This window comes from Hydractinia symbiolongicarpus, chromosome 13 (assembly GCF_029227915.1).
Source record: "Hydractinia symbiolongicarpus strain clone_291-10 chromosome 13, HSymV2.1, whole genome shotgun sequence".
Classification (NCBI taxonomy): domain Eukaryota; kingdom Metazoa; phylum Cnidaria; class Hydrozoa; order Anthoathecata; family Hydractiniidae; genus Hydractinia; species Hydractinia symbiolongicarpus.
Genome location: NC_079887.1, coordinates 6,676,243 through 6,963,667, shown reverse-complemented (window position 1 = coordinate 6,963,667; position 287,425 = coordinate 6,676,243). Strand labels below are relative to the sequence as shown.

The following is a 287,425-nucleotide window of genomic DNA, read 5'->3' as shown; positions in this document are numbered from 1 at the left end:
GCTTAAGCTAGGTAAGTACATTGTTTCTTTGTATGCGAGCACCAACCTTGAAATGAAATAAAACGGATTATGCTGTCAGTAAAATCCAACGTGGTTTTTGTCGTGAGTCAATTAACCATAGTCTTAAAAAAATCTATCAATATTTATTAAATGAAATTTTGTCGATAAGGTAAATGTCAGTCTGATGAGTAAAAAATAATTGAAGATACTCAATTACAGGGTAGGTTTGTCGTGTGGAAAGGCCAGGAAAATATTGTAATACACGTTTCCCGAACTGCATGTTTTTTTTTTAAATTTTGTAATTTTGATGTTTTGACTTTAAGATTCTATAAGATTCAGCATCATTGAATTGGTGTGTGTATAAGTTTTCAACCTAATTCCACATGTGAAAATGCTGTTTTGGCGGTGTTATTGTTACGTTCAAAGTCTTCTTAATTTTCGACTTGTAGTATTATGCTTCTGTTTAAAGCAGTGATCAATTATTACAAAACTAGTCGTTAACCCGTGGAACAATCCACGGGAATTAGCCACGGAAGCAGTTTAAACAACACATTTTTCTTTTTTTATAGTATAGTTTATCGAAAGTGGTTTAACGCTGGTTTCTCGTAAAATTCATATATTCAATAATAATTTGCGCATTTTTACGACCTGATTGGAGTTAAGAAAGAAAGAGGCTTCTCTTGCAAATAGATTTTGAAAAACTAAGTTTGACATTTTCCTACTTTTTCTTGGTCAGTTAAAAACATAATAATTTCAGCAAAAAAAATAAGCACATCCAGGTTTATTGTTGTCATAAAAAATGTAAATGGTTAAAGATAAAGCAAAGTTTACAAAATAAATTTCAAATTTATGTTAAAAACAAACAAAAAATCACTTAAAAAATCTTTCTAAAATTTATTGTTCTCCTATTATCAAACACTTGTTCTTGTTAATTTCCTTAAAAAGGCGTGAAAAATTAAAACTTCTTTACTGAAATAGACAACGCAATGTTAATTGTCCGCAACTTTGACCGTGTAGCTATTTAAGGAGGAACAATAAAACAAAAAAAAGGAACAATAAAAGTTAATTAACCATAAATTTTTAAGAAACTTTTTAAATTAAACTTTTGTGAAACTACGCAAAAGACAAAATAAAAATAAAATCTTAAAATAGGGTCACAAAAAGATCAAAGAACTGTGCGCAATTTCGTGTGTCCGCAACACAACGCATTTCTTGCGCACAAAGAGACAGACGGAATATGGCTATTATTAAAGAGACTCGTCGTTAGCCCGTGGAAAAATCCACGGGGTCACCCGTCCTTTAAATTAACCTGTTGCAACAAAGTGGACAGAAATTTATCGCATTTGGTATTGATGCGCATTTTAAAAATTTCGTGTTTCCGTTACTGGACACGGCTTTCGCGGACACACAGACAGACAGACGACGGCTATTATTAAAGAGATAGTCGATAAGGCTGTGAAAAAGTCCACTTAGGCAGGGAAACATTGAAAAGAGAACCAACACTTAAATTTTGAAAACATCTGCAAGGACCCGTCAATACATAAAAAATATTTTTTCGGAAATTTATTTATCCGTTGCCTCTATTGTGAGAAGTTTGAAACATTGATCAAAATGATGTATAAAATCATGTGCTTTTGATGAACAGTTAATATATAAAGATTAAAAAATTTTGCTGACGTCAGCAAGGACCTGCCAAAAATCAAAAAAATTATTTTCAGAATTTCGTATACCTGTTGCCTTCATCTTATAGATCTGGAAACGGTGATCAAGAAAATGTATAGGATCATGTATCTTTGACAAACGGTTGCAGAGATATTAGGCTTTGAAGGTTTTTTGATGAACCCGTTTTCATCAACCCGTTCATTCTGAAACGGATTTGTGGAACCAGGTTTGGAAAACTTACTAAAATTGGTCCCCTAGTTACCCACGCGGTGAGAAATCATTGACGTCACCTCAAGTTATTTGGTCTAAAATTTGGTCTGTAATGGTTTCATTAATTTAATATACTTTCCTTTTTACGTCAATACTATTTTAACAGTAAAGTTTGGTAAATTACAGAACAGGCGATGTTTTATAGAATTTGTTAAAGAAGATTGTGAAGAGTATAATCCACTTTGCAAAAGTGACAAACAGATAGAATTGGCGTATTATTACAGGCTGCATCATACAAAAAATACAGACGTGTGGTACGTCGCACTCCTAAAAAATGTTTTCAGAGATTTTGGTGCGTGATTTATCGCTCGCCTGAGTACATTAGGCGCGCGATGATGAGTGATTAAGACAGGTCTCTAAATGTACGCGATCATGTAACGCGATCATGTAACGTAAAATGGAAAGGTTTTGCCCGAAAAAAACAAGCCATCGAAATGCTGTCGCGCAGAAGTTTGTTTTAATAGGTTTGGAACAGATCCTTTACTCATCAGGTTCAGCGCCCTTAGAAAGTTCCAAACTTTCTCAACCTTGTTCCATAACGCCACCGGCCGATATGCCTGTGGTAGGAACTTAGCGTGGCCACTCCGAACTTGAATGAAAAAGTATCCTAGGGGTTCTGACTGACTTTCCTTTCGTGTTTATCCCCATTTTTCAACAACGAAAAGTTCGGTAAGAATACCACTAGTTTCAGTCAGACTTTTGCCACTGCATTATTCGAACATTTATTTAATTAGGTCATTTACTTTAACCACTAAAACCACGGTGTTTGACTGTCCTTGTTTGGAACTATATTCCTAGGCAAGCTGATGAGTCCTGATATTGTACGAAACAGTCAATTAAATACAACAAAAAAGAATCACAGCAAGCAAAAATACACTTCATAATACACTTTAAAAGCTATAATACAACGAAATAATTATTCCGATTCGCTTGATGATTCTTTGCTGTCTGCGTACACGGATTCACTCTGGCTCGCTTCGTCATCTGAAGACAGATAAATTGCAGGAATGGAATCTGATGGCGCGGCAACGGCATGCTTTCTTTTTCTGGATTTAATTGTTGTGTAAATTTCCAACGCACGTTTCAATATATCTTGCCTCTCTTTTTCCTTCCAACCTTTGTCATTCACCTGCACAAACATTCGCATTTCCAGGAGTTTGTGGGAGCTATTTAATCGTCGGCCATTTAACATTGTTGTCAAAATTCTGAAAGCTCGCTCTACGCTAGAATTCGAACCAGATAAACAGTAAACAAGCCTGAGTAATAGGCAAAGGTTGGGATATTCTGTCTTATTATAGATAAGAATATTTTTTCAAACTTCGCTTGCTGTTCGCCCAAGCAGATTTTACGCAGCACACTTTTCCACTCTTTCATAACCTTGTTACCATCATAGCCAGTAACATGTAAAGGTGTGTGGAAATGATCAGCAAAGCCACGGATTTCATCGATACAATAATTCTTCTCGTCAGACCAAACTTCTGGGTTGCACCAAATCATCATTTGAAAGATATTTTCATCTAAAGATGAAAATCTCTCTTAGAGCAAGTCGATAAGATTTTTTGCTACGTTATCTCTTGCATTCCTCGCTTGCTGGATGGTTTCTTCGTTGAGGTTAGTTATATCCCATTCATCAAAAGAAACAATGGTAGGATTTCTGTTTTTTTCTTTCTTGCACTCATCCGCTGGAGAATGGAACTGGTTTTCTAGTAGAAGTTCGCCATTTTCATTTCTATTAGGAATAAACCTATGAATATGGCTATCAAGATCTTCTTCATAATTAACTTCAGAGTATTCTGTTAAGTAATCGATGGTTGTTTGTATCAATGACTTAATTTCAAAGGAGAGTAATTTTTCACCTTCAAACACTTTTGAGGAGGGTACTGTTTTTTCCAACAAATCCAAGTAAGTGCAAGCAAGTGTAAGATTTTTATAATTGCAAAACTTTTTCAAGAGTCTTGTAACTTTTTGTTTCAGCACGAGTTTTGGGGTCTGCTACGACATTTCTGTAAGCATTATAAAAACAGGAAACTAGTCTATATAATAATATTATATAGACTAGGCAAAAGGCCAATGAAAAATAGGTTGCTTTAGATGTTTTGCTGACGTCAGTAGTGCATATACAAAAAAATGTTCTTAAAATCTTACACAAAATGTCAAATGTCAAATCTCATTAAGTCCTCCACACAAATCTTACACAAAATCAAAAAGAACAGCTTGCAAGGTGTAAAATCTAGTTGATAAAAAGTTACAACAACAACACTCACAACATCGACACTCACAACACTAAACTCACAAAACCGACAGTAAGAAGACCGACAGTTACAACACCGCCAGTCACAACACGGATAATAACAATGCCAGAAATAACGCATCTAAAATATTTGTTATTTTATAAGTGATTATGTTGAAAACCCTCGGTATTATATTCTGAAATGTCAATAAGGAGGCCTTCAAGAGTTAGCACAAATCAACAAAATATAAGTTCTTTATCCATTTTAAATATTGTCTTCCCTTAAAAGCTTAACAAAAATATAAAAACGCCATATAGTTTCGAAAACATCAAATTTAAATCTAGAAAAATCACTCATTGCGGTTGGATACCATCCTCTCCCACAAAAATTTACACAAAATGTAAAAATCAACCAGTTAAGAACACAAAAATTTTCCTTTTTAGTTCCGTACTGCCCTTTTTCAACAATTTTAAACCTAAATTTCAAAAAATCAATGAACAAAGAATAAACTTAATCAATCAAGATCATTATTTTGGAAACATTGTATACGGTTCGTAAACAAAAGTTTATATACACAAAATGTAAAACAGATTGGTTTTTGAGAAGCACATCTAAATCAACAGAAATAATTTCATTCAGCATGTCGCATATTACCATTCCTCATCAATCTTCCACAAAAAGGTTGTGAAACACATCAAAATTTAGAAAAATCAGTCATTTCAGGGCATACAGTCATCGCCCATTAGATTACAAAATCAGAAACAAAACAGTAATAAATAACTTAACACACACTTTAAATTCTATAAATTTCGTTCCACTTGTCATATTGCATGTGGTCCCACTTGTAAAGTGCACAGGTAATGTGAAAAAAATATAGATGAATTTCAGCGTGACGTCATTTTTGATTACTTTTTAGCGGTAAGCTTTTTGGCTCTGGCTTTTGCGTTGCAGGAAAAAAGATGCTAGGATTTGGTGAAGAGAGGTATTTTACTGCGGATTTCTTCTAACGGGGACATCGTTGAGGTTATAAACTATTATCGAGTGTAAGTTGATGGCTTCTGATTTATTTGAATTCATTAAGAATGCCTAGTTTGAAGAAATGAACTGATAATTACTTTACTTCACCTAGCACCCCAATCTTTTTCCCTGCCATGCAAATTCCAAAGCCGAAAGAGCTTACCACTGAAAATGTAGACAACAGAATTCATCTATACTCTATGGGCATAGAAATACATCCTACTATCCCGCAAAAATTCAAGTCTTTTTTAAAGATTTTGTAAGTAGCTAGCTAGCTTGTTACCTCATAAGTCGTGCTCATGAAAGAAGAGAAATTTGGAAACTATAGTAGTAAGCTATAGATAATAAAAAAGAGGAATAACAACAGAAGTCATGGTTAGAGCTAGCCATTGGAGGGGGCTAGCTCTAAATATTGGAGGCTAACATTAGCTAGCTAACAGTAGCTAAGACACCCAGTAAAATATACTTAAACTGGAAACACTTAGCTAAAACTAAAGCTAGCTATTTATGCTTAGTAAAACACATATAAAAAGAACCAATAGTAATGTAAAATTGCTAACATTACAGTTCAACAAACCAAAGTTTTCCGTTTTTTAGTCAGCCAACATCTTTATGTAGCATTTTGAATTTTAGGACAATACATTAGTTACGCGCCAGGGCACATGAATTATGCAACAAAACGTAAACAAATATTGTTTGTTTGTTTGTTTATAGTTAACAGTAAAATATAAAAAATGTGGCCTTTCCTGGGAAATGCGAGTCTGCTTAATCCACTGACATAAAAACCAAACTTCTAAAAATATCAAAGTTCTTAATATTTGTGATTTTAAATCCACTTTAAACTCTAGCCTTTGTTTTCTAATTCTCACTTCACTTTACATCTAGCTCCACTTCTCACTTCACTTTCTTACTTCTTCACTTGGTCTCTTTTCTTTTTAAATACATAGCTGTGCTTTTTTAAACCACATTTTTTCCTTTTTTTCAAAGTTAAGGGATCGTTCTTCTGTGCTTTTTTCTGGTGGCCTTTATTTTTTACTTCTAAATTTACTTTATTTCTAGCTCCACGTAGCTCCACTTTCACTTTTCTACTTCTTCACTTGGACTTTTTTCTTTTTAAATATGCTTTTTTGAACCAATTATTTTGCTTTTTTTAAGATTGTTCTTTTGTGGGTTTTTTTGGTGACAAGAGGACACCATTTTTCGAAAGTTAGCCGTTAAATTTATTTCAGCAAATCAAATTGAGTCGTTTTCATCACGTGATGTAAACAAAGTAAACCCGCTACCAAAATGGACATAATTTTTTCGGCGACTTCAAAGAGAATTTCGGCAACATCAAGGGAAAATGACGATATCAACTTGCCTGTCACAGACAGACAGACACACTTAGCGTATTATTATACAGATTAAAAAAACTGTTTAACTGATTGCTTGTTTACTGTATGAATCTAAAAAATTTCACATTTTTTAAAATATCAGGTGAGGATTTTAAATATCACATTCATTTTATTTGGCAAAGTTGAGAAGTAGCAGCGGTACATCAAAAAAAACTAATTCGGGAAAGGTGTATTATTTCTCAAGTTTTATATATATACTTGCACACGTAACCCGCAGGTAAACGTCGCTTAAGCTTTATTTCATTACGCGAATGATTTTAGAATCAATTTCAGATTCACTTTTTCTAACATATTTGTTAGCGAGTTATAAATGATATGTAACCGTTTTAAAGGTTGTGGTGTTAAGGTTTGCAGGCCAAAATTATTTTTTCTTTTTGTGTTATTTCACCAATCTCAACTGCAAATTTTTAGTAGAAAAACACTGGCTTGGCTGTATTTCTTATGTTTAAGACAGCTTGGTACTACAATTAATTTTGTATCGTAACGTAGCTAGGTTATGTTTCTATTTAAACTCTTACAAAACCCTATTCCGCAAAATAAAATTGGTGTGTGACTATTTTAACTGAACACCGTAAAAGGCTCGTGCCTGTGTTTGTATTAAAAACAAAGAAAAGAAAGTTACATTTTTAAAATGACACTAAAAATGCTGCATCGCTATGAACGCTCCACTGGATTTGGGACATGTTGTTTACTTGTAAAAAGGGCTCGAACTCGTTCGACGTCGGAGAGGTATTTATCGCTGCAACCGCTACACTGAATTTGTGATACCCTGTAAACCAGTACTAAATGTTCCCAAATCGATTGTGCAACATGGTCTACCTACACTTAAGTCCTCAATCTGATCTTCAACTGCAGATCACCCCTTTATTTGCCATATATAAGAAAAAATGTATTTTCGTCCTAAATTTAGATCAATCGATGCTACAAAATCTATCGTCGCAAATCGGGAAACTAAACTTATTTTCATGCTATATAATTTTAAATTACATCATATTAGGAGTAAAAATAAGGTTCCAGTACTTTGTTGCCTAATGCTATATCCGCTTCTTCAAATCCCCGCTGCCGAACGATTCCAAAAACTTATGACTATCGTAACTACTATTTTAAATAAAAAGTAACATGAAGTAAAATAATAAAATGAAATAAGTCAAACCCTCAATGACTTCACAGCAAGCTCAACGAAACTGCTACTGCTCAGGAATACAGATGTTATTAAATCAACTTGCCTGGGAAGCCACAAATAAATGTTTGACCCCGTGTGGAATGAGAGGTTGATGGCATTTAGAAAGCGTAAACTGTGTCATACATCCGGGTTAGTACAAGTATACAATATGCCGTAATTAGAGTAAAACGCACACACCATTTTTCGGTTTAATGCATTTTTCAAAAAATAATTTTGTTGTATATTTAGCTGAGAAAGAAAAGAGTTTAAAACCTTTATTACCCCATCATAGCAAATTTAAAACTTAATTGCGACAGCAGAGTTCAAAGTTTAGTACAGGTAAACCGTGTCGCTCATCCGCATAGATATAATACCTTTTTTCAAAAAACTTTATCACAACTTTGTTTTAAATAAAAACACAGGAAATAGCCCGTCATTACCCGTTCCATATAAAACAACCACTCAGGTAATAGGTTCAGCCTGCTGTTACAAAATTAATTGTGGGTAAAAAAAATAAACCCTTTTGTCTTATTGAATCGATAACCTTTAGACTTCTGCAAAAATTTATATTACAGTAAAAGGTGCAGCTGTCAAATTGCATTTAGCATCAGATGATTTTGTTGCAACGAACTGTGTTTGGCTACTTGCACTTTCAAACCACAGGTAGCTAACATCTAGCTATAACCATAGCTCACAGTTGCAGCTTAGTAAAAGTTAGATTAATAAAAGTAACAGAAAAAGAAAAAATGCTGGTTAGGATAAAACGCTCTTATACAAAACTTATAGGCTAGCTAGCTACCTGGCTTTTTTGGATGCTCCTTCGAAATCTATGTTCGTAGCTAAAATCTTATTAGTGTGTCCAAGATTTGTATGTGGTTAAAAAACGTCATTTTAACATGCGAAAACATACAGAAAATATATATTCTTAAGTACTTAGAAGAGAAAAAGCCAAGAGGAGACCTACAAATCTCACACCATCACTTTCAAACCAAAATAGGCAATTATAACATGTTTCCTCGTTGGCATGTTGAGACTACGAACTATTTAGATTAGTTGTTATCAAAAATCTAGCTTTGTGATTGGCCTATTTCCACTTACAAAACAAAGCCTGTAAAAATCGGTTTTTGTTGTAATTTTTCAAAATAAAGCTTCGGTGCAACCCCTTTAAACAGACAGAATCCGGCTATTATTAATATAAAGACTAGTTGTTAGCCCGTACCACAATTCGCGGGAGCTAACCCGTCGTACATATTTCCCGCACCAGTATTTCGTGCACCTTCTCTTATATTATTTTGCAATAGTTTTTGTCCCTGAAAATATCCACTGAAGTATTAAAAAATTACACAATTTGCTTTTTATTATAGCCTAGATTGCCAGAACATTTAGACCGATGTTTTGCCAATGTTAAAGAACACATTAAGACAGTACTGAGCCTCAATGGAATTTTAAAAATTTATGAAAAAATGTTACGCCGTAAAATCGTAAAATACATACACTCTTTTTTGTTAGAATATGTTTGTTAAGAACATCATACTCACTGGATGTTCAAGCTAAAAGCAAATAAGTCCATTGTCAGGTTGGTTAGAATTTTGGTATTCTCATAAAAAAGCATGTGTATATAACAATTATAACTGCATTTTTGCTGCCGATTTGGGTTAAGAGGAGGTTTCTCTTGTAAATAGCTTTTAAAAAGCTAAATTTATCATTTTTTTATCATTTCTTAGGATTATTTAGTTAAGGACATAATACTAATAATTTCAGTAAAACAATAAGCACATTCAGTATCAGTAAAAATTTAGATCTTTCTACTGAAAATGTAAATAGTTAAAGGTGAGACAAAATTCACAAAATAAATTCCAAATTTATATTTTGTAAACATAAAAAATTCTCTATTTATACCATTCAATTTGCTAATTTCATTCGGAAGACTGCAATAAAATAGTCAACAAACAAAAAGTCTACTTACAAGAACTTCTTATAATTTATTGTTCTTCTTATCAAAGTTGCTCTTGTCAATATCTTTACAAAAAAGGCGGGAATAATTAAAACTTTTTTAATGAAATAGACAATGCAATGGTAATTGTCCGTAACTTTGTCCGCGCACGTATTAATAACAAAGAACGTAATCGAGGGAGCAATTAAAGCTAGCTACTATGTCTTTTATGCAAGAAAACTTTAAAATTAAAGACAGGATTTGAAAAACCACGCAAAAGACAATGTGGTATCAACTATATATCATATGCCTTGGGTAGAGAAAATCATCATTAAGTGTGTAGGAGGTAGAAGTTCTATAACAACATTGTGTGCAACAATGTTAGCTATGTCCTAGCTACTCGATGATGCAAAAAGATCTGCTCTATGATTTATTGAAACTTACTGGGGTAACTCATTTCCTCTTTTCACACGGTGACGTAGATCTGATTGGCGCAAATTTGCTATCGACATTTTTATTTATTTGGTTGTCGATCAACTTGCACTTCTCTCTGTTGTTGGGCACATTCTACAGTTAGATAGCTCTCACCTTGCTGGCCCTTATTACGCAGACTCTTAATCGCGTTATTTCCCACCCTTTGACGTAATAAAGGGCGGCGTAATAAGGGCCAGTGTTTAAATGGAAGGAAGAAATTTCCTCTGACCGGATTTATTTTAAAAATTTTTTTCGCAGTTTTTTACTATACCACTTTTCCAAATTTGATAAATATGTGTGAATTGAACTTAAATGAGAGGCGCTGAATAAAATTCATAAGGGAAAGAGTTTATTTTGAAGACAAAGCGACTGACTTGGTCTGTTCTATAATAAATCAATTTACATGTTACAGCCATCATAACAAAAAAAGTTCTGAAAAAAAAATTAAAAAAGTTTTGATAATGAAAATATTCGTTGAGTTATAATAATTAGATGTTTTTTTTATATAACAACGGTAAATTTTCACTTAAAACTTTGCAGAACGACATCAGAGTAGACCAAAAATATAAAACAGTCTGTTAAAAATACCAGTATCGTTTCCATCTTTGTGACTGCTGAATTATAATTTAGTATTTTTAAACATTTGACAAACAGGTGGCTAAATTAAAAAACAATGGAATATATTTCTCGTTAATACGCACAAAATAATGTAACAAGAAAAAGTTTAAAATCAAAATAGCAAATGTTGAACAATATGTGACGAACAAATTTTTATTATTTTATACTACTGAAAGTGTTGAACAAATTGATATTTACTTTGTGGGTAAAAATAAGAAAGTGAAGAGTCGTGGATAAGAATGAAGCCACGATATTGCGCGTTCGATTTGTTGTTGAATGTTTCTGGTCTGTATATTTATTCAAATTTAACACCATCTCATCATAACAAACTTCATCGTTCGAAACTCTTAGTATTTTGTGGAAAAGGGACTCATAATATGAACAAAATATTATTGTTGGTCACGACAGATATTTCTTAAGTTCAGAAAAGTGTAAACGAAGGTTATAAAATGTTGTTACTGTTATAGTACGTAAAATATTCTTGGTTATCTCAAGTCAAAGATCTTATTCTTGATGTGTACTCATAAGTACATTTAAAAACTACTATTTTTCATCTCATACAGCCATGAAAATTCTGTAAAAATGTTGTTATAGGAAGATATAGTCATGAAACATTTATTTGTTATTTGTTATTATAGTAGTTACCTTAGTAGATCTTAGGGTCTAGAAACCTTTTTTTTCATTCGCTTAAAATGTATTTTGTGGCTGCCACAAAAAAAAAAATTTTGTTCACCTCTCCTTTAAGAGACTTTTAATTTGAATTATAAGCAATTATCTTGGCTGGAGGAAAATTGATAATGATTGATGATAAAAATGAGGGCGAAAACATTTCGGAAGATATCGTAGCCAAAATATAGTATTCTCTCTAAATAATGGACACTCTAAAAGGCGGACACCTTTAATAAAAAACTTTTCAAAAAGCGGACACTTAATTAGCGGACACTCTACTTAGCGGACAATATTTTTTGCACCAAAGAACAAATATGGCTTTTTTTCTCTCCAATTAGCGGACAGCACAAAGAATTCAAAAGACAAAAAAATAGACAAAAATGAATAGTTTTTCTAACATTTTTTCCAAACATTTTACAACTTTTGTGTCCAGCTTGCTTTTCAAAAGAATATTATAAAGGTGGTGATAATTCTGTGATTGAAAAAAAAGAAGTTTCTATTGCCACAACGCTTGACGAGCTTATAGAACTAAAGGATCTCAACAGAGAGGAAAGAGAAACTCTTTCCTCCATTGAGGAGAGGTTAGAGATCGTCAAGATAAATAGCAGAAAACAACAATTAATTAAAGACTTTAAAATAAAATTTTCAATCGTTTATCCATCATTTGTTAAAATTTGTTTGAAAGACTTTAAAGTTCTGCAAAGATTAAAAGTTTGGTTCGTTATCATTATGTTAATATTATATTATCATTTGTTATGTTTGCTTTGTAATACAAAAATCGGCTTTATTTTCTAATTTTCGACTTAAAATGTAAAACTTTCCAAAAGGCAGACACTTCAAGTTATTTTTCCTTTGTGATACAGAAATCAGTTAATTTTCTAATTTGCAGCTAAAAATATAAACCTTTCCAAATGGCGAACGCTTCCAATTAGCGGAAACTTGGGTCATACACCGATGGTGTCCGCTAATTGGAGAGTATGATATACAAGGCAATGAAGATTCTGAAGACCGTGAAGAAGATAACGTCGAACAAAACAGTGCGCATTTCCTTGATTCTTCACTGTTTTATTGTTGTGTCGGTAAAACAAAATTTCGCCTTGGCGAAATAAAGGCCGGGGTTAAAGGGAATGGCGTTAAATTCGGGCCGGCGAAATAAGAGCAAACTAAGTAATTCCTTTGGAGCTCAGGAAGTTCATCCCTCCTTTGGGTAACATTAACATCAAAATCATTTTTTAATTGCGGATTACAATGAACATTTTGAGGAGTTACATGAGCATTTTTAAAGTAGCAGGTGAACTGCTGCATTTGTGTCACGCTTCAATAAATACAGCTAAAAGATATGGACTTTTTTCAGCTATCTGTTTCTGTTAGAAATTACAATGATTCAAATCCAGTGTGTTGATAATGGCCTCACGAACGCCGCCGCGACGAAAGTGTAAACCAACATATTATAATACTCCGTACGTGTGATTTAACCAAAATAGAAACAAAATAGAAAATGCGAAAAGCCTAAAAACCCAAAAAAAACAAAAACCCCAAGAGCCTGAAAAGTGTAAAGCTGTAAAAATAAAGCAAATAGTTAAGAAACTTCCCTTTTTTAAACAATAGACCTGATTCGCTCTTCTTGTTATATTTATACTGTTAGAAGTCGTTTACGGGAGCGACAAAAATGTCCTTTATTGAATTATCCTCTCTTGATTGCTTATTTATTTCAAGATGGCGGAGAAACAATAAAAAAAATCGTTCGCTGAGTTTCTTTTTGATAATTGCCTATTTTAGCGATCGATGGCAGCCTTGCGATTGATTCATTTGCCGCACGACGATATTTTGGCGGTATTTGGAGGAAAGCCGCCATGAGATGCCATTTTGTTTTTAGAACCGGACGGGGGTTCGAAACATGATCGGTTTGTTTGAGTTAAAGTCTCTGCAATATTTAACTTCAAATTAACTAAGTTACTTCATTACGGTTACATCGCTACATCGAGCGATTGCAAAAGGAGGATTTGAATAACACTTTGTTTTATTTTGTTTTTATAAGATTAGCCTATCCTGTCAAGCTGAAAATTTAATAGGTGATTTTGTAACTAGTCATGTTCCGGAAGTTACTTTTCTTCATTTAAGCTTCGTTTTAAAATCAAAACGATCGAATATCAAGTTCTGGTCGCTGGAGGAGTCCGCATAATTTAGGCTCCAATAATGTTATTTTTTCGTGCTTGTTGTATGTTCGTAAGATATTGTGGATAAGATATTTCTTTAAAAACAATTAACTATATATTTCGCATATATAAACATACGAGAAAAATAGAGTAAATTTAATATTTTACATGATAAGAAATGCGGTTATAAAACTTTTCAAGAAACAAAAAAACTCTTTAGATTAAGCTGACTGGAGATATAGAGGTACTACAGAAATTTGCACTAGCTTTAAAAAAATAGCAAATGTCAAGAATATTCCTAAACAAAGCAGGGACAAGAATTTGTTTTTGTAAAAATTTAATTTATAACTATTAGTTATAGAAGTTCTAATAGTGTAACGTGTCGTGTTCCTTCTCTTTTCCCCGTGTTCTTTTGTGCAATAATATATATTTAACTGTTTCCCCTTAACTTTAGCTCCAGGCATTAAACATCTTACCATCCTTTTAAAATCCTTTGGAAACGTAACATATTCTGGTGATTAGGTCAATTTTATACAAAAACAAAGTTGGAGAATTGTTTTGCATCGCAAGTGCAATTTGGTATAATTTGTCCTAAACGAACCCAATCCCCTTGGCAACGAGAAAGTCCTAAAGCCTTCCATCTTGTTCTCTGTCCCATTCTTCCTTCACCACGACAATGTCCGCCATTCATGACACGTGATTGACATTCTGTACAAACGGGCATTTCACTTTGTAAGCTACCTGCCCAAGTACCAGCGCATTTTCTTCTTCTATATGTGACTTTGTAATGAACACAATATGAATAACTAAATGACAGAATAATAGAGTTCTTGCATCTTTTTTTCAGATTCTGTATGGAAAACAACATCCTTTCTTTTCTGGCAATTCGAGCATTTTTTTCAAGGTTATTCATATACTTTTACTTAGGAATTTTTTAAAAATCCTCTTCCTAATGCTTGAAGTTTCATAGTTTATCACAAATATCCCTATAATCACGTTAATTTGAAAAACGAAAACGCTGAATATTGTTTTACAATATTCCGTCGTGTAATTCATGGAATTGTTAGATATTATCCGCCTTGATCTGATTGACAAGGTATAAGGTCTGGAGATTGTGTTTTTTTAAAGGAGATAATGTTATTATAAAAAACATTATTTTCATCTTTTAGAGCGAAAGATGATGTGTTTACTTACGTTGGTTTGTGAATACTCTTTGGCGCTTCATCAATTCTGGTTGCTGGTAAAATGTTTTCATATATATATTTTCCTATGTGTGGTCTTCTGAATGTAATTGGAAGAATAAAGGCTGGTGATGCTAAAATTAGGAAAATAAAACTGAAAGTTGCGATTTTCAGGTTTTAACAAACTGAGGTTATTTGCAATTAACATCTAGGAGCTTCACACTTAATCAAATCATTACATAAAATGAGAGTGTGCCATAAATCTGATGGAAGGGGGAGGATGAAAAGCCCAATTTTAAAGAATTTTAAAAAACGGAAAATCAGGATAACTATGTGTCATTTGACAGAATGATTTTCCTTGTTAAAAATAAATTATATTATAAGTTTCAAATTCTGAACATAATCCTGACAAAAGTTATTAAATATTGCCAATTAGTGACTTCATTGAGTTCATAGGAAAGTGATAGTTTAAACCAATAGGCAATGCCTAGGGTGCTTGAGGTATGGACTTAAACATCCAGCAGGCAGGTGTCAAGTAGAGAGTCATGCAAAGTCAGTAAGTATCAAAGCTACCTTAATTCACGATATTTTTGCGAGAGACGAAAAAGAAGTTTCGCCTATTCCGAATAAAAACTTCAAGTCCCAATAACATTGATAGTAAAAAAAGGAACCTGAACACTGAGGTGTTTTTAAAAATGGAGACGTTTTGTAAGATTGTTATACTAAGCCAGACGAAAGCAATGAAGTAAATAATTAGCGATGATGAATTCTTTCCTGCTGAAGAAATTAAAGCAAAAGAAGATGAAGTTACGCAGCAGTTCCGCACGCAAATTATACGTGCGCGAAAATCTACCAGTATACGTCTGTCTGTCTGTCTTTCACGCATAATGGTAGCTTAGCTGCACAATAGCGAGAAGCACGCAATGCGGTATAAAAAGGACGGACGAATCCGTGGATTTTCCATGGGCTAACGACTAGTTTAATAAATAAAGATATGGTGCAAAGCAATTAAAAGCAATATAAATCTTATTACGAACTTACTGTCTTCGTTAGAATCACAAATTGAATTCATATTACATCCTCGAACTTGTTCAAGTGGACCACATGGGTTTCCGCCATTTTGATTTTTTTGTTTGATGCTTCTTTTTCTCTTTCTAACTCCAAAACCACATTTTGTACTGCAACCAGTCCATTTTTCCCATTCACTAACGATGCAATGAACAGGTTCTACAAAATAAAATACGAACGCTTATATTTAAGTAGGTTAGGTATGAAACACATCTACCAAAGGGTGCATTCAAGAAAGGGACGGTTGTAACAAGCAAAAAATGATACTGACAAGACCTCCCTTTAATAAGCCTGCTAAACATTCCATGGAAGCATCTGCTGAGAGTAAACCACCTTAGGACAACACAATGGTGAAATTTAGTCCTCCCACATTGCACCACCACACGTATCAGAGAAAGGAGGAACCGGAAAACTAAACTCATATTAAGGAGATAAGATTTCCCAAGGAATTGAATGTTATCCAAATATACCAGTCTACAAAGTCAAGCAGGAAGATGGAATAGGAAACACTAGAACATTACAAGGAAGCCTTCTGATGAGATGTAATATACTTCCCGAAGAAGAATAATTCACGAGAGAAAAGACAGTCAGTAAACCTAGCAGAAAGATAGCTGGGAAAGAAATTATTTTAAGTGATAGGTATTTGATGCTGTAGTTACAGAAAAAAGAAAAAAACATAGTTTACCTGAAGTCAAAATTGTAGGATCTTTTTGAAAACAATTGTTTTTCTATTTCTTTAACCCTCTTTTTAAATGAATGTGTACGGTTATTTGAAACTCTATTGGTTTATTCCCTTTCAGAGATTCATAACTTAATTTCTTTTGCAACTAAACCTAACTAATTCAAAACTGTAGAGTTACACAAAACATAATATCAACGGATTAAACAATTAAGTAAACAAATAAACAACTTACTGTCGCACAATTTTCTAACTTTGTCAATATCTTTGCAACAGTCTTTAGTAAATTTGCAATACGCATCACAGTAGCATATGGAGTTGGCCAAACCGCGTGCTCTTGTATGATACGTTTTCACAAAACACGAAGCATCTTTGAATTTGCAACATTTTAAATCACCACCTGTTTCTCGCTGGTCACACAGTCCATAACATAACGTAATATAAACTTGAAAAATTATTATGGAGAGTGCGAATTTCCAGGTAAACATGACTGGTTTGTATTCCCAACTTTTTTAAGGTTACTAATATCAGTTAATACAATTTTTGCTTAATTATCTTTATATCTATAATGAAAAAAAAACTCTTAACATAACGTAATGTTATTAAGAAAATCACGTAATTACAACTTCCGTGCACGTAGCTGCAATTGTAACATTAAACCGTCATGGTATACAAAAGCAGAAAGGTGCTATAGCCAATTGCAGATGGTAACCCAGCTGATACCTCCTGTAAACTGCATGACAACTCTCTTAAACATTCTCAAAACTAATGGCACACTGCCATTAAGAAAAACGTTATTGTAGCTATATATTATTACAATACGTTAAAATATAACAAATAAAGTAAAAATAAGCAAAGGTATTTCGTTTTGTTCCAGTGCTGTGATATATACAAATTACCTATTGAAAAAAATTACAAATCACACATTGCTTTGTTTAACTTAATTTTCGGTCTATCTCAAATATCAATTTACCTTACATCGCAATATAAAAATTCCAGAAGAAGAGTGTTTTAAAAAGCCCAGTTTAAGTATATTACAAAACCAATGTTAAAGACACGCCCTGTTTACGTAGTGTATGTTATCGATATTATCTGTTTTAAAACACGATTGAGTGTTGCGTGAATATCATGGCTTCATATCGCATTAAACTAAGAATAGTATTTTTTCTCTAAATATGTTTCCTGTTTCTAGCAATTTCTTCACATTTTCACTTTAAGCTCAGTCACAGCATCATTAAAAAAACGTATTTCTATACCTTACTTTCCTACCTGAAAAATTTGTCCGTCAGCCAAATATTTCATAACAAAAAACGCTCGTTGTTTTATAATTCTGCCAGCTGATAGAAGTCATCTTCCATGATGTCGGATAATTAGCGGTAAAACAAATAGGACTTATTGTCTGTGCTAGTCGACAATATTGTTCTATAAATGCATACACCATGTTGCAAGGTCGGATAATGAAAGCTGCTATTGTTATTATTACAAACAACATTCTCGTTAGTGGTAAGGAAATTAACAATTACTTGTCATCATGGAATTGATGTTATTAAGAGAAGTCCAACAAAATCGAATAAATTCGTTCTTTTATTGTGAGGTTTGCGCTGATACTAATATAGCACATTTAGATCTTTCAAACATAGCTAGCTATTTTGAAATATTTAAATTTTAGCTAGATTTTTTAAGTATTCTAATATCTTATTTTCTTAAATATTTCAAATATAGCTAGCTATTTTGAAATATTTAAATTTTAGCTAGATTTTTTAAGTATTCTAATATCTTATTTTCTTAAATATTTCAAATATAGCTAAGCGTTCTAAGATATTTTAAATATAGTTTTGACTGACATATTAAAAGTTCTACACTCTTTCACAAACGTCTTAAAAAAAATTAAAAGTACGCTGGATTGCACAGTTTTGAATTTACATGCAGTTTGAAGCAGTTTGTGGCAAGACATTTATGTAAAGTAGTTTGCAAAGTAATTTTAGGAAAAGATTTTTTGTGGACCTTATATAGTAAAAACTAAGGTATCACGTTAAATGAAGAAAACATAGGTCAGAAAATTATAATTCTACTATACCCTCACGTCGGTACGCGTTGTAACATCAGAATGTCTCACAGCAGAAGTATTAATTAAACAAATACTATACTTACCTTTTTTAAAGAAATAAATAATACGTAATAATTAAACACCATACAATATATGTTTTTAAAAATGAAACAGATCAACCTGAGAATTTAGCCTTGATTTATTAAAAGTATGTAAAAGGATTGTTTTCCCTTTCCCATAACAAGTTGGAAAGTACCTTGTGACTTTTATCGGCTTGGAAAATCGCTGATTAACATTGATTTCACTAATAGAAGTACAATCATCAGTAAGAGTTACATCACTGTTAGTTAGTTACTTGAGCAACGAAATATTTTTTCTTCGGCTGCATATGACGTCAAATCTAATCTTTTCCAAAACAACCAGTTCCCAGCTTCGATCAACGCTTTTACAACCTCAGCCCACGCGACTGTGTCACATGTGCCAACAAAAAAATAAATAGTTTGACTTTGTAGAATTTAAAAAGAGCTATGAATTTCGTTTGATAGAAAATCTCACCTTTTTACGTAGTAAGACACTTTTATTGAGTGAAGATATCAAAGGAGTTTTAGACAAGACACAGGAAATATTATCAAGTAATTATCAGGATGTGAAAAACTGATAAAAAAATAAATAAAATTCTCAGTTAAAAGCAAATCTCAAGAAACACACTGTTGTTCAAGGTATTACGGTTGCATTAAAATCAAATAGATAACAGATTAATAGAGCATAAAATGAAATAAAAAGAAGAAAAACACGCTGACATTCAAGTTTCAATCAAGTGTTTTAGATAGCAAACAGATAATTATATAAATAAAGGAGAACTCGCTTACATCGAAGAGATATGTAGCTGTACTATTACTTCTAATTACTCAGGATAGCCTTTTTAGTTCTTAATGTTACTATCATCAATGATAGTCCTGTCAAGGAGGTCCTAGTGCATTTAAACCTCACATTTGAGCTACGAAAGTCATGCAAGCACAACAGCCGCTCAACTAGACAACCACCTAAGATATCAATCCTATTCTTATGCTGAAACTCGACTACTACCTTCTGCACTGGAGGTGAACTCTCTACCATAACACCACTGATCAACTGAACTTCAAAGCTATAATAACACGTAACTCATTAAGCATATTCAATGAATCTGTATAATATACTCTGGTATATCTTTTTAGACAGTAGTATCTCCAACAACAGTAAACAATATTTTCACGTTTAGACTAGCCTGCCAGGACTCCTGTATTAAAATTTTATTGCAAAGCAACCTTTTTCTTTAAAAAAGCAAACAAGCCTTGTTGTCTAACTCTCGCCGTCCATCTGTGAGCCAAAGTTAGAATCTAAGATGAACGATGTGAATAACCTTATGCTTGTATTTATTATTTACCTTATAATAACTTGACTTCCCTGTATCAATTTTCTTTACTTGGGTTGTAAACTAGTACATAGTAAACTGAACTTTTACGTCATGTAAACCCAGACCTCCCAATTTGAAGCCAACGAGCTGCTTGATAGACTAAAGATTAATATCTGTCATTCAAAAACATCAACATTTACTTTTAATTATGGTTGGTAATGACGCATTGTTTATTTTAAATTAGTGAAATTTATATGCTAATTAAACTTGTTAAAGCGTGCCATGATATCAGATGACGAACTTCCTGTGATAACACAGAACATTTTAGGCTGTCTCTGTTTTCTTTGATTGTGAAGTCTCTTTCCTACTAAAAATAATTAAACGTTTTCGGGCGAGCTTGTGTGTGTCAAAGGGGGGCGTACTTCCTGTTTTTATGAAGAACCTTGTCATTTTAATATTAGAAAAACGAAAAATAATACAGTCACGAGAATTAGATCAAACCTCAAACAGACATATTTTTTTAGCTAGATAATTATTAGAAATCAAAAAATATTTATCTTACCGCCTAAAAATTCTCGGATATAATTCTTTGTAGACCTTTTTTTTCGTCAGCAAAATGCCAGAAACATTATATTGAAATAGCCACTGACACCGATATAATAAACATTGCGAACTTAAATAACTCCGGGAACCTACATTTTACTGATCAAAGAGACAACTGTCTGCCATTTAAACAACTTTTAATGAAAAATTTATATTGACATGACTAACGAAAAGTAACATCAACTTGCAATTGAAACTTTCTGTCTATTGAAAAAAATATAAGTGTCGAAGTCGAAGTTGTTATTGATGAGTCAGCATTCAGCTGCTGTGTAAGTTACGAGCAGTTAAAAAAAGGTTACTGCTCAATCTAAATGTTTAGCTAATTTAAAACGTTGCAGTTAAAATGTAAACAAACTTTATGTACCACCACTTTTCTCAATGCATTGAACCATCACCAGTATTGAACTGCAAAGACATCTATCTACATGCAACTGTACATTTACTGTTTGTGACTGAATCTTGTTTTCTTGCTCAATTCAAAATTATGTTTAAGTTTAAAACAAACATACGACTTGAAGGCAGAAAATAGATAAAATATTCTTTCATTTCAATTTTATGGTATAAAACATACGGCAATAAGTTTTGTTCGAAAAGAAATGAAAGTATGAAAGTCTCTTATCATGTTAGATAAACAGTAACAAAAGAAAAATTGACATAAAAATTTGAAACATGTTGTTTGGTTTTGTCTACATACAAAATGCCGCCTTTCTTTTTATGTTTATTATTTTTTGCATAAAATCATAAAAACAATATTTGACAGTAAGGTCGCGTGCCAAACGTTGAAACGTAAGAAGCAGAAAGTATTTTTCAAACAAAGAATCGATGTCGCTATTTTAAATCTGAGAAGTTGAGATTGTCACACAATGACCGTCGTCCACTATGCGAGTTTTCCGCATTAAAATATTTGAGCATATTAATTGGCTAACGAAATCATCAATCTTATAATGCTCGTATAGGTTTGTCTGTCTGTCACGCCAAATATTAACCGCAGTAGCGAGACACACGAAATGCGGCTAAAAATAATAAAAATAAAGAACGGGAGAACCGGTAGAATTATCAACGGGCCACTGACTAGTTCATAGATATGAATGATTTACGTTTTGGATGGCGATAGTTTTCACCAGTCAATCAATATCTGTATTAGATTTATCCATTTTACACTTTGAAACAAATGCAGCATAAATATTCCTTCTAAATGAAAACACAGTAATGCTTTTTTATCACCCTACGTCTTGCTTTTGATTATAAGCGTCACCTAACAATTAAGCAAGTTTACAAGGATGGTTCTATAGAGAAGAAACTTGAAAAAAATCGATTCCTTCATATAGAATTAATTTTTTAAGATATCCCATAATTGTAGTACAAATGACTGGTAGCCTTCTGGTAAAACATTCGCTTCCAGTGCGGAAAATCTTGGGTTCAAACCCCGGCCGAGTCATGCGAGAGACTAAAAAAGTGTAAATCTGTCCTTTCTGCTTAGCGCTCAGCATGATAGGATTGATATCTTAGACAGTTGTGTAGTTGGGCGATTGCTGTGTTCGCCCGACTTTCGTAGCTCAAATGGGAGCTTTAAATTGGTTAGGAATCCCTTCGCAGAACTCTTTTGGAAAGCAGTACCAATAGAAACTGAAGAGGTTATAAATAAATAAACATACGTTTGTGTTTTGCAAACAACAACAACAACAACCTAAACGAAAACACGACAACCAGCAAGAATAACATAACCAGAACAGACAACAACAACAACAACAACAACTGCTTTAATTACGAGGCAAATATCACATCAACAAAAGACGTTCAACCTCTAAAATACTTTTTCTTGATGCAAAGCCAAACATTGTTGCATGTTGTTGCAAGCTCTTGTCAATTCTGCTTATATGACAACATTTCTGCAACATAAAAATACCTTAAGATGCATGGTATGGCTCCAACTTATCTAGGGTAGACATTCCAAACTCAAAACCTCTTCCTAGATTCTCGTGAATGTCAATGATTAAGTTTCATGAAAGCTAATCTCTCTCTACTTCATAAATCTTGGCAAAAATATGAAAGCACATAGACATTCTTTAAAAAACCCCGACGAAACGTTACACTCTGTCATTTGGTAATCTCTTTAAGCAAGTATACTAGACGTGCTATTGAAAGGTTGGTTAACCACAAGAGGATATATTTCACGAGCTTAAATTTCCCGCCCGTACAGGTGAGCAGCTATGAGACATGTTATTGTTCATTTTTAGATTTAAGTACCTTTTGTTGTACCACTTATGTCTTCACATCCTCCATCTGTTCTAACTCTCGTTTTCTTCTTTGTTTTTCATGTTTATTTTAGTTATCAACACTGGCTATTTTTGATAACATTAGTCCCGTTATGTATAATCCCCTTGAAGATATTTGTTTACCATGGTCACGTTGGTAGAGCTTTTTGTTTGTCTTCTTTTGTATTGGTGCCTTCGCAATTTAATCTTATTGTTTTTTAAGGTTACATAAGAAGATGAAGGATATCCTTGTCATAAACCATTTATTTACTTTATTCTTTTTTATTTTTATCTTTCCCACGTCTGCCAAAGTTCAAATAAAATGTCGTAAAATCGTCAATATCAACTTTGTGCCCTTAATTAACACACGGGGCGGTGCTTCAAAATAAAAGTTCTTAACACAGAGAATCAGACCATAAATGAGGACAAACCCCTTTTGTTTTACGTTTTAAGAAAAAAAATTGTATGGAAAATCCTTGCATTAATATTTATCTAATTGTTTCCATAGAAATAGCACGTCATTGCTCATTTTACCATTATTTGCTATAAGCCGCGCTAACAACTTCTAAGGATTTATCCTACTACTAAAAATATAGAGTAACTGGTGGTTGAAAAAACACTAAATCTTTGTTCAGCCAAACATTACTTACAATATCAGGCCAAAACAATTTTTTTCGTGTTTCAAGAGTTCCTCAATGAACGGTAGCTACACAACTGTAGCGAGCACAAACTTATCTATGTATTACTTGTTTATAAAAGGTCTTTCAAGCGTATTCACTGTTTCGTAAGTCTAACAAATGGCAAAATTTATAGGGTATAAATTATATGTTGTTTGTTACTATTTTCAGTAACCGACAATTGAGGAAATGGAGAGACATTACTAGTGCTAAAATATAACTTTGTTAAATCTTATGATTTCAGTTTCGACTAGGATTAGAATTGAGTAGGAAAAAAGAAAGTCGAACATGTTTTGAAAATTTTATTTCGCACTTAATTCTACTTCAAATAAAACCATAAATTATCTTGAATATAGTGTTTCAAAGTACATCCGAAATCTCTGAGCCTACGAAAACTTTTCATTAATATGTCGTATAGCTTACTAACCTTCCATTAATTTGGCAGCAGAAATGGTTATCTAAGTGATGAGATATGTATAGTTCTTTCGTGTGTCTAAACTACAGTTGTCTTATTGAACAACGTTCAACACAGCTACATGTACTCACCACAATATCATTCCACACCATCATATTTTACTACAATCCTGAACCGTGGCCTGACACGCCCGTTCGTAAATACCACTTACAGTTGACTTACAAACTGTTTTCACATACTACATCATGTATAGTTTTCCATTGCGGAATCACACTATTGCAATGCTTAGCAGCAAGAACGTGCTATATATAAATAAAGGTTGACGTCACAGATGCTATGTTATTGAGGTGTAAATATTGCTTCTTTGTTATTTAAGATTCTATTTTGTATCTGCTTTAATACAGCAACCATGCCTTGCTTTAAAAGTGACGCGCAGGCTCTAATTTGAAAATGACTGGTTTCTATAAGCAGCATGCTGAGTTATTTCATGGCAGAATCTTTTAATTCAGTGGAAGTCAAAAGAATTCATTAATTTTGGCTGTAATGATAAAGTGTGGATCAGTAAAGAAGCCTTTGTTATACAGTTAACTCCCGGGACCGAGGAGAACAGTTCGACCTTACAAATGTTTTAGTTGAACGAAGCTCCCGTTAAGTCAAATTTAATCTATAATAAGATCATTGTTTGAGTTAAAGCATTTTTTTAAGAGGTGAGCAGCAGTTACCGGAGAAAGATGTAATCTTGGAGATGAAAAAGGGATGCAAGTCTCTTGTAAAATGATTTGCCTTGACAGCATCCAATTATTTGTAACATACAACAATTAGTGAATACCAAATGAATTTGCTTCTGTGTTTTTAAAATCTCATGATAGGCACCATTAACTATTTTTTTAGACACATAGTTTAGCTTTGTTTACATAGCCCCACCCCAATATCAAATTTAGTTTTCCTTGGAAGATGAAACCGAAAAAAATATTTAATGTATTTGAGTCTAAAAATAATGTTTTATTTAAAACTTTTTGTTATTTCAGAAAACAATCCACTTTCAAGTTGTGGTGCACGCGTGATAATAAAATTAAAGGCTCGTTCTCACTTCACTGCATTTTCTTTTATAGTGCAAACAGCTCACGCTTTTGTTGATCGAATGTCAAAAATGCATTCAAATTGAAACAAGCCTCTGTTGGCGCTGGTGGACGTTTTTGTGAGAGAACGCTCTAAAAATAATTCCCTGCCGAAGGAGTGAAGGGATTAAGGGCCTATCTGTTTTCTTTAAAAAAGAACAAATACAAGTCGCGGCTAGAGTGTGGATAATATGTTGTTTAAATCGAAAAATTTTCAGCCTATCCTATCCTTTCAGTCGTAGCACACCACTAAATAGATAATTGATAATTGCAGAATTTGTAACAACAATCACTGGAGCACATCCTCCATTTTCCAGACTTCGTCATCTCAAGACAATAGCTACCTCACAAAGATAGTTCTTTCCAAATAGTGTAGTCAAGATTTTTTATATATAAAAAAATAATGATATATTTCGAGATAAGCTTGTTCCGCTAATCAAGATTTCCAGGGTGTTCACAAATAACACAAGTCCTCCTAAGACGTTTCAACTTATAAATCAAGCGTTGAAAAAATGATTTCGTGATATTAACATTGATCTGATGTCAAATAACTTGGCAGATAAATTTATTTTGTTTATTTTAAGTAACACGAAATTTTTGTTGTTGACAAAAAGATCAAATTCACATGTTTATAATTTTATCACTGTCAAGATTAATATAGTATCTTCTTGTTAGACGAAGTTTGTTTAGAACAGTCAACGCTATGGTATTTCTCACTTTCTGTTGGCTGGCACACTCTACATACGCGCTTCACATTTCTGCTATGTTAATCAACGGTTTTTTGGTATAACCTCGAATTTCTTTATGGTTCGGTACTTTTAGGCTTTTGTAGTCTGTTTAATAGCAAAGTGCTAAAAAAACTTTTATTCGTTTGTACATCGCACACGTAGCTACTTGCCAACCTTATATAGAAAATTCCTTCGAAACAAAAAGGTGTGTTGGGAGATGATTTTTCTGACAAGACCACACCCAACCCAAACGCCCACTAAGCATGAAGTAAATATTAATATATAATACTGATAAAAAATCCCAAAGTCTTTTAAATGTTAAAATAGTGTTTATGAAGATGTGTTCACGAACATGTTAATCATTTACGGAAACAACACAAACCTCGAATAACTTCCGTCATTTTTTATACAACTGCATGAAAATGTTTCTTATTTACAACAAATGATGTACAAAGTGGTTCTATTATTGTGGTATATAAAAACCATGTCCAGTACAACGGTATCAGATGTAGTCACTTCTGTCGTATATTTTATCTTGATGTCAGACCGGAATCTTTAATAATCTTTATCTAAACGTTATTTTTTGACGCGTGTAGATTAATTAAAATATCCAGTGGCCAAAAGATAGGAACAATGACGTCATTAATTGTTAATTATGACAGCGATTTTCAAAAAGAGCTTAAAAATAAATAAATGGGAATTACGGATGACTTGAATATCAACTTTGAGTGAGTGAGATATTCAACAATTTTGGAATGGTATTGAAATATCGCTGTTCTTGACGCTTAGAGATTTGTGCATGTGATGTGCATTTTAAAAACGAATTTTTAACAGTTTTAATCCAATCAACAAGAAAGAAATCCAAAACAACTATTGAATTTTCCTTTAGTTACTAAGAGATAAAACAATTTTATATATTGAAGAAGAACTACTTTGTTCATCACTAACATGTTAATGATGAACAAAGTAGTTCTTCTTCAATATGACTTACACGCATTATGCTGGCCCGTCATGATCAGAGGTCTGATCGGGGTGAAGCATTCTCTGCTGAGAATGAAATACGGATGTGCTATGATAAATATTCTTCTATATAAATCAATTTTACTTTGACTAAAACGTTACAAAAATGATGTGTAACCATGACAACAATTCGGCATGCCGTTCTGTGATTTGCAACGCAAAAAGTTCAGGAGCTTTTACAATCGTTTAATTGCCATTGTTCGGTTTGCTCGTGCAGGAAACTAACTTTTAGGCCATCGCATGTTGTGTACAAAAAAAATCGCTAATTCAAGAGTAAATTTGTGAAAGTGCGCATTAGCTTTCTTAATTCTGTTGCTTTATCGCAAAAATTGCAGCCAAATAAAGATTAAGCATGAATACATTGGTATAAAACTTAACTTAAAAAAGTGTCTTTCTTCAGCAATGCTGTTTTATAGGAGTTTAATTTTTAATTTCATCGCTCCTATAAATACTAAGATTGTGACAGCTTGGTACACAACAACTGATCAAGGTCGTAGAATTGAATTGACATCAAAAAAAAAAATTATTTCGTTTTTGTTTCGGATTTTTCGCCATTTTACTTTTTATTTTAGTTAATTTGATTTCAATATGTTACGTAACTTAATGAGACCAGATGAGATGGTTTTTTATATAAAAATGTTGTAAACGTTTTTTTTTCCAAATTACCAATATTTTTCCAACCAGCTTTGATAAAATGTACAAAATTCCCACATTTGTTTTAGTAATAAACCTTTCCATATTTTCTTTGAGTATGAGTCATAACTTTTTTAGCCTATAGAAGGGTTACCAAAATTATCATCATTGCGTTCAATTAGAACTTGGAGAAAAGAATACGTATTCTTTCCTCCAAGATTAGAATAAATATTCCCATGAAACCTTCAATGCTTTAGTTAGATAGTCTTGAACTCGGTTAAAAACAGTTCTGTGACATCAAAAAAACGTGAATTGTTTTAGAAAAAAAGAAAGAACAACATTGCATATCAAACAATGCTAGTGGGTACAGCTATGTTTTTCCGACAAAAAAATGTCAACAAACATGAACAGCATTCTTGTGACGAGTTTAGCTCTACTTCCGTTTTATAACACAAAAAAATTAGCAATGTCTAAAACTTGTGCGCGAAAAAAAGTCGTGTTACGGAAACACGAAATGCGATATATAACGAACGGAAGACCCTGTGGATTCTTTAACGGGTTGACGACTAGTTTATTATATTAAGGGATTCTAAGGGTTTTTACGATGGTGAAATATTTGTAAAATCGTAGTGAGCAGTCATTCGTAAAATCGAGATGTTATATACCAGCAGCTTCATGCTATCAAAAATTTACTGTACCTTGAATGAAAGATAAAATTCTCCTACAGTTAAAAATAACATAAATTTCTACCATCGGCTAATTAGAAAGCCGGCTAGACAGACTTAAAAAGCCGGTCCTTCGTAAATAACGATAAATGAGTAATTTGCATACCTATTCTGGAAGAACACAGAAATTAACTTTCAAACCATCTTTCCACCTGAGCAAATACGACACATTCTTGCTGTCTCCTTTATTTTACAACTAAGTATATCTATCTTAAAAGCATACGTTTAAAACTTCTCTAACTGCAACAGACATCCAAAAACTTCACATTTGTTCATCATAAAAGCGTAGAGGTAGTCACACATTTGCTTTCTATTTTAAAATAACCGTTTTCTTATTAACTCTCCACGTATCCATCTTGTTAGATGTGTGTTGATAAAATGACACAAGATATGTAAAAACCTTTTTTGCTGTTTTGAGAAAGTGATTTTTATTATTAAGGCTTTATCAAAACAGCCTACATATCCGTCGAAAATACTTTACAGAATATGATTCTGAGTTGAAGTGAAGCTTTAAAATGTCATCAAAAGCAAATTCACAATATTTTATCCCACTTTTTTTAATTGTGATGTTTTGTGAAACTTCAAAACCAATGTCATGTGTTTTTTCATTAATGAATAGTTGTGTTTTTCTGAACGGTTCTGCACGCAAACAGATTTTCAAGGTTAGTTAATTAGAATCAGAGAGGATATGCCTTTTTGCGAACGCTTAAGCCGGAAAAGATAGCATTGAATATACTTCGCATTTATTATTTGCGTCTGAACATTGTTTTTTTTCTAAACTCCAAAAATAACGCGCCATATTTGTTTACGTTTATGTAATTTATCTTTTTTCTGTTCATTTCCTTTTCCCTAACTAATTTAACCGCGCGTTTCTTTCAATGTATGAATATTATTATTGTGTCATCGATAAATTAAACAATTACAGTCATTGATAAATTACATAGTCAACAAAGAGACAAGGTTACAAGAAAAAAAAATTGTTTTGATTTATCGCAAAAGTATTTTATATAAACGCAGGCGCTCTTCTTTTTTCCATGATTCACTATGTCATAAAACAAACAACAAACACATTTTCAGAAATGCACTAGCTTTGTCAGCCATGTTTTGTCGGTATTCTTAACATCATTTTTCGCGCTACTCTTTTAGTGTCAAACCTATTATCCTTAGTAAACCTTTCACCAAATCAAAACGATTATATGTGCAAGCCAATCAACACTATTTATAAACATGCGCAAGAATATCCGCTTTCATTGTGATTCAATCTCTGACGAAACCACTCGGAGATTAAAAAACTTTCCTGATTAACAGTCAGCCTAGGAAAAGTATTGTTGGTTTTTTAGATTAGTGATTGCTCTGTTTGTGCCGTTACAGATACTCAATTGTAAGCTCTTTATACAACTAGGATATAGACATTAAAATGCAGTTCGGAAACGGAAACATGAACTAGATTTAAGAAGTAAACTGTCTTGCTGATTTCATTTGTCTTTGTTTCACGAATATAACATGTTTGTACATTATTGTGACTGATCATTTCAAAATTTTGCAACATGATTTGTTGTACATGCTGTTATAAGAATCATACTATTTGGTTGGAGTCTTCTGATTTTTTGAAAATCAGCATTTTGTCTAAAACTTTAACTACGACTGCTAAAATAATCATGGTTAAAAACAAATGAGGAAAAGCTAATTCAGTGAAAGAAGCAATATATAACGTAACAATTTTTTTTGAGAAAATGTTGTACATATAAATAATTTAATTATCTAATATTTCACAAATAAAAATTTGGTGCCTGATAATTACGCTTCCTTACTTTTTTCAAAAAAATCTCAGAATTTTAAAATTTGAGCCTTGATGGTTATTATAAAGAGAATTCTTACAGTAGAAAGTATTCATGGTGCCCATCGAAAATGGAGCATAATATTACATTGGTTGAAAAAAATAGAGGACGTTGATTCAATTGTGTTCTATTATAACCCTGAGTTGTTGCTTTCCTATCTTTCGCTTATTTTTTGAGTCTAGGAATGTGACTCACCATTTCTAAATGTACATGAATAATAGCAGGTCAAGCTTCAATTACAATTGGATCTCGCAAAAAAAGAATATCTGCAAAGATTTTGCACTGACTTTAAACATACATGATATTTATGACATTTCGAAGAGTGGTGAGAAAGAATGCGTTAATAGGATTTGGGAGGGTGTAGATGGGTAAACAAAGACAGCTGCAATAACACAAATATGGAGTGATAACTGCATAATAATACGTAATACCGATATCAGGCTTTTGTTTACTTGTCCACAGCTTGTTTATCTTCAGATTTTTTCTTTTTGCACATTTATTTAAATGTAATTGAAGGATAAATTCATCCCTCTTTCTTACAATACACTCTCAAGAACAAAGCACAAGTTAAACCTAAAAGGATAGCTTTTTGCGCTTTGGCGAAAAATCCAGTCAAATTAAAACGAGTCTTAAAAACTTTCGTAACAAAAAATCTGGTTCTTTTTTACAGATAAGATAACATTATTGTCAAAGTAAAGTGATGTAGTGTAGTGATGTAGCTCTTTTTTGCACCCTAAGAAATTGATGTATGAGAGTAGTAGTTAATTGGGTCTTATCGTTTTATTGTATTCTTCCGCTACCCTCACTTTTTAATCTGCTTTTCGTGTGTTTCGTGTCTAAAACAAGTAGCTTTTAAAATGACCTTTCGTAATAAACATCTAACATGTTTAAGCAAACAATTTCTCCACTTTTCCATTTCCTATTATTGATCGGTTACCTAAGTCCTAGAGCTCACAAAGCAAAGACGTGTACCGACATTTCTTCAAAATATTTGCTGAAGCAACCTCCATTTTAGTGGATATAAAATCAGTGCACAAAAACGGAAGTCTTATTCTTCTGCGGTTGTGGTGACAGTCTAGCCTATACGATGACTCAACACTTTAGAAATAAAATATTGCACCTTTTATATGATGATTCATTCCTTGTTATTTTGAGTGCGTGTCACCATGAAAGGTGTGAAATAAATTAGTCATTTCGTCACCCAAGAATCTCTCAAAAGGCATTTCTAAAGTTGTAAAAACTTTATTGAAGATATTATTTCGGTTTGTCTGTTCAGTATTCATATTACTGTGGAAAGTTTATCATTTCTTGAACATGATAGTTTAGTAGGCGACGTTTCGGGAGATCCTTCTCCCATCATCGGGCAAAGTAAAATGATGTTGAGCATGTATTTATATAATTGCAGAGGATCGAAATTCATAAAAATTAACCAATCAGAAACGAGCTGATAATTACAGTTAATTACGGTAATTAACATTTTCGGACCTACAATCCCGGTCAAAATATATTGGCAGTAAGCTACAAAAAGTGCAGTATAATTCTTTCTTACCCCCTCTCCCCCATTATCAATGTTTGGAAACGCGTTAGCACAACTTTTGAACATTGATACTGGGGGAAAGGGGGCTTTGTACTTATCTTGCTCTTGCTACACGTGTAAAAAGGGTTTACTGCCATTATTTTTGACCGGGATTGTCTGAATTTCAAGAAAAAAAATTGAAAAGAGTTGTGGCTTTTTTTTTCCTAGAGAAAGTCAAAACGGCCTCTATAACTCGAATTTGTTACACACACACGTGGACTAGAGCCTAGGTTCTATGAAACTACTATTCTGTAACAAATCCAGTGAAATGATAAGAAAAATTAGCCGCCAAAATTCGAAGAAAACGAAAGTGAAATCAAATGATATTCAACACAAGAAATAAGCTCTCATCCTAGCCTAAAATAACGTATAAAATAAGGTATAAAATACCTGCCAAGGCCTAAAAACCAGTTTGCCATTGACATGGTTATAGGCAGGGAAAATTCCATGCTAATTTTGGCTACAAGCAAAGGTTCAATTAAACATGTTGAAAAATATAGCCAGAGATCAACGCGAAACAGATATGATGAGTTCAAGAGGACGAGAATTTAAATACATTGAAGAAATCCTAAAGGAATCGATGAAAGACTTAGCTAGAACCTTGCCCGCACTGTTTTTGCACCCCAGTTATCAAAGGCATGGATGCCTAAAATGTATAATATATATATAAAAACTATGTTCGTATTTAAAAGTTCTTATATTCCATGCGTCACAAGTGCGTCACATATGCGTCACAAGCTATATAGTACTACGCTGTGAAGGAATTTAATGCGTCACATGCGTCACATCTAAAGTTTTAAAAGAATAGTACATATTTCTTAAAAAAAATGTTGTGACGCATGTGACGCATACATTTAACAGTTAAACACATGCAAAAAACCGAGTGACGCATTAATGACGCACTGTGACGCATGGAAATTACAGCTAAATATCTTTAAAAACTTAATATTTTGTTCTGGCACCTTTGTGCTTTTGTACAAGTGCCAACCTTACATGCAAAACAAACATAAACAAGGTCTTTTTTCAGTTTGATCTTCCCTTACAGAGCTTAGCACTACCTTATTGGTACTAATTTTCTGAATTTTTGACTCAATATACATGTACCCTTTCATTCTTGAAAAGGTATATATATATTTTTTGCGCGTAGTACTTTTCACCCAAAACATTTTGCACGTTGCTTCTGTACTAAATTTTGCACGCAAATAATTTTTTTTCGCACAACTGCGTCAAAATTAATACCCACAAAAATTAGTAACAATAACGTATTCATCTAACTACAATTTTTCACGGAATATTATAATGTCTCGCGATTATCGAAAAATGCCCCATTCGCCTGGTCATCTATTGTTTTAGCATTTCTATTGTTTCCAATTTTAGCATGAAACATAAGAAACAATGCTGGTACATACTTCAAAACATATATATAGTATCCACCTTTAGAATTAATTTAAAAATTAAGTCAAAAAAATTACTGCAAAAAATTGCCGAAAAAATTCTAAGTCTAAAATTTCAGAGACAATCCCGGTCAAAATATATTGGCAGTAAGCTACAAAAAGTGCAGTATAATTCTTTCTTACCCCCTCTCCCCCATTATCAATGTTTGGAAACGCGTTAGCACAACTTTTGAACATTGATACTGGGGGAAAGGGGGCTTTGTACTTATCTTGCTCTTGCTACACGTGTAAAAAGGGTTTACTGCCATTATTTTTGACCGGGATTGTAGATGTAGGTAACTTCTTCTGTAGGGCTGGTAACCAAATCTCTGGAAGTTGATACGAGATGCTGTTTATGTGTTTGTTACGTTCTACACTGTTGATGGTTTCTTCAATCTTCTGGCCGTTGTTCTGGATTCTCTTTCAATGATTTTCTTCTCATCCTAATTAAAATGATGACTTCTGCTCCAGCTGTGGTCCGCAATTTCGTTTTTCTTCACATCTCCTATTCTCACTGCGCGCATATGTTCTTGTACTCGTTGCTTAAACTTTCTTTTTATTTCGCCTATATACACTGCATCACAATCTTTACACGGGATTTTGTAAACAACATTGCTTTGTTCTTCCAGGTTTATTTTGTCTTTTGGTTTAGACAAAGTGCTTCTGTAGGGTGTCTTTAGAGTTAAGCATACATTTGATCTTGCGTTGTCTTAAGATTCGACGAAGGATCTCGCTAGTAGGGTAGGAATGCTGATGCGATAAATTCCTCTGATGTTTCCTTGTTGTCTCCGTTGCATCTTCTCTTCATTTTATTTTCTACTTGCGTGATGACTTTATGACTGTATGCATTTGCGATTAATGCATTTCTTGCACGTCGAATTTCTTCTTTCCTCTCCTGTTTGTCACTGACTACGCTATTGGCACGATTCAGTAATGAAGATATGACACTTTCTTTGCAAGATTTCTGATGGTTTGATTCGAAGTTAAGGTACTGGTCAGTGTGTGTTGGTTTACGATACACTGGGACTGAAATGGAACCATTCTTGCGTTTGACCAAAGTGTCCAGAAAAGCGATACTTCCATCGTGTTCAAGGTCAACAGTGAATTTGATTCGTCGATGTAGGCCGTTGAGGTGTTCATGGAACTCTTCTAGATGGGATCTCTTGATTATGGCGAATACGTCGTCAACGTCGTCGTGTGCTTGCATGTATATTTCTGCAACTACTGATGATGCAGGGCCTCCCATGACAACTCCGTCTGTTTGAGTGTAGAAGTTTTTATTAAATAGATACCATGTTTTGGTTAGAACGGAGAAAACAAGGAAACATCAGAGGAATTTATCGTATCAGCATTCTTACCCTTCGTACCAGGTACCAGCGAGATCCTTCGTCGAGTCTTAAGACAACACTAGATCAAATGTATTCTTAACTCTAAAGACACCCTAAGAAGCACTTTGTCTAAACCAAAAGACAAAATAAACCTGGAAGAACAAAGCAATGTCGTTTACGAAATCCGGTGTAAAGATTGTGATGCAGTGTATATAGGCGAAACAAAAAGAAAGTTTAAGCAACGAGTACAAGAACATATGCGCGCAGTGAGAAACGGAGATGTGAAGAAAAACGAAATTGCGGACCACAGCTGGAGCAGAAGTCATCAGTTTAATTGGGATGAGAAAAAAATCATTGAAAGAGAATCCAGAACAACGGCCAGAAAGATTAAAGAAACCATCAACAGTGCAGAACGTAACAAACACATAAACAGCATCTCGTATCAACTTCCTGAGATTTGGTTGCCAGCCCTACAGAAGAAGTAGTTACCTACATCTAGGTCCGAAAATGCTAATTACCGTAATTAACTGTAATTATCAGCTCGTTTCTGATTGGTTAATTTTTATGAATTTCGATCCTCTGCAATTATATAAATACATGCTCAACATCATTTTACTTTGCCCGATGATGGGAGAAGGATCTCCCGAAACGTCGCCTACTAAACTATCATGTTCAATAAATGATAAACTTTCCACGGTAATAATGTAAAAACTTTGTTCATTTTTTTAAAGAGGTCAAAGAATTACCAAGTTTTTCTCCTTAGTTAGGTAGGGGCAAGGGGCAGGGTCCTAGGTAAAGCAATGTTTTTTTGGAATAAACTTCTCGTAATTGACTTAGTGGAAATGCACATGCGTGTAATTACACATAATTTTAAAGCGCTGTAGAATAATGACAATATACACGAATTTTGTGGATATGCAACTGATAAGAGGATCTCCAATCTATATAAATTGTTGGAGCATAAGTCGAAATAATGATGACTGTAAGTAAAAGTAGCTGCTAATCCGGTCAGTTTTACTCATTTAAAAAAATTCTTTAAGCAAAAAATTTTTTATGTCGTGGTAGAGGAATTTCCATAGCTAGTATTGACTAACCAGTCGTAAGGTTCCACATATTGGTTCAATTCCACATTGAGTAATCAGTCAATTGGTCAATTTCCTTCAATTCCACATTGAGTAATCAATCAATTGGTCAAGTGGTCAATTTCACTCTATTCTACTTTGAGTAATCAGTCGTGAAATACCACAGTGGTTCACCAGTCGTATATATTTCCCGCATCGTTATTTCGTACATCCTTGTTTGTGTGTTAGCATGAAGAATAGGTTTCACATGTCAAGTTAAATATATTGTCCCATTTTTTAACCATGTACAAATCTTTAACCACTGTTTTTAAAATTTCGGGCATGGAAGTAGACTTTAGAGAAGTATCATATAGTCAGCTAGGCTAGCCTTATTTATTGCAATTCTTTTAGGTTTGTATTCAGCTTTCTATCGTAGTCAACATTTTTATATATCAGCACCAACTGATTTTTACTCATCTGCACATAGGGATGAGACTGCTGAAAGTGAAAGTGAAAGCCAAAATGGCTACTTTCACAGTTACTTGGTCAGTTGGCCTCATCAAAATTTTCAAATAATCTTTTTTATGCGAAATGCAGTAAGGTAGATAGCTACATCTGTTACTGTAATATAAACTGTAAGAAAACGTTTTCACATAACGAGAGGCTTTAGGACATTTTTGATTTAAACAGACACTGAATTTGTCACATTTCACACCTAATTCACAAAATGAAATTGCTGAGATTGCAATCAACTTTTTAAAAAAGGTAAGCGCTCCACACTGGTGTGCGACATTGTCTACCATTACTAAGCGTTCGACCCGTTTTCACGAATTCCGGCTAGTTTTTTCCTTTTAATAATAGCCGTCGTCCGTCTGTCTGTGTGTCCGCGAAAGCCGTGTCCCGTAATGGAAACACGAAATTTTTAAAATGCGCATCAATACCAAATGCGATATATTTCTGTCCACTTTGTTGCAACGGGTAAATATAATGGACGTGCGACCCCGTGGATTTTTCCACGGGCTAACCACTTCTTTATAATAATAGCCGTCGTCTGTCTGTCTCTACGCGGACCACCCGCTTCGTTGGAAAATGATGTTCCGAATAGAAAAATATCAAATGCGATATATTTTTATCTACTTTGTTGCGACGGGTAAATATAAAGGACGGGCGAACCCGTGGATTTTTCCACGGGCAACGACTAGTCTCTTTAATAATAGCCGTCGTCTGTATGTCTGTGTGTCCGCAAAAGCGCCGTCCCGTAACGGAAACACGAAATTTTTAAAATGCGCATCCATACCAAATGCGATATATTTCTGTCCACTTTGTTGCAAATGCAATATATAAAGGACGGGCGACCCCGTGGATTTTTCCACGGGCTAACGACTAGTCTCTTTAATAATAGCCGTATTTTGTCTGCGTGTCCTCGAGAGCCGCGTGCCGTAACGGAATCTCGAAATTTCTATAATGCGCACCAATGCCAAATGCGATATATTTTTGTCCACTTTGTTGCGACAGGTGAATTTAAAGGACGGACGAACCCGTGGATTTTTCCACGGGCTAACGACTAGTGTCTATAATAATAGCCATCGTCGGTCTGTCTCTGCGCGGACCCCCCGTTGAGTTAGAAAATGATGTTACGGAAACACGAATATCAAATGCGATATATATTTATCCACTCTGTTGCGACGGGTAAATATAATGGACGAGCGAACCCGTAGATTTTTTCGCGGGCAACGACTAGTTATTAATAATACTTAATTAATAAATATAGTATTTTGACTGTTTGTTCAAATGGTTGCACACATCTTAATTTAAAATGTTCCTTAAACAAAAGTCATATGTAGTTAGCTTTTTGTGTTCCTTCGTTACAGTGCATTTGTTATAAATACGTGCACGGACAAAGTTACGGACGATAAGCATTGCGTTGTCTATTATATTGATGAAGTTTTGAGTGTGCGCACCTTTTCAAAGAAATTAAAGAACAAAAAATTTTACGGAGAACTTTTTAGTGAGTATTTTTGTTTGTTGACTATTTTATTTCATTTCTTGTTTGATCTTTACTTTGAACGTTTTAGTTTTTACAGAAAATGTATTTTTTGCTGGAATTGTTTTGTCTTTAACTGAACAATTTTTTAAATGGTAATTTACCTTTTTTAAAATCTATTTACAAAGGGTACTTCTTTCTTAAATGCTCATTATTGTTATAAATATATATTTTACGCAAAAATGGCAAAACAATACTTTTATTTTTTTAGTCAATTTTCCTAAATTTGTAAACTCCATTGAGGGTCAGCATGGTCTCATTATGTTCGTAAATGTTGGGTAAATGTCGGCCTAAAATTTTGATAAACTAGGGTCTAATAAAAATATCGGGCGAGTTACTAGCATTTTCCAGGTGCTGATTACTTGAAATACTTTTAAACCTATCTTTTTTTCCACCTTAATCTTTGGACATGCTTTTTTGTTTTAGTTTTATCTCTCATTATCGCTTTGAACCAAAATATGGAAAACGATAATATTATGAAGTAATTTGGACCTTAAGTGACATACAAATACATTCAAAGTGAGACAAACAAAAAGAAAGTTATAATTAATATAAGAATATTAAAATAAGAAATAATCCGTTCAGATATAAACTAAGCATGTTTGTAAGCGGGCTAACGTTGTGAACCTAATACCTCCACAATGCTGATACAGATTATAAATCTTACTTGCAGGATAACTGGGAGGTCAAACATTGTAAATTCTAGCTGAATTTACTGAAGGTAGCTTGCTACTCGATGACGCAGAAAGTCTGATTTACGTGTTACTGCAGCTTGCTGGAGCAATTTGTTAGCTCATTTTGCACGGTTGCGATATGCATCTTTTTTTGATGTAGATCAGTCTGCTCAGCAGTCTCTTCGCCACGACTTTTATTTTTGGCAGCCACCTTCCACTTCTCATGTTGCTGGGCACACTCTACAGTTTGCTGGCTGTCCACCCCCTTTGACGTTGAGTAAGTGCAGAGTCCCTGCGGACATTCACATCCATATTTTGAAGATGTGAATGCAAAAAAATATGTCATTCGTTTGAGCATCATTCATGTTTGATACTTGACAAATAAAAATAGTGGATTGACCAGGTAGATTATAGCTGTAGTTAGCTGGCTCTAATATAACTAGCTAGCTTGTCTGTTAGATAAACAAACAGAAAAAATGGCCATTTTAATGAAATCTTCTAAAAACACGAAAAGCTATACCTCTATGTAAGAACTAAAGCTAATATTTATCTAATTCTCATCTGTAAACGATAGAGTTTCTTTGATCTTCTTGGCAAATTTCGGATTGCCCAAAACTCTATTTGATGAGCATAAAAAAATGTTGCAAAGAGCTTAAATTCCTGAATAGTCTTTAATTATAAAACCGCTCCTGATCGATTCTTTGTTTTAAAATAGCAGGGAAATATGTAAAAATATCTTGTATTAATATAGAGATGGTTAAGCGTGTGGTATACCACATTAATATTAATTTTCGCACATTTGCGCTATTAAGTAAGTGAATTTAGTACAAGAATTGCGTGCAGTTTGTTGTAATTCTTTTAGCTTAAAAACAGGTTAATTCTACAGATAACGTAAGCCAACTCTACAATTTGCGTAAAAGAAAAACGTTTTATTTTGTGTACGAGTTTAAGTTTTTTTTTAGGGAAGGCAATGAAAACCAGAAGGCTGGACAGTTAGCAGTCTGGTGAACAGAAGCATGCAAAAAACAGTGTACATGGAGACATGAAATAAAAGTACGAAGTGTTTAAATGAGGATAACCACAAAGCAGTATAATAGCCAGTAACTTGAATCACGTCACGTGTGTAATAATAAGCTGTAAATATATACGTAATACATAATTAAAGTATATTTCCTTTGTTGCTGAGCAGCAAGTGGCTCTCTAGCTAAATCAGGCTGGTGACAAGATGCAGCTATCATTATTGTCTTGTATGGAGTTTAAAAATAACTAAAGTTTATCAAGCTAAACAGACTTTAGTTTAGCACGTCACACTTTCTTGTCTGTTGAATATTGCTGACACATTGTTATGCAAGTGTGTTTCCAATTCTTTTCACTATTAAGTACTGTACGTGTATTCAAGATAGTAGGAGGTAAGCAGGTTTTAACTAAAAAATATTAAAGAAAACATTTATACACGTATTTATTATAGCACACTAGTTCCAGTCTTATTGTTCGTAAAACTTAAAATAACTCTACCCTTCCAACAAGTCGATTAACCATCTGAGCTATAACTAGCTAAAAAGAAAGCCCGCCCACCCACCCCTTAAAAAGTTTCTAAAAAATAAGGTTATTGCCTTACATTAAGCTTAGAAATATGCTGTTTCTATATGGTTTCTTTTCGGAAAAAAGGTAAATGATACCAATCTTATTTGGCTTTATATTTAATCCTGGGAAAGGCATCTATGCACTTAAATCAGTAGAAAAAAGGCGAATACCTTCCGATTACTTATTGTTTCATTTATATTATGTACATATATTTTGGAAAACTGTAATACAGATGTGATATTTCGATCAAAATAATGTTAACTATTAGCTGAGTCAAAGCTGTAGCTTAAGTAGGGAAACCATGGAGACATATTTCTATGCAGGAGGATAGGCTAAATTCGATATTGTAAACACTGATCTTAGTAGAAAAACCGTGGGCATATTGCTAATGACAATTTTGTCAGATATGCTTTACAGTTGTATTTTTACACTCATGTATTTACGTATTTACGAACTTGTAAAATTCTGATAACTTAGAAGACTAACTAACACGACTACACTACTATATTCCGTGATATTATTGTCCTGTATGGAGTTCAGAAAATAAAAAAGGTTAAGTCAACACCTTCAATAAAAATGGAAGCATAAGAATAAACGCCTCGTCAGAAGTGTGTATAATCTCTTGCACCGTGACTTTTTGAGTGGTGCGTTTAATACACGGTATTTTTTGTGAATAGTGGCGATTGACCTTATTGAATCGTTTCGTAGCCCCTTTAAATAATTTTAAATAAAATATGGTCCTGTATTATCTTATGTTACAAAGCATGAGAAACTGACTTGATGATAACTAAACAAAATCTTCTGGAATCTTTGATATTTTCAAGGCATTTTTGCGACAGATATGTAAAGCGATGCATTAAGGGAAGCTGAGCATTACCCTGTTACTTTCTTATATATCTTAGTTTTTTAAACTGTCCTCTCATATTAAAACGACCCTCGTAGGATACCTTGCTACCCAAAAGCATAACTGACAAACCAAAAAAACTTTCGTTTTCTCGACGACGAAATAAACAATTTTGTGCCCATGGTTTTTATGGGTTTTTTTTACGCAGAACAAAATGTGAAAACCACGAACTCAACATTGTTTTTTATCTATATCTTTTTACCATGACCGAATGGTCACAAACACGTGAGTGATGGCGCAAAAGGTCTTGAAGTATCCCAGAGCAAGCAAGAACAGAAATCAGCTGAAGCTGAAGTCTGGTTTTTCACCAAATAATTAATACGCGCGAAAACTTGTATGCATATGCTGCCACTCTCCGCTATAAAACACACATCATTTTTCTTCTGTATTGTATACTTTATTTAACTAACGATAGAAAATTCTGACAAATTTAAATAATTTTTGTGATTGCTAAAAAACATAAATTGAAAAAAAAAGGAAATACTTCTGAGTTTCATTTGATTTAATAACTAAAAATTATAACTTCAAAATACTGATGGGCCGAAGAAACTTTTGAATGAAAATCATTTTAATTTTTTCTACAGACAGAACTGGGATGATTTTATTAAACAAAAGAATAACCACAAAATGAATTATTGTTCCTCCGCTTTTTATGCGACTAAAAAAAACAGGTTTCACTCATGGAGCATATGAAAGACGTTTGGTTTTTAATGACACTGCTGCAAGTCATGACTTACGTAGCTGCAGGTGTTCACAAAAGGTTTAAAGGTAAAAAAAAACGATTAGAAGAGTGAATATTTGTTTGTCTGTTGTGAATGACAACAAACTCGTTTGCCTGTTTCTAATAATAACACAGCCTAGTTGACCTGTTGTCAATGACAACAGCACTTCACGGAGTGTATAAAACAGCCTAATAAGATAACTGATTTTTGTGCAACTTAAGCTGAGTCAGTCGAAATTAGATCTCATAGATAAAATTCGTTGACAGGTTAACATAATTTTATAATTTAGCGAAGTTTTATAAAAAAATTTACGTATTAGCACAAACAAAATTCAAAATTCAAAGCTATGTAACAATTTATATATACACACGGTTTGTCTGATGAATTTGTTTTATGAAGGAAATATATCCACAACAGCTGGTGCCCAATATTGCTGTCCACTACATATACACATAACTACTCATACACTTGTACGGCATCGCAGTTCTTTGGTATAAAAATAAATATAATAGCTGAGGGTCTTTAAGGGAATTATTTTAATTTGAGGCTTATCGCTTTTATCCGCTGACTATCGCTTTTTTCATATCAAACGGTGGTAATTTAGGATCAGACGCTATATTTACTAAACTTGTCCAACCAGCCACAATCAAGACATCAGGTCCTATAAAAGACAAAATAAACAAGTCAAAATAAACAAGTCAAAAAAACTCTATCTGTTCTTATTCTTATTATATTTTCGGTTCAGCTTCTGGAGCAGCGACAAAACTAAAGGCATGACTGTGCAAAGAGCCAGTATAGTAGAGTTTAGTCTAATTGTGAATGTAATTGTGGATAAGGAAAATAAAAAGAATCCAAATAACACAAGAAAAATCACATATCAGAAGAAATCACCAAGGCAATATGCTTAGTATATACTTTAAAATTCCCCTATCTGACCCTGAATATGCTCATAAACGATATGCTTATACAAAAACATTTTCACTTTCATTCGGAAAGACACGCTATGGAAAAAATGTTATCTTGTTGTTTAGGGTCAGGAAGACGACAAAAATGGCGGTGTTTAAAACTTGAGTGTACAAATTTGTCAAATAACGTCAAAAAGGCACCGCTAACAAATGGCCGACAAAACTGTTTGAAAATCTGTACGTTACGTAATTGTAAAGATGGTAGAAGAACAAGTAAAGTTTACCTCGTTTGAATGAGTTTTTTGTTTTTCTAATTGATGCTTTAATTTCACTGTGATGAAGAATACAGAAAAAAAATTAAGTTGAATGACTAAATGAATGAATGAATGAAATTACAGAATTCGTCTAAACAGCTACATTTTTGTCAAAGTAACCTAAAATAATAATCTTAATAGATCCATGCAAAACAGTTACAAAATAAATTCTAGATGGGATAAATGATTGTCTCATATAAAACAAGATATGTTATCCATCTTGACACAAAACCCGATACATCAAAATAGACTATATAATTCGTGTCTTACTTAATTCATCTCTCGCTTGATTCAGATCTTGTTGTAAAACACTTTCGGTATTCTCCCTATCAAATTGCTCAGCCATCACACGATCTTTTAGGAAAAGAATCTACATGTGAAATCAAAGAATTGCAATTAAAAATTTTATTGAACCCAACTGGATATTCAGTTAATTCCTCGGGTTCATTGGTGGTGAAGTGGCTCATTATGTACGGGAGGGGTTATTTTTAAGGGGGAAGGAGCATTAGGACGAAGGGGTTAAAATAAATTTTCCACTTGTACGCTTATTGTTTTAAAGTATTTTTAATACAAAACAATAGCGTATTGATAGTTTTAAGTAGCTACTAGCAAAGGTGCTAGCAAAAATTTGCGGACTTTACCAAAGAACGAGTTTTATTTCTCTGAAACAAATTTTACACTCAGTTTAACTAAACCAACATGAAATAATATTAAAGGGTGAATCGTACTGGAAGAAGGGAGAGGGTTTAATCCAGTATTTATGGTTATAAAAACATTTGCGTAGAAATTGTAACTAAACTACTACATCTTTACAACAACAACAACGACAACAACAACAACAATAACAATAACAAAAACAACAACGACAACAACAACAACAACAACAATAACAACAATAACAGAAACAAAAACAACAACAACAATAACAAAAACAACAACAACAATAACAACAACAATAACAAAAACAAAAACAACAAAAACAACAACAAAAACAAAAAAAACAACAACAAAAACAATAAAAACAACAACAACAACAATAACAAAAACAAAAACAATAAAAACAACAACAACAAGGATAACAGCGACAACACTAACAATTACTATATTTAATAAATTAAATCAACAACAACAATCAAAAAATTGATAACGATAATACCTCTCCTTTTAGTTTCTCTTCATTAGCTGATGACGAAAGTTTCATTTCTTCGAACTGTGCTTTCAATGTTCTAACATCTTCGCCATCCAATGTCGACTTTTAAAATATTCACGAAAAATTCACAACAAGATCTTTACAATGTAATTTATCAGAAATTTCCACAGGAAGTAAATTTCGCTTCATTTTTTAAAACTTGTGAAGTTAAATTCCGCAAAATGTAAAAAGTTTTTTTTACCAACCTGCATAATAAATTCTGCAAAACAATTGTAAGTCTTAAACCGCGAAATGTTTTTCCACAAAAATTTAAAATTTCAACCGCGAAAAAAAATAGCGTTATGCTATAGTTTCTTTGAACAGATCGCGGGAAAAGTGTTACTAAATAGTATAAAATGTTTTAAGCAGGTATTCAATGTTTTAAATGAGAAATTCAAAGTAAACTCATTTTTGGATTATCAAAGTCATCCGTAAAAATGCAAAAATTTCTCACAAAACGAACGATACCATGGCATTCTTTTATTTCGGAAATATTAGACCTTGACTTTTTTTGTGTTTCTTTACAAACTTTCTTCTTTTCGAGTTAAAAAATGACATTTTAATTTTATGTCGACTTACAAGTTTGGTGCATATCATGTTATCTACAATTCTTAAAAACTTTCATTGGCCGTAACTGAACTGTTTAAACCGATTGGCGAGAAGTATAGATTTCAAGACTTAACTGATAAATAGTCGTGAAGCATTTTTTACATTTATTTGAATTGTCAACGATCCATCTGAAACAACTGTGTAATAGACAGTTTCAAAGAGATACGTTACACAATATACAAAGAGATACATAATACGTCAATTTCTTCACCTTACCTTAAGATCTTCACTTTCATCTTCTAACGACGTGAACTGAAAAAATAAAATATACGATGGTGCATATTCTCCCTTTATTCGATCCCCGCAATATTTTTTTTCTTCTGTTTTTTGCACAAATATCTACCTTATTTTATCCCCGATAGAAGTTCGGGCAGAAACAGGCATTCCATTCCTCCCTTCCCTTCATTACTCACCCGAGTAGGCAAACTACTGCCTCTAAATTCAACATTGAAGCAACAAAATAGGTTTACCCAAGAAGTAACACACAAACACTGTAGTTGGGAAAGGATTAGTCATAGAGTAGCTATAATTAAAAGGGCGATTTCTACGAAAGTAGCAAGAGCACTGATACTTTTTCGCTGTGCGCGAAGTGACGCAATATTAGGAGCTATAAAATTGTTTTATCGATGTAAACGTACCTTGGCGAGGGTACCATCTCTCTCTTCTGATAATATTTTCTAAACACAATGTTACGAATAAAATTGATGTTATTATACCAAAAAAACATTAACAATTATAATTCTATTTGCGTCAAAACTCTGTCAAAGATAAAGATATTGCCATGTACAGGTCAGTTATATTTCATTAATCAATTGTAAATTTCACACTCGAATAATTTCTACAAAGCAAATTAAGTTCTGTATTTTTAGAACATATAGGCTCGTTATTTTCCCCGAAAAATATTGACCTCAAAAAATAAACCTGTCTTCCCTGAAGTGTCCGTGCAATACAGTATTTACAAATTTCGCAAATACCCAGCCGGCCAAAAAACGGCATAAATGTTCAGACAATACATTACCTCCGAAGGTCTGGAGAAAACCACACCCTTAAATGCACGGACAATAAAATATCCTTTAAGGGATTGGATTTTGTAATGTCCGGACAAAATAATACCTATTACACATCCTGTATATATATATTTATATATTTAAAACTCTCCTTCTAACATTCGACAAAAGCATTTTGCAATTTTCCTGAGTATTCTGTAATTTTCTTCGTTTCGCTGGTATAACTTACCATTTCTGCGAGAATGTCAGTTTGGAATTGTGCAAACTGCTGATGTAACAGTTCAACTTGTTTGTCCACCTCTTTTTGATTTGTGGTGTATATATTGATCTGAAAACGACACAAACAAATTAAGTTGCCATCTCCACTAGTAAAAGAAATATCAAACTTGACGTAAGTTTCTACACACTCAACCTAATTATCTTGTCATAAAGAAAATAAAGAAGAACACATATACTTCCATATTCCTGTAGACTGATAAAAGTTAACAGAACAGCTATCCAATTTGCAAAGCAACAAACATTTTTCTCATATATGTTTGCTTTTATTTTTGAATGCTTTGATTGTCATTACCTTAAATCCTTATTTTACTTTGATAGAATTAATAAACATTATTTCAATCAATATTCTTTGATGGAAGTCTGATTGTAATTTTTATCTTGATTGAATAAAATAAATAAAGTAAATAAAAGACCTTTGTAAAAATAAGACCAGATGAATGTAAATTTGTAGACTAACTTGTGATTTAGTATCTCCTGCTGCGCTTTCAATGCTTCGCTCTAATGAAGCAAATTTATCTTTTTCGGAATCCAGCTCGCTCTAGTACATAAAAAAACATTGACAGTAAAATTCACGATAATAATTAGCTTATTCTTACCAATCATCAAAATGTCTTACGTACTGAAATTTTGAGATAGAAGCAAGGACGTATTGTGTTTGGAATTTCATGTTTCGTTTTCACACTGTAGATACACAATTGTCTGAACTGAGCTCCAATATAACAATATGTATAATAGACAAGTATAATTAAAAAAACCCTGCTTGTACGGTTTACCATCTTGAGATAGTGTATTTCAGAACCTGATTTTTTTTAGAAAAGGAATATAAATCATTAGCTACTTGGACTTAAAGTAGAAAGCTTTACAGTACAACATAGATGAGAACAGAGAATTGAAAAACTTAATCTAAAAGCCTTAAATTAAATTTCGAAATGAGATCAATGTCCCTCACCTGTATTGTGTTCACCTTGTGTCCTAAACTTTCTTCTTTTTCTTTAACACACATAAATTCTTTCTGTAGACGTTGTAACTGTTTCTCATAGTTTTGACACATCATACAAGCATGGCCATAATTCTAGATAACATAAATCTCCAGTTTTACGTTGAGGCCCAAAACAAACGAACAACGACACGAATAACCGAACAAAAGACCGTACGTCCAAAAAACCGAACGACCATAAGACCAAACGACCAAATGACCGAACTAACGAACGATCAACCAATTGAACGATCGAAAAGATAAACGAATAAACGAACGATAAGGAACAAATCAAAAACGAAATGGACAAACATCAATGCAACTTACATCAGATACAGTACTCCATCCAGTTTCATTTAACGAAAGTTTTGAATCCACTTCATCATTGTATGATTTTTCTTTTGTTGCGGTGCTATTCCATGACACATCACCTTGTGATAACGATTTATCCTGCAGTGAAAATTGGGCTAGAAGGAGAAATATTGTTAGTGAATGTTTGATGCTCTCAGTTTTCATCGAGTATTTTGAAATATTTGTCGATTACCAGATGGGGTAGCTGTTGATAAGTCGAAATCAATGCTGAGTTTTCTGGCTACCCCATCTGTTGAATCAATGAAGATTTGGAATTATCTGTTAAATAAACGAAAGAATTTAGGCTTATCTGTAAAATTATACCCTGCAAAATTTAATCCTGTTAAATATTTTTAAAAAATCAGGAAATTGTTTTAATGTGATCACAACTCGTGTTTCGTCCTGTGCATTCGTTTCTTATGTATCTTCAAGAATATAACAACAACAACTGAAAAGGTTATTTCATTCATTCCAGATAGTAAAATAATGCAGCTGATGACGTACTGCCATACCTGTGGTATTTAAAATATTATCACTGGATGACGACTTAGTGATTGCCACTGTCTCATTAGGTGTTGTTGGTTTCAAACTGCTGGTCTCCTCGACTTCCTCAGCTTGTTCAATACCATATCTCTTTATATTCTGTTGTAAGATAGCCTGTTCTAAGTCGTCGTCTTCACTGTCTGATGACGAAGAAAGCATTAAAGGTTTTTCATTCACATTGAAATCCTCCTAAAACGATATATTCAATATCAGATCTGCTGCAACATATTACATTCCACTTGTTACGTTCAAAGCGCTCAAACAAGAACAATTTTATGCCCAAATAGTGTTAAATTGAATATTTGTAAAATTCAAATTAAAAAATTTTCACAAAATATTAAAGTATTATTATTAAATAGACTGTTAAAAAAGCATTTGCGAAAATTAATGTTATTCTGCTAACACACTGGTAGATAATAAATACATATTCGATTTGGTAAAAATTGGAAATCGCATTCATTCGGAGCTACTTTCAGTTAACAATACTTGATAAAAGAAAGCTCACTATCCTTTTTTACTTTGCCATATATCAGCCTATGATTGACTTTAAAATAAGACCATCTTAAGCTGGTTATTTGATTCCTAATACTGGATGAATTTCGCATTGCGCGTATATATCGACACCCCAAAACTATTGGTACAGGTAGCTTCACTAACCTTACATAGCTCGTTTAGTTGATAAGCAGCTGGAAATAGTGTATTGAACAATTTATCAGAAATTGTCTAGAAGAAAAGAAAAAAAACAAAATGGCATACCTTAAACATTCGATCAAAGTTTTTAGCGTGATAAGCAGATGGAAAAAGTGAGTTGAAGACACTATCAGCAATAGTCTACAACAGAAGATGAGTATTCAGCATACACAAGTCAATTTTAATCAAAAAAACTTATGCATCACTGTAAAAAATGGTGCAATCATTTTCTGATATTTAAGCAAGGTCACCTTTTTTTCGATTCAGAAATAACTTCCAATCCCATTCTCGCTTTTTTAACATAAAAAACTCCTATAGTAGTAACAATAGAAGCTTTGAAGTAGTTTTCAAAGAGACTATACAGAGAAAACTTATTGTACTAGTTGAGTTTGAATAAACATTATGTTAAAAAGAAATCAATTGATTCCATACTGATGAAAACCTACCCCTTGCTTACTCACATTTTTTGTTGGACTAATTTTTTTCTGTTCTTGTTTACGTTTCGCATTTGGTGTTCTCTTTTTAGTGGCTTCAACTAATTTATCTGGTTTTCTTACAGTCTCTCCACGTATACTATCAAATGCGATTAAGTCACTTTTTTCTGTCGGGGTTGCTACCTGCTGCATTATTTCTTGTTGGTTTTTACTAGGGTTACTTGTAGTCAATATAGTAGAGCGCTCAACCCGTATGTCTCTAGATAATTGTTCTAGTTGTTGATGAGTAAGAAACGTTTTCATCTTTTCATTTTCAAATGCTAAATTATTTTGTTGTTCTAAAAATTGTTCATTTGCCAATTTCCAGGTTTGCTTCAACTCTGAATGACTCATTTTTTCTTGTTCAAAAAGACGGCAGACTAAAAACAAAGCAATTTTTAATCACCAAAACAAAGTTATATCTCAGAAAATTTTGTCAGTAATGTTTAGAAAGAAAATACGCTTCTGCCAATTTTGAAGGCTTGTTTCCATTATGTCGAATGTCCTAAGCCAGATTATTTTAAGCGTTTTGAGTGGTTGGAGAAAAGTTCTTGCCATTTAAATGTATAAAATGTTTTCTATGTCTGGTAGTGCATATGGCACTACCAGACATTTAATATTCTGCACTACAAGGATTATTATTCCACCTAGTGGAGATAAGCCCTAACACTTACCATTATGAAGCTCTCTACGTAACTTATCCGCATCTTCTTGTAAAACACCTTTTTGAGTATTTAACACAGCTACATACATTTCCAAATCAGTCCTAGCTGATCGTTCTGCGTCTAAATACTTCTGAGTTTCTTTTATTTTTTCATCAGAAGCTTGGTCAACAGTTTTATCAGGCGCCTAGATAAAAAAAATATTATTCAAATTTGTCATAAAAACTTCCAGACGACTAACAAAATTAATGATGATGGATATTTTTAAATTTCTTAAACATATAGTTCTCAATATTTTTTAACTGTTGTTATTTCAAAGTTACAAAAAAAGCATCAAATCTCTTATCAATAATAAATCATGATGGCAATACAATAGAGTATATAATATACACAAAATGACAGTTTGTAAAATTTGTTGGTTCGTTGTCATTAACAAAATTATTTCTTTGCCGTTTTTCAACTGACCTTTGCAATATCTCTGCTGACCCAAATTATAAGTGAAGGTATAGTTAAATAAAAATATAACAAACAAACTGATAACTAAATAAATAATGAAACAGAGTCAACCGTGATTGTGAACTTTAAGCAGCTATAATTTTTGTTTTATACTGATAATGTGGGCATTTATGCTGACGTGTTTCAAGTTAGAAATATGGTGCATATCACTCACTCACTAATCGTTCAACATATTCTTCCTACTCAGAGCAGGTTGCGCAAAAAAAGTTTAATGTGACTGTTGTGGAGCTCTTATGTTTAAAAATATTTATCCTTTTTAAACATAACCTTATAAAACTATAGAGAAGAAATAAACGTTTTCAGATACATTGAAATTGGGACAATTATATCCTAATATGTAAAACCCAGCAGAACCCATTAAACTAACAGTAGCAGAAAAACCTGAGAAGAAAAAAATTATGTTATTTTTACATGACAGTAAAGACGAACAGACCCTGCACCAAAAAGTTGAGACAGAAAACAGCAAACCCATAATGAACTAGGAATGGTTAAAATGTTGCATGCCTATTTCCTGTTTACATTATTTAAAACAATTTCTACACCTTATGTACCATTACTTTTAATTTCGAATCTGCTTCTTCCAATTGCTTCTTAAGTTCTTCAATTTCCTAAGAAAAAAAGAAGTACATTTAATGATAGACATTATATACCGTGCTTCCTCAAACAGTTATTGTATTAGTGTAGTGGTTAGTGGTTTAAAGTTGTTATTATATCGCCAACTACCTGTTCAAGTGGTCCCACAATTGACTTCCATGCATTTACATCATCTTGTACCTGGACGTGAAGACAAAATGCTCAAAAATGTTTTTTTTGCATTTAGTACTCACTTGTAAAACTAATGTGGATACAAAAGCCAGTAATATTTAATTTCCTTGCCGATTTCCTTCATTTTAAATTCCTTAATTTAACATGTATACTATTAGTTTATGCTCCACAGTGTGAACTCAGTAAAGAAGATAAAAATGACAGTCACATCAAGGTTTAGAGACTGTAAACTTGTTATGGTGGGTGGTGATTTTATGGTCATGTTGGGAAGTCATCTGCAGGTTATAAAAGTGTTCATGGACGCTACGATTTAGGAGCAAAAATAAAGGAAGGGGAGAGACTGCTGGAGTTTGGAATGGCAACTAAAATGGTGGTTTGTAACACATCATTCAGTAAAAGATAGAGTAGGCTGATAACATATGAGTCAGGTGGTTGTCAGGCACAAATAGATTACTTTCTGGTTAGAAAGTCAGACAAGAGGGTGGTGAAGGATGTGGAAGTTATATGAGTTTCCCAGCATAGGTTGCTGGTTTATGATATTATCTTAAAGAGAAAAAAACAAGGGAAAGTATGGGCCCTGTCAAAAAATTTGAAACTAAAAGAAGAGATTGTAGCAAGACAATTTAGTGCACAAGTTCAGCAGTTGGCCTATAAAATGGACAATGTAATAGTGAAATATTGATGTTAGAAGCTTCTGATGATACCTGTGGGTGGTTGAAAGGATCAGCTAGACATAGACAGACCTGGTGGTGAAATAATAAAGTTGACCACTGTAAAAAGGAAAAGAGAAAACTTTGAAAAGAGTGAAAGTCAGGTGGTAGTTAAAATATTTACTTAGAAGCTAAGCGTCATGCTCAAACAGCAGTGTATAAGGCAAAATCAGAAGCAGAGAAAAACAGATTTGCAGATGTTAAGAAGGTTAGACTGGTGCAATGAGGTACTGAAAATATCAAAGCAATTGAAAAAGACTAATCAAGATTTTGTATGTGCGAAGTATATATACGTAACGATGAAGGTGTCTTGGTTAGCGCAGATGAGGAGAAAAAGCTAGCTTGGAAAAGTTATTATCAGAGGTTACTTAAGGAGTTTGATTTAAATGAGTATAATTTCGTAGATAGTGTTTATGTTTATGTTTTTCATTATACTTGGTTTACAATTCAGATATTGGTTCGTTATTCAAAACATTAATTTTGTGTTTGTTAATTCTTGCGTGTGTATTTAAAAGCCTTCTTTCTCAACTGTTGCATAGACCCCGATCTATTATCTATTTAACTGGTCGTTCTCTTGTGGTCACTTAAAAAAACTGCTGGTTCTCTGGTGATTACTTCAAAATACTGCTGGTTACTGCTGGTTCATACTTTTAGCAAAAGCGGTAAAATTTGCCTGATGAAGATGTTAAAAAGTGCCAGCTATGCAAATCAAGATAGAATGGGTAGTGGAGGCTATTAGGAAAGTGAAGATTGGCAAGGCTACAGGAGTATCAGGAGTTGTTGCAGGGATTGTAAAAGCATCTGGATATACTGGAGTTAAGCTTATAACAAGTCTTGCTAATCAGATTATAAAGGATGGTGTTGTCTAGAGTGACTGGCAGTAAAGTGTACCAGTGAATTGTTTTAAGTGCATATGTAATGCATTATTAAGAGGTAACTATAGAGGGTTGAAGTTGGTTGGTCAAATAATGAAAGTTATTGAAAGTGTGATTGATAAGTTACTTAGAAAAAGAATTGATATAGATAAGATGCAATTTGGTTTTGTTCCAGGGTGTGGCACTACAGATACAATATTTTTACTTAGACAGCTTAAGAAGAAGTATTTAGGAAAGAGAATGAATCTCTATTTTCCTTTGTAGATTGAGACAAAGCTTTTGATAGAGTGTCACGTAAAGTTATTTGGTTGGATTTGTGAAAAGTAGGTGTGCATATGTGGCTAGTCAAGATGCTACAGTCTATGTATAACAAGTCGTGTCTGGATTCACTTTAGTGATGAATTGTGTAAATGTTGGTATGCATCAGGGTTCTCTACTTAGTCCTTTGTTGTTTGTTTTAGTCTTGGAGAACATCGATGGAGTTCAAAATTGTCCATAGCTGTTAGTTCTCAGAGCTGAGTCGATGGTAGAATTAGTTACAAAAATAAAGAAGTGGAAGATAGGACTAGAAAAGAAAGGGTTAAGGGTGAATGCAGCCAAGGTCTTAAGTCATGATTAGTAGAATTGAATCCATGTGTGATCTTGTAGTTGTAACATGGCTTTGTGATGTTTGCAGGAAAGGGGTTGGTAGTAACTAAATTTTTTGTTAGACTTATAAGCATTGGTTACATAAGAAGTGCAGTGCTATTGGAGAAAGGTTAACCCTATTCGGGTATTGTAAACTTATAGTACATCATAAAAGAAACAAAATAGCAGCAAAATTTTTTTGCTTGTGTCAGCACTTTTTGTGTGACGTCATCAGAAATTGAAATTTGTCTAAACCACTATCTGCTTAAAATTCTATTACTTTCGTTCTAGAGCAAATTTATACATTCTGTTAAAATTTCTGACAACCAGTTTTTCCATTTTTTAAATAGTTTACATAAATAAAGACCAAAAACTAAGGTAGGCCAAGAAAGACTTAATGCAGGGGCATTATAGTTTCGATCTAACACAGTCTGATCATATTACAGGAAACTCATTAATGTACCCCGTTCAACCGATGCAAGCATGGAAAACAGACGTTAAGCAGAGAATGATGAGGAGGAGGAAAATTAACATCCCAATGGTTTTTTAACAAAGTTGGGTGCGTAAAAATGACAAAGTTCAGTTAACAATGCTTTATTACACTGTAGCCATGTTTAAATGTTAACTATGTACGTAGATGTCCCATGACGATAAAAATTTAATATTATTATTAATTTACATTAATTCTTTTATTGTTTTTAACGAGTTAACAGCAAAATAAACTTGTGTGATACACAGTATAACCACACATAGACAAATATAAACAAGTTTAGCATAGGAGAAATAAGAAATAAAAAATAACGCATCATGACTTTTCAAGACAAAACTACTTATAATTTTCTGTTTAAAAATACCTGTTGTTGAGAACCTTCCAAGTTTGCGGCAGGCCCTTCAATGCCTTTCACCTTTTGTATACTACTAGTACTGGTCTTTTTGGAAAATGCATTGGACATCATTGACATAATTCCTTCATTATTTCCTTTCCCATCCTCAGATGTGCGCATACCATTACGAATTCTTTGCTCAAGTCTGGCATTAGCGTCTACCAATTTTTTTCGTTCTTCTTCAAATTCTTTCGCTATCCGTGTTTGACCTTCTTTTGAAGCTTCTAAAAATTAAATATATTTCCAAAATTACTTTTTAAAGCCATTTCATAAGAATACCAAAACAAAATACTGAACTCTTTTATTTGGTGACGTGAAAGTACATCTTAAAAACAGCGTTTAAATACATTTACAAACGAAACAATTATTACAGAAAGTCATTTTTACAGCACCTTGCCAAATATGTTGCAGAGATGCAATCTCCTCTTGATGTTTCACTTTTAAAGCAACGAATTCTTCTTCTTTTGATTCTTCAGAGAGTTGCGCAGCAGCTCGTATTCCTTCATTCTCAGATTTTAAATCATTGATTTGTTTAGCTAAATTTGTGACTTGCAGTTCAAGCTGACTTGTCAACGCCTTTTCACTCTTGAGTAAAGCTGTGAGGTAAGACAGTGTTTCATAACATACAGAATAAATCTTGATTTACCCAGCATATTAAACCACTTTTAGTACGACTTATTTATAACAACATTCTGTTTCAAATGGTAGCCATGTTGCTACTTTGTTCTACAGATGCACAAAATGGTGACACCATGGACAGTGTTTTTCAGGAATATTTGAGGTGTGTGATGATTCTCACGTGTAAGTCAAGTAACAAAAAAAATTTATACCGCATGTGGGTTTCGTTTTTAAAATTGTTTAAATAAAAATAACACTTGTGGCATATAGAAAAAAATCAATTAAATTAGAGTCTGCTATGTCTCCACTTAAATCCATGAGAAAATGTTTTTAAGTGCAGTTTTGCAGACTTGGTTTTTCCGTGCTCTGTCGGTGTTCCCCTCCGCATTAGCTAAGAACTGCATGGCTGGATTTCTTATGTAAGACCTGGTTACCAACAACAAAGGGGCCAGGCAAGAGAGATTTTGTCTAAGTAGTTCTTTTAACTAAGTCAGGAGTCGGTGATTTAGCTAGGATGGTCAGGTTGGCTATGAATTGGCTCGCTCATGGATTAAAAGGACCAGGAGTATTCAATAATTCTGAGATCTAAAAGTGTTTGACCAAGACGGAAATCTATCGAACGTTTTGTCTGACAAAGGTTCGAAACAAGCTATGGACATGTCCGACCAAACTGGAAATGTGGCGAACATTTTGTCTGACAGGTCTCCAAAAATTATTTCGAGGGCTGCCATCGCACGCTACCATTAGGATTTTATAGGTTGGTTTTGAAAACTCTTATATTTATTTTTAAGGCTTTCCATTAATCATACGCCTGAAATGATTTAGGCATGTGTTAAGGTGTGAGCATGCGATCGCACATACCTCCTAAAAAGACTGCATAGATATATATGATGGGTGACTTAGTGGTTATAACTCTCACACATTATGCAGGAGACCAGAGTTCGTTTCCCCTTGGTAATGACTTAACATGGGTGAGTTGATGTTACCACAGCCCAGAGTTAACGAAAGCCACGTGAGGGACAGGACAGTAGATGGATAGATGGCAGTGTAGCTCAAAATGAGCATTAAATACTCTAGAACTCCCCATCTAAGCCATGGCCCCTACTGGAATGATAGACAGGGTATATCCCTTAATATTTGTGAGGCTAGGTATGTAAAATTTGTACATCTATCTATCTCTATATGATGGCCGGGATATGTACAATGGGCAAACCAGTGGATTTTTCCACAGGCTAGAAAGTTGAACTAGTGTTTTTTTTATAGGCTAACGACTAAAAGATTATTTTGATAACTATCTCATGATTTATTTAACTATATCTCGCATTGAGGCAATTGCTTACCATAATTATTGATTTAATATTAATTTTTTTAAGGAAGTTTGATCATTTTAGTCAAATCCATGAAAACATGGTTCTAAGTCAAAAATATTAAAATATTGAAAACTTTGTCATTTGTTTATCGTGGATTGGAAAGGAAAATTTTTTTATGCTTGTTTTACTTAGAGATGGTAAGAATATCCTGAGCATATCAAATACTAAGTTATAATTGTTTTTTTGCAGAAAAAAAAAATTTCAATGTATATACTTTTTAAATAATAAATTTAAAAAAAAAAAAGAATTTTGTATGAGTTTAATTATAGTATGTAGATATGCAAAAAGTATCCATAAAAATACTTGTCATAAATAACAAATCATACAAACCTTCACAATCCAAATAAAGCTGTCTAAATTGTGCTCGTTTTTGTCCAAACTCTTGTTCCTTTTTACTGTTTTCAGCAAGTAATTGTTCATACTTTTCCTTGTAATTATCTACCATAGCTAAAAATATAAAAATATGAAATTTGTGTTTTTATACTTTAATAAAGTTATTCTTTTTACTATTAAATTATGTAATCAAAACATAATGCTTACCTGCCTCCATGTTGAGATAAGCAGGTGTTAGTTTGATGATCCCTTTCTTGAAATTTTAGGTTGTTTAGTCTAACTGTACATCTAAATATCAATCAATGTAAAGTTTATTATTCAATAGTAAAACTTTGATTTTGGACTCAAAGAATAATCGGGTAAGTAATTGTAGACACTTGATTTTTTGACTAAAAAAGACTTGACAGAAGCAACTAATAACAGATCTGCTGCACAGGAATTTAAGTCCAAAACAGTCTAGATCACTCTCTTTTAGAAAAGTTTTTTCTAAAAAAAATTAAAAAACAAATGATTTTTCTTGTCGTTTGCACTTTCTGAAAACAAATGCATGTTGTGAAAGGGGTCAGAAAGGCTTCCCCACTTTCTTCTGATTCAGGAAAGGAACCCTAGAGACTAATTCGCCAAGCAAGCTAAAATTTCGCAACTTTTTATAAAAAACATTAGTATTTAGACTAGAAAAAGAACTAAGATATTCTGATTAATCAATGTAACTTAGCCTAATATATACTATTTTATCATCCCCTTGTGACTAACCTATGTTAAAAATTAAGTTTACAAAGTGAATTTCTTGGGATCCATGAAAATGAGGGGCAAATTGTACCAACTTTGCGACGAAAAAACAGATCGGTGAATCACAGGTCAAAACAATATGAAGTAGCAGTCTACAGAGGTTTGCTTTACTTATCCAAGCAATGTACTTTACTAAAGAAGAGACATACATCATTAAAGATTAATGATGTATGTCATTAACGGTCCCATAAATGGATTATATTTCTTCATGGCAAAATAGTACCTCTGCACACTGAAAAAGAATAGCGCCTTAGCTTAAGTGGTTATAGCTCTCGTATTGTGTGCGAGAGACCAGGGTTTGTTTTTCCTTGGCTGCCGTTAACCCCAGCCATGTGTGGAAAATGTGGGAGATGGAACATTACGTGGGCCATTGGAGGTTGCTGGGAGTTGTCTGGCAGAGCATGGAGCCTAATTAAGCCTGTGCAGCTAGCTACAAATAAGCACTAAATACTCTAGGACTCACAATCTAAGCCATGGCCCCTCCTGGAAATATTAGACCGCGGACAACCCCCAGCATTTGTGAGGCTAGCCATAGATGGACTCCAGTGTAACGTTATTTGTTTACTTTTCAGTGGTACGCTCTTTGGTTGTGGCATTTGCGTGGACAAGGGTACCGACTTGCCGAAAACGCCAGAAATATGAGGGTGATCATGGGCGTTTTTCCAGGTTTTCGTTTGTAACTGACCGAAAGCTCCCCAGGGTTCGATTCCTCTTGACAGCGATTTAACATGGGCGATTGAATGTTACCATAGCCCTGGGTTAACCTAAGCCATGTGAGGGAAATTAGGGAATTGGTACGCTGTGTGGGCTGTTGGATGTTGCCGGGTGTTGTCTAGTACAGTGCTGGCCCTAATTGGGTCTGCGTAGCTCAAAATGAGCATTAAATACACTAGGACTGTTCATCTAAGCTATGGCCCCTCCTGGAAATAATAGACAGGGCATATATATTCCTCAATATTTGTGAGGCTAGCCATGTAAAATATGTACATCATCTAAGGAAGGTGCTATTTTGTTGTCATACTTACAGTTTATTATTTGTGGGATTTTATTACATCTATTTATCGAATAAATGATATAAAAAACAGTCTTCCACACATTAAAAAAATAAGTTCATGGAAATAATATAAATCTTTAAAAAAATGTTGTTCCAGGTTGATTCAGGTTTCTCCAGGGGAAGTCTTATATTTTTTTAAAACACCAGAAGTCGTCGGACAGCCCTGTGGTTGTTGCTGCATTTCAGGTGAGCTGACACCCTTGTCAGTACGGCACTTTTCCCCAATCGCGTGAGTCTCCCCCGATCAGGGGTAATTACCCAATCGGGGGAGTCCGCAACTTCCAAATTAGTTGAGACTTTCTCCGGACTTTTTGTGAAAAAAATTGTTTTGTAAAAGGGCAAGTTGTTGGACAAAAGTGCAGGCCAATTTTGTTTATATAAAGTCATTTGCGTATTTCGCGCTGATTCACCAATTAAAAAAAAAAATTCGCCATGTCGTTCTGCCGCTATTAATGTTTATTTACATTGGATCAATAACATGGTAAAATACTATTTGTTTCTGGCTAACATGCTGGAGAGATTTTATTATTTTGATGTCCTGAAGCAAGCAAGGGTAGCTGGCTTGTGAATAATAAGTATATTGAGTCTTTTATTACGTGTACAGATGACAGCTACTGCATACTTACAGGATACACCAAAACAGCTAGGTGACATACGGCTTAGGTGACAAATAAGATTAATTAGGCTAGCCAAAGCAAAAAACTAATGTTAAAATATATTCGTAAAACAAATAATGATTGATACCCTATAGCGCTAGCTAGCTAAAGACATAAGAAACATGTTATTGGTATAAAGGCTTCACATATATAAAATAAACTCTCAGCAGGCAATTTACATGATTTTTTGTTATATTTTGTTATATTGTCTTTATTGGTTTCTTTATTAGGACACGCAATTATAGCAGTAATTTATTACTAAAGTGTAAATCTTTATGATAAATAAATAAATTACTCTGTGCTTGTTTGAATTATTGGCATAATAAGTTCCATTGCAGAAAAAGCTCTGGCGATTAACTCAACTATTACTCAGTCCACAAGAAGTCAGTCAGCTGCCTCACGCTAAGTTCTAAAAAATCTTCATACGTTGTAAGAGCTGACAAGAAGTCAGTCAGCCGCCTCACACTAAGTTCTAAAAAATCCTTATACGTTGTAAGAGCTGACAAGAAGTCAGTCAGCTGCCTCACACTAAGTTCTAAACCTCATACGTTGTAAGCGGCATACAGTACTGTGAAAAGGTTTGTTAACATCGTGGTTCGTGTTTATTTCATGTTACGCACGAACCACGATAGCCCACGATACGTATTTTTTTAAAAATCGTAGACCTCACGATCATGTTTCGTGGACTACACGAACGAAAATTAAATATTACATCGTGGCTTCCACGATAGATAACTTCTATTGTAAAACAACAAAGACCGTATTAGTTTATCAATTAAATTAAAAACCGACGGCAAAAAAATAAATTAACATTTTTTTGTTTTAATTCGTTGTTATAAGGCTAGCTATATAAAAGATTTTAATCCTTCGTGAATCAAGCGCCGTCCATAGGGTATTAAATAAAACTGTAAAATTTTAAATAATTCTTTCACAAATTTATTTCTATTTTTTTTTTTAAATAAAAAAATAAATAAATGTTATAAAGGTTGTTTCATTTTAGTGTTACTCATCGTCACAAGCATGGTATATACAATCAAGCGACTTTATTTCATGAATTTAAATTTTAAGGTCAAATGAAAAAAAATTTATACGACTATACGTTCTTATAACAATACGGAAGTTTTTACGCAGAATATCCACTTCTTTTCCCATGGTTGCGCTTCAAAAAATATGAAAGTCAAGATACTTGTTCTTACGGTTTTTAAACATATATACCTTACTGTCGCTAACGCTTTATTACTTGGTGAAACAGGTCTAATATTATCTGGCGATTTCTGGTTATTATACATTTTTTTTAAAAGAGCGAGGTTAGTATTTTTTTTACACTTTCTTTTTCCACGCCAGGGCTTCAACCCTGGGGGCGAGTTGATTTTTTTAAAGTTTTTTATAAGAGTTTTTTCGTAACCCTTTCTCAGCCTTAAATTTCCTTATTTGTTTTCTTCCAAAATATTAAAATTTTTAAATAGATTGTTAAAATTATACTATTAAAAATCTGTTCGTAAAAAGTAAAATAATAGATTCAGAAATAAAGTCGCATTGAACTGCTGATCACGTTCTTATGAACTATTTTTTTATAACAACAAAATACCTGCATCAGGTTTTACGTTCATAAAAAGTCCACGTGGCTTCTGTTATTGAATAATTAATTATTAATGATGTGAAGTTTCGAAGCATTTTCTGTACAAATAAAATAGACAAAAATGACCTTTTGATCATTAAAAAAATGTTTGAAAATAATATTTCTTTCATGAATTTTAGACTCATATTGCGCGGGATTTTAGGCTGAGCATGTTCTTATAAACTAATTTTTATTAAGAAATAATGTGTCTAATTTTACGTTCATAAAAAGTTCACGTAGCTTCTGTTATTGAATAATTAATTATTAATTATGTGAAGTTTTAAAGCATTTTCTGCACCAATAAAATTAGAAATAAATTGCTTCGCGTTGAAGGGTGCTAAAGAAATCAAAGTTTTGATGTTTTCAGACTTGGAAGGTTTATAAAGATTTCGTTTCATTAAATCTTCGAACAATTTTTGATATTGTTTGCCGTGAAATCTTTTTGCCATCTTCCTCTTCAATAATTTTGCTAATCTGCGTATAGGTCATTCTTTTTTGTTTAAGATTTATTATTCGCTGTCTGAAATATTTTGGAAGCACCATGTCTTGATTTGTAAATTGTATAAATGGTTTCGCCAAACAGAGCATCCATATTTAACTTTTTTTTTCAAAGAGAAACTAATTGCTCAGCTGACTTTTAAAGACGCCGACAAAATTAGAGAAAGATACATCGGCAAAATAGATAAGACATAAAAGAAAGAAAAACTCGATGACCAAATACGCTTTTAAAATCTACTTTAATTTAATGACTGTTAAATATTTTGCATATATTTTCGGTTCAACGTTTTCTTGAACAGAGTTCTTTTGGCAAAAAAATATCGGCAAAACAATGAGATGTGTTTGAGACGGGCGTTATTAAAGTTTTAAAAACTGAAATTAAATTATGGTCAGACAAAATTAACTTTTCTTTACAAAATAACATTTCGTACAAAACATTTAATTGCGTCCGTTCGTTAAACTCAATAAAACAAATTACCGACGCTTTTGAAAAGAAAAAAAATTAAATCTATATAAATCGTGGAGCTCGCGAAAAAGATCGTGGGACACACGATCCTTCGTGGAGATAATTATATTAGCGTGGTGGCCACGATAGAATGTTTGAATATTTGTTATACACGAAGACCACGATTTTATCGTGGTTCGTGTGCACCACGCTCGTTACACGAACACGATGTTAACAAACCTTTTCACAGTACTGTAATTCGATCGTAAAAATATGTTTAAAGTTGATTAAATATACCCACTTCAGCGTTAAAATAATAATAAAAGGCACTCAGTAGCCCTACATCCTTCACGTGTATTTAATTGCTATTTCTAATTCATTAATAGATCAAAGAAGCAATACGCTTAAATAAATGTTGTCTGGTGCTATCCCCTGTTACTTTACATGAAAACATTACGAAGACCTAAACAGGCTAAGAGTGTATACAAAACTCGTTTCTTTTACTACGGCATATAGGGTTCAAAGTTCAACTTGCACCACCAGGCTTCAAAAATCCATAATGACGCATAATCTCCGAATCTATTTGGTGAGCCTGTGCATTTTTGTCACAAAAAACATTGTTTGGGGTTTTAAACTATTATCCAGGGTAGATTGATGCCTTCTGATTTATTTGAATCCATTTAAATCCCTATAGCTACATGCCTTCGTGTGAAGAAATAGACTGATTAATTACTTTGTTTTACCTAGTGCCTTGATCTTTTTTGCTGCCATGCAAATGCCACAGCAGAAAGGTCTTACAGCTAAAAACGACAGGCCCTGCTTAAAATGATACATTAGCGGTATGTTATAATTTAATAATCCCTCTAGCTAGCTAAATAATACTATTCTGCCAAGAGCTAAAGCTAGCTAGCTGCTTGGCTTGTATATTAAAATAGTTAAAAACATAAAAACTTTTCGTCATTAAACAATATAGTTGTTTCCCTGAAGCAGAAAGCCTCTTGCAGAGAATTTGGTATCGCGTATAATGTTAGGTATAACTGAAATGCTAAGGAGTGTCATTACCAAAAAGGAAATATGAAACTGTCAAGTCTGTCGTGTTTCATTTCATGACTTTACGCAGCAAAATGTACCATCTTTGTTGTTTTCGTCAGTTATTTCAGTGGATTTATTAGCCGCGAAATACATAACCCTGTACATAGTCGAAGTAGCAAGTTTACCCTCCACCCGTTGGGGGTGAGGGTGGGGCGGTTGGGTGGGTGGGTCAAAATATTTACCTACCCAACCAAGCCAAAAAAATTATCCACTAACCCCAAACCCAGCCAACGTTGAACCTCTGAAGCCGCTCTTATATAGTTGGTTGCAGATAGAAGAAAAAGTAGTATAGAGAAAAAAAGAACATGTTACACAGAAGGACAGGTGTCAAACTCTTCAACAAATAAAAGAAGATGATGTGGAGTCCTTTTTCTTTAGTGTTAACACTTTGCAATAGGATAGATATTTGCCCACCACTGGTACTTTTCTGTTCCATTCTCTAGATTTAGAAAGTTCTTGTTAGCAGAAAGTGGTAGAAAAATCAAAAGCGAGTATTTTATACGGCAAGACTTTTATTTTACATTACTTTAGTTCCTTCCGATTGAGCATTTAATTAAATATACAGTTTAAATTGAATGATTATGGCTGACAAGGTCACAGTAGAGTCTGTATCTGAAGCGGTGAAATGATTTTTTAGCAATTTAGGCATTTAGGATATGACTCACATTCAGCTCAAACCCTAGATTTATAGCATTTATAATTATTTGTTTCAAGCATTTTATCAGCGTAGATCTTTTTGTTTTTTTAGAAAGATTGTTCAAGTCCACATTTTTTATTTGTAAGGTCGGATTCGATTATTGGTAATCCAAATATTGCTGGTAGCACTTGTTATTGACAGCTTCAAAAGTCCAACGTAGTTTCCGTTTCTGGAATTCTTTTAAGAATTAATAAATTAGCAATTAAACATAAACCATTAAGTCCATCAAAATTTCCGTCAGTAAAGCAACCATTTCTGGCAAACGATCCCTGAATGCGCAGAACAGAGTATTAGGTCTATCTAAAATTAAGGCAGACGGGAGTCCTATCTTAGCTACCACACAAAACGACGTATAGTCCAGGATGATCCACCTAGGTATACTTTAACATCGTTAACATATTGATTGACATTAAGAGAGAACCTTGGTTACCGGCAAAATCAAAATGTGTCGTTTTTTGGAAAAGATGTGTCGTATTTCGGAACAAATACCTAACCCACTGCTTTCAAAACCGCGGCGTCATTTATTTTCTTTAATTAAGCTTCTCCAGATAACCAGAATGGAACATGTTTTAAAGCTGAATTATTTCCAATTTGCCAACAAAATCACTTTTATAACATACCACTGGCTACTCTGACGCATAGAAAAGAATTCCAAAACCGACGATAGGTCGGGAAGGGAGTAAAAAAAAAACGTTATGATGTGCTCATAAACTATTCTACGCCAATAAAATAACTAAAATCCAATAGTTTTGACGATTTAAAAATATATATATTATAAAAATTCACAAAGGAAACAACAGAAAGAAGTACAGCTGTGTTGTTAAGCTTGATCGGCAAAATATGCAGCACAGTAAATTCTAATTTCGCAGCGTCATGAGCGTGGAACTAACCTTTAAAAAACACAGATATACACAGTTTAGCGTTGCTATTAGATCCATGATTAGATAGAGTTAAAAAGTATGCGTATGCGTAATAAATGCGTTGGTAAATGAGGTTGTGATAACGCCGCACCACAAGTAAAAAGGAACAAAACATAACCATTCAAATAAATTTGAAAAAACAAATCGCAAAGGTAGGATAAACAAAATGGTAAATGACAAACCAGACAAATTACCCAATGCAGCATAAAATGATAAAACACAGTCCTTAAAAACACGATTAAACGATGTATAATTGAGAAAATGCAGATAAACATTTAAAAAGTACAAAAAAAAGAAAAAGAAAATATAATAAAAAATAATAAAAATATAATATAAAAATAAATTAAAACTAATTACAAAACCAATTCTACAATTTAGTCACTAAATCTACGATACGAAGATTTTTTTATTTTAATTCGCATTTTCTTTTTTTTCTTTTTCTGCATAAAAACATCCCTCTGATGATGGGCGTGAAACCGTTCTACTGGCAAGTCACTTAAATAATACACCATATCTTCGATGAAATGTGCTTCCGCATTGCACCACCAAAACGTGTCAGAATACATGAAGGCGTACCAATATGTTGGCCGTCTTGTATCGTACCCTTTACTTGCCCATAAATTTTTGCATACTAAAAATATAATTAACGAAAAAAACATCACAGTTGTTTCAGACAGAGCGCTATGGGACAATTGCATGCACATTTTCATCAATAATAAAACGTCCACTTTCAAGCCGAAGCTATTCCACAAGGTATGTTTTACACGATTTGTAACTAAAACGGACATTGTGGGAATGCAGTAAGGTACGTTAAATAGGAATTTGCACTGCATTTAATTTGACATCTAATCTTTCTTCATATTTTACTTTATCAAGGGTTTCTTTGTAATTCTCCTGATGTTTACTGTAAAACCCGCTTTAGACACAAGCGGTTATAAACAGAATAGATATTTGACCTTACTAATTCGCCAATCCTGCGACAATTTTTCCATTAAGGCGCATATAAAATAGTTTGTGCTACTGCGTATGGAAATAATTTAAACAAAATGATCCTAAGTTTTCTAGAGAATCTCTAATTAGTTAAGAAAACTGCGGTAACCATGGCTACTTCATCTGAAAAATAAAACACTTACAAACTTCTCACTCCAGTGGATTTACGATGACTATCTGTTGATGATTTTTTAGCGCGTTCCAATCTAAGCAAGAAAAAAAATCAGTTATCTCAAAACATACTTCAGCCACTCCGCTACGCCGTCCATTAAACCCGACTTTATATATATATAAAAAAATGCATGCCATGTGTGAACTCTACAGAAGGCTATGTTAAAGTAAAAGATCTGCGGAGGTGAACGTGACTGCTCTCCGATCTGCATTACTTTAGCAGTTTTAAACAAACGAAGAAACACTTTAACATACCTATCTCGTTCTTCTCTCTTATATAATTCTAACTCTTCTTCCAACGCAAGTTTCTCGATCTTAAAGCGATTTCTTTGTTCCAAAACATCTTCCATTTCTTTTCGTGTAAATCTAGGTCGGTTAGGATCTTTTACGCTTTTTGACCCAACCGTTTCTGTACTTGCCTCAGTTAACACACTGCTAAGTGACTCGATGTCACCAGCCTCCGAGTCCGTTGTCGTATCCAACACACCCTCCTCTGCTAAGCTTTTGTTATTCACACTGTCTGTGCTATCGAAATTGTTATTTGTGTTTTTTAATAATACTTCCACCGCAGACGCATCCACTGCGTTGTGTTGGTTGTTATGTTCGAATTGTTTTAGTTTGGACTGAACAACAAAGTTATCACGTCGCAATTTTTCGTTGATTTCCGACAAACGGTTTGTTTGTTCTTGCAGCTAGAAAGACATAGCTAGAGCGATCAAAGGTATACCTTAATACTTGCTGAATTCAAATATTATTTTAAGGATACGGTAAAAAACCAACATGGGGTTATCACACGCTAAACATGAATTTGATGCTTAAATATATCATACTGTGAACATCATGTTCCTTGGAGAAAAGATAATTTTTTAGCTATTTGTCTCCATATATAATATTGTTTACAGAAGAGTATACACTAAATATCAACTCTTTCGTGAAATTCTCATGACACTTTGTGACTAAAATGTTAGACATTTCCCTAGTTTTGCCATCAATTTTGGGCCAAAGTTTCATGCTTAATAACATATAAAAAAATAAAACACAGTCCTGAGTGACCAAGCAAACCTAAAATTTCCGACATTTTTTTGACATTTCAAAGAGATTGATGATTTCTAATTTTTCCTGGCGTTATGGTAATATTTAAAACATTCTGAATAACTCCTGATATGGGGTAAACACACGCTAAAGATGAATTTGATGCTTCCTGACATTCAAGACAGTGGAAAAAGTACGAGCTACAATTTCATGGATTGGCGATACTAAGATATTACTTTTTTTTAAGGTTGGTTCGCCGCTTAGCGTGCACTTTTCGATTTGTGTATCGCCCGAAATAAACAAAACAAACGGACAAGCAAATACATACAGCCTCGACGTCTCTCTTCTGGCCAAGAAGTTCACCGTTAAGTTGTCGTATTTGATCTCGTTGATTGTCGATGGTTGACTTCATGCGAAACATGACTTCTACATCGCCAGGAAGAGCTAAAAGAGTGTTTATAGTTAATACATAAGAAAGGGCTGCAGATGTTTAAGTTGGATATGTGAAATACACCAAAAAACTTAAAACAACTTAAAACGTTGTTTTTCATAACCTTTTCCCTCCTAACTCAATATCATAGCCGTCCTTCTTTTTATTTTTTCTTGTAGTTGCGTAAAAAATTGACTAAATTTTCGATTTGATGAAGATATTACGCCTCGATCAATCAATAATTATCACTCAGGCAATAGTATAACGTCGTGAATGCGCAATACATGCAAGTTCTGTGCGGCGTGCAAACAGTCTGTGGTCTGTGCATACTGTGTGGTAGTGGATGTGTAGTATGTTCGTCCAGTATATTTAAGTGTGTGCGTGTGTGCGTGTTTGATGCAATTTAAAATTTAATTTTTAAGTGCTATCAATTAAAATCCGTAAAAATCAATAAAAAAACTGGGTGAAAAATGTTTTGAGATTTTGACTCTTAAACGACAATTTTTTAATACAAGATTATTAAAAAACAACAGTTCGTTCTCGATTGCCCTTACATACATACACAAAAAGCGTTTACTATTTTTTTTATATTTTGCTTTGTTTGTTTGGGTAATCGAGCAGAAACTGCTTTGTTCGTTGTTTACCTTCAGACAAGAAGAATAATTTTCCACCACAAAACAAATCGAGCAACCATAAGGTACAACTTTCAAATTCAGCTTCAAAATAAAATAAAGAAAAAAAACTCAAACTTTTACAGTGAGCCAAAAACATTTTGAGCAGTTAAAAGAAATACGAAATATAGTTTTCTTTAAAGTATACAGCTTTATACTGCGTGTACAAATTTATCCGGATTCTTGAATTAAGTTACTAAATAAAATCTTATACGGATTGCAAACTCAACATGAAACGATAAAAAATAAAAATACGTAATAATTGCTCAATTTTGTGTAAATTTTCTGATGTAAACTAAACGCATAAATCTGAATAATTTATTGTGAAAACAGATAAAAGAATTCCTTTTTCAAACTATACGTATTCGCTTGTATTCGGACACTTTATTATCACAATTTCTTCGTTTAAACTAACCTTTAGATGAATCTGAAAGTTCCGTTTACATTAGATATATGTATTATATTACAATATTTTAGCAAGCAAGCAAGCTATATGTATATTATATTTAACGTCGACGAAATCAGATGTTATTGTGCAGTCTGTACGTCTGTCAACTTTTCGATGTGAGGTTATACATGGGGTTGAAACATGCATGAAGTTATTTTACAAAAAAAAACATTCAGTTTACTTGTATCAAAATGAAGAAGTTTATTCTTAAAAGAAAAATAAATACAAAAAAATATACATACTATATATAAAAAATGCATATGTGCAGGCTTTTCCAGGGGAGACACGGTATAGTACGCTCATATGTTTACTGCGCAAAAAGATTCATGTTATATTAGTAAACGTGTTGTAAACGCGTACACGTTTTCTTTTTGCTGTACACATACCAAATCTCCCTGGAAAACCTTTTTTGTGGACTCGCATACATTCATCCACAAAGTAGAGGAGATATGAAGGGACTACCTGTCAGTACTTGTACTATTAATGTTTAGATTAGTTGCGTGAATAGTAAGTATGAACCTTTTACTGCCTACCTTCTGTTATAGCAAACACCTGCACGTTTCAACGAGCTCTATTAAAGCACTTTCTACTGAACAGTTATCGACCACCAAGGACTACCTTGGTTTTGTTAGAACAATCTCAACAAAATAACAAAACATTATGATACATAGAATTACAAAAAAAATATTATAAAATGTGTCTTTACCACTATATAGAAATCAGTAAAAAAAATATTGGAGCCACGGCAGTTTATAAGCATTTTTTTAAAAGTGGCAAAAAACAACCCCTCACAAGCAGCCGGGAAACTTTAAAAGTGAAATTTTGTATATATGCAGGTATGTCGGGGAGTGTCTAGAATTAGCTAGATGCAAATTCTATATGCTGGAATTATGGAATAACTCACGTCAGTTCTCACGAAGTGTCGAAATATCGAGAAAAATAAATATTCTGACGTCAGCAAGAATTAGTTGTAAACGTTGACAAGTTCAAATTGTGTAAATCTAATAACGAAACAGCCGAAGTTATTACTTGTGGTAATGGTATTTAAAATTTACGTTCGTGCTTACTGATTGCAGCTGAATAGATTTCAAATGGAAAATTCATGTTCGAGGAAATTTTTTTTGTTTGGCGAAAATTTCCAATACACACTTTTTATGCTTACAATTCCAAACTGAAGTGGATTTACAATGCGTTATTATATATAGTGCAAAGCTTCGTACAAATACCACTCAGGAAAGTGTATCCACGCAAACAGAAAAGCAAAAAAAGCTGATTCGGCAATTTTATACCACCACAAAGTCTTTGATCGCCATATACACAACTCAGCTTCTACGAGAAGAAAGAAAGAGAAGGACTTATAATTGAAGAAGTAAACAGAAAGAAAATAAGGAGGAAAAAAATGAGGAAGACGGACTCTTTTCCCATGAAATGAATAGAAGGAACATTTCACTGAGCTTAAAGAAATAAATATATCAACTATTTTTCCATGCATACATACAAAATTTCACGAACAGCAAAGATTTTGGTTAAAAGTGTGTTAGTTCAGACATTAAAATACTCAATGTTATGAACCCATCTGAATTATTTAATACTCTTTTATACGCCTTCTTTAATATGGGCGTTTGTCAGAATGGGGTGCTTATTAAACTTTGATAAACTTACATGAGCATTTTTCAAGAGGGGTGTTTATTTAAGTGGGGGCGCTTATTTGAAAGGCGCACTTATTCAAGAGGTAAAAAGGCCGATTTTTTACAAGGGGGGTGCTTATTCAAGAGGGGTGCTTATTCAAGAAAGGCACTTAAAGGATTTTAATTTGTTAATTCAAATCTTCACAACCTTCACATTAAAACTTATACTATAAAACTATCTACACAGGGTTCCCACTCATTTTGCAAGTAACTTTTTTAGGATATTTAGGAGGATTTTAGCTGTTTTTTAGGAGGTTTTTTCAATAATTAAGCCGTGAAAAATAATAGATAAGATTCACATATGATTGATTCTACTTCAGAAAACGTTACGTCAGTACTGCTCACAATCATACTTGTATAGTGCAATATTTTGGCACCATACCATTTTCTTTTCTTTTTTTCTTATGGAGGGGATTGAGAAAGGTTTTCCTCAAGTGAAACAAATTACGCGATAACCAGCCATCATAAAAACTTTTGTTTACATAGCAAAATGAATTACTCATTTACTGATATCATGCACATTCAAAATCTGGGTAGGCAGGTAAATATATTTTCCAATATTTAATGCAACCAGATTTCTATAACAGTTTATTAACTAACCTCCCCAGTCTCAAATCATACAAAACATTTTCCCAATTGGTCAGGAAATATTTCCCAAAAGGACAAGCTTTAATCAAAGACAAATTCAGACAGATAAGCCACGTTATAGAGATTAAACAAATATTAAAGTATTGAAGTGACCTCGTGTTCATTTTTTTAAAGTCCAATAAGTTAAGGAACCATGCATCAACACGCTCACTCACGAAAACTGTCTTAAAAATATAGTCAAGAACAAACATGGTGACATACCTCCATGACTGCGTAACTTCATAATTTCTTTTTCACATTTGTCAAGATCATCACAGAGACAATCGTTTTCTTGTTGCAAATGTTTGATTTTCGATTCCAGTCCTTTTTTATCAACAGATACTAGTTCTTCCATATAATTTAATTTCTAAAATATGCGAATGTAACTACAGTAAGGCAAAAATGAAACACAAATTCAAACAACAATACTAACAAAATTTGAATACTGGTTCAGAACACACAGTTTTGTGCAATCTTTGTAAAAAAAGTCCTTTTCCTTGAGTTGTTTCCAAAAATCCATGAGGTAACACGCTTATATGAGAATACTTCAACAATGCAGTACCCTTAAACTATAGTTTGTACCAAACAATATTCGCTTTGACCTTAAAGTTTGAATTAGTTGTAAACATTCCATAAGATAATGGCACAAAATTGTCTGTGCATCCCTGCAGCAAAAGTCCATAAGTTTTTCTTTTTCTCTTGGGTCGCAGTGACCCTTAAGTAACATATTTAATTTCTTTTTATTTAAAACTCAAAAAAAAAAGATACGGAAAGGACATTTGTCAAGCATGTGCACTACATTGACATCGATTCACAAAAGCTTTCACATTTACCAGAAAAAAACATACCTCTTCAAGTTGTCTCTGTATCGCCTCATCTCGTTTCGTATGAATAAGCAGTTTATCTTTCTCCAATGTCAACTCATCCATCCGCTCCTGATCTAATTTCCGTCTTTCTGCTAATGCTTCAAGTTTTTCCAGCACATACACAATTTTCGGCATGATTTCTTCAATAGCTTCCTTACCATAATCGTTTACTATCACTTCTATGTCTTGTCCAATCATGGCAGCATGTTGGTAGACATCTGCCACTGTGAATTCCTGCTCAGCTCCTGCCATGGTGGAAGATTTTTTGAGGCCAAAATTGTATATATTTAACTAAATGTGAAAATAATTTCCGTAACACTGGTTGAAAAACTCAACAGAAAAAAATACTACAGATTGAGCTTCTTTGTGAAGCACTAACATACTGCCCAGCAGTGAGCAGGATTTGATCCACAGTCCCCGGAACTGGGAGTGGCAGTGACATATAAGCTATATGCGTGTGCTGCTGACATGTTAACTGTATTTAGTGTACTGTTTGGCGTGCCGCAATTCAAGGACTCTGCGTTGAATTTAACTGACTGCCAGGCAGTATGCTAGTAATGCAGAAACATTGATTACACTGAAATACTAGCCATCAAGATCAATGTCTGATCGAAGTCAACATTCTCAGTAAAGAATGAACAGACAATATGTTATTATAAAGAGTCATTTGTATTTTTAACTGAAGGTCCAATGTGACTAAATGTGAGACAAAGTTATAAAACTTATCTATATTGCAGAGTTATGCTTCATTTTTCACAAAAGACGAATACAATGTTCAAAAGTTAAAATGTTGTGAAGCATTGACTCTTTAAAAATGAATCAGTTGCACTTAAAATGTAGCCAAGCTTACTTAAGCCCAAACCTTTTTCAATCAATCTCTGTTTAAACTCATTTAATAATGTGTCTGTCAAAAGCTACTACAGCCCAAGCACTAAGGTAGAAGGGGGCAACTTATAAACCCTTATAGTAAATTTAATTGTTTGGTATAAAGAACACCAAATCGAATTAAAAGCTAGCTATAACACATGAACATATCAAGTTTTATTGACATACTGTTTCATAAATATATGTATATATGCTAAATACTAATATCATTTTTATATTCATTTTAATTTTATATTATGATAGTACTGTTTTATATAATTTATAAAATAAACAATACTTCAGAAGTTATAATTAATAATCTCAAAAAATCTATAGTCTCTCATAAAATTAAAAATTAAATGTCATGCTGTATACAGGTGTATCAATGGCAAATGTAGGTGACGTATACAACTTTGCTATGCATATTCAACATTTAAATTTGAATTGAGGACTTACGTTAAAGGGGCTACGCAACGACTGTTGGTTTTCGACTTTAGTGACTTACACGAAAATTGAGCTAATGGGGGCGAAAAACAAACTGGCTATTTTTCCAGTATGTATGTAATTTACAGACTCAAACATATAGATATATCTAGAATTTTTATCTTCTCCAGCCTTAGTCATGTTTTCATCCAGAATGAGTCTCGCTGAAATACTTCTTTGTAATATACTTTTCGAAAAAAATATTGAACCAACAAGCAATGTGCGCTGTTCTGTTCTGTTCATCAGCGTTTGCTGAATTTTTAATATGTGCGCGGGATATACCGAATGTGAACATTTTAACCGGTTCATAATCCCTTTAAACAAGCTTTAAATTAAAAATTCACAAAACGTGATATATTATAATCAGAATATTATTAATAAAATTAACACTTTATATTAATTTCAGTACTTCAAATTCTCTGAATTTCTATATGGATTGGGTTAAGATAAAAATGTTCAACCTTTTAGACCAAATTTTAATTTAGGAGAAGGCTACTGCAGGAAAATTTGAAAAGAGAACGCCTAAATTTTTAAACATATGAAAGTATCTGAAAGAGAAAAAATTTCCCTTACAAAATTTATGGAAAAAATAAAAAAAATCATGTATTGAAGGTGTTTCAATCTGTTAGGGGCTTCCTAATTAAAGGGCTATTTATTCCTAGGACCTAATTAATAAGCATCACATTCTTTTTATATAATTTAATTTTCCAAAATCTATAAATCTGATAATAGGATTTATTAAAAGGAGCATTTTTATATATATTTATAAGGATTTTAATTTCTTTTTTGCTAGAACATTTATATCACCATAAATCCATTATAATTTACCTATAAGTATTAAATAATGTAATAATGTGCTTGCATAAATTTACAAAACTTTCTAAAATTTAAAGTTGTTTTAAAAATATTTTACTAAACTTCTATAACTGCCAATGGTAGAAAATCTGTTGAGTCTAATTCCCTAGAGGATGCATTTACTGCAGTGTCCAAAATAAGTGATGAGAGCGATTTGTATCGTTCTCGTAAAACATAGGCAACATGCTTCGGTTGACGCTGTCTTGTGAAGATACCTTTCTTGTTACCAGCTACACGTTTAACATCTACAAGTAAACAAACAGAATTATTGCATAATACTGATCAAATAGAAGAAGTTCTACCCGTTGAAGTGGTTGCTATTCATTATTTTGTGTTTAGCGAATATCAATAACTAAGTATAACAAGTGACCTCCATGGGCTTTGCTTTGAGAGTACTCCTTGTCAACCTACAACGTTTTTTCTCTCAAAATGTATGCCTTAATACATACATCATATTTTGCTCACATCCCCGTTTATACCCTAAAATCTTTTATGGGTTTGACAAAATTCAAAACAGTAGAGAAAGTATCTTTCCAACCAAAATTGCACTAAATAATTCATTAGGATGTTTAATCAAATTTTATCCGACTTTTTGTCTAATTCGTCTTCAATAAATACACAAAAAACATTTAAATATTTTCAAGCAAATATCGCCAGCCAAACAAAAAAAAATTTAAAATATTAAAGTCAGCAAAAATTATTGCTGACAGTCATCATTTGACACATCATATTTAATTGTCATGTGACAAACATCATTTGTTCCAAGTTATCTGACTCACAACCCAATATAAAAAAAAATTGGGGGTGGGGTATTTTTGTCACCTATTCCCAACACTCCACTTTCCCCATATACCCTGACAGAATAGGATTAATTCTCATAGTACAATTTTCAACAAAAACAACTCACCAAGGCTGTCACACAAAAACGGATAAATGGTTTCAAGCAACAGTATTATTAGAAGCACATAGAGGTCTAGATTTGCATACAGTGCCAAAAAGAAAAGTGCCAAAATAAATAAGTTATGTGCAAAATAATTTGTTACCCCATGTGTGGGACCCCTTAATATGTTTGTTTTTTAACTTAAGTAAGAAATTATTGTGTAGTAAAAAAGTTTGTTGTCATGACGCAAAATTTCTTTCTCACCTTGAGCAGTTTCAAAGTCTGCAAAATTCCAAATCATTTCTCCCACAAAAAACTTTCCTTTGTATTTATCGAAAACAGGGAAATATCTCTTCACACTGTCTACCTGATAATCTTCAGTAAACATAACTGATGGATTCTAAATAAAAAAAATAAATAAAATGTGTATCTCAAAATTGTGTACAATGAAACATACAAAGAACAGGATGCTTATAAAATGTAAATCTTATCATTTTAAATTCACCATGCTTTTAAACATTAACTTGGTGTGTACAGAGTACTGTTAAGAACATCAACACGTTAACAACACATTATCAGTATACAAAACATCTACTCACCGCATGAAGTCCTGCCACTGCATCAGCACCATACTCTGATAAAATAACAGGCTTTTTTGTTATATTATGCCAGTTTTGTAACTCAAACGTGGCTTGGTATGTAATGAGTTCAAGATGTCCATAATCGTGATACCAGGCATAATAATGGTTGAAACATATAACATCATTGTACTTGACCTGTTATAAAAACGCAAAAGAAATTTAATGGGATGCAATTACCAGTAATCTACCATTCACATGTTTTTATCATTAAAAGGCTCTTTAAAAAAGTCCAAAGTAAACACAAATCGGTTTGATTTACTGAAACCCATAGGTGTTCCCTAGGACTGTTTATATGACCTTTTATCACTTCAATCTTTAAGTAAAGTGAACCTTCAAGCTAAGTGAATGTCGCTTTTGATCAGTGCACATACTTGAAAGTCAGATACAAAAAAATGACATTTACAGGCGGCCCCCTAATTTAAATTCAACCCAACGTGACATCATGTTACACTTTTCACTTCAGTGATATTTAGGTCTCACATGAGCGGCCTCTAAAACAACCACAAATTGAAATTTTTTATTACTTTGACTTACTAAAAAAATATGTATATATAACTCTGTCTTAAAATATTATTGGGTCATTTTAAAAGTCCACTTACTGCTTTATCATCGTAAGGTGATTGATTTCCAACAAATGTGACTGGTCTTGTATTATCTAGTTCTCTAGTGTATGATGTAATGGCTCTATAAAAAAATAATAGAGTTAAATAATTTTTTTTAAAAAGGCTTGAATGTTAAAAAGACTTGAATGTTTTAAAAGTCCGTCTCTTTGTGAACTTATAAAAGTTAAGAAAACTAATAAAAAAGTGAATTCTCTCATTTTTTGTAATAAACTTTTATCACATTGTACATTAACTTTTCCAGTCGTTAATAATATTCTATTATCACAACATATAATCACATAAAGTTTATTCTCTTTATTTCAATGTGACATCATATCAAACAATAATAACATCTAAAATAAAAATATTTACATTACTGACAGTTTCCTAACATTAATGTTATTTATATTGGAACCTTTAATCCTTTATACCCTATTTTTATCTTCTTTTACATGCAGACCTAAATAACACAATGTATAAAAATAATGAATTTTTTTTTCAACAATTACAAACTTGCAGCTTCAGTTTGTGAAAGTCAAATATAAAAAATTATTGCTGACATTGTTAAGTTTATTTATTTGTTGAAATGTTTGCCTACCTAATTAATATTTTCACAGGCCAATCAACTAGAAAAAACTAGAAAAGGCACATAATGAAAAGGGTTGTCGTACAAATGTTTAGTTTCTTATTTAAAAATATTTCGATTCCTATAACTTTTTCTTGTGTACCATTAGTAAGATAAAGAAGTCTGCTTACTAATTAACATCTCAAGCTTAATTAACACCTGTTCATAACATAGACCGTGAGGGGGCCGTAAAACCAATAGTCCAATCATAGTTAAAAATAGAAAACATTTGTTATGTTTCACCATTACACCTAAACATTTTCCAGTACAATGTCTTAAACTTCCTCTTAAAATGATCACACTTACTTAAAATAGGCATCTGCTTCTTCGTATTGACTTTCTGGTTCATTTGCAACAGACCACATTACAACAGAGGGGTGATTCTTGTCTCGATGTATCAACTCTTTCATGACTTCCTTGTGATGAGCCATATTGTCTTCTTCCATGTTTTCCCTGAAGAAAATATCTATGGTTCAGAATGGTAGTACAGAAAATGTAATATTAAGGAGCACATTGTTGTAAACAAGAAATGCTGTGAAATGGTTCATATAATCATACTAAAAAACCGTACTTATAAATTCCAACACCAGGACATTCATCAATTACCACAATTCCTTGTTGATCAGCAAGATCCATTATTTCATCAGCATAAGGATAGTGACTTGTGCGAAATGAATTTGCACCCATCCAATTAATCAAATTAAAGTTTTTCATAATCACTGGCAAATCTAATCCTTTCCCACGAATCTGAACAACAAAAAAATGTAGTGTTAAAAGCGAATCTTAAATAGTTTTGATATTGCTACAAAATCCATTAAGATTTCTTGAAAGTTAACTTTTAAATTACGTGAAGTTGACTTACATCAGAATCCTCATGCATCCCAAATCCTTTAAAATAGAAAGGTTTTTTATTGATAAAAAAGTTTTTATCATCAACATCAACTGTTCGAAAACCAAATGGTAAACGATAAATATCAATCAGATCTGTTGCTGAGCTGTTTACTGTTACCTAAAAAATGAAATAGTATACATATATATATACATAGCTAAAATTATAATTTTCTTTATTTAAGTGATATCAAAACACCTTCTTCATTGCATCCAGAGTGTGAGGACACACGCTAGAATAACAAAACTGGCATCATACCAGAAAACATACCTGGCTGGTAAAAAAATAGATGTGAGTGTAACATAGGCCCATGAACTTTTTTAAAAATCTTTGATGGCTTTTTTAACCAGAATATGTTGATTTTAAGCTTTGCAATATGTTTCTAATTTTGTTAAAATCTTGTAATTTTAAAGCTTTTTCGATCCTTTTTTTAAAATGTTGAGGGTTATGGTACAGAGGATGCCAGAAAAACTACATGTGATGCCACTTGTCACATGTGCAACTTTTTTGGAAGTTTAAATCTTGTTATGGATATATATATAGAATTGATATTTTCTAATCCCTGAATATATCAATAATTCTAAAAAATTTCAAATCACCATGAAATTTCCTTAAGAAATTCAGATTTCGTGAGATGCGAAAATAAATTTTACTCTGTTTTTTAAGTTGCAGGATAAAGTTTAGTTCTTATAATGATATTCTTTATTAGTCGAAATTAAGAAAACAGTCGAATTATGCATGACTTTCCGTTTTACACTTTGTTTTTTAGAGCAAATATTTAGTATCTGACGTTCACATAAGCGTGAAAGGGACAGTTTTGTATAGTTTCATGTGATTTTAAATTTTAAATAATTATATGTTTTGCTCTACTGATTTAGTAGTGAGAATTTGTCAACTTTACTCACTGCATACACAAATACAAACGATAGTAGTTGAGCTACATATAGTATCAGCATAGTTGTATTGCTCTAAGAAAATAATATCCTTCAAAATGAGTAATATCCGTGAAAAAGCAAAATAGTGTGTTCGGTTTGTCTGTCTGTTGAGTATTCATATTACTGTGGAAAGTTTATCATTTCTGACATTTGCTTACTAAAATTCCAGAAATGATAAACTTTTCACGCTTAATCTTTGCTTAAAAATATTAAAATTTTGAAAAACGTTTTGGTAGAAAGTATACAGCAATGTTAAAAACAATAAGGGCTCTTAGAAGAGTTTAAGGGATTTTTGATGACAATATAGATCTGTACCTAACATAATACCTAGCATTAGCTATTTTCAAATACTATATTGCTTAAAAACACAAATTTGTACACACCTTTAGTGTATACATATAACCAGGAGTTTGATCCATATCAACAGGCCACCAGAGCTGAACATTGGACACGTTAATGGATCCTTTAAACAAGTTGTTGCCTGATACACCTAATAAAAGCAAATCAATATGGTACATCTTCTACAATAATGGACAGGTAGTGAAAACTACTGTTAAAGAAAATTTCATTTTTATGTTTTTTCTCCAATTAAGGGGAAAACAAGCTTCAAATATAGGGTAACGAAGTAACCGTTACCTTAAAATGTTGTGGCCCGGTCATATGAATATAAGACCAAGGAACACATAAAGTCAAAAGCAAGAGTAAAAAAACTATCAAAGACATTACACAAGAGAAATCAACAATGCCACTGTAGCTTGTGAATGAAATGTCGGTAATAAATGTAAATATCTCAGTGGCTCTTTAATCCATATTTTTAAAAAATAAACTCCATCAAAATCTTATTCCATAAAATATTTATGGAAATTTTTGGAAATAAAATGATAAAAATAAATGGAGAAGTAGGAAAGCATTTCTAAAATATTGCGTACTGTGTTCACACATTGTGCAAAAACATAACACAATAAACACTGTTGTGTCACTGCTATAAGACTCTTTTTTTTTTTAATCCTTAGTGAGTTTTTAACAAGATAAAGCGGTAGACATTAAAAAAGAACTTACTAATAAAAATAACTTATTAGTATACTTGAAAGAAGAAAATTACTGCTTTGAAAATATTGTAAATATACTGAGTGCATGTTAAAGGGGGTTACCATATCATTAGTAAGGAATGTTACAGTGTGTTTGACAAATAACCAAATTAGAAGCTACAAAAAGTAGTTTGACCATGTTAAAATTAACTTTCTTTATAGCATTCACAAGCAATCTGAATTAAAGTATTACATACTGGCTTGAGCTTTTTCGTCAGCATCATAGATTTCGTATGTCATTGATATATTTTCATTTTTACTATCTCCAGCGTCTTCGTTATCCAAGGCCGCCACACTACTTTTAAAAGTTAACATCCCTGTGGTGTCATGAAAATTGGTATTTAAAGTGACGTCTAACAGATACACTGTCGGTGTTACATAAAGTTTGACTGCTCGATGTATTCCAGCATAATTAAAAAAATCCATTTGCAAGTTTTGTACAAAGTACCCTGGCGGATATTTCCTATAAGATACAAAAACGACAAATATTTTATATTCGGTTGTTTTCTTTACAAAGGTGGTTGTTTTAAAGCAGGTTGACAATATTACAACAACAAAGTAGTTTGATATATAATACCGTGAATTATCCATATACTCAATGGTTCCTGGTGGCAATGTTTTCGGTGTCAGAGTGTTGTTAGCTGCAACAGTAATTAAATTAGATGTGCCATAATTCAAATTTTGTGTTACTTCAACATCAAAGGGAAGATGGCCGCCTTCGTGACTCACCACCTTTTCTCCATTCACCCACTAAAATATAAAATACATTATTTTTTTACAAGCAAATTAGAACAATGCTATAACAAAAGTAAGTAATAATTTGTTTCAGTTAAAGCCATGTTAATGAAATTCTGAGAAGGTTGGTAAAACATCCTGGTACTCACTTACTTAAGAAAAAAGATTGTCTCTCAATTTCTTTTAATTATTTAGTCATTGCCCATTATTTTAAGCCCTGAATCACACTAGATGGACTTTTTCTAAACAGTTTATCTATAGCACAATTGAGCAATAAAATTGTTTTTGTAATTACAGCCCTCAAAATTAGCTTAATGTACCAGCATACAGTACTACCTGAAATACAGTACTGCAGGAGTTCAGACATCACAAAAAAAGAAGCTAAATAAAACTTATTAATTTTCAGGTGAGTGAGAGTTGTACATTTTGTTAACATAACAGAATGTCCAAACCATAATTACATTTATGTCTCGGCATTTTAAATTCATTTTCTTAAAAGAAATAATTGTTGATTTAAACTTCTAATGTTTCAGCACAATGTCAGATTTAATCTCTATAATAATACGAAGCTTCCATCTGTCTGTGTTTGGGTATATTGGCAAATTTGCGTCCCCAAATCCGTTTCGGAATTGACAGATTGATGACGTCATCAAAAAACCTTTAAACCACAATATTTCCATAGCCATTTGTCAAAAGTACATGATCCTACGCATTTCCTTGGTCAGCGTTTCAAGATCTATTTGATGAGGGCAACATGTATAGAAATTTCTAAAATAATTTTTGTACCTTTGCAGGTCTTTCCTGACGTTAGCAAAACGTTTAAACCCCCATATCTCATAAACTGTTTATCAAAAGCACATGATCATTTACATTTTCAGCATCAGCATTTTAAGCTCTGCACAATAAAGGAAACGTAAAAACATTGTTTCAAATTTTTTTTTGTGAATGAGTTGATGACGTCATCAAAATTCAAATGCTGCTTCTTTTTCATTTTTATCCTGTCTTAGTGGATTTTTCCACGAGCTTTATCGACTAGTAGAAATATATTATAAAAATTCTATCGTCATCTAAAATTTCATGCCAAATATCAATTTGATATTTTAACTTTACTTCAACTCCCCTGTTTAACTGTCAAAGTTAAAAAATGTAATAATATTGTCAATCTATAAATAACAAGCACTCATACATACACAGCATGTGAATAAACAAACCAGTTAAAGTTTTTATATTCTTAAAAATGTGACTGCGAAATATTAAAACATGAAAGGAATTGACCCACCATGACTAAATGATTTACATTTAGTGCACATTTTTAATTTTAAAGTTAACTCCTAAAAATATGTGTTTTTATAGTTTTTACTGCCTTAATACAAAACATATATAATTTTACGTTTTGTTCAGACATGAGGATGTGCACAGGTCAACATTTAGATTTTAAAATATCAGATTATGCTAAACAGTAAATAAAATGAAAAACACTTACAACAGCACAATAATAATGGCAGCTTTCAAACAGTAAAACTACACGTAAATTTTCTTCGTCATCCCAACGCTTCGGTACATATACCATGTGGTCATACCACGTCCAACCCACGAAGTCTCGGAGATTACGATCTTGTGTGATATCGTTATAGCTTGAAGGAACAGGCATTTTTATAACGTTACCTTTCTAGAAACACCAAAAGTACAATGTTAATTCAAAAAAATTTGAAATTACAAATAACAGCCAAAAAGGAGCAATAAATCGACTGCCTTATATTAAATATATATATTTTAATGTTCTTCTTGGATACACCAGTTCATAGAATATTTGGAAACAAACGAAAGTCAGCCAATTTCTCTATCAATGACTGTAAAAAATAGATGTTCAGATAAACTTTGTAAGGACACAGTCCTGAAATTAGAGAGCTATCAAGCTTTTCACAATCAGAAGTCCTCCATTTAAGATCACTAGTATTCGACACATTAATAACAAGTTAAGACAAAATAAAGCTGTTTTTTAGAAAAAAAACATTTAAGAAGAAACAATAAAAAGTTGAATTTTAAAGTAACAAACCTTTTTTAATGGTTCTTTATACCACTGCTGTTCAAAACCAGCATTTCTTCGAGATGAATTATCTGCACGGAAATCCCATAGCCCATTGAGAATTTTAACTTCTCGAGTCTCAGTCTCGCGTGCAAAAAGAGCATTGGCTTCATAAAAAATACCAAGAAATGCAGCCAGAAGTAAAAACATTGTCAAAGCAATGGTATCCTGTATAATCTATCTATTCATCCATCTGCTGTATTTTTCTTCTTTCTAGAAACAGATTAAAACTATTTTATATGTACTAGTTGAAAGGCTTATGGAATAGGGAAACAAATAGCTAGAATGACACATTTTGATGATGTCATTAATAACCTGTCAACATACAAAAACTTAGAATTTTGTAAACCTATTGTCCATTGTGTAGAGCTTGAAAACAAAGTAATGCATATGATTGTGTGTTTTTGGAAACTTGTTATTTTGGTTGCTGGTGGCTCCCGCTTATAGTGGCAATGATTTACAGACTAGGTTAGTGAATCATAATTTCAAGAATTCCTGTGTGAAAAAAATTAAAAGGCAAACAAAGGGCATATGAGGTACATGCCCTTTGTTTGTCTTTAAATTTGTACTACTTCAAAACAATTTAATTCCAATACACTTATACAACATATAGTAGTGCAGAAAATAGATCTCTTTCTGCTTAATTTACATTTAAAACAGTACAATATTAATAAAAAAGAAGATCAAACAAGCTATACTTCTAAACAAATTAAATTGTAATCCATAATAAGAGCTTCCAGCAAAACCAACAAATATCAAAGTAGACAAAGCTCGTTGCTTGTTAGCCAAACGATTAAAATTTTATAAGAGACTAAATAGGGAAGTCTTTTGCACAATATCAATAAGGTGGGTAAAATCATAGATTTAACATTGACTTTTGTTGCTTAATCAAAATTAAGTTGCTGGAAACAAGAACCAGAGCATAGCAGCTGCATGGTCTCCATGATCATTTCAAATATAGGCAGCGAAAACAGCCTATGTGACATTGTCCTAAATCGTTTAAAAACATGAGATTACAGAAAACGAAAAGATCACTGTAGATTGTTTAAAAACAGACAAAACGAGACTGTAGAAAGCAAAAAAATCGTTGTAGATCACTTAAAAAATGGAATCCTAAAGAACAAAAGGATTGCAGATCATTTAACAAACATTAAAAGCAAGCAAAAGGGTTGCCATTTATTGTTTAAAAACCAAAACAGGATCATTAAAAAGCAAAGCATTGCTGAAATGTGTTTAAAAACTATCAAAGACAATTGCACAGAGCAAAAATGTCACAGAGAATTGTACAGTCTCTGGTTTCAAAACTATGAATACACAATTTTATTAGTGCATTTAAAGAATAACCTGGCGTAAAATTTTGATACATATGTCGAAGTGAGAAAAGAATGTCTAAAAATATAGTTTCACGTAAAAAATTTGTAACACTTTTAATTGTTTTTTAATTGCTTAGGGAAAAAAATTCATTTTGGAATTCTTTTTAAATTTCGTTGCTAGATTCCTTTGAAAAAAGTTTTGGAATCGTTTTCTATTTGCATCAACTTCAAATCATAAAGTACAATCGTTTCCAAATTATTTCGAAATCGCTTCACGTTCGTTTTATGAAAAGATCTAATAAACGATTTTTAAAAATGATGATAAGATCTTGAAGCGATCATAATTGTGAAATGTGAAACAATAGGGGATAATCTATTATAAGGCTGCACTCTTTCACATCCCTCAGCACCGTAAATATATATATATATATATATATATATATATATATATATATATATATATATATATATATATATATATATATATATATATATATATATATATATATATATATATATATATATATATATATATATATATATATATATATATATATATATATGTGTTTTGATAATATTAGCAACAACAACTGAAATAAGACATGGGGTTCACTGCTCATGGAACTTGCTCTGTGAACTTCCCTCACCTCTTAAAATAGCTGTAGCCTTTTAAACCTGTTCGTAAGATAACATACAACTGTATAAAGCTTAAACAATAGCATATGTTGTTCAAAATCATTAAAACACAATCATAGGAGCTTAACCAATCCCATATTTTATTCTAAAGTCATCAATGCCATATTTTGGTTAAGTTTTTTTTAAAAAAAAAGTGTGTATAACCATAACGACCCCATGCACAAACTTTCATTTACAATTTTTTTATACAAATTTTTTATAAGAATTTTCATGCAGCTATACCATTTTTTAGAAAACTCATACAGAATTAATTTATTAAGAGTTGCATGTAAGGGCGACATTAATTTAATTTCTATATTTTAAAATGCTATACCTGATTTATGTTATAGATGATCCCTAACCATGGACAGCCTTGGATTAGCAAATTTGCTGTGATGTTTCAGGGTTCCCATATGTAAGTGCTATGAAAGTAGGTGAAGTTTTAGTATTAAAACTGACCTGCTTACTAACAGTCTGTTCCATTTGCAGACAGACTGGCCAAGCTAGTTCGAATCAAGATGACATTTACAACCAGGACAGAACAACTCTACTAAACAGGATGGATGGGGTAATACAAGATACAAGTTTTTTTTTAAGGCGAATGAAATAGGCAAGAAAAAAAATTGAAAACCATACGTTGGTAGTAAAAAGTGGCATAGGAGCAATTCGATAAATTTATTAAGTTTTGGGTTACTACCTAGCGGGACACAGGACAGATAATTAGGAGATATTTTGATGTGTGAAATATGTAGCTATAAAAATACATATAAAAAAATAAAATACACTTAAAGAAAGTTATGTCAGCGAAATCAACTTTCTGGAAACAAAAACAACAATACAACAACACCAAAAACACGGGATCAATGAACCAAAATACCGAATGGCTTTAAATAATTCAGGGGGTCGATAATTCATAATTGGTAAAATATTAAAACTAAACAATAAATATATTTTAAAAAGGGCCAATGATGCCCTACTAATAAGACATATAGCAGCAGATGATATTCGCTTGATATTATATTGACTACATTGCAATAATGACCTTAACGAAAGATGCACGCCTAACCCCCTGGCGGGACAAAGGATTTTATTTCACATAATGTAATGTCCCCTGCGTTCCACGTACTTTCCTGCACGTAGTCAAAAAAAAGTTGTGGATCTGGAAGCATGCGGCAGGATTTCTTTTTTATTATGTAGCTAGCTTTCTTCCCCCATATAATAAAAAATCCTAAAGATTCTACCACTTTTTCTTGTTTACCTAGCAGCCTGTTTGGGATAAGGTACAGATTAAAAACGGTTCCGTATATGGAAACTCTTTTAAAAGAGAAACATTTTGTAAGTTCAGAAAGCAGATTTTAACTTAATTTGACTCCGGATATTGTTTCCAAATTTGGCTGGGGGTAAAATACCTAAGTAAAGACTGGATAAAGTTAATAAAAACTCCAGTAGTGTAAGAAAAACCCCGAAGTATACCCCTGGTTCCATATAATATTTTAACGTTTATTATTGGGGCTTTCTATTATTGGTCGAAAAATTATAATGCGATATTGTTCTGCCTGGATAATAAACATTGGCCTGATTAAGTACGGCAGCTTGCCCCACTTAAAAACACGGCAGAAAATACATAATCAGGGCAATATAATCAGGACAGGCCGCCTTATTACTCAAAAAATATTATTTGGCACTTATAAACGGAACATATTCAGGGCAGGCAAGTTTATATACGACAGTCTAATATTATTTCTCACTTATTATAGAACATACATAATCGGGGAAGGCCAGCTTATGTATGACAGTCAAATATTATTCGAGACTTATAGAACAAATATAATCGGAGCCGACCGCTTTTATATCATTCGTCATCACTTCTGACAAGCAAATAGCCCTGGTGGCAAAGTTGTTCTTGTTCTCAAATGAAACGAAATTTTGTGGCAAATACTAAATTCTGGGATTCGCAAGTTTAATAACTTTTTACCAAACTTATTTCCCGCCAAAAGAATAATTTAGGTTCCGTGAAATTTAGTTACTTCATTCAAAGTATATTATGTTGAAATGTATTTACTACAAGAGTAGTACAAAAATTACGTTGAGGCTTTTTTCTTTCTTTAGTTTTTAGGGGTGTTCTATCTTCCAGAGTATGTTTAATTCACAAAAGTTTGAAGAAAATGCCAATCACAGCCTGCTTGGCCGGGCATTTATATCAGCGTTCATAATCTGGTCACCACAACATAACCAGTGCAAAAAACATAATCTGGGCAGAACAATATCCCAAGGTCGCTTGCAGTGAATGGAAAAACTTAATCGGTTTCTGTCTTCATAAACTATTTCCGGTTTTTCACAAAACAGTTCCCGAATATGGAAACTTGGAAATTATATTGAGATAGATAGATGTGCATATTTTACATGGCTAGCCTCGCAAATATCGTGGGATATATCCTGTCAATTATTTCCAGGAGGGGCCATGGCTTAGATGGAGAGTCCTAGAGTATTTAATGCTCGTTTTGACCTACGCAGACCCAATTAGGACTTGCACTCTACTACACAACTCTCGGCAACATCCGACGGCCCACACAATGTCCCATGTTCCTTCACATTTCCCTCACATTGCTTGGGTTAACCCGGGGCTGTGGTAACATTCACTCACCCATATTGACTCGCCGTTAAGAGGAATCGAACCCCGGTCTTCCACAATGAGCACGAAAGCTATAACCACTAATCTACTACGCCACGCCAGATAAAGGCATTTTTTCTTCATTTTGCAAATATGGACAAAGTGTCAAACAGTCGGTGTGTTGCAGCAGGCTGGCTGCAAAGTCACTATATACTTTGCATAAGCATAGGCCAGGCAAGCAGCATTAAAAAGTTGCTAGCCACCACATTCAGAATCCGCTCTGAACATTGACAATTTAGAATGCGTGAATCTAATATATACAGAAATAGCTTATGTAACTATTATTTGTCTTGTCTCAACATATTTTGACCAAGATTGTAGCTAGATAGGTATACAGGGTGACCACTCCTCCTTAAATTCCTTAAATGACCTTAGAAAAAGAAAATCTCCTTAGAAGTACTTAAATATATATACTGAAAAAAAATTGAAATTTTAGCTATTCTCCTTAATTTCTCCTTGTTTCTTATTTTTCTGATCGTAACTTTTTTGGAAATGTGTTCATGGGTTGTTCATCACCAGTAAAAAATAAGACATATTTCTCTGTTACCTGAAATCCTATATTTTTTATCTTTCAGGGCATAATTTATATGTATATTTGTATAATATGTATAATTTTCTTATCATGAACATAGTATGCCAACTTTAAAGATAGAGAACAAAATTTGTTTTCACCTTATTTACCCTATATTTTTATTTATTTTTTTTTTTTTTCTCCTTCACAGCAAAATATCCTTAAAAAGTGTCAATTTGTCTCCTTAATTCTCTTTAATATCCTTACTTTTGTTCTCATTTTCTTTTGTTTTCATTTTATTTTTCTCGTTTGCAGCAAAGTATCCTTAAAAAGTGTCAATTTGTCTCCTTAATTATCCTTAATATCCTTACTTTTGTTTTCACTTTATTAGTGGTCACCCTGGTATACATCACATTTATGGGAACAAAAACACTCACCTTATCCAGGCAGGATATTGTGATAAAATCTTTTGCTACCTCTTGAAATGTAAAAACAGCTTTCAATTTTGTTGACATCGGCCATAAAAAAAGACAACCTTCAAAGTATCGAATTTCCCCAGGCCTCTTTTTTACTTTTGATGCTAAAACGATGTTTGTTTCCTGTGCCCTGCTCCAAAATAAAAAAGCAGATTTTGCCTTTTGATTTCTGGGGACAAGGATGTGAAACAAGATGCAAAATTGAATTTTTGCTGACAAAGAATTTAGAGGTCTATGATTCTCCTACACCACACAAATAGAGTTGTGTGACTTATAAACGGTGTGCATAGTAAAAGAAATAAGCCAAAAAAATGTTTTGATGTTTCTAAAATACAGTGGCGGTTTATAAATACACTGTCTTATCATTGCATAATGATTGTACTTATCCTTGCACCACGTGTGAGTGTAATGTTAGTAAACTTTTATTGGCTGCAGAGAAAACAAGATGGTTCTCAATAATAAGTATATGTTATAATCTTTTCTGTGATCTTATGCTCAAGAACACTAACAATAAAAATCTAATAATCTCGTACAAAATTCAATTTTTTTTTATAAGTAACACTACAGTGTTTTTCTCCCTTACCTGTTCAACATGTTTTCTGTCTGTGTAGATCATAACCTTCATTGTGTCTGCAAATTTGCCATTATAAATGCAGATTTTCAAAATAGAGTGGCCATGTGATCAGAAAAAGTAAATTTGAATAAAAAATTTTAACGAGGACACCCGGCATAATTTTTCTTACCACCATAAAATCAGAATAGTTAAGGTGGGGAAAAATAAGTCTTAAACAATTTTTCTGTGGTCAGAATACTGATTGTGCCTTTTGATTAGTTAATTCTATTGTTTGTTGCTCACGTGGTCAATCCTTCGTTTAAAACCTTAAGATTGTCACTTTTTTCAACTTTAAATGTTTTATTAACAAAATTTATGGTATGAAAAAAATATATTCCATCCTAGTTTTCATAGCATTAAATCAGTTGCAGATTAATAATGTTAATAAACAAAGCATTGATGTGTTTCTTATCACTGGAAGGGCCCAACCCATGTTCCTATGACAAGCTTTTACACTTATGTAATTGTCTGATGGCAATATGGAACACAATATGGGTAGAAAATATGCATGTTTTTTAAGGATACCAGGGAGAAGAAACAATTGCAATTCATTGAATCTTAGACCTGTAATTTCGACTAAAACCCATTTACCTTTGCTTGCCAACGTCCCAACAACTGTAACATCAAAAACCTGTCCTAGACGGCAAAACTTGAGATATAGCTGTTATAGGCAAGTTTCCTCTATAACGGCCACCTGTGTTAAACAACCATTATTTTTGTTTCTCTTAAGTGCTTGTTATAAACTTGTGGATACATAATTAATCATTTTTTCAGATTTATGACTGAACACATGGAAGAAATAGAGACAGAAAAAACTTTGACACAAACCTTTTTGGAAGGATGGGCTCTATTCAAAGATATTACCAACAGTGATGAGCCTTCGAATTCTAATAAATACAAAGCTGAACTGAAGAGATGCCAAAAGGTATTTATTCAATGTACCCATATGGTGAACCAGTTGCTTTTATTTAGTCCTAATGAAATCATAGATGAAGTTTCCACTGGGAATATAAAGTTTCTGTTATTGCCAGCATTTTTGGGTGATATATACCTCAAAGAAATATCTGATGACAGAAAATCCAGTCTAGATAATGCTTTAATTTATTTTCGGGATTATTTAAAGCGATGCCACGAGTACATGGTTGTCCCAAATGACTTATCTAGTTATTATCTGAAGAGTGCAGAAAGTCCAAATCAGCAAAGTAGAAACATAAATGACGTGAACAAAGCCAGACAGCAAAAGATACAGAGATATAAAGAAAATAAGATAATCGCTTCCAGGATAGACATAATCGAAAGCCGGCTAAAAAAAGATAAAAATTCTGTTGATGATGAAACTGTTCGTAGCTTTTACTTAGACTGGTTAAAATTATGGATAAACAACGCCATAGAGAATATTGCATCTATAAACTCTGAACTTCCCATTCTAGAACATATGAGTAAAATTAAAAAGGGGGAAGTAAAGCCTCCTGAAGAGAAAAAAAAGTTGGAACCTATGAAACCTATTTTAATTACCAGAGAAATGCTGCAAAAAGAAGTTTTTGGTGCAGGATATAAAAGTCTGCCTACAATGACTGAAAACGAATACTTTGAAAAAGAATTACGAGAAGGTAAAATCATTCAAGAATATGAAAAAGAAGCAAATGCGCCTGAGAAATCTGATGAACACTCGTCTGATGAAGATGATGAAAAGCTGAAGAAGGCAAGAGATTGGGATGATTGGAAAGATACACATAGAAGAGGCGAAGGAAACAAGGAACGACACGGTTAACATTTTTTAACAAGATTTCGCAGGTGGCTGTTGGTTTCAGCAAAAAGATATGGTTAGTTGGTTAATGGTTTTTGCAAGAACTTCATATATCTTAGGTCTTGCAAATATATGTATATATTTGAAAATTTATTTCTTGTATGCATATTGTGAATCTAAGAAGTCAAAGGCAACAGTGTTTTAGCACTTTTTTGTTTGAAATAAAACCAAATATTGTATGCTGCCACACTTTGTCAACGTTAAGTCAAGTTTTATATCACTTTTAAAAGAAATTATCTTGTACTTTATACTTTAGCATGTTTTACCCTTTAAATATGCGTGACTTTATTTTGTGCATGTAGAGGTTTTTTATTGGTACCCTGGATCGGAATTCGATTACTCTAATCTCTCCATTCTTCACTTCCTTGCTATTTAGAGCAGTTATTGTTGAATTTCGATGAACTTATCTAGAAGCAGTTCACTCGAATCCTTAAGGATTTTTAATGATTCGTCAGTCTTTTAAATCGAACACGTCGAATCGTTTTTGTTTGTTTGTTTGTTTGTTTGTTTTTTAACTTATATATAACTTAAATACTTTTAACTTAAATATACCAGACTTTTGTATATAGGTAAAAAACTACTACTGTTAACTATTAATATGAAACGATAACACCATTATTAGACAGGTGAAAGATGTGACTTGCTGAAATTGAATTACAATTATATATGTTTGAAGAAAAATTAGTTGCAGCTTCGTTGTGTGTGTTTATGTATGTTCTCTTGGCAATCGCCCTTGGATTTTCAAACAGTGTCTATTGTATAATGTTTTCCATTTGATTTAGAGTATTTTGTGTATAAATATGCATCTTCATGCAAAAAAATCTGACAAATTCACCACATGTACAGTTTTAATTAGTTAACACCGTAGGAAAGTTACTTTTTCTTGACACCTATGGAAATGGCTTACTTCATTTCTCTGCCATATAAATAGATAAATTTAACATCTTTTTTTTTCCTTTTGTTATTAAAACCTTCTACAAACTGGTAAAATCCTAAATCACCTTCAATTTTAATGTGAAAAAATGGAAACCCTGCGTGAGCTGAACAAACTTTACATAGATAAAGCAGTCTCAGTGAAACAGGCTAGTGTTGTCATACAAAATGTATACAGTAGCGGTAGAGGTGTTACCATCACACCTGCGTGTGCTCCTTACTAATAGTATATATGCAACTACTATAAAGAGAATGATGCTAGGATGATAGGTAGGTGTGTAGTGAATGGCGGGATCATGTAAAAAAAAGGAAGGGCTTCACTTAAATTGTAATATGTATACAATATACAACATGTGTACAGGGGAAAAGGGATTGAAAAAAGACATGTGTTGTATATATACTGAATTTGATGATCTCTCAGTTTTCTTAATTTTTTTTACTATAATTTTTTATTTTTTTCATAGATATAAACATGCTAGTCTCACAGCCAAATAATGTTAAAGTATACAACCTTTCTTCTGGAAAGTCTTTGCCAGAATGGATATCAGATCGAAAAAAACGTCAGTTGTTAAAACAAGACGTCGAATTGAGACGGCGTATCGAACTTATTCAAGATTTCGACATGCCAACGGCTTCTACATGCGTGAAAGCGTCGCCGGATGGTCAGTACATCTTGACGGCCGGTGTGTACAAACCAAGAATCAAATGTTTTGATGTGAATCAACTCAGTATAAAGTTTGATCGTTGTTTTGATTCTGAGTGTGTGAAATTCGAATTTCTAGCTGAGGATTTTTCCAAACTGATTTTAATGCAAGTTGATCGATATATTGAGTTTCATGCGCAATACGGCCGTTATTATAGGACACGCATGCCAAAATTTGGGCGGGATATGTCGTATCATAAACCGTCCTGTGATTTGTATTTAGTGGGAGATGGACCAGAAGTGTATCGCTTAAATTTAGAGCAAGGTAGATTTTTGCAACCCTTTGATACTGAAGCAAGTGCGATAAATGTTTCTGCTATTAATCCGGAACACCAGCTGCTGGCCGTTGGTACCCAAGAAGGAAAAATTGTTTGTTTTGATCCCAGGTCCCGCACAAGAGTGGGAGTTTTAGATCTGGCAGATTCTGGTCTTGATTATACTGACTTTGACTCTTTTCCATCTGTCACTGCTTTAATGTTTCGGAATGGATTAGATATGGCTGTGGGAACTAGTTACGGTCACGTTTTACTATACGATGTGAGATCGAACAAACCAAGACTTTGCAAAAACCATTTATATGAATTACCTATTAAGAGTATTATATACCATAAAAATAATAGACTCGTTACGTCAGATTCCAAAATAGTCAAAATATGGGACCATAACAGTGGGGAGAACTTTACGTCAATCGAACCGGGCGTGCCAATTAACGATACGTGCGTATATCAAGACTCTGGTTTAATTTTTTTAGCAAATGAAGCCACAAAGAATTCTGTGTATTATGTGCCAGCCTTGGGACAAGCACCGAAGTGGTGTTCATTTTTAGACAATATAACCGAAGAATTAGAAGAATCTGATCAGGTTGTTCTGTATGATGACTATAAGTTTGTGACAGACACTGAGTTAGAAAATTTAGGTTTGTCACATTTGAAAGGAACGAACCTACTCAGAGCATACATGCATGGTTTCTTCATCGATATGAGGTTGTATCATAAAGCCAAGTCGATTGTTGAACCGTTTGCGTATGAAGAATACCGCAAGAGCAAGATCCGCGAAAAAATCGAAGAAGAGAGAGCTAGTCGAATCAAATTGAACAAGATGCCGAAGGTGAACAGACAGCTGGCTGAGAAATTAGTTGAGGAGAAGACAAAGAAACAAGGAGATGTTACTGAAGAAGGTGAGTTTGTTTCTTTGTTTACATTCTTCTTCTTGTTTTTTGTTCGTTTGTTTATTTATTTTAACACCTTTTTTCCATATTATAGTTTTTATTTCTTCATAAGACCGATGTAGTACATTTTGACTTAAACTTATTCTTCGTTTCTTATTCTTCCTTTGTTTTTAGCATCCATATTTGTTAACTCTTGTTGTTGTTGTTGTTGTTGTTGTTGTTGTTGTTGTTGTTGTTGTTGTTGTTGTTGTTGTTGTTGTTGTTGTTGTTGTTGTTGTTGTTATATTGTTGTTGTTGTTGTTTCCTCTTTTGTTTGCCGGTTTGTGCTATGAATTTTGCAGTTTGCTTCTTTCTTGAAGAACACCTCCCTGTCTGCCCTTATAGCAGCCACCTTAATGGGCGTTGGTTTAACGTTGCAGTGTTTAAAAATCTAAAGATAAATATAAACTTAGGAGAGTTTGGCAAAAACAGCCTATAGTCTTGTGCTGGGCAGATAATGCTTATTTCTTAAATGACGTAACCCTGATTTCTTTCTGTACCAGGTATTGCCAATCCTTTAAATGACGATCGTTTCGCCGCAATGTTTACCAACCGTGATTTTCAAGTTGATGTCGAAAGCGAAGAGTATAGATTGCTTCATCCTGTTATCTCGAAGCAAGAGAAAGAACGTCGACTAAGAGAGGCTGCTTCGGATGATGACCAGATCGATAGTGGTTCAGACGAGGATGCTAATTTGTGGAACGAAGTAAAAACTGAAAAAGTGAGAAAGAAAGCGTCACGTCACGCTGACAAAGTTAAGTTGTATTCCCTTGAGGGTGAGCAATATGAACGGAACAACGCTAAGAGGCGAAACACATTAGCACTGGGCGAAAGAATAAGGGACGATATTGGCAATGACGTGATTCACGAATCTGGCACCGCACTCGGCAGTCGCGAGATGACTTTTAAAGTGGCGAAAAATAAGCGAGACGTGTCGAAAGAAGAAGAAATCAAGGCACATAGGAAAGAACGAAAACAAGTTCGAAGATCTGCGGGCGAGTTGCTGGCGGGTGAAAAAAAACAAGCTGTGTATTGGAGGGGCAAACGAGTTAAATAAAACAACCGAACCTGATTTTCTTTTTCCTTTGAATTCTTTAACATTCGTTATAACAATCAAATGCTTGCGCTTGGATAACAGTAAAAAGTCTGTTAGAAAATTAAACTATGGTAAAAAAGGCAAACAATGTCCCATTTTTTAAAACCAAATATCAAACCAAAAAAATCAAAAACAAATTATCATGAAACTTTCTAAGGCATCGGATTTAGTTGACAACGAATTAATGTTTTTATATCACTATACTTGACATGATTTACTTAGTGTGTTGAATTTTGTTGAAACAATAGTTTTAATTTTAGGACCAATTTTTGGCCTAAAACGGTGTTTAGGTGAGATAGAAATATAACACCTCCTTCTGTATGCTCTTTTCATTAGCTCCAAATTTAGTCAAAAACGGAAACGTTCACTGTGCCTACAAGAGCGCGTCCCAACAAATCACTCTTTCGAAGTGTAATTCAAATAACAGGCAATCACGTTCCCAGACCTTTTCGCTTTCACATATCAGTAAGTGGAAAAGAAGCTTTCAAACTGAAAGTGAAATGACGGATAAACTTACATAAAAGTTTCCCATGATAACAAAAATAATTTCACTATATGAGATTTCCCACAAACATGGGAATATCCTTATTTTCCTTGATATGCGTCACATAGCCTTTAAAATGATGTCACTACTGATGTAACGTTAAAGTAAATAATGTGTTCCGTGAAATGTGAAAAAGTAGAAACTGAAGGTCTGCAAGCTCGTTTCTTCACTTTCTTGTTTTACGGTAAAAACGAGTTTCGAGTTTCGGAAATGGATGTTCAACAAAAGTTTATCCATACAATGATACGAAAATATGCCTTAAAATTTTAATTTAAACCCAACCTCGTTCCCAGAACATTTTTTCTTGCCCCTTAACAAGGACTCTGGTGCCAAGAAACTCTGGTGACGAGAATGAGTATAACCTTTTTTGTCGCTTTCTTGTTCCCAACCATGTGAGCTTGATAAGTGCCTACACCAAAGATTGCGAAGTTCTCATTACAAATCCTCTAAAGTAAAGATGACGTCACAAGAATAAGCGTTTTCAAGGTGGCGAGTAGGCCTTGTTCACGTTAATCAGAAAGTTTCTCAGGTGAAAGGAAACCCGTGTTACGTATCGCTCTTTCGTCTTGTGGTACAAACGGAATTATAAAGTGGGCGCCTACGTATAAATAACCTTTGTAACCTTTACACCACTTACCCGTTGGGACTTAATATACGCTACATGGGAAATTAAAAGAGGTGATTAAGATTATACATTAAAAAAGCAACACGAAGGAGGGAGGAAAAATTACCACAGGAAAAGTAACAGAATGATGTTGATTTCGCAAACGGAAACCAATATGCGAAAGAGATACTGACATATAAAGATAACCTTTTAAAGTCACGTGATTTGTGACATCATTGCGGTAAGAGTCTTTTGTCATATGTGGGACCATAGAAAGTCAGCCCGCTACCAACACTTAGTACAAATAACATTTGCTCGAGAAGTCGTCCATGTTATTTATAACGATCAAAATAAAGACAAATTTAAGACGTAAAGAAAAGTGTTGGAGGATTTATAAAAATTGAATCTCTCGACATATTTTAAGAAATAAGACTTGTAAAGTTAACTGAAACTCATTTTATTATTTTTGTTGTAACACTAAGCACATAGTCGACAGAATGGACACCGAAAGACACAACAATTCATGTTTGCCGTCAAAAAGAATGGAGAAGTACGACGTGAAAAGTAAACGTAACGTCGTGTCGTCGTCACAGTGGAAATATTTACATTCAAAAACGTTAAACTGCACCGCGATTGAACCGTACTGTTCTTATTCGCATTACTTTTACGGTATTCAGAATTGCGAGCGATACACGAAAGTTATTGATGATTAACAAAACTTATCGAATTAAGCCACATTTTTTGTCAACAATGCGACTGATGTTAGTCTGAAAGTTTATGATGAAAATATGTTGGTCGTTATAGCAATGCTGGAAATTGCATTACATGTTGTAAATAATGTGTATATTGAAAGTAATAAATATATAAAAAGATAATATATATGCCACGCAAACAACTGTATTTATATTTTTTACGTATGCGAGGTAAGAAACCTATATTCATGATGGTGAAGTGTAAATATATATTTATGAGTATAACGAAATACGGCTTATTAAGAAAAATGTTTTTTTCGTTTTATTAAGAACAACGTTCTCAGAATCCTTTTTAATCTTTTTCAGATCTTGCTTACTTGTTATCTATTTGTCTATCCATTTGTTTGTCTGTTAAACAGTATAAAAGTTATCCATTGCATTTACGAGGATTTGTCACGCAAAATCCTTGGGGAACTGAAGAAATTCAGGCAAAGAAAAGTAAGGCGGTTAGTGTATATAACAGTAGTAAGTAACATATCGGGATACATGTAGTGAGTAATCTATATCATGCTTGCTGTTTGTCTATGCATCATAATGGTACCTACCATTTTGGTGCATAGCTACGAGTACCTAGTACCTACAAGTAAGGACAGAATACTTTAAAAGGAATTTCCAACGGTTAAATATTATTTTCAAAGGTCATACGTTTTAGTTGATTATTTATAGAAAAAAATTCGACCTAATAAAATGTTTTTATAACGCATCGCGGGTGAAGGATAAAACCTATCTATAGTGATGCTTAAGCAACGTCTTTCTTCTTAATTTACACTATTATAGCTGGTGTATATTATAACAGATGTAACTTTAGTCTTATAAAGATGATCCCATAAATTGAACATTACCAAAGGTAAAAAGCTAGCCTGAGAGTCCATGTTGTCGCGCATCATAACAAAGCCAAATTTGAAAAGTCGTGGAGTATAAAACTTTTATCTTTTCTTGAAAAAAAAGAAGTCAAAAACTAAGTCTAAAAAATTACGTGCAAAAAAAAGAAAGCAACCTTGTACCCAGTATTTAAATTTCTACGTTGAAAATTAATTCAGTTTTACTTTGAAGTCGGGTTTGCCTGAGGTCATATTGATTGTAAACGAATACAAAAAATCAAAATATGTTACATGGAGTACCCGTTAACAAACTTTAAATAAAATCTAAACTTAAAAATAATTTACATTATAAAACTTTTTTCTTGACTTTCATCTCGAAATACACCTTTTCCAATTTTCTTTGTCTATTATCTGAAAATGATTATAAAAATATATTTCTCAACCGTGTATAAAACGAAACATTTTTTCAAATCTGATATTCGAATCCAGAATCAAGAGAGAGTCGTTTAGAATTTGACGGAAAGTCAACTTTAAAAAACACAAGAAATTTTTTATTTACAAATTTATGCATATTTTTTTATCATAATGCAAAGCCAGTCTAAACCATTCTCGAGATTGTGTAAGCATTCCTATCAGATGAAAGGTGATCTCGCTAAAAAACATGATTTGAGGCCTTCTTGTACATTTATATAATTTACAAAATACCTTAAAAACATAAACATGTTAAAAGGTCTGGGTTCCACTCTAAATTAGAGAAGATAATAAAAGCTCGTTTTCCTTATACAGTCATACAGTAGAACAAAACTGATTTGGCGCCAAACTGTCGATAGTAAGTCCTATTTATAACAACAACCATAGCTACTTAACGAAACAATTTCCTCATAACCTAGATACAAACTCGTGACAATGAAATATTTCGTCTTTAAATAGTTCTTTATGCATTTTTACGTCAGAGATATTTCAAGATAAAAACGCTAGATTAAGTATAGATCCATCATTTTTTTCTGTGCTTGTTTTATTTCTGTGTGCTCGCGTTCGCGGTGATTCGGTGCAACATCTGCAGACTCTGTTTTTAAACAGCCCGACTATCCACACCTACGTTTATTGTGTTATTACCTGCCTTTTACATATTACAAAAATTAAGTTGACAATGAAGTCAAATTATTTTTATACAGTAGACTAGAATTAACTTTTATTACATTTTTACAGTAACAGTAAAGAGCATTTATGTTTCGCAAGTGTCTGGGTTGTCGTACACTGGTGTCTTTTCATTATTTTCAGTTATTTTATCAGACACAGAATCTCCTGGATTTCTTTTAAGTGGAAAGAAAGCATGTTCATAATGGGAAGAACTGTTTCTTGATTTAACAGTGTCAGTTCTTTGACCCAAGTGGTCATATTCTGCTGAATTCGATTTCAGGGAGCGATCGCGAAAGATAGGATTTGCAAAAGCAATTCCGCCATCAGCTACTTCATATAAATTGGGTACAGCAGACAGGCGCTTGTTCGCTTTTTCCTGTTTTATCTTCTGTGGATTGTCATAATCATTTTCGGTTGCCGTCACAGCTGTAGCTCCTTTTTCACCGCAGATATCGTAAGGATTTTCCAAAGTGTCATCTGACTCATTGTTGAATGTTTCAAATGTTGGATTGGCATGTCCATCTTTTGGATCTGGAGCTTCTTTCACGTTTTCCTTACGTCGGCAGTATATGTAAAGAATGATGATAGCTGGATGAATAAAAATAATAGACATTACTCGAAAACTAAAGTAGAAGTAGCGATTTAAGTTGAATATTTTTATTAATGCATCCATCACTTGGAATTAGTCCTTTGTGGATTTTTTTTTTTACGCCGACAATGTACGAGAGTAATAACGACGACTAGACGTACATAAAAATAAAACATAACATCAGTTTATAACGGAGTAGAAAATTAACAAAAAGATTTTGCTTGCATTTGGAGCCTTGATTTTTTTAGATTTTAATACCTTTAATACCATAGATTGCAGATATTGAGTTAATGTTTGTGAAAATAAATCAACAAAAAATTCAAACAATTAAGTAAGCAAATGAAAACGAACAAACAAATAATCCAAAATCAAACAAACAAACAACAGAGAAACAATCATGAAGTGAAAAAGCAAACAACAAACAAATAAACAAACAGACAATCAGACAAATAAATAATTAAGTAAGTAAATAAATAAACAAAAGATAGATAAATATTACAAGAAAAGTAAAAAAGTTACCAGCAATCAACAAAATCACCACAACTGCCACTACTGGAATGATAATCTTTAGAGCATCATTATCTTTTTTTTCGTCTGCAGCAGGAACAATACGAGGTGTTTTTGTTATTGCCGGAATAGATGTTGTGGGAGCTAAAATAACAAACACAAAATATTTTTTTATCCATAACACAACTGTGATAATCATTTCTACTAAACGCAAAACCTAGAGAAGTGAAATTTCCTTTAAAATGTTATTCATTTTTGAAGATCTCTTGATACGATTAAAACATTATGATGCATAAGTATCCTTGATTAAAACTTCACTGCAAGTATGCTTTGATTAGAAAGAGTCAAGAAAGAACACGGAGTACCAGTGAGATGTTCAAGGTGTCCACAAATACAATTACTGTTTGTTTATTTTTGACCGAATGCACTTCTGCCTTAAATATTTCTTAAAACTTAATACATAAATATCACTTGATTTTCTGCACCGTACTAGAACTTTTAAAGGCTTAAACCTGTAATAATTTAAACATGTGAAAAACATGTTATAAACATATGATAAACATGTGATAAACATGTGATAAACATGTTATCATACCTTCAGAGAAGAGACATTGTTTGACAGATACTGATTTTTTAGATGGTGTTGTCATGTTTTCTGCCGGACATGGGCGACAAGTGGATTGTCCAGGCATTGGCTGATATGTGCCTTTCTCACATTCAGTACATTGATTGGCACCATCGAACCTTGTTCCAGCAGGACAGTCAGCTAAATAAATAAGAAGACTCTGGATTAAAGATGTGTTCAAAAATTGTGTCAAATATTTAGCGTTCCATGTCGTTTCTATGATGATTAAATTAATGTGGTGTAAAGTATCCTTCTAAATAAGATTTCATTTCTCCTCTCAAACGTCTATGTTTTTACTAAAGTCGACACAATAAGATGGAAGTCAATGCCTTGTGTTGAAAATGCTTAATGTTTCAACACTTTAAAAGCCATAAGAAGATAGGCCACAATTTTTGAGACTGTTAAAAATATACAGTATTCCACTTACCGCACACGATCCCGTTTTCCAAAACAACTTGGCCTTGTTTACATGCAACTTCCATTCCTTCAAATTCAATACTTTCCGGATTAACCGAAACATTTTTTCCACCGATTACAAAGGACATTGTGTTATTGGCATTGTAATAAAGAAGAATTGGTCTACCAAGTAAATGTCCTCTATCTTCTGTCATCTTATTTGCCAAAGAATCCCAAGATTCTCCAGGATTTAGTCTTGTTAAATTATCAGTCAGATTTTTGCCATACAAAACAAAAGATACTTCAGCACTTCCATTAGCAACTTTAGTGTAGGCTAAATCTCTAATTGACGATTCTGTCGTATCCATTGCTTTGGTGAGCGCATGGATAATGTTTAATTTTTCTTCACTTGTAAGTTTTGTGGATATTTCAACGTCATTATTGATATTCCTTCTTGTTCTTGACGTGACAGGAATCAGATTGAGTGTAAAATATAATTTAGTGCGTTCTACTGCCATGGTAGTGGAAATGATGTTTACAACAGCCTCCTTGCTCTCCACGGAAAATAGCTCGTTTTGAACTCTACAAAAATAAAAACCAGAGTTTTCAGTTGAACGTGTTGATATTAGCAATGAGGAGCGTTTAGTTGGCAGAACTTCATGTTCATTGCTGGTAAAATTCCTGAAGACCCATTGTATGGTAGGTTCTGGGAAACCTGTAAAATTACAGATTACAAATCTTTTCTCCGGCGAGTGTACATATGCTGTGACGTCCTCTGGTTGGCTAGTAATTTCTGGTTTTGTGTAAACATTCACAAACACTTCTCCACAGTAGGTGCTTCCGAATACGTTGGTGACTTCACATGAATAAAAGGTAGATTTTGCATCGGTTATTTTAACCATCAACTGTTTTGCGTATTCGTTACCTATTACAAAGTTGTTCTTTTTCCAAATGATCTCATACCCATGCACTGTTTCTTCCACATCTATCACCAGCGTTAACTTTTCACCAATTTTTTTGTTTATGTTGCCAGACAAAAGTCTTTTTATTTTAGGTGCTTCACCACAAAATATATCTCTAGGGTTTACTTCATGGAAAGTTGACATGAAACCACGTGATAGTGTTTTAGCTAATTCAAACGACGGCTGATCGTTAAACAATGTTAAAATAGTGTTATTCCATATTTGAAGGTGATCTCTGACTTTCTTTGCCAAAGACGTGTTTTCATACTGTGTTAGCTCGTCTAATTTATCTAAATGATACGTCACGCAGTCCAAAAAGTTGACACATTTGGAGTTTCCTCGAGCATTTGTTTTAAATTCAAAATTAGTAAAAAACTGCTGAAGTGTCTCGTTCCATGATGGCGCATCACTTTCTCTGTTTTGGTTATTTATGTCTACAGATATATCCACCATTAGCTGCCTTATATCTTCATCACAGTGTGTTGCGTTGCACTCGTATGCGTTGGACACGCTTGTTTGAAGCTTAGTAGTGTAACTAAGCGCCTCTCTCTCGCCATGTTTTGAGTCACTCACAAATCTGCTACGCGTGCTCTCGGCTTGTTTGATTTTCTCAGCTAAAGATGTTGCTATATCATATATTTCAACAGCAGACGTCTCAATGTCTAAACATTTTTGCTGGAGCTGAGATACAGCAGGAATTGATATTGATCGACGTTTTCTTCTGTTGTTAGGAATCGATTGAATTGCATTTTTTATAAGCATTCTAGCAGCGTCCTCAATGCTGGCAAAATATTCAGGTGCAATAAACATTGTCGTGAATTGAGTTGCAGCTGAAACAAGATTTTTATACTCCACATCAAGTACAAAACGCCTTGGGAATTTCATCCCATCAATATAAGCGAATCTAAATTTAACATCTGTGACCAATAAAACTGAACCGTTGTTTCGATGTTTCATGTGAGCGGCGATAAGTTTGCGTTCTCGTTTTATTAAATTGTTAAAGTCTAGTTTTGCTTTATCTGCTAATTCTTTTGACTGGTTTGCTTGTAAAGATGCACCTTTCGAGATTTCGAGATCGCTTTGTGCATTCCGTAAACGTTTAGTTAAAATACTCTGCCTCATCTTGAGAAGATCCAACAATGCAGACGTTTTGATAAATGACCTGTAAGCATCGTCATAGCTTGGACTCGATATAATGGAAGACAGATTGGATTGGATTCTCTTGCATTCAATGTTTCTGTTTATGCATCTAACATCTTCTGATAAATTGGAGCAGTTGTTGTGTTGAGAACATACTTCAGCCGGATTGAACCCGTTAAAAAAATTCCTGACGTCAATCTTGCACATCGATTCAAAGTACTGTTCTTTTTTTATTCTTTTTTCTGGTGTTGTGGATTCATAATATGCAGTACGTGGTATGAGCACTAACCTGCATTCTTCATCACATGAACCAAATATGCTCCCGATAATCCCACCTATAACTGCTCCAGCCGGTCCTAAAGCAACTCCACCAACGAAAGCACCCAGTGCTCCCTCTGTGCCTCCCATTTTATGAAATAAGGCAGTTAATGCTGGTACAGCTATAGCTTTGACTATACCCCGCTTTTTCCTTTTACCAAAAAGCTTTTTAAAGAAGCCAGTCAAAGGAGGGCATTTTCGACTACAATGTTTATATTTACTGAAGGTTGTATAACTTTTGGTTTCATTTCTTTGTACCACAATAACTCGATTCCTTAGTTTTGTCACAAAGGTGCAGTTTTCTTGCACTTTCCCTACAAACCTTTTAGATTGGCATATATTAATAGTAATTCCTGGTATACATTTTGGTATGCAAAGTTTGGGACGGCAACTGTTTAACAGTTTAGATTTCATTTCCAACTGTTCCTTGGTAAGTGAATGTGCTGCGAAGGAGGAGTTCAATTCTTTTTTCTTCATTTGATAAACTTTTTCAGTTATAGAAATATTATTTACAAGAGCTCCAAGTTGACTCTGCAGGGACATCACCTTTTTGGTGCTATTGCCAAATCTTTCAGCATTCTCGTTGGCAATTCTTGATGTGCGATTTTGGTAAGATAGGGTAAACATCTCTCTTGATTTTATTCTGCTGTCCATAATATCAAGACGTTGAGCAACTTTTTGATTGATATCAGACACTAACGAGCTTGGTGAATGAAATTTGTTTTCAAAATTAAAATTAATTGGATCTTCCTCATCTATGGATGCCAAAGAAGCAGTTACGTTCATCTTCAACTTATCTTGTCTTAAGAAATTAATATCAATTTCAAAAGACAATGAGTTGTTTTGGATTTTAACTTGACTAACTTTTGGTTGCTCGTAAACTTTGACGTGGCCACTGAAGGAAGATGAGGAAACGTCGGAAGATGCAGGTAGGTTCATTTTGATGACAGTTGCTGAAGGTAGTTTAATCATGCCCCCTACATCCGTATTTTTAATGACCATACCTTTGATGATTGTGTCTTTACTAGCTGTTGGCTGCGAGTAGCATTGATTATCAGATAGGATAGTGCCATGCGCTACGGATATATTTAAATCTTTGAAGCAATAAGTTTGCATGCACATATCTCCAACACCAGATATTTCAAACCAGTTAATTTTACTCGTTGTTGGTGAATATATGATATCATACTCAAATAAACTCATGACTTCATTGAAATGTGCTTTAAACGTATTGAATTTTACTTCCATTTTGGCGTCGTCAAAAAAGTCAATCTTAAGATATCTATTAGACAGGATCTGATATCTCTTAAGTGCGTTCAAGTATAAAGATTTGATGATTGATATTCTTTCATTTTGAGCATCCGTTGGAAGAGTTGTTTTTGATAAAAATTTAGTATTACTAACCAGTGCTTCTATAACGGGGATAAGTGCCTGCGTACTTGTTGTTACTTCATTATCCGGTGACTTAAAGGCCTTAAGGAATGCCAAAGTTGCTTTCAGAACTGAATCATCACTTAGTTTCTGCTTGAGTACTGCATAATCTGAAGACGCAATGGAAGGATTTCCACCAATCGTGTCATGATTGACATTCGCATTTATGTTATTTTTTGTGTTAAATGTAACTACATTATCGATTTTTGTTGACAGATATGTTTCGGAAGGTCTTGTGATTTGAATTTTTATTGTTTTATTAGTGCAAGTTGATACAGCTTTATCTTCGCGTGATAACTCCATCTTCGTTAAATCACCTTTCACCCGTATACTCTGTTGTGAGTTAAGGACTTTCCATGAAAACGTGAAGTCGGCTTTGCCATTATGCACTGTGAAACTTTTCATGTCTAACTTGCTAAAAATTTTGGATATGTTAGCCGATCTCCATCTCATCACCCCATTCAAATCAATGTTGATATTAATGTTATCATTTCCAAAGTTGAAAAATCTTTTACCATAACTGTGCATTTCTTCTCCCTTTGAAGTATTTAAGGTAAAACCAATTCGATCGATGGTTCCATTGATGTTTATAATTTTTGAGAATGCAGTTGAAAATACTGCCATACTGGTTTCATTTGCTGTATCAGGCAGAACAGCAACATAGACACTGTTTGTGTCAAGATTCTTCACAAAACATTTTGTTACTGTCATTGGCAATGTGACGTTCTTATTGACGAACACAGCGTAGAAAATTTGTTTTGTTTGATAGTGATAATAAACATTTTGTTTATTTAAGAGCAAGCCTTGTGTGCATGGTGTTTTCTTTCTCACAAGTTCTTCTCCTTTGAATAAACTTCCCCCTAAATCCTCTGCTTTATATTCTTTTACGTTTAATGCTGCCACAAATTTTATCCAGTACGGAGAATGATTGTTGAATGCGTTCTGTATTGAGTATATAAATGCATTACTGTTCAAAAGTTCGCCAATGTATTTTGAAGCATCGTTCTGAGAGTAACATGTCTTATCAGTCAAAGGAGGGACACTGCCAACTTTTTTAATACCTTCATCAAAAGGAAATGCTGTAAAATCATTAGGTTTAAGTTTTCCTCCAGATAAAGACAATGGAAGACGAGTGCCATCTTTGCCAGTGACTTGGATTACACCATTGGAGGATCCATCTTTGTTCCATTTGAAGTTTGAGTATCCTTTTGTTGTGCCTTCAGGATTATTTTCATAGCAGCCAAGTTTTATGCTACCATCTGAATAAACTGGTGAACTCACTCTAATGCCATCATCTTTTCCTTGAACAAAGATCGTTGCTGGGATTGGAGTGACAAAGTTAAGAGCATTTTTCCCGCTCAGTTTAAATTTAATGGTAAAAAAACCAACAACGTTTGCCAGTAGACTAAATGAAGCAGACATGGTAGAATTTGTTAAGGTGACATTACTTGGAGTTATTATCACATTTGGAGAACTTGAAATTATCTCAATTTTAAGCTCTTTATCTGGTTTTGCACGCAGTATCAATCCGTGTCTTGGCATATCTAATCCCATTAATGGTATTTGAGGTACTGTGATTATTCCAGTTCTACATAAGACGCCTTTATAACCTGTGTTTCTACAATCACAAGTGAATGTTTCGCCATTTGGAGAGCAGACACCAGAATGAAAACATGGATTCGGTAAACACGCTGTTGATTCTGAAATAAAATGGGGCATTTTATTAAGAAACACAATAGAAACGTATGACATACTAATATAGTTAAAGTTTACTAAAGCGTTGAATTTCGGAAATTTAGATGGAAGATTGACTACTGCACTTTCGCGATCAAAAAATTTAATTAAATTGAATTAAAGGGAAACCTTCGCGAATGGTACCTCACTAACTTCATTCCAGTGATTTTTGCGAGAATTAACTTTCGCGATAAGCATAGGTGTTGATTATGATATGTTGAAGGAAGTACTAATTGATTCAAAATCATGTGGTTTTTCATAAAATCCTATTCTGAATCGATTCAGAGAGTTGGTTAACAATTATTAAGGGAAACTTCAAATAATAAGGATGAAGGTGATACAAATGAATTTTTTTGTCTTAACTTTTGAGAGGTGCTGTGCGTGAATAAACTAGCAGTTTATTTTTGCTTACTATTCTAGCCCAAGGTGCAAAATCAGGACGCAAGTTTTTCCCTTACTGGTATAATAAATATTTACTAATTTTCCACGTTGCTAGTTTAAAAAATTATTTTAAGCCAAAAATCTATCTTCCTTACTTTCGCATGTTGCTTTTGAATCTGTCCACATCATTTCCCCAACGTCAGTTGCGATACATCTTCTAGTATCTGAACCATTCAAAACGTAACCTTCAGCGCATTTGATTTTGCATTCAGATTCGAAAAAATGGTTGCATGGCAACACTGCTGCACCGTTAATTGGTGGCTGCCATAAAGGACACGTTCTTCCTGTAAAAAGAGAAAAGTACGTCTTTGTTTCAAACACTTATTGTTGTATTAAAAAGATATAATTTTTACTTAAAGTAAAAATTGGTTAAAAAGATATTACTTTTGCAGATGGGATTTGTTCCATTCCACTTATGATTTGATTGACACCATCGTTTGCTCGAACCTTCCAAAGAAAATCCTGGATGGCATTGAAACGAGCACATTTCATCTGTCACTCCTTTTAAACAAGAGGCGTTTCCATTGACAACAGGTGGTAAGTTCTCACACTGCTCACCTATAGGTATGATGGTAAATACTTGAGATTAAATTTTAGTAAATAGGAGTAATTGGAGTACACCTTTCATGAAAACCTTGCTGAAGGATTTTTGGCTTATCGAGTCGTCCAGCCGCTAAATCGTTTTATGGCTTGCAAACAGTAAATTTAGCAAAGTTAGGCTGAATTTCCTTACTAATAATTCCTCAGAAAATATGGTAAAAATAGAAAAACTTGAACTTGTTGAACTTCTGATACAGTTAAGCTTAGTTAAAAAACCAAATTCAAATTGTTAAAAAAGCAAATTTAAATTGTTGATGGCATAATGTCACAAACATTAAATCTGTTTACAAAAATACTTAAAGATGTTCGCATTTTAAATAAAAAGGACAAATACAAAGGAAACAACAAGCAAGTAGAAGACACACGACCGCCCTAATGAATCCCACTTATTTAGGAGTAAGAAGAGAATAGGAATGTGTACAAATTAAAAAATTAGCTATCCAGATTTTAAAATAAGTAGAATATATAGCTAGGTCAAACTTACAAACAATACTTCTTTTACGCAAGCTTTTCTGTACTTACCCACGCAAGAGTATCTGTCTTCGCTGATAGTGTAACCATCACGACACGCGCATGCGTACGAACCCACTACGTTAATACACATGTGTTCACATTTATCGGTCTTAAGAAAGCACTCATCAACATCTGAAATGACAAAAGTTTGATTATAAGTAGGGAGTCAGTATTCCAGAAGTCCTTTTAAACCGTGTGTAAATTGCGCGATATTGGATTCCATATAAGTGTATATTAATAAATTTTTCCTAAGTTGCGTAAGACACTGAACAAAAAGAAAAAGAAAATCTAGTTTCCTGCTAGCAGCCAAACTGTTAAACCTAAAGGTGTGTATTTTTAAGAATACGAGCTATTGTATAAATGACAAAAAGAAGTATAAGTTGAATAACTTGTATAGGTTGTAGTTACGTGCCGGAATGCAATTCCCAAAACAATTATTCTTTACTGCAACAGGTAGTGGATTTTTGGGACTGTAGAATAATCATTTTACTAACACTTCAACCTCACACACTCTGTATTAACACACAAGCAAGTTCAGCAATTTTTATAAACAGCTAGACCAACCTTGGCATGTTTTGTTGTCACCAGTAAGAGAGTATCCATTTAAACATAAACAATGAAATGAGCCATCAGTGTTATTGCAGCTTTGACTACAACCTGATATTGCTACACTCTTACCAGGTGGCTTAAACTCGCATTCATTGATATCTAGAAAAGACCAAGGACAGAAAAGTAAAGAACGTCTATTAAAAAGAAATATTGGATTCTCAGTAAGAATTAATTCTCTAATATTTAAAAAGGAATAAGAAACTGCAGCGGTTTTACAAGGCACGCCTGTTTGAAATACCTGAACACGTCTTCTGATCAGAATTTAGTTGATATCCTTTTGGACATGTGCATTTATAACTTCCTCGCTCGTTTTGACAGTATTGACATCCGTGTGTATTTGTTTGACATTCATCTTTATCTGTGAAAGATCGGATGGTAATAAACATACTGGCAGTTCTTCACTACTAACCCCATGGGCAATACCGGAGAATATTTACTGACGTGACAGAGATCAATATTTAAAGGTATTGCCCGAAATAAACAGTTATTACATGGATTATTATCCAGGTACTGCATTTTACGACTAAAAAATAACATTATAAGCAGGATGTAGAAACCAAGTCTTTATAGAAAATATTCCCATATAGAACGTACATTCGAACAAAAATAAGTTTTTTTTAAATCAAATATCGTGTAAACATTACAGGTTTCATTGTGTAGCTACAACATAGAATTCTTTAAAAAATAAAAGTAAGTTTCACTTCTGTTTCGCGTTTCGTTTACTTTTTTCAGTGTTTATTTACATTTAATGTTGCCATATTTAAACTTTAAACGCGGTTACTATGGCAGCGTGCAATACCGTGGAACCAGCTATGACGTAAGTTATCGAAAATATCGATGCTGCCTTTTTACCGGGTAATACTGATCTGCATTCAAGATTTAAACCTGTTATTTCAGTAAAATAACAGAAAACTTCAACAATCTTCAGCAAATAAGATTAAAAAGGATATATTAGCAGAAACATTACAACACATGAGCAAATGCATACCTGAGCACGTTCTACCATTTCCATCCAAATTAAAACCAGTTCGACAGCCACATTGAAGACTACCTATGGTGTTGTTACAATTGTGCTCACAACCTCCATTTGATGTTAAACATTCGTCGATATCTAGAAGAATAAACATTTGATGTTGATGAAGATTTGAATAAGGACGAAGAAAAGGATGAACGATTTTACAAAAGAAGAAAGGCTTCTTAAACTACCTTCACAAGTTCTACCATCTGCAGCCAATTGATATCCAGAAGGGCAGCCACAATGATAACTTCCCGGCGTGTCATAGCAATAATGTGAACAATTACCATTGTTCGTATTGCATTCAACAATGTCTAAATCAAAGATCAATTCTTGAAGAATGGACAATAAATAGAAGAATGAAAAAAGATAAAGGAAAAAGCAGAAGAGGGAAGGGAAATGTCAAAACAGAAAAAGAAGAACTTACTGGTGCAAAATCTTTTTGAAACAGATTCATATCCTTTTGTACATGCACAATTGTACGTTCCTGGTTTATTGACACACGTAACGCTGCAAAGAGGATTATTACTTCGATCGGCGCATGAGCAAATGTTGGGGTTAACAATGCATTCATTAACATCTAATAAAAGGCAGTAAAAAGATATTAATACGTTCTGCTGTAAACAGGAAAAGTACCGAATTAGTGTTAATTACCAATGCATTTTTTGACATCCTGGGCAACTGTGTATCCTTGACGACAAGCACAAACATGGCCGCCATTTATATTTCGACATTCCTGCTCACAGCCACCATTATTGGTTCTACATTCGTTGATATCTGAAAACATAATATATCAATTTTATCACACTATGCTAACATTGTAAGAAGGCCCCTCATATTTTTATAAGCATGTCGTGGTAATAATAATAAAGATAACTATATTAATAAAGATAAGGATACTAATAAAGAAGATAAGTATATTAATAAAAATAATTATATATATTAATCAAGATAGACAAAGACAAAGATGTAATTGTTTTAGGATAGAAATAAATCATTTTATTGAAAAAACAAATTAACGCAATGTACCTATCTTAAGGAAATGAGACAATAGAGTTTAAAAAGCAGAGAAATATTACCTCTTGAACAATCACTTCCTTCCCAACCCGCTGAACATGTACATTTGTTTGGCGCTGTACAACTGCCATGTAAGCAGCCACCAGTGCAGATAGCTGGAAGTATATAATACAACTACAAAATATTATACAAGTTAGTCTAGTTAACTTGGCCATCTTCGAAAATATCGAATTCAGTTGCTCTCATACTCTTTCAATTTAAATCAACCAATAAGCACAAAATCCGTGTGACCAAATTTTAGTTTCTCAAATAGTAGGGGGGGGGGGGGGGGGGTGTCGTGTGAGCGAAACCATTCGCCTTCAAACAATTCACAAAATGATCAGGGCGGCAAAGAACAAGAGAACTACCTAATTATGAGCCGGTCAGTATTCTAAAAATTCGTCTGCGTCCCTGCGTACTTTTTAAAACGTAATTTTTCTCAAAAAATCCCTTACAAAATAAATTCGTTAATAAATATTACATATTGTAATAGCACTGACTACAAACACCTCTGGCTATAACGACAAGTCTAACTTTGTAAAATAGTTTTAGTGAAGGTTTTTTGTTATTGTCGTCGGTAAAAACTTTTCCATTCGAAGTTGGTTTTAGAGATTACAGCCTATTAAATACTTTCATAATGTTATAAGAACAACCACAATATTATTGAAGAAGAACTACATTGTTCATCACTAACATAGTACCAAGCAGTGAGCGGGATTCGATCCGCGGTCCCCAGAACTGGGAGCCGCACTACACTACGTGAGGCAATATGTTAGTGATGAACTCAGATAGTTTGAGGTGAACTAATGAGGTTATATAATGAGGTTATATAACTTGTCTTAAATATATCATGTGTGGGGATTTATGAAAGACCTAAAATCTTATAGACATTCAAACTTTAATTTTGTAGTCTATGGTGGAATTTTTTTGCAAAAGTGGCATAAATGAACAAAGGAAATTCATTTTAATTACCTCGTGTTTGAAAGCCACAAAACGATCAGAAATTAAATACAGTAAAATTTAATAAATTTTTCTGTAAAAAGCATTGTCGTATTTTGAGATGTTATCGTTCCCCATGTCTATCAATCTTTTATTTTCATCAGACATACAACTTTTGCTTTTGTTTTCCTTATGAATCCTAAGAAATCTTTTGACACTTTGTAATGCATCTTTTTGGTTAAGTTTTCTTTTAATTGGATTTCACTTTTTTTTAATAACCCTATTCCAATTTTGAGGCTTGTTGGGAATTTTAAAACGACCATGTCAAACGCGTTTTTACCAAGATATCAGTCATCAAACAAACCGAAATCATATTATAATGACTAAAAATTGCGCAACTTTCTGACTCAATCGTAACATGAACGCACATAGAAAATCTGGTTTCGTTTTTATTACCACGATAGCAACAAAATTATGCTGCGCCTCTTAACAACAAGAAAAGAATTTGTCCACTATTATTTCCAACACTTTCCTTAGTTGACAACAGGAATTAAAAATTCAACTGAGTCGTTATTTTTGTGTTCTATAGAAGGCAAATAAAAAGGGAATAAAAAAGAAAGAAAAATTATGTTACATAAACTTAAACTCACGTATTGGGCATTGATCATTTTGTTGAGTGTAGCCGGCACAACAAACTTGAATAATGTCATATACAGTTTTCGTCCTTCGTTCTAATTTGGTTAGTGTCACCACTCTACAAAAATTATAATATTGTGAATCTTTATCTTGATCGAAATCCTGGCAATATGATTATAAATACTTATTAACCTTGTCTTTATATACAAATAAATATAAACAACCACTTTATAAGAAACTGACTAGTCGCCTTCCAAAAAATTAAAAAAAATTAAAAATAAAAAAAAAATTAACTATAAAACTTTTTCATTCTCTCATCAGTTTAAGTATTATTACAAGTATTATAACAAGAACTTTTACAAATATGGAATAGGTTATCCTGAAAAATCAGAAAACTACTTAAAAATTGACAATTTCAACGAAACAAACTTCAATTTAGAAGATGAATGAAAGGGGAAGGCGTTGCTTCATCCTTCCATGCACAAATGTCGATGAAAGTCTTTTGTTGTATCAAAATCATTTCCTTTATATCTCTCTCAAAATCATAAACAAAATCCTAATTCAAAGAATTTGACACATCATCAGTGTATTATATAAAGTTGGGTTGTACTACATACCTTGATCTGGTACAACTTTTCCAACAGCTTGGCCAGCTCCACCCACAACAAGTGGTATAATATTCCGTTGTTGCGTAGTTAACTGTTACAAAAAATTCTGTAGTTCTTGGCACTGTTTTTTGGCAAACATTCAATCTAGAAAGATTTATAGTAATGTATTTACCGAATAAAAACTGAAATGACTAAAAACAAATCAAAAAAGGGAAGAAATAATAAATAAAACAATAAACACAACAAGAAGAAAAATTAAAACAACAAAATGAAACAAAACCATACCCTCCTCGTCTCAGTGTACCATCAACACCAACATAGCAAGCAATAATAAAATATAAAACAAGAAAAGCTCTGTGTAACTTCATTTTCCTCCCTTTCTCCTTTTTCAGACGATTATTATTATAAACTTTAAGATTTTGTACATGTGTCGCAATACTACTAAACCATTTTTCTTATTCCCTAAAAAAGAAATGTTCACTGAAACTAATAATACTGTTTTTTGTAGTCTTGTTTATTTTTAACGACTATACACTGTTTGCCCCAACAAATCCTAAGTAAATAAAAAAAGATGAAAAATGCAGTCATTAAAATTTAAAGATCATTTTATAGCATAGAAATGTTATCATTTAAAATGTTTTCAATAGTTATCATATATATATTGCCCACGTTTAAAAATCAATGCCATCTAATGTACTGGTTTCTATATGCGTGATTTTTCATACTGGTTTGGTATTACTATTTGTTGTGCATAAAAGCCGTATGCTGTACGCATGCAGTGGAAAAACATGCTATTTTCATCTAAGTTTCGTTCAATATTTACTCATTTCACCTAACTTACATTTTAAATGTCTTCATTTTTTCGTGTTTTTTTTTTCTTTTTTTAAATATTATATTATAGCGAATATCTAATTTACTTTTTCTTAGTGTTCTTCATCTTTGGCTACCAAATAGTTTTGGTCTTCTATTGCTTGTGGTGCGTTCTGCCTCAAACATTGACTTGTGAAAATCCACATAAAAAAAACAAATTCTACAACTGACGATTAAATATTTGATGATCACGTATGAATAAAAATTCAAGTTAGGTTAATAGTGTGACGTAAAAACCAGGTCATGAAATCAAACTGATTAATATTGTTGAAAACTTCGATAATGACAATCCAAAACAATGAAAAAGTTTATGACTATCAAAAAAGTCATAACAATCATTTATTTTAGTTCTGAATGACTATTTCCATGCTATAATATAAAAATATAGTTATTAAGCTCTCATTATATAAATAATAATTTCTCCTCTTTTGCTATTTAGATCAAAAATATGGATGTGTTAAAAATTCTATTTATTTTACATATTCTATGTATGTCTTGTTGAAAAGGATATGCTCCTAGCCCTTGCATAACTTTAAGTCACAGCTTATTTTGCGTTTAAATAAAATCAATAAAAGTCACTGCAACTAACTGGAACTAAAAATCGCTTCATTCTACCATACAATTTTAACTACAACTTTTAAGCATATGCCATTTTGCTAAACAACTCATTAAAACACACTAAGGTTTTGTTTTTTTCTTCGACCGAAATAATTATCGAAATTGGTTCAAATTAGTTTGAGGTCGCCAAGAGAATTGGCAAGTGTAGAAATCATCTGATCTTTTTTCTGTTAGCAAGCTTGTCATAGCTCAGTTTGCATTTAGTTTTTGTCTTTTTTAAGTATATAATAAAATCTTGCTGGCTTTTTACATATCTTTAAATCTTATCTATACACATCTTCACCTTTTATTCACCATTTAAAGGTTATCAATCATACATAAATGTTACATATTATATTTTCTCTAAAATACTGCGCCAAACACAACGAGTTAACATTTGTCCCTTCCAAACAAATGGAATAGATTGCGCAATTCTTTAGCAAAATATAAATTTTATTGCAGTGACGCCAATATATTTATTTACAAATTAAATCTATCTAACGAGCCAACATTTCCTGTATTTCGTTATAAACCATCCTTAAATGGTCTTAATGCCATAGTTACAAGGTCATTCCTTATGACGTTATGGTCATACGACCTGCGGTTACGTTGAGCACATATGAGGAAATATTTTGGAAAGTAAATGAGCTTCGTCTGACCATACCACGCTGTAAACAGAGAAAGAGAAAGAAGGATCATAATAAATGCTATCATAAATTCTTTTGTTGTCTGTGTAATTGTACATTAAAGTGACCTAAACAAATTTAAAAAAAAAAGAATATTAAAGTCCCGATAAGGGATTAACGATTTTATTAAATTATCAGGCACGACTAATAAAACTTCCTTAATGAGACATCTTAAAGTAGTTGATTTCTTTGAAAGGAAGCTGTACAACTTCGATTTTTATACACAGAAACTTGTCTTTGTTTCTCTTTCCATTATTCAGGGTGGTTTACAGTTAGGAATCATATTTGCCACGTGACTCTACTATTTATCACAACCTTTGGGTTGATACTATTTTAGTTGTACTATTTCTTCGGACTAACCAAATTACAACTACAATTTTTGGACAGAATAATTGAAAAAAAAGCACTTTACTTCTTCAGTTTTTTAAACACAGTCAAAGAGGTAGAATGGTGAATACACTGCGCCAACAGACTGTAAATTCGCTTCTTCTATTCACATGTAGGCAAGATTGAAAGCGTTTAAGTTTTTCTCGTGACATTCTCCAGCTTGCCTGCGCAACAAAATAATCCAGGCCGGGACACACAAGTTTGTAAGTAAGTAACGAAACGTTAAACGTCCTTTGGGATTTCCATCCTAACAGCTGGCTCTTCCTCCGACTGTAACTATGTTACATTACCGCTAGAGATACGTATAGCATTGCTTTAACTTGCCTGTCTGCCACCTTGGAGGAAAGAATACGGAAGGAGAAACAACTTCATTTCTGTACGCTTTAAATGTATTGAATTTTCTATTGTTTTTTTTTTTCAAAAGAATCAGTGCGTGAGGTGCTCGACCGAGTCTTTTTCGCAAAAAATTGATCAAATTCCAAAATTTCAAATTAAGTTGCTATACAGACACCTGCTAGAACCTCACGCAGTGTTTCAATAGAACTAAAAGAGTTGTTTCTCCTTCCGTATTCTTTCCTCCAAGCTGCCACACAGGCCAATTGTCGGTCAGTAGATGGCACCAAATTGACTGACAACACTACAAAGGTCGCTGTTCGGGGAAAATTCTTAAAATATGGCCAACAACAACTAGCATATTTCAAGAGGATTTAGGATGAGAAACTTGTTGTCAATGAATCCATTTTCGAAAGAAATATATTTCTGAGTCGCGTTATTTTAATGCTTTTGTTAAGTCAGCTCAGCTAAATCGCATTAATTGTTTTTTTATAAATTGTTATAGGCATTCGCGTTAATTTCTTTCCTGCTAATTTCGTAATCGTTAATCTTGCGCTTCGTTCATATCCGGAAATAAGGTATATGACACTGGTACTGCTACTTTTATCGTCCAAACTTGTGAACATTGTATACCAATTGTACATCCAAGTTAGTGGTCAATATTGAGTAATAAGCGCATAATTCATGCCTAAATTTAAACGCGTACCTCCCCTACTTAAAGTACTTTGTCACTAGACAACTAGTCGGTTGTCGTATAAAGAATTAATCATTAAAGAAGAGGAGTCATTTCGGAGATAAAAAAATTTCTTAATCAACCAATTTAAGGTTCCTTAATGCCTTTAATTTCAATTATAGATTTTAAATATTCACAATTACGTTCAAAATGTTGTAGAGTAGCCTCCTATTTTAATGCGCTACTACTGAGTGTCTATGACAGCCAGACAAGGTAGACGTGTTGTTTGTTCTTAAGTGAGTAATCTTTAAAAGTGTAAGAAAAATGTCAATTTAAGCTCTTTTTAAGCCATCTAGAGCTTCTATTTTTTTAACACATTCCTGATAACCGAAATGCGATAATAATTTTTACATTTTAATTTGGTTTAAGCTTGGCATTACCTTGAAATATTCTTAAATTTTCAAATATCAGCTTAGATTTTCTTTTAAACTGCGTTGTTGTAGTTTTTATTACCTCGTTACTTATTTTCTCACAGGCCATAAAACTAGTCTCATACATTAATACGCTCTGTCTGCCTTTAACACGCAAATTGAATATATTGTTTTTATGTTATAACTGAAATTATTCACCCAGGAGTATCTTTAGTTCCTATTGGTACTACTATCAACAAGGGTCGTGCAAAGCGGGTCCTGGTGCATTTAAGACTCCCATTTGAACTACGAGAGACGTGCAAGCACAGCAATCGCTTAACTAGACAACCAATTTTATTCACATGCTGAGCGCTGAGCAGAAAGGATAGATTCACAAACCGTAGACATCATTTTCAACGCAAATACTATCAACACAGGTATGTCTGAGTTCCATAGCACGAATTTAATGGTATTCACAAAAAAGCCAGATACATTTTTATAGAAGCTATAACAAGTTAAATACAATCTATATTGCGAAGATTTGAAAGAGAACTTGAAAATTGTTGAGAGTTTCGCCGATCGCCAAAGAAAAGCTTTAAAAGTTTTGGAAAAGAATTTGCCACTAAAAACGAAACACCTTAAATTAAACCACAGTCTTTTTATCAATAGAACAAACCGCAAGAAGATTATGCACTGATCTAAATTTCGGAACAGATAAAACAAAAATCAATCTAAACGAATTTCCAGTTACAGAAACAACGAAAAAAAAATGTTTCCATGATCCGTAAAGCAAAATTTGAAAATTTCAACAACATAAAAGTTAAAGTTGTTAATGATAGTAAAATATTTTGGATGACTATGAAATCGTTCTATTCAAATGTTTTTTTGTTTTCTGATAATATTGCCATAGTCAATAGCAATAATATTATTTGCGAAAGTATAAAAATGGTTGATATTTTCAATGATTATTTCGTCAACGTAACCAGGACTCTTTAGCATGATAACACAAATAAGTCGTTGTCGAAGCAATCAATAATTCAATTGACACTTCAAAGTCACACAAAACTGAATCTTGCGCAAAGTTCGAATTTAGAACAAGCACAAAAGAAGAATTCGTGGATTAAATTTCTGAAAAAGACGTAAAGAAATCTACGTTAATAAATGATATTCCTATTAGAATATAAAATCATTTCCTGATTTACATAGTGAGAAGATTTTGCCTTTGATTAATGCTGCTACTAATCTGATACTAATCTGTCTTAAAAATTGCGCAAGTTTAATCAATCTTCAGGGAAGGATGACTCTACCAAAGTTAGAAATTCTCTATTACTATTTATTGAGCCAAAAATATCTCCTTTTCTTTGTGTCTTTTGAAACATTTTTAGCACTCAACATGCTCTAATACGGATGATCAAAAATTGGCGTAGTTGTCTAGACAAAAGTAATATTATAGGAGAGATAGTGATGGACTTAAGCAAAGTCTTCGACTTAATAAATCATGACTTTCTGTTAGCTTCACCTTAAGGAGTATGGTCGTAGCGAATCAGCTACTTATTTTTAGAAAGGAAAGGGTTAAAGTTGGTTCCTTTCCCAGTGATTTATTAGACATTTTAGTTGATGTCTCAAAGGATCAATTCTTGGTCCTTTACTTTTTAACATTTTATTAAAGACCTTGTCAATTTTATCAATTTAGAGATGTGCAATTTCGCAGATGATAATGGCATGTACTGCTTTAGCAAGAACTTTGACTCTGTAAGACTTAGTTTGATGAAATGAAGGTTTTTACTAAATAGTTTCGAAACAATTTTCTTTGTTTAAATACGAAAAAGAGTCATTTTATGGTACTAGGCTGACAACAAAACCTTCGTTTTCAATCTTCTCTCCTAAAAAAGCGTGGATAATGTTAATTTACTTGACGTTAAATTTGATGAAAAGCTGAGATTTGATGTTCACATAAATAAGCTTCGCAAGAGGTCTATTAAAAAGCTGAATGAATTTGCCAGGTTGGGACCCTCTTGAACAATTGGAATCTGCAAAATTTGGTGAATGCGTTTGTCAAATCCCTGTTAAACTATTGTCTTCTTATTTGGATGTTTTTAAGTCGAAAGTCAATTAATAGAATATTGTACATTCATAAAAAAGCTGAGATTGAAGGAGATGTTTAAAAACATTAGTTTGAAGGAGATGTTTAAGAACATTAGTGTGAGCCTTGTATTTGTTTAATATATTTCACTATCAGGTCCTTACCATATTTTCTTCGCATAGCTCGGGCTTTCGATTGTGAGCAGCCTAAGACAGTGAATTATGGTCTGGGAAGGGTATCTTACAGAAGTCCCCAATTGTGGTCAATTTTACCATCTTCTATTGCCAGTTCTACCCCCTTTAATACATTTATTCGGCGCCTGAAAGAATGCGATAATTTTGCTTAACCGTGTCATCTCTGTACAACCTTACTTTGAATTAGGTTGTATGTAAGTGAAAATATGCATATATAAATTAAATTTTTAATTTAATTTAATTTATTCTTTCATTCTATTTTTATTTTTTTATTTTTTTTTAAATATGCAATCCGTAGAGTTGAAGTAGCTTTTATGCTATTTAATGTACTGTACTGGACTATAAATAATGAAATAAAGAAATAAAAAAAATAAGAAAAAAAAGAATTTGCCAGTTTTGCCTTGTTTAAACCTTATTCTCATCCTGAAAATGCCGCGTCGTTTCCCTTGAATATGACTTGTTCATCCGCTTAATCCGCGCACGATTGGAAAATATAAACGTGTTTCTGATACGCTTAAAGTCGCAAATCTTATTCAACAATTTAATTTTGCCTTTTGCGTCAAAATAATTTATATTGCCCGATATGTTTTGCCTAGCAACAGGTAACCAGTCGAACAAATTGGCCCAATTCTGTCGTACTGTCGCATGCTATGATATCAAGTACTTTAATAAAAGATAGTGCTTTGCGATGTAGCTTTTTTTTAGATAAACACTCTTAAAGAACTATTGTAAAAAAATAAAAACTTTTATCTCGCTTTTACATTCTAATGCGTGATAAATTTTCAGTAGTAAATATTTAACACTTCCCGCCACATTCGTAATTTAATTTCGTGAAACCAACCATAGCATTGGCCAACGCTTTTGAGTACTTCTTCAATTTTTCTTTGTTTCGTAACGGCGCCGGTGATTCTACCTGTACGGCATCAATCTTGCCGCCATCTTTGGAACCATATTTTGTGATAATATATGCCCCCTTGTAATATTTTCTTTCTCCTGGCTGTGGGTATTCTGGAGAAGGAATTGTACCAACGTTTTCTTTTTCCATGAAATAACCAAAACTATTTCGTCCAATAAGTAAATCTTTGAACGATACATTGTTTTCTCGCTTGACATATGCAGCTAACGCTTTGATAGTAGTATTTTGAGGGTTATAAATTTTCGCATTTAATTTCGCTTTAGTTACTAAGTAACCAATCTCTAACAGTCCAGCAGCATGAGCCTGTCCGTGCATGTCAAATAAAATTCCTCTCTCGTTAACCAATTTCTCCTTCGCCAACGCAAGGAACTTGTTATAGTCCATCCAAGCCAACTGTGTTTCCCGATCACCCAAGGTTGCGTCGTTTATATCCCGGTTAGGATCTAGCTTCCCTCGATAAAGATCATTTATCACCAAATGTGGTTTGATTTTAGTCATCTTTTTTAAATTCTCTCCTACTTCCAATGAAATCTCTTTGGTGTAGCTATCCTTGAAGTGTCTAACAGGACATCTGATAGCATCTCTTTCTGTGCTTTTGTTGACACAATCGTGTGTAAAAATGCATTCTTTATGGATGTAACAACCTGGTAAACGATCCGACATTACATCAGGTTTGTAAGAGCCTCCATGAGGTGCTGATATGATAATCCTGCTCTCTCTGTCTCCTTCAACGTAATGACAGTTGTTGGGATTTCCTGAGCAATATCTTGTAGCTGAAAAGTTCAAATTGTAAAAAGATAAATCATGGTAAATCAAATTGCTGTTACATCAAATTAGGTCTCTCATAAACTAAAATAGGTCACTGGTAAATCGAAATAGGTCTCTGATAAGTCACAGAAGTCTGTGTTAAATCAAAATAAGTCTCCGGTATGTCACAAAAGTCTCCAGTATGTCACAAACGTCTGTGGTAAGATAAAAGGTCTCTGGTATGTCAAAATAGGTCTCCGGTAAGTCAAAGTAGGTCTTTGGTATGTCACAGAAGTCTCTTGAAAATTAAGATAGGTCTCTGGTATGTCAAAATAGATCTTCGGTAAGTCAAAGTAGGTCTCTTGTATGTCACAGAAGTCTGTGGTAAGTCAAAATAGGTCTGTTGTAACTCAATATAGACACTTCTTACGTGGTTTGCACCGGTACGATATGGTATGTGGTGTTCTTCCTCTCAACTTGTCGCCTTTATACCATTCTCCAAATGAACTTGTTACCAGAACATTATATCCTGTTTTGGTCCGCATCTCCAGTATATATTGGTCATAAAAAGAGCGCTTCTTGTAATCCACAGTATCTTTCAACTGTTTCACTATGTGCTCTGGATATTTTTGTAGTAATTTTAACAGTTCCAAATCAATTTCTTCATTTTCTTTCGTCGCAAAGGTAAGTGATGCAAAATAGAAGAAAATCAGAGCGAATATTAAGGTTGGGCAATGTTTCATCATGTTGATCGATAAATGGTTCGCTCATTGTGAGCTTGTTTTAATCAAATTGGCGGAAGTTCATTTCATTGAGTCCTGGAAAGAGGAAAATTTTATCATGCGTGTAAGTTCATATTAGTTTGTTGTTCTTCCTGTTGCACGAAATTGTTGTGATTCTTCTACCATCTCGCTAATTTAGAGTACTCTTTAGATAGACTGCATATTACAGAAGTTGCATCGATCGATTATTGCCGGAAAATGAAAGGCCAATTAGTCGCAAAATGATAAAGAAAACATGTGTCCGAGCTATTTGTAAGAGTCACGTGAAGATGTGAGATCATTGCCTTATTCTTGTATCTCAATTTCATATCTTATTATCGGAAACGATTCGTGAAGTCACCTTATAAAACCCAATTATGCAAAGTTAATAGTAAATTTTACAAATGTTTTTTAGCTTTAAACTGCTTTAAACAGGTGTATGCTTCTGAAATAGCACCAAAATATTACTGTAGAAACTCAAGTACTAAACGTATAATTAACCCTGCACATAACTTTCCTTTGTTCCAATAATCAAGTACTAAAGTTCCACAAAAAATACAGAACTCTGATTATTTGCACTTGTTTACATTTTTCTGACTTTTCTTTTGCAATTAATTTTTCAAATTTACAAATAAAATCCTGCATTTTATCAACTCTTTTCACACTAAACAGAGAAAATTTTTCACATTTGTTTTGCTTGGTACTGCTAATTCTTTTTCTTCTTCTTCTTCTTCTTCTTCTTCTTCTTCTTCTTCTTCTTCTTCTTCTTCTTCTTCTTCTTCTTCTTCTTCTTCTTCTTCTTCTTCTTCTTCTTCTTCTTCTTCTTCTTCTTCTTCTTCTTCTTCTTCTTCTTCTTCTTCTTCTTCTTCTTCTTCTTCTTCTTCTTCTTCTTCTTCTTCTTCTTCTTCTTCTTCTTCTTCTTCTTCTTCTTCTTCTTCTTCTTTAAACGGGTCATCTTCGTCAATCAATACTATTTTTCATTTTTCCGATTGAATTTCTTGTTCATTACAGAAATCAAAGGTTATCCATCCAGCTCTTTTGTTTCGCTCGATATCTACAAGAATGTTCCTTAATGTTCTTGAAACATTCACACAACCAATATCTTCTCTCCTAGCTTAATCAAACTTCTTTTGATTTTGTCCAACATATCTCCAACAATAAATTAGAAATAGCTTTCTTTCAAAACGAAGAATTCTTTTTCTTTGATTTTATGCTTGAAATGACTAAATTTATTACTTTTATTTCGAAATAGGTCTTCGCTTTTACAACGACTGAGTCCTAGTTATTTACAATATGAAATTTTCCAATGCGCATAATTTGAGGGGGTCGCTTACCAAGTGACAAAAGAAAAATGTTAAAATATGGAGGAATTATGTTACGTTACTTATGAATGTTTGTTGAGGAATTATACAATGCCAGGCAAATCGTTTTAAACACTAATCCATATCAAACTTGCTGCTAACTATAGCTTATAACTTGCTTTTTTAAAAAAGTCCTTCCAGCTATAATTTTTATTCCTACTCGCCATAGTGCGCTAATAATGATATGATAGTGTTTTATCTTCTATTCCTGTATGTATGATTGGTCATGTATGGTCCATGTCAGTTAGTTAGCTGCTAATATTTGCTTCCATTATTCTTCCATTATTTTAAGAGGGCTAGCAACACCATTTAAAAGTGTTATTAAAAGGTAAAGGGTTTGTTAAAAGCCTAAATTTAGTTAAAGAGTATCAGGCATTAACCAGAATATTAAATTTATTTAGGCTATGAAGAAAAAAGAAAACAAGCCAAAAATTTTTCCCTACAAGCGCTTCCCTAGTGCTTAGACCTGCATGGTATGAAACTCCGCAATAGAGCTGGCAGTATCATCCAGGCTTGCATTTATAAAGGATGTCCGCACAAATTAGGGGTTTCAAGCACGCTTTTTGTTTTAACTGCAATTTTGAAATTTAAGGCCACATGTAAATTCTGTTCATATTTGTCCGATTTGACCAACACCCTTCTTTCATACCACAGACATCCATAATGGATGACACCGTAAATCAGACGCATACCTTTAGCGTTAAACAATCTGTAATTCATTCGTGTAATTTCCAGCGTTTGCACGTAGCTTAGCAACGGTTTTCTGACGCTAGCAAGCGAATTCCGTTTTTATATACGTTAAGAAAATTTAAAATACCTGGAATTTTTTTGCTAAAAATGCTCAACAATTTTTTTATATACCACTTCACAAGTACGATGAGCCAACAGATTTGAAAAACGCTATGAAATTGTGTAGTATAATTAGTCAGCAAAATGATATATTTTGTGTTAAAAAGAGTCTTTGAATAGTAATAAAAATAGTCTGCTTCGCCTAAAACTTCATTTTAGAAGTAGCACAGCCATACTTAATTTTCCGCAAGTAAAAAAGCCTACAGAAAAATGGAAAGGCTCTCTTGAAATTTCCTGTGTACCTTAAGATGTGCTTGCTTATTCTTATATATGAGCATTGTATTTTAGGCATCTCGGGTTTTGTTTAGTAGCAAAATTAGATAAAGTTTCAACACGTGGCAAATCCAAGGTGTTTCAAAAATTCGCGAATTACAATACGATACAAGGTCTAGGGTCTAGGATTGTGCCAAATGTAAATAAAATGGACTAAGATAAACCTCTTAAAAAGCCACTTCTTTTTAATACTTCTTGCATGCTTCGTTCCCGAGAATAGAAGGTTCAAAGTCCAACCTGAATCACTTGCAGAAAAGTTGAATATAGCTGCCGTAATTCTAAAACAGCGTATTGATGCACTGGTACAAGAAAATCATGTGTCATGTGATAAAATACGGTTTTATTTAAATAAGATTAATGCTACATAATTATTTACATTTTTACTGTCTGACACGTGGGTAAAATGTCCAGCATTTATCTACAGATCTTAAATCTGGTCCGCATTATTTGCACATTAATTTCCTCAAACTTTCAATCCAACACATCTTTCGTTTTTTCACAGCTTAACAAAAATGTATCTGGTTTAGTGATTGTTGCGTAGTTGAGTAAATAGAAAGGGTTTGACGTGAAATAAACTTCCAAACGGCCAGATATTTAGTCAATTTACAATTAATCCAATGTTACGTCTAAAAATAGAAATTAGTTTAGATAATAGTGGTTATATCTTGTCAGTAAAAATGTCGGTATAAAGTCGGCAAAAAGATGACCATATTCTGGCGTAATTACTAATATTTTTTACTGATTAAAATTTTTTATCGATTTTTTTCCGATCAACTATTTTTATCCATTTTATATTTAACCACGTAAGTATTTTTGGCGAGCTAAATTGTTTCAAAAATGAAAGGTGGCAAAAGTTGGATTTTTTTTTATATGAGTTTATATTTTGAATTAATATTGTTAGATAAAAAGAAAAAATAGTAAAAGAAAAATTATTTTATACGTCGGTAAAGGTACAAATTCTTTCCAATTATTTTGGCGACCCCTTTTGTAACTGGGATTTTTTGCAGATATGACCGAATTTTGTTTTTTTTTCCCGTCAAAAATTATATTTGAAAAACTAGTATATACTATTTTAGTATACAGCAATGATTTTGTAGTCAAATCTGCATGATTATTGAAAAATAATATTAAAGTATACTCACAGCGCAAAACCCACATGTCTTTGAACACATTTTCTCCATTAAGTCAGGGGATATTTTGCAGAACCCATGCCGTTTGTAAAGCGGACATATCTTTGCTTGATATTGGTTGTCAATGCATTGGCCTGTAAAATAAAAATATATTTAAAATTTAATTTTAGATTTAGATATGAACTTGAGAAAATTGCTTTCTTTTTCACAGCTATTATTTCCATTGTCTCTCACATATGAAGATTAAAGATACCTATCTCTTTTTTAACCCTAATCGGGCGAGACAGAATTTTTCCAATTTTCCCGTTTTTGATGACTTTTTATCATTCGAACTTAGCTTTAGGACAGTTTTTCAGAGCCTTCAAAACGTCTATTTTAGATAAGTTAAGGATTATGTCTAGACTATTTTGAACTATTTTCAAGTTGAGTAGTAAGCAGAAACGTTCGGTTTACATTTTTTTTAGTCTTATGAATTTAACCCCCTTTCACACGGGAAGCAAATGCTTCATTATAAGCTGCTTGTCTATAACATCGTTACATTAAGATAATTGAATGTTCAAAGTATAGAATTAACAAAATATAAAATTTATGCAAATGTCAAGAATCATAACTCACTGCATTTGATGCGACACGTCACTGGACACATAAGTTGGAACTGCTGTTTGCTGCACTGTGATGAATATAATTTGCATTCACTGAATTTATCTACGCAAGCTAGAAAAAAAGTTCCATTTACGAAAATTGATTATTTTTTGGGAACATGGAGAAATGCATCCATTTTTACATCTATTCGCAAAGTTTAGGTAGTTGTGTGATACATGAACGCATTACCTGGACATCCTTTGTTATGTGGTCCCTTGGCAATAGTTCGGTTGTCCCAGCAACAACCGTGCTTCGTAATCTTGCAATCTACTGGAGCAGCTTGAGCACCTAAATATGTTTTGAAAAAATATTGTTGGAAATTAAAAAATAATTTTTCAAAGTTTTAAACTTTTGTTTAAGCCTTCTTAATTAAAGGCAGTAATGAAAACATTGTTTCCAAGATACTGCTTGCCATGTTACCTCGACCAAAAAGAAGACTTCAAATTCGATCCACAATTAATTATATGGAATATTTCTTTCTTAGAAGTGTTCTAAATGTTCAGAGAAGACTTATTGTTATTGGCTTCAATACAAAATCTCAAGAGGTGCAAGTTGTTTCTGTGGATTAGTCAGCCTACGCATCAACCTTGTCCCCAAGGCCTTGTGGCCTCTGAGTCGGTATTGCGGAGTGACCAATGAACAAGGTAGAATGCCCTGGGAACGAGGTTGTCTACGCATGTGCAAAAGTAGCAATTGGATGTTGTAGGCCACATATAAAAAGTGTCTAAAAACTGCCGTTTTTTCGATAATTTTAACCAAGTGGAATGAGATTGATTTCGTTTTCATTGCGTCCCGGTACACTCATATAAAACGGAGCATGTTTTAACAAGTCTGTTCTGTTTGATGCAAATGATATGTTGCAGAAGTAAGCAAAAAAATCACAAATTTATGAACCCGAATCGGGTTTAATCTATAAGGAACGGATACTTACGGCAGTAACCACACGTATCCTTGCATTTGTTAGTTACAATTTTGTATTTACATAATTTGGTGAAGCTCTTGCATTGTGGGTGTTCATCTTCACATTTCTCTAAAAAGGAGATTACTTTTTTTATCAGTGCATTACAGTTTTGAACGTGCGAAACTATGAAATAGAATACAAAATTCAAGCTTATACTAAACATTATGTTTTTATCTTAAAATTGAGCTTAGAACGTGTTTGGAGGGAAGTTAGTAAGTTAAAACATGTTTTATCTAGCAGCAAAAATGGAAATGAGACTATTTTTGCTGACTTGAACCTGTTGCCACTAATTTTGACCTATTTTCGCTAATTTAGGCTTGTTCTTCTCGTAAATTTAAACTTATCCACAGTAGCCAGACCTGTCTTCTGTAATTTAGATCAGTTCTCGCTGGCTTAATGACTTACAGGTAACAGATCACAGCATTCGTGCTGCTGAAAAGAAAAGTTTTAATTTCTCTCATGACCTTAGAAACGCCTAAAATATTTGCGCGGTCAGTCATCAGCCGTAGGTAGAGGATCCACTTAAAACATTGACACGATAAATGTTACCCACCGTTGATTTTAGTCCAGTCAAATCGCTGACCATTTTTGATTTCTTCAACTGAAAAAAGAGCAGTGTAAAAAAGTTATTTTTAGATCTGAATACTTTACGAGATTTCAACATTTTAATGCTTCGTTATATAAAATGGTTGTTGCCATAGTGAAAGTTTAAGTTGTTGATGACGAAGACTATTTTACATGACCATATAAGGGCATTATTTAATACTTATAGTTTATCACTCTTAACTATGCCAACTTCGTTCTCAGGTAGCTAAAAGATCTACTTATGATTAACAGACCTTCTTTTTAGCTAAGATATAGCTAGCTATCTCAAATATTTGTGACGACAAAAACTAAGGTATAAAAAAATGTGTCAGTCTTTTTAAAAGATAGTTAATTATTTTATTGGACTTTTTTGTGTTTTTTTAGGTAGTAATATTTTTGTTTCCTCATCTACTCCATTAAGTCATATGCATCAATACATAAGCAGAGCAGAAGTGTATATGAGATAGAAGTGATCCAATTTATTCTGAATACAAGAATTTTTTGAATGTAGAGACCCTACCTTAAAGACCCTAACTAAAATTTTGTTCTTTGAGATTGGTATTCATTTTTCTGCATTTTAGACAGTTTTATGTACCTCATTTTTTTCCTACCAAAATAGTGTGAAAAAATCTGTAGATATGACAATCATTTTTTACAAAATCCTATTCCTTGTATCACCAGCTCCCAATAAATACAATCATTTAGATAAAAGAGAAAAAATTTTTCGTTACGCTCTTGCATTCGGAGTTCACATTAGATTTAATATTAGAATGGCCATTTAAGGCAGATGGATATCAAGGCATACCAGAAGAGATCGTGTTGATTTCATTTCAAGAATCTCCAACTTAATCTGTTTATCAGTTCCTTCTATAGATGGATGTTGCTATGGTAACTTAGAAACCTTCGCCTGGGAAAATGATTTTCATAATAACGATCAAAGTTAATTAAAGGCTAATCAACATATCTTATTAAATGCAACATTAATCTTATCAAACATATTTCAAAATTTCGTGATACTTGTTGACAGAAATAGCTCTAAAGAATTGTAAACAACCGACGCTCTTAATTACATGCACAGAAAAGCAACAAATAAAAAAAATTATTAGATATTTTTATTTGGCTGAAGATAGCTATTAGTATATCTTCAGCCAAACGAAATTCCTTTTTTTGGCAATTGAGCTCCACTTGAACTCTTCACTTGAAAGAATTCAAAGAAAACAAACTTAGTTAGTGGCTTAAAACTGATTTACACATTAAGATTCTCTCTAACCTTATTTTACTGATTGTCAGTAGCTATAAGGGGAGGGAATTTGGTTTAGACAAGTCAAAACATGTAAAGCTAAATCCACAAGATTTTATTCGAACTAAAAAAACATTTAATTTAATTTCCGCCGGATTATCGGGATAAACCGGATCAGATTCCAAGTTCATCAATTCTATCAAATTCTCTCCTTTGCTGCTAACATAAACATGTTATGCTTGATTTGTTGATGTTGTTGTTATTGTTTGACTAGTATGTACATTGGTCCTGATTTTTTTTTTTCATTAGGTTTTTAATGAATAAAAAAGATGTGCCAAGGCAAGACTTATTTCAGTATTCAAATTCAGCGCAAAATAACTATGCTGACAACAGAAACAAAAGAACATTGATCGTACAATAAAAAAGTGTACAAACGTTTGTTTTCTTTCTGACTCATTGTCTCGCCCGAATCCTTTGTAAGCGAGAGACATATCCTACATAAATAATAATGTTTATCATGTTAGATTTTTCAAAATGGCTCCTCCTTCCTTCCAATTATAAGAACACAGGATGACATAAACAAACTTTATGCTTTTTATGTTTTTAGATGGAAACAAACTGAAGGAAAATATCTTTCTTTAATTATTTTTTTCCTAATTTTAAGCTGAAGCTGATAAAGTATAAATCTTGGTTGAAAAAGTACGTATTTTAATTACAAAAAAATCTCGAAATTAAATAAATTCATAAAAAAAGCTGCAAATTTGGAATAAGAGATTTTTACTCTGCATTAGTTTTCACCTGGCTATAATACTCATAAATGCCCTCTTGACGACAAAACACCCGCTCTCTTAACGACCAAACACCCGCTCTTTTAACCACAAAACACCCGCTCTTTTAACCACAAAACACCCGCTCTTTTGACCACAAAACACCCGCCCTTTTGACCACAAAACACCCGCTCTCTTGACCACAAAACACCTGGTCTCTTTATATAAACATGTGTTTTTTCCATTCTATTGCTTCGAAGATTTCCAATACAAGAAGCAAAAACTAGTTGTATCTAATATTACAGCTTTCGATATCCCTTTTAAACAAAAGACCAGGTAGCTCACATTGTTTTACTAAAATATTCACTTCAAAACATCCACGTGGGATAAAAAGCTTATTTTTACATAGTCAAATCAAAATATTGACATTATGATGACATTAGAACTTGTAATCACCTTCTTAAACTCGATTAATGTTGTGAATCTTATCACAAATTCCATATTTGTTGACATTATAACTACCTGGTGTGATTTCAGTGAAAATTTCGATCATTTTCTTGCAAATTCAGCTGAATTCTGAGCGTTGTAGAAAGTGCTGAAACTCACATTTTAATGTTGACATTTTATGAAGAATTTAAAATTAAAATAAAAAGCGAAAGAATTTAGAGACTGAAAATAATTGTATTACAGCTGTTGATAATACACACAAAAATCAAAAAAACTTATCATACATTATCATATCTATCATCCTTCATTTTTAGAACTGTATCTTCAGATATATGTATCATCTGAATTGAAAGTGATACCCTCTCAGGTTACAAGGGAGGGATGGTTTCCGATTGCATAACGAAAATGGTTTCTTTAAAATTTGTTAATACTCTTTAAGGTATATAAATAAATAAAACGAAAGTAAACAAATATTTTTTGCTGACGACATTGTTGGCCTAAAACGGTAACACTGAAAAAACGACTCTGCTTGACATCCAGTTTAGCGCCGTTAGAATAATCGCGTCCAAACATAGCCTGTCTTCGACATAAAACATTTATAACGCGCAGACTTGTATATTTTGTATTCAAGAGGGGGGCGGCTTTGTAATTACTTTCCCGATAATACTTTTTATCTCCAAAAGATTTAGCGCTTATCTTTTCGCTAAAATGAAAAAACTTGCAGGATTAAAGAACCTTTTTTTAAGTAATTTGATTAAGATCAAACATGTCGTAATCTTTTAGAGGGTATCATGCAAATTAGATTTTCTCTACACAGATAAATCACGACTAACTTTGAGCCCAGTTTTTAAGTTTCTAATGTGCACAAGTTAGGCAGGCGGTCAATTAAAAATTTGATTTCTTGAAGAAAGTTTAGCTGGTTTTTTATGGTCTTATAAATCAGCTGTGGTATAGCACGTGTGACCACGGAAATAATTTTGGTAAGTGTGACCTTAGATTGAAGTCGAAATAAATTAAGCTTACATAATTTTTTCTTACCGCCAAGAAGAAGCTGGAAACGTATTTCCCATAGGTGTATTTACAAAGTCTTAATTATTTATACAAAATACTATTTAGTCTCAAAATAGTAATTGGTATCACGCCATTTTAGACGTTTTATATTTACAAACCATCGAAAAGACAGATGTGTAAAAGTTAAACTTTGTGTTTTAATGTAAACACATCAATGTTATGTTTTACGCGTTTCAACTATAACTATTAACAAAATTAAGAAACACAAGTACATGTTTTACATCAATATTCCGCCTCTCATTTGCGTGAATATTGCAAAGTTGAGTTGATTTTGAGACTTAGTAAAAAGGGCTAATGTAAACCAGGTTAGAACTGTAGTATATTCCACATAGAAGAAGGCGGGTACGTTACTAGTTCGTGTAAAATAAATCCCAGCCTTATTTCTAACCTCGTCGGCCTGATGAAGACAGAGACAAAGAACGAATTTGTAATAAGCAGATATTATTTGAAAAATTAGGATATAGTCTTAAGAAATAGTATGTCTCCCTTTTCAACAACAATTTTAAACCTGCATGGTGTTTCAACAACTTGGAAACACAATCAGCATGAGACAAGAATTTCATAACAAAGTATAGAACCTCTTAATAGAGGATTCTGATAAGATTACGAAATAAAAGTATGTACGGATAGTTAATAATGAAGCGGACGTCTTTAGGTGACCGGAAAATACACCGGAAAGAAGAAGCTTAAAAACAAATAACTTGACTTCGTCGTACCTCTATAGTTTCTTTCTTTCTCTTTATTCGTCCAACTTGTTGCAGAAACAGCTGTGCATATTAATAAAATGGTCAGCATACTTCCGTTTGTCATTCTCATTCTGAATTTTGTAATGTATATAAAGTTTACACAGTATGTTCGAACGAAGCCTCGCTTTCTGAGCTTGTGCTAACAAACACAGCGCTTTTATACGATTAGTTAACACAATAGTGAGATGTCGTTAAGCTTTTATCAATAAAATATGATGATCTTCTCAGCAATGTTTTGTCTGGTGTCGTTAGCTTTCAAAGTAGATATTTGTATATCTGTGATAAATTTATGTAATTTAATATAAGATGAACAAATATTTATATGAATATAAATAAAAAGGGGATTATGATATTATATTTAGTAAGTGTAGAAATGATTGAGTGACATGCGAGTCAAAAAATTTATGTTGATATAATTTTTGAACATTTCAGTAACGTTTATATCAAGACTTGTTGAACGCATACCAGGTTTTTCTACGTACTGCATAAAAATTAAATTAGCATCGTGCCTTAAAAAATAAACGAAAATAAGTTTCGACTAATCCTTATTTTAGAAGTCGAAATTAGTTAGGAAAGTGAAGTTGTAAGAATTAACTGCCTTTTCTGTATCAGAAAAAGCAGTAATGTCAAACTGCATACGATTAAAGCAGCCAAATAAAACATTTCATTGCTTTAAAAAACACGTGGTGTTCACGTGCATTTATTGGTTTGCGAATTTATGACAATAAACTTTGCAACGCACACATGTTTTACACATAATAATTCATGTGAGTTGGTGAGAGATTAATAACCTTTTTTTCCATAAAGTTGTTAGTAACACACGTCAAAATGAAAGGTGTTACTTATTAAACAATCATGTACTTTATTGAAAGCCTCATGTAACTATAGCAACAACCGTCCAAAGAACTCCCGGAGTAGAAAACTGTCATAAACAATCTGCGTCTTCCGGTTATTATCTATCCCGACGTTTGCAAAAATTTTCCATGTTTTAAAATTGAACGTCGAAGTATTTGTATTGCTTAAAAACTGGAACTTGAACTTGTCTTTCGATTGAAATATTAAAGGCAGTGTTAACAACCTCGTACTGTGCACATTGAACTTTAAGATCATTGAAATTGCTGAAGTGAAACAGGGCGGTAGACACTGGGGGAGAAGAAGAGGAAGGGCGCTTAGTGGTCCTTCTGCGTCACACAAAAATATGGTCCCTACACTTTATTATCGACAGATTGATGAAAAAGTAAATCCGAAAATTAAAATTACAAATACAGTTGAATCTAGGCTGATCAGATATAAAGCCAGGGCCTACATTTGGAACTTTAAAAATATCATTGTTCTCTGTTGGCAGAAATATATTGTTACAGTTTCGTAAAAAGATCATGTTGTTGTAAAAAGGTTATTTATCATAGACAAAGGTGTGAAAGACACATATTATTGACACTTCTTGATTGATGCACGACAATGTCAAATGCCCTGCAACTCTGCATTTCAATATACAAATAATTATTTAATGTTATATTTCTGGAATAACGATGTCAGCTATTGTAATGGCGCAATAACATACTTTATACAACAGGCTGACAAATATTAAGTCACTTACATATATTTTTATATATAAAATTAAAAAACTATAAACACCTTGTCTTTACCTACAATCGTGGACAAGATTAATAAAGCAAAGGCAGTTGTTTTGACATTTTTCAAGCACTACTAAATAGGGTCAAATGGTCAATTTCTGCAGTCTTTTGCGCCCACGTAAATCAGGTGAACAGCGTTAAAAATTTTCAGTGGTATTCTCTAGCGCACCCGCACAGCAAATTAGTTTACGCCGAGGCCCCTGCAGGTCGAAAAAGTTAGGGGAAATGGTTGTGCTGAGGTCAGCAGTAATCACCACGTTTCCAAAAAAAAAATGGATTTAACCAAATAACGTGAGCCCACTGACTGCTGGGTGCTGTGAATGTTGTTCAAATGAGCAAATCAAATACGGGAAAATCATATGTAATAGTAAATAAGCAACGATCTATTTGACTGTAAAGAGGTTAAACTGCTAGGGATATATATTGAAAATGGCAACCTCTCCATTTCTTGAGCAATAATACCTATTTCATTTCATGAAAATTTTGGGGTTTTGCGTTTGTGTCTTCAAAAATGGGAAATTAAAATGACATGAAAAATGGGTGTTGGAAGTCAACTGCGAAATTTAAAGCTGGAGAAATCAGTTTATTACGAATTGCAACATCAAAACACATAAAAAATCTTTAAAAAAATTGTTTTAGAAAGGTGACGCGTGACTGTGGTTATGAGTTTGAGGTCCACGACGCAGATATGTTTAGCAAGTATCTTTGCCAGAGCTACGGGTCAAAAAAATGCTATGTAGGGAAAATTGGGTGAGCAATGCAGGTGTATACCTAATGTATGCACTCAGAACACAGTACACGCATTGATAACATTGTTTCCAACATTGGACTGTCTAGTGAGGAGATTGATGGTGTAGATGGTGATATTTTCAAGCCTATTTTCAAGATATCTTTGTCGACTTCAAAGACGAATACTGATGTTTTAAGCAAAGAATTTTCTTTATTACATATGAAATACACTTTCTCGTAATTTACAAGCCTCTATCGTTGGTTAAACCACATAGCTTGTTCAATTACAAAGTTGTAACTTATTGTAACAGGTATGCACCACTCTATTTCGCCCTTTTTAGAAGAACCTCTTTTACGCCCTCCGTATACGCCCCTTTTAAGTATCCCCCTTTTTAAAACCAAATTTACGAAAGTAAAAGAACTGATGCGTCACTATTTGTTATTTGAGTTACCTAGCAACGCCCAAAGTGTTATGAGGGTGCGTAGACCCTTTTAGCGGGTATGTTCGTTAGAAGTCATAGTAGCACAGTAACACGACGATTTAGACCTTAAAATATCTTTTTTTAAAAATAAATTACTTCAGTGGTCTCACGGACCACGATTTAATAATTTATTTTTTAGTTGGTTACCATTTTGATCAATTGTACTTATTTCAGCATTCTCCACCAACGTGTCCTTTTTACCGCTAACATCTTCTTTGCGACGTAGAATATACTCTAATCCGTTCTGCAATATCGCAAACCATAATAATGCTTGGCTTGAACAGGCGAGACGAAATGAATATCCGTTTGACCAAAGAAATGTAAAGTCGAATGAACGTAAAATATTTCGCGTCATTGCATCGTTTGATTCAGTATTTCCGGCGTCCTGAATTTTAAGGTAATCCCTGACGTCGTCCTGTTGTCGAAGTAACAACACAATTCCAGCCATATTACAAGAAGCTAAAAACAGTAATGAGAATCAATCAGAATCCTAAATTAAATTCAACTTACAACTTGTAAAAAGATGAGAATCAATCACAGTAAAGATGTTTCGAGTCCTCTTAAACCACTCTCAACCCCCCCCCCCCCCCCATCCCTTTTCCCCTCATCCCGAAAAAAAATACAATATGCTGACGGGTGAACCAGTATATAGTACAGGCCTAAATTACTAATTTTTTTTTTTTAATTTTTTTTCAGAAATTGTAACAAGCGATAGCCGGGTGATTGGACGGTTTCCCGGCTAGGCTTGTAAAAGAATGTTAACTCGATTAGTTTACGTACCTGCTATGAAGCAAAGAATAGTAGTGAGAAGCACAATCAATTTTGAGTAAGGAATCTTTAAAAAAGGCGATTTAAAAATCGCAGTTATAAAAGACAATATATTGCATACAATTGCCACAATTATCAGTACGTAGATTGCTTTGAAATCTAAAAAAGAAAATAATTACATAATTTTATAAAGCAGCTGAAAGCCCAAAGCGAATTTTTGCATCGTCCATGTTTCCTGGTTTAATAATAAAAAACTTAACTGGAGGTTGGATAACACGGAATTAAGATTGGTTTGCATTAAAATGACAATTGCACAACAACTGTCGTTACGATTCTTGTAGAAGCACATGTTGTGCAAAAACTATTGCACAGCATGTTATATACAACATCTTATGCACTACAACCGATGCAAACAAAATTGCACAACAACTGATGCACAACAAATACAGACTTTTAGCAAGCAAGATTGAGGTAACATTTTGAACACATTAGTACGTCGTCTATGTGTTATGCTTAGTAATTTTGTTTGATTGTTTTGTTTGTTTCCAATCACATCTTAATTCAGCGCCTTGTAAATGCTCTCAATTCCAAATATATGTGGCGGAGGGCGTTTAGTAATATAGCGGTGATAGTGTAGTCACAGCAAATTCTTTTCAATCAGCACAGGGACACTAAGCGAAAGGATGGCTAATAAAGGCATTACGTTATTTCTTTTCTTCCATCTCCAAAGCGTAAAAGGCTTGCATCACTCAATTAGGTGAAAAGTCATTAAAATAGGCGTTTAAGAAACTTATGGTGTTAAAACAACTGAGAGCTTAATCAGAGAGAGTCGTCAGAGCGTTTAGTTAGTACAAATTATTTCTGATTTAGAGAATCGCCTAATTAGCGGACTGAGCCTGATCGTTAAATAATTTTCGAGGAGTATCTGTCGTTATTATGTTTAGTCCAAAAGTGAAAAATAGGAGAAAAATAATTAGTCTTCTTTTTACCTCTTGCAAAATTTAATAAGCGTTCTTTATTGACTAACCGAAACAGCCGAAAAATGGCTTTAGAGTCATGGTGAAAAGTTACAAATGCACCTCGAGGCGTTTATTTGTCACTTACGAAAATAAAGACTTACATTTAAACTTGTTTTTCAATTGTTGAGATGAAAAAATGATATCTTTGATGTTCTCGCATTGATTGATATTTTGGACAAGCTTGTCTGTCAGCGCTGCGGGCTCACGTAATGTAGTGCTTGAAAATATCGTCTCATGACAGACTTTCTGAAGACCGTACCGAAACTTCTGACTTACTGTGACTCCTTTAAATATATCAACAAATGTTGCGAGGCCTGGTGATGATCTATTTGTGCGAGTTAAACCAAACATGTATTGGCCGAGATTCATATCTCCATCCCCGATCACCCAAGTATGTGTTGCTATGGCTACTGTAAGAATTACCGCAGATACAAAGATTATGATCAAATTCGTAAATGCAATTGTCCTATAATTCATTTCTATTTTTATATATTTTCTAAATAGGAAAAATTTGAAAGTTAATGTTTCTGCTAATGTTTGTAAGTGAATTTTAATACATTGTTAGCGAAGCGCGGCGTCTACTCTCTGTTGCTTATTCATGCTTCAACTTTATGTGTGACGCCATAACTTCGTAGGTAACAAAACAGGTTATTATCATACTATATATTTTGAAGGGAAAAAGACTATTTATTCTTTAACGACATGCTCAGGCCTAAAATTTTTAACACAGTTATTCCCTAACTCTACTAATTACATTTCTAGGAAAACTAAACACGAAGAACTCAACCTTTTTCATAAAAAGATGAAGAAACAGTAAATTCTCTTTGTCACATAGACACCAACAAATATATATTTATTTATAATATCAATTCTTTGCAACGATTGCTGAATTTACCTCTCCATACAAAAACACAAACCAGTTTACAACATCTCTGAAACATTTGCTTGTACATCAAGTTTCTACCCATGCTCCTGTAGATACCTCCATATATGTTAACAATATAACAAACCTTCGAACAAAATTGCTTATAATATGAAATATTCATTTGTTTTCTCTCACACAAGTCGAAATGTCAAGTTTAACCCCAGACAAGTTGAGCTTTTATAAACTTTGTACCAACGCCCTTGTAGAAGTTACTCGGTGATAAAGTAGACAGAGCACTAAGTTACAAGTTGACTTTAATGAAATCAAATTGACTTTAGCTTTACTACAGAAAAGGTTTTGTAAACAAGACAAAAAATTATGTAAACAAGTCACGAAATAATTACAAGTGTTAATCGGATAAGATTAGTAAAAAAAGCCTGTAGTAACCGTCAGAAACTGTGTTCAGAAGAGACCGGGGTATTAAGCTGTGTCGTCATCAATATATTATTATCATGACCTCCTGGGACTTTAAGATCTCTGTTCTCCTAGGTTGGATTAGCAGACTGAAAAGTTAATCTTTTTGGATCTAAGCCTTGCCGTGCCTAAGAAAGAGCTAACCGCGGGAATTGTTGGCCTATTATTTACAACTTGACAGACGATTTCAAAGATGAGTAATTCTGTAGCAACTTAATTTTGTTTTAAAATCCAATATCACGGCTTAAAGCATTGTTAGTAGCTAGTCTTCCGCCATGAGTGCAAAATAGTTTCTATATAATTGTGCCATGACGAGTCAGAGATAGGCGTGTATGGCATATTCACTTATGCATATCCTTGCCTATTTGCAACATTATAATTGACAGACCAGAAATCCATACTCAAATTGTTCCTTATCAAGGAGACGCAGAGGGACCTTCGGCTACTCAGTAATCAAAATAAAGTTACCTTTCCATTCTACTACATTTTCCGCTATAGCGCAAAAAACTTACGATTTATTGTTTTGTCAAAGCGCACGCAATAATGAAAACGCTTACGAGCTTCTTCCTCTATATAGAGGAAAAACAGTTGAATGGAAATGAGCCTTAATAATAGGAGCCATTGCATGCAACTTGCAAAAATAAAGAAAATGACAAAAAACTTTTATATAACGAGAAGTAATTTTCGTTTTAGTGACTAAAAAATTGTCCGCATGCCAGTAAAGCGCATGACGTACATCTCAATGGACATACTGCTTATAACAAAAATAGGCGCGCTTTTCTCAACCTCGTTCCCAGGGCATTTTGCCTTCCCTGGGGACGAGGTTGCGCTTTTCTCTATTATTTTTACCACGCAGAACAACTTATTATCTACTAATCCTTTTTAAAAAAAAGAATCAAAATTTTGCGTAGGTGCACAACCTTCTATTTCTTTCAAGGTTAACATGAGACCTGATAAAAAGGTTAGCGACACCAGCCACAATTATTTTGTGCCAATAATGATCGAAGTAGTTTGAGTTGGAGAAAATTTAAGAACTGATTTTTTTATCATCCTGACCATTTAAAAGCAGGTATGTTAGCCAATCAGTTATTAGAGACTTTTCTCCAGCAAATAAAACTCCCCCTAGGCGGCATTTTCTGGACATGGGTAAACTTAAAAACAAATCACAAATAGCATCCGAAACTTATTTAAAACACCACACCAAAATAGGAGTATCAACTGTTAAAATTTTGACCAGCATTTTCTTGGAATATTTGATAGTTTTAATTTTCATCATACAAAGTCCAATTAAAGTATCGCTTCTTCTAAGCCTTTAAAATTTCATTTCCATCTCAGACTATGCGCACATGCGCAATTGTTTTCACATAATTTACCGCAGCGAAAGGTTTAACAAGAAAAGTGAAAACCTCATGTAGGCACAACGAAACTTTTTGGAACACTCAAGTACCGGACTACATAACGAAAAAAAAAACACTGATGTTGTCATTATATCTTTTTTGTACAAAGAAAACTCACGATCTACAAGACATACACAGCTAATCACGAAAGAAAACACCATGTTTGATGAACTCACAAAAAGAAAACTATTTTTACTGTAAAAGCTGTTTCCTGTTGCATTAAAAGGTTACGTTCATGAAACGCCGAAGTCTGCTTTATTAGGGGACAATTTTTATTACAAAGAAAATATCGAAATTATTTTTAAATGAATTAATATTGAAAAGTTATAAGAACTAGGACAAACACACACCAACAAAAAATAAAGGCATATTCCGTTATATTCAGAAAACTAACAATTTGAAAATTTACATTATATAGAAGTAGCTAACTAGGAGAACAATACACACAAATAAGCAGTACAATGATTTCTCTTCGTTCCATTATTCATTCGAACATTCAATTCGGTTAATTAGTTCTTTTCACCACCAACAGCCAACAGGAAGAAACAGTGCTACAAAACTCTTCCAAATATTATATCCACAGCCAATGGAAAGTAGATGTATAATAATTATGCAAAATCAGCAGAAAATCAACCAATCACGTTGTTATTCAGTTTCACGAAGAAAGTATATGTAAGGATATCGGAATTTCGCGAAAATTTCATCCGGTCAATGTTTTTAGGCGACATTCCATTTTTGGTTTGAAAAGTGATTATAAAAAAAATTAAATTATCATCTAATATACATACGAAAACATTCCAAAATTATTTCTTGTTACATTTGACCATAGAATCCACCTTGCTGAGGAAAACCAGGTTGTGGTGGAGCCATTCCAGGCATTCCTTGCGGAGGCATGCCCTGGGGCGGCATTCCTGGAGCCATACCGGGTGGCATACCGTACATATTTGGCTGTGGCGGATAAGCTGGTCCAGCGGCGATCATCAGCGTTTCCACTCCTAAATTAAATCACCAGGATAAACTTTGAAAGAGACGTTACAAATAAGTAAAACCTAAAGGTGGATTTCCATTCAAACTATTTCCATGCTCACGCGTATGAATTGCAAGACTTAGTTTCGTGAGCTTTGTAAAAGGATGAAGCAACTCAATTTGCAAATAAATCAACCTTACATAATTACTTTTACAGGACATTGAAAACTACGAGTACAAATTTAACAAGAACTTGTATCATACGCATACCATTAAAAAAGGAAAAAATAAGGCTGTGAACGGCTTCTTAGACAAGTTGTCCGCCAGTAATTTGGGTAGCGAAAAACACCGGGACAAAACACACATGCATAAAAAATTAATTACACTTACCCATGATTGGAGGTTCAGGTGTAGATTCCTTCTCTTCGTCACGTTTTGCATTAGATTCAGCTAATTTGTCGACCTAAACAAGTTGGGCTCTTTACTATTATGAAGAAATAGTTTGCGTGTCTGAAGTGAACAGCGAAGACTTAAATTTGTATTTCTCGTCGGTGGATTACAGGTTACTACGCAACTATCGAACAGATGTTTGCGGCCTCACTTACTTTAGTTAAGTATTCCCTCATGACTTGAATCATATACGGCATTGCAAAGTCGATTAAGTTGTGTCTCCAAGCTAACTCCAACACCACGTCAGGTTTTAGTAAATCGTAACACATGAATAAAGTAGCAGCAAAACATTCGGTTTTGTTGATTTCTAAGAACCACTGAAGAAGATCTTCTGCAACTGCAGCGTCGCGTGATTCGCAAGCGAATTGCATTGCATCCTATAAAAATTTCAGACACTTAATTTAAAACTCACAATTTAACTACAAAACAACAACAAAGGAAATCTCAATTCTAAAGAAAATAAAATGTTAAAAATGCAGAACTCACCTTGTACAAATGATCTTTCTTACATAATTCAACAGATTGTTTCCAGCGATTATTTCCTTTGTACAAGTAACCACTGATTCTTCTGAATTCGATCAATTCGTGTTTTTCAAGTTGTTGAGCTAAAGCGATGTTATCAAAGTTATCGAACGCATCAATCGAAGCACGGAGGCCATTGTAGTCTTCTTCGTCGATGAGCAGTGAGTTCAAAGCTTCATTGATAGCTTTGTTATTGTGGTTTTGAACAGAACGTAAATATTGCTTAACTAGAGACAAATGACCGGATTTTTGAAAGAAATTCACCGCTCGTGTGTGATCCATACGCGGCGTAAGAACGACTAATAAATCATTTATTAATAATGGCTTGGTGTCTAAATAAAATTGGATAGCTTTGTAATATAGTTCTATGTTGGCTACTTTGGTGATAACTTCTTTGAATAAACCCTCCTTCCATGCAACAGTTGGATATTTCATCATTGTTACAACGGCGTTGTCGAATTCTTCATATTTATCGTATAAAAATACTAGTTCGGACCATAAATGAGCTTGCTCGCATGCTCTGAGAACCTAAAAAAGTACATGGTAGGATATAGAAACTGCTTACAAATCAAAACCTGTCGGTTTACTTTTCAATGTTCAAACAAGAGTATTAACTATTTCAACCACTGTTTTTTTCAATGTTTTGACAAACCTCGAGCAGTAAATTATAAGCAAAAGAAGCTGAAACATATAACAGCCTACCTTTGGGATATTAACTCTTGACCAGAATAGTTCCAAGTGTTCCTTCATTTTCGAAGGCTTGTATTTTGAGTAGAGAATAGACAATTCAGTGAACATCCCCATATGAGCACGTTCCAATCCTAATGCAGCTTCCATCAAAGTGATCAGCTCCTCGAAGTATCCACGACTTTCATAATATCTTATCAAGTCTTCTAGCTCGTCTGCGTGCACAACTATGTTTAAACCACACATTTGCGCGAGACGGAATTCTTCTCCATCAACACAGGAGAAACAGACCTAAAATTTAAGTTGAGATAAAAAAAAAATATTACCATAAAAACATTGCAAGCAACAACAAAAAAGTCAAAAACAGCAATAGGAACAACAAAACAACAACAATAAAATCTATAAACCCACCTCTTTCCACGTTCTTGTACTGTTTGCTTTGCGTGCGCTATCCACAGCAGCTTGATATTCTCCTAACAATACCAAAGTAGATGCAAGTCGAGCGAAGTTAGATATATTGTTAAACAAAATTTTGGCAGCTTCGTACATCTTCTCATCGTAACAGCGCTCGCCGACTTGAACGATGTTGGCGTGATTAGGACTGGAGATGAATTCTTCTAACTCTGCAAGTCGTCCAGTATGAGCGAAGGCAAAAATCAACTCCGTATCGATAAATGTTTCTTTGGCCTTCTTACGAGCCATCTGTAAGAATTTAACAAGCTCTTCAAAGTTCCCTGAAACACAAATTATTTACACAATTATCTATTTGCAAAACTATGTGATTACTTCACTTTTGCTGACTTGACACTACTTTATTTTCTCTAAAGAAGTCGTGAAACTAAATTCAGAGTTTTCGTAAAAGTGAAATTTAAATCCAACAAAAAAATAAATATAAAATTTGTTAATTTAATAGTCGTGTATATTTATTCTCCTACTTTAAAATTAAGCAAACGTTTATCCTGAAAGGTCTTTCGTTTTTCACATCTGTTTTACGATAAAAATTAAACCTTTTAATCCACAAAATTAATCGCAGCGAAATTCACTACTTTCCATCGCTTGCGAATATAAATACTATTTAGTAGTTAAGATATCTGATCAGCCATACAATCAGAAATTAGGCCTAAATAATACATGCAATTTTTCGGGACTTGACAAAGTACCTTAAAATGTGCCAGTGAACATGCTGTTACCCGTCTGGTAAAACAACTTTTAATTTTAAAAAAGAAACATGGCATGAAGAATGTATAAGACAGACAACAAGAAAAATAGAGCATATACCTGATTTCTTTGATGTTTCAACCACTTCCATGTACGCAGATGGGTCATCAGCTTTAGTGTAGGAATCAATAGCTTCTTTAACCATACCCTGATCTAACTGAGCCTTTCCTAGTATACTCCAAACTGCAGGATCATTGCAGCGTTCTGCAAATTCATAAGCTCTGTCGAGATTTTGAATATTTTCAATCAAGACTTGAATAGCTGATGTGTTAACGTCAAACTTCTTGAAAATGGCAAAGGCTTCTTCGTACAATTCACTTCCGATTGCGATACTTGCAATATCTGGTGCATCATAGTTGTCTAAGCGTGTGATATACTCCATAACTCGTGTTCTGTCAGCCTTTATTGCAGTTAGTATCAATAAATTCTGCAAGTTCCTATAAAATACAATGACAACGGTACCAGTAACGTGTTACCAAGTATTTGAAAAAACCTGTAACAAATGAAAAATTAAATCAAAGTATTAGTATACCTATGATCACTGAACACTGAATTTTCTAAAACAATCTTTTCTAAGAGTTCGATAAGTTCGTTTGGTAGATCAGCAGTCATGAAGGCTTTCACTGTAACTGATACATCTTCTGGGTCTTGAGTCTCAGACAAAGCTGTTTGAACAACCTACAGAAAAGAAAATTACGTCAACTATTAACTCTATTACTACACATTAATGTGAGAAACTTCTTAGCAAACTCTAAGACACACACTATTTGATTATGTACCTGATCGATCAGTTGTCTTCTGTATTTGTTGTCTTCTTCTAACACACCTGCCCATAATTCCGGATTTCTTCTTCGCACTAAGTAACGAGCCAGACTCTTGAACAGTGAGTTTTCATTACATACCTAAACATACGAAAACAAGCGCAAGTCAACTTACTCAACAGATAAGAACTTGTTAATTTAACACGATCATTCCCTGCAGATTATATGCAATAAAGAAAACTTTATCCTTACATTAATTAATTCTATATCGCATTGTCCTCTTTCATACGCTATACATGCCAAGTGAGGATCACGTTTTTCACAATATTTTCCAACCACCTGACTGTCATAGAATGTGTTTTCTCTAAAATAAAAGACATTTTAAATGTATTAGCTTGTATGATTACAAAAATGAACAATAACTGTTAACAGTTAGTAATTACAGGGTGGCCAGAAAATTTTAAAAACAAAATTTCAGATAAATTAACTAAAACTTCCAGGTGGTTTTGAGATTTTCAAGGACAGCTTTTAAACAATGTTACAAACCACCTAAATTAACAGCTAATTCAGGCTGTAATAATATGTCATGGTTGAAATTAAAGGAATAATAACTCATAAGCCAGGACTAAATCATTCTTTTAAAAATTTCCAGGTTTTCTATACACACACCATGCTGAAATATTTGAGATCTAAAGAATATTTACACTCAGAAAAATAAACATAAATACAAGTAAGAATGCCTTACCCATCTTCAATCATAACTGCCAAAAATTGAATTTGTTGAACATGTCAAGGCACCTTTTAGATTTTTTTTTTTGCCTTGGACAATAAAATGTCCTTAAAAAGGACTTTATCGCATGAAGTAAAATAATTAAAGTTATAACAATTGACCAAACTGTACCTTAAGAATCTTTCTGGATTGTTGTTTGCATCTATGTAAATTTTAGCTAATGCGTTATGTGTAGCAGGTTCTTCAGAGCCTTCGTGAATTCTAGATTCTAACCAAGGTAATAAAAGTTTCAATCGGTTTCTCTTCTCTGCTTCAGCGACTAACTCATCAGTAGAAAACTGTCCTTTTACTGATAATATCAAACTTTTGATGACATCTTCACCACAATCAACATCCAATAATCCTCCTGCAACAATGGGCAATCGAGATGGGTTGACCTGTAATTAAGGAAAACAAAAACAAATAAATAATATAATATAACAAATAAACGAATTTGGTAAAAACTTTAAGTTAAAGAAGAAGAATTTTACCTTTTGAACATAGATCTCTATATATTTTTGCAGATTGTTTTTATATAGGTACAAAACCAAATCATGAACAAATTCAAATCGGTCACACACAATGATCAATGGTAACTGATCAGTAAGCTTGGCTTCCTACAATCAAAACAAAAAAAATCATTAAAACAACAACAGCAACAACAACAACAACAACAACAACAATAAACATGACAAAACAGCTACCTTTAAGAAGTTCTTCACACGTTCAGGATCATAACAATTGCTTTCTCTGCAAATTCTTTCAACCTCCTTCATTTGTCCAGTTTTGCAAGCAGCCTGAAATCACGTATTGTAATTACTTTATAATAGTTCAAATAACTGAAATTACAACATGACATTAACTTGCAAGTGGGTAGGTGAAAAAACATAGGCTTGTTTATTTTTACCATAAAATGACTTACCTGAATGTATTTGAAATGTACATCTGCTTCTTGGGAAAAGTTGACAATAGATCCCAGAAAATAAAACAATCCCTCAAAACTTTTAAAAGATTCAAAAATTTCAATCAAAGCAGTAGTTGTCAGCTGCTCATGGTATTTCGAGGCAATTTGGACACAGATTTGTAAATTTTGACGGATATTGTGCTCCAGCATGGCTTTGATGCATTCAACAGAATCTTCTACTGACAAAGTGCCAAAATAGTTGACAAGCCACTATAAACACAAACATCATAGATAACACAAGTTTTATTTTAGCAGCAAAGTACAGAAAACTTCTGACAGCTTAAACCATGCAAAGTATAAAATCTTTTTTTTCCTGGTCAATTACATTACATAAAAAATGCATATTATGCTTTTTGAAAACAATTTAAAGGACTTTTTACAATAGTACTTTAGTTCTAGAGTTTTTCTTAACACTTCTAACTTTTGCTTTTTCATGAAAATATAAAATTAAATTATGACGATCGACACTGTTGATTGTTTAAATTTCAGAAAAATTCATTTACCTCTGCATTAAGCATGTGTGTGTGTACAATAGCTCGTTTGATGTCGTAGATATCGCTGTAATGTTCAAGAGCTCTTTGTAACAAACCAGCCTGCTCACATAACTGCGCGATGTGAGCACGATCATAATGCGTCACCATCTGATTACCAAGAATAGCATCTGCAACCTAAGAAAATGCAGTCTTGTTTTTTATCCAACTGAACACAAGAAACAGAAACAGAAAGAAACAAAGGACAACCCCATTTATCGAATATTCGTTTATTGTCAGGATACGTTTAGGATTCTAGCAATGTGATTTTGTTGCATTTTGCTTGAATAAAATTCTCTCTTGTGAAATAACATACCTCTTGCAGTGTGAAGGATGGATTTGGTCAAAAATTTTGCAGCAAAGAAAAGAATCATATGCAACATAGTTAAGTTAATAAGCACTTATTACAGCAAATACTCCATATCATACATCATACTCCATGAAGACCAGAGAAATAAGAAAAATTTGTTTGCAAAATATTACTGTAACAGCATTCAGCATTTTTGTTTTATAAAATAAATGGACAATAAACAAATATAGAAAGCCTAACAAAGTGTTGTATACAAAGAATAAAAACAACCAACCTGAGGAGCTGAAAGCAGGTTCATCTCTAATAGTCTAGTTTGAAGTGGACCCTCAGCAGGTCTGTTGTTTTTTAATGCGTCCAACAAAAATGATGTGCATTGAGGAACAAAATTGAACTCCATGAAAACATCTACAAGCTGGAAAAATAAATAAAAAACTATTTTTATAAGAAAACATAAATAACACATATACAACTTTACATTCTACACAACATGTCTGTTAATTCGTGACCCATCAGAACTACTATTTAAAACGAAGGTTGTAAAATTAACATACTTTATTTGGGCTATGTGAAATTGCTTTGCAGAATAAATGTTTTACAAAGCATTGGAAATTAGCCTGTCTGTTCAATCATAAGTTTTACTTTTACATACAAACATCAATGTCTGTTAATTCGTGACCCATCAGAACTACTATTTAAAATGAAGGTTGTAAAATTAACATACTTTATTTGGGCTATGTGAAATTGCTTTGCAGAATAAATGTTTTACAAAGCATTGGAAATTAGCCTGTCTGTTCAATCATAAGTTTTACTTTTACATACAAACATCAATGTCTGTTAATTCGTGACCCATCAGAACTACTATTTAAAATGAAGGTTGTAAAATTAACATACGTTATTTGGGCTATGTGAAATTGCTTTGCAAAATAAATTTTTTGCAAGGCATTGGAAATTAGCCCGTCTTTTAACTAATTTAAATAAATTTAATTAACTACTTAAAATTCCACTCCAAGTTAAAAAATTTTTTTAAGAGTTCAAAGAGTTTGATTTCCAATTGAGAAAAAGCGTCTCTACACTTAGGTTGATGCTACATATTTTATGTGCAAAAATGTAAATATTTGTTATTTTGTGAGCCTTCATGGTTATTTAATATCCGTGAAAGTTGTCTAAAAACAAATTTATTTTAGCTGCACAAAGGTGAATCATACACATTGTCAGGTATGACCATTTTTACAATGCACAGCCAAAGTTAAGTAAAAAAATTATAAAAATAATTTCCATTTGTTCATTTGTACATAACCTTTTTAAAAAAACATAATGTGTTTTTTATTTCTAGAAGTAAAAAAACAAGAAGAAAAAAAACACAACTTAATTCGGATTGTCAACTTTATTAGTTTTTAAATTATTCCTATGCTTACATTTATCAATAGATCACACTCTCACACAAAAAAAAATATGTTTAAAACACAACAATATTTGTTAATTCGTGAGCCCTCACAATTGTATTGCTTACGGTTAGGGTTGTAAAATCAACATGCTTTGTATAGGCTAAGTGAAATTGCATTTGTGTCTTTTTACATTCACCACAAAGCATTGGAAAGTAGCCAGCATTCATTTTAAAGCCCAAACAAAACTTATACTAATTGTTTTTGATTTCCGCCAGCGAAGGCGGAATCTTTAATATCGCCTGGGAAGAGAGAGAGAGAGATAGATAGATAGATAGATAGAGACAGCCCTGAGCCTGGACGCCTAAAACTTATCCAGGCTAAAGCTGAAATCCTCGAGATATAAAATCGTGACATGTATGTCACGATTTTATATCTTTTTTCAGATTATTGCTAATGGCGGAAATCTTTAAGCCGCAGGGCTTCTTGTTTATCTTTGCCTTACCTGACTCAAATCAGCCAAAGGTTCATCATCTTGGATCAACATACCAGCAAACTGAACACCAGAGTCTGGATTTGATCTCATAACATTGCGCAACAAAGACACATAGTCTGGTTCAAAACCAACCTTCTTGGCGTATAAAACGATCTTTTGAAATTGGCCGGTTTCAGCAAAGCAAAGGATAACCTAAATATGCAAGTATTTAAATTATTGGATTTGGAATTATAGAACTTAGAAGAAATAACAAGAAAAATGTAATTATAGGAACCTTGTTTGGTACATTTGCCCTCAGGTAAACAGACAATGCCAGTGTGTTGTCAAATTGCTTAGCAAGATCTCCAAGTTCTTCACTGCAATCAAGCTAAAAGTTAAAAAATATATATAAATTCTAATTCTTCTTTAAATTTAAACAATCTATACTCTCTCCACACTATAAATCAATAACAAGAGGCACTATAATTCCTTAACAGGTACTTAGCAGAGAATAAAATTAATGCCTTAGTCTCGAATAATGATTTACGATATTGATAGCAAAAGAAGTATATTTTTTGCACTTTTTTATTTTCTTTTGCTTTTCCTTAATAGTAACTGTATTTTACATCTTTTGAGTATAGCTCTCAACTCTAGAGGCGAGCTCTGTTGGAAGAAGAAAAAAATTATAAATCGTCACCATAAGAACAAGCACTTACAACAACAAAAATTTAAAAGAAATGATATTTCTATTTTCTTTAATTTGGATAACAGTAACAATATTAGTAGTAACTGCAGTAGTGTGATTTTTAAAAAGCATTGCCCTCAAATTTTGAGTACTTGATGAGAAACTAGAAACAAAAACCATGTTGCAAATACCTTAAAGGCATATTAATGCTGATGATACAGTAACTACTAACCTTATCTTCCTTCAGCCATTTCTCCATTAGTTGTTTACGACTTTGCATAAGCACTGGACGACAAAGTTCTACTGATTCATACTTGTTAAGTTGGCCTTGATCAAGTAATATTCCAAAATATTGAAGCAAAGGTGATGTTTGTCCTGGTTGGGAAGGTAATTGTTGGAATCTTTGAATTGTTTGAGGTGTTCGTAATATTCCCTGAATAAAAAATATTTTACAAAAAATACTTCACAATTGCACAATATGGGCACCAATTTTTAACACATGATCAAAGTGGAGGTATACAAACCTTGGGTGCTTTTGCAGCAATTTTTGCAGCCTCTGGATATTGCCCAGCAGCAAATTTTTCATTAAATGCTTGCACAAATAGATTGTCTGCACCAGGTAAGTTGCATCGTTCAGCAAGTCGTCTTGCTAGCTCTCCATTTTGTTTGACTTGGATCAAGAATGGAACCATTTTATCCTCATCCACACTAACAGATAGAACCTAATGGAAAAACAAATTAAATAAAGAAAAGGATATAAACCGTACCCTCATTACCCTGTGTGCATACATGCACATGATTTAGTGTTGTTGACAACATTCTTAAAAGTCAACAGTGTCTGCCAAATTTATTAAGGGAATTCAAGGTTTTCTATGTTTTTCTGTTATTTTGGGGGATTATTTTTGTCTTTTTTCAAATCATTTTTAAGATATGTCAAAGCATGCAGAAACAAGAAAAAATCTAGTCACAATAAGGTAATGCCAAAAATGGAAGTGCATTTACACCTATGGAAAGTGCAAACGCAACACCTTGCTGCAAGGCAATGTTTTATATCTTAGGGGAACCAGTTGTTCCCTATTCAACACGAGTAGGCCTTAAACTCTACCTGGGAGAAGAATAATATCACAATTTTACACAATGCTTTTTTCACCAAGCTTATTTGTAACGTAAAAAATAAATTCCATATTTGCTACATATTTATAAATGTGATTTCAAATGTTATATTGTTTGGTAAACAGTTTTGAATTTTTTCAAATTTTAAATTCATCTGCTAAAATATTTCTAGATATATGCATAATGTAAGTTTTTCCTCACTTTTTTGGAGAAGACAATTGATATTTAGGGATTTTACTATCAAGGGCCCTAAGATTTTTGACATCCATGCAGACAAATTTTTTATTTAAAAATAATGAGGAATGTTAAAATTATTCAGCTTTTTGGTACTCAAATTAGCTTGAACTTTTAACATTAAAAGTTCCAGAAACATAAAGGTAACAGAAATGAGTTTATTCTAATAAGACCATGTGCTTTCATAATTTTTTATTATAAATTTTGTGAATGGCATAAATTATTAATTATTATAATACACAATGAACAACTACTTTGTACAACTTAAAAGACATGAATCATTCATATACTAAAACAATTACTATAAACAAGATTTTAAGTATCAAAGGGAAATTAGGTTAAGGTTTTACCTGTCCTTTTCTGTTCACACCAATTATCCCCTCAGTAGGCTCGTAAGCTGCAGTAACAAATATTGTATCACCACTAATTCTGTTAGAATAGATGCACTGAGCACTTTCTACATCATATAAATGTATGTAGCCATACTTCGTAACCAAATACAAAACACCATACTTTTGACTTGCTTGCATAGCAACAGGGAAATCTTTGTCAGCCTCTGGTGGAAAGAAAATATTTTCAGCCTTTTTTGGAAAGGGTTGGTTTCCTGTGGGTGGTGTTCCTACTTCAATAATATGTAACTTTGATGCAGCTGCTCCTCTCACAGCAAAACAAAATATGTTAGATGGTTGCGCATTTCCACTTAATTTGAACTGAGAAAAAACAGCAGCATGTCCTTCTATTGGTTGGCTAACTTTTCTTTCAACTGAATACAGCTGCATAGCTCCAACAACACGATTCTGTTGAGCAGAAATACCTACTAACAACAGCCACTGTCCAGAATGATCAACCTTGTAATTAATAATTTGACACCCAGCCAAGGATTGGTGACGATCAAACATTTTAATAGGACTTGAATCCCCTTCCATTGACCAGTGATACACAGCCAACTCTGTTACAAGGCCGATGGTGTTAACTGATATCCACTTCCAGAAAATGACATCTTCTGTTAGGTTGTGAGCCTTCATTTTACTTTTCATTTCAATGTTAAAAATCTGCAGGGTCTTGGCAGCTATAAGTAAATATCAATGGTAATTCATATAAATGTATTATTAACAAGTTTAAGCTATACATTTGGCTAAACACTAAACTGCCTAACACAAAGCTAATACATATTTTTCTTATAAAAGTTTTGAAGTTTTGTTCTTTTTACGGCTTTATTTCAAAACCAAAAGTGCCTGTAAGGACACAATATTACCTTTAAGTGCAATTACTTTAGATGCTGGATTCATGATGGCAGAGTCTGCTGAAATGGGACGACGTGTTGGATTGTTTGGGTCAGCCATGTCCACAATAACAACTTGTGCCTGTTCTCCAACTTTTTCTCGCACACAAATAAATTTGTCTGATTCCATGGTGAGTGTTGAAAAACCAATGTTAGCAGCATTGATTCCAACATTTTGAAGCTACATAAATATATATAAAAATAACAGGTTATGCAGATAAAATATATAGTACATGTGGTTATAGCTAGCTAAATAAAATCAGGCATCATTTGGTTAAGTTTGAAAATTCAAAATTGAATAAAACATCTGTTTATATGTTTGTTGTCTATAATATATAGTCATACAAATTATCTCATTGTATAATCTTTTTAATGTAGCCCCACAGTCCTAGAGTCTGAGGCAGATTTTGTTTTATTTGTACTACACTGATTTTTATTTTTCAAATAAAAGTCAAACACCTAAAGTCAACGTTTTAAATCAGGACTGGGGCTTTATAGAACATTTATGTTAGAAGAATATTAAATGTAGCAGTAAAAAGCAATTTTCTTATTACTTTAAAAAGGATGGTATATACATGCTATGTTTAACGATATAGAGCAAAGCGAAAGGGAGGACTGGACTGCCTACTATGTAAAGTTTAAGACTATTATCCCAAATACAGATAGAAGCTTGGTTACAAGATTTTGTATAGTCTAGTTAGGCAGGCATTTCCTATTAACGATTCATTATCTTATATTACCATTACCTCAACAAACATGCCTAGACACACCTTTTTTCAAATTAAGTTGCTGCTAAGTCACATTTGTTCAAGCAAAGTTTCCGATACCTTTCCTTGTGGAACAAGAATTATAGGTAAAATTATTTGCATAGCTAGAAAAGGCCTACTTAGGCTATATGAGGTAGGCCATAAAAAATATCTGTGATTATACAACGGAAGAGTGAAAGGCAGTAAAAATTTGCTATTGCTAGCATAGTTAACTAAAAGCTTTTTTTTGAGGTTAATAAAATGAATATATATTCTCATAGGAAAATCACCAACAGATTAGCCCAAACCCCTATACATACGAGCAAAGTTTGCATTTTGTAATGAATTTTTTTAGTTGACTAGCCGTAAATTGCCTACATCATTTGCAGTTGTCCCTGGACCTCTAACCCCTTCAAATGCTCTCTAAAATATGAAAATGCAAATCCATACAGGGACTAAAGAAAGACCGTTCGGTTATCTTCAGTAGAAAGGGTAGTATCAACTCATTTTTAAAAACATTCAATACAGCAAGTGAGCATACAAAAAGACTAGACATTGTGGGTTTGTTTCATTGCATCATTCTGATACATTTATGAAATGAAAAGCTATTATTTCTATAATAGTACAACATAACATTCAATATTATAACGAAAATAGTTATGTAATCATACAAATAATTACTTTAATGTCTTATAAAAGATAAATCAAGTACCTGAAGATGCTCTTGAAACCTAATTGGTAAAAGCTGCGCCATTTTGAATTCCACAAAAACTCGACTTGCCAATAATAAAGAGTTATACTAATCTAAAACCAACTATTGTATTTCCGCGATGTAAATATAGAAGTGATTGCAAGGAGAAATCTCCCCTCACTTTTTTGTTTAGTAATTTGCACTCTGATCTCCCGATTGACGTTTTTCGTAAACTTTGCTCCGGCTTCCCTTTCGGTTTGGGAATGGAAAAGAAGAATAAGGGAGGTGCCACGTGACATGAATGTTAGTTCCCAGGCCCATAAATACCTCCAGAATACCACGGTAGGAAAAGGTTTATAATTAAAAAAGATAATTTACCCTTACGGGAAGAAATTATTTTAAATATTTTAATTTATACCCCCATAAAAAGTTTTTTTTCTTGTTATAAATATTATTTTATTTGGTGTGCCAAAGGCAGCATATCGTATTTGTGATGTTTCGTTCATTAGATTTGATAGTTATGGTCACATAAACCATATTGTATACACACGTTCTGTAAAAAATAAGTGTGACCAGGTATACTATTCTGGAAAATGGTAGCGGAGTTACGTAAAATTTACAAGCAAAGCAAGTTTATTCCTTCTCCACCAAGGTAACCTTACAGACTTGGTTGTAATGTCAAACATGAAGCCAAAGAAAAATCCACTAAGTACCGATCCATCATAGACCATATTGTTTGTTTTTCAGCACTATAAACACTTCCTTTTTTAAACCAATCAATGTTTTACACACCATCCAGATAGCTAAACTATGTGAGATCATCACTAACAAATTGCTGCACGTAGTGTAGTGGGTTAGCCTGCGGCTCCCAGTTCTGGGAACCGCGGATCGAATCCCGCTCACTGCTTGGCAGTATGTTAGTGATAAACAAAGTAGTTCTTCTTCAATATATCAATGTTTTTCTTTAACTTGAGGCTGAGATTACCAATCAGTCAATTTATTTATTTATTTATATTTAATAATGTACAATTGTGAAAAACATCTTAAAATCATAGCTTATTATTTTGTGAGTTAGCAGTTTAAATACCTATTTAAACTGCTAACTCACAAAGTAATAAGAGTTATACTTATTCTTGCAGTCAAATTGTTCTTCTTCGTTGCTCTCCGATGGGGTACAAAGTGGACTTTTCGTGGTCAAACCTTCACAGTAGCAACCTTAATTAAACATAATTTAAAAGAAAATATGGCAATTTTTAAGCTATGCTGTTTTAGTCAGTTTTTAGGTTTCTACAGCATGGTTTTTTGCTTTTTTGAACAAAATATGGCAATTATTAGGCTTCGTAGGGTTGTTTTCTTATTGTTCCAGAAAAAAATATGGTGGTACTATGAATAATATTTTTTAATTGTGGCACTTGTGATGGATCATGAATGATGGGTGATGCGCATAATACAGGACCATGATGTTAGGCAGCAGTACTGTAATTCACAAACTATGTGCCTTGTTTTTTTACAACAGTTTTAAATTACCAGTTTGCATCTTTGCAAATTGTTTTTAGAAAGACAAGTTAAATTTTTGTAGGAAGTATTTTATTTATTTTTTTACTTTTAGTACCCCCAATGTGTAAAAAGAAACAATACAATGGTATGGAACAAAAATGCTGTGGCTTACGCAGCTACTACAATGGCAGCTACCCTTATGAATTCAGTGTTTCAGTTTTATTATGTGAAGCTGTTCGTTAACTACTATAGGTGAGTTTAAAAGACTAATGCAATCTTACTTACCTAATGGATCCTTTACCGAAGACTTAAAAAAATAAAAATATCAAATAAATCATTTTTTTGTTCAGATTTGTTGTTTTCTCAATAAGTAATCCATGTGTGCACTAAATATTGATTTTGCGATCCAGACGTGTTGTTTTTTTAACTCAATAATAACTTCTAATATATAATACATTTATTTTTGTGTGTCATATCAGACATCGTGTTAAGTAGCCTTTTTGCTGCTACGACACTTGTGGAAAACGGACGTTAAGCCGAGAATGATGATGATGATGATGATGACCCATGAAATATAATATAATTAGCAGCAAAATGATAATAAAATGATATTATTTAAAGACAGGTTATTAGTAACAAAGTGCATTGGTAAAACTTGTGTATAGACAGTGTAAGTGACCGATGCTAACAAAACATGACTTTCATTTCTATCGTGTTGCATATTAGATCACAGTGTGCTTTCTTTTTAGGATTGTGTGAGCTTATAGATTGCATAAAAGTCAGATTTCATGAAAGAAATTGGTATTTGCCTCTAGACAAGATGAAAATTATAAAATTAAGAAAAAAATGGTGCTAATGTTTTTTAATTTAAGCTCACTATTGATCAATGATAATAAATTAACAAATACATTTCAGAAAACAAAAAGGTTTAAATTTATAAGAACAGCATGCGTAAAACGATTTCAGATGTGTGTGGAGACGTGCACTTTGTGATTATATGCTGTAAATTAAAAAACAAACAAGTTGCTTGTCATGACAAAATAAGTTATATAAATACAATGTTTTTGTTTTTATCTAGAATATCTACATATTGGTTTAACACAGCGCAATTTATTTACATGATATGGAATGCTATCAATGACCCCCTGTTTGGATATTTTCAGGTATGTTTTATTTTTCTAGTAAAAATGTAAGTTATATATTTATTTTATGAAAATATTTTTAATCTATAACAAGGTTTCAGAATTAGTAAAGCATGTTCACAACTATGGAAGATGTATAGCTCTGCAATGAATGCTCATGCTTGTTTTTCTTTCTTAACATATACAATGCTCACCAATCTAATAAAATCTCTCACTTGTGCATAAAATTGAAGTATTATATACTTAAGTGGATAATGATAGTTTAAGAATTTTTTTTTCACTTAAATTGTAACTTGCTTTGATCAAAATGTTCTTAGGGAATATTGTTGTGGGTGCATTATTTTCTCTGTGTATTTCTATAAATAATTACATTTATTTTTATATATTATGTTTTTTATATTTAGGACTATTCCAGCTTAGATTGTTTAAAACACAGACAATTAAACATTTTATATGGAGCTCCTTTTTTTGCTTTAAGGTAAGTAACCACCACTCAGTTTTCTTACATTGCATATAGCTGTGATATTTTTTGGGTCAGCCCTTACAATAGTGCCTTTATGTAGTTGATGTAAAATAAAATGTTATTTAGAACGTTTTTCAAAAGTTGTTGTTTTTATTTAGTTTCTTGTTACCATGGTTTGGTTGGGTAGATGAAACATCACCACCCTGGCTAGCTGGTGTTCATCTTTTGGTATGCTTGTCTATTTATGATTGTCTTTTTACATTTGGTAAGTTCAATTTTTGGTAATTGTTGCTTAAGTTGTTGTTCTCTGTCAAGTTTTTTTGTTTTAACGTTCTAGTGCTGCTGGCCCAGTGCAGTCTTTTTGCAGAGATTTCTACTCAGCACCATGAAAGGCAATCAATGCTGAAATATAGGTAATAAACCCTAATTTTTAAATCTTAGTGATGTCAAGCTACATTAACATTGGAAGGTGGAATTGTTCTTATTTTAAGAAAATAACAATCCTCCTATAAACCTTAGTGTTAATCAAGCTCTCTCTACAATTAGTGTGGTATTTTATTATGTTTCTCTTTTTTACCCTCTTATTTAGTCAAGTTGCTTCAATCTTTGGATCATCTGCTGTGTTGGTTGCTGAAATTTCTTCAAATCACGTGGGTGCATAACTGTTAGATTTACCTGTTGTTCAATAACTTCAAATATAATCATTTGTTTTTTGTTTGTTTGTTTGTTTGTTTATTGACATGTATTTAAGAGGTTTCTATTTTGACATTAAAGACGTTTTTATTAAGATTGTTAAAGTCAATGCACTTATAACTTTTTATATATAAATGAATGAATGAATATAATAATAAAAACAGTTAAATAAAATTACATGTCTCCCACTTGGGGGAATCAAGGCCCACCTAGAATCAAAATTGATCATTTTCTCCAAAAAAACAAAACAATCTCCTTGTTACTTTGGAAAGTTTATCATTTCTTGAACATGATAGTTTAGCAGGTGACGTTTCGGGAGATCCTTCTCCCATCACTGCAATTTCGTTTTTGTGCACATCTCCGTTTCTCACTGCGCGCATATGTTCTTGTACTCGTTGCTTAAATTTTCTTTTTGTTTCGCCTATTTCGTAAACAACATTGCATTGTTTTCCCAGGTTTATTTTGTCTTTTGGTTTTTAAGAAGCAGGCTAAGTATATGTAGAATTAAAGATGTTATCCAGAGAAGAAGATTGAATTGGCTGGGGCACTTGGAAAGAATGGAGGAGGATAATTGGGTAAGAAAGTGTAGAGACTTGATAGTTCCTGGGGCAAAGCCCAGAGGCAGACCGAGAAAGACTTGGCAGGAGGTTATAAGGACATACTTGATACAGAGGAAGTTCAGTTTAGATCTAACACAGTCTAGATCAGATTGGAAGAGGGTCATTAATATACCCTGTCCAACCCATGCTAGCATGGAAAACGGACGTTAAGCCGAGAATGATGAAAATGATGATGGTTTAGACTAAGTGCTTCTTAGGGTTTCTTTAGAATTATGAATGCATTTGATCTTGTGTTGCCTTAAAACTTGACGAAGAATCTTGCTAGTACCTGGTACAAGCGGTAGGAATGCTGATGCGATAAATTCCTCTGATGTTGGAGCAGAAGCTGGAGCAGAAGTCATCAGTTTTATTGGGATGAGAAGAAAATCATTGACAGAGAATCCAGAACAACGGCCAGGAAGATTAAAGAAACCATCACAAGTGTAGCACGTAACAAACACATAAACAGCATCTCGTCTCAACTTCCTGAGATTTGGTTACCAGCCCTACAGAAGAAGTAGTTACCTACATCTAGGTCAAAAAATGTTAATTACCGTAATTAACTGTAATTATCAGCTTGTTTCTGATTGGTTAATTTTTATGAATTTCGATCCTCTGCAATTATATAAATACATGTACAACATCATTTTGCTTTGCCCGATGATGGGAGAGGGATCTCCCGAAACGTTGCCTGCTAAACTATCATGTTCAAGAAATGATAAACTTTCCACAGTAATATGAATACTGAACAGACAAAGCGAAGTAATATCTTCAATAATCTCCTTGTTATCAGAAAATCTAACTGAGTTTGAATTTTCCAGCTTGGTTATTTTCAATAACTGAGAATAATGCTTTTTATCAGAAAACTTTTTGACAAGATGCTGATGCAGTAATAATGCAGTAGTAAAAAGAAATTTAAAAACCTTCTAAAATCCTATGTTTTTTTATACACCCTGAAAGTTTTTTAAAAATATCAGCATTTCTCTTGGAAATCTACTGGAAAATTAACTTGCTCTTTGTCTTAAACTGAAGCATGTGTAGTTTGTGTATCTTTATTCACAATAAGCTGTCATTAGTGCTGTTTATCTAAGATAAAAAATTGTGTACGTTGTTTTAACATTCATATTTGGAAAATTAAGGTTTTTATGGTTTTTAAAAAATACTACATTTCACATTTTAGCAGCTGTATAACCTGTTTTTAAGTTTTAAACTTACGAAAATAATGTTTTTGTATGTTTCTGTTGATATTTTGCCTACCTTAAAAGGTTGGGCACTCCTTCTGTAGTCCTTTATTTATGAAGCTTATTTATGAAAACCCTTAAACTATATTCATGCCATAGATGGATGACATTAAAGGCTTGCAAATTACCTGTGTGTTTATTGCAATTGCAAGCTGGATGTTACTAACTTACTCAGGAAAAAATGTTGTTGTGAGTGTTGATAGACACCAAGCAGACAAAGCACACGATGAAGGTAAATAAATTTTGTGATGCAACTAGTTTTTTGACTGTTCAAAATCTCTTTAAAATTAATTTAAATTTGAATAAATTTCTTAATAAAATAGTTTTGCTTACCATTCAATATTTTTCCTTTTAAAGGGTAAATTGGATTTTTTAAATTTGAAGTTGTGGGCAGCTGTTTTTGGGAGGTGGTCTAAAAATAAATTTCTTGCACATGTCTCCAAAATTATAATAATTTAAAGACATTGTTGTACAGGGTTCTTTAATGTCTTTAGGTGACAGTAGCTGGAGTACAGCATTCAAGACATCCTTCCAAATATTAAAAAATAGAAACTTTCGTAAGCATGCTTGTTATTTTTTTTTCAAAACGCGATAGCTTGTAGAATGTGATTATATTACAAATATGCCTCATGGAAACTTATTGTTTGTTTTTTTGAAAAATCACTTTAGTGGCAAGAATTCAAGATTTTGTTTTTAATTTACAGTTGTTTTCATTCAGTATTTTAAATTTCCACATGGTTTTGTGTGTCTTCTATGTAACAAAATCTTTTTCTTTTTTTAGTTTCCTTTGTCATTATGAATTTTCTTCAGGTAAATAATCTTCATTTTTTCAGTGTTATAGTCATTTGTTAATGCTGTTTTATACGAATGTTTATTTGCAGTTTGACTGATAATTGCAAGAGAATTCAACAGCAGATGCTAATAAAATAATTTTTAAGAAAAGAGACTCTGATAGGGAAGCCAGCACAAGTAAGTAGTTAAGAAAACAAATCATCAGATTTTATGACACAAAAACGAAAAAATCTGTATAAGACTAAATCTTATTGGAAAGAAACCCTAATGTTGATTCTGGTAAAATTTGTTTTGGTTGTTTTTTCGTGTTAAGTAGAATTAAATTGGACACTTTGTATGAGTCGAGCTTAATTAATTAACCGTATCACATTTCATTTGTTTAGGGGTATACTTTTCTCTTATTAACTAATCATACCTTAGAGAATTGATAAGAATTTTTCAGAGTATTGAATATTGCCATATCAAAGGTGGCAGAAAAATTGTATCTTTTGGATACTATATCTAAATTTCTTGTTGAAATCCATTGATTTTGGTGAAGTATTTAAGGTTGAAGTCCAACAGAATTGAGACAAATTTAGATTCAATGTCATTGACAATTTTGAAAAAACACATTAATGTTTGGATTTTAATATACAATATTTCAGCTTAATGTTTCAGCTTAAAGTTTTAGCTTTTATTTATTTATTAAAAAATATCAAACATTTTACCTAGGTGTTTCATGTGACGTCATGTGCCAACTTTTTCAGCATATTTCGTGAGCTGCTTATTGGTGTTAACGCGTTACCTTCCGTAAGTAAATTTTAATTAATTGTTGTCAATCTCTTTAAGAATAGAGATATTCTGTCTGTCTGTCCGAAGAAAAGTGGCATGCTACTGGTCTTTATAATAGCTGCTGTCTGTCTGTCTCTGCGCAAAATAGTACAGTAAGTAGCGAGAACATGAAACGCTGTTTATAAAGGACAAGTGAACCGGCAAAATTATTAATAAGCACCAACTGGTTATAGTTTGGTTAGATGAATGCAGTTTAGACTTACACCGTAGAATTAATGAAAAAATTTATATGAGTCAATTTTGTAAGCAGTAGGTTTATCATCTTTATTAAAGTTATTTTATTTAATGCATAGGTTGTGCAAAGTATTGCAGCTGGTTCTGCATTTATATTACCACCGGTAGGTATTATCATTACTGATTGCTAACTTTCCACCAAATTAGTCCATTTTTTTGCACATTGCAGATCAGTTCTAAAAATAGTGTGACATTTTTTTGTTTTAAAAAATGGCGAAAAAACTTAAAATGTGCATATAATTGAGTTACTTGGGGATTTTTAAGGCCAGTTAAAGGGTTCAAAATATTCTTTATTTAATTAAGAGAATGTACTTTTAAAAAAAGCTGAATCCAGTGTTAATAAGTAATATATTAAAAATTTACGTATGAAATTAATTTTATTAATCGGATCTGCAAAATACACTTGCAAGGACAATTGCAATAAACAAGTTTTTTAAGCTGACGTAAAATAAATCATTGGTTATTATTTTTCTCCCTGATTCATAAGGTACAGGAGAGTTTTTTGGAAAACATATACAAAACTTTTTTGGATTCTAAAGCGAGCTCTCAGGGGGAGGGGTCATTCGCAGAAGTGTAGCAAATTAAACATTTTAGTGTAAATTCTACAAGTCTGCTAAAGGTAATCAACACGATTTCAAAGAAGTTTTTCAACACAAATTGTTCTACCTCTAAATAGTAAGTCTGTCATATGTATGACTTCCGTTTGTCTAACTGTTACACTAATACAACAAGGTTTCTCTCTATTAGCTTACAGTGTTAATAATTCAACCATTCATAAAGAATTATGGATCGCACTGGCTTATAAACTGTTCGTTTATTATTAAAGTAAGTCTAAAGTTTACAGCATTGTTTCCTTTTTTTCTTCACAAAATAATATTCCTGTTTTTAGTAGCTCAATGGGGAATTACGAATAATCAAGAATATTAGTCATTTCCTAATTATTTCGATATTCTTGTATGATTCTCCATGCATTGTTGCTTAAATATTTTTTCCAAACAAGTTTGAATTAATTCGCTCTGCAAAGGTATTCAACAATAGTTAACGGTAAAAAATATTTGTGAGCAGCAATACTCTTCATGAATACTCTTACTTGTAACCTCTGCTTTAAATTAATAATTGAGAAAAGGAGTAGCAGACAAAAATATTATGTGTTTCTGCTTCCAATGTTTATTTACATGTAGTCACCTGAAAATAATGTCCGCCGTTCAAAGGAAGAGTTCTTTGTTATGTTTATTTTTGCTTTAAAAAAGGCCTTAATTTTTTTTAGATTGTAATGGGGATTATGCTGTTTTTAATTGGTTATGAATATCCACTCGTTGTTGCGGTTTTTATGATTCTTGAAAGGTGAAGAATTCTTTCTTATTATTTTCATGGAGAATATTAAATTACAAATCTCAAATGGACGTTAATTCTATAGATGTGTTTTTATTTGTATAGTCAGAAATGTTAAAAAATAAGGAATAAATTCTTTATTAAGATAATCAATATTTTTCTTGTTGATTCAACTTTCTAAAGTTTTAGAAAATGTAAGAATCTTTTGTTTTTTGTTTTAGTACATTTGTTGGTGCTACGTTTGGTTTGTTTAATTTATCTGTGTCGGATATCATAGATGATGATCAAAAAAAGAACAATCGAAGGTAAAACAACAAATAAAACATTACCTTTCCTATGCATCCAGTCAGTTTTAGGCGTTCCTTTCTTCTGCGTCCAACCAGTTCTTAGTATAGTAGGAAAACAACGTGTTATTACACGTTACCTCTATTCTGCGTCCAATAAGTTTTACGGGTTACCTTTTTCCTGCGTCCAATCAGCTTCTGGCCGAGTAAGTAAAAAACCAATAACACGTTGCCTTTCTCATGCATCCAATCAGTTTTAAATATTTTTTTTCTCCTGCGTCCAATCAGCAGAGTAGAAGAGGATAAATTGGAAGAGAATAAATTTTGAAAATCGCAAGTACTTAAAAAAATATTCTTATAAGTGCTTGCTTAGCTTCCTATTTTCAGAATCTTTAACAGTAATATACAGTTACTTAAAGGCTGGACAAAAAATGACTCAGCTGGGTTTTTTCTGGGAAATGACCACATCTACCTTTGTTGCAACAATTCACGTTACCCACGACAAAAATAACCCTAATGGCAATCCCTGCCAAAAACAAAACAGGTGGGGTAACCACGCAACATGAAAACAAAGAAAGAGATAATAACTATTTATCGATAAAAATTCGTATGTGAAGTATAATTTTGCAGCAAAAATTTCTGTATCAACGGCTAACATTCAATTTATGTATAAATTCACCTATCGTAAATATATTTTGTATCCATTTGACTGTTTTTATTCTCACTCACTTTCTTTTCGTTTTTTGCTCTGTTTACAGTAGGCCGCCATTTTTGATTTTTAACTTTCGCGCCATCAGGTCACGTGACGATGCCCATTGTTTTTTCAGTCATCCAGTGTCTTCTATGATATTTGGACTAAATGCTTTAATTACAAAACCTGCGCAATCCGTTTCGCCGATGTTTGTAATTTACGTATTAAATCAATATGGATACCAGGTAAGCATCTTAGAAATGATACGTTTTATTTTATTGATTTACTTTCACATAAATGTTAACTTTTAACGTGAAACTGTTATAAACGGTTTATTTTTGAAAGCTGATTTTTTATAGTTAGAACTTCTCAAAAGTTTTTTTTACTGGTCTCATAATGTCCTCGGAACCTTCGCGAGCGAGAAGGGCGCGTTGCATTAGGCTATTTTCCACAGCGTTATGTCTTCCAATCATCTTGTTTTGAACAACAAGATTTGAACAATATTTTTAAGTTATCCAGTTTCCGATTTTTTTCCGATTTATTGGATTCGTAGTAAGATTAATATTTTTAAGACATAAAGCCTTCTTCAAACTTCGCAATTCTCCTCAATTTTGAAAAGTCTCTTCAAAACTTCTTCAATTTCCCTTTAAAATGGAATTTTTAACAACCTTCTTCTCAAATCTCTTCAATTTTCCTTTTACAGAAAGTATAGAAAGGCTACGTTGGTAAACAAATACTCTGCTCTTCACTCGTGGCATTACTTTTCAATTCTCCATAAATCTTCTTATTTCTCTGTAAAAATGTGAAAATCTCCTCAAATCTTCTCTGGAAATACCGTCATCTCAAAAAGGCTTGAAAAATTTAATCGAACATCTTCATATCTCCTCAAATGTGACTAAAAAGAGTGTCTTTTTGGTGTCTCTGCTTCTATTTTTAATTTTTTTTTCTTTGTTAATGTTGTTTTAATTTTCGGGCGACTTTCTCATTTTTTTGTTTTCTTTAAAAGCCAAGGTCAGTGATTGGTTCCCTTCAAAAGCAGAGCCAATCAACATGCTGGTTTCGTTTGAAATTATTTTTTATAATTAATGAGCTAATTTTTTTGCCGATTTTAATTATGACGCATCACTGCTTTCAAATATTTATATCAAAATATTTTCTTTTTTAATTTTTTTTGTTGCCATGACTTTCATTGAATAAATCATTGAAGTATCCAACAGTATATATATAAATAAAGATATCCCAACTAGATTTTGTGACAAGCTGCTGGTCGAGGTGGAAGTGAAGATAGATGATGTATATACACTGAGTTCTCCATTTTAGTTTACTCGTTGAAAGCTGTATTTATTTATTGATAATTTTGGTACTGTAGTGAAGTAAAAAATTATTGTCAAGACTGTTTAAGTTGGTTTCATAGTTCTTACTTGACGGTGTATAAAAATCAGTTACGAAGATTGAGTTTGAAAATTAGGAAAACAGACAAAAACTGTGACGAACTTGTTGGGATTTTTTAAAACAACATAATCGTGAAGTTTTCAGTACCCATGGCTGAGTTTTCTGTCATTATCAAGAAAAAGGATTCAGACGATAATAGGAAAGTGATGTTTCTGGATTCGACTGATTATTCCTCTGATGATACAGCCCAACTTTCCACAACGAAGAAAACCAAGAAAAACAAGAAGTCGCCTCGAAAGAGACTATTAGAGAAAAGACAACAGACATTTCCGGTTTGTCCCGTTTGTCGTGATCTATTAGATGAACGAATCAAGCGCATATATACGAAACCGATTAGTACGGAGGTCTATTTCCCCTTTTTGGATCACGTGCCTAGTATTCCGTCTAGTCGGTCAGCAAGAGTGAAAATTTGTTACCCATGTTATGAACATTTAATGAGACAATGGAAAGAATTTAATCGAGCTGGAATACCTCAGCGAAAACGAAAATACCGCGACAGAAACGGTAAGGTTTCGTGCCACAAAACTTTTTTTTTATCTTCCTATTTCCTTTGTGGACGTGAATGTTAAAACTTACCTCCTGTAAAAAATATGTTGGCTTCATCTGAAAGTGCTTAAAGGGTTGTCAACAAATGTTTTTATTTTTTTGAAAATTCAGGATCGGTTCCGAAGATTTTTGACTTAGAAGGGTTGATAATTATGCTAATTAATACATGATATCATGACAAGGAGGCGCTGTTTTCAGGGTTGATCAAGGCGTGAATATTAATACTTGTTACCCTGACTTTTTCTTTATACAAGCATTTTTTTCTGAGCATCTTATCGATGATGTCATAATTAGCTATACTTTTAATCCTTATATCTCAGAAACCAATAAATATTTTTAAAAAAGCATAAAAAATATGCATAAACAACTTTTTAAGCTCTTTGATATTAAATAAACTTTTTTAAATGTGCTGGAGGTAAGCTTTTAACAAGCCATTGTGTTGGCCATGTTTCATGTTAATCATTTTTTTTAAAAAACCATAAAAAACAAACTTGCCGGACAGCCTTGTTTGTAAGAATACAATAATGGGTTCTCTCTGAGTATCAGATAATCCGGCACGCTTGTTTTTCTTTTTTCGAATTCAAATGTTCTTTTTCGCAGGTGATAAAATCAAATCTGAAAAAGAATTGCAACAAGAGGAACAACAAAAGCTAGAGGATGGAGCAGCGCAAGAAAACAAAGATAAAGAATTTGCTGGCATAAGTGGGGGAGAAGAGAACCAAACAAAGGAGAGTGATGAAGCAGCTCCTAAAAAGGAATTAACAAAAGAAGAAGAATTGGAGATCATGCTCTCCCAATTACATATGCATATCCAACTTATCGAGTTTAACACAAATTCTTACATGGAGCAGAAGAATAAAGAGGTGGAACAAACTATACGTAAATACAGCAACCGAATGAGAGACGAAATTCAAAGCTTGAAAATCGAGATTGTGAGAAAACAAGTTGTGCGAATGCGTAGAGAGATTGGCGAACTGAGATTAGAATTGACAAAAGATGTGCATGATGTAAAGAAGAAAGTGACTAAACAAGAAAAGTTGCAGAGTGACAATGAAAGTAATTTGAAAAAAAATGCACAACCTTTTTTACCTTGAAAACTGTTTGTCGGTGATGTTTGTTAGTTGTGTCATTTCGAAGTACTTTCTATACAACAATTCTCTGTGATAGAAAAATGTTTAGCATAGTCTAAAAATATACTTCTTCATAGCTATGTAATTTGTTCTCGTTTCTTCGTGTAAATCGAGTTTTGCTCGAATCAGAGCTACTGCATTGGTGAAAGAAAAAGCTGACATATATGTTTGTATGTAATAAAAACATTCTTACATATCACGAAAACAAAATGGCGCAAGTTTGTCATGTGCAAATTTTGTCCCTTCAAAACAATAATTATATTAACAGTCGCCATTATCGAACAAAAGTCAACTTGGTTCGTACATATTTTGTGGATTTGGGACGTCACACTGCGCGCATAGCTCAACAGGATTTGTAAGACGATAGATGAAGATTCACTCACTTTTTCGTCTTCTCAGAGTGATTTAAATTTATCGCTAAATGTGAGCGATGAAGAAGACAAGCTAAATTTCAGTAGAACAACATCCTATTTATTAAATCCTTGGAATAATTTATAAGAATTTAACAACATACGAAATTAGGTAAAAAAATAAAACTTTGAGACTGTTTTTGTTTTGCTTTGCTTTCACCTAGGAGCTTTCACAAAAATCACTCCCAGTACACTTTAGTTCGCATTGTCATGTAAAGTTTTATTTTCAAAACTAGCAAATTATATGAAGCCCTTGTTGTCACTCAAGATGTTCTGTAATAGAAAAATAGCAAGAAGAATTTCATAATACGCGAATACACGTAATACATATATATTTTTCAAGTATTAACTCATGTTTAAAACTATATTTATAACAGTGAAACATTGTGTTTTTTTTTCTGCGAAACACAGAGAATCCCAAAAGACAGTTTCTTCGTTTAGCATTCCCTTACTTTGTTTATTCAGAATGCGTTTGTTTACATCCCTGCAGACTTGCGTCACACAAGTTAATAATTTACTGAATAGACCTTGAATATCTCGAGAACGAAAACTCAGAAATATAAAAAAAAAACATTGTTTATATTTAGTTAAAACAGTCCCTTTAGCAGTAAACTTTCGATTAAAGCATCGTATATGATATTAACCACGGTGTTTATTGACCAATTCTTTTACGTAAAGTAAAAAAAAGAATTTTCGAAGTTCTATTTTCGGTTGATAATATTTATTTTCTTGCAGCCTATAGTTTTATGTCGTCAGCGGTAAAGAATAAATATTTTATAGTTTTATAAATGTATAATTTAAAATAATTGACGTATCTTAAGAAGTTTTACAGACAAATGGAAATCATTGAAATTATCCCTTTTTAAAAATTATTCCAGTCTATCGTAGAAGTATCATCATTTTTGTATTAGTGTGAATGGTTTAGTTAAAAAGTAGTCGAAATCTTATTTTTCGTTTACATAAACGTGTTTGTTTGTCCACAGATATTTTTATGGTGTAAACCAACCAATGTGTTTTACTTTTTTATTTTTAGACGCGTCAAAAAGGTAAAGGTATGTTATGTTATGTGTAATAACTCGTTTGTTTTTACTTTAGCGTCAATGTCTGTAAAAAAGCTGTTCCTACCCTATTTTAAATATCAAATAGTGAAGTGCGCGTGTTAGCTAAAGTATCCGCTGGGTTAGGCTCCTTGTAACTGTATCTTGTTTCTCAGATAATCAGCCATTAAAAGATGTTGTGTTCTCACTCCTGGTCGGCTTACCAATCATGGTGGGTTGCTTACAGATACTATGCTGGAGAATGTTCACCCTTGGTATTGGTAGAGTGGAAGTAAAAAAAGAGAAATTAATATCGCTATGAATTTTTTGAATGTTTTCGAAACAGTTCTCATATTTGTGTGAGACAGTATTGAGTTTTTAAAATTTCGATGCGTAGTCTTTGAACAAAGCAAGTGCGAGATATAATAGTCACGTGATTTAGAGAAACTTTCGATAGAGGTAAAATTTCCGCATTATAAAGAATTTCTTCTATTTCTGTAATCAAACGAAGATTTAAAAAAAGGCTGGGATATGTTTATGCGAACATACAATCTTGTATAGTTTTGTTAGCGTTTTTAATTTTTTTACAGTCACTCACCACTCCCTTACTCACGTTAACATCAATTTGAATGACATTGCGCGTTTTTCGATTTCGCCAGGATTCGAATTTTTTATGACGCACCTTATCGCTAATTTATAAAATTTCTTTTAAAAGTAGGAAATATTTTATATTAAAAAACGAAAATAAAAATGTAAAATTTAGCTATCATAAATAAATAGCAGTTTGGGGTAACAAAACTTTGAGATGTAATATGAGACACTGTACACTTTTTCTTGTAAGAATATACTTTATAAAAATATCAGACTGGGATTTTAGGTTAAAACAATAAGTCCGTTGTTTAGAACAATGGAGGAACAAGAATAATGTCCAACCTGGTTAAAATTTTGGTATTCTGAAAGGGCGTGTATTTTATCACGATTTTATTCATGTGTTAAAAAAAAAATTATAACTTTTTAACTGTATTTACTATTATTTGAATAAAAAAATTGTGAAGATGTGCTGTAATATTTTATTCTCATTGTAAAAGTTATACCTCCTTTCAAATGTCAACATGCGTTACATGAAATCTAATTGACGGCGAAGCCTTAGTCCGGTTAGACCGATGCGCATATCTGAGATTTGATTTAAAGGTTTTCTTCGCGTATGTATTTTAGGGTAAACTTTTTTGGGTTTGATTTGGTGAATAGTTAAATAATTTAAATTTAGACTGGATTTAAAAAAATAAAGCTGCCTACACATAATTTTTTTCTAATAATGGTTAACTATGTTTTTGTACATATTAATGCGTTGTCAATTTTTCCCTACCTCCGGTGCGCTCATACGACAGATGCTCTTAATCAGTCATTTACGGTATTCTCAATTTCTGTAATAAAATATGAAAAAATTTTTAATCTTAATTTTGTTTATGAAAATAAGGTCATCTTCTCAAAAACGGTTGAAAATTAAAATCAACAAAGTCAATTTTGTAATATCTATCATGCTCGTTTTCGAAATAAAATTTTTTATGTAAATAATTTCCCTTTAAATTGTTTGCGTCGATGCCAAAAAACAAAACAACGAATAATATGCTGTTCAAAAATTAAAATTAACTATGGAGTTCAAAATGGATGTCAATCGGAACCACAAAAATGACTTCTTTAGCAATGAGAAAATACTTTTTTCCCTTTCCTTATTCACCTCGCTAATCATCGCACATGGTTTGTTATCGGTCACTTACCAAATCTTTTAAGCATGGCCAACAAACAAATCGAGAAAGAATTATATAGAGGCAACCTTTTTTATAAACAGACACTTAATAATGCCCGACCGCTAATGCCAGGTCGGGTGGTTTGATTTAATCATGGGTTAATGTCACGAGCTGGGTCTGTAAGAAGCAAGGTCTGTGCGTTTGATGAAGCCCCTATTTTTTAGGTCATCCTACCACACAACATCCCTTTCTCCAGAGACACCCAATCGAAAAACATCTCTAATATAATTTGTAAAGGCGTAGACAGGGTGCGTATTATTATCTCCCAAACGTCAGATTTCATCCACAGATATAACGCCGTCGAAATTTCAGAAAGACAAGTTTTCAACACGACGTCTCTTTAGTTATTCTTAAGTGGAAACAACCCGTTGAATATCATATACTATTTTGAATTATATTTTATACCAAAACAGGACACTCCGATTTATATCTTTCAAGGACCAAGAAAATAGTTCATGTTATTGCACTAATGACACGTACCGAACACAATTTCCTTTTTTTGGATTTTACCAGACGATTGTGAAAAATATGAATTTGGAGTTGGGATATTTGGATCTGAAGAAAATTGTCAAAATTTGTTCTAACAAAAGTTAATTGTTTCTGATGACGTCAACGAAAGAAGGGTCTCCTAAAGTGGTTAATGACTTCAGAATTACAGAAAGTTGTAGGTAGCAGTAGGTTCAAATAAAGGCTACAAGACCTAAACTAAAATTGTCGTAAATTACTACAATCAGTTAGAAAAAAGCGATGTTCCACTTTTGTCTATGCGCAGGCATTCGAAGGATTGTTTAGAATGTAGTAGTCGCATTTAATATGCAGTAGTTTCGGAAAAACCCACATCAGATGGCACAAAGGGAAAAAACCTCATGGACTCGCGAAAATTAATCTTCGCGCGAATTACTTTCTGTATCGCGCTAGTAAGCAGGAAATTAATAAACTTATGGTGCATTAGCGAAAAAGCTAGGCAAAAACTACCTCGTACCAAGTACCTGTTGCCCCTTTTAATATCGGGACGGCAAGATATTTGTATCATTTTGGCTTAGTGACTGGATTTTGTACGAACTACCTTTTCTACCGAATTTATATTTTGCCATCTACATTTTTTCGATATTTATTTTTTTTAGCGCGTTGCAACCCAATGACTTCAACAATTAGCACACAGCCATTGGTTTTGGTGTCAGATTTTAGAAAAAAAAAAATAAGAACATATAAACACTATTCCACACAGGTTTTGCAAAAATTTTAGGAGTAAATATTAAGTTTCTAATAGAATAATCAAGTCTTTTTGAATGCCGGAGCAGCTGCTTATTTTAAAATGCGGTGATACTTAAAAAAAATAGATTTAATAATGGATAATTTAAGGAGACATATTTTATCAATATTTTGGGTTCACATTTTAGGTTACTTAGGTGTGGCCTTTACTTAAGGCAAAACTAACTACTTTTGATAAACATCTTTTTTATGTTTTAATCAAATAATCCGAATCCCATATCATCGTCAGATTCCTCTTCAGATTCCTGTTTCTTTTCTTCTTTCTTCTCCTCTTGGGCTGCACCACCGCCAGCAGCTGCTCCACCTGCAGCAGGAGCACCACCACCACCACCACCGGCTGGCATGCTAGCCATTTTTTTGCTGCCTTCTTCGATCAACTAAATATCAAGGAATGTACAAGTAATAATATTATTTTGAAAAGGTTTTCAGCAGAATCAAATCATTGTTGTGTCATCTTACGTTGATCAAAAAAGCAAAATAAATTTAATTATGACACGGTTTTTTAATACAAACACTATTTACCCCCTCCCCCTCCTTAGTAAATACAAAATAGTAAATACAAAATTTCACTGCAGTTTTAAATTAAAAACCTTAAAGTTTTCGTAAAGACTGGGCTTAAAATTCATTTCCAAATGTCATTTATTTGCCGTAGAAAAAGTTGAAATTACAGTGGTATAATAAATATATAACCGGTTAGGGAGCGTTCACATATTACGTAGTCAAGTAGGAGGGAGGGGGGGTCATCGAAATTGCTTTCGCTTGATTATGGGGGAGGGGGAGGGGTCAAGCAGTTTGATGACATAAGCAAATCAAAAAAAATTAACAGCATATTTTATCATGAGTGTGAAAAATATCAGCTAAAGCGTTTGTATTCGCCACATTCTATATCTTGCCTGCAAAATACAAAAGTAAAATATAAAACTGTAAATATTCGTAATAATTTACTGATTTTTTTTTTTTGGGGGGGGGAGGGGGTTAAGTAGATGATGACGTAATTCTGGGAGGGGGACAACTAAATGATTAGAACTGATTACATAGGGGAGGAGTAGAAAATAGGCCAAAAATTGATTACGTAATATGTGAACGCTCCCTTACATATAGCTGTATTTCAATGGCTGGGGACCAACACCATAGTGAAGCTAATAGTAACGTGAAGGCCACCAAATATCACGGGGGAGTAAAAAGGGTTAAGTGTATATCAAGGTATCAAGGAAGCCTCAAACTTTTCTAAGTAAGGCTAAAACTAATAAATTTTGTCATACACTATTTTTAATGGTTTACCTCACTAAGTGATTTTCCTTTAAGCTGTGCGACAAGTGTTGCTGCACGTTCAGCATCATAACCGACACCAACACTTTCGAGGATGTTTTTTATATCAGCTTCACAAGGGGTTTCATTACCACCAAGAACAGCAAGCATGTAAGCGGCCACGTAACGCATGCTAAAAAAGAATATTGAATAGTTACACTAGTTGTTAGCCCTTGGAAAATTAATAAAAACATATCCACTTGTTCTTTGTACCTTAAATATTTCCTGCATAGTTTAGCACCCTGTTTTGGTATTAAATGCACATTTTGAGCTACGCAGGGTCCGCGACTCTACCAGACAACTCCGTACAACATCCAACTACCCAAACAGTGTGCCATCTCTCTAATTTACCTCACATGGCTTGGGTTAACCTAAGGCTATAGCAACATCCACTCAGCAATATTGAATTGCCAAAAAGGAAATCGAATCAGGTCTCCCGCACAGAGTGTGATAGTTATAACCACTAAGCCAGTGTCACCACAGAACTGCCAGATCATGGTTAGTACAGTCTGTTTAGATAATAACGATGGTTTTGACCCTTTTCCATGTGACAGTTGTTTTCATTGTGCTTTAAAAACAATGGGCATGCTCACACTATTTTGTAGGTTCATAAGCAAAAAATAAAAAGGCTATTAACGAAGTTTAAGAAGTCTTTTTTTCTCACGAATTTCAATAATTTTAAACAATATTTTTTATTAATGTGGTCTGTTGTTAATATTTTCTTCCTACAAAAATGTCTTTGCATGTGCAAAAATTCGCAACAGTGGTAAGCGTTTTGGCTCTAGCAGGAAAAAAAGATGCTAGGATTTGGTAACCTTTGGTGACCTTCATGTGAAGTAATAAACCAAGATAACTTTAAATCACTCAGCGCTTCCATCTTTTTACCTGCCACATAGATGCCACAACCAAAAGAGCTTACCATAAAAAATTGATCACTAGGAAAAACACTCTGCTTTTCTATGTTACTGCCCTGCTTTGATGGACACAGCAGCTCAAGTTATTGGAATGAAAGTCTATAGGGGCATACATTACAAACCTCAAGCAAGGTTATAGGTTTGCTGTGCTTGTTTTTATAGTCAACACAGAGAAATAGCAATGTGCATAACTGTCAAAATAATTGAAAAACTTAAAATATTGAAAATCTGCCAAAATAATTGAAAATCATAAAGCAATATGCTTACATTAAGAACTTACTTTAAGTCTGAATGAGACACGAAATCGTGTGCACGCTAGAGGTAAATGTAAAAAAGACGAACGGTACCGTCAGTAAACCTTCGGAAAAGAAACTTGCATGCGGGAGATATTCGTATGGCTCAGTTACTAGTGTCCAGGCTGCTTTAATTTATCTTACTTATTCCTTATGAGAAGTAAGGTAATTTCGTAAAAAAGTTTGAATACACAAGACAAAGTAACTCTCCACCTTAGTGGTTAAAGACTTATTCGGAATACCCGAAAAATGGAATTTGGGTTTCAAGTATTGCCCGAAAATTGAGCATGGAAAGTTTTGTTCCTAATGTCAACTGCAATGCCAACTGCGCCATCGAATTTGTTTGGAACCTTGCCCTATCCTCTCCTCTCATCCCAGCTAGATAACAACTCTTTATATATTTGAAAAAATGCATAAAAAATAACAAAAAACAGTGTTCAACGACTTCGTTATGCAGCCCCTTCCCTTTGACAAATTGCCTAATTTGTTTTTAATAAATTTTAATAGAAATAGATGTATGTGCATATTTTACATGGCTAGCCTCACAGATATCGAGGGATTTACCTTGTCTATTATTTCCAGAAGGGGCCATGGCTTAGATGGAGAGTTGTAGAGTATTTAATGCTCCTTTTGAGCTACACACGGACCCAATTAGTAGGTCCTGTGCTCTACTAGGCAACTCCCTGGCAACATCCAACGGCCCACACAGTGTGCCATCTCCCCAATTTCCCTCACATGGCTTGGGTTAACCCAGGGCTATGGTAACATTTACTTGCCCACGTTAAATCGCCGTCAAGAGGAATCGAACCCGGTTCTCCCGCACAAAGTACGAGAGCTAGCTATAACTACTAATCTACGGCGCCACATAATTGAGGCAAAAATGCTTTTTATGAGGACTAAATTGTCCTGGGTAAAACAAAGTATGAGCAAGGCTAAGTGCAAATATTGTTATATTGACACACTGCAGGCTCTTAAAAAGTCAAATCAACTTTTCCTGAGAGTTCCCAGTTGTCGTTAATGATAAGGCAATCCAAAAAATATGTTTGCTTACCTTATTCAGAGAAACTTTTGCGAGAGAAACTTTCATGAATTTCGCATTTTTTGGCTTTTTTGCGAAACTTTGTCTGGTGAAACTTTCAAAAATGGCCATTCACGGAAGTTTTTTCAGTACAAACTTTCTAAATTGTTGATTCGCGAAAGTTTATCTACTAAAATTTATAAAAAATTTGCTGGTTTTAAAAGTTATTTCGTGTTAAAAGTTATTTCTTCGCCCTCACTTGGCTCGCCCTCCTGATAAAAAAATAGATAACTGGTGCTGGGAACGAGATTGAAATAAACTTAGAAATAAACAAAAGCATTGATGTTCTAAATGTATGTATGGCTTATAACTGAGTTATTGCCGATGAAGACGATGCGTGGAAGCCAGAAAAAGACAAGCCTAGAAATGTGTTTAAACTGTTTTGTGATTTTGACGTTGAACCCAATTTGTAAAGAGAAGTTTACATATCATTAGAAAGAAAATTACATCGTTAAAAAACACTTTTCTATCATAACATAAAAAATTATGAATCGCAAAAATTTATCTCACCAAAAATTTCCAAATTCAGATTTCGCGAAAGTTTATCTTGCGAAAAATTTTTAGTGCTTAGCTCTCGTCATCCCGTGCTTAGCTCTCGTTGAGGTCGGACGTATCTAAAACGCTCCAGTCTTGGCGCGCTAAGTCGAAGAAAAAAAAAAGAAGACTAAAGCTTGAAGAGCTCCTGCTTTGACAGCTAAGTCCTTTTTGATTTATTATATATTGTACTGCCTTCTTTACTTCATTTATATCTTTTCATTTCTTTAATTTGTTGTTTTTTAAGTTTTTAAATTATTGTTTTTGTTAATAAATTGTTTTTATCCCAGTCAGTTTTTTATCCATCTATCATCTAATATGGTAGCTTTGCTGTGTTGTGGGTTCCTGCTGCTCCTTCTGTGTAACATCGTAAGGAAATGGGCTTGCCTCAGATCCTTCAAACATAGTTTTGGAAGAGCACATAACCGTAGAACTTTACTCAGGTAGGAAACCCCACATTTACGCTAAAACTGATTTTTGTGTTCGTTGTATTTTTGAGCAATACAAAACCTTCGTTCAAAAGTAGCTCACCCAACAACAACGAAATGAGTCGACTAGATAGGAGTTTCTTTTCTATCTCTTCACTTGATGCCTGCAATAGAGTTTCTGAAAGCCAACTCACTCTCCAATTAAAATTAATGGCTTTATCAAAACTTAAGCCAAGCAGGCACAAGTATTTCTATTTTTTAATCCTCTTGTCAGGGGACATCTGCCTCAACCCAGGTCCTGTTAAGTATCCCTGTTCTTCATGCTTAAAACCTGTGGCAAAAACACACAAAGCACTTTCTTGTGACAAGTGTGGATTATGGGCTCATAAAAAATGTGAGCGTATTTCTGATAAAAAATATCAACAATTTATGAAGACTCCTGAAGATAAACTGTTTTTCGTTTGCAGTCCCTGTCTTTCTCGTAATTTGCCCTTTGCTAATGAGGAGTCATTTGGTGACGAAATTCCGGACAACATCAATATTACTATTAATGAAAACTTTGATTTTGAGGCAATCAGAAATGGGAAGGGCTTAAAAATGGCCCATCTCAACATTAATGGTCTGTCATCCAAACTAGACTATGTTAAACTTCTGCTACATCAAACAAAACTTGATGTATTCTCCATCTGTGAAACCAAAATTGATGACACCATCACTGACAATGACGTTAAAATTGATGGCTATGTTTGTTATAGGAATGATCGGAATAGACGAGGTGGGGGTGTTCTAATTTTTGTTAATGAAAACTTGGATAGCCACCTTTTGAAACACCTTTACTTCGAAAATGTTGAATCACTATGGGTGAAAGTGTGCCTGAAAAAAACTAAACCTATTTACGTGTGTGGGGTTTACAGGCCACCTGGAGGTAGTGATTTGCAGAGTACCGAAAACCTGTGTACTCATTTTAAACAGTGTTTTAACAAGCTCCCAAAAGAAAAAGAAGTTTTTATCTTGGGAGATTTTAACTGTAACATGCTTTCAAAATATGCTCTTTCCTCCAAAATAAAGGAATTATGCTCCACTCTTTTCCTAAAACAACATATTACGGAGCCAACTCGTGTTACTGAAAATAGTAGCACTCTTATAGACTTGATACTTTCTAACAGTTCTTGTATTTCTAAAACTGGTGTCATGGATTTAAGCATCAGTGATCACAATTTAGTTTATGTGATCAGAAAATTCAAAAGGCCAAAATTTGAACCTAAAACATGCAAGGTTCGTAGCTACAAGAACTTCAGTGAAGAGGCTTTTCTGAAGGACCTCAGGAATTTAGTCATATTTTAATAATTATCACAAGGTAGATAACACTAGGTTGAGGATGGCTAGTGTAAATGTTGGTACTCTGAGAGGTAGAGCAGGTGAAGTAGTTGAAATGTTAGAACGTAGATCTGTTGATATGTGTTGTGTTCAGGAAGTTAGGTGGAGAGGAGCTTCAGTGAGATTTGTGGAAGGTAGGAGGGCAAGGTATAAGCTTTTTTGGATTGGTAATAGTGATGGATATGGAGGAGTTGGCATATTAGTTGCAGAGAAGTGGGTAGAAAAAGTAATAGATGTTATGCGTGTTAATAGTCGTATTATAGTGATAAAGTTTTTGATAGGTAATAGGATTGTCACTTTTCTGTCAGTTTATGCTCCACAGTGTGGACTCAGTGAGGAAGATAAAGATAAGTTTTATGATGAGTTAATAGCAGTCACATCAAAGTTTGGAGACACTGAACTTGTCGTGGTGGGCGGCGACTTTAATGGTCATGTTGGAAAATCATCTGAAGGTTATAGAGGTGTGCATGGAGGCTATGGATTTGGGAGCAGAAATAAGGAAGGGGAGAGATTGCTTGAGTTTGGAATGGCAACGGACATGGTGGTTTGCAACACATCATTCAGTAAGAGACAGAGTAGGCTGATAACATATGAGTCAGGTGGTTGTAAGACACAGATAGATTACTTTTTGGTTAGAAAGTCAGACAAGAAAGTGGTGAAGGACGTGAAAGTTATATCGGGGGAAGAGTGTGTTTCCCAGCATAGGTTGCTGGTTTGTGATATTATCTTGAAGAGTGTCAGAGAAGCCAAGGGAAAGTACAGGCCCCGTCGAAAAGTCTGGAAGCTGAAGGAAGAGATTGTAGCAAGACAATTTAGTGCAAAAGTTCAGCAGTTAGCCTACAATAGTCAATGTGATAGTGACAATGTTGAAAGTACTTGGACTACTTTGAAGAATTGTCTTCTAGAAGCTTCTGATGATACCTGTGGGTGGACGAAAGGACCAGCTAGACATAGACAGACCTGGTGGTGGAATATTGAGGTTGACCAGTGTATAAAGGAAAAGAGGAAACTTTGGAAAGAGTGGAAGTCAGGTGGTAGTAAAAATATTTACTTAGAAGCTAAGCGTCGGGCTCGTACAGCAGTGTATAAGCCAAAATCAGAAGCAGAGAGAAACAGATTTGCAGATGTGTTAAGAAGGGAAGACCAGTGCAATGAGGTATTCAAGATAGCAAAGCAAATGAAGAAGACTAATCAAGATATTGTAGGTGAGAAGTGTATACGTAATGATGAAGGTGTTTTGGCTAGCACAGAGGAGGAGAAAAGGGTAGCTTGGAAGAATCATTATCAGAGGTTGCTTAACACTGAGTTTGATTGCGACGAGGATAATTTGTCTGATGATGATGTCGTAGAAGGGCCAGCCATGCAGATCAAGACAGAATGGGTAGTGGAGGCTATTAGGAAAATGAAGATTGGCAAGGCTGCAGGAGTATCAGGTATTGTTGCAGAGATGGTAAAAGCATCTGGATATATTGAAGTTGAGCTTATTACAAGTCTTGCTAACCAGATTATAAAGGATGGTGCTATTCCGAGTGAGTGGCAGTCGAGTGTAATAGTGAATTGTTTCAAGGGCAAGGGTGATGCATTAGAAAGGGGTAACTATAGAGGTTTGAAGTTGGTTGATCAAGTAATGAAAGTTATTGAAAGAGTGATTGATAAGTTACTTAGAGAAAGAATTGATATAGATAAGATGCAATTTGGTTTTGTTCCAGGGCGTGGCACTACAGATGCAATATTTTTACTCAGACAGCTTCAGGAAAAGTATTTAGGAAAGAGAAAGAATCTCTATTTTGCCTTTGTAGATTTAGAGAAAGCTTTTGATAGAGTGCCACGTAAAGTTATTTGGTGGGCTATGAGAAAATTAGGTGTGGATGAGTGGCTAGTTATGATGGTTCAGTCTATGTACAGCAATGCTAGAAGTCGTGTCAGGATTAACGATTCACTTAGTGATGAATTTAGTGTAAATGTTGGTGTACATCAGGGTTCTGTACTTAGTCCTTTGTTGTTTATTCTAGTCTTAGAAGCGCTGTCGATGGAGTTCAGAACAGGTTGTCCATGGGAGTTATTGTATGCAGATGATTTGGTTCTCATAGCAGAGTCGATGGAAGAATTAGTTGAAAAGTTTGAGAAGTGGAAGAAAGGACTAGAAGAGAAAGGGCTGAAGGTAAACACAGCAAAGTCTAAAGTCATGATAAGTAGCATTGCAGCGAAGTGTGACCTTGTAGTTGGAAAGTGGCCTTGTGGAGTTTGCAGGAAAGGGGTTGGTAGTAACTCAATTTTTTGTCAGACTTGCAAGCATTGGGTACATAAGAAGTGCAGTATTATTAGTGGAAGGTTAAGAGCTGGCATACAGTTTGTATGCAAGCGTTGCAAAGGTGAGATTATAGAGAATGAAGTATTTCCAGCTTTAATGATGTACAACAGTGGCTCGTTAGAGATAGTTAAGAACTTCTGTTACTTAGGTGATATGTTGGGCAGTGAAGGGGGTGTTGGAAGAAGTGTTACTTGCAGGATAGGTTCTGCTTGGAAAAAGTTTAGAGAGTTACTTCCTTTATTGACTAGCAGAGTCCTGTCAATTAAGGTAAAAGGTAGGTTGTATGAGGCCTGTGTAAGAAGTGTTATGTTGTACAGTAGTGAGACATGGGCAGTGAAGCAGGAAGATCTTGACCGTTTAGAAAGGAATGATATGAGAATGGTTAGGTGGATGTGTAATGCCAGTCTGAGAGACAGACAGAGTTCAGATGAGCTAAGAAGCAGGCTAAGTCTCTGTAGAATTAAAGATGTTATCCAGATAAGAAGATTGAATTGGCTGGGGCACTTGGAAAGAATGGAGGAGGATAATTGGGTAAGAAAGTGTAGAGACTTGATAGTTCCTGGGGCAAAGCCCAGAGGCAGACCGAGAAAGACTTGGCAGGAGGTTATAAGGACAGACTTGATAGAGAGGAAGTTGAGTTTAGATCTAACACAGTCTAGATCAGATTGGAAGAGGGTCATTAATATACCCTGTCCAACCCATGATAGCATGGAAAACGGACGTTAAGCCGAGAATGATGATGATGATGATGATGATGATGACCTTGATGAAGCATGTGAGAAACTGAATAAAAATGTTAAAACAGTGGCTGACAAACATGCCCCTTTCAAAACACATAGATTTTCTGGCCGTGTTGAGGCATGGGTCACTGATGAATTAATAATAGCCATCAAAGAAAGAGACTTCTTGAAACGGAAAGCATCAAAAACAAAATCCATCATAGACTGGGAAGCTTTCAAACAAAAAAGGAACCAGGTAAAAGGTCTCAAAAATTGACTTAAAAACGAGTACTATAATGACGTTTTGCAGGACTTTCAAAAACGGCCAAAACAACTTTGGAAAACCCTAAAAAAACTGGTTCCTGATAAGTCAGGCAATACTACCTCGATAAAACGAGTAGTCCAAAACGATGGTACAGAAACTTCTCACCCAAAAGAAATTTCCAACACATTCAATTCATTTTTTGTCAGTGTTGGTACCAAACTAGCCTCTAAATTTTCTTCTGACACTACTAATGTTAATCCACCTGTTAGCGGACACGATTTTCGGTGGGCTCGTATTGAGACCAAAAGTGTCGAAAAAATAATTAGTTCACTAAAACTTAATAAAGCTACAGGCTTGGACGGAATTGGTTCATGACTGCTAAAAGCAGGTTCGTCAGTTTTAAGTATTTATTTATCAAGTCTTTTCAACAAATCTTTATTTACTGGTTATACCTGAATGTTGGAAGACTAAAAGGGTCTCGCCTATTTTTAAAAGTGGCAATAAAACAGATCCTACTAATTATCGGCCTATCTCCATTTTGCCAATTCCTATGAAAATTTTTGAAAAGTTAGTGCATGAGCAAATGTCTCATTTTATTTCTGAGCACAACTTTCTGAATGACAGACAGTCCGGATTTCGAAAACTCTTTTCCACAGAAACTGCAGTAGTCGATGTCTCTGTTTTTATTCTTACTGAGCTCGACCAACATAACTTTGTTTGTGCTGTGCTCATTGACCTTAAAAAAGCTTTTGACACTGTTGATCATAAAATTTTGTTAAAAAAACTATGGTGTTTTGGCATCAGAGATGCTGCCTTTGACTGGTTCGAGTCCTACTTAACAGGTCGAATGCAGCTGACTCTTGTAAACGACACAGGATCAGATCTGCTTCATGAAAACGCTTTTGGGGTGCCGCAGGGATCTGTGTTGGGGCCCCCGCTCTTTCTTTTGTATATCGATGACTTAAAATCTGTCATCAATTCAAACTACCACCATCTATATGCAGATGATACAATAATTATTTCGTCTCATAAAAACTTGGATACCCTTGTCTCCCAGGTCGAGTTAGAACTTTCGCAAGTCGACCTCTGGCTGAATAATAACAAAATGACAATTAATACGGACAAAACTGAAGCAATCTTTTTCGGCAACCACAGCCGTTTAAAAAAAGTTGAGAACAAAACTATCAGCTATATGGGTATTCCTTTGAAGAGGAGCGAAAAAGTTAAATATCTTGGGGTAACATTTGATCAAAAAATGCAATGGGAAAAGCACATTAATGACATAAATAGAAAAATACTAATTAAATATTCTAAAATTAGAACCATTGCATCCTGTTTAACACCTCACACAAAAAACCTTTTAATTAATGCACTTGTCATGCCATATTTCAACTACTGCTCCTCGGCATGGGCTTGTGCCACCCAAGGTAGATTGGGAAAACTAGAAAAACGATTAAAATGTGTCCGTACCTTTCTTGGGAAAGAGAGGAAATATTCAATGAATAATTTACTCATCAAAAACGATGCCATATTAGTTTTCAAAGCCATGAATCACATTGCTCCTGATTACATGCGCTCAAAATTCCTTTTGACAAAAAACTGTCATAATCATCAAACAAGAGGAGCTTCAAAAAACAGGTTCACACTTCCCTTGGTCAACACGGAATTTGGCAAAAAAGCCTTCCCATTTAGAGCTGCAAAAGTGTGGAATAATCTTCCAGACCAAGTGACCTGTGATGGAAGTCTGCTTTCGTTTAAGACTTCCATCTCTAATGTATTTGGCAAATTCTAATGGAGATCACTTTTTAACTTTTTAATTTTTGTTTTTTATTCTTTTTCTTTTCAATTTTCACAGATTATAAATGTTACTATGTTTGATTGAGCTGAGGCAGTCTATGGTTTATCATTTTTTGTTTCTTTTTTGTTCTAGTGGCCCCCAGTGGAAACAATCCACTAACTATAGGTTTTTGTGATTTTCTGGGCTAGCCACTTTAAATATTTATTATTATTATTATTATTATTATTATTATTATTATTATTATTATTATTATTATTATTATTATTATTATTATTATTATTATTATTATTATTATTATTATTATTATTATTATTATTATTATTATTATTAGTTTGTAGGTTCGTGAAGATTTATCCAAAAAATTTTGTGAGTTTTTCCCCCCCCCCTCCCCAAAAAAAAAAAAATTATAAAGTCACAACCATATTTTACTCTTCATTTTACCTTAAGTTGAATAATTTTCATGATTATTTTTTCGAATTTCTTTGATTTATTTTTTTTATAGTTGGTAAAGAATGGCTAGTCTCTGGGATATTGGCAAGTTCAACTAAAGGTTTTACCTTATGCTAGTAAATAAGCCTAAAATAAATTAAAATTGCAAAAAAATATTACATTCACTAAAATAATTCTTCGCAAAATAAATTAAAATTTGTTTTTTTTTTTGCAAAAAAATCTTCGGATTAGCAAAAAGTAAACTTTGTATACAAAATGAATTTTTTCGGCCCTCACAAAATAAGTCTCAATGGAAATTAATCAACTAAGGTACACACATTTTTTTTGTAAAATATGATTTTTTTAAAAAACTAGAAAGTATGACAGTACTCTAGGGCCATCATTTAAAACATCGTGATAAACTAGTCCCACGTTGTTCACCTCGATCATGATTTCAGTGTGATTGGTGTCACTGAAACAGGATTTCAACATGACATTTCAGCTGGTTTGATTTACGCGCATAAAATGCAATTATAAAAATAAAATTACCCAAATGTGTTATTCAAAGCACTCATATAGTCAAACCTGACAAACACTCAGGGGGGATAGAAAAAGTTTTCCACAGTTTAAATCTTACATCATTAGCTGTCCTAGTATAGCTGTCCTAGTATATATATACAGGCCTCATCCGAAATGGCGTGTGATCACACACGCACACGCCCATACACGCCATGTTTAAATGTTCCCGTCCGATCTTTGCGTGCCAAAAAATAACACTAAATACCTCAGACGTGCACTAATCGCACACCAAAATAAATATTCATTTCAATAAAGGTGTCAGGGAATAATTTTTTTCTGACGACAAATAAGTTGTAAATTATTTATTTTTAAGGTCACTTGCGAGTAAAGCTACACATCTTCGAGAGTAGAAGTACAAATAAATGCGAGTAAAATAATTCAGAGTGAGAATACAACGCAATAATTAAACTACTCGCGAGTAAATCTTTAAAAAAGTATATCATGTTACTCGCGAGTTATATTAAAGAAAAACATTTAATTTTTTTTTAATTTAATTGCTCTTTTTAAATTAAAAAAAATTAAAAAATAAATTTTAAAGTTCAACTTTTCTGTTTCTTTAAATGCTTTCGCTTTTTTCGTTATGTGAAATCACTTCCAGCATGTTCTTTAGCAAGCAGAGAGTCAGCATGATATCTAATTATAGTTATGGTGATCAATTGTCACATGCAGAAGGACTTTTTCTTGTGTTGTTTTGAAAATTATACAGAATGTGCGGATGTTGTTTTGGAAGTTATTTATAACGGAGGAGGGTGTTATGACGAAAATTTCTCTTGTTTATTTTATACGATGGCTCTGAGGGGTCACACTTCTGTAAAGTATTTTTTTACTTCTGTTAACTTTTTTTTCACTTCTGCAATTTTTTTTTTAACTTCTGCAATTTTTTTTTTCACTTCTGTAATTTTTTCTTCACTTCTGCAATTTTTTTTTTAACTTCTGCAATTTTTTTTTCACTTCTGTAATTTTTTTTCTCACTTCTGCAATTTTTTTTTTCACTTCTGCAAAAAATTTTTTCCCTTCTGCAATTTTTTTTTTTACTTCTGCAATTTTCTTTTTTCACTTTTGCATTTTTTTTAATTTTCTAACTCACTTTTGGCGTTATTAATCAGTTGTCTAGTATCTCCTTATTCACTACACCGTCATGGAAAGCGTGAAGGATGCTATTAAGGTTTATTTCAATCAAGGACTGACATACCTGGAGATACTAGAATTCCTTCGTATACATCATAACTATAAAATTAGTTTATCGACATTAAAAAGATGGTTTCGTCTTTATGGTATGAGAAAAAGGCCCTTGGCAAGTATTAGAAATCAACACACAGATGTGATGCAGGCTGTGAAGGAGCAACTGGATGGTAGTGGAGCTGAGCTGGGCTATCGTCGCATTCATAGATGTTTAACGTCAAAAGGCATAATCTGCAGACGAGATGATGTTAGGCTAGCAATAAGGTATTTTGATCCAGAGGGAGTAAATAGGAGAAAGAGACGGCGCCTTCGTCGAAGAGCATACCGAGCTCGAGGCCCAAATTATGTCTGGCACATTGATGGCCACGATAAGCTTAAGCCGTATGGTTTTAGCATTCATGGATGTATTGACGGCTTTTCACGCAAAATAATTTGGCTTAAAGTAGGGACCACTAATAAACTGCCTGAAGTTATCGCTGGATACTATTTAGATGCCGTTTTAAATTTGAAAGGACTTCCTTTGACAATTAAAGCAGATGATGGAACTGAACATGCACTCATCGAGCCCGTTCACGTTTACTTGAGATCACTCTCAGGCGCAGACGCTGAGGAATCTTTCAGTATAACAACATCGCCACAGAACCAGAGAATTGAGTCATTTTGGGCCATGTTACAACGGGATCGTATTGGGTGGTGGCGGCATTTTTTCCAGGATTTAGCTGACTCAGACACGCTTTTTACTTCCGATCCAGTTATATTGGACTGTATTCGATATTGTTTTATGCCATTGATTCGAAGTGATTTAAATTCAATTGTTGAGGAATGGAACTCACATTTAATCTCAAAAAGCAATAATGGTGGACCAAGTGGTCGTCCCGATTCTATGTTTTTCCTTCCTCATTTGTTTGACGCAGAGGATTGTTTACAAAACGTGCATCCCCAGGAAGTTAATGAATTCCAATCGGTCACTGAAAATGAGCATTGTGATTTCTCGTACGAGTTTCAGGAGTTTGCAGAGTATTTTATGAATCGCGATGGTATCGCTCAACCACAAAATCCAGAGGAGGCACTACATTTGTATTTTTATCTTATTGAAAAGATTGATGAATTCTCATAATACGCTTGAACAAAATATAAACATTTGTTGTTTTCTTATTGCTTTTTTCAGGTCGAGTTAGAACTTTCGCAAGTCGACCTCTGGCTGAATAATAACAAAATGACAATTAATACGGACAAAACTGAAGCAATCTTTTTCGGCAACCACAGCCGTTTAAAAAAAGTTGAGAACAAAACTATCAACTATATGGGTATTCCTTTGAAGAGGAGCGAAAAAGTTAAATATCTTGGGGTAACATTTGATCAAAAAATGCAATGGGAAAAGCACATTAATGACATAAATAGAAAAATACTAATTAAATATTCTAAAATTAGAACCATTGCATCCTGTTTAACACCTCACACAAAAAACCTTTTAATTAATGCACTTGTCATGCCATATTTCAACTACTGCTCCTCGGCATGGGCTTGTGCCACCCAAGGTAGATTGGGAAAACTAGAAAAACGATTAAAATGTGTCCGTACCTTTCTTGGGAAAGAGAGGAAATATTCAATGAATAATTTACTCATCAAAAACGATGCCATATTAGTTTTCAAAGCCATGAATCACATTGCTCCTGATTACATGCGCTCAAAATTCCTTTTGACAAAAAACTGTCATAATCATCAAACAAGAGGAGCTTCAAAAAACAGGTTCACACTTCCCTTGGTCAACACGGAATTTGGCAAAAAAGCCTTCCCATTTAGAGCTGCAAAAGTGTGGAATAATCTTCCAGACCAAGTGACCTGTGATGGAAGTCTGCTTTCGTTTAAGACTTCCATCTCTAATGTATTTGGCAAATTCTAATGGAGATCACTTTTTAACTTTTTAATTTTTGTTTTTTATTCTTTTTCTTTTCAATTTTCACAGATTATAAATGTTACTATGTTTGATTGAGCTGAGGCAGTCTATGGTTTATCATTTTTTGTTTCTTTTTTGTTCTAGTGGCCCCCAGTGGAAACAATCCACTAACTATAGGTTTTTGTGATTTTCTGGGCTAGCCACTTTAAATATTTATTATTATTATTATTATTATTATTATTATTATTATTATTATTATTATTATTATTATTATTATTATTATTATTATTATTATTATTATTATTATTATTATTATTATTATTATTATTATTAGTTTGTAGGTTCGTGAAGATTTATCCAAAAAATTTTGTGAGTTTTTCCCCCCCCCCTCCCCAAAAAAAAAAAAATTATGAAGTCACAACCATATTTTACTCTTCATTTTACCTTAAGTTGAATAATTTTCATGATTATTTTTTCGAATTTCTTTGATTTATTTTTTTTATAGTTGGTAAAGAATGGCTAGTCTCTGGGATATTGGCAAGTTCAACTAAAGGTTTTACCTTATGCTAGTAAATAAGCCTAAAATAAATTAAAATTGCAAAAAAATATTACATTCACTAAAATAATTCTTCGCAAAATAAATTAAAATTTGTTTTTTTTTTTGCAAAAAAATCTTCGGATTAGCAAAAAGTAAACTTTGTATACAAAATGAATTTTTTCGGCCCTCACAAAATAAGTCTCAATGGAAATTAATCAACTAAGGTACACACATTTTTTTTGTAAAATATGATTTTTTTAAAAAACTAGAAAGTATGACAGTACTCTAGGGCCATCATTTAAAACATCGTGATAAACTAGTCCCACGTTGTTCACCTCGATCATGATTTCAGTGTGATTGGTGTCACTGAAACAGGATTTCAACATGACATTTCAGCTGGTTTGATTTACGCGCATAAAATGCAATTATAAAAATAAAATTACCCAAATGTGTTATTCAAAGCACTCATATAGTCAAACCTGACAAACACTCAGGGGGGATAGAAAAAGTTTTCCACAGTTTAAATCTTACATCATTAGCTGTCCTAGTATAGCTGTCCTAGTATATATATACAGGCCTCATCCGAAATGGCGTGTGATCACACACGCACACGCCCATACACGCCATGTTTAAATGTTCCCGTCCGATCTTTGCGTGCCAAAAAATAACACTAAATACCTCAGACGTGCACTAATCGCACACCAAAATAAATATTCATTTCAATAAAGGTGTCAGGGAATAATTTTTTTCTGACGACAAATAAGTTGTAAATTATTTATTTTTAAGGTCACTTGCGAGTAAAGCTACACATCTTCGAGAGTAGAAGTACAAATAAATGCGAGTAAAATAATTCAGAGTGAGAATACAACGCAATAATTAAACTACTCGCGAGTAAATCTTTAAAAAAGTATATCATGTTACTCGCGAGTTATATTAAAGAAAAACATTTAATTTTTTTTTAATTTAATTGCTCTTTTTAAATTAAAAAAAATTAAAAAATAAATTTTAAAGTTCAACTTTTCTGTTTCTTTAAATGCTTTCGCTTTTTTCGTTATGTGAAATCACTTCCAGCATGTTCTTTAGCAAGCAGAGAGTCAGCATGATATCTAATTATAGTTATGGTGATCAATTGTCACATGCAGAAGGACTTTTTCTTGTGTTGTTTTGAAAATTATACAGAATGTGCGGATGTTGTTTTGGAAGTTATTTATAACGGAGGAGGGTGTTATGACGAAAATTTCTCTTGTTTATTTTATACGATGGCTCTGAGGGGTCACACTTCTGTAAAGTATTTTTTTACTTCTGTTAACTTTTTTTTCACTTCTGCAATTTTTTTTTTAACTTCTGCAATTTTTTTTTTCACTTCTGTAATTTTTTCTTCACTTCTGCAATTTTTTTTTTAACTTCTGCAATTTTTTTTTTCACTTCTGTAATTTTTTTTCTCACTTCTGCAATTTTTTTTTTCACTTCTGCAAAAATTTTTTTCCCTTCTGCAATTTTTTTTTTTACTTCTGCAATTTTCTTTTTTCACTTTTGCATTTTTTTTAATTTTCTAACTCACTTTTGGCGTTATTAATCAGTTGTCTAGTATCTCCTTATTCACTACACCGTCATGGAAAGCGTGAAGGATGCTATTAAGGTTTATTTCAATCAAGGACTGACATACCTGGAGATACTAGAATTCCTTCGTATACATCATAACTATAAAATTAGTTTATCGACATTAAAAAGATGGTTTCGTCTTTATGGTATGAGAAAAAGGCCCTTGGCAAGTATTAGAAATCAACACACAGATGTGATGCAGGCTGTGAAGGAGCAACTGGATGGTAGTGGAGCTGAGCTGGGCTATCGTCGCATTCATAGATGTTTAACGTCAAAAGGCATAATCTGCAGACGAGATGATGTTAGGCTAGCAATAAGGTATTTTGATCCAGAGGGAGTAAATAGGAGAAAGAGACGGCGCCTTCGTCGAAGAGCATACCGAGCTCGAGGCCCAAATTATGTCTGGCACATTGATGGCCACGATAAGCTTAAGCCGTATGGTTTTAGCATTCATGGATGTATTGACGGCTTTTCACGCAAAATAATTTGGCTTAAAGTAGGGACCACTAATAAACTGCCTGAAGTTATCGCTGGATACTATTTAGATGCCGTTTTAAATTTGAAAGGACTTCCTTTGACAATTAAAGCAGATGATGGAACTGAACATGCACTCATCGAGCCCGTTCACGTTTACTTGAGATCACTCTCAGGCGCAGACGCTGAGGAATCTTTCAGTATAACAACATCGCCACAGAACCAGAGAATTGAGTCATTTTGGGCCATGTTACAACGGGATCGTATTGGGTGGTGGCGGCATTTTTTCCAGGATTTAGCTGACTCAGACACGCTTTTTACTTCCGATCCAGTTATATTGGACTGTATTCGATATTGTTTTATGCCATTGATTCGAAGTGATTTAAATTCAATTGTTGAGGAATGGAACTCACATTTAATCTCAAAAAGCAATAATGGTGGACCAAGTGGTCGTCCCGATTCTATGTTTTTCCTTCCTCATTTGTTTGACGCAGAGGATTGTTTACAAAACGTGCATCCCCAGGAAGTTAATGAATTCCAATCGGTCACTGAAAATGAGCATTGTGATTTCTCGTACGAGTTTCAGGAGTTTGCAGAGTATTTTATGAATCGCGATGGTATCGCTCAACCACAAAATCCAGAGGAGGCACTACATTTGTATTTTTATCTTATTGAAAAGATTGATGAATTCTCATAATACACTTGAACAAAATATAAACATTTGTTGTTTTCTTATTGCTTTTTTTCCTTAAAAAGTTCATACAATAAGTAATTTTTCTAGTAAACCAAAATAAATGTGAGTCATATATATACAACAAACACTGCAATCGTAAAAACAAATAGATCTTAACAAAATAACAAATCCTTTTTTGGCAACATAACTATACTCTCGTACCCATTTTTGTACTGATATTAGGACATAAAACAAATAGTAAACCGTAGTAAAGCTTAGTGAGTAATATATAAAGAAAAAAGGACGTCTACAGACCACAAAAAAAGTTAAAAATAAAACATAAGCATGTAAATAAACTGATTGGTATTTTCCTAATTACAAAAAATGTCACCATGGTCAGTTAAGCAGAAGTTTTAGTAAATGATCATATATTACCAAACATAACAAAGAAATATGAACTCAGTCATACAATGTCTATTTCCCATGTTGATTTTTTCAATATACTTGTAAATTCCTCTCTAAGCTCACAAAAATTGTTGTAAGTTGATGGTAATTCCAACATAGGCCCACATGTATGTGCTATTGGCCTTCTGGAGAATTCAGTTACATCTTTTTTAAACATTATGTGCAGTGAATTGACTATTATCAGTTCTGAACCAGTAAGAAATTGCAATAGTCGCTTTAACTCCATATTTTCCAGTCCCCGTACAAATCTTTTAAAATACTGAAGTGCATCTCTTTCACTCTCGTTAGCAGGGTCCGAAACAATTAATGCCAAAAGCTTTTTTGCCGTTGGTTCTACCTTTTCATACAAGGCAACAAGAGATTCCGGAGTTGATAGGTGTGTTAGTAGAGGGGCGAAATTAGTTCTCCAGCATGTTGCCATTATATGAGGTTTCTGGTATAGTTCTTGTCTTGCAAGCTCAATCACCACTTCATTAACATTACTAGAAGTTACCAATGTACGACACTTAAACTGATCAAGAATGTCCATAAATTCTTCTGAGGTAAAAATATCAGATTTTTTAGAAGCAAGTGCTTCTTGAACAACTGTTCGTTCCATTTGAGATAAATACCTTAAAAACCCATCTATTAGATCATCAGGATTATTCACTTCCCCATACAAGCAGTAATGCATAAATGAACGACTGATAACTATTGGAAAGTATCCAGTGTCAATAAAACCTTTGACAAGAATTTTACCAATAGCCTCCCATTCTGATACATAGAGGTCATGTCTAACAAAGGGAACACGCTCATCAGCACCAACTAAATAGCTATCTGCAACGTCTTTCCAAAACATTGAATATACATCTCTTGATACACCTGATCCTACACCATTTTCTGAGAGCCCATGGGAATCAATAACAGTGTAAGTGATCTTCTCATTCACCTTGATCTAGTAAATAATATAAATTTTACTTAATATCATTGGAAGTATACAAAACTTTTGGTGCCAAGAAAATTTGCCGGTTTGGACCAAAATCTGTCACTTAAATTCCCGTCATAATTAATATACAAACAGTAAAATTACCTCATCTTGGAAAGCTTTAATCAAGTCTTTTCTTATATTGTGTCTGTTAACTTTTACTTCTTTTTCTGCAGTTAAACATTCAGGTACATCTGTGGTAAATAGATTTAATCTGATCTGCCTTAATTCGGCAACTGATGGCAAATCAGGAATAGGATTTCCTTCAAATGAACTATTTGGCATTTCGTTGTCAAAACAATCGTTTAGTTCTGTAGCTGTTGTCAAGTTCAGTTCTAATGCAGTCTTTTCCTTGTCCTTTTCAAGACTTTCCAAGTACTCTTGATTTTGTAAGCAGATGAAGCATTCAATTCCAGTGTAGGTACAGTGGCAGGTATGGCACAATTTTCGTTTGGGTGTACTTTCAACATTCATTGACTCATTAAATTCATTAAAATTGTTGAAAACTGCAGGTAAATTGTCCTCACTTAAATCTACATATGTTGACCTTAAGACAAAGAATGTTTTAGAAATAACAAGGCCTTTTCTCTTAAGGTATTCCCACATGTCTTCATCTTCATCAATATTTTGACCTGTGATTGCTACAAGATCAATTGTGCATTCAGCAACGTTTTCTGAAAAATTGTTACAGTTGTTATCATCAAAGTAAAAGTTTTTAGCTAGTTCCTTTATTTCTTGGAATGATATAGGAGTTTCTTGTTCCACGTCAACGAATCTTGGGCCTCCTCCATCTTTTAGCCTTACCACTTTGAATTCGTTAATTAGGTTATCATATCTCTCATACTTAAGTTGTAACTTTTTGTACTTTTTGGAGGGTCGACTAGAATATTGTGAACTTCCACTTTCAGATGACTTTGCTCGAATTTTGGATAACAGTTGTCCTAGTCTTTGTTCTGTTTTTCGTGGACCCTTGTCTTTTTTGTCTTCTTTTCTTTCATTATTTGTATTTTCTGAATCCATAAATGATTTGATTTCTGTTCTAATGGTATTCTTTAAAATATTGTCCATTGATTTACACTAAAAATAAAAAATAATACAGTTTGCCCAAGGCACCAATTTTAGTACAGTTAAACGTTGCTTATGTTCACATTTTTATAAAAAGCCATCCCATTAGGTCCACACAAATAGCTAGCTAGCGTCTATATAACCTTTAACCTACCAAAAAATAACAAGCAACAAAAGATATTATAAAAAAAAATATTTTGACCAAAACATTGAGGACTGAAGTAAACTTTATTTTAATAACTACAATTTCTTCGGGCTGGGGCCTAGCTAACATATTGCACCAAAATATTTGCATTTTACGATCTGTTTATATCCGCCATATTTAAATAAAGTTCCTTCCTAAAAGTTTTTTTAAAAAATGTGCAGAAGTAAAATTGCAGAAGTATTTTAAAAAAAGGTGCGCAGAAGTATTTTCAAAAAAAGTGCAGAAGTATTTTCAAAAAAAAGTGCAGAAGTATTTTCAAAAAAAAGTGCAGAAGTATTTTCAAAAAAATTGCAGAAGTATATATTTTCAAAAAAAGTGCAGAAGTATTTTCAAAAAAAGTGCAGAAGTAAAAAAAAGTTATGACAGAAGTGTGACCCCTCAGAGCCATCGTAATTTTAGCTAAAGAAAAAAATTTTGTTTTAAATCGTCGTAAAAATTTTAGTCTTAACCACGTTTAACCACGTAACTACTTTTACGATTACAAAGTTGGCGTCTAGTATTTTTCGCTTGCAGCCCTTTCTTTCTTTGAGTTAAAAAATACTATTTCACCATAGTCTATATTTAATGTATATTTTTTTAAAAAAAAAACAATGAACAATGAACGCATCGCGTATTTCAGTTTCTTTGCAACAAAATACCTGCTTTAAAACATGGCAAAATTAGTGTTGTTGTATGCGAGTTCTATGATTACTTGAGAAAAAAACGGAACAATAGTGAGCACACGCCATCACACGCCATTAAAAATTATGTCGTGCGAACATCGCACGCCTTAAAATGATTGAAAAGTATCATGGCATGCGAAGCCCGCACGCCAGCATTTCACACCAGTATATTTTCATTCGGCTATGACAAAATAATTTGTGTGCAGAACTAAAAGACATTAGCAAGTAGAGAAACTGATTTCCATATGATACATGTATGACAACATTTTAAATCCAATGTTATAAGTATGCAAGCATTCAGAGTTGTTTGTTAAAAAATAATAAAGTGTCCGGGATGACGATTTGCTTTTGCCATCTTTAAAGCCATTAAGGCAGACACTAAAAACAGGAAAATTTTGCTGCACAAAAATTTTACATATTAATTTTCCAACTGACCAATATTGCGAGTTTTGTTTTTTTTAAAAAAAACAAGACTCTAGTAAATAAAAAAATGGCACGATAAATCGTTCGACTCAAACTTTAATAATTTTGTTTGCACAATCAATCCAAAAATCTTGAAATTACATAAAAATTCGAAAAAGTTAAGCATATAACAAAATTTCTTTCATCCTTTACAAAGGTTGCTGTTTTGGCGTTTTGGAACAAATGTAGTATTCCAGCAATGTTCAGAACAGGACATTTCAAACCATCATGTAGTTGTAAGTGTTGTCAATAACAAACAATTTGTATGTATATATATTAGTGAAATGTTGCTTAGTAATGAAAATCATTACTTATAGCACTATTCCATTATTGTCAAAGATGTTTTCGACTTTTGCTTACTTACTTTTCTCAATACAACCAATTCTTAAAATAATGTTTTCAAACCTGATACTTTCCTAACAAATGTTATAATCACACACCAGGGTAGTGCTATGTATATATTCCCTGAACCATACTAGAGGTATGACATTTCTAAAAACACAAATACTTGAAGTGAACTTTTTTTACACTAGTTTACACTTAAGTTTTGTTATGAAAGGAAAGTATTTGAGTAACAATTAACTTCACACTTGCGCTCATCGTTAGTGATTAACTTATCCTCATAATTCTGTATTATATATGATACTAGTCAGTGGCTTGTGGATAACTCTATGAGTTCGTCCAGCCTTATTTACTACATTTTGTGGGTCGCTACTGCAGTTACCATTTTTTTAAAAATCTAAAAAAAATTAAAAATCTTGTTTAAAAACATTAGGTTATTTCAGCTAATTTGACACTAAAATTCATCTTTTTTGTACGTTATTTCCTTTTCCCCATTGTTTTCATCCATCTATTACATTTGAGTAGCTTTTGCTAAAACTAGCAGCCTCCCTGTATTGGTATTTTATTTAAGAGTTATATTTTGTACTCTTTGTGATTAGAAAATAAATATTGTTTTTGTCTAGTCATATATACCATGCTTTAATTTCTATTATAATTTAGAATAGAAAAACCATAGCTAGCTAGACTAAATGATTGGAAGTGGCCATGGACAATTATTCTTTTATACATTCCCAAAATTTGGTACAAAATAGTGGTAGTGGTAAAAACACATCAGCATTGAATTTTGTGGTATCTCATGGCAAAACACCTGAATATGTCGAAGATAAGAAAGATGATCGTCCTTTCCAGTGTGACACATGTGGGAACCGGTTTCGTCAACAATGCCATCTTCAACAACACATAAGGATTCATACAAACAACAGACCTTATCAGTGCTCATATTGTGAAAAAAAATTTAAACAGAAAAGTCAGGTAAGTCTGTGTTATTACCATCTCTGCAGTAAAACAACTTGTCTCCTTGATTGCAACGCTTTTGGCACAAATTAGTATTAAAAGTTTTTAGAATACACATTATTATATTGTTATAATTTTGAGGCAATTCTAAGAACTGTCATAAATTTTTAGAGTGATCTTAAAAAAAGATTTTTAGGTGAATGTGGACATAATTTGTAGATAGTGGCACACCCCACTTTTAATATACTATATATGAAAATACAGGTTTAAACAAACATACATAGGTCCAACTTAAGAACATAGCATCTGTTTTTTTTTGGGTTTTTTTTGTCACCTAGCTTCTTCCACAAGTTGATACACAGACAGATTTTTGCTTCAGCGAAATTGTACTTAAGATTTATTTTTCGGTTTGTGGACATGCTCCAGCATATTCGTGAAAATCCTGCTGGGTATGCAGTCACTAATTACATGACTCAAACTTAAAAGACATAAAAAGACCTCAGACATAAAAATGCTACATTGGTACAGCAAAAACTCTTTTTTATACCTTCAAAATCTTCCTTATTTCTAAGAAAAATTTAAATATTTTTTGAAATCTCCTATATCTTTTTATTTAAAAAACTAGTCGATAAGGCCCGTGGAGAAATCCACTTAGGCAGAGGGACAATGGGAAAATAGGTTCTTTTAGATGTTTTTCTGACGTCAGCAGTGTATATACAAAAAAATGTTCTTAAAATCTTACACAAAATGTCAAATATCAAATCACATTAAATCCTCCACACAAATCTTACACAAAATAAAAAAGAACAGCTTGCAAGGTGTAAAATCTAGTTGATAAAAAGTTACAACAACGACACTCACAACATCGACACTCACAACACTAAACTCACAAAACCGACAGTAAGAAGACCGACAGTTACAACACCAACAGTCACAACACGGATAATAACAATTTCAAAAATAACGCATCTCAAATATTTACATCTTATAAGTGATTATGTTGAAAACCCTCAGTATTTTATTCTGAAGTGTCAAAAAGGAGGCCTCCAAGAGTTAGCAAAAATAAGTTTTTTACACATTTTAAATATTGTTTTTCCCTTACGCTTATACAAAAATATGAAAAAGCTGTAGTTTGGAAAAAAAACAAAGATTATTGAAAAAAAAAATCATTTATTCGGTTGCATACCATCCTCTCCCGCAAAAATATACACAAAATGTAAAAATTAACCGGTTAACAAAACAATTTTTTGTCTAATGATCCGTACTGACTTTACCAAACATTTTAACCTGAAATGTCGAAAAAGCAATGAGCAAGGAGTAAATTTCAAATCAACAAAAATCATTATTTTGAAAACATTGTATATACATATGGTCCTTCCTCACAAAAGCTTACAATAAATGTAGAACACAAAGGTTTATGAGGAGCAAATCAAAATATGAACAAAAATCAGTTCAATTGGCATGTTCTATATTGTCTTCAGCCATAAAATCTTCCACAAAATTGATATGAAACCCATCAAATTCAACTCAGAAAAAGCAGTCATTTAAGTGCATACAAAAATACAACTTGTAGAATATCAAATTATTATTTTTAGTATATATAATTGCATATGGTCCTCCCTCACAACAGTTAAATTTTTGCACTAAATTTGCAACACAAAATACAAATTCTAAATAATTCCTATGGTTTTCCTTAAAAGTTTAATCAAAATATAAAAGATGAGAGGTGAACGACAAAATCAAAGTTTGCAGAATTAAATTATTTTGGCATATATATGTCTATTGATATATGCCCTTTATAACAATATTTCAATCCAAAATGTGAAAAAGAAAAACAGTTTGCAACAAAATCAGTTATTCTGATGATATTGCATACACTTTTTCTCCACAAAAGTGTAAAAAAAGAATGGTTGTAGGAAATACTTCTGATTCAACAAAAATCAGTATTTGCATCTTGTACTTATTAAATATTACCCAAAATTTCAAAAAACTGTGATTTGGAACGCATCAAATTTATAAATAGAGAGGGATCAGTCATTTCGGTATGTTGTACAGAGTCCTGCCCGGTAAGAATTTATACAAAATATAAAAAAACACAAGTTTTTTCGGTGTTGTACTCCCTCAAAAAAGTTGAAACTTTTCTTAATTGAGACAAAATGCCATAAACAAAAACATTTTAGTCAGAACATCTAGAACAACAAAAATCACTACACTTAAGGTACCAGAATTACTACATGTTAAATAAAAATCGTTTCGTCATATTGCATGTAACCGATGTATATAAGTTTAGTTAACTACACAAAATGTGAAAAATACATTATTTGCATACACAAATTGTGAAAAATACATTATTTGATTAAAAACAGTCCTTAACCTCACAACACTAAACTCACAAAACCGACAGTAAGAAGACCGACAGTTACAACACCAACAGTCACAACACGGATAATAACAATTTCAAAAATAACGCATCTCAAATATTTACATCTTATAAGTGATTATGTTGAAAACCCTCAGTATTTTATTCTGAAGTGTCAAAAAGGAGGCCTCCAAGAGTTAGCAAAAATAAGTTTTTTACACATTTTAAATATTGTTTTTCCCTTACGCTTATACAAAAATATGAAAAAGCCGTAGTTTGGAAAAAAACAAAGATTATGTGTAGAGCTTGAAACACTAATCAAAATAATGTTAGAATCAAGTACAACACTAACAATAATAATAAAGTCAGAAATAACACATCTCAAATATTTACTTCGTTGAAAACCTATTTCAATCAGAAGTGTCAAAAAACATCAAATTTATATCTGGAAAACATTTATTCAATTACATACTATCCTGTTTCCCAAAAATATACACAAATTGTAAAAATTAACAGGTTAAGAACACAAAAAAATTTTCCTTTGTATGATGATCTGTAGTTACCTTTACCAACCATTTTAAACGTGAATGTCCAAAATAAATAAGGAGTAAATTTGAATCAAAAAAGATATTACTTTTGGAAATCATCATCATCATCATCATTCTCGGCTTAACGTCCGTTTTCCATGCTAGCATGGGTTGGACGGGGTATATTAATGACCCTCTTCCAATCTGATCTAGACTGTGTTAGATCTAAACTCAACTTCCTCTCTATCAAGTCTGTCCTTATAACCTCCTGCCAAGTCTTTCTCGGTCTGCCTCTGGGCTTTGCCCCAGGAACTATCAAGTCTCTACACTTTCTTACCCAATTATCCTCCTCCATTCTTTCCAAGTGCTCCAGCCAATTCAATCTTCTTATCTGGATAACATCTTTAATTCTACAGAGACTTAGCCTGCTTCTTAGCTCATCTGAACTCTTTCTGTCTCTCAGACTGGCATTACACATCCACCTAACCATTCTCATATCATTCCTTTCTAAACGGTCAAGATCTTCCTGCTTCACTGCCCATGTCTCACTACCGTACAACATAACACTTCTTACACAGGCCTCATACAACCTACCTATTACCTCAATTGAAAGGACTCTGCTAGTCAATAAAGGAAGTAACTCTCTAAACTTTTTCCAAGCAGAACCTATCCTGCAAGTAACACTTCAACAACAGGAAAACAGAGTGTATATACGGTCCGTCCTCACACAAGTTAACACAAAATGTAAAACAGCTCGGTTTTTGAGGAGCACATCCAAATCAACAAAAATCAGTTCATTTAGCATGTTCTATATTGCTATTGCCCATAAATCTTCCACAAAAAGGTTATGAAACACATCAAATTATAGAAAAATCAGGCATTTCATAAAATATAAAAAACAAAAAAGTTTTTTCATCATCACCAAAAACAGCTATATATTACCACAATTATAAAATTCTCAACAAAAACGTGAAACCATGGAATTTTCTTCCAGCAAAAATGACATCACATACAGTTTAGTTCTCCCCAACAAAAGTTTATAATACGAACTATGAAAAAGCCATTAGCTTACACAACAGCCTTTAGTGGAGGCCAATTCTACAAAATTTGTGCTTTCAGTATATTGCATGTGGTCTTTTTCCCACAAAAGTTTACAGAAAATTTTAAAAAACAGCAGTTTGCAACACAAACAAAAACACGAACAACCTTCCCGAACCGAACGACCATCCTCTCATAAATTAAAATAAAGTCAAAAACCCATGTAAATTTCCAATCAAATGTCTAGCTACACCCCCCCCCCTGTAAAAATAACCTGGCATTTTACATGTAGGCTGACGAAAGTTAAACAGGATGTCAGAAACAAAACAATAAAAAATAACTTAACACACACGCTTTAAATTCTAGAGAAAGAAAATATTCCACTTGTCATATTGCACGTGGTCGCTTTGTAAAGTTTACAGGAAATGCGAAAAGAAATATAAAATACATCTGCAAAAGTTCAAGTCTTTAAAGATTTTGTAGGTAGGTAGCTAGCTAGCTTGTTACAACATAATTCGTGCTCATAAAAGAAAAGAAGTTTGGAAACTAAGGTAGCTAGCTATAGATAATTAAAAAAGAGGAATAACAATATAAGTCATAGGTTAGAGCTAGCCCATGGAGGATAACATTAGCTAGCTATCAGTAGCTAAGACCCCCAGTTAAATATACTTAAACTGGGAACACTTAGCTAAAACTAAAGCTAGCTATTTATGCTTAGTAAAACACATATAAAGAGAAACAATAGTAATGTAAAAATAATAACATTACAGTGATCAGTAAGTTCAACAAACCAAAGTTTTCCGTTTGTTAGTCAGCTAACAGCTTTATGTAGCATTTTGAATTTTAGGACAAACACATTAGTTACGCACCAGGGGATACATTAATTATGCAACAAAAACATAAACAAATATGGTGGCTAGGTTTGTTTTTAAAAAAGCGCTAAAATATGAAACTTCAAGAATTTGAGGCTTTTCTTGGAAAATGCGAGTCTGCTTGCTCCAGTGACATAAAAACTAAACGTCTAAAAACATCAAAGTTCTTACTATTTGTGATTTCAAATCCACTTCAACCTCTAGCTTCTATTTTCTTCTTCTAACTTTACTACTTTACTTCTAGCTCTAGCTACCACTTCTCACTTCATTTCTTGGACTTTTCTTTCTCTGAATTACTTTTTGCAATTTTTCAAGACGAAGGGGCTGTTTTCTTGTTGTTGCTTTTGTGTCGAGGGTTACCATTTTTCGGGAGTTAGCCGTTAAAATCTTTTCAGCAAATCAAGTTGCATCATTTAGATCACGTGATGTAAACAAAGTAAACCCGCTGGCAAAATGGATATAACTTTTTCGGAGACTTCAAAGGAAATTTCGGCTACATCAAAGGAAAATGAACACATCCACTTTGCCTGTCACAGACAGACGGACACACTCTCCGTATTATTATAAGAGAAGATTCAATATTTTTAACAAAAGTCCTCAAATCTCCTCAAATTTGATTCTATGAAAAAGTGGCAACCTAACATTCGCGATTTAAATAAAAAATCACGAGATTATGAAAATGCCTCCTTTAAAGTTCCTATAAACATTTATATTTTTAACATAGTTTATTCAACACAAGTTTTTGGAAGCTGTTTACCATTTTACCTTCGTTTTTTATAGCTTGATCAACATGAACGAATACATACTGGTGAAAAACCATATCAATGTCCACTTTGTGAAAAAGCGTTTCCTCAAGCTGGTCAGTTATATTCACACAAGAAAACACACGGCATTGATCCAAAATCTAACAGGACACCAAGGACACAAACAAGGAAACGAAAAAGCCAAGAAACTTCTGAGAAAAAGCCCAAAGTTATATCTCCCCCTCCGGTTGTATATTTAATGGAGTCATATCATCCGGCCGCTAAAGATGTATTAGTAACGTTAAAACCACAGTATAAAAATGAAAACACGTGATATGTATGTAGAAAAAATATGATTGAGTTGGTTTGTGAAAGCATCAACAATCTGAACTATTGTGTGTTGCTTATTTAGTTTATTTATCACACATTACGACTTTTACTCAATAAATTTATAATTCAGTTTGATTATACTGTGTAGATATATATATAAATAAATTTGAGCTTTAATTTGTTCGAAAAATATGTAGCTATAGTAGAAGACGTGTCCCTTCGCCTTTTCTTTTTAAATTAAAAACATGCGTAAAACTTTTGATTTCCTCACAAGCATATTTCAAGCTAATTTAAGTTTTTTGACTGAAAATTCTCTTTATCAGTGGAGCTCTGTCTCTACGAATATATGTACACGTTTTTTGTATATAAGAAACAACGTTATAAGAAACTTGACTAGTCTTTTTTCACAGATGTCTTTCATCAATCAATTGCATTTGAATGGCTTTCATCTTGAGATTGGACGAATATTGAATAGGTTATCCTGACAAATCAGAGGACAACTAAAAAATTTACTATTTCAACGAAACAGATTTTAGATGATGATACTGCATCTTTTCTGTTATATAAATTAAGGAACTTGTTAAAAAACTTTTTTGCCAGCTGGCTTTTTGCTTGGTTTATTATAAAAAAAAAGTATAGCATAAAAAAGGAACTGGAACGATTTTAAAGTTTTCTTATTCTATATTTTGATAGAGAATACGTAATACACTAATTGGTAAATTTTAAAAATTACTGCTTGCTATTTCTTCATATGTTAAAAGCGCGAAAACATCTGGGAACTGGATACGAGGTTGAAACTGGGCCTTACTTTCAAGAATAAACATTTTGTTCGCAAAGTGAATAGTTCAATGGGTACACTGCACAACGAAATGTAAATCTCCAATGCTACTCGCATTCAGCATGTACTCCATCTTCGTGCTTTTTCAACCGATTCGTGTATTAGATTAGAAAAAATATACAACCACTGTGTGGAGAGTGTTATCTGCAAAAAAATTCTAATTAATGGCGGATAAAGCGTCGTGCGAAGTAAAACGAAAAACATTGAACATGGAATAAATACAAATGTTATGGAACATAACAAAGAAAATAATGCACCCCTCGAAACAAGTACCCAGGATTCTACACAGTCGTTCAATGAAAATGAGGACTGTTTAAACGAAAATATTGATTCAGCTGAGAATGAAATCTCGGGAAGCGACAACAGCACGATTGAAACTGTCGTTGAAAAAAATTTACACGAGAATAATGCAGCTAAAACCGACTCGACATTAGAAGACTCTTCGTCAAAAAGTAACTCGTTCGCTTACGATATAACCAAAGAGACCATTTTGATCGAGCAATCGTACAGTGATGGATACTTCAACAGTAGTCTTGATAAACTTTATGAACGTTATATGAATCAAAAAGACAGCGTCACAGCCTCAGATGAACAACCAACTGGTTGTTTTGACGAAACCAAAGATAACGTCAACAACCCATCAAAATTCGGAAAGTGCGTAACTATCTTATTTTTCCTGGAGTGGCTACCGTAGAATTAGATTCCCTCCTTTTCTCTGCCCTTTGCTCCTCGTCTAACCTCGTTCCTAAGATTTGTTAGTTGTTAGATTCTTTATACTAGGACAGAAACTGAATAGGTTCAGGCCCTAATAGGTTCAGGTCCAAATAAAAACAATTCACAAGTCCTAGGGTTGATTACCTTTCGACTAAGGTATTAGAGTTTGAAATGTAAACCAGGTATATTACCAGATATAATCGGATATCTACTTACTAGCAATCGCCGTCAAAGTCGCATCAAAAATGACGTGTATTTCGGTTTTGTTATTGTTGCGGGATTAAATGCATAGGCGGGGAACAGGTTGAATTTTTTCTAAATGCACACAACATGAAAACGGTTGTTTTAGGAGACACCAGGTGAATACTTGTTGGCAACAGATTGTTTTAACATAAACATACAGGCACATAATAAGAAGAACAAGCGTTATTAGGTTATGGATTGATTGGGATCCGCCTTTTAAATACCGATTCTCTAATCGACTGTCATTGCGATTAAAACATTCGACAATCATTATACTCTCATCGATATAAGTCAATAGTCTTGTTTGAAATAAGATGGAAATAGAACTAGTTTTTTCATTTGATACACCGATTGCAACAAGTTTTGTAGAAAAACATCCCTTGTTCGAGAAGTCCCTGTTCAAAGCGGAGCGGTTAAATAAGTTTGAGTTAAACTGGTTAAGTAATCAAACTTAAACTTATTGATAAACTTCTTTTGACGTAGGTGCAATAAGAAACAGATTATAATCATCTCCACCACGATGTTGTGTATGGTTGTGGCTGCCACCGCCGCAACTGTGTTGACGCTAAACGCCTTTAAACATTCACCCCATCATTACCATGGTGAAACTGTCGCAGAAGAACGTGCAGACGTATATCAACGTGCTGCTGTTGTTTCAAGCTCTTCTGCGTGTACAAAAATTGGTGAGTGAGATCAAGGAAGGTTGGAAATGTGCTTGATGTTCCTCAGCGCTGTAACATTCTCTGTCGTATGTTTTAGGCACAGACATATTGCGTAGAAATGGCTCAGCAGTTGATGCAGCCGTAGCGACTTCATTTTGCTTAAGCGTCGCGAGTAAACATTCCACCAGCATTGGAGGAGGGGGTTTTATGTTAGTGTATGCAAGGAAGAATAAGACGTTTGATGCGTTGGATTTCAGTTCCACAGCCCCCGGCAAAGCAAAAAATAACATGTTTGATAAAAACGTAAACGATTCAAAATACGGTTAGTTTTTTAGCAACTTCCTTTCCAGTTTTCTTTTCCCTTAATTTGTGAATGCGATGTCTTGCATTAAGAGGATCAATATTTTCAAACAATGAAAGCTAAATAAATGTTTTATAGTAATACTTTAAATGTTATCGTGTACTTTTGTAGGAGGAAAATCAATAGCTGTTCCCGGCCTTGTCAAAGGTCTTTACTCAGCGTGGCAAAGTTATGGCAAATTGCCTTGGAAAGACCTTGTTCAACCAGCTGTTAATTTGACTAAACAAGGAATACTCATACAAGTTCGATCTTACGAAATTGCTAACCAAATGAAGAGTTTTTTGCAGGAATACCCTGGCTTGAGGTATATCTGCCTGCCAAATAGATTTTATTGTTTCGTTGTTGTTGTTGTTGTTGTTGTTGTTGTTGTTGTTGTTGTTGTTGTTGTTGTTGTTGTTGTTGTTGTTATTGTTGTTGTAGCTGTTGATGTCGTTGTTTTTGTTACTATTGTTTATTCTTCACTTTTATATTTGTAGAAAGTTTTTGTTATCCTCCAACAACGAACCTTATGAGCCTGGCCATCTACTCATAGATGCTGCTTTATCAAAAACATTGGAAATTATTCGTGACAAGCCGGATGATTTTTACTCTGGTGAGCTTGCTGTAAGCGTTGTCAGGGACATCTCCACCGCGGGTGGCATCGTTTCACTGGATGACTTGGCAAAATATAAAGTGCGCCATAGAGATCCCGTTTCTGATAACATAAATTCGCTGAACTTGAAAACTATTGGAGCACCGTCCGGAGGTGCTGTTGTCCTGGAAATTCTAAACATATTGAAAGGTAGACCGCATGTACTGTGTTATAAACATATACAGTAGTTTGAAAAAACTAGTGCTTTTATACGAGGTTTTTTAACCCCACTAAACCTATACTAAAAGTTAAAAACAAAATATGTCTTAGTTGGTCAAGTAAGCTAAATTTTGTTGTTTTTACAGTATATTGCTTCAATATGTTTTTTTAAACTGCTCCTCGAAACAGTGCAAAAAGCAGTCTAGCGCCAGTATCTCTAATACCCCGGTTCATTTGACAAACTAATTTTTAATAAGCATATGCTGGCAAGCAAAGCATAAACAAAACTCGCTCCGTATTTAGGCTACCATTTTTCTCCTGATGACGTAGACGTTAAAGATTCGAAGAGAACAGCTACTACATATCATCGTATTATCGAAGCCATCAAATTTGCGTTCGCACACAGAACTAAGTTAGGCGATCCAGATTTTAACGAAGATGATATGAAACAGGTAAGATATTTGATATACTTTATAAGATTTACTTCATCTTTACTAATCCCCATACTTCGCTTACTTTTTATATTGAGAGAATTTCAATACACAAAATTATGCCAGTCTTGACTTAACTTCGATGTATATTTAGTTGATAGAGACTATGGCCGATGAAGGTTTTGGTGAACGTTATCGTCAAAAAATTGACGATGAAGAGACGAAAGATTACACCTTTTACGAAGCTGAGTATAGTTTGCCATCAGACGGAGGAACATCGCATGTCAGCGTTTTAGCCCCTAACGGTGATGCTGTTTCTATAACAACAACTATAAATAGTTGGTAAGAGCCATAAATCTAAAAACAGTTTAAGGACGTTTCATAACCTCGAGCCCTGGTTTCTTTGTCTATTTTTATAACAGAACGGCAAGACGTATTTTTTTTCTTGCCGTCCCGTATATGAAAAAGAGAAAAAAAGCCCTGGGATCGATGTTGGAAGTTTCACAAATTTAATTTCTAAAATCGCTGAGACTGATATTAAATAACTGTTTTTTTTTCAGGTTTGGCAGTATGCACAGATCACTCGATACTGGTATCCTATACAACAACCGAATGAAAGATTTTAGCACCATCCATGATAAATATTTCAATTTGACATACTCGACTATAAATTCTATCCACGGCGGAAAACGCCCACTGAGTTCCATATCTCCGATCATTATGACAAATAAAAAAGGAGATGTGAAATTTGTATTAGGTGGAGCAGGGGGTGAAAGAATAATTCCAGCAGTTGCACAAGTAACTTATAGTTTTTTTACCCCCTAACTTATGAATATATTTCAGGTGTAAAAAACCGAGGCAACCTCGACCTTAGTTCCCGTTGTCTCTTTTGTATAACTGACGGTATAAACGCAATGATAGAAAAGTCCTGGGGACACGGTTGGAAACGAGGTAATGTAAGGTAGAGGTAATTTGTTGCAACCATTGGAGTTCACAAATAACCAATTTATTTTTGAGACTTGTTATACCATTTTTTAAGTTTCGAAAATTTTACTCCAGCTTTGAGGACCAGTTTTCTTAAAAATGTTGTTCGGTAAATTATTAACATTTGTATTTTTCTGTTTATCAGGTGATTATAAATAAAATTTGGTTTGAAGATGAGTTGGGTGAAGCAATCTATCGACCCAGGGTGTTCCATAATTTATTCTCGGAATCCGTTAAAGTAGAAAAGGACGCAGTAATTTTTAAGGACGACTTTCTGAAAGAAATCAAGAAACGTAAACATGTAATAAGCGAGGCAAACGAATTGGAATTTTCAGCAGTTCAAGGAATCTACGTAGACGAAAATGGGAAAGTGGAAGCTAAATCGGATTATCGGAAATACGGACACACAGACGGATTTTGATAAAGGAGCCAAGTACAGCGTCCGTTCATTTAGAAGTCGATCGTTTAAATGTAAAATACAGAAATTGTTAGTGGATACGTTCTTATATTTGCATTCTTGGGAAAAATTCTATTTTTTGAGGTTTAAAGTACGGCTAAGAATCATAAAAAATAATTTGAAGACCAAAAGATGAATAAGTTGTGAAGGTTCACAAAGTCTTTCAAACTGCTTGTTGATAGTTAAACCCCTCCACTCCTATGTGTTCTGACCTCGCCCCATTGATGTGTCTGGTCGTATCAAAACTTTACTTCAATGTAATAGTTGATAAAATAGAAAATAGAAATTGGTAAAGTACTATATTTGTTCGTGGCTAATTTACAAACAGTATTTACAAAATCACATTCGAACAAGATGTTCTATTGTGTAAGTTGCATTGTCACAATTCGCATTCGAAGACGTACATTCGAAAAAATTTCTATCATGGTAAATGTAACTTACCATATAATAAACAAATATATATATATATATAACTATATACACCATTTATACTTGTTTTTACGCTCCCAGTTCATCGTGCACAGAGAGCAGTACATTAAAACCCCAAAAAATCGGATTTACAATCTGATAATTACAGCACATTGCAATGAGATTGCTCATCTTCCATAAACACATTACGTCTCGTTTGCCGGTAATTTATCGCCATTCAGAGAGACTAACTTTTCACGTAGCGTTAGATCAGTGATCAGTTCAAATGCCTTTTCAGTAGCATGAAATAATTTTATGCTTGAACATGATTCCGAAAAGGTATCCCGACTGTATGCTGGGTTATCATCCAATACTGTTTTGATTTCAAGTTTTTTGGGTTGGTTACTTTCAAAATTATCAACATCCATTTCAAAATCTTCTTCTTCTTTCTCTTCTTTATTTTCTTCAACTTTTTCTTCGCGTAATTTAATAGTTGATGTAACTAAAAAAAAAACTTACGATAATAATCTACAAACAATAATTTACACGGTTTGAAAAACACTTGATTTGATCGTTTAATTTGCCGAATGGTCGATCTGTATTACAATGACACAATTCTATCTGTTTGTAAACCTAAAATGGTATCCGAGTAACCAAGGAGCATGAAGGTAGAAAAAAAATATTTTTAACTTCATGCTAGGAGTAACGAAAAGTTCGAGCTTAAACGGAGATTTTCTAAATTTATTTAGTGGTACATTGTCGTTAGGTTACCCTTTCTAAAAACATATCTATGTAGCTAAAAGGTTACGGGTTATCGGTGTGTAATAGACCCATTTCAATATCGCCTTTTCATGATTAGCCGTGGTGGCAAAAAATCAAAACATTGCATGAAAACGAGGTTATTTTAGATAAAGTACAGGACGCAAAGTTGTTTACTAGCTGTCCTGACCTTAGCTATCAACAAATGTTGGTTTTATAATTTTCAACTGCCATATTGAAAGGATCGTAGTGGATAAAAGTATATTGAGGGTAATAGTAGTGGTAGTGTGACAAAAATTATGAATATTTATTGATATTAAGTGTGTAATTATGGCAACTTTAATGTTGGGTAGCTATAGCTAGCTAGCTAACAAACTTCTTGTTTCTTACTCCTACAAAAAGCTTATATATTCTATACTATAAATAAATTTGCTCTCTTCTCTAAGAAAATAGGTTCAAGGTATATAATTATTTTCCTAAAAAAGTTACCCAGCTTTTCATCCTACTAGGTAGATATTATGTATAGGATGTTATAGCTAGCTATCCACACAGAGATGATGTGGTGTCCAGCCATGTATCGTTATTATTGTCAAACTCCCCTTCTAATATGCTTTAACCATTGCGTTTAGTATACATTTATAATAAACATATTTTTGGCTCAACCCAGTGTACTTAGTAATCACAATTTTTTTTATTTTTTTGATTTGTCTTTTCAGGTTCATATTAGTATTGTAGGTTTATCACTCCTTGAATAATTTTTAGTAGCTCTAAATTTGCTCTCTTCTCTAAGAAAATAGGTTCAAGGTTCTTCTTTGTGGAATTAACTTGACAGAGCAAGATTAGGCCTCTATCAACTATTTTAACAAGGACAGTGTTATACTTGTAAGGTTATGTTGTCTGTGTTATCCTCAAAAAGATAAAACAAAGCCATTTATCAGTTGTAAGGCCGTCTGTATATATTTAAAACTTTCTTAGGCCATCTAGTTAAGTTATTGTGAATGAAAAAAAATGCTTACGAAACAACATTTTCTCACGCTCTACATAATGCTTATCATATGCCTAAAAATGACCAAATTTAGGCCTATGGATGCTTTGAAATGTTATTCTTATAAAAAAAAAAAAACATGTAATGCTTGAATAATTTGTTCAGCTGGCAAACTGCAATATAAAGAGAATAGGGCTAATACATCTTAAAATCAGGAGAAATTGTAAAACAAAGATTCAAATAACACATACCTGCACCTGAAGACTTTTTCATTTGAGATAAAGATATTTTTCCAAGTTTTAACAACAAGCTTGTCACTTCTTCACGTAACGGTGGAAATGCTTTGCAAATACGAACCAGACATTCTGTAGCAGGGATGAAATACTGATTTCTCTTCACAACTGGTAACGCAGCAAGCAAATCGCTCATTCGTTGCAGAACGTAGTTACACATAGAGTATGACTTCGGAATAGGATATTGTACAGCTAAGTGTGAAATTAGTTGGACTGCAAAAAGCTAAAAAAAGAAGCAAAAATGCTTTAATCGATAAATGGTGCGATACAGATCCTAAAAACCATCACGATAAATTGCCTTCTACATTTATTCTTCAGTCAACCATTCTCTTCCACATCATTGCCATCTGATAAATAAATCTTCCAAATGCTTAAAGAAGTCGTAAAAAAGTTTGTTATTATGTATATGTACAATCCTAATGTATAAGTACAATCGTATGCATAATATCTATTGAGATAAATTTAGCTTAAAATTGTGTTCAAAAAATTCCTTCCCCATTTCTTAAAGTTGGATACTCAGGGGCACCCCAAAACGGTGTTTTAGTGTTTTCTTTTCATGAGGAAACAGTAAACATTCAAGCATCCCCTCTTTCAAAAACATTTTCTGCTCGCTTGTCTGTTCAAATTAGGGAGACGTGTATTGTGCCCACTGTGGCCGAACACACCCTTCGTGATTCATACTCAAAGCCTACAAACCTGTTTCTGCAAGTGAGGTTGATTGATCAACTCTGGAATGAAATCGATACAGATGTGCATTGATGGTACGCCAGCTACTGTCACTGAAAGCAAGTCTGCTGGATAACACTGAAAATGAATCAGTTTCGCCATGTTTGGTTGACAGATGAAACTTTGATGAATGAAGCGACAAATTTGACATTGTATTTCACGTAGTGTACTGCTAACACTGTATGTGGCGGTCTAAAGAATAAATTATAGTTAGTTGGAAGACATATGAGACTGTGTAAAAAAATAAAACTGCATTACGTTCATTTTTGCGTCTGATTATAAAAACATGATTATGTTGCATGAATAATTTCAGGATTTTACAACTAATTATATGAAACAACATTTGAAGAAACATATGAAGTGTTTCTTCCACGAAGCCTTCTCCATACTCAAAAAATATTACCGCTTATCTGTTTAGTCATTGACATTAAAAATATAGATACTATCATGTCATGAACAAGCGAGTTTATTCTAAGCTACGTTTCGGCAGCTACAGCTGTCATCGAGGGGCAATGATTGAAATCATATTGGGTTATTTATTAGTTGGGGGATAATTAGAGGATCAGAAGTGAAAAGTGATGGCCCAAATGGAAAGAATAGATTGATTAAAATTCACGTGTAATAAAAGGGATTTTGTAATTTGCACATACGAACTGAAATTCTAGCAATAATTATCTCAAAAATAATTAAAGTTGGATTTCGACTGAAGAACAAAAGAAATTAGAATGGAACAAGAATAAAACTTTTATTTGATTGGTTATTCTACTTATTATTTTTATATTTTTGGGCGCTGCAGACGAACCCACCACACTATATGTTAGCGACGCAACTACTTTGTGCATAACTAACGTACTGCCTGGCAGCGAACAGTATTCGATCCGCGGCACCTAGAACTCAAAGCAAAAGACGAACCCACTACACTACGCCCAGCAATTTTTCGGTGACGTCTATATTGAATAGAAAAATATACATACCTTACTTTCAAGCTCTGTTGGTAGACATACTTCTAGAAGAATTTGGAGAGCTGCACTCTCCTGCGTAGATATTAAAGTGGATTTTAATTCTTCCCGCTCTTTTTCGATGGCCATAATTTCCAACGGAGGTTTGGAACCTACAAGTAACCAAATTTCGCGCTTTAAATTTGTAAACAACTGAAGAAAACGTTGGGTAATAAGGAAAAACTCTTAGTGAATAATGCTATCCTAGCCCTTGTCCATATCGTAAGTAAAGAAAAAAATAAAGCTTAAAAAGACAATACAAAGTATAATTAAACACATAATACCTGCAGCCACTGGATTCGCTAATAAATGATGACTCAGCAAAGCTCTTGAGGCTGTCAAGTATCCATTAAGCACACGTAAGTTAATTTCAAGAACAGGTGGGCACCGATAAACTCTTGGATCACATCTCAGCACAATAAGAGGATCCTTCTGTATCTCTTCAGTTGTGTAAACAGGTGTTTTCTCCCACTCGTATCGTATGTTGTCAGGTTGCTTGCGAAGTATATTAACTGTGTCTAACCATAGCCTTTTTAAAAAGAACACAAAGGTGAAGAGCAGGTATAACGTTCAAATACAAAGACGGAGGAGATAGCCGTTCTTCACTAAACCAAATGCGTAGTAGCACAATTCATTTAGCATTTTTTACCAATATTTTTTCAACGTATTTTATGTTAAGTTTCAAGTTCTTAGAAGAACAAACTATCTTGTTGTTAATAAACTTACTTTCTTGGAGTGACTGTATTTAGTTTCATCCACACTTTAGCCACCAACGTTTGGATTTTACGAGGGCGAGTCATGTCCAACATTTTGGGAAGTAAGTCCAAAACAAACTCTTTGTAACCAATCAGTTCGGATGCCGGCAATAGAGTCAATTTGCTCAAAAAAATCAAGGCTTTTTGTGGATTTTCATCAATGTATTCCAACACTAAAATAAACAATGTAAAATCTGAAATCCATAACGTAATTGAATGACGAAATTGAATTCCCGGTTATTTCATTGGCTACTTTGCAAACAATAAAACTTCAAACAAAAGGTAAAATACGAAGATTTTAATCCTTGTCTGGATATTATCTTGCACGCATTTTCATCGTCACACTTACACTATTCCGAAAAACAGTTTTCAATAAAAAAACACAATTTAAAGACTAACCACGCCTTGTCTCTTTTGACAAAGCAACATTTTCGACATCTTGCGACATCTTGCTTGAGAGTGTGTTCTTCTCTTTTTCTTCTTCAACCCAATCTTCCACCAAACATAAATGTGGATAGTGTGTAGTAAGCAGTCTTAGTAGGGTGGGATATAAATCTCCATACGCAACCTCTCTATCACGAGCGAGTAGGAACAACTGTTTAATCGGTATGGCAGAGTAAAGATTTGGCGGGTATTCCAGTGGTGCAGAAGGATTATTCACTATGAAGCAAATACATGCAGCATATTCACGTTAGACTCAAGGAAACAATAAATCGGTCCCACTTAGTGAATGTCCTAATTAATCAAATCCCTTTGTACGTTGAATTTAAATGTCCCACTTGGTTAATTTTGTTTATGGACAACTTGCGACCTATCTTGCCAACGCTCTGTATTTAAACCACAGACAAACACAGTAAAAAGACACTACATATTGTTCGAAAATGTATTATGTATACTTTTTTCAATGCATATATTTGAATTTCAACTCCTCTTCTGAAGTCATTTAAATCATTGCCCTAAACGTCTGAATTAGGCGAAGCTTTTTGGTTGATACGACTAAAAATATCAGTTCCAATAATCAAAGAAAGATCCGGGTCTCAATTTAGCCAAGTTCTTTCTGGTTTAATTTAATAGAAGGAAGTTCAAGGAAGCCAGCAACTAAGTCCCAATGAGCAAAAGCCCCATTCATCCAGGGTCCCGAAAAATGCAAGTATGTTGACATTAACAAATAAATTTTTATGTGGTGTCTTTTGCGAAAATTAATAATTGCGATTTAAAAAATTTAATTAGTACAAATAGAAAATTGAATTCAATGTTGTGACATAGAATTTAAATTGTACCTTATTTATTGAATAAAGTTGCTCATAAGTTTTAAAAAAAGGTTTAAGATAAGCTATCGTTGTATTGCTCAAGCTTTGCAAAAACAAAAAACAAAACAAAAAAGAGTTCGGTTTCGCAAAAAAAAATTAACAGGACCTTGATAGATATTACTAAATGATAATATAAAGAAAACATCTGTAAAAAATCCTTACCACCCCATTTTTCATTCTGAAAAGTTTTGACCTTGGATTAATCTGATTACCAATTTTTTCAGATCTTACTAAAAATTCGGAAATATCGGAGTTTCAGGAAATTTTTGGTGTATTATGAAAGTCGGAAAATATGTTAAATAACTTTTATTTGTCTGTCAGAAACTCAATGTTGAAATTTGCTTTAGAACTAAATTTTAAGCAGGTCGTGCTATTTTAAACAAATTTCAACCGTCTGACAAAAGCAAAAATTTATTGCTGCCATTTTGTACCTCTCATGAGGTACTATAAGTGTACCAGTTTAATTCATTTTGACAAACCTATCCGAAAAAAAAATAGTCGTTATGCAGACAGCAATATCAAATTAGGATTTTGAAATATAAAAACCAAAAAATATGTTTGATTTTTTCTTCTCATGCCTTTTTTAATTTATCCTCAAATATCCATATTACCTAAAGTTTTCATATTTGCCAACAATGCATTCTGGTACATCAATGCATACAACATCAACAATAGCTTAGTTGTCTCGCTATCACAACATGCAACTGATTTGTCTCGGAACACGGCAAATAATCTTTCTTCTGAAAACGGTTGCAATGCGTTCATTCGTTGTTGTTTTGTTCGACTAATGTTCAGTGGTGTGATGATGGAATGGATGTATGTTTCAATTAAGGGTAGCAACAGCGGGTGAACTGGGCTGCTACATGTACAAAGTTGCTTGAACAACCAGTCCTGAAATTTCAATAAAATTTAAAAAAATGGTATTTAAAAACATTAATTTTTCTTTTGCAGCATCTCAATGGTCCATATATCCCTAATAGTCCTTCAGTTAGTGGAATCGAAATAAAAGAAGAGGGGTTAAAATGTAACTTTTTGTATTTTTTTGTAAGACTTTGCGTGAAACCTGTCAATGTTGACATGATTTTTGTAATCTGAATCTCATGTTGGCAATTTTCCCTTTTACAATTTTTTACACACTAAAACACAACTAAATTTTAAATTGTTAGGAAATACATGAAATATAAAAACATATAATTACCATTTTATTGTTGATTTTTGTGTGCACAAGTAAAACTAGTCAATTTTGCAGATAAAAATTTATTGTGCTAAAACCTAGGACAACCTTTACATAGACCAGAATTGATATTTCAAACCACAATGAAATTTTGTTTATGTTTACATAGAGTTGTGTGATTGCACATGCACAATAATTTTAAATGAGGTAAATATTATTGTTTCATTTCGTGTAAATTGTGTATATATTTAATTTTATATTTTGGAATTAAAATTCACTTCGTCATTTTGACCAAAAAGAAATCAAAGAGTTTCATTTCACCTGAAACAATATAAAAAAGAATATACTAGCGACCCAAAAAAAGGTTTCCAATCGCCCCCAAAATGGAACTTCATGTAACATTAGGTGCAGCACTTTTAAAGATAAATCTGACCTTCACTGATATGCCATGTTTTGTAAATACTCTTGATTTCATAAGCTGATGGACACAGTGGACTGGAAGAAATCCTTTACTGTGTTTGTTAAGATTTTTCGTTACTGGTACTGTCAGTGCATGCTCGGCGACTACCTAACATGAAGAATGAAAAAAACTTTCTTTCACATTCCAAGCAAAAAAAAGAAGCCTTGAAGATCCCAATCTTATGAGATTTAAGACTTATATACCTTTTCTTGAAAAACTTGCTGAGTGAAAACAATTTTTACTTTCGTTAGAGAGGAAGGTTTGAGTTTAATACCCAGTGTAGAGGATATCAGTTCGACAATTGGTTCCAGTGAATGACCGTGAAAGTGTATGGCTATCAATAAGAGAATTTCGCCGTATGAACTGTTTGGTTCACCATCCTCAAATTGGGAGGATTTTTCAACAAGTGCCTTTAACCAGGATGTGATTTTTTCTTCGCGTTCTTCACTAAAATAGGAAACTGGAAATACAAGACAGGTATCATTTTGGAAAAACAACATAACAAACTAACAATGTGAGTCAGTAACCATCCATTAGACTTTACTTTATCCTTTTTATTTGTACTTAGTGAAAAGTTTAAATTTCTCTAATAGAAAATGTACAAAATGTAACTTTAATCAGCTTCATGCATCTGCATACAGAAAGTGACGTATTTGTAATGGAAAAACCAAAGGTAACTGTCTTATTTAGTTTACTTGATGTAAAATACATAGAACAATGTTAATTTTATGCATTGTTATAAATAAAAAAATTTTTACAGAATAAATTTTGTGGATTGACTTTTTAAAATAGTTGCTCATAACAGACCTTTTCAGGAATATTTTAATATGTGTGTGCCAAAAAGAACGCCTCAAGTATTTTAGGTGTGTTTTTAGGTGTGCTGCACTGGTTAACTTCTTATAGAATTTGTCATTTTGCAGGTGCTATCAATAGCACGCCTAAGCCATTTTGCGTGTGTGTGGAGGTGTGCGCGTGCTATTGTACGCCTCTCCTGAAAAGGCCTGTCATAATTCAAACGTATTATAGCAAAGTCCACACTGAAATTTAGTCAATCAATCAATCAATCAATTAACCAATAAAAACAAAAAGTTGTACCTTATCAAAAAGGCACATGCTACTAGAGTACATATGCTAACAACAACATAACGCACTCCAACATCTGACGCCATTGGGTTACAAGTTATCATGTTGACCAAAACTTCAGATTCGTCATGTGACATTTTTAAACCAGTTATGCTGCTTAATGCACAGTATAACTTCATGATAGCAATTCCATGCATAGTACTGTTATTGAGATCATTCATCGACAGATCTGCATCCATGGCTAACAAAGAATAAATCAAAAAAGAATGAGACTTAGTCTCCTATATTTCATTTAAATTTAAAAAAATAATAAAATGATGTCCTAACACAGACAAACTGAATTAGTAATTCATGTGGAGCATCCAATCTTTACATTGACAATTGGCTATGCAAATGTCAACATGTTAACAAAGCTGTATATAAATATATTACAATAAAATTTTTTGCACGTATGAGAAAATTTGAATGAGAAACACTGAGTGAGAAAAAGAAAGATGAAAATAATCATTTACATGGAGCATTTACCTACCATCACAATCCATGAAACTTTGTTTTTCTTTAAAACAACTAATTACATAATGCATCTCCTTGACAAGTTGAGCTTTAAATAATGTCAATGCAGTGTCTCGATGCTCCTAAAAATATATTTCTTGATTAAATATATTCCTCTACATATTGAAAGTTAACAAGCATAGTATAATTGCATAATGTATCAGCAAATGCACCCTTGACACTATTTTAATCTTTGGCTATCAGCTCACTGTTTTATAATATTATAATTATTATTGACACATAGATAAGCATGGACAAGTATGGACAAATGTTTGATGATGAATGAGGAATGATAAGGGATGATAAAGGATGTTAAGTGTAAGGAGAATGGATGGATGGATGGACGTTAATGATGATGAAGAGGAGGAGGTTGTGCAGGATGATGATGATGCCAATGAGGATAATAAGGAAGAAGGAATGGGGGATGATGACGAAGATAAGGATAATGATGACAGCAATGAGAAATGTCTTCCCATCTTATAAAATTACTAAATATTAATATTTTGTTATAAAAGTAGGACTGTGCAAATTTTGTTTGATTTATAGGTATATAATCAGGATATGATGTAAGTAGATTTTTTTTTTTTTAAAAAAAGATTATTGTCTAAATACCTTTTGTGCGGTTTTCATGTAGTCTGATATCCATGTTTTGGTTTTTGAATCACTGGCCAAAAGCATGCCAGTGAAAAAAGGTACAATATCTGAAATAGGTTCTAAAAGGAAAATTTGTAGTGACATGAACAAACTACAAAGAAAAACAGCAAAATAAATAATAAACTTTCTTCTCCAAGTTAATACATGCTACACAAATTATCTTTGTATCCACTTATTCACCTCTGAAGTGGTCAGCCAGTGACACAGAAACATACAAATGTGATAGCTTATCACAAAACATTTATATTGAATAACTCCAAACGAACCAACAATACAATATATATAGCAATGATAATGACATATTTTTTTTTACGAAGTCCTCTTAAAGAATGCTAAAGCAACAATTCTAAAGTTTCTTATATTGAAAAGATTGATTCTCAAAAAAATTAATGTGCAACATGTGTTCGCCTTTTTATTTATTTTAAATGCTGCAACAAATAAAAATATTTCTTTACCTGCACTAGTTGTAGTTATGGATAACTCAATTGCGAGTCCTGCTAGTTTACACAGTGAAACACATTCAGCACGCAGGATTTTACTATATTGTGGATTCATTGAGCATATCATTTTTAATGTCTTCATACGAATTTGCGTTTCCATTTCCATTTCATCAGATGACACTGCATGACTAAGAATACTGGAGCAAACTTTAAAAAGAAAAAAACAATATTTTATGATCTCAAAAATTTTGTTAAAACTTTATAATAATTTTTAAAGAAAAATGGAATAGGAAGTGGTAAATATTTAGGAAATGGTAAATATTTTCTTATTTCACAAAGAATAAAATTTATTAACACAAAATTATAGTTCTTTCCTTAAAGTGTGGAATAAGGCCTGATTATATTATCTTTTAGCTTTTTTAATGTATATGTTGACATTGGCAGTTGTTGCTTTTCTAAAACGTTCTTCTTTCCTTATTAACACATTTAGACATTATTTAAACAAAAATCGAAAAAAGCAGCATTACAGTAGAATAAGGAAAATGTGTAAAGTGATTGATGTCAATGCTTCTGAACTTCATGTTAACATTAAAAAATAAGAATAATAGGATAATCTACGTATACATACAGAATATGAAAAGAGCTGAGTAATATTTTCATGATTTATATCTTATTTTACCTTTAATAGGAAATTGTCTCTAGTGTAGATAACTTTCATATGTTTGACAACTTACCAACATCAAAACAGTCAGGATTGTTTGCAACAATACGACACAAAATCCATGGACCAAGTCTGACACGTAGTAGGGCTTCTGAAACTTCAGGGATAGGCATGAGAAAGGGCAGTTCTATAAAAAAAAGGGTTTAGCCTTTTTATTATGAAAATTTTGTAAAATAATCAACTTTCAACTGAATCACGCATTTCCCTTAAATCTAAAAGATAAAGAGTAAACTTCCAATATAGATTTGCTCATACCTGCAAAAACAATACAGAGAACATCTGATATTTCCTCTAAGTACACAATACATTCAAATAATTCAGTTTCATCAGATTCAAACTTTCCTTCATTTTCTTGACACTAAAGATAAAAAAACCGAGAACACTCTGTTATTAACTCGTTACCACAGAAACCATTAAATTTTATCCATAAAGTTTATGGAAAAAATACATACCACAGAAATAATACGAAGTATTTCACTTAAAACCAAACGTGTCCTTTTGAGTGCGTCACTCTCTTCAAACTCTAAAATAAGCCCCTTTTGTAAAGACTTTGAAAGTAAATCGTCATTCATTTTGTTTGCACCAAGTTTTTGTCGTAGGCGTTGTTCCTTTACAGCGTCTTCATGCACCATATTGAAATCAATTGATAAAACAGATGCAATGAAATTAACTCCTTCTATTTCAGATATCTTTTTATGAACTTCTTTTTGAAACACAACAAAGTTCTCACTAGTGTCCAGTGAAGTACATAAAGAGGTTCGCACTAAGCTGGGAAGAATAGCTCTCAAATCCAACAAAGGAAGTTTAACCAAATCTTGCACTGATGCAGATTGGGTGGATTTAAAGGAACCAACTGAAGGTAAATATTGATCAGCTGCTGAGCATTCCATGTTTTTGACCTAAGAATGATGTGTATATATTGAATAATTATGATTTAAGAAAAAAACATACTTCTTTCTGCTAAACTAAATTAACGTTTCGCTTTGTATGCTCTTGATGACTACTATCATAATTGAGATAATCATATATATGGGAAATTTTTGTACGTTTGTAAAAATTATCAATTTCCACTTGATTGTTTTTATTTAACATACCACTAACAGTTTGTGTTTTCATTTAGTTCTCAGTTGCAGACAGCTTTTTATTTTGTGAATTTTATCATTGGATGCAATGAATTTAAGCACTTTTAAAAAAATGAAATATCTATTGACTTAGGTTGTACGGCGAAACCATCAACCATGTTATGTTCATAATGTTTCTCAATCCATTAACATTGCTGTGCCTTGAAGTGGTTTGGCAACATGGTGGGGACTTTTTGGATAACTTTCATTTTTCAAATATATATTTAACTTTTTGCAGAACCTTGGCCTGAAGGTGTTGGGACACAGTTTTACCTTAACATAGTTCCATGTGGAAACCATATTGAACTATGTTATTTATTAAGAAAAAATAAAACGAGTTTGAAAGTTAAAAAGTATTTATTTGTTAAGCTTTTTATACACTAAGTAATTCTCCAGTTCTTTTTACCAATGTTATTTATATTATATTTTTCCAGATTCTTAAGTCAGTATACATTTCTCCTGGATTGGGATAAAGTTGTGCTTTTAAAATGGTGAAAGAGATGGGGTTTAAAGAATAATCAATGATGTCATCAACCTGTCTGTTGCAAACAGGTGGGTTAGTCCAGCATTAATTAAGGTGATTCCTATAGTTGCCCCAAAGATAAATAACTGACCTCACCAGGCCATTTGGGCTTGGTTATTTGGGCTTAAAGTTATGAGCTTTATCCAATTATTCACTAATTTTATTTAATGCTTTGAAGTCAGTATTCTTTATTTAAAATGTTAAAATTGTGACTCAAAAACATCCTCTTTGTAAATTTTGGGACATGCATTTGTCATTTTACAATCAAATACAGAGCTTTACAGTGTAATATTTTAGTTGTTTAAAAGAATTAAGCCTTGATAGGATGTTTTATCATTAGACCAAAATACAGTTATTTTTAAGCTTCAAGAAAGTTTTTTTAGTATGATGACTAGGCTTCCCTTAGACATTTTTTAGCATTATGTTTAATCTAAAAATTGAAAGCTTTCTTCAAAAATGCATTAAAATGAGTTTCTCGCCTATGAAAGCTTAGAATTAAATGTGCCACAACAAGCCCCTAGATTCAAATTCGGCAGTGAACAAACACAAAATAATTCTCAGAGCAATGCCCAAAATTGAAATAAACCAATAAGCATGAAGCCAGGTAATTTGTTGTGCTCGAAAGATTAAGATTTTTAAGCTTTAGAGCTTTTTCTTGTCATTTTGTGAGGACGTGTTATTGTAACTTTTAGAAAAAAGAAAATAAAAAACTTTTGACGAAAATGAATGGCATATTTGCCACTCATTCTCCAAGTCAGAAGGTCGTGTAACACAACTTTCAATTGAGGAAAAACACAGACTCTAACAGAAGAAGCTATGATTACACAAGAATTTCAAGTATCTGAATTAAAGTAATGCTAAACTACATATGACAGGCTTAAAGTTAAAATACAAAAACTCTACGTAAAATTCTCAGCCCTTATTTATGAAGCAGTGACTGCATGAATGGAATGTTCCCTCAAATCACAATGGCTACCCTGACAAATACAAACCTGTATATATTTGGTTTAAAAGTGCCATGTGACATTTGCTGACCAGGGGATTACCAAACGATTATTAGAACAGGATTTATTGTAATTTAAAGTTCTCAAATTTTAAGGATACTGTAATGGTATAAATTTTTCACAATTTTTTTTTTTTCAAAAATATGTGGAGTTTGATATTCTCTACCAACTTATAAATATTTAATGAGTTGTCCATAGTTTGCTTAACACCTTCTGCACATCTTTAAATAGGCTATTGTTGTAAAGGTCAGGTTGCAAAAAACTCTTTTACGAGGAATCCCCTCAACGATGGAGAAACTCAACAAAACTTTGCACACATGCTCATCGAGACCTGCTGCAAATGATTTTGTCATTTGCAGCAGGTCATATTTTATGTATATTTTGATTATTAAAAAAAAAGACAGGTTAAAACACAAAAAAGCATGCAAAAATTCATTTTTTCACAAATTTTTAAATAAAAAACGAACAACGCGCTTTTTCGAAAAAATATAACAAAGTATTATTGCTATGGTGACGTTTTAGTTATTAATAAATATGATGGAGAAAAAAAATGAAACGGAGGGGAGTTTCGGATGTTTAAGTGAAAAACAAAGATGTGGATTTATGCCTACCCGGAAAAAAATTTAAATTTCATATTTATATTATCCTATAGACAATTTAATTTGCTTTTATATTCAATAAATAATTTTGAAGAAAAAAACATAATTTTTGAGAAATAATGAATATATATACTGAATATATGTCTATAACCTTAGGCTATTTTCCATTTCAAGAAAATTTTCGCGGAACGAAACGGAAAGGAACAGAAAAGCTTCTGAGCATGCGTACTTAAAATGTTTACATCACATGAACGGAAAATTTTCTTGTTCGTTCCCTTCTGAGCAAAGTAGAATCGAGTTCAACTTTTTCTTTGCATTGTGTACAGAAACGACAGGTAGAAAACTTTTTAGCCAATCAGATTAGTTTATTTCGTGAGAATTGCACAAAGTGAAATTACATTCTGCATTGAATTGTGTGCAAAATTTTAAAGTGGAAATTACCAGCAGAAAATTTTCTGTTCTGTTCTGTTTCTGTCCGTTCCGTTCCTTGGAAAATTTTTGTGAAGTGGAAAATAGCCTTTACAGTATTCTTAACACTTTGACTATTTTATAACATTTGAATATTTAACTGTAGTGAAACATTTTCACTGGAGTTGATTTGTATGGTCATTTCTTCATAAAACATCCAAAGTTTGGCTACAATAGAAGCAGTTACAGTGCATAGGAACTTGAGAATTGTTGTGAGCTTGAAAAATGTTTCCACAGATTTTTGTGCTAAATTAAAATATGTTTGTAAAATAAAAAAAAATTAAGGACGTTAACCTGGATTTAAGTAAGTAAGTAAGAGTTTATTTGCTGGAAAAATAATTAATTACAAATAAACAAAATGTTATAATAAAAAAGGAACTTTTGATTTAAGAATAAGCTAGATACAGTCCTGCTTCCTTATCTATAATAAGCAGGGGAGGGCACAACAAAACGAAATTCCAGACTTTGATAAACTTTGACAACATTGACATATAAAAGTATAGTTATAGTTAGCCACTACTGACCAATGTTTTCACACAATGCTCTTTAAATAGGTAGCTAGCAAGCTAACAAGTGTCCTAGATTTTCCTCGCGGATCAACAAGTCTACAAACAAAACAAACAAAAGTAAAGCATGTTCAAGACTTATAACAACTAAGATGCCATCTTTAATTTTCTGTGATAATTAGAGGACCGTTGCACCAAATTTATTTTAGAAGGAGCTATCCGAAAGAGAATACTTTTATATTATTATTGCTCCAAAAAAATTTATAATTATTTTTTCTTAATATACGTTTGTAGATAAAAAAATTCAAAAATTAGTTATATGTGCTTTGTTGAATGCTTGCAACATGACTTTCACTTTTCTGGGATTCCGTCTTTTGAAAAAAGTCTGGGGGTCTGTAAAAAATATGTATGTCAGCTGACTTCTTGGAACAAGGAAGGTTGCAGCTCTTAGCTGCTTTTTTGCGCTCAGTGTGCTTGCTCATGCAAAACCTCTTTAGGAAGTGAAATGAATGGCTAGCTGTATTTATTATAGTTATGATGTGTAAATTTCCGTTGGTATTATATACCCTTTTAGTTTGTGGTGCAATATGCCAAGATAATTTTTCCAGCATAAAACATACTGCATTTGGTACTAATTCAACAAAAAATATTGAGGTAATTTTTTTCTGTTTAAACATTCCTGTGCCAGTAACAATATTGGCATCATCAACAATATGTTTGCATTCATGCTATGCAGATATCTAGCTATGATTGGAAATATGTCTGGTTTTTGTACTTTTCTCAATTTTTTTAATATGTCAATCAATAGGCAGGGTAAAAGCAGGTTTTTTTTTTAATTTTGACTCAAACCTTCATAATAGAAGTCAAAAAGAGACAATATCTAAAAGTTGTTTACACACACTTAAAATATTTCAATGTTGGATATTCTCATTTCTTCTCATTTCCAATTTCCAAAGTACTACTGCACAAAAAGGTAGAAAATTTTTTATACAGGACTGGCAGCTTAATTCAAAAATATTCCATGGGTCGGGGGGAATTAGTTTTGAGATACAATTAATCATGCATGGAAAAAGTACATCTGACAGAAACATTCTTTCCTTTAAAAATACAGTCTTCAAAGTACTTTTCAAAAAAATGAACTAACATAAACTGACGGCTTCTTTTTTTCTAATGATGAACAAACAAAATGAAGGCTTTCTGCATTAGTGTTTATTCATAAACATATTTTCAGCCTTGTCTGCCTTCTTCAGCCCTTATAATTAGAAATTTTTTTACGTTGGCAATAAAACTGCTGACATGAGATACATTTCAACTAATTTAAAATCTTAGGTCAGGGCATCATTACGATGTATATTGCAGAAGACGCCAGTGGCATGCTTTGAAAATGCTTGTCACAGGGACAGTTCAACATGAAGCTAAACTGTACAGGAGACTCAAGTGTTAGAGTCTTCGCAGAAAGTCTCTTCTCACAAAACTGAGGGCAGGGCTGACTTATTGCGTGCTGTGTGGTGTGGGAGAAAGAACTTCTGGACTTTTTTTTAATATGATATACAATTTTTTTGATTATTATTGCGAATCGAATGGCACCATGTTATCTGTGTAGCTAAAATGATTTTAGTAAGTGATAATGGCCTAACTTACTGAGAATCGATTGTAATATTTCTTTCAGTTTCAATGAGTTGGAGTAGCTTAAACAATACCACAATTGGTGTTTTTTAAAAAATTTAACAACAAAATTATATACGTCTGCAATGTTTTTTGCTGACGCAACTACGCTATCTTAGGTAACAAAAAACTCAAACTCCTAATTTTTTTCAAGGCACAAGCTTAGATCACTACGTTTTTGTCAACATCCTTTGCTGTAAAACTCAATAACTTTTTGAGCGCTCCAATTTTTTAGAAACAAGATACTTCATAAGTTAATAAATAAAATGGTTAAATTATTAATATAAACTGATCTTGCCAAAATATAACCATCTAACTGACCACCCATGACTATTTTTTATAATTGTTAGTTACTCTACAGAAGAAATGCTGCTCAATTTGTCCGTAAGAATTTTAGTACCAATTCCCCCCCGTCCCACAGTTTTCACTGTTTAAAATTTTCTACTTTTTAAGAATTTTTTGGCCAATAACGCTGCTGAGCATTACATTGAAAAATTAAGTTGAGGGGGTTAATTGCTTCTTTCTTCATGTGCAAGTACTAGCATTATATATTATGTTAGATAGAATAATTATTTGAGGAAACTATTCTGTCAAATAAATATAATTTTTTGAGGAAACTATTTTATAAGATGAACATAATTTGTTCATCAATGTATCCAGTTGAAATTTGATACCCGTAGACAAGTATAAGTGCCCAAACTTCACTTATTTCACAATATTTAAGAAGAAATTTATTGTTTGTTTCTACTTATTATCTAGGGTTTATTCTTATTATTTTGTGTATATGTTAGAGTCACTAGCGCTTTTTCTAGTATATCTTATCCCTCTTCATTTGCATAAAAATTAACTTTACTTATAAGACATAAGAATAACATTAAGACAGGGTATCCAAATTCAGTACACAGGTCTAGACAAAAATGAGGTGTGAGATTCTTTCCATATTGCATGGGAATAAGGGGAAATTATTGTTACAAACATATACAAACATGGAGTCTAATGCTGACAGTTACGTGTTCTGAGAATGTTGCAACGACTTGAGTCTCTTCACCCCGAGATGTTCTTTTTATGTTTTATAATAAGCATAATGGCAGCATGATAATTTAAATTGAAAGTTAAAGCAGGTGATATGAAGAGATATCTGAGGGTTTCTCGCAACATTTTAAAATCACGGAGCTTCGGGTACTTTGCCCCATGGACTCCTCACCAGGTCTAACCCTGGATCCACTGAACTCGTTACAGCTGCACTAGGGTTTTTGCGAAAGTTTAATTAATATAATATTTTAATGTTATAAATCAGTTTAAGCCACACTTTTCAACAATTTTCTGGATGAGCAATCTTATTTTGTTTTATAGTGCTCATCATATCACAAAAGAACAAATAATTCAAATATTTGTCATTATGTGTCTACATTACCTGCTTGTCAATTTGATGATGGTTACATTCCTTACATCATCTTTCCATTTTGTTTCTTTCCTGAAAGCTTCTATGTGGGAGGGTACATAATAATGGTGAGTAATTTTCTGTACCAATACAGCGATGTATCATAAGATAACAAGAGTGCTTAATGTTTGGTAAAAATAGAGCATATATAATTTTTGTTAAAGACAAAAGTTTTCAGTTACTCCAAATTTCATGTTTCACTAAAATCATGAAACTGCTAATAAAATCCTTTTTAAGTGATACTAGATATAAATTTACAAATGTATCAAAAAATATTCTTTAGAACATCGCATCAAAGAAACAAATAACAATAAAGTACACGAAAAATAAAGTGTTTCTTTATTCTTTATTATTATTTCTTTATTATTATTAATTTGATATTTGCACAGTCTAAAATATTTAGTAGGGTTGTTTAAGTGCACTGTGAACTTAGCTTTTCATGCTTCGTGAAAGATGGATTTGATACCTACCCACATGATTTCAACTTTATAAGCAATACACAAAAATAAATTTTTCCCTTCAGGGGGGATGTTTTCTTTACAACAACAATTGCATGGCCATGGCACTCTTCGTAGATGAATTCAACACTTTATTTATTTACTTTATTTATCACATTATTCTTCTTTGTAATACTTTCCAAATTTGGTGTACAACAGTAATTGAGTTTAATAGTGTTTTTGTTGAAAAAATTGCAATCGGTTGTTTTTTAGAAAGTGTTGCTTAACAAGTCATAAAAGTTTCTTCCCAATTTCAGTTCAACCTGTTTATTGTATCATCATCATCATCATTCTCGGCTTAACGTCCGTTTTCCATGCTAGCATGGGTTGGACGGGGTATATTAATGACCCTCTTCCAATCTGATCTAGACTGTGTTAGATCTAAACTCAACTTCCTCTCTATCAAGTCTGTCCTTATAACCTCCTGCCAAGTCTTTCTCGGTCTGCCTCTGGGCTTTGCCCCAGGAACTATCAAGTCTCTACACTTTCTTACCCAATTATCCTCCTCCATTCTTTCCAAGTGCCCCAGCCAATTCAATCTTCTTATCTGGATAACATCTTTAATTCTACGGAGACTTAGCCTGCTTCTTAGCTCATCTGAACTCTTTCTGTCTCTCAGACTGGCATTACACATCCACCTAACCATTCTCATATCATTCCTTTCTAAACGGTCAAGATCTTCCTGCTTCACTGCCCATGTCTCACTACCGAAAACATAACACTTCTTACACAGGCCTCATACAACCTACCTTTTACCTCAATTGACAAGACTCTGCTAGTCAATAAAGGAAGTAACTCTCTAAACTTTTTCCAAGCAGAACCTATCCTGCAAGTAACACTTCTTCCAACACCCCCTTCACTGCCCAACATATCACCTAAGTAACAGAAGTTCTTAACTATCTCTAACGAGCCACTGTTGTACATCATTAAAGCTGGAAATACTTCATTCTCTATAATCTCACCTTTGCAACGCTTGCATACAAACTGTATGTCAGCTCTTAACCTTCCACTAATACTACTGCACTTCTTATGTACCCAATGCTTGCAAGTCTGACAAAAAATTGAGTTACTACCAACCCCTTTCCTGCAAACTCCACAAGGCCACTTTCCAACTACAAGGTCACACTTGGCTGCAATGCTACTTATCATGACTTTAGACTTTGCTGTGTTTACCTTCAGCCCTTTCTCTTCTAGTCCTTTCTTCCACTTTTCAAACTTTTCAAGTAATTCTTCCATCGACTCTGCTATGAGAACCAAATCATCTGCATACAATAACTCCCATGGACAACCTGTTCTGAACTCCATCGACAGCGCTTCTAAGACTAGAATAAACAACAAAGGACTAAGTACAGAACCCTGATGTACACCAACATTTACACTAAATTTATCACTAAGTGAATCGTTAATCCTGACACGACTTCTAGCATTGCTGTACATGACTGAACCATCGTAACTAGCCACTCATCCACACCTAATTTTCTCATAGCCCACCAAATAACTTTACGTGGCACTCTATCAAAAGCTTTCTCTAAATCTACAAAGGCAAAGTAGAGATTCTTTCTCTTTCCTAAATACTTTTCCTGAAGCTGTCTGAGTAAAAATATTGCATCTGTAGTGCCACGCCCTGGAACAAAACCAAATTGCATCTTATCTATATCAATTCTTTCTCTAAGTAACTTATCAATCACTCTTTCAATAACTTTCATTACTTGATCAACCAACTTCAAACCTCTATAGTTACCCCTTTCTAATGCATCACCCTTGCCCTTGAAACAGTTCACTATTACACTCGACTGCCACTCACTCGGAATAGCACCATCCTTTATAATCTGGTTAGCAAGACTTGTAATAAGCTCAACTCCAATATATCCAGATGCTTTTACCATCTCTGCAACAATACCTGATACTCCTGCAGCCTTGCCAATCTTCAATTTCCTAATAGCCTCCACTACCCATTCTGTCTTGATCTGCATAGCTGGCCCTTCTACGACATCATCATCAGACAAATTATCCTCGTCCCAATCAAACTCAGTGTTAAGCAACCTCTGATAATGATTCTTCCAAGCTACCCTTTTCTCCTCCTCTGTGCTAGCCAAAACACCTTCATCATTACGTATACACTTCTCACCTACAATATCTTGATTAGTCTTCTTCATTTGCTTTGCTATCTTGAATACCTCATTGCGCTGGTCTTCCCTTCTTAACACATCTGCAAATCTGTTTCTGTATGGAGGATTTATTTATTTATTCATACATATTTTTTTATAATATTAGCCCATCAATTTGGAAGTTCATTCAGGCTTCATGTTTAGGTTTTCTACATGGATCTGCTCCATTTTGCTTGAATTAAATACTTTTACTAGTATTCGTTTACCCGTTTTCCCATGTAACATAAGACGGGATAAAGTAAACATGGTTTAGATAAGATTGAATGAAGGTCATTAATAAAAACTGTCCAATCAATGCTAGCATTGAAAATGGAATTTAAGTCATTTTGTATTTTTTATTGTATTCATTCGGAACCCCTGAAGTAATAAATGAATGAGTGAATTGCATCATCGTATCTTGTTCTTTTTTTTCTTTTTTTTAACTTTTGTCTAAATTTATATTCATCTCAATTTTTCTCTTTTTATTTTTTGTAGTTTTTATGGTTGATGTACATGTTTATCGCTCTTGGTGTTACTGCAGAAGAATTGTAAGTAAAGCGTGCTAATTTTATTGTTTGAAATCTTAGATAATTTTTCAGTGATCATTATCACGTACAAATTTTACGGCTTCTATATGATTGACCAACGTGATAATTTGTGTTAAAAATGTTTTTTTTTAGTTTTTGCCCTTGTTTAAAAAGCATATCCAAAACCCTACGGATGAGTGATAGTGTTGCTGTATCCTTTTAAACTTTTTGTTTTATTTCTCATTGTTTTATTTTTATAATTTCCAGAGTATCTATGCTTTAAGTTAATATACGATATGTACTACAATTTATTTGTAAGTTTGCAAAAGAGTTTTCTATTATGCTCAAATTCTTAGTTATCCAAAGTGAGAAAAGCCATTGGCTAAAGAACTGTGTAAAAACATCACTGGGAAGAATTATAAAAAAAAAATTTTGCTACATCAAAAAACTGAAGCAGCTTAGAGTGCCAAGACAGAATTAAAATGGATTTTTGTACAACTAAATATCTGACGTTAATAACAAAAAATATAAACAAGCATATTACTGTCTGGTACATAGCTTTATGTGAATGTTAAACAACTAAATTATGACTAATTAAAAAGGGTCATGAGAAATAGGTGGCTTAGCTAACTGTGGTAAATGAATATCATGAACAAATTCATGGCATAAGGCTATGACAAAAGAGAGAAAGTTTTACAGGTAGATTGCTGTGTTTTAAGTTAGAAGATTATCACATTGTCAACTATTTAATATTACAAGTAATTCTGTTAAAAAAATATTTAACTTAACTGTTCATCAGGGCGTAACCTTATTAGCTTTGGGAAATGGAGCTCCAGATATATTTAGTGTTATTGCAGCTGTGGACAATGCTGATGAAAAAACCACAGCAATGGCTTTTCAGGAGTTATTTGGTATGTTTACTCTGTATATCAGCTTTAAAGTGAGGTCTGTGATCGTTGTAGCCACAGTCATATAAGGAGTAGGATAGTTTTGATGGTTGTATAATGCACACGTCTTTTTTGTTGAAATTGTTAGTGCTTCTAAAACTAACAACAACAAAAAAAAAGAAATAAAAATAAAAAAAATTTAATATAAAATAAAAGTTTATACTTTTAATATCTTTATTTGTTTTTATTATCATCAACATTTTAAAAATGGTATAAGCAGTTTGTTTGCAACTGTTTATATCAACAAAGTAACAACATTTTTCCAGGGATTCTAACAAGGCAAAATGCAGTAATATTGACCATAAAATCTACAACACTTCTCATTAAGCAAATAAATTTGAACATAAATTACCCTTAGTTTTTTTTGTATTTTAGGAGCTGGAATCTTTGTCACAACTGTTGTTTCAGGATTCATAAATATCAGTGCTTCTTTTAAACTAGCACGGCGTCCATTTATACGTGATGCTATTTTTTACTGTGCAGCTGTGGCGTGGACATTTGTCATAATGTATCGAAGAGATATAAATACAGCGGAAGCAATTGGTATGACTTGTACAAGAAAATTGTATTCGCAAAGAAACTAGTGAAAATGCAAACTTTTTCTCTTTTTCTCTTTCAGGTTTCATTGCTTTGTATGTTATTTATGCTTTCATTGTTATCATTGGGCAATGTGTGAATAGAAGAATACGACATCAGTCTGCAAGCAGAAAAAGATTAATTACGGGTGAGATGTTCAGAAATTTAACACACTGCCACAAGCATTTTGATGCACATCATTTAAATTTAATTATGAGAAAAAATATAATGGCAGGCAAAAATACTTCTAATATTTTAGTAACGGAAGATGATGAAGTTGAACACCCAAATCATGTAACACACGTCATCGAAGACTTGAATGAAAGTGCTGCATTTACTTCTTACAATTATTCGATTGATCATGCACATATGATAAAAGAAAATTTACATGCTCCTTCACAAAGTGCACAAACTGTCAACGTTATCAATGAAGATTTATCAGGTATACTTATACGTATATATTTTATTTATATATCTATTTATATATAATCAATATCTATTTGTATATACACATCCATCTATTTACACATATATCTATTTATATATATTTAAAATTCCAATGTTAAGATATGACTAACAAAAACAAAACCTGTCTGGTCTTTTTTTAATGAAAACATATATCCAGAAAACAACAAGTATATAAATTTTTGTATTTTTATATGTTACTTTTGTACCCAAATTGGAGATACTTACACTAACAGTGACTGCCATTATACAACAAAAGCCAATTTGGTTTGTACATATTTCCTTGATTTGTGATGTTACACCTTACACATAATTCAAAAACACTTGTAAGACGGTGATGAAGATTACAACTTTTTCAGTTCACGAACCAGAATATACTGAGGAGGAATTAAAAAAGTACCAAGGCGAACCTGTACATTGGAATTTAGGAGCACTAAAGAAGACGAGTTAAATTCCAAGTAGAACAATAAATTGAACGCTATCCAAAATTCTGTTAACCTTTTACAAGTGTAAATATTGCAAGGAATTCAAAAAATTGCTTTGAACAATGTTAGTTAATCCATGCAAGGAATTTTTACATTTATAACTTCCAAAAAATGATTTCCAAGAATTTCATAACATAGATAATTTCAAAAATAGATAAAGAAATATGAAAATACAAAGAACTTTAAGACTTTTTCGTTTTGTTCTTACAAAATTGAGAAAAGATTAATATTGTACAGATGGTAGCAAATTAAATAAAAACAACTGTGGTCTCGAAAAATGTTTTGATGTAAAAAAGTTTCGTACACACAATACCTGTACTTTTTTTCAGATGAATAATTCATGTCTAAAACTATATTAAAACGGTGAAAATAAGAAAACCATGAAATATATTTTATCCCAAATATGAATAAAATTAAGCTCAGACATTTGCTTAGCATGCCCTCACTTCATTTATTCAGAATGTGTTTGTTTACATCCCTACAGAATTAGGTTACACAAGTAGTAATTTACCAAACAGCATATCCTTGTCGACATGGCCATGTTGGTGAGCACTTTTACCTTAAAAATCTCAAGAACAAAAGCTTGCAAATTTAAAAAAAATAACACAGTTCATATTACGCTATAATAGATATATTTTAAGCACAACTTGTTATCAATCGTTAGTTCTCTTAAAGTTTAAAGTATATCAGTGTGGCGGTAGAATCAAAATAAGGTCCTTATTTGGCAATTAAATTCAATGAGTTGTTTACTGCTGCTGACATTGCAAATAATGTGTCCGGGATTCTCTCCAGTAAATTTATCATTCTTTCCTGTTTTTATTGTTATCATAGCTATTTTGATTATCATTTTTTCATTGTCTTTCAAAAGTCAGAACTTCAGGTGTTTTATTTTATTTCTCTTGTAAATAGATTTAGCAGTTAACGTGCATATTGGAGAGGTTTCTCTTGTTGAAAGATTAATTGGTATCAAATCAATTGACTGGAAATTTCAATCTATTATCTCAAAAGTTTTTAGCATTGTGAAGGTGAATATAACTTTATTGGCAAGTAATATCAGCAATACAAAGTACATTATGCTCACAAAATCAGGAAAATCAAGAAAAGTTGGGGCATTAATATACCTTCTGAAAAATGAGAAAGGTAGCTAAAGGCTTGTGCATAACTAAGTATGACCTTCAATGTCAAATTTTAACAAGGAATTGAATAGGCGAATCTGATTGGTGGCCATTCCCATTTCCAGGCTTGTTCAAAACAACTAAGAAGGGCTCTTAGAAAAATGTTATAAAATTAGGGAAATACGAGCAAAAAATTAGTCAAACAACCTAAAGTAAATCACATTTTAGAAACTATAGTGTAGCAGACTGCGTTTTTGCAGAATGTGTACTGTAAATATCTTTTACCATAGTTGCCAATCATTTTTCTACTCAGTATCACATCACCCATTGTGGATCGAGATGTGCAGGGAGAAAAATGGAATAAATGGTTATCATGCTTACAATGTTTGACTGCACCTGTCTTTTGTGCATTTGGAATCAATAGTATGTTGCTCTTTTTCTCCCTTGTGTTTTTCTTTAAAAGGAAGAACTAAAAAGTAGAATTTTTTCAAGCAGTATTAATATGTTAAAAACGCAAAGAGTAAGTTTAAGAATAGTATATGATCATGATCAGATGTTTTTACTATATATTTTTGGTATTTCTTTATTTTTTTATTTATTTATTTTGGCATCCTTCGATGTGTTTATGTACATCTGCACAAATAATTGAATTTCTTTTCTGCCCTTAATATCGTACTATTAATCGCTTTACAAAACATCATTTTGAAATATTGTACTTTTATTCTCAAAGTAAATGTCTGCAATAATTTAGTAAAAAATGTTCCAGGATTTTTTGTACCTGTTTTGATCAACATGAGGTTTAAAGTCGTATTTTTAATTTATCTAATTATTTCATTTTTTTAATTTATGTACTTTTTGTTCTAGAATATTCTGTTATTATTTACAAAGGATTTTTGTTGTGGCATTTGTTACTCGTGGTTGGTTTTGTCTTAATGATTGTATTATATACTACTACTTTACTCAACACACCGCCACGGTTCCACTTTGTAAGTCATGATTACACTTTGTAAGTCATGATTACACTTTGTAAGTCATGAATACACGCAAGTCGTTATTACACACTTAATACCACGCTACTCTGAGCACACTTTTTGATATCATCTAAGAATTTCGTTTTCGTACAAAAATACTAAAATCAAAGATCATAGGCTATTGACTCATAGATTTGCGTTTTCGTAATTTCATGCGCTTACATTAGTCATTCTCATTTTCGCTTATAAACTCTGGTCTTGCCTAATATGATTTTCTGAAAATACCGTTTTCATGTGTTTACACAAAATAAAAATGTTTCAAAGCGAAAAAAAATTTGACCCCAAAACAAATAAATTTTTGAAAAATGTGTGTAAACGCTGTCCGGAAGTTTTTCTATTTTTAGCAGCTAATGAAAATGGTAAAATCTGGACCAGTGTAAACGTAGTCACGATTTGTTGTTTGCTGAATAAATCACAATATTTTCTGTATTGTGTTATTCGTTATCCTATTTGAAGAATTTCTGCAATGCAAGGTTAATGTGAGAACGTGATAGCGAATCAGAATTTATACTGTTTTTAGTCTATCGTTAAAAGTTCTTTTTTTATGGTATAGATGTTTGCATTTGCTGGGTTTTTTGTTACCGTGATTTGGATCAAATCATTGGCGCAAGAAATTGTCAACCTGTTACAAGTGTGTTTATTTTTATTACACTTTCTCATTTTTTGTGGCATACAAATATTTACAAATTCACCTGATAGTATGCATTTTGTTGAGCCCCTCACAATGTACATACTTCAGTATATTAACTTTTCTATGTTTAAGTTTTTTTCAAATTAGCTCATTTTTTCGACTTCTAAATTTATACTTTTTCAAAAGATGTAAAAATTTTGTCATGACTTTCATTCCAGTAATAAAATTAGCAACAAACTATTTTTTCCATTCCAATTTTTTTTTTAATTGACTTAGCATCATTATGTCTCAAGTTTTCTGTTTAATAATCATATTTGTATTATGTGCATACAAGTACAAAACTAAGAATAAAGAGTGTTCAAATATTTTTTTTTCCTTTCATAAAACAACATACCATTTAATGTTTAGATTTCTGTTAATTTTCTCAAATTTGCTTTTGTGCACCAACAGGAACAATATAAGTAACAAAAGCGTTAAAAAATTCTTTAAAGCAATTCTTACTTTAGGTGCCACGGTATCTTAATTGCGTGTTTTTAAAAAATGGTACTTTACTAAGTTTCCTCATAAAATTATTTTTTGTTATGGTTAGGTAAATGTACGCTGCATGAAAGCGTGCTCAGTTTTACTCATCAAATTTTTTTTGCTATGGTAAATTTGATATGCATACTTTTCTAAGCCGTAAGGATTGTTAGATTTAACTTATTTGTGCAAAAAATGGGTCGAGGTTGAGTTAGGTCGATGGTTTGAGTTATTCTAGGTCCGGGTTTACCGGGATCTAACTGTATTTGTAACCAACATCATAAGGCATACTATATCTCGTAAAGCTGACAATTAAGTCGCAAAATTAAATTTTACTTTTATGCAAAAAATACTTGACTTGTTGTGATGCAGCCACGATTTGCAAAATTGAAACTGTAAACTTTTTGTTTTTGGTATATTTTTGATATGTTTATGTCTCAATTTAGCAGCAATTCTGTAATGACAAGATTTTAACCTACCAAATAAAATTAATCAACGAAAACAGATTTTTTTGACCAACACTGTAAAAACAAAATCGTGCAACAAGTTTAACCGTGTATCTATTTCTTTAGTCCTTTGGCTGGATCTTTGGCTTAACATATGGTATAATGGGGTTGACATTTCTGGCTTGGGGAAACAGTATTGGTGGTGAGTAATAACAAAGCATAAACTCGTTGCATCAAGAAGATCAGTGTTTAATGAATGGCTACTGCAGGGATATTTAGCAGAAATGTATTTTACCAACAAATCTTTGGATTTTAAATTATTTTTGTTTATATATGTCAACATTCAATACAACAACAGCGTAAAGAATTTAATCCCTTTTTAGATTTTATTGCAAATTTAACCATGGCTAAACACGGTGCACCGAGAATGGCTATTGCTGCATGTTACGGAGGACCTTTGCTCAGTATCATTTTCTATCTACCTTTGTAATATGTTGTCAGAATCTTTTTGTTTAATTTGCAAAAAAAATGTTTTTTCGGGCAAAAAGAGTTCGGGGTAGTAAACAAAATACTAAAAAACAACCAGTGCATTTTTTAGTGTAACAAATGATTATTTTTTTTGGCTACAACAGGTTTGACCTTTTTGACCTCTGCTTAAAGAAGAGGCACCATGTATGCCAACGATGCCGGAATCCTGAAGGTAAAAATGCCCTAAATACTGCCATTCAAAAAAGGTTTGTGATCTAATACCTCGCCTAAAAACCTATATGCTTCTATTATCTGGAAAGCACATTTCCAATTTTTTTTTTTTTTTTATAATGGAAGTTTTGTCTTAACGCTTGTATAGATATGTTGTTAGGTGTTGGTATTTCATGCACCATATCAGCACTTTCACACAATGGTCATGAAAGGGTGAGTTTGTAATTTTCAGTAAACAGCATTTTTATTTATGGACGAATACATTTCATGTCAAATTAAAAGTTAATAAAAAAGAGCAGTATAATCAAAAAGTGAAATAATTAAGTAGTTGAAGGCCGCTCTATATTCTTGCAATCCAAGACTGAACCTCCCAGCATTCAATTTTCATTACCATCAAAATGGTAACGTATTCAGAAGTTTTATTGGTTGTTAAAAAATATTTCTGTAAACATTTGAACAAGTTGAGTCGTCTTAACTTGTTAACATACAGGCGTTGCGTCAAAAAATTATATAAAGCATGGTTAGATATTTAATGTCTGGGAGGTGCGACCAAAAACGCTTATTATTGTTTTTTAGTTGATCCATGGCCGCACGCAGTATATTATATCGGCTGCATTTCTTGGTGTCAGCCTACTATCAGCATTGATTTTTTTTCCTATTTTAAAATTTAAATCCACGAAGTATGTCGGTTTTTATCTTATCTTTGTATATTTCTCTTATCTTGTATTATCTGTACTACACGAGACAGGAATTTTTCATATTAGGTAGCAGGTTGTAATCTAATATTCTGTCAATTGGAGTTTATTGTTGAATTTGAATTTTCAAATTTAATAAAAAAGCTTACTATAATTACTTAAAAAAATACTTAAGTCTATTTTATAGAAATTGAAGGAATAATACTCCAAGCTACTATTCCATTTTGGGATATTTAACACTGGGTAGAATATTAAATATTTGATCTTTCCAAGTGAAAATCTGTTAAATATTCTGTTTAGAACTTGTAATTATATTGTATAGAGTAAATTATTAACAATTGATTTAGAGTCCCCTTTTTTTATAAACAATCCCAAATTCCAAAAAATCGCCCCATACATTTCCAACAAGTATTGCTTAAGCCCAAATGGAAACAATCACTAAACAATTTTGGGCATTTTCCCCAAATAGGTAAACAATGTTTGAAAATGCAAACAATCAATTGTTTATAAAAAAAGGTGTATAGATTTAATTTTTATGTATTAATTTTAAAGACTATTTTTTTAAGTACGTAGGATAATAAAAATATTTCGTTACTGGAAATACTAATTTGGTTATTGTTGTTGTTGTTTTTGTTGTTGTTGTTTGTTGTTGTTGTTGTTGTTGTCGTTGTTTTTGTTGTTGTTGTTATTGTTCTTGTTTTTGTTGTTATTGTTGTGGTTGTGGTTGTTGTTTTAAATTAGTTTCTTGCCGAAAAAGAGTTCTGTTTTATACTGAATGGAACTCATTGGAAAATCAGGTTTGTCCTGCTGGTCATTTTATGCAGGTCTTGTCACGAATATGCCGGTCGTCTGACACAGCTCAGTAACAAACCTAAAAGCATGCTTAAGTATTTTTATGAGTTTATCTCGGTTTGGCACAGCATAAACCTTAGATCTCCAATGTTGGAATTCCGTGTTTTACTCTTTTAAGGTCCCTGACAATATTATATCTATTTTGGACCTGTTAATATCTTGGTATTTGTAAATGAATGGGTTTTTTCAAAGTGCTATAGCGAAAAATGCAGTCAAATGGAAAGGAGTCTTAGTTTGAATGTATATGTGATATTTATTATCGTTATATAATTTTGTTTGCAACTTTTACATGTATGATAAACATTATTAAAAAAAAGTTTAATATTTAATGTTATGTAATTTTTGTAACAAAGAAGGATTTTTTAAATTTAGTTTTAACGTGCGCAATTTTATGTTGTAATGTTGTAATGTTTTCATTTTTTTGGAAAAATTAATTTTTTTGTATTTAATTTTTGAATTGCAATGAGAAGATCCAACATTATTCTTCCGCTAATATGCCCAACCCATGTATGTATAAGCCCATAGTATTTGATTGTCACGAACGAAGAGATACTTGAATTCCTGGTAGTGGCGGTGGTCCAACCTGCATATATTTGTGCAGCAAAAGTTCATAAAAAATAACACAAAGAAATATAATAAAGAAGAAGAAAATATCAAATATCAGTGAGCAAAATAATAGGCTTATACGCAGGTGAGCCTTTATGCAAGCGGGTTTATCTGCGGAAGAATACGCTATTGGTAATTTTTGTAAAAGTATCAGCATTTTCACAATGTAAAATTTCGTCTAGATGAAATTGTTTTAGGCGTGCTTGATTAATTAAATAATTTATTAAAAATATTTTTGAGGAAATTTGTGTTTTTTTTTTGTATTTATTCGTTAACTTTTGGAACTTGATTGTCGAGAAGGGTGCGGTAGCAAATGGTGGGGATAAGTTCAAACCTCACCGGTATATACGTTTTAAAATTTTACTTGGACACTGAAGTTAATTTTCGTTATTCTGATAAGTGAAATATATATGTTCAAGCATAGAGATAAAACACATATCATACAAGAAAATTTAAAATGTCAAACTGTTGTCAAAGCTAAATACATCTGCTGGAAAATATTACAAACTCCCCTCGCCTGACAATAACAATGAGTTCCCTTACTTTTAGATTATTATTCAGCAATCTATTTTCAAACACCCAACTCTTCTCTATTTTGAAAGGTCTTTTCAAAAGTCCTCAATTTTAATTTTAAAACTCGTCATGTTTTTACAGCAATAATTTGTTCTTTATTCATGGTTAAATTTCTTTGACAAAAATATGAAAATACGTATACGGTCTCAAAGATAAGGTCTCAAAGAAAGTAAAAAATTCTCATCAAAAGTCCTTTTCTTCAAATTCGACTATTTAAAATGGTTTTTTTGTTAAAAATATCAAACAAGATTTTATATACATTATATTCAACAGCTCTTTAAGCCGCGCAGCCAAGCATGCAAAAATTCTCAAAGGGGAGAAATAGTTCCATCCATTTTGCAACCTATGTTACTTCAGCTTTCTTAATTAATGTCGAAGTACCCTTTATTTTTTATATGGAAAATGATCCCAGGATTTATCTTTTTTGTCACACTTATTTTAATATATTTTTTATAAAATTGTTGATGTTTTTTGTTTGTTTGTTTTTTTAAGTTGTTCAAAGTTATAAGCCGCCTAGTCAAGCATGCAACCCCGTTTAAACACGCACCTTTTGTACAATGCAAAAACATCTTTAAATTTCTTCTTTTTTATTTTTTTTATATTATGTTATATCTAGAAATTATTATATAAATGTACCATTCTTTTAATTCACATAATGTCATTTGCAATTTTTTTATATTAGCTAACTCAATTTAGCAATTTAACTTAGCCCACAGCTTGCTGCAAATTAAATTTGTCTGCGCAAAAAATGGCTACACAGCAACATATAAGACACTGCATGATCTCGCAGAAGCTAAAATAAAGTATTTTCAATGTATCCTCAACCAAGAAAAAAAAGTTGTTCATATTTTTCATTTTGGCGAGATAAAACTTTAATTATTTTAATTTTGTTTACGTTTATGTTCTTAATTAATCTTATTAGCATAATTAAAAAATCATGAATAATTAATGTTCCTGGGTTGAGCACGCGTTTACAATTACCCACTGGTTCTGTGCGCATTACAGTAGCTCTTTTGCACGCTTTATTGCTTACACAAAACATTAGAAGCTAGCTGAATCTTGCAAAAAAATATTAGTTGCATTTTAAGATACTGCATCTTTAAGTAGCTCTTAGGTAAATTTTGCTTAGCGTTTGCAACTGTTTCAATTTTGAGCAGATTTCTAAACAATGGAAACATTATGTCGTGTGCCTCTGTCGGTACCAAGCAAAAAGAAGTCACGTCTTTCGTACGGTATTACATTCAAACTAGCAGCAGTTCGTCATTCAGAGACTCATGGTAACCGTGCAACAGCTCGCTATCTTGGTATAAATGAAAAGCAGATCAGAGATTGGAGATCAAAAAAGTTGAGTTTAATGAACACAAACGCGAATGCAAAGCGCTTAAAAGGAGCGGGAAGACAAGTCACTGATATGAAGCGCGAAAACGACCTAAAACTATGGCTAGATGAGAAGCGGAAACGAGGTAAATATATAAGTCAGGCGGAAGTTCAAGAAAAAGCAAAAATGTTGAGTAGGGACGAGCAATTTAAGGCTTCATCAGGTTGGCTTAGAAGATGGAAAATCCGCCATAATTATAACATGGCAGGTCTGATGAATAACAACAACAACATCGCATATAACAACAACAACAACGTTGCCAAGGAAAACGATAAATCCAACTGTTATCATCGACAAGAGACTGTTTTACCCACCAATATACACAAGAAACAGTATCTTCTTCCTCCGTTTCGATCTTCGATGGAAAAGGAACATGAATTTAGGGACAAAATTACTTGTGCACTTGCACTGCTCGAACTAAACCCAAACTCGTTTGTGCATTATTCGTACCGACATATCGGAACACCATTTCGAGTAAACTCGTAAAATTTGTTTGTTTAATTCATTATTGTATATTGTTCGTGTGTGTATATAAATTCAGATAATTTTCTTCTCCTCTTCTCTGTTAAAGTGTTTTCTACGGGGCAGTATGATGAATCATTCTTTGCTACAAAAGCTGATTTCCATGTCTTCGACATTTTTTAAAAAAGCCAAAAATAAAAATATGCTTATGGTGCGCGAAATGGCACAGGAGTGTAATTTTTGGGGTGAGGGTGGACGGAATCCTGTGAAGCAAAAATTGAGGGATGCGGAAATTTAAAGGAATCGAAGCGATATTCAGTGATGAAAGCGTTCTGTTATGCGGTACGTTTTAGCAACCTCGTCTCCAGAGCATTCATAGGTAGCCGCAATATGAGGCGTGCCGACTTTTAATTTGTCTCAAGACGCTGATGTGATATAAATGGTTTAGCTGACGTACTTTATGACACTTGAATTGATTACTACTACATGGAAATTATTATCCTTGTAAAACAAAAAATCAAGAAAAAAAAAACTCCCGTGCGGGGAATCGAACCCCGGCCACGGCGGTGAGAGCGCCGGATCCTAACCACTAGACCACACGGGATATGATGAACGACAGTTTATTTGTCTATATAATTTAATGTATCTGATTTTATTGAAAAAAAACTTTTCTCAAATGCCTATATTACTGTGTATTTCCGAATTACACATTTTAGAACATACTAGAAAGGTATAAAAATTCATTTAATTTACTAGCTAATTTTCGCCGCTCTCTGGCAAGAACTAAAAAAAGTTTTCGCCAATTAGTTGCTTACAATATTTTGAACCAAATCTCCGTAACAGAATTCTATTTTTTCCCATATAAATTGAGAGAAAAAAGGTAAAACTTTGACCACGATGGGACTCGAACCCACAATCTTCCGATTCGAAGTCGGACGCCTTATCCGTTGGGCCACGCGGCCATATAAGTCAATGACATTAAATTTATAATATAATTACTTATTGATTTCAGGGAGAAATTTTAATATCTTTTATTTTTGAAATAACCCAATGTACCTTTATTTACCCCAGTCCAACCTGCTTGACAACAAAAACAAGTAAAAAACTTTGCGGGGAGAATTAAATCTTTTTCATAAAAGTTTATCGGAAAGCAAAAAAGTCTATATTTAACTATATTTTACTTAGTCAGTTGCTCAGCTTTCTTTGTTGATGCCAACAAAATTTACTTTAATTTCTCGGTGGTAAGAAAAAAATACGCTGTCTCCTATCTACCAAGACCTGGAAACATTTGCACACGAAATGAAAAATTGATGGAAACCAAACTCGCCCCCAGGGTCTGCAAAAACAGCAGTATCGGTGCGAAAAAAAGGTCCGGGGAGAAATGTGATCAAATTTTGTACAAAAAAGCTATATCAATCAATTAGATATCAAGAACAATACTTTTCTTTGATTGGCTATTCTACTAATCTGCTTTACTATTTTATTATTTTGTTTTTTATACCTTTCAGGAAATTAAAGAGGCACAAAATAACCACTCGTGTTAAATGGGACTTCTGGATAGCACAAATTAAGATTAAGGAATCAAAAAATTTAAATTCATGATCCTTATCTCATTACTATGCAGGATGCTTATTTAAAAGACTGAGACGTAACCTCATCAAAGTCTGAAGCGTTTTAGCACGATAAGATAATTTTTTTGTCGTTTGTACCTCTTTGGTGTGGTGCGTTTAACTATTTTAGTGCATGTCTCATTCTCTTTGAACCTCTTCAGTATTTTAATTTTGGCAAGACAGACGACAAAAAAAACCCCACAAGATCAAACAAAGCTACGGAGAATATTCTAGTGTAAAAATTCATTTTTGCATCTGTTCTTATAATTATATTTGTTTTCATTCAGCCTTCTTTAACTTGGAAGGACAGCTTATTGACCTTGCTACGGAAGCCAATAGTTGCTCTTAATGTTTTAAGCAGTAGAATTAGATTTCTATTGCGCAGTAGTCACCTTTCTACTGCACAGTAAAACTGTGACTACTGCGCAGTAGACGAGTTTACTGCGCAGCCGTCACATTTCTACTGCGCATTAGAAATGTGACTAATGCGCAGTAGACGAGTTTACTGCGAAGAAATCAACGCTCTACTGCGCAGAAACTCTGTTTACTGTAGACAAATTTTTACTGCGCAGTAGTCAAGTTCTACTGCGCAGTAGTAGTGATTCTACTGCGCAGTGCCACATGTTGTATTGCGAATGCCGGAAAAATTGTCTGAAAACATAACTTAAAGCCCATATTATACTGAGCAATAGTTGAAGTTCTACTGCGCAGTAGTCAATCTCCTACTACGCAGTGGACCGAATTATACTGCTCAGTAGATCTATGACTACTGCGCAATAGAACTATGACTACTGCGCAGTAGAATTGTTTTACTGCGCAGTAGTGATCTAATTCTGGTGCTCGACAATAGTGGCAGATATGGGCCACCGTACTACGGAAGCCTTGAGGCTTATCAGATATTTTCTTAACTGTCTTTTTTTAACTTAGGTGATAGAGAGGTGGATGACGGAAAAGTCTCATTCTTTACTTTTTTTGTGGAAGTTCATAGCCCATTTTAAGTAATGGATCTGGATGAGTAACGGTTGATTCTCCATAAACAAAATGTTCGAAACAACTCGGTCACTTGCGCAAGGTTTGGATTCTAATTAGCCTCAATACACCCTTCATAAATCTAGGATCCGCATATTTCTTAACACACTAAGGAAGGGAACAGCATAATCTGTGGCGGTGTCTTAACCAACATCGTGAACAGAACAAGAACTCGCCCTCCCCATCCTGACATTGCTGTAACTTCATCCATTAACTGCACATTTGGAACCTCCCAAATTGAATCAAAAATAATTCTGCTAAGTAGAAGAATCAACTGCATAAGTTCAAATAAAAGCTTGAAAACTTTGGTTGTAGTGTTTACAAGTTTTTCTGACCAAACTAATTAGAGACCAGGCCCCAATCCTCGAATCAGTTTAAGATTCATAATGTAGAATTGTTTGCCGAATTGATGAATCGCATATTAACTTTAAAGTAACACGAATCAAAAAAAATTGATCTTTTTTAAAGAATGGATTTATTTGACTACCGGATTTCTGTTGTGTTTTTTTTCAAAACTTTTGCAATATCAGCTTTCTTCAGCCTGCAATTGACTTCCTCACAGTAAGTGAACCGTATCAGGACTATAACAGATTTTTTTGCGTTAAGCAAACTAAAAGAACGAAGTGTGCGTGTGCATTGCTAGAAACCTATATTTAAACTTTAATTACAGTTTTTAAATTAGCTTGTTACTTTTTTAACACCCTGGATAATTACCGCTAAATTTTAATAACGGCATTTATTTAACTTCGATTAACGTTAATTATGTGCCTCGTTAGTTTTCCCTCCTGTCCTCAAAAGGAAATTGAATGGATCATCTACATTCCAAGATGTGAATTTTTTTGTATACAAATTAGTATACCTTTTTGTGAGATATTAAAGGGGTAAGTCGAGCTGTTTTACACTTTTAACACAGAAATGCCTTCCAGGATACAGTCTAAGGTTCGTGTATGTTAGACTATCTTTCAATTAGACAATAAGCATTGCACTTTAAAATTATTGCGATCTTATTGCATACGGGAACGGAAAATTTACAGACTATTGTTAAATTCTGCGTGAACAGGTAATTTTGAAAACAAAATTCGAAATGTTAGTTGTTGAGAAGACAATTTTTTGAGAAACCATAAATTAAACATCGATTATTTTTAACAGTTTTTGTTTTTATGTTCATTTTATATAAAATTTTAAATAAAAAAACAACACTTTTGGTACACATTTCATGTGGTTGTATGATGTATGCTGTTCCCATATACATATACGGTACATGTTATCCTACCTGGTACATGTCATCCTATCCGGAACATGGTATGCTATCCTACCTGGAACATGCTATCCTACCTGGAACATGTTACCCTATCCGAAACATGCTTCCTACCTGAAACATGTTATTCTACCTGGTACACGTTATCCTATTCGAAACATGTTGTTATATCACTTTAGAAGCCGCCGCGCAGTGAAAGCCATCCAATATAAAAATTATGCATAAATATATCACCAAATAATAGCAAACGTTTTCAAGTGGTTGAAGATTTGGAGGATAAATAAAAGAGGAGGGTATGGGAGAAAACATCGAAAAAACTCGTCCATATCTTCAATTGAAAAAGACACTGTGATACTTAGTTGTTGTTGATATTCCACTACGAACATGTTCTAAGGCAAACAATATGAATTAGACATTATTTCGTATCTATCGTTTATATGTGGATAATGGATTGATATATGTTATGTTCTTAACTCTTCGCACGACTGACTTCAACTCAAGACGGAACTTTTAACTGCAATGTTCTTCTGTATAGGCGATGTTCATCCCACCCATTCTGTGTCTTCATATTGAAACTCAACCTAAAAAATAGCGAGGGTGATGTTAGATGTCTTTAGACATAGATGTTGAAAGCAGATAAGAGTAACACAGAGTGAAAGACAAAAAAGGCTTACAGGGAAAGCTTTTTTTACGTGTCAAAAACCCTTGGCCGATTTTTATTTGTTTTACGTGATAAAAACATTCGAAGTTCAGCTTTTACTTACGGGAGCGCCACCGAAGAAGATTTTCACCGCTCTTCTTAGACATGATAGGTAGCTAGATCGAGTTTTCTTTTGGATATCTCCAGCTTGCTGACGAATAATTGTTACCAGGACTCCTAATCCTTGCCAGAATCCTAAAACCTGAAAACAAAGTTGCACATAATGAAAAAGATAATAAAAGAAACACTATAAATGACCATGGATAGACCATAACAGATTTGGCTTGTAATTGTCAACACTTGTCTAGAAGGGGCATGTTGAAAAGCAACCTTATGTGACAAACACTGTTTCCTGATTGAAGAGTTTCTCGAGAACATTTTGCCTATACATTTTGTGTTATAGAATTGCTAACAATGTTTAGTATTGGATCTATTTATATCCAGGTCAATATTTATATGTAATGCCCTTTTTTTAAATTTACTTATTTACGTTACCTTCATAGCGCCCAATAGGCCACCATACATTGCGCCTGCAACCGCTGGCGTCCAAGCGTCTTGTCCCGCCATGTACAAGCCTTCAATTTCCGTGTCACCACGCATCAACCAACGTGAGTTGTCACGATTTGAAAATTCTAAGTTACATCGTGTGCCGTATGATCCACCCTTGTATGACTGCAAGAAGTTTGAATCTGATATTGGTGTACCGCATTCATACCACAAAACCTTTCCCTTCACCTGTGGAACCTACAACAGCAAAACTCGCAGCGTTAATATGGGAATACCCAAAAAAAGGGAGAAAGCCACAATTTTTTGTTTAGTGATTAATATGTTGTTATACGAACTATGATTTTTACTGACTTTATTTTTGGTTGAACAAAAATTTTCAGCGGAAAATGTTTCGGCGGAAAAACTTTCAGACACAATTATTTATTTCAGTGGTAAAATCTTCTTACAAAAAAAATCCGATTATGTCAATTTTTGCTGTTTTCTTTTTTTTCTTGTATCACAAACCCGACGGCAACGTTGGATCTTTTTAGTTTAACTAATAAACTGAAGAAACACTTTTAAATTTTAATGTTGGTAAAAATTAGTCAGCAGAAAGACAAAATATCGTCTAAGTGACTAATATTTTTACCAACGCAGAGTTTTTTTACCATTAAGATAAATTCACTGAATATGGTAGTTCTTTTGTCGTTTTTGAAAAATCAGGAGAAAAAAATTGTTAAAATTTTTCACCTTATCATATAGCACTTCTAATAATTTCTCTGCAAACTTTTCTTTGTACTGATCATACTCATCTCCACGCTTGTGAGTTCTCATATCCTCCCATTTTTCAAACCACTCATATTTCGAATCAGAAATCAAAATACAATTAGATATCCCAGGAAATCGTTTCTTCCAAGTTGGGTCCTAAAACATTAACCCTTTTTTTACATAAGAATTACAAGCTAATACCTTTTCCTTTTTGCGCAGTATCTGAAAATCTAGAAGTCCTGCAAGTAAATGAAGGCTAAAGAAAAGTAAGCTGTGTAATTATGTGTTTACAATTCAATTTATACTATATCACGCGCGAATATTTTTGGTGATTGTGTAGCGCACTTTTTTTTTCGGGACATTTTATTGCAGTTTTGTTGGGGGGCATACAAGAAAGGCATACAAGAAAGGCGTATAAAAGAAGAAAAAATATAAAAAACAACTACCCGCCGGTAGCGTAGCTCAAAGAAAAACAAATATTCGCTACGCATACTTTTCGCGATTTGGAAAGGAGAATTCTCTATATGTAACAAAAATAACCTTAGTGCATGGAAAACCAAGGTACACTGTAGGTGGTCTGTGGTTTGTCGGGTCAGCAAAATATCTATCAAAACAACCATCAGTATCGTAGCCATTAAAGTACCATGTGTTTGTTTTGGGAATTCCAACCTCCTCTGCATCTCCTAGATGACAAAACAAAATATGAGACAAAGTATACTGTTTTTATGCAACTTGTCTACAATACTAAAGATACAAAAGATATCAAATTTCAAGGATGCTGTTACTTTTTAAGGGACGAACTTTACACGATATCGCTAATGTTATTTCATTGTCCTCACTGCAAAGTTGTAGCTTGGTAAAACTTATATTATAATGTTCGTCGTACGTCTATCTGCATGTCTGTCTGTCTTTCTGTGTTCAAAAATGGTATCTGCTAGTAGAACAGGCGAATTCTAACGATTAGTATGTACAAACAAGTTGAATTTATCATCCAATTAATTTGGACTTCTAAGGATAAGATTAGGCTTGAAAATATTTGAAATATTAGGTGTGGGAATTACCTATAGATATATACGTATATCTACATATGGTGCAAGAGGCGCCAAGTTTATCAATGTTATCACAGAGGAAATATAACAAAACTATAATCGCGGGTGATAAAAAGCAGGGTAGCTATGGCCTGAGAAAGCTAATCTTTTGATAACTTTCTTTGACTTGATTTTTAGAAATTTCCGCATAAAATGCATAAAAATAAAGGTGTTGTATTGAATGTTTTTACACCTCTGCAAGTACACATCAGAGTGAGGAAAAGAAAGAACTTTCTTAGTAAATTTGCTTAGGACATGAAAATATCGTGTTGTAGAAATACACATAGTTACATCACACTAGATACCTCACCTTGAATGGCTACAAAAAGATAATTATGACCAAAAGATGGTACAGCCTTGTTCGTGTTCTTGAATTCAGATACGATTGGTAACTCTTGAGGCAAAAGTCGATGATACAAATTGTGCATTCCAGTTGCGTTTACTATCACCGGAGCGTAGATTTCCGTCATTTCTGGTTTTTCATCCAGTGATTTTGCACTCTCCCAAGAAGAAGATTTACAAACTCGCACTCCAACGGCTTTGTTATTTTTGATTAGAATTTCGTCAACATGTGCATTTACAAAGCATTGTCCACCTTGTTCGTAAACAATCTAAAAATTTAACATACATGGCGAGAATTCAAATTGATTTAAACAAATACTCACTGCTGGCTGACATTTCTTGGTCTGTTTTTTCAGAAAGGTTTGTGTATAGCATAAATCATTAAATCTTTTCGTATAGCTGAAAGCGAAAGACCTGTCATAAGAGCAGCGTCAGTGAGAGACAAGAAGATTTTGGCAACACACAATACTTCACTGGTTGTCACCTGTGTTTCACCTGTTTTCACCTGTTCCTTTCCGTACTGTGCAGCAGAAGATTTTCTTGAAGCGAAAATAGCCCTTAAAATTACTGTCCTTTCTTCTTGTATATTTACCCACTTCGAACCGCCTGATCCTTCGTTCTTTGAAAGATTTCAGAAATTATTATTTTTTGGTACGATAATTTAGAAAGCATGGTGCTCCTTTCACATACATGACAACAGTTAAGAAAAACGAATAAAATAAATGTTGATTTCAATCGTTTTGTTTTTTTTTAATGTGAAACGTACTGGCTAAAGTGTGAATATACCTTTGCGGTAGAATTTGCTATCGTTTGTGTCGGGCCGTCCGTGTATGCCGCGCCATTTATGTAATAACACGCTGTAAGCGAATGGGCAATGATAGTTGAATCACCAGGTTGACATGCGTAATCACCAAGTGGATGGACCATAACTCCTGTTAATAAAATTTTTTTATACTTTTATATCCTAATGGTTTAAGTTGTCATTGTTTTATGTGGTTGTTATACCGTCACATGGTTGCCAGGGCTCTTTGAGGGATAAGGCTAAGTGGAAACAAGATTAGTATAATTTCAACCTCGTCTCCAGGATTTTCGCTTCAATATGCAATATTTCAGGAACAAGGTTGAGCTAACAACAGAATAGGGATTATAATGCTTAACTCACCTTTTAATCGATTCCATGTATTAGGGAGAGGAACTGCTGGTTGCTTTGGTAAAGGAGTTTGCTGAAGAACCTGCTCTTCGTCCATACCATGTTCTAATATCGCACTGAGCACGTACGAGGTAGTCAGTTTACCGTACTGATAAAATGGCGACAAGAGGCCGTTCATAAAGCTTTCCGCCCAACGTGGAAAAATACGGACTAAAAACATTCTTACGATTGTACTTTGAGCTTTGTTGCAAAAGTCAAGAAAAGCGCGTATACGGATTGGAACTAGTGGTTCATCTGGATTAATTTGATTCGTTATCTCCTTGATTAAACGATCTCTCCCGCAAAGAAATTGATATGCATCATTATTCGGGCACCCATCATCAACACTTGTGTCGTAAGGAAATACAACTCTATCATAAGGGTCGCCAAGATTGTTCCATTTTGCTTGACCATCCGTGACGTACTTCATAACACATCCTGAACGAGCTGTTTCCAAAGACATATCGACTGCCGTGTAATGACAACCAGTATCAAACTCACAAGTCGTGTGACCACTTCCATCCATGTTTGCACGCGACCACGAAAAAGTATGCGTACAGCCACCTAGTTTATCATGGTGCTCAAGAACAACGACCTTCTTGCCAAACTTACTAAGTATCGAAGCAGCAGCATTACCTCCCATTCCTGAACCTATGACAATAACATCCGGATTTTTTGGAATTTTGGAACTCAAGAAACGCTGTTTAGCGTAAACTTCTTCATTGCTTGCTACTCGAACTTTTTTTGACTTAGGAGGTGATGTGAGAATCCATAACACAAGTAGGATGAGAGAAGCCAGAAAGATGGTGTACATACATGCTTCCAGAAACATGTTGATCCTGTGATCTAGAAAGAAATGTCAAGTAAAAAACGCGGTTCCAGAACATTCTCGAACTTCCCTTATTGAAAATTCGCTTAAATACAGAGCACTAACGAAGGTTGACTTTCTTGATCGTACATTCGTTTTGTTACCGAGAATTGACGGAGATTGACATTTTTAATCGAATATTCGTTTCATTTCCGAGCTTTGACGAAGCTCAACTTTTCTCATCGAAAATTCGTTTTATTACCGAAGATTGCAGAGGACACACTGCAGAAGCTCAATGTTTTTAATTGAACATTCGTTTATTACACCGAGGACGAGGCTTGACTTTCTTAATCGAACATTCGTTTTATGACGGAACATTATAGAGGAACGGTTTATTTATGACAAAGAAGATTATCCAACTTTTAAAGACACAGTCTTTCTTTTTTTAAGCAGTATATGATCACCTTTGAATTAAAGGATCTGAAATTTCACGCTCTGAATACTTCAACGGGAAGAGAAAAGTCAGTAAAAAGTGACCAATGGCTAATATGTTTTACCAACTGAACTTTTTACCGACATGTACCGAATAACCATTTTTACCGACTTTTTTATAGACCAACCATTTTTCCCCTGTTAAATAACCACCTCTATCTATAGCCTAGGACAACCTAAAGCATGAGAAACATGACTTAAAACTTCTTTCATTCTTTTTCAACGATTTCCAACAGTGAAAGTTTTCTAAGCAAAAATTTAAGAAATTTGTGTAGCTCGTTAAAGTTTATTTCGCAAAATATTGCTAAAAATATTGTTCTTTTCCCAACGTTTCTTCCCGAAATTTCGTGTTTTCTTTCTTGCAAATTTTTGCCCTCGGGGATTTCTGTTATCTGTTTAAAGTGACTAAATGTCGTACGAAAGACTAATATTTTTGCAGACTTGAAATATTAATGACCATTTTTAGCTGTGAGAAACTTGATTTTCCTCACAAAAGACAAATTCCGCGTCAGTCAGAATTTAGAACCACATTTATAACCTCGTTTTCATAAAGAGATCGAGCTAAATAAAAAGCAGAACGTTTGCTAGTAGTGTGTGATAAGAAGCTGCAAAAAGGTCCTTGTGTTTTGTGCAACTTTGTGTATTCATTTTAACTAATTTCTTTGTTTGCTTGTGGCTCGACGTTGCTCGTAAAAAATGAAATCAAAGAAAGTTTGTGGCAGTTGGTGGTCTTGCTGCTGAAAAGTGTGTTTAAAGTAGAAGGTCTTTTTATAAGAATAATAAAAACAGGACTTTCATTATTTTGATTTCTATATCGTCCTAAACATTAGACCTGTTGTTTTCAACCAAAATCTCAGTTCTTATAAATAAATATTCTTATAAAGCATATTCTTATAAAAGAAAAAGCGTGTATTAAATTGGCACTTAAACATTCCTGGCCCCAGAGCTCTTTAAGATAAACCCAGAGGTTTTAATCTCAAAGAGCTCTGGGGACGAGAATGGCTCTAAGGTACACGGACGAGTTTTCAATCTTTTGATACTTAAATACACGTCCTTCCCAATTTCGAAATGTCTGTTAACTTTGCAATTTTTTCATTTTGCCAAACGTGTGTCCAACTGAGATTTGTAACATGATTATACATCTTTATTTGTGCAAACAGTGAGACATGCAATAACTTGGAAATAACGTCTTACAACGAAGTTAAAAGAATCTATATTATAATGCCCGTATACGTCTGTCTGTCTGTCTGTCACGCAAAATGTTAGCTTAGCTGCGCAAGTAGCGGGACGCACGTGATGCAGTATAAAAAGGACAGCCGAACCCGTGGATTTTTCCACGGGCTAACGACAAGTAACAACTGAATATTCTAATAATAAAAAAACAGAGATTTGTTTGCAAAAGGCAATCCTACACATGAAGCAAAATGTGTTAGTTCTTCAACTCCACATGCAATGTCTTCAAAAACTTCCGCTTTGGACGAAAGTCTTTCACAACATCCAACTGTGTGTTAACATTACAGCGGAATGATAAATATGTCCGTAATTTTTTAAAAACTTTAAGACGCCGTTGTGGAAAATATATATCTTACTGAATAAAACGCTATCTGCTAACAACAATTTATTTGGAAACAATCAAGAAAAAGTATTAACAAATAAAAAATAAATTTGCAAAGCTGAAGAACATTTTCTTACCGTATTTTATCAACTTTCTTTTTTCCACACAACGCCCCCAGATCCACGTACTTATCTCGCAGTACTCAACATCACAACATGACTTAATCGTAACTCGTTATTTTAATCAAACAAACGGCTAATTCTATAGAAATTAATTACACGTAACGCATAGCAACCTTTCAGTTTCATAAATAAAACCAACTTCGTTTCCAGCACTTTCTGTTTCTTTTAGACTATGTGGTTGTTTACAAATCGAACGAGGTTGATATTGAAACCACTGAAGGTGAACGTTTGAGTGATTAAAAGAGAAGGACTTAGGATCACATTTGTTGTGCAGTTTTTCTTGTGTCGCTTTGCTGTGCATGTGATTCCAATAAAGTCGTTAAAGAGCGTGTTTTGCACAACAGTTTCTAACTTTCATGTTAATGTAAACCGACCTTTAGCATGAAGATTTTTTATGTTTAGTTTTTCTACTCGTAACTTAAAAAAAACCTTGTACGCATGCACTGATTGTTCCGATAGAAGTTTAACTCGTGTACTGTCCAAACAGCGTTCAACCTCGTCCCAGGGTCTTGTAGCGTTTGTTGGTTGGTTGGAGAGCGTTGACATGCAAATAACTGTTACGCTCACCTCTTGCTAACGTGAACAAACTTTTAAAAGTCAGTATCAAAAAGTAAAGCGCCACACAAGTCAATTCTGTAATATATATTTTTATGAGACATTATCCTTACCTATGAGTTCTTTTCTGTACCGAAATATCATAAAACTTCGAAGTACTTAGTGCAATACTGTATAAAATTTTCCGGTTTGTAGAAAATATAGAAATCAATTTTGCTAAGCTTATATATAACGCGAAGCTTCTGCTCGATACATTTGTAAAATGTTATTGACAGGACTTTTATTAAGACGTATATGCTTCATGTTTAATTTTGTATTCTTGTGGTTTTATAAAGTTTACCATGTTGGTAAATAAAATTGATAGGAAGAAATTTCGAAACCGGGTACAAAGTTAAATAGCTAATAAAATGGTGCAAGTTATTTCTGTCTGTTATTTTTGTAAATAAAAATATAAAAATGATTTGTTTTGATTGCGCAAGTTAAAAGCGGTAAATCGTGAGATACCTATTTCAACAGATTGTCTCATTTGTCAAAAGCAAAAAACAAAAATGGCGGGAAGCAGAAGTGACGGGAAGCAAAAGTGACGGGAAAATCACTTTCTAAAAAGTCGCACTAAGACAGTAGTGCGCAAACTCGATCTCAGGACCCGTTGTCTCTGTTTGCATATTGGATATGCAGAGTGCCGGTAAAAGCCAAAAAACCCTGGGAGCGAGGTTGAGTAGTAGGAGATGTTTAACGTACTGACGACATAAACACAAAAGGACACACTATATTACATAGCAAAACAAATATCGGTAAAAATTTATAGTCGGTAAAATATTATTGCCAAATTTATTAAATTTATAAAAATATTAATCTTCTTACAGCTAATGGCGGTTTTTGTCTTTAGCAGAACCGATTCTGTGCTTATAAAAATAGTAAACGGGACATACGGGACTGAAGTGGATAGCGTCAAAAACGAATAACTCTATGTAACAGTTAATGGTACTTGGAACGGATAGATCTTAGGCTAAACTCTTATAAACGCCTCTATAAAGAAACAATATTTCTTTTCCACCAAGACAACTTTTCACAAATCTTTTTTGTTATAAATAATTTTGTATGTTGAAATACGTGGTCTCTAACTTACAACCCTGGTAAAGTAATGCTTAAAAAACCATTTTTAGTCAAAATTCTGTCAAAACAATTTTTAACGATATCTCTATAAAAAGGACATCTTTATAAAGCTGTCTGTTATAATTCTTTTTACATCGGCGCTTTAAAGAATTTTCACTGCACTTTTAATGATGTATCTGTTGTTTTTGTGTTAAAGTTGCTTTTCTTTGACCGGACATCTTTTCCATTTACCCTCAGACATCAAGAAAACGTTAATAAATCGTTCGAATACAAGACATACCTTGATAACAGTACCTTGGTTCAGCTTCTTTTAAATATTTTGATGGTTATTTCACAAGGCGTTTCCAGTCCCCTTCTTATCAAAGAAATTCTTCAAATACTAGCGAATGGCCATTATATTCTCGCGAAATTTTATTGAAACTTGTTCAATTATGGCACTTTTTTATATCGGAAAGGTGTTTTGAAAAAGAGAAAAGTATAAACAACCTTTATTTTCTTCGAAATTTAATTATTTCGCGAGTATTGATTCTCGCAATTTTCCAAAAAGTTAGCAAAATATAGTACAAAAACTGCACACAAAACATTTTGCGCGAAAATTAACAAAACTGCAAGTAACATTGCAAACACATCTATATTTTGCTCGAATGTGCGCGATAAATAATCCGGGGGAAATACATTGATTTTGCTATTGTGCGAATATTATTACCCGCGAAAATCGTTTTGCTGCGTATAGAAGTAGTTCTTGAAAGCACCATACACAAACATTTTGTCTTTGTTTTACCCTTTCAATGTTTTGAAAAATCTTGTCCAGTGGTTTTACCTTGAAAACACTTATTACCCCAAAAATAATTACCAAATCGCGCCCTATTATTAATATTTGACTATGTATTGTGGTTGTGTTATGCGTAAGCTAGTGGTACCAGTAAACACCGTACACCTTCATGTGTACACACTCCAAGGGTACCGCCCCACTTCTTAGCGAGCCTAATTACTGGATTTTGGGCTAAGTTCACTTATTATAAAGATGTATTAAAACAATATTATTTGAGTATGATATTGTATAATTTCACTGTTAACACAACATAAAATCGAAACACAAGAAACTAACATGAGAGGACACGTTCTCGATCACAGAGCTCTTTGAGATAAACTCGAGGTTGAAATCTCAAATAGCTCTGGGGACGAGAATGGGGAGGACACAATCTTGTCAAACAAAATCAACAGAATCATAATCCTTTGCATATTTGAGATATTGTGAACTTCACAAAGTAAATCAAGTGACGAGGAAATGTTATGTTCTTGTGAAATGTCAATTACACTGTCAAAAAGTAGTTAGGGGCAGAAGCGAGCAACAACATACCAGCTTATATACGCTCTCTTAAAGTTGAAAGTTAACAAATTTAAAACTAGCTACATAAACCTATTAAATTAACTGTATAAATACCCTAAGATTGAATTAAGCACATAATATAAAGAAAAAGTTCTACACGTTCCTTCTCTTCACAATAATTCATTTAATTAAACAACGTGCCTAATATATAATATAGTGGATGCAGTAAAACAATATATATAAGATAATGGATGTAGTGAAACGAGAAAATATGCGTTACAAATATTTAGAAAATAAGGGGTAACTTTAGGTAGTAAAAAATTTATGAAAATATATATATAAAAACGATAAAAGTAGGTATGGGAATGCATTCAAGTTTCAATCTTCCGTCATCAATGTTAGTCCACTTTCAGCCTCGAATATGGTATAACTCGCCTTTTAGTCACATCACATAACTTGACTTTCAGCCTTAAATAACATAACAACTCCACATTCAACCTGGTACATCGTATAAACCGATCCTTACCCTCACCACCATACAATACAACCTATTTAACACTTCACTTTTAGCCTCGAATGTCGTAGAAATCGATCGTTAACCCTGGCACCATACAATACGACCTATTAAACACTTCACTTTTAGCCTCGAATATCGCATAAACCGATCCTTAGCCCTGGCACCATACATCATCATTTTGTAAGGATATGCAAAGAGAGATAAAAGTTAAAAAAGAGTATTACAGTAATGTAAAGAGGTTCAGGTTGCCACTCTTTTTATCGAATAAAATTTGAGGAATTTTAATGAGAATTTTCAACATTTTTGAGAAGATGACGTTTTTTTGAGGAGGCTTGGCAGTCCTGCAGTTGTGTTTTGGTTAAAATGGATTTTAGTTTTGTTTCGTGAAAAGAAGACAAATTGTAAGGCAAACAAAAAAAGCCTAAAAAAAACATAATAAAAAAATCCTAATTTCTTGCTTCATATTTTTCCTAATTTAAAAAAAAACAACAACAACAACACAAAAACTAGCCTTCCGTAAAAATATATTGGATTACTACTTTTCCTGATACATTATTTCTAATATATTAAAAATACAAACCACAAAAAAAAACACAATAAAACTGACAAAAAAGAAATGATCTGAAGTTGTCTAATGCGTGCACGCAAGAAATTACTCGAATCTCTCTGGTGTGTCACCAAAGAAAATTTGAACAGCTTTTACAAAGCATGTTGGGTAGGACCAGCCAGTCTTCTTTTGTATGTCACCTGCTTGTTGGCGCATGATAGTATACAACACACCAATACCTTTAAAGAAGCCAATCACCTAAAAAGATAAAAAATGAAGTTAAGAGAAACATCATCCCAATTCATGTTAAAAATACCCCTGAAATATTGAAATACTGAAGACGATCAAAACAACATGGCCGCCATCTCACCAGATTCATGGTTTTCATCACCAGTAGAAAAGTTGTTGCATTTCTTCTGCAAATGCGAACATGGAATATACTTGACAATCATTTTAATATTACTGCACGAATTCGCGAAAATTTAATTCCTTTAAGGTAGGAATTACTACACGTAATTGAATTAAAAAGATGTCCCACCCAGGCATTTTTAATTCTCTATATAGCCAAGGAAATCATGCAATCATAAAGATCATAGATTTAAATTCCTTGTGAAATTATGGTTAGTACGTCAGTAAGAATCAAAGTGAGGATAATGAACTGTTACTTCTTACAAGAAGGTAAAACGCTTATTCAAAATTTTAAGATATTTTTTAAGAAAACGAAACAAAACGAAATTCCAGGACAATAATACGGTTACTATGACACGAATATTTTTAGAATTAATAAAAAAGAAGTGTTATATAAAAGAATAGAACTGGTTACTTTTAATAATTATGGTTTACGTCGCTTAGTCACTAATGTCTTCCAGGCCTAGAGATCTACAACAATACCTTTATAGCGCCTAACAAGCCTCCATACATCGCTCCTGCCACAGCTGGTGTCCAAGCATCTTGCCCTGCGATATATAAATTCTGAATTTCGGTATCTGGTCTCATTACCCAACGTGATGATTCACGACTGGAAAAATCGAGATTGCATCGTGTACCGTAAGATCCGCCACGGTAAGACAATAAAAAGTTGGAATCTGAGATTGGAGTGCCGCATTCATACCATAACACCTTCCCCTTAACTTGAGGTACCTAAAACAAAAGGTTTGGTTAAAAGAAAACGTTCTTATGCTTGATGTAGTTGCTGGAGCATATTAATGTTTACCATAACAAAAGTTACCTTTTCATACAAAACTTCCAACAATTTGTCACTGAACTTTTCTTTGTACTGATCATACTCATCTCCACGTTTGTGTGTTCTCATATCCTCCCATTTTTCAAACCATTCATATTTCGAATCAGAAATTAAAATGCAATTGGATATCCCAGGAAATCGTTTTTTCCAAGTTGGGTCCTATACAAAAACAGAGGAATGTAAAGAATAAGTATTATTGACAACCCACAAAAATCATACTATAGCATTCTGAAGCTAATGCGAAAAAGTTTACTTTGGTGCAGGGGAAGCCCAGATAACAAGTTGGAGGTCTGTGCTCAGTTGGATTTTCAAAATATTTATCGAAACATTCATCTGTGTTATATCCATTGAAATACCATGTGTTGGTTTTAGGGATACCAATCTCATCAGCATCACCTAAATGTCAAGGTTGTAAATAATAATCTAAATGTCTGATACTTGGGCCTATGGCATGGATGGCAACATTAAAGTCCAATCAAACCACAAAAGAAAACCCTTGCAATCTAAACACACAACAGCCTAAAATCAAGGTTGGAGGGGTGGTCTTTATGTTATATAGCATTGCTGTTCTGGTGATGTTTAAGCCACAAGTCAAAACAAGGTTATTAAAAATTATAGCACGAGTTGGAATTCGTCAGAATAATTTTCGTTATAAAAATATGTTAAAACAAGAATGTCAAAGCTCTAAAACAAAACAAAAACTGAAAAAATGTTGATCCGACAGGACTACGTATTGTATTTCAAAAAGAGTAAATCAGTATTCCTTATACTCCTGACCATTTATCCTGGTCTTACCAAAAACAAAAATGTGAACAGTGAAACATACCCTTGATTGTTACAAACAGATAGTTATGTCCATAGGAAGGAATAGTTTTATTGGTTCGCTGAAAGTCTTTTACTACTGGTAGATCTTGTGGCAGTAATCTGTTGTATAAATTATGAATGCCAGTAGCGTTGATGATTACTGGCGCATATATTTCAGTTACTTCTGGTTCCTTATCCAAAGCTTTAACACCCTCCCACGATGTAGCTTTACAAACACGAACACCAATAGCTTTGTTATTTTTCACAATAATCTTGGTTACACGAGCATTCACAAAGCATTCACCACCATGTTCATACACAACCTGGAAATAAATTTGAAAATTTTTGTTACAGGATTCTATATACCCCCTCCTTCCCCTGAAAATGCTGAGTTTCTATTACAAAATTGAACGCCCAAATTATACCTTTGCACAGGAATTTGCAATTGATTGAGTTGGCCCATCTGTATAAGCGGCCCCATTTAAATAATAGCAAGCTGTCAAAGCATGAGCGACAACAGACGATTCCCTTGGCTGACATGCATAATCTCCCAGTGGGTGTACCATTACTCCTGGTAATAATAATATCAGGTCAAAAATAATCACTTTATAATACGACTTTAAGGAAAATAGCAAAAAAGTTTTGACTAAACATACCTTTCAATCGATTCCAGGTGTTTGGTAATTTAGCAGGATCTTTGGGTAATTCTTTTTGTGCAAGGACATCTTCTTTAGAAAATCCATGTTCTAACATTGCACTTAGGACATATCCTGTACTGAGTTTACCATAATTGTAGTATGCATTTGTCATTGGAGCAATAATAGGCTCAAGCCATCTTGGACACATTCTAACCAAAAACATATTTATAATAGTGTTCCGAGCACTCCTACAAAACTGGAGAAATTTGTCAAGACGTATGGGAACTTCTGTTTCATTTGGATTAATTTGATTTGTGATTTCTTTGATAAGTCGATCTTTTCCGCAAAGGAATTTGTAGGTGTCACTATTGGGACAACCTTCATCAACATTTGGGTCATGAGGTAAAACTAATCTATCGTAAGGGTCACCAAGATCATTCCACTTTGCATTGCCATCAGTAATATATTTCATTACAGCACCTGAACGTGCAGTTTCGAAAGCCATATCAACAGCAGTGTAGTGACAGCCAGTATCAAATTCACACGTAGTATGTCCGTCGTCATCCATATTTTTACGTGACCATGAGAATGTATGTGTACAGCCACCTAATTTATCATGGTTTTCCAACACAATCACTTTCTTTCCTTGTTTACTTAAAACAGAAGCTGCTGCATTTCCACCCATACCAGATCCAATAATAATGACATCTGGACTTTTTGGTATTTTTGATGGAATAAATCGATTTTTTGCATAGACATCTTCATTGCTTGGTGCAGTACGAACTTTCTTATCAGCAGGTGGCGATGTCAAGATCCATAAAACCAGCAAAATGACAGAAGCGACAAAAACTGTCCACATAACAAGTTCAAGAATCATTTTAAAAATGCTACCTAGAATATTTACAACAAGAGATTACATTGCAACCATAGGCAGAAAAGATTTATTGAGAATTATATTAAAATTAAACTTTATTAGAACAACCTAATGCTCTAATTGTAAAAAAGCTTTCACACTTTGTATTACATTATTAAAAAAGTCAGATAAGTTTTAAAAGGATATATAAAACATTTTATTGTGTTTTATTAAGACCTTACAAAAATGATACAGTAAAAATAGTGCATATAAACAGGAATAGAAAAAATGTAGACACAGCACATCATCTGTACTGGTGTTGTTATACAAGCAATCCGTGAGTCAGGGACCATTTTGTTCATGGAAATGCCTTAATGCATTTTGCAGGTCACAAAAAATCTACACAATCTTAAATTTTACCAGTATTATGTTGATTTTAATGTAACAGGAAGTTGATGGGCGTCTTACATGTGTGTATTACTAACATAGCATTTTACTTGATGGGTATGTTAGAAATGCAATACTAATACAGTTTCTTTGGATACATTTGAACTATGAAATAGTAAACAGTATTCAATAACATTACTGAACCATAAACTTGTATGCATATTTTAAATACAGTATTAAAACAACAATGTAGAAAAGCATTTATGAATTATCTCTTAAATATTTACAACAAAATAAAATAATCATGTACACCTGGAGTAAATGAATTTAATGTAATCATTCAGCATTAAAAAAAATGTGTACATAATAGTTGAAATAGCATTTTACTTCATAACTAACAATGCTGCACTATAAGATTTAAGGCCCACTTTTTACGAGAAAAAAGTTTATCTAATCAACTCAATGTTTGTTTGTGTGACTTGATATAGTTTTCTTTTGAAACATTTTTACTTATATTCAGAAGCGTTGCAACACAACTGATTAAATTTTTTATAAGGTTTTGCAAACTAACTTTTGCAGTTCCAAACTCTTCTAATTAGTTAACACTAAATGCATAAGATTGCTTCTTCATGGTTAAATATCCTATTATTAGTAAAGATTATCAAATTGTGTTTAAGAATCAATTTTGACTTATTTTTTAAGTGGGTGATAATAAATCTTGTTACTGATAGAACAGATCTGCTTCAAGCTTCTAGATAGGTAGGTAAGATAAATCTCGACATTAAAATATGAATACAAGTAAAATGATTCCGAAGTTTGTGGATTTTCCAAATACAAAATTTCGAGAACCAATAAAGGTTTTTGAAAAATAAAAATATTCCTAGGCAACTTTCCAAGCTCTTTCATATGAAACAAACTTGTTTTTAAGTGGGAGGTATGCCTTAAAACTGTACACGAACGAGGCAACAGCTAAACAAATTTTTTAAAAAAATTTATACGTTTGTGAGACTTTTCTGATGTCATTGAAATTCAAATGACGGTTCTTTATTCCATCATTCTCCTGTCTAAGTAGTTTTTTCTATGGGCCTCATATCGACCTAGTATATTAAGATATCAAATGAGATTGTCTTGCCGTACTTCATACAGTGTGAAATCACAAAATCAAAGTAAGTTTAGATGCGTGATATGAGGGATAAATCTCCTGGTGATATACTAGGGAACTGCTTTTTGAAAGAAACATTTTCAGATTATAAAGCTTTATGAGTTCGTTTAAAAATATACTGCTAGCTATCAGGTAGATAGCTATAAAGTAAACCTACTCACCCTTTTTTGCGCTACTTGTGTGTGTGAATCCACCTGTTACAAAAATGCAACCTTGTAGCAAAAGGAAATATAAATAAAACAGAACAGGCACATTAAAAAAGAAAACACTCGAAAAAATAGTATTGCAAATCATGTAAGGTCCAGCTAATTATAGCCAGGCTTCGTGCAATCTGCAGAAAGTTACCGCCCCCTCCAAAACGTCATCACAAAGACTTTTGCACCGGGTGCAGACATTAAATTTCGCAAGCCGTAACTAGCCTTATATCCAGTGAGGTGTTCATAAACCTGAAGTGATGTGTACAAATATTTTGTCAACAAAACATGGCCGGCTAAAAAACACGAACGCCTTGGTTGAGACTTGCTTGAGGCCTCACTTAACTTAACTATCCACTTAGCTCATGCTAGCTGGTTTTCAAGTTTGTATTGAAGTATCATAAATGGCATTGCTTACTTTGGCAAGATCCCCTACATTGGACTGTAGAGATCTTGCAAATGATCCTGAGGAGAAGAGCAACCAACAAGTGGTGAAAGAAGAGGAAGAGGTTACCGAGGTTAGTTAGGTCTCGTAGTCTTGTGTTTCTAAGCCAGAAAAATTATGTTGTTTGTTTTGTGTTTTTATTCACATGCCGATAGGGGCTGGCAACAAATAAGTTGTGTCATTTTGTTATCCATGCTTCACAGACTATTTTGCAAAAGTTGCCCCAATCTATATAGCTACCTCGCCTTTCCCTTGTGAAAACATATCGTTTGTAGACCATTTTTGGTCGCCCTGTAAACTGTCAGTAGCCACAGGAGTGCCCTAAAGGAATTAATTTTTACCGAAATTAATTTTCGCAACTTTTTGTCAATTTTGCATAAATTAGTTCTGGCGAAAAAATTTTCTTTTTGAAAAATATTTCGCGAAATTTTTCCCGGTCTTTTTCCGACTTACCGACTCAGGTTTTTATTACCAAAAGTGAGTCGATCAGAGGACGCGAACACAACATATTTTTGATGACGGCCTTGTGACACATGTTGTTTATAATTCCCAGACCTCTTACGCCAAATGGACATGCAAAATAATGCAGGCAGTAATCTGTGGACCAGTTAATTCCAAACTTTATTTTCAGGTGAAGGCATTTTTTGCAAGAGTGCAAACGTCAGCAATATATAAGGGCAAGTTTGGCTGACTTTTTAAATTAAATTGGCGGATTTCCTCCGAAATTGCACGCACTTTCCCGAACTCGGTCAGAGGATTCCGGAAATTCAATTTCTTGTAACATACCATGCGGACGACAGTTGGCGCTTTTTTCAGGCATTATTCGGGTCTAATGCTGTTTTTTTTGGGCAAAGACTTGAATTTTTTTCAAAAGGCCGAACTCGCCCAAAAACACCTATACAGCGTATGCAACTTATCAGCACCCTCGTTTTTTGCTTTTGAAATTTACTGAAATTAAATATATAACGTTGCATATGGTTCATTTTCAGAATATATATCAAAAAAGATGTTAGTAGCCACAGTACAAAAGTTTTTAACCATAATTTGCATTTTGCATTTTTTGCCTTTTAATTTTTCTGATTTTTTTTCATGCATGTGCAAGAATCCATAAAAACGTGAACATTGAAACTTGTTTATAGGTAGCTAGCTAGCTTTTTTCTAAAAAAATCATTGGCGTGTTTGATTTGGTTTAAAATACCCTTTTGCAGAGAAAGTTTAAATGGCAAATGGGATATTTCCATATCACAGTATGCTGCCTTTCTCTAGTGTACTGCAACAGTGGTAACTTATCAGTATCAGCAAACCAAATTATACTGATTAATATCTTAACTATACATCTAATCACCAAATATCCTTTAAAGAAAGTGTAGTGTTCTTCTTTCTGAACAAATCAGTCATTGCAGTCAGGGAGAAAATTACAGAAAGTTTATGCCTTACTTGCAAACGGATACTTGAGACAAACCTTAGAAAAGGTTGAAAAACAATCAGCAACAGAACTGGTATGATCAGTGATGGAGAGGATGCTGAAAATGAACCAGTAGCTAAAGTGTGTATGTCATATACTAGGGACAATACATACTGTGCTGTCACATCTGACAATATCATCATTCATCATCATTCTCGGCTTAACGTCCGTTTTCCATGCTAGCATGGGTTGGACGGGGTATATTAATGACCCTCTTCCAATCTGATCTAGACTGTGTTAGATCTAAACTCAACTTCCTCTCTATGAAGTCTGTCCTTATAACCTCCTGCCAAGTCTTTCTCAGTCTGCCTCTGGGCTTTGCCCCAGGAACTATTAAGTCTCTACACTTTCTTACCCAATTATCCTTCTGCATTCTTTCCAAGTGCCCCAGCCAATTCAATCTTCTTATCTGGATAACATCTTTAATTCTACGGAGACTTAGCCTGCTTCTTAGCTCATCTGAACTCTTTCTGTCTCTCCGACTGGCATTACACATCCACCTAACCATTCTCATATCATTCCTTTCTAAACGGTCAAGATCTTCCTGCTTCACTGCCCATGTCTCACTACCGTACAACATAACACTTCTTACACAGGCCTCATACAACCTACCTTTTACCTCAATTGACAGGACTCTGCTAGTCAATAAAGGAAGTAACTCTCTGAACTTTTTCCAAGCAGAACCTATCCTGCAAGTAACACTTCTTCCAACACCCCCTTCACTGCCCAACATATCACCTAAGTAACAGAAGTTCTTAACTATTTCTAACGAGCCACTGTTGTACATCATTAAAGCTGGAAATACTTCATTCTCTATAATCTCACCTTTGCAACGCTTGCATACAAACTGTATGTCAGCTCTTAACCTTCCACTAATACTACTGCACTTCTTATGTACTCAATGCTTGCAAGTCTGACAAAAAATTGAGTTACTACCAACCCCTTTCCTGCAAACTCCACAAGGCCACTTTCCAACTACAAGGTCACACTTCGCTGCAATGCTACTAATCATGACTTTAGACTTTACTGTGTTTACCTTCAGTCCTTTCTCTTCTAGTCCTTTCTTCCACTTCTCAAACTTTTCAACTAATTCTTCCATCGACTCTGCTATGAGAACCAAATCATCTGCATACAATAACTCCCATGGACAACCTGTTCTGAACTCCATTGACAGCTCTTCTAAGACTAAAATAAACAACAAAGGACTAAGTACAGAGCCCTGATGTACACCAACATTTACACTAAATTCATCACTAAGTGAATCGTTAATCCTGACACGACTTCTAGCATTGCTGTACATAGACTGTACCATCGTAACTAGCCACTCATCCACACCTAATTTTCTCATAGCCCACCAAATAACTTTACGTGGCACTCTATCAAAAGCTTTCTCTAAATCTACAAAGGCAAAGTAGAGATTCTTTCTCTTTCCTAAATACTTTTCCTGAAGCTGTCTGAGTAAAAATATTGCATCTGTAGTGCCACGCCCTGGAACAAAACCAAATTGCATCTTATCTATATCAATTCTTTCTCTAAGTAACTTATCAATCACTCTTTTAATAACTTTCATTACTTGATCAACCAACTTAAAACCTCTATAGTTACCCCTTTCTAATGCATCACCCTTGCCCTTGAAACAATTCACTATTACACTCGACTGCCACTCACTCGGAATAGCACCATCCTTTATAATCTGGTTAGCAAGACTTGTAATAAGCTTAACTCCAATATATCCAGATGCTTTTACCATCTCTGCAACAATACCTGATACTCCTGCAGCCTTGCCAATCTTCAATTTCCTAATAGCCTCCACTACCCATTCTGTGTTGATCTGCAAAGCTGGCCCTTCTATGACATCATCATCAGACAAATTATCCTCGTCCCAATCAAACTCAGTGTTAAGCAACCTCTGATAATGATTCTTCCAAGCTACCCTTTTCTCCTCCTCTGTGCTAGCCAAAACACCTTCATCATTACGTATACACTTCTCACCTACAATATCTTGATTAGTCTTCTTCATTTGCTTTGCTATCTTGAATACCTCATTGCGCTTGTCTTCCCTTCTTAACACATCTGCAAATCTGTTTCTCTCTGCTTCTGATTTTGCCTTATACACTGCTGTACGAGCGCGACGCTTAGCTTCTAAGTAAATATTTTTACTACCACCTGACTTCCACTCTTTCCAAAGTTTCCTCTTTTCCTTTATGCACTGGTCAACCTCATTATTCCACCACCAGGTCTGTCTATGTCTAGCTGGTCCTTTCGTCCACCCACAGGTATCATCAGAAGCTTCTAGAAGACAATTCTTCAAAGTAGTCCAAGTACTTTCAACATTGTCACTATCACATTGACTATTGTAGGCTAACCGCTTAACTTTTGCACTAAATTGTCTTGCTACAATCTCTTCCTTCAGCTTCCAGACTTTTCGGAGGGGCCTGTACTTTCCCTTGGCTTCTTTAACACTCTTCAAGATAATATCACAAACCAGCAACCTATGCTGGGAAACACACTCTTCCCCCGATATAACTTTTACGTCCTTCACCACTTTCTTGTCTGACTTTCTAACCAGGAAGTAATCTATCTGTGTCTTACAACCACCTGACTCATATGTTATCAGCCTACTCTGTCTCTTACTGAATGATGTGTTGCAAACCACCATGTCCGTTGCCATTCCAAACTCAAGCAATCTCTCCCCTTCCTTATTTCTGCTCCCAAATCCATAGCCTCCATGCACACCTCTATAACCTTCAGATGACTTCCCTACATGACCATTAAAGTCGCCGCCCACCACGACAAGTTCAGTATCTCCAAACTTTGATGTGACTGTTATTAACTCATCATAAAACTTATCTTCATCTTCCTCACTGAGTCCACACTGTGGAGCATAAACTGACAGAAAAGTGACAATCCTATTACCTATCAAAAACTTTATCACTATAATACGACTATTAACACGCATAACATCTATTACTTTTTCTACCCACTCCTCTGCAACGAATATGCCAACTCCTCCATATCCATCACTATTATCAATCCAAAAAAGCTTATACCTTGCCCTCCTACCTTCCACAAATCTCACTGAAGCTCCTCTCCACCTAACTTCCTGAACACAACACATATCAACAGATCTACGTTCTCACATTTCAACTACTTTACCTGCTCTACCTCTCAGAGTACCAACATTTACACTAGCCATCCTCAACCTAGTGTTATCTACCTTGTGATGCGATAGCTGGGTAACGGTCTGACGATGCTCACACCTGACATCTGTCCTACCGGGCGCGACACCTTCACTCCTTGGAGTTCCAGCCCTGTTTACGCAGTTTGTCTGATCAACTATTCTTACGGCCATTAATAAGGAGTTTTGGCATTGTTTTACAGCTGGATGCCCTTCCTAGCGCCAACCGTTCACAGACCGGACTGGGTGTTTTTTAAAGTGACACCATCACTATGTGGCATTTCATGGGACTTCCACAATCGCCCCTTTAAACTAAGGTATGGTGGAGGACGTTCAACTCCTCTCTTGTCTTTTAAGGAGACCCTTCACCAATCATCAATATGTACAGAGAATCAGTTTAATATTGTCTCCCTTGTAGGGATTGTGATACTGGTCAGTAAAACAAAACTATTGTTCAAATAATGTGTGCCGGAGCACAAATGGTCCATACACAACACAGAAACAAACAAAGTTTGTGCATTAAAGTTGGTAGAATGTCCATCTTTTATGACGATAAAAAGATCAAAGACCAAGAGGCCGGTTGTACCACAAGAAAGGTGAAAGAAACCATAGACAGAAATACTCAATTAATCATATTTTCTGTAGGCAAATATTTACAAAAGTCCTTTTCTGGATATTTTTAGAGTCTTCAATCACAGAAAAAATAATTTTATGACGAAACTACGTACTATACAAAAGGGCTAACAGGGCTTCAAAAATTTAAAATCTTGGTAGTGCACCTTGTATTTTCGTGCACATCACAATTTTGTAAGCACATGTGTTGTGCACCTTAAGGTCAGTTGCATTACTTTCTTTTTAAATAAAACGATTATAAAAATAGAATTAAGATCTGATTAAAGAATCATCACTCTGTGAATGGCCTCATTAGTAAAACACATGCCATATTTAATTCTTGTCCCAATAGAAATTTTATACATGTGAACCTGTGACATGCAAGATTAAACCATGCTGTCAGGGCTGCAGAAAAGGGGGAAGTGTCAGAGGGTAAATGTATCAACAATGGCGATCAGCAATCTAAGACTGATCTATTCCGAATGTTTTCATAACAGGACGCACAGTCTGTCACTTGCCTCTTTGTTCACATGTTGTTGTTTATAGTCCCTTTTAAAATTGTGAATTACGTATATTGGATGGAAGTTTATATCTGGTTTATCAGCGATGAGAGGACAAAAGAAGATACAGGATCATGAATAAATATAGAAATCTGTTTTAACCATTGAACTTTGAAGATTCACTTTCGTTTTAAAAGTAGCATAAATTTGACAGCGTCGATTTTTAGGTGCACGATTTTTTGTGTACATTCAGCAAAGTTCCTACGTTATTTGCTTACATCCAAAACTGGTGTTAATTGTTTCTGATATGTCAGTATGCCTATTTGGTTTTTAATTTCAATTTTATCATGCATCCTGATATGAATATTCCATAATTCAGGTATGTTAGAAAGTGTAACTAGGTTTCTGCCTACTTGACTATGTATCTGCAAAAGTATCTGTTTTGCATCCTTCCAAGTGTAGAGTCTTTTGACAATTTCTGCAATATTTAGAAATTGCTGAAAACCTGTTGTTGTTTCAACACTTTTCTATGTTGGTAAATGTCTTTCCACAGAAATCAAGAAAATAAAAATCTGAATCCGTAAAATCCAAAAACATATTCTGATTAAAAGTATAAGAATAAAAAAAGACCAAAAAGACAATGACTGACAATTTTATATTTTAATTTTGCTGCATTACAATTATTTCTATTTTGTGTTTTTAGGAGAATGATGCATTTGATTCAGATGTGCCTGTGACACCTAAGAAACACCCTAAACTTGCAAGACTACGATCGTAAGTAATAAGTAATTTTTTGAATAATTTATTCAAATACTGCTTTTAAACTGTCATCATCATCATCATCATCATCATCATCATCATCAACATCACCATCACCATCACCATCACCATCACCATCACCATCACCACCACCACCACCACCACCACCACCACCACCACCACCACCACCACCACCACCACCACCACCACCACCACCACCACCACCACCACCACCACCACCACCACCACCACCACCACCACCACCACCACCACCACCATCATCGGTCTCCCTCTGGCCTTTGCCTTAGGAACTATCAAGTCTCTACACTTTCTTACCCAATTATCCTCCTCCATTCTTTCCACATGCCCCAGCCAATTCAATCTTCTTATCTGGTTAACATTAATTTTACGGATACATTGCCTGCTTCTTAGCTCATCTGAACTCTTTCTTTCTCTCAGACTGGCGTTACACATCCACCTAACCATTCTCATATCATTTCTTTCTAAACGGTCAATATCTTCCTGATTCACTGCCCATGTCTCACTACCGTACAACATAACACTTCTTACACAGGCCTCTTACAACCTACCTTTTACCTCAATTGACAAGACTCTGCTAGTCAACAAAGGAAGTAACTCTCTGAACTTTTTCCAACCAGAATCTATCCTGCAAGTAACACTTCTTCCAACGCCCCCTTCACTGCCAAACATATCACCTAAGTAACAGAACTGTCTTTGATGTTTATACGGGATAGAAGATACAAACAACATAATAATTTCAATCTTTCATTCTACACTCATACACCTTGGACATGTTGTTTTCAGGTGCTAATCACATGCATCAAATCTAATATTGTCTGTAAAAAAATAATTTTTAACTGCTTTTAGTGAAAATAAACTAACTAAATCATACATAGTCAGATTATTACTACAATGTGTTACAAATACAAGTAAAAAAACAAGACAGGCTGTTCACACTCATTTGTTATCATTATTGTTATGCCTTGGTGTCATGGTTGTATATGTTAAATAAAATGTAATGCTCAAGGGTTATTGCTGTATTAGTCCACCGTGTAGAAAAAAAAACCCAACTACCAACAGCCTGTATTGAACTACTTTGTCATCTAGTGATGTTTCTAATTGAAGATTTAAGTTAAGTGCAATGAGGCAAAATATGGATTGTGTGCCAGTGTTCTCTTAAGTCTTACAGTTACTGGTATTTGGTGAGTTTGCTATAGACAGACTTTGTTTTACTGGGTTACATAATGACACAATCCACTTTTGTCAAACAAAAAGCTCTTGATTTTATGGTAATTGGAATCTTTTTGCATTCCACTGAACTTGAGATTTGTAACCTAGAGATTGACACTCTTTTAGCTAAAATGCAAGGCACGATCAGTCAATATTGTCTTTAGTCACAGTACTTTACTTTTATGGTTATTAAAGGATCTAGTTTTGCATGGTTACAGACGTTCTTATAAAATTATTCCAGTCATGGGTTACATTTTGTGGGGGTTGTAACCTGGCAAAGGTCACTTTTATTACTTTTATACTGTTATGTTCTATGTATCTAAATGGGCCAGAAGCACTATTAAATGAACAATGCAGAACTTCTGAAGAGTGCCCTCTCAACTCTTTCTTCTGAAGTCGAAATTTACTACATTGCTAAGAAATTCTTAATTACATTATATGCAAAAAAAAACTACATACTTGTCATAACTGAACAGCCCTTGAAATTAGAATTTTTTTTTACGTCGACAATAAAACTGCCAATGTGAGATACATTTCAACTGATTTGTGTCAGCATTGTGTCTGAATTATTTTTGGAGTGAAATTTTTCAGCTCGTAATAACTTTCTTCATTCACCTTTTATTAGAGCTATAGACATCTCATAATTTCGGTGCATCGATCTCCTAAGACGATGACAAATGGGAATGGACAAATGGGAATTGGCATACCTTCCGGATGGTGAAATTTGTTAGTTTAATAGGTCACTACCAACTTTTAATGTTTCGCGATGAATTCATTAGGTTAGGGCATCATTGCATTGTAAATCGCAGAAGTCGCTGGTGATATGCTTTGAAAATTCGTGTCACCGGCACAGTTTAACTTGAAGCAAAACTGTACAGGAGACTCAATTATTAGAGTCTTCGCAGAACATCTCTTCTCATAAAACTGAGTGCAGGGCTAACTTATTGCCTGCTGTGTCGTTTGGGAGAAGGAACTTCTGGATTTCTTTTTAATACGATATACAATCTTTGCGATTATTATTACTAGACATATTTGATTTCTCTTTCCCTTTTTAAAAAGATTTTTTAAACTTTATTCAACATGTTTTTTCTTTGGTATTACATGAGAACATTCCTCCAAGCTGTATTAAGGTGCAGGACACCTAACCTCTCCCATGTTCTGGTTGTATTTAACTTGCATGGGTGTGCACTCTTCTTGCAGTATTCTCTGTGACGATGAAGGTTGGACTGACTTGTGGCATGGTTCCAAGTGATCTTCCATCTTTTGTTTGAGTCTCAGTGTAATGCAACAGCCGAGCATAAGAGTGTCAGCATGAAGGAAAGGGTCTGACTTTAATGTTCTGTATACCTTACGTTCTTCGTAATAACACCAACCATTTTTGATTGTGGCATTCATAAGGTTTATGATTTTGGTGGCGCTTAAGTCCACCCTAATGGCCTAACTTACTGAAAATCGAATGTAATTATTTTGTAGTCGCAGTTTTTTTATTTTATCTTTATTTTTAGCCCAAGTTTTGAAGGGTATTTTGCTTCAAGATCTGGTCCATTTGCTTTGCAAATTGGAAACAGTCAAATAAAATCGACAGCTGACAAGTTGGGTTAGTTTGTGAAGAGTTTTTTTCTTATTGCCTTGTTTTTCTACTTTTCTGATGACTAACACTCTTTTTTATGTTATGAACTTAATTCTCAATTTTTAGGTGAAATTCAAGTTCATTTAGAGTATATGATCAGTTTGTTAAGAGAAATTGATGTTTTACGAATGGTAAGTTCTAACAAGTGGAGCAACACAATGAAAATGTGATATTGTCCTTATTTTGACCTTGAATCATTAAACTAATAATAGTAAATACATATCGGTCTGCTGTTGTATTTGAGCAATGCCAGGTTGAACTTGTCAGCTGTCCTACTTCAAATGCATATAAGTTGTGATCTGCACATGATGTACAACAATTATTTGTACGTAAACATATATAAGGCTTGTGTTAGCTTATGTACATCATATTTGAGTTATAAAAGAAATGCAAGTTAAAGTTAACATGACAAAAAGTGTTCAACTGGATTTTTGACGTTTTTACAACCAAAATAAAATTGTTGATACACATATTGCAAAATGTCTTTCTTTTAAACAACATCTTTGTCACAGAGGCTTAGAAGATGATTGTTTTTGGTTTTCATTGAGTAACACCTGTCGCATTTATTAAGCCTGGAGGAGAGCAGAAATTTTCTTCCCTTGAAGTTCGTTTTTGCAATTTTGGAATGTTTCTTTAAAACGATGAATAGAAATAAAAAAAAAATATAAACTGAATAATCACATGTCCAAAATTTCGAGAATGGTTACCCGCAATAAAATAAACTTGTGGTGTAGGTTTGAAGTTCTAAGATTACTCCTAACTAAAGTTTTTACATCACTGATTATAAAGATTTTTAGGGTAGTTTTGAGCAATAGTCAATATCTAAGGCTATGAAAGGTATGGGACCTAAAAATTTGGAATGCAGGTGCCTATTAGGTAATTATGAATAGTAAGTATATATGTATCATAGCAATAAAAAAGGGTTTTAAAAAAAACGGGTATAGGAAGAATACGTGGGCGGAATCCCCTGCATTGTCGACAGTTTTTTTACCTCTTTTTATTATAGTAAACTATCATGTTACTTTTGTAGGCCGTGCGCATTGAGAGCAAGAAACCTACAAAGAAGCGATATCTAACAGTTGTTTCAAATGAAATTGATCAGTCAGCCATAGTTGGGATTGATTGGACTAATGAACAAGGGTTAGTAATAGAATTGAATTTTAATGTTCTTTTGTCTGTCATTAATAATATCAAATTGTATGCAAATTATGCTAAATGTGCCAAAAATAATGATGTGCCCCCTTTTAAGGGAAAAATTAGTGCCCCTTTTGGTTAAGTGTCCTAAGGCATCGATAAACAGTTATATACTTTAATCACGAAAGGGGCGACTTATTTGAGTTTCATCTAATATAAATGAAGCTGCTGTAAATTCATAACATAAATAAAAAAATGATGACTTTGGTTATGTTTGTTTCTTTGATAGGAAGGATTAAAAAGATGGCATAATCAAATTTCATTATTAACCCCTGTCTTGTTGAAGGCTTTTTGAAGAAACATCTAAGATATAATTTAAGCTTTTATGGTATTTACACAGCATTTAATCGCTTTGTGAACTATCTAAAAAACTTGCTTTAGACCTACAATTGGCCTTGTCTTACCCATATGGAGTTCAACTATTTTAAAACTAGATGGAGATGGGTAAGTTGTTACTGTCTTTTTATATTTTTGTTATGTTAATTGTTTAATGTGAAAAGTTTAGCTAACTTATTGAGTTTAAAGATTAGGAATGTTTATCATTTGAAAATTCAGGCAGGTATAGAAGGCTTATTATACTCAGTGTTTTTTTAAAAATAAAATGTTATGTAAAACCAGTCTGCAACCTGTGGGAAAACCCACAGGATGGTCTGTCGTTCATTTACCGCATTTTGTGTGTCTCGCTACTTGTGGTACCATTTTGCGCAGAGGCAGACAGAATATGGCTATTATTATAGAGATAAAAATAATTCAAATAGTTATATGGAGTAATATGTATTTTTCGCATTTGTTCTTATATAATTACATTTATAATTACAATTTTCTGAATTTATTACGTCTTAAATTATTTGTTAAAATTACCATAGGGAAAAATTTTCTTTGTCCTATCGGTACTCCATTTACACACTAGTAATTGAAAATTGGGTACACGCATTCTAAAATTGTTTCATTTTGTTTTTTGTATCAATTTTTAGAGGGTTTAAAATATCACACACTCTTAGTACAAGAAATCATACATTCAAACCAGTGTCTGTTCAAACATTATGGTACGTATTCATCGATTGATAGTATTTAATATCACTATTTTACCTATTGAACATATTCCTTCATTACTGGTAGCTATTTTCAACCGATATCCCCTTGTTACAACAACTAACATTCCATTATATTTTTTACCGATCAATCATAATTTTTAACATTCATAAACATGCGTGGGATTAACAATATAGCTTTCTGACAGTTTCTGTAAGAATTAGACACCATGCAACTGAAAAATGGTTATTTGTTTAATAGTTGGGTAAAAAAGGCAATGTTTTAACAAATTAGGTATCAATGCCATCTGGCATTAAGATTTTTGAGTCCACAAAAACAAAAACAGGATTACTCTGATATCACATAAAAGTTATCTGATTTTTGAAAACTGTTTGTTTATATGAAAAAGTACTTATACATTATAGAGTATACACAATGAATATATACAGTACGGAAATTCACATCACATAGGCCAAAAAATACGTATATACATAAGTTAATAAAAAACTATCCTCAAATTCAACTGGTTAAAGATGTCTGTTGTTTGTTGTTAAGGTCTGCACGACAAGTGATAGACAAAGCAAGTGATTTTGCACGCAAACATAAATATTACGAAGGAATTTCAACCAATGGTTTTCTGGAATACTACACAGATATGATGTCATCGGATGATTCCAGTATAGCAGAATGGTGAGAGTTTTTCAATTGTGTTTTATCCATATTTTTTTTTTAAATCTGATAGGGACAAAAAACATTTTTAACTATAGTAATCTTTTTATCATCATGCTAGCATTTTTTTTGGTAAAGAATACGTAAGCTTCTTAATACCTTGAGCCAGTAAATCCTATAGAAGAAATTTTTGCACAAGTAAAATTACTTTAAAGGGCGTAAATCGCTAAAATGAATTTATCCACCTTTCAGTTTTTCTTAGTCACAACATTAACAAACAAATACTTGTTTACGGTTGTAGTACTCATGGGTACCAATAAATAAAAGTAATAATAGTTAAATAAAGATTGTAACACTCAAAGAAGTTAAATCTTATTGTTTTCACACCTGTATTGCCTACTGTATTTCTTCTAATTAGGGTTAGGGCTTATTAAATCTTATCGAAATTTAGGGGGATAGGGCACAAGATTTAGTGTTATGAAAAACAACAAGCAGAGTTCGTTTTATCAGTAGTAAAGTTTTTTCCTACCAAAAAAAACCACTAGATATCAACATCCATTTCATATTTGTCGATACTACCAGATCAGGTTTCTTCAATGTCGGAGCCTAAGATGTCAAAGGGTCCATCTCGTGCTCAATACTAGACTCCATTGTTTGTTTAACTTTCTTTTCTGATGGGGGCCTTTATTAAAAGGATTGTGGAATACGGCATTATACTTTTAAAATCTTTCAATCACCCTAAATATTATTTTGTTAGGTTCTGATTAGTCAGATTTTAAACAAGGATAATTTTAGGTCACAAAACACCAAAGTGTGTATGAAGGTAATATTAAAGGTATACTGCTAACCTCTCCACCAATGGACCCACTGACTGTCTGCCATGAAACATGCTGTGCCCAATGCTTTCAATTTTTGTGCAAAAATATTTAGTTTTTGATTGCACTTTATCGAAAACATCTTTGTCAGTTGAAAACATAAACTAGTGTGGATTGTAGATCCTGAAGTACCTAAGACATGCTGCATAATCTGACGGGACTTAAGATTATGTATCATATGAAATGGCTAGCATAATGATGCAAATAATGTAGTAGGTTCGTATGAAGCTCCCAATTCTGGGTACTGCTGATCGAATCCAGCTTGCTGCCAGGCATTATGTTAGTGATGTACAAAGCTCTTTATTTAGAAGCATAAAGTTTTCTGGATAAGCATTTGTTAACTCCGTTCTGTATGCTTTTGTTGCATAGGAATGAGATGGACGATTTAGGGAGTCATGTCCATGAAATGCTGGCATCCTGTGATGAAGGGTAGGTATTTATATGCATTTTATGCAAATAAAACTTGATTGTTTTTAAAAAAACATTCTATACTGTAAATCTTAGGGTTTTTTTGACAGACTATTTTTTTTTTCGTTTAATTGTGATTTGTTAATTTACAATTGATTAGCCTGTCTACAGATACAGGTTTTTTGCATGAACACGATTTAAAAAAGAGTTTGACAAAAAAGTCAGCTAATTCGCTGATACAGCTCTCTAAATTCTGTCATGTTTGTGTGGTTTCAAAAAATTTTTCAACTGATTTTTTTGCTTTGTTTTTATCTAAGATAAATTTTATTTTGTTTTTTAACTTTATGTAGACCTGAAAGAGAATTCGTAAAAGGTTTAATACGATGCAAGTTGAGAGAAGTATGAATCAAAACCTTTTATTCACCACGTCTGTATTCCTTGCCGGTTTTGAATTAAAATAATTGCAGAAATTCTACCCTTTTTTAATCAAATTCAGCAAATCTATCAAAAATATTAACGTGAAAAAAAGCCAACATAATCTTGTTGAGCAGAGAAAATAGTGTACATGAATGGATATTTGGATATTGTTACTTGCAAAGAAATCCAGTATGTCTTTGATATCAGTAACTTGGACCTCAGATATAAGTGATGACAGATGTATCCTTGCATAGAAAATTATTTTGTCACCATTTTACATTTAGGTGATGAGAAATTTAAAGTTGGATGAGGTAACATGTAAGCAGGTGGGTGGTTTATTCTTGTTTTTTATCACATGAACATGTAGGGAAGTATCTTTTTGTTATAAGAAATTTTCTTTTTTCAGGTCCGCCTTTTATGTGAAAAGGAACTAAATATGGATTTAAAAGAATACAGACAGTTTATTGACGAAGACATGCTAGTCGTGATGGGACAAATGGATTATGCTTCAAAAATACTTGACTATTTATATCTAGTAAGTCACTGTTTGTTTGTTTCGTAGTTTGGTTGTTTGTGTAACACACTGCCTGTCTTATATGTAAAATAATGATCCTGAAGGATTTCTCTAGAGACACATATCTCTTAAAGCAATACATAAATCTCTAAAAATGACACTTTTAGAACAACAAGTATATCTTGAATTGACATCTTCTTTCTTAACACGACACTTTTATCTCTTGGAATATTGCTGCTATTTTTGAAAACAACGCCTCTATCTCTCGATGGTTAAAAGTATTTCTTAGAAAACATATCTACATTTTTTGAACAACGCCCATACCTCTTGAAACGAGCCTTAACCTCAAAACGACACTTTTATAACATGAAATAACGCCTATATAAGGCTTGAAACAAAACAAAGAAAGGGAAAAAAAAGCTAAACTGCGTTGTAATCTGAAAAATGTGACTTTCATTTCGCTGTAGGGGTCAGAATGGAATGCGACTAATTTAACTGAACTTAAAGAAATTGGCATAGGTTTCATACTAAATATCACAAGGGAAGTGGACAATTTCTTTCCATTAACATTTTCATACTACAACGTACGAGTGTTAGATGTGGAAGAAACAGAACTGCTGAAACATTGGGATCACACGTACAGATTTATTGAAAAAGCACGGTAAGGTAATCTTTTTACACTTTATTATTTTGTGCATGCTATTTTCATAACTTACCTTGTTTGTTTGTGGAAAGATTCAGAGGGGGGTAGGAAAATATTAGAAAACTTGAGATTGATTTAAAGATGGAAATGTTCGCACTATATTAGTATAATCAGTATATGCTCAGCATGTTAAAGGTAGGGACAAAGTAATTTTGCCTATTTTTTTTGTCTGCATGAACGATCACAACCAACAATAAGATTTTATAATACATAATTTGCATTGTTTTTGCATCATCTAACTCTTCAATTTGCAAAATTTTGTAAACCTAGCCATGGTAGCCCCGAAAGGATGACATGAAGACTTCTCCCCCTAAACGATTTTGCTTTCGACATGGGGTTTAATACATACATTTTCTGATTATCATATAAGCGCGTAGACCTTGAGCATTTCTAGTACAAATTTGAACCAATGAAATTTCAGTGAATCTTGCTCAAAAGTAAATTAATGAAATTTTGTTTAGTGAATCTAACTCAAAAGTGTTAGTGCATTGTCGTCAAGGTATAAGTCGTTCATCAGCAACCGTGATCGCGTACATCATGAAGAAGTTTGGTTGGAGCATGATGGAGACGTTGGAGTACGTGAAAGGAAAACGAAGCATTGTGAATCCAAACCCTGGATTTCAAAAACAGCTTATCATATATGAAGGTATATTAAACTCAAGGTAAGTATTGTCGCAACGTTAACACAGACATTTCGTTTGACAAACGAGATTCTAATTGTACATATTAAAAATCTGAGAAAACTTGTTCAGCTAATTCGCTCAGCAACGTTACCTTAAGTTGATTAGTTTTCGCGAATTTCGCAAATTTTAATCATTTTCGCGAAAATTGCTGGAAAGGTAAATCAGCCAGAAAAAAAACTTTACGAAATTTCTAGAAATGACCATTCGAGAAAATTAACTGCATTAAACTTTTTTAAAGACTAGTTTTTCAAGTTTCTTTGGTAATTTTCTGTTTTTGTAACTCGTAACAAATGGCTAGCCTCTGTGATATAAGGAAGTTTAATTATATAAGGAATATGATATAAGAAAGTTTAATTAAAGGCTACCTTATCTCAATAATAAATGGGCCTTCTAAAAAATCAAAAATTATAAAAAGAAAAAAATAGATTCTTGAAAATAATTCGTAAAAAAACATAAAAATGATTCATTTGCGAGAAATAATCTTCCAGAAATATCTTAACATAACTTATTCGCGAAATTTAATATTCGCGAAACGTATTATTTTGAACCTCCAATAATAAGTTTTGACGAAAATTAAACAGAAAAGTTAGAAATTTGGACAAAAGTGATAAAAATCAAAAGTCAGGAACAAAGCGGTAAAGATAGTCAAAATTTTATGTGCCCAGATTTGGCGGTGAAATTTGGTATATTGCCAAAAGTCGCAAAAAAACAAAACGCCTTTTTTTTAATTTGTTGTATCAAAAGGTTTTTTAGTTTAGGTATTACCCTTTTAATACAAATTAAAAAAAAAAATTACTACTCTGAGCATAGTGTATAGGTAGTACTTTAAAATGTCAATGTTTAAACGGAGGAAGCGAATTTCCACACGGTGGTCATCTTTGAAGAACATCATTTTAGTTTTAATTTAATTTTTTTCAGCCGGAATCGATTTAGCAGTTTATTTCATCAACGCACTTCGAAGGATAGTCCACATAACCAAAAGACAGTGACTGAGAAAAGAAAACTTTTCAAGAAGTCTCAATCAGTTGATGATCAAGCTGATGGAGCAGGCGAAGGAAAGATACCAAAAAAAGGTTGATTTACAACAATAATGTTGCATATGTTTTTAAATCTTTATCTTGTGCAATCCACAATCCAGATGTAATAATTTGACGTGTTTACAATCCAGTTGCAATGACTTAACGTGTTCACAATCAAGCTGCAATGTTTTAACGCGTTTATAATCTAGTTGTGATGTTTTGATGTGTTCACAATCCAGTTGTGATGTTTTTATGTGTTCACAATCCAGTTGTAATGTTTTGCTGTGTTCACAGTCCAGTTGTAATGTTTTAACGCGTTTACAATCTATTTGTAATGTTTTGACGTATTCACAATCCAGTTGTGATGTTTTGATGTGTTTACAATCCAGTTGCAATGACTTAACGTGTTCACAATCAAGCTGTAATGTTTTGATGTGTTTACAATCAAGTTGTAATGTTTTGATGTGTTCACAATCCAGTTGTGATGTTTTGATGTGTTTACAATCCAGTTGTAATGTTTTGACGTGTTCACAATCAAGCTGTAATGTTTTGATGTGTTTACAATCAAGTTGTAATGTTTTGATGTGTTTACAATTCAGTTGTAATGTTTTGACGTGTCGGCAATCGAATTGTAATGTTTTAAAGTGATTACAATCCAGTTGGAACGTGTTAATATCTTACGTTGTATTTTTGACTCTGTTTCGTCTCTGATATATTGCATTTTTTTCTGTTTTAACCAGATGATCTTGAAACTGCAGTTAACATAGAAGAATCTGTTGTTGTGAAAGCTGCTGTCTGTCCACCTTTTACAGCTGATATTTCATTTGCAGAGGAGATAGAGGTGGAGTGCACGAAACAAAGTTGGCAATCACCTGCATCGCAGCGAGGAAGGTTAGATAATTTATTCAGTGAATTTACTGTACTTGTTAAATAATTCAGGATAATATTATGTGCAGTTCACTATCGCTCTTAAATTCCTAGCAAAAGACAAAGAAAACGAGAGTATTTTTTTAATATAAGTCAGACAAAGCTGGACTTTGTCCTTTTATTGCTTTAATGTTTTGCTTAGTTTGAATATTGTGCTATGGAATTTTTTTTAATACTTTGTTTTAGATTGTTGCGAGCAAAAACCATGGTGTCAGGTGCTGTGTTTATTGACGAAGATGATATAAGTGATACAACATCGAGTGTGAACAGTGATGACAAAAATTCCTCCGAACTTACTGATCCCGACGAGGATGCTCTCATGCAAGAAGTTGTCGTGGCCACACAGCGAAAAACAGCATTAATGAAGTGTGTAGAAGACCTACAAAGTAAACCTTTAGAAGGAGATACCACGATTAGCGAAAACAACATCAGACCGTCCATTCTTCGTAAACTGCAAGGCTCCGCCGTCATGCATTTCGAGAACATAGCCAAGATGAAAAGAAGAAAATCGTTGAAAAAAAAAGAAGACTGCTTTAGTGACGACGAAACAAGGGTTGAGACCAATGCTATTAAGAAAAACACCGTTTCTTCCTTAAGCGAAATGTTCACGAAACGATCGAAAAAACACGTGCGTGATTATGCTCGACGAAGAACGCTCGATGACGATTCGTTTAAAGGGATTTTTGATATGCGTTCAATTGAGGAACATAAACGAAAATCGGTTGTATTAGATTCGTCTGAAGCAAATATTACCGAAATTCCCGAGCGTGCGTTAAATCTCGAGTTAGCAGCAAAAACAGAAAAAATTTTGCCTGAGACAAAACCGCAATATCCGAGGTATAGACAGTATGGAAGAATTGGCCGGACTGCGTCGTTAAAGATTTGGCGCCATTTTGATCGCCAAAGATCTCAGGATACTGACGAGGTTAGTAATACGTCAATGGAGGCTTTGAATTTGGAGACTGATTCAACAAGAATTCTAGACTTTTGTGAAAAATCAGAAAAAATCAGTAGCGATAGTAAAATCGGGGACGAGTTTTGTGTTGCCGATCTTGTTCATCTTCACGATAAAATAATACGAGAAAAGCATTTTCGGAGACAAAAGACAGAGGAGGAGGGCGGTAGATTTCCCGATCAAGAATTACAGGTAGAAAACGAAGAAAAACTCTATCACGTGTTAGTTCGAGGAAAGTTAAAGGGTGTACAACCTTCGAACAGTTTGCGTATTAAACGCGTCCAATCGTTTCCTGGAATAAAGCGCGAAAAGACTTTAGATGACGGAAGTATAACACGTCATCCTCAACCATCGCCACGTGATACAGACGAATGCCAGTCTCTACCGGCGTCGCCGAATTGCTTGCGAAAGTCGGAAACATTAGATTTTCACAGCACTTCGTCTGAAAACTCAGATTCCGTTGTGAAGGATGTACAAAGTATAGTCAACGCTTTCGAAACTAAAAAACAATCTACGGACGAGAGTGTTCAAAAAATCATCAAAAACAAAAACGATCCTGATTTGCGAAGCGTGGACACGGATATGTATTCACAACTAGCGGTGGCACCCGAAACAACCTTGTAGACTATTCTTGCATAACTAGCCGCTACTTTTTAAGTTCGCGATATTAATTTATTAAGAAATATTTAAATATGAATAAAATTTGGTAAGTATTTGTAAATTTACCGGCATCGATCGAACGCGTCTTAAATTTATCTCGTGCCGTTCGTTTGAATCAATCCGTACTTGATTTTGTGCCGAGATTTTCATCTACCTTTAATGGGAGAAAACAATGCGTGAAAATTGACCTTTTTGGCAAAAAAATAAATAATGTGGGAATTTTTTAAATCACTAATTTTCAAAAATCAATTTTATTTTTGAGGGAAAGAATAATTTCTATACGATTTTATGTTTTTTTTCCGAAACTTGTCTTCAGTCTGTTGAGGTTAGTAAAATTAATCCGCGTGAAATGTTTTTGCAGATATGGGAAAATTTCTCTCACATTGGTTTCTCAGTGGGTAATCTTAATTGTACAGACAACTCTGAAGATCCTTGCAGCTGTTTTGTTGTCTTTTGATACGACGTGACACAAATCAAACAAGTTAAACACGACGACTCTTACTAAACTATGTTGTGACATAAAATTTCAATCGCCTGAGAAAATTTTATCACTTTCACTTAACAAAGAATTTTGTCAAATGTCATCCTTTAAGAATGTAATAAGGGCAGTAAAATCGTATCCAGTCTAGTTTTTCCAGAATCTTTAAATCCTTAGGTACATGTCTTTTATACTTGCAGACTTTTTACAACAACGTTATTCTGGGAAATGTTTTGTTATGTTGATGGATAGCATTTTTAGATTAGAAAGGGAATATTTTCTTCATGGTAAATTTTAATAGATTTTAAAAAAGTAGTATTTTTGTAGCTTTTGTAAATCTTTGTTCGTCTTTCCAAAAAATATATTTATATAACTTTTAGTTGCTTTATTCTACTCTGCCGTTAGTCAGTTTGCTGTTAATTTACTTGCCAGGAGATCCAACATATTTTTCTTACCACCAAGAAATCATAATAGTTGAGGTGAGAAAATTGCGCTGGGTTTTAAACGATTATTCTGTCACCAGAATACTGACTGCACTTTTTGATGGTTAATTCTATTGTTCTTTTTGCCCATGTGGTTAATATCAAGAAATCTTTTTGTTTTGAGCGCAAATATTCATACTCACCCGAGCAAATATAATTAATTCTTTTATTATGTGACCACGCCGACTTTGTGCTCATTGATTGATTGTAATTCCGGGTTGCTATGAAGTGTATTTGAATTTTAGGGATTTGCTCTGACACTTCAGCTTTCGTTTGAAAGGAACTGAATGTGATATCCTCGCAGAAAGCTTAGTTAACTAGGCTATTAATCGATTGATGGCTAGATACCATTTTCAACATTGAAAGCGTAAAGCATAGCAAACAACACGCTAACTATCTTTACAAGAAGACAAGTAGCTACTTCATTTTAGCCAAACTAGTGTTGAAAGGAATGTAAGATTTTGGGCTCAAGAGATTAAAGTCTAAAAGAAAACTCTTTTAACAAACTTGAAATGATTAATCAGTGTCGCAACAAAAAGCAAGAAAAAAATGTCATAATATAGCTGTCGTAACTTCCGCGATTAAATCATTCTTTTTTTTTTGCAAAGCAGGATTTTGTTCTATATTTTTTAGAGTAACTTATTAGTTCATTTTTATTGTTATCTTGTTTGGATGACAGAATGCTGTATCTTGCAACCTCTTCCCCAGGGCGTCTTGTATGTTTCCAACATTTCAATGCGAAACTATGTAATAAAGTTTGCTGGTGTCGAAATGCCAAAAGTCCAATACCTGTGTTGCAACGAAGAAAAAGACGCAAAAAAAATGTCTTATTCATTCTTAGCGTCATATTAACCTTAACGTCATATTCCTGCTGCCATAAAAAACGTAGTGATTTCATAAAAAAAACTTTTTTTGTCCTATGAAAAGCTAGCGGTAAGATCAAGATTCTTGAATTCAAATCCACCCGAATGCAGTTTTTCCATATAAAAAAATTGCGTGAACAAAGCTTGTTGATGACGTAGGAATCACCTATTTCGGACGTAGTTAGTTAGTCAGATAGTTGGAGTTGGAAAGCAATACTATCCTCACATGCAAAATAGTAATTAAAAACATCTCTTTAGGAAAGAACTGCAAGATGCATTCTACACTGCATTAAAAGAGACTTGCACACAATTGGAAATCATATGCAAATATTGTCCATCACTTTAGAAGCTGCATTTGATGATACTCAAGTCTTCATGCATGGAAACATCACTTACATTTTCATATTATGCATTTGGAAATTTTTCGTCTTTGTATGAATTATTTCGCAGTTGGAGTTTCCTCTTTGGATTTTAGATGTCATTCCTACAGTCACCTTATTATCACATGCAACTTTTCCCACCCCTTTACCTATTCTTAATAGGAGTGAGTATATTCTAAAATTTGTAAGGCCTCCTCAGACAGTGCATTGCTTTGGTACACGGCCACCAAACCCTATAAAGCGAAAATCATGATGTGCAAAAAAGCGCAAGTTGTGCTATCAATACCGGCCATTGGTCATGGGGTAGTGTCAGAATCAAAGACAATGTGGAGTTATCTTTGCCTGAATCTATTTCGACATTTCAATATATATTAGAAATTGAATTCTAAATATGGAAACCAGAAAAAATCAAAAATTTCAGCTGCAAGCTATGAAAACGAACAAATCTGTGAAATTTACACAACGACAATCGATTATCGCCTTATCAAAATTATACACGACTTTATTTCATAGAATTATGACACCATGGATCCAGGACAAGTAAATAAAGTTTTATGATGTCAACTTTCCAATTTGTAAACATGTGGAGTACTTGAAATTTTCCAGAACAAACAACACGTATGTTTATCTGGAAGCTCTATAGTTATATTTAGCAGATGATTTGAAGAAGTTGTTAATAATCCATCCAACCATGGATTTTGTTTGTGACAACAATTTTGTTGACATTCTTAATAACTTTCATACGTTGGAGTACGTACGAGTGCAAGGAGAATCTTTCCATAACATTCAATATGTTGTTCGTGAGTTATCGGTAATGAATTCTTTCTAATCTGAAAAAAACATATAACGTTACGGTTGCAACGACGAAGAAAAAAAATATATATTCAACAAAAGATATTTTATGATTAGTGACCAAAGGTCACAAATCTACGATAAAGGAAGGCTCTGTTATTAAAATCTAATAATAATTCCTAATCTGAAAAAAAAACAATACAAAGTTTCGGTTGTTGCAACGAAGAAAACTATATAACAAAAGATCTTTTAATGATTAGTGACCTAAGATCACACTTCTAATGTTATTAAAATCTTATCACACAGATGTTATTTAAAAAAAAGGGTTTCAGAGTTTTATAGGAAGTTGTAGTGTGATCAAGATTATTACGTTACTAGAAGAGAGTGAGTAATACTCGATTTTACCTTAAAAAAGAATTGTTTATTAAATATAATATTCCTATCTTAGATCCGTGATAAAGTTAATTATTGGTTGAGATCCTTTAATAACTCTATTCTGACCAAACTTAGAACACGGCCCGTCTTAAGACGGGACGGACCATCTTTTGACATGGTGGCCCATCTTTTGACATGCTGCCCTGTCAATTGACGGGCCGGGACCAACTTGCAACATGGCGTTAAATGATGTTTGCATACTTCAAGACCTTGTATTTAACGTAAACTACAATAAAGTGAAAAAACTGAACTGCTGCAACTTTCGCAAGGTATTGTTGTATATGACTAGCTGAGATTAAATCGAGTTATGCATTTCAAGATTGTTGTGGGTAGCAAAAACAACACTATTTGGCAACTCGTGCAAGACCATGTCTGCGAATGCATTTTAAAAAGCAGTTAGAGACTTCCTTGTTGAATTATCGGAGAGGTTTGTGTGCATAATAACTAGCTAAATAATTATGACTCAGATATAAAAATATAACATTATAACATCATTTTGTATATGTTCACAGGTAGCTATAGTATAAACTGTTGTTTAAGCTATTTTGCTATGTTTAATTTTCAATATAATCTTTGATGGAATTATTGCAACTTGACCTATTACGTAACTTGAGAGCGCGAATTGTTTTGGCTGGTGCATCCATGATTGACATATTTTGTTATATATTCAAGAAACAGGAAGATTGACTATGATTTTAAAGAAATATTATAAGTTAATTTTTATTTTATGTGATCAGTGAGTCCTTAAGCTCCCATTTGAGCTACAGAAATCTTTTTTGAAATTCTTTTCCAAATGGATCAAACCCACAACCACTTGGAAATGTGTCGTACGCTCTACCGACTGTGCTACTAATATTTGTGAATTTATGTCTGTATTTGTTCAATTTTTAAGGAAAAAAATTATGACATTGTATTTGTGTTGCTCATTACTTTAGTTATATTTGTAACAGATTATATTTAGAGAATTCATGATTTCTTTTCCTCCGTATATTTTTTGTTTTCTTTTTTCCTCTCCTATGGACACTATACTGCATTTGTCCACAGTTGGGCCAGACCTGTCTTCATTTTTTTTAAATTTGAAACAGTGTGTTTCCCATGTTACAAGGCTTAACTTTAGTTTGGGATCTGTCCCTTTTTTACTACGATTTTTGAAAACACAAGTGTCCTTTGTCAATAGTTGGGCCTGTCCCATCCTATGACACAGTCTTTTAAAAGCATGGGAATTGTTTGTCAAAAGTTGGGCCCGTCCCATCTTATGACACAGTCTTTTAAAAGCATGGGAATTGTTTGTCAATAGTTAGGCCTGTCCCATCTTGTGACACATTTTCTAAAATTGCAAGAGACCTTCGTGTACAATTAAGTTTGTCCCATCTAATGACACGGCTTTTAAAAGCAAGAGATTCCTTCGTCAATAGTTGGGCCTGTACCAACTTAATACATTTGCATACATTTGTCCAAAGCTGGGCCGGGCCCGTCAATAGATGGGCTATCCCGATTGCGAACGCACCGACCCGTTTTTTGACGAGCCGGTCTGTCTAAAGACGGGCCAGTCCCGCATCCAAAGTTGGGCCGGTGTCCGTAGTTGGGCCAGAACAACTTCACTACTAAACAGTCAAATATAGTTTCGATCATTGCTGTAGTTGTCGAAATGTAGCCTAAAATAAATTTGCTTGTTCATGACATGATAATATCTATATTATTCAATGACAATTCTATGACTAATGATCCTTGACCAAGGCAATTTCGAAGCCTTTGTTTATACGTGTAATGACGTAAACGTCATTCTTGCACGCTAAGGGTAAAAAGGTTTATTACACGTTCCTTACAGTACGGGACTAAATCCTGAGATACTTTTTAAGGTAGATTTATTATCAGCGAAAAGTGGCCTGTCGCTCACTGTATGAGTCAATTAAAGTTCAGGAGTCGCCATTTTCCACAGTGTCACAGCGGAAAGTATTCACGCCGGAGACCCTCTTGTTGGTTTTAAAAGTGACAAAGAATTACGGATATTACGTCAAAGGAAAATATTAGAATAAAAGGTCTTTTAATGATTGGTGACCTTAGGTCACAGTCACATTCCTGTGGCAAAGAAGAAACGCGGTTGTTAAATAAGTGTTAAAATATTAGATATAAAAAACAAGTAAGATCAACATTATGCAGTGACTATAAGATAGGGAGTAATTTTGAATTTCACCTTTAGCTAATGTTTTTATTACGTCGTAATATTTTCATTGTTTAATACGCACAAAGCATAATGTATTTGAGCTTTTCTTTCAGTTATGTTTACAAAAAATCTGTCTTTAGGATACATCATGGATCTGTCAATTTCTGAAGCTGTAAATTTATATTTTTATAAGATTAACATTATGCAGTGACTATAAGGTAAGGAGTAATTCTAAATTCAACTTTAATTAATGTTTGTATTACGCGGTGATATTTTCATTGGTCGAACAGTAAATTTATCTATATACTTCTTCTAGGAGGAAATTAACATTGTTAATAATTGTTGTCTATTATAGTTATTGCCGCGATTCGAATCAAATCTACAGAGTGTCATGATGGAAAAAGAAGAAAAATTTATTCAAAAAGTTTCAAATCTTGATGTATGTATGCTCATTAACATTATGTGAACTTTGTTTTGTCTCTGAACATTTTACAAATAATATCTTTCATTTTTTTTCTAACTTAATAAGGGTTATATGTCAACTCCGTCCCCAGGGCTCCTCTACGCTTATGAAAGCCTTGGACCGGCTAGTGAAAATCACTTTTTTGCGTTTTTTTTCAACTGGACAAATGAAATAATTTACATTTTTACTTTAACTTTAAAATTAAGAAGCCTGTCTAGACGGTGAACTCATCAAACTTCTGGTGGCCATTTCTGTTTAGGCGTTATAAAAACATCCGTTTCGTTTCAGTTAAGTCCTACAATACATATACAGCCAAAATTCTATCGATAAACATGTTCTTTTACTTTCAAATAATTCTCATTTACTTAAAAAAAATAATTAAAATATGAATTTAAACTTTGTATAGTATCTTTTTAGACCGATTTGATGAAATAAAGCATGAAAAAAATTAACCTATAATCGTAGTGTTTAACTTACTGAATTTTCAGAGACCGACGTCTATAAACTATTATCTTAGACCGAATGCTTCATCCATGCCAAAGTAACTAGACTTAAATTACGCCAGTGAAATAGAGAAACTACGTCCCTAAAGGTTTATTCAGTCATTCACGTAATTTATAAAGCTTTCGATTTTATAGCTTAATTTTCTAGATAAGCTATTTGTTAATCATCAATTTTGAACGAGTGTTTTTGAAGGCTTTGATTCGAGAAAGGTGTATTAGCTTCCATAACTTTTATAATTATATAAAGCTGATAATTTTGGTAGCACCTTCTTCAAAAATTTCTGCGCTTCATTCCTGCCTTTTTTTCTCTCCACATTTCAGTACCTTGTTTCATAATGATATGAACTCTTTCCAACGCGCTGTTTCTGTTTTAGAATCGCGCATTTAATCAAATTCCCTATATCGTAAGCCGGAAGTAAGCAATATAATAATTTAATTCAAAGCATAATTAACAAGCTGAATGACATCCTTTGTTCATCAAATGCATTTTTTGACTGATGGTTGTACAATAGAAAACATATTATTCTTAAAACAAATTTTTATCAGTCTTTTAAATTTTCGCATTTATTTTGTTCAACATTTAATACGGAAATGCCCTATTTCAATCTTTCTTCCGAAGTTAAGAAACTGAAACTCTGTAATGCAACAACCAAATTTGACATGCAATAAAATCCCTTTATTATTTCTTAAAGTTCTGTTTCTGTTCTGTTGCTTTTCATATATTCTGGTCTGAAAAGTACCAAACGTAACTCAGTTGGGCTGAATACCGCTTGAATTCGTAAATGCTATGTATGTTTATTTATATCTATGTATAATGTATATTTTTCAAATTCAAGGTATTTTGTTTCTAGATAAGTGAAAAACCTCTCTTGGTTGACCTACCAGAATTCATCTGTAGCTTGATTGCATCTTATTTGAATCTGAACGATTTTCGAAATTATCGTTTAACATGTTCGTTTTTGTGCCAATCAACATACTCTCGCATTGCAATGATCAACATGAATATAAATTTTGACTTCCTAACTGTTTCTGAAAAAGAATTATTTCGCTTTACGGCCTTCATGGAAAAAATGCATAATGGGAAAACATTTGATAAAGTAAAGATATATGGTAGTTGTTATGCACCACACTTTGAAGCCTCAGATAAACTCTGCACTGCATTAACTGCAGTAAAGGATACTTTGGAATTAGAAACATATTGTGACAATCTAAATTTTATTGGAAAATTTTGTCCATCAATTCAAAGGCTACGATTACATAGAATATGGCTTCTACAACCGCATAAAATTACAGATCAAACATTTAGCAACTTTCCAGCCTTGAATGAAATATATCTTACGGGTAGGACTTTTCCTCTTGAAGTTCTTACTTGGATTTTGGATGGCACTCCTATGTTGACATCATTTACATTGGAAGACATAACCTTCCTGAGTTATATTCCTGAGTACCGGTTCAGACAAGCTCGTATTCGTTCTTGCTTTTATCCTATTCCAGGTATAACACCTTCGCTTTGGTTCCGACAGCGTTTCATGGAACCACGTCCAGAACCAGAACCACCAAAAATGCTATATCCTGATGTGCAGAAAAGCATGAGTAGTGTTACCAATATTCGCCATTGGTCATGGCAAAATGTTGTGTTTGAAAAATATTTAGAGCTATATTTACCTGAATCTGTTTCATCATTTGTATGTAATTTACAAAATGAATTTGTAAAATGGAAACCAGAAAACATCCAAAAATTTAGTTACAAAGCACGGAAGCCGAGTGAAAACGACATCGGAAATCGCGTCCGAAATATTATTTACGAGTTGCCTTGTGGAATCAAAACCACGTGGATTCCGGAAACTTATGTAAACTTAACACATTTAACGTTGTATGATGTTCATTTTGAAGAATCGAATTTTCCACTTTGTAAACACCTGGAGTACTTAAAATTATCGAGAACGAAAAACACGCAGGCTTATCTAGAAGCTTTGTCACTGCACCCAGCCGATGAGCTAAAGACGTTAACTTTAATGCATCTAACAGAACATTTTGGCTATAAAAAATTTGTTAGCACTCTGAATAACTTCGATTCGTTGGAGTATGTCAAAGTGGAAGAGTCTTTTATCAATATTCAATATGTTGTCGATGAGTTGTCGGCTATGAATTCTTGTTCTATAAAACATTTAGTTGTTTTTCAAGGTCAAGATCAAGGGACAGATAAAGTTTTCCATTTCAAAAATAACAAGAAGCCGAAGAATTCCGCCATTGTTGAAGATCAAGCGAAAGAGAAAAATACCACCATCAGCATAGACAAATATGTGATGTAGTGGAGACTTTTCATGCAACGAAAACGCGATGTATGTAACCTTCAACCAAAATGGAATTTTAATTATACAAAAAGAAAACAAAAACGTAAACCCAGGGTTTCAATTAGATACGATAAAAAGTAAATTAATTTCATTTGCAGTGGTCCTTAAGGTTTTGTTTAACTTTTATTTCAAAGAGAATTTGAGCTTAACTGCGTCATGATCGTGAAAATAGACAGTTATAACTATATATACACACAATCAATAAGTGCGTATGTAGAACTTTTATCTGTAATTTTGAACTAGTTTTATGTAATTTTTTTTATTTTGGAAAAAAAAGAGCTATCTCAATTTTTGTTGCTGATTTGGATAACCTTTTGATTGTTGCTGACATACCCTATCTTATAGTTGTAAAATTACTTTTCCTAGCTATCAATCAATCTAGCCACACAAAAAGTGCTTGGATTAGAGTGCCTTTCTCATAAGTCGCCAGCTACAAAACATATTCGTTCTGCTTTGCGTAATTTTTACATAAGGACCTGAACACACAACTCCTGTTCTTTTGGGCAACAAGTATGATAAAATAACTTCCAAACAACACTTCGTGAGACTACTTCTATTCGATAAAGAGGTATTCGTCACAAAATTGTTTTTATATTTTCTGCAAAAAAGTTGACGAAGCGTGACAAAAAGTTTATTGTTGCACCAAACAGTCAGAAAAGATTGTAGTGTGCGTTCAAAGATCGTAGTGTGCGTGTAAATATATTTTTGTTATTAAGTCGGTTCCCCTAGAAAAAAACTATATCGCAGAGGATTGTCTTTTCCGAAGATACTTGATAAGAATATCATAGTATGTGACGGTACGACAAAATTAAGTCAAAAATTTCATTGATTGGTTGCCATTGTTACCCGTTGCTAGGAGAAGTATAGGCAAAATATGGCATATTGTTGCTCAACGCCTAATCAAACAACTGAATA

General features: G+C 33.4%; 22 protein-coding genes, 1 long non-coding RNA gene and 2 other non-coding genes across 38 annotated transcripts; 9 read left to right on the top strand and 16 right to left on the bottom strand.

Moving 5' to 3' along the window:
- Positions 1-13,591: 13,591 nt before the first annotated feature.
- LOC130623577 (somatomedin-B and thrombospondin type-1 domain-containing protein-like) lies at positions 13,592-28,424 on the bottom strand. The gene is made up of 5 exons (XM_057439079.1): positions 28,235-28,424; positions 16,750-17,077; positions 15,809-15,994; positions 14,781-14,901; positions 13,592-14,392 (listed from the first exon to the last, which is right to left on the bottom strand). Exons 2-5 carry the CDS (start codon positions 17,000-17,002, stop codon positions 14,116-14,118), a joined length of 837 nt encoding a protein of 278 aa, XP_057295062.1. The 5' UTR covers positions 17,003-17,077; positions 28,235-28,424; the 3' UTR covers positions 13,592-14,115.
- Positions 28,425-41,547: 13,123 nt separating this feature from the next.
- Positions 41,548-62,635, bottom strand: LOC130623773 (rab GTPase-binding effector protein 1-like). Of its 7 annotated transcripts, none has more exons than XM_057439293.1 (21): positions 62,111-62,634; positions 56,196-56,276; positions 55,986-56,102; positions 54,060-54,263; positions 53,638-53,891; positions 50,530-50,580; positions 50,364-50,414; positions 49,303-49,477; positions 48,602-49,008; positions 48,222-48,296; positions 47,435-47,654; positions 46,899-47,038; positions 46,545-46,667; positions 46,053-46,133; positions 45,546-45,644; positions 44,948-44,986; positions 44,526-44,561; positions 43,668-43,763; positions 42,782-42,881; positions 42,482-42,528; positions 41,548-41,953 (listed from the first exon to the last, which is right to left on the bottom strand). In XM_057439293.1, exons 2-21 carry the CDS (start codon positions 56,203-56,205, stop codon positions 41,939-41,941), a joined length of 2,340 nt encoding a protein of 779 aa, XP_057295276.1. In that variant the 5' UTR covers positions 56,206-56,276; positions 62,111-62,634; the 3' UTR covers positions 41,548-41,938. The 7 variants fall into 7 exon arrangements, with proteins under 7 accessions (XP_057295276.1, XP_057295273.1, XP_057295274.1 ...); XM_057439290.1 differs by having other exon boundaries at positions 50,349-50,414; positions 62,111-62,633; XM_057439291.1 differs by lacking the exon at positions 48,222-48,296 and adding an exon at positions 48,123-48,188 and having other exon boundaries at positions 50,349-50,414; positions 62,111-62,633.
- An 895-nt stretch (positions 62,636-63,530) lies between these two features.
- Positions 63,531-70,994, bottom strand: LOC130623771 (RILP-like protein 1). 2 transcript variants are annotated; one of them, XM_057439287.1, is made up of 7 exons: positions 70,663-70,994; positions 70,037-70,181; positions 67,025-67,096; positions 66,279-66,394; positions 65,174-65,610; positions 64,891-64,953; positions 63,531-64,388 (listed from the first exon to the last, which is right to left on the bottom strand). In XM_057439287.1, the coding sequence occupies exons 1-7, from the start codon at positions 70,930-70,932 to the stop codon at positions 64,364-64,366; spliced, it is 1,128 nt and encodes a 375-aa protein (XP_057295270.1). In that variant the 5' UTR covers positions 70,933-70,994; the 3' UTR covers positions 63,531-64,363. The 2 variants fall into 2 exon arrangements, with proteins under 2 accessions (XP_057295270.1, XP_057295271.1); XM_057439288.1 differs by lacking the exon at positions 67,025-67,096 and having other exon boundaries at positions 70,663-70,992.
- A 720-nt stretch (positions 70,995-71,714) lies between these two features.
- On the bottom strand, positions 71,715-83,814 carry LOC130623768 (beta-glucuronidase-like). The gene is made up of 13 exons (XM_057439285.1): positions 83,686-83,814; positions 81,334-81,576; positions 80,761-80,946; positions 79,120-79,292; positions 78,740-79,005; positions 77,838-77,944; positions 76,493-76,639; positions 76,202-76,377; positions 75,937-76,083; positions 75,003-75,087; positions 74,362-74,538; positions 74,027-74,162; positions 71,715-73,127 (listed from the first exon to the last, which is right to left on the bottom strand). The coding sequence occupies exons 2-13, from the start codon at positions 81,511-81,513 to the stop codon at positions 72,940-72,942; spliced, it is 1,968 nt and encodes a 655-aa protein (XP_057295268.1). The 5' UTR covers positions 81,514-81,576; positions 83,686-83,814; the 3' UTR covers positions 71,715-72,939.
- Positions 83,815-83,899: 85 nt separating this feature from the next.
- On the top strand, positions 83,900-90,266 carry LOC130623772 (immunoglobulin-binding protein 1-like). The gene is made up of 2 exons (XM_057439289.1): positions 83,900-83,919; positions 88,397-90,266. Exons 1-2 carry the CDS (start codon positions 83,915-83,917, stop codon positions 89,391-89,393), a joined length of 1,002 nt encoding a protein of 333 aa, XP_057295272.1. The 5' UTR covers positions 83,900-83,914; the 3' UTR covers positions 89,394-90,266.
- A 378-nt stretch (positions 90,267-90,644) lies between these two features.
- LOC130623769 (nucleolar protein 10-like) lies at positions 90,645-93,344 on the top strand. Its single transcript, XM_057439286.1, has 2 exons — positions 90,645-92,242; positions 92,776-93,344. Exons 1-2 carry the CDS (start codon positions 90,835-90,837, stop codon positions 93,327-93,329), a joined length of 1,962 nt encoding a protein of 653 aa, XP_057295269.1. The 5' UTR covers positions 90,645-90,834; the 3' UTR covers positions 93,330-93,344.
- Positions 93,345-96,184: 2,840 nt separating this feature from the next.
- On the bottom strand, positions 96,185-111,834 carry LOC130623767 (uncharacterized). Its single transcript, XM_057439284.1, has 17 exons — positions 111,634-111,834; positions 111,358-111,492; positions 110,755-110,858; positions 109,189-109,281; positions 108,764-108,886; positions 108,537-108,689; positions 108,301-108,423; positions 108,083-108,205; positions 107,333-107,452; positions 107,050-107,193; positions 106,495-106,617; positions 105,757-105,930; positions 105,468-105,656; positions 99,378-104,897; positions 98,921-99,091; positions 98,338-98,469; positions 96,185-97,817 (listed from the first exon to the last, which is right to left on the bottom strand). Exons 1-17 carry the CDS (start codon positions 111,714-111,716, stop codon positions 97,315-97,317), a joined length of 8,013 nt encoding a protein of 2,670 aa, XP_057295267.1. The 5' UTR covers positions 111,717-111,834; the 3' UTR covers positions 96,185-97,314.
- Positions 111,835-113,872: 2,038 nt separating this feature from the next.
- Positions 113,873-115,343, bottom strand: LOC130624165 (uncharacterized). The gene is made up of 2 exons (XR_008981186.1): positions 114,479-115,343; positions 113,873-114,223 (listed from the first exon to the last, which is right to left on the bottom strand). It is a non-coding gene; the product is annotated as an uncharacterized LOC130624165 (long non-coding RNA).
- A 7,468-nt stretch (positions 115,344-122,811) lies between these two features.
- On the bottom strand, positions 122,812-130,246 carry LOC130624088 (uncharacterized). The gene is made up of 7 exons (XM_057439655.1): positions 130,048-130,246; positions 125,775-125,822; positions 125,192-125,290; positions 124,450-124,548; positions 124,234-124,332; positions 123,631-123,752; positions 122,812-123,114 (listed from the first exon to the last, which is right to left on the bottom strand). The coding sequence occupies exons 1-7, from the start codon at positions 130,145-130,147 to the stop codon at positions 123,109-123,111; spliced, it is 573 nt and encodes a 190-aa protein (XP_057295638.1). The 5' UTR covers positions 130,148-130,246; the 3' UTR covers positions 122,812-123,108.
- Positions 130,247-137,527: 7,281 nt separating this feature from the next.
- LOC130623354 (clathrin heavy chain 1-like) lies at positions 137,528-151,511 on the bottom strand. Its single transcript, XM_057438825.1, has 23 exons — positions 151,252-151,511; positions 149,767-149,974; positions 148,862-149,580; positions 147,689-147,886; positions 147,397-147,597; positions 146,775-146,867; positions 146,510-146,692; positions 144,897-145,034; positions 144,286-144,450; positions 143,741-143,992; positions 143,523-143,615; positions 143,310-143,435; positions 142,951-143,216; positions 142,302-142,413; positions 142,068-142,190; positions 141,821-141,966; positions 141,349-141,725; positions 140,482-140,804; positions 140,086-140,361; positions 139,348-139,911; positions 139,017-139,238; positions 138,802-138,874; positions 137,528-138,440 (listed from the first exon to the last, which is right to left on the bottom strand). The coding sequence occupies exons 1-23, from the start codon at positions 151,291-151,293 to the stop codon at positions 138,259-138,261; spliced, it is 5,082 nt and encodes a 1,693-aa protein (XP_057294808.1). The 5' UTR covers positions 151,294-151,511; the 3' UTR covers positions 137,528-138,258.
- A 263-nt stretch (positions 151,512-151,774) lies between these two features.
- Positions 151,775-166,660, top strand: LOC130623360 (transmembrane protein 180-like). Of its 2 annotated transcripts, none has more exons than XM_057438835.1 (18): positions 151,775-151,882; positions 152,840-152,979; positions 153,806-153,890; positions 154,274-154,347; positions 154,491-154,597; positions 154,670-154,745; positions 154,922-154,982; positions 156,965-157,097; positions 157,360-157,422; positions 157,647-157,675; positions 158,369-158,446; positions 158,782-158,826; positions 159,470-159,547; positions 159,990-160,066; positions 160,276-160,359; positions 161,166-161,274; positions 165,601-165,613; positions 165,781-166,660. In XM_057438835.1, the coding sequence occupies exons 2-18, from the start codon at positions 152,870-152,872 to the stop codon at positions 165,924-165,926; spliced, it is 1,368 nt and encodes a 455-aa protein (XP_057294818.1). In that variant the 5' UTR covers positions 151,775-151,882; positions 152,840-152,869; the 3' UTR covers positions 165,927-166,660. The 2 variants fall into 2 exon arrangements, with proteins under 2 accessions (XP_057294818.1, XP_057294817.1); XM_057438834.1 differs by having other exon boundaries at positions 151,776-151,882; positions 165,601-165,619.
- Positions 161,316-164,237, top strand: LOC130623361 (uncharacterized). The gene is made up of 2 exons (XM_057438836.1): positions 161,316-162,985; positions 163,628-164,237. Exons 1-2 carry the CDS (start codon positions 162,571-162,573, stop codon positions 164,119-164,121), a joined length of 909 nt encoding a protein of 302 aa, XP_057294819.1. The 5' UTR covers positions 161,316-162,570; the 3' UTR covers positions 164,122-164,237.
- Positions 166,661-168,853: 2,193 nt separating the features above from the next.
- LOC130623364 (60S acidic ribosomal protein P2-like) lies at positions 168,854-171,344 on the bottom strand. 2 transcript variants are annotated; one of them, XM_057438839.1, is made up of 3 exons: positions 171,187-171,344; positions 169,966-170,125; positions 168,854-169,061 (listed from the first exon to the last, which is right to left on the bottom strand). In XM_057438839.1, exons 2-3 carry the CDS (start codon positions 170,122-170,124, stop codon positions 168,879-168,881), a joined length of 342 nt encoding a protein of 113 aa, XP_057294822.1. In that variant the 5' UTR covers position 170,125; positions 171,187-171,344; the 3' UTR covers positions 168,854-168,878. The 2 variants fall into 2 exon arrangements, with proteins under 2 accessions (XP_057294822.1, XP_057294823.1); XM_057438840.1 differs by having other exon boundaries at positions 171,174-171,307.
- A 16,200-nt stretch (positions 171,345-187,544) lies between these two features.
- On the bottom strand, positions 187,545-190,177 carry LOC130623357 (uncharacterized). Its single transcript, XM_057438829.1, has 2 exons — positions 188,618-190,177; positions 187,545-188,482 (listed from the first exon to the last, which is right to left on the bottom strand). Exons 1-2 carry the CDS (start codon positions 189,578-189,580, stop codon positions 187,547-187,549), a joined length of 1,899 nt encoding a protein of 632 aa, XP_057294812.1. The 5' UTR covers positions 189,581-190,177; the 3' UTR covers positions 187,545-187,546.
- A 1,011-nt stretch (positions 190,178-191,188) lies between these two features.
- On the top strand, positions 191,189-198,288 carry LOC130623363 (zinc finger protein 22-like). Its single transcript, XM_057438838.1, has 2 exons — positions 191,189-192,220; positions 197,779-198,288. The coding sequence occupies exons 1-2, from the start codon at positions 191,954-191,956 to the stop codon at positions 198,073-198,075; spliced, it is 564 nt and encodes a 187-aa protein (XP_057294821.1). The 5' UTR covers positions 191,189-191,953; the 3' UTR covers positions 198,076-198,288.
- Positions 194,998-223,345, bottom strand: LOC130623362 (uncharacterized). The gene is made up of 2 exons (XM_057438837.1): positions 223,115-223,345; positions 194,998-195,689 (listed from the first exon to the last, which is right to left on the bottom strand). The coding sequence occupies exons 1-2, from the start codon at positions 223,343-223,345 to the stop codon at positions 195,231-195,233; spliced, it is 690 nt and encodes a 229-aa protein (XP_057294820.1). The 3' UTR covers positions 194,998-195,230.
- On the top strand, positions 198,694-203,701 carry LOC130623356 (glutathione hydrolase 1 proenzyme-like). The gene is made up of 9 exons (XM_057438828.1): positions 198,694-199,563; positions 200,350-200,549; positions 200,626-200,850; positions 201,001-201,193; positions 201,366-201,670; positions 201,983-202,131; positions 202,265-202,452; positions 202,671-202,908; positions 203,240-203,701. The coding sequence occupies exons 1-9, from the start codon at positions 199,139-199,141 to the stop codon at positions 203,513-203,515; spliced, it is 2,199 nt and encodes a 732-aa protein (XP_057294811.1). The 5' UTR covers positions 198,694-199,138; the 3' UTR covers positions 203,516-203,701.
- On the bottom strand, positions 203,838-219,229 carry LOC130623355 (integrator complex subunit 2-like). Its single transcript, XM_057438826.1, has 18 exons — positions 219,109-219,229; positions 215,322-215,768; positions 215,125-215,227; positions 214,883-214,996; positions 214,164-214,355; positions 213,667-213,767; positions 213,032-213,137; positions 212,515-212,743; positions 211,623-211,866; positions 211,393-211,527; positions 210,397-210,676; positions 208,875-209,135; positions 208,447-208,648; positions 208,005-208,249; positions 207,697-207,833; positions 206,693-206,914; positions 205,955-206,219; positions 203,838-204,461 (listed from the first exon to the last, which is right to left on the bottom strand). The coding sequence occupies exons 2-18, from the start codon at positions 215,757-215,759 to the stop codon at positions 204,166-204,168; spliced, it is 3,570 nt and encodes a 1,189-aa protein (XP_057294809.1). The 5' UTR covers positions 215,760-215,768; positions 219,109-219,229; the 3' UTR covers positions 203,838-204,165.
- On the top strand, positions 219,497-235,479 carry LOC130623358 (mitochondrial sodium/calcium exchanger protein-like). Of its 4 annotated transcripts, XM_057438830.1 has the most exons (16): positions 219,499-219,744; positions 222,109-222,264; positions 225,336-225,388; positions 225,521-225,578; positions 226,167-226,278; positions 226,690-226,857; positions 226,934-227,038; positions 227,150-227,332; positions 228,750-228,865; positions 229,246-229,378; positions 229,820-229,941; positions 230,540-230,617; positions 231,709-231,784; positions 231,966-232,046; positions 232,430-232,494; positions 232,858-235,479. In XM_057438830.1, exons 1-16 carry the CDS (start codon positions 219,625-219,627, stop codon positions 233,047-233,049), a joined length of 1,818 nt encoding a protein of 605 aa, XP_057294813.1. In that variant the 5' UTR covers positions 219,499-219,624; the 3' UTR covers positions 233,050-235,479. The 4 variants fall into 4 exon arrangements, with proteins under 4 accessions (XP_057294814.1, XP_057294816.1, XP_057294813.1 ...); XM_057438831.1 differs by lacking the exons at positions 232,430-232,494; positions 232,858-235,479 and adding an exon at positions 232,215-232,423 and having other exon boundaries at positions 219,497-219,744; positions 231,966-232,068; XM_057438833.1 differs by lacking the exons at positions 232,430-232,494; positions 232,858-235,479 and adding an exon at positions 232,215-232,337 and having other exon boundaries at positions 219,497-219,744.
- A 1,900-nt stretch (positions 235,480-237,379) lies between these two features.
- On the bottom strand, positions 237,380-237,451 carry Trnae-cuc (transfer RNA glutamic acid (anticodon CUC)). Its single transcript has one exon. It is a non-coding gene; the product is annotated as a tRNA-Glu (tRNA).
- Positions 237,452-237,736: 285 nt separating this feature from the next.
- On the bottom strand, positions 237,737-237,809 carry Trnar-ucg (transfer RNA arginine (anticodon UCG)). Its single transcript has one exon. It is a non-coding gene; the product is annotated as a tRNA-Arg (tRNA).
- A 3,264-nt stretch (positions 237,810-241,073) lies between these two features.
- On the bottom strand, positions 241,074-248,462 carry LOC130623416 (all-trans-retinol 13,14-reductase-like). The gene is made up of 9 exons (XM_057438902.1): positions 248,310-248,462; positions 245,291-246,163; positions 244,915-245,060; positions 244,097-244,397; positions 243,239-243,381; positions 242,681-242,854; positions 241,940-242,188; positions 241,509-241,646; positions 241,074-241,325 (listed from the first exon to the last, which is right to left on the bottom strand). The coding sequence occupies exons 2-9, from the start codon at positions 246,147-246,149 to the stop codon at positions 241,287-241,289; spliced, it is 2,049 nt and encodes a 682-aa protein (XP_057294885.1). The 5' UTR covers positions 246,150-246,163; positions 248,310-248,462; the 3' UTR covers positions 241,074-241,286.
- A 2,603-nt stretch (positions 248,463-251,065) lies between these two features.
- Positions 251,066-257,816, bottom strand: LOC130623415 (all-trans-retinol 13,14-reductase-like). Its single transcript, XM_057438901.1, has 8 exons — positions 257,668-257,816; positions 255,123-255,995; positions 254,892-255,037; positions 254,489-254,789; positions 253,916-254,058; positions 253,648-253,821; positions 253,311-253,559; positions 251,066-252,677 (listed from the first exon to the last, which is right to left on the bottom strand). Exons 1-8 carry the CDS (start codon positions 257,798-257,800, stop codon positions 252,525-252,527), a joined length of 2,172 nt encoding a protein of 723 aa, XP_057294884.1. The 5' UTR covers positions 257,801-257,816; the 3' UTR covers positions 251,066-252,524.
- Positions 257,817-257,949: 133 nt separating this feature from the next.
- LOC130623366 (uncharacterized) lies at positions 257,950-278,453 on the top strand. The gene is made up of 17 exons (XM_057438841.1): positions 257,950-258,218; positions 264,604-264,674; positions 267,416-267,507; positions 267,607-267,671; positions 268,571-268,680; positions 269,116-269,178; positions 269,709-269,780; positions 270,322-270,456; positions 271,680-271,739; positions 272,069-272,117; positions 272,420-272,461; positions 272,542-272,670; positions 273,117-273,310; positions 273,814-274,014; positions 274,954-275,108; positions 275,795-275,945; positions 276,168-278,453. Exons 1-17 carry the CDS (start codon positions 258,105-258,107, stop codon positions 277,558-277,560), a joined length of 3,096 nt encoding a protein of 1,031 aa, XP_057294824.1. The 5' UTR covers positions 257,950-258,104; the 3' UTR covers positions 277,561-278,453.
- Positions 278,454-282,939: 4,486 nt separating this feature from the next.
- LOC130623824 (uncharacterized) lies at positions 282,940-286,800 on the top strand. Of its 2 annotated transcripts, XM_057439351.1 has the most exons (3): positions 282,940-283,408; positions 283,546-283,629; positions 285,008-286,800. In XM_057439351.1, the coding sequence occupies exons 2-3, from the start codon at positions 283,582-283,584 to the stop codon at positions 286,466-286,468; spliced, it is 1,509 nt and encodes a 502-aa protein (XP_057295334.1). In that variant the 5' UTR covers positions 282,940-283,408; positions 283,546-283,581; the 3' UTR covers positions 286,469-286,800. The 2 variants fall into 2 exon arrangements, with proteins under 2 accessions (XP_057295334.1, XP_057295335.1); XM_057439352.1 differs by having other exon boundaries at positions 282,940-283,629.
- The last annotated feature ends 625 nt before the right edge of the window (positions 286,801-287,425 follow it).

What these genes read in the sequence shown, in the direction of transcription:
- LOC130623577 (XM_057439079.1), bottom strand. Translation starts at nt 17,002, where the DNA reads ATGTTTACCTGGAAATTCGCACTCTCCATAATAATTTTTCAAGTTTAT. An exon ending in AGTTAGAAAATTGTGCGACA is followed by an intron (nt 15,995 to 16,749) that starts GTAAGTTGTTTA and finishes TTTATTTTGTAG; the next exon opens with AACCTGTTCATTGCATCGTT. An exon ending in TTGTGATTCTAACGAAGACA is followed by an intron (nt 14,902 to 15,808) that starts GTAAGTTCGTAA and finishes TCCTAATTTTAG; the next exon opens with CATCACCAGCCTTTATTCTT.
- LOC130623773 (XM_057439290.1), bottom strand. An exon ending in GATGGAGTACTGTATCTGAT is followed by an intron (nt 46,668 to 46,898) that starts GTAAGTTGCATT and finishes TATGTTATCTAG; the next exon opens with AATTATGGCCATGCTTGTAT. An exon ending in CTGACATTCTCGCAGAAATG is followed by an intron (nt 44,987 to 45,545) that starts GTAAGTTATACC and finishes CATTGTGTTTAG; the next exon opens with AAAATATTATCAGAAGAGAG.
- LOC130623771 (XM_057439287.1), bottom strand. Translation starts at nt 70,932, where the DNA reads ATGGCAGGAGCTGAGCAGGAATTCACAGTGGCAGATGTCTACCAACAT. An exon ending in TACAGAGACAACTTGAAGAG is followed by an intron (nt 70,182 to 70,662) that starts GTATGTTTTTTT and finishes CGCATATTTTAG; the next exon opens with AAATTAAATTATATGGAAGA. An exon ending in ATTATTCTTCTTGTCTGAAG is followed by an intron (nt 66,395 to 67,024) that starts GTAAACAACGAA and finishes ACACTCTTTTAG; the next exon opens with CTCTTCCTGGCGATGTAGAA.
- LOC130623768 (XM_057439285.1), bottom strand. Translation starts at nt 81,513, where the DNA reads ATGTTTTTACTTCTGGCTGCATTTCTTGGTATTTTTTATGAAGCCAAT. An exon ending in CCTGGTGTTGGAATTTATAA is followed by an intron (nt 76,084 to 76,201) that starts GTACGGTTTTTT and finishes TATTTTCTTCAG; the next exon opens with GGAAAACATGGAAGAAGACA. An exon ending in CACCTTACGATGATAAAGCA is followed by an intron (nt 74,539 to 75,002) that starts GTAAGTGGACTT and finishes TTTTTATAACAG; the next exon opens with GTCAAGTACAATGATGTTAT.
- LOC130623769 (XM_057439286.1), top strand. Translation starts at nt 90,835, where the DNA reads ATGCTAGTCTCACAGCCAAATAATGTTAAAGTATACAACCTTTCTTCT. An exon ending in AGGAGATGTTACTGAAGAAG is followed by an intron (nt 92,243 to 92,775) that starts GTGAGTTTGTTT and finishes TTTCTGTACCAG; the next exon opens with GTATTGCCAATCCTTTAAAT.
- LOC130623767 (XM_057439284.1), bottom strand. Translation starts at nt 111,716, where the DNA reads ATGAAGTTACACAGAGCTTTTCTTGTTTTATATTTTATTATTGCTTGC. An exon ending in GGAAAACGGGATCGTGTGCG is followed by an intron (nt 99,092 to 99,377) that starts GTAAGTGGAATA and finishes TTATTTATTTAG; the next exon opens with CTGACTGTCCTGCTGGAACA. An exon ending in ACAATGTCTCTTCTCTGAAG is followed by an intron (nt 98,470 to 98,920) that starts GTATGATAACAT and finishes TTGTTATTTTAG; the next exon opens with CTCCCACAACATCTATTCCG.
- LOC130624088 (XM_057439655.1), bottom strand. Translation starts at nt 130,147, where the DNA reads ATGAGAATGACAAACGGAAGTATGCTGACCATTTTATTAATATGCACA. An exon ending in TGACTGGACTAAAATCAACG is followed by an intron (nt 125,291 to 125,774) that starts GTGGGTAACATT and finishes TCTCCTTTTTAG; the next exon opens with AGAAATGTGAAGATGAACAC. An exon ending in ACATAACAAAGGATGTCCAG is followed by an intron (nt 124,333 to 124,449) that starts GTAATGCGTTCA and finishes CTTTTTTTCTAG; the next exon opens with CTTGCGTAGATAAATTCAGT.
- LOC130623354 (XM_057438825.1), bottom strand. Translation starts at nt 151,293, where the DNA reads ATGGCGCAGCTTTTACCAATTAGGTTTCAAGAGCATCTTCAG. An exon ending in GGTTTCAAGAGCATCTTCAG is followed by an intron (nt 149,975 to 151,251) that starts GTACTTGATTTA and finishes ATATTTATGTAG; the next exon opens with CTTCAAAATGTTGGAATCAA. An exon ending in TGAGGGAATACTTAACTAAA is followed by an intron (nt 138,875 to 139,016) that starts GTAAGTGAGGCC and finishes CAACTTGTTTAG; the next exon opens with GTCGACAAATTAGCTGAATC.
- LOC130623360 (XM_057438834.1), top strand. Translation starts at nt 152,870, where the DNA reads ATGGTATGGAACAAAAATGCTGTGGCTTACGCAGCTACTACAATGGCA. An exon ending in TGATTGTCTTTTTACATTTG is followed by an intron (nt 154,598 to 154,669) that starts GTAAGTTCAATT and finishes TTAACGTTCTAG; the next exon opens with TGCTGCTGGCCCAGTGCAGT. An exon ending in AGACAAAGCACACGATGAAG is followed by an intron (nt 157,098 to 157,359) that starts GTAAATAAATTT and finishes TAATGTCTTTAG; the next exon opens with GTGACAGTAGCTGGAGTACA.
- LOC130623361 (XM_057438836.1), top strand. Translation starts at nt 162,571, where the DNA reads ATGGCTGAGTTTTCTGTCATTATCAAGAAAAAGGATTCAGACGATAAT. An exon ending in AAAATACCGCGACAGAAACG is followed by an intron (nt 162,986 to 163,627) that starts GTAAGGTTTCGT and finishes TCTTTTTCGCAG; the next exon opens with GTGATAAAATCAAATCTGAA.
- LOC130623364 (XM_057438839.1), bottom strand. Translation starts at nt 170,124, where the DNA reads ATGCGTTACGTGGCCGCTTACATGCTTGCTGTTCTTGGTGGTAATGAA. An exon ending in AAGGAAAATCACTTAGTGAG is followed by an intron (nt 169,062 to 169,965) that starts GTAAACCATTAA and finishes CTTGATATTTAG; the next exon opens with TTGATCGAAGAAGGCAGCAA.
- LOC130623357 (XM_057438829.1), bottom strand. Translation starts at nt 189,580, where the DNA reads ATGGACAATATTTTAAAGAATACCATTAGAACAGAAATCAAATCATTT. An exon ending in TTAAAGCTTTCCAAGATGAG is followed by an intron (nt 188,483 to 188,617) that starts GTAATTTTACTG and finishes ATTATTTACTAG; the next exon opens with ATCAAGGTGAATGAGAAGAT.
- LOC130623363 (XM_057438838.1), top strand. Translation starts at nt 191,954, where the DNA reads ATGGACAATTATTCTTTTATACATTCCCAAAATTTGGTACAAAATAGT. An exon ending in AATTTAAACAGAAAAGTCAG is followed by an intron (nt 192,221 to 197,778) that starts GTAAGTCTGTGT and finishes CGTTTTTTATAG; the next exon opens with CTTGATCAACATGAACGAAT.
- LOC130623356 (XM_057438828.1), top strand. Translation starts at nt 199,139, where the DNA reads ATGGAACATAACAAAGAAAATAATGCACCCCTCGAAACAAGTACCCAG. An exon ending in AACCCATCAAAATTCGGAAA is followed by an intron (nt 199,564 to 200,349) that starts GTGCGTAACTAT and finishes CTTTTGACGTAG; the next exon opens with GTGCAATAAGAAACAGATTA. An exon ending in CAGGAATACCCTGGCTTGAG is followed by an intron (nt 201,194 to 201,365) that starts GTATATCTGCCT and finishes TTATATTTGTAG; the next exon opens with AAAGTTTTTGTTATCCTCCA.
- LOC130623355 (XM_057438826.1), bottom strand. Translation starts at nt 215,759, where the DNA reads ATGGAATGCTCAGCAGCTGATCAATATTTACCTTCAGTTGGTTCCTTT. An exon ending in TCCTGACTGTTTTGATGTTG is followed by an intron (nt 214,356 to 214,882) that starts GTAAGTTGTCAA and finishes TTCTTTTTAAAG; the next exon opens with TTTGCTCCAGTATTCTTAGT. An exon ending in GCATGTGCCTTTTTGATAAG is followed by an intron (nt 211,867 to 212,514) that starts GTACAACTTTTT and finishes TTCCTATTTTAG; the next exon opens with TGAAGAACGCGAAGAAAAAA.
- LOC130623358 (XM_057438830.1), top strand. Translation starts at nt 219,625, where the DNA reads ATGATGTGTAAATTTCCGTTGGTATTATATACCCTTTTAGTTTGTGGT. An exon ending in ATTCAACAAAAAATATTGAG is followed by an intron (nt 219,745 to 222,108) that starts GTAATTTTTTTC and finishes TTTGTTTTATAG; the next exon opens with TGCTCATCATATCACAAAAG. An exon ending in TTGGGGAAACAGTATTGGTG is followed by an intron (nt 231,785 to 231,965) that starts GTGAGTAATAAC and finishes ATCCCTTTTTAG; the next exon opens with ATTTTATTGCAAATTTAACC.
- LOC130623362 (XM_057438837.1), bottom strand. Translation starts at nt 223,345, where the DNA reads ATGAGAATGGTTAGGTGGATGTGTAATGCCAGTCTGAGAGACAGAAAG. An exon ending in CGAGAAAGACTTGGCAGGAG is followed by an intron (nt 195,690 to 223,114) that starts GTTATAAGGACA and finishes CTTTCAATTGAG; the next exon opens with GTAATAGGTAGGTTGTATGA.
- LOC130623416 (XM_057438902.1), bottom strand. Translation starts at nt 246,149, where the DNA reads ATGTTTCTGGAAGCATGTATGTACACCATCTTTCTGGCTTCTCTCATC. An exon ending in TACATGGAATCGATTAAAAG is followed by an intron (nt 245,061 to 245,290) that starts GTGAGTTAAGCA and finishes TTTTATTAACAG; the next exon opens with GAGTTATGGTCCATCCACTT. An exon ending in TTGGTTTTCCATGCACTAAG is followed by an intron (nt 242,855 to 243,238) that starts GTTATTTTTGTT and finishes TTAATGTTTTAG; the next exon opens with GACCCAACTTGGAAGAAACG.
- LOC130623415 (XM_057438901.1), bottom strand. Translation starts at nt 257,800, where the DNA reads ATGATTTGCAATACTATTTTTTCGAGTGTTTTCTTTTTTAATGTGCCT. An exon ending in CACCTGGAATCGATTGAAAG is followed by an intron (nt 255,038 to 255,122) that starts GTATGTTTAGTC and finishes TATTATTACCAG; the next exon opens with GAGTAATGGTACACCCACTG. An exon ending in TGGGCTTCCCCTGCACCAAA is followed by an intron (nt 253,822 to 253,915) that starts GTAAACTTTTTC and finishes GTTTTTGTATAG; the next exon opens with GACCCAACTTGGAAAAAACG.
- LOC130623366 (XM_057438841.1), top strand. Translation starts at nt 258,105, where the DNA reads ATGGCATTGCTTACTTTGGCAAGATCCCCTACATTGGACTGTAGAGAT. An exon ending in AGATTTATTGAAAAAGCACG is followed by an intron (nt 273,311 to 273,813) that starts GTAAGGTAATCT and finishes AATTTTGTTTAG; the next exon opens with TGAATCTAACTCAAAAGTGT. An exon ending in CCTGCATCGCAGCGAGGAAG is followed by an intron (nt 275,946 to 276,167) that starts GTTAGATAATTT and finishes ACTTTGTTTTAG; the next exon opens with ATTGTTGCGAGCAAAAACCA.
- LOC130623824 (XM_057439351.1), top strand. Translation starts at nt 283,582, where the DNA reads ATGATGGAAAAAGAAGAAAAATTTATTCAAAAAGTTTCAAATCTTGAT. An exon ending in AAAAAGTTTCAAATCTTGAT is followed by an intron (nt 283,630 to 285,007) that starts GTATGTATGCTC and finishes TTTTGTTTCTAG; the next exon opens with ATAAGTGAAAAACCTCTCTT.